The sequence below is a fragment of the Lepus europaeus genome, chromosome 15, assembly GCF_033115175.1.
Source record: "Lepus europaeus isolate LE1 chromosome 15, mLepTim1.pri, whole genome shotgun sequence".
Classification (NCBI taxonomy): domain Eukaryota; kingdom Metazoa; phylum Chordata; class Mammalia; order Lagomorpha; family Leporidae; genus Lepus; species Lepus europaeus.
In genome coordinates, this window is record NC_084841.1 from 84,220,437 (window position 1) to 84,508,794 (window position 288,358).

At 43.8% G+C, this 288,358-nt stretch overlaps 1 protein-coding gene and 1 pseudogene across 3 annotated transcripts; both read left to right on the forward strand.

Annotated features, from left to right (window-relative positions):
• The first annotated feature begins 5,590 nt into the window (after positions 1–5,590).
• LOC133774753 (U2 spliceosomal RNA) lies at positions 5,591–5,705 on the forward strand (annotated as a pseudogene).
• A 35,224-nt stretch (positions 5,706–40,929) lies between these two features.
• On the forward strand, positions 40,930–195,566 carry MEF2C (myocyte enhancer factor 2C). Of its 3 annotated transcripts, none has more exons than XM_062211906.1 (10): positions 40,930–41,171; positions 97,120–97,312; positions 116,100–116,303; positions 154,150–154,293; positions 162,851–163,037; positions 165,076–165,123; positions 183,900–184,072; positions 186,520–186,649; positions 187,225–187,360; positions 193,413–195,566. In XM_062211906.1, the coding sequence occupies exons 2-10, from the start codon at positions 97,259–97,261 to the stop codon at positions 193,732–193,734; spliced, it is 1,398 nt and encodes a 465-aa protein (XP_062067890.1). In that variant the 5' UTR covers positions 40,930–41,171; positions 97,120–97,258; the 3' UTR covers positions 193,735–195,566. The 3 variants fall into 3 exon arrangements, with proteins under 3 accessions (XP_062067890.1, XP_062067889.1, XP_062067891.1); XM_062211905.1 differs by having other exon boundaries at positions 41,121–41,171; positions 97,117–97,312; XM_062211907.1 differs by having other exon boundaries at positions 41,121–41,171; positions 97,117–97,312; positions 193,509–195,566.
• Positions 195,567–288,358: the final 92,792 nt, after the last annotated feature.

Sequence of the window (288,358 nt, forward strand, 5' to 3'; positions counted from 1 at the left end):
CTCCCTAGGCTCTATGGGAACCTTTTGAGTTTTCTGACTTCGATCTTATTCAGACAAAGGTCATAGTCAAATTGGAAGTTCTCTCCTCCCTTCAGAGAAAGGTACCTCCTTCTTTGATGGCCCCATTCTTTCCACTGGGATCTCACTCGCAGAGATCTTTCATTTAGGTCTTCTTTTTATTTTTTCCCAGAGTGTCTTGGCTTTCCATGCCTAAAATACTCTCATGGGCTCTTCAGCCAGATCCAAATGCCTTAAGGGCTGATTCTGAGGCCAGAGTGCTATTTAGGACATCTGCTATTCTATGAGTCTGCTGTGTCTCCCATTTCCCATGATGGATCATTCTCTCCCTTTTTGATTCTATCAGTTAGTATTAGCAGACACTAGTTTTGTTTGTGTGATCCCTTTGACTCTTAGACCTATCAGTGTGATCAATTGTGAACTGAAATTGATCACTTGGACTAGTGAGATGGCATTGGTACATGTAACCTTGATGGGATTGTATTGGAATCCCCTGGGACATTTCTAACTCCTCAAATTCTTCAGAATTCTAGAGACTCAATTTTACTGTCTGTATTTTATGAGCATTTATAAGTCTAATCAGGGCCAAGGAAGTTGTCTTACGAGTATAGGAATGACTAGACTCAACTGCTGTCTGTTAAAAAATAATGTCACTCATTCATTCATGCACTGAGTGAGCTTTTGTTCCCATCAACTACATTCTAGGCCATGCAATGTCTTGGGCTCCAGGAATACAGGGGGGAATTGGGAGACATGGTCTCTCAGTCCAGGGCAGACAAGCAGGCAGCTGAATGAATAACAGTGAAGGGTGGTAAGAGTTCACATGGGATAAAAACAGTGAACAGTGAGACCACAGAAAAGCTACGAGAGATTAGGAGGAGCTGGACCTAGAAAATGAGGAAGGACAGCTGCTTTTGTGCCAAGTATTTCTGTCTCTCTCTCTCTCTCTTTTTTTTTTTTTTTTTTTTTATTTTGGACAGGCAGAGTTAGACAGTGAGAGAGAGAGACAGAGAGAAAGGTCTTCCTTCCATTGGTTCACCCCCCAAATGGCCGCCACAGCCGGTGCGCTGCGCCGATCCGAAGCCAGGAGCCAGGTGTTTCCTCCTGGTCTCCCATGCTGGTGCAGGGCCCAAGCACTTGGGCCATCCTCCACTGCCTTCCCGGGCCACAGCAGAGAGCTGGACTGGAAGAGGGGCAACCGGGACTAGAACCCGGGGTACCGGCACCACAGGTGGAGGATTAGCCTAGTGAGCCGCAGCGCCAGCAAGTATTTCTGTGTCTTTACACACATCGCCCTCACTCCCTACAACGCCCTGCCCCACCCCCTCACTCTTTCTCGCCCTCTTGGACTCCACTTGGGCAGCATTTTGTCAAAGATCTTTGCACCTGCACCAATGCGCAGTGGAGACTCCTCTTCCATACTCCCATCCACATCTGCACCCACCAGTGTTGTAACTGCCTGTGTAACCTTGGTCTTTGGGGCTAATCAAATCCAAGAAGCATCTTTATTTTTTTTTTTTTTCATTTATTTTGGAGTGAGAGAGAGAGAGACAGAGAGAGAGCGAGTGAGCACATTCCCATCCACTGGTTCATTCCCACATGTGCCCACAAGGGCCAGAGCCAGGGGCTAATGCCTCAATCCAGGTCTCCCACATGAGTGGCAGAAACTCAGTGACTTGAGTCATCACCACTGCTTCCCAGTGTCTACATTAACAGGAAGCTGGAGTCAGGAGCAGAGCCAGAGCCTGAGGCACGGTACTACCATGCGGGAGACGGGTGTGTGCACTGCAAAGCGTAACACCTGCTCCCAAGAAGTTTCTTCGAAGCTTAGGAAAGCTTTGCTAATTCTTTCTGAAGCCTCCCAAGAAGCCCCCTTTTACTTGATGCCTAGCCCCTGAGCACTGTAAGTCGGTCCACAGAGAGGACAAAGCAGCAGCACAAAGCCAAAACTACAAGATTAACATGACCCTGAATTCCACTTGGCTTCTGGACTCTTGGTGGAATGACCCAACGAACTTCCTTACATTCTAAAGCTGTGTTCGAGTTGCATTTTCTTCTACCTGCAGGCAAAAACATGGTCCCTGATAAAGCACTCTGGATGGCAAGCTTTTCTTTATTCTTTGGCCTCCAACATACTATTTATCACATCATAGGTGCTCTAAGACTATTTCATGAGCAAACGAACTAGGTGATAAAAAGAAAATACCAAAACACAATGAATTATGGATTTTAGACTTAAACAGAATTGAGACTAAATTCAGTTTCTCAGTCAGTGTTTTTAAGAGGCATTTTAAAACTAGATTCAGAATGCCCGACTTTTAGACCTGCCCCTGTATTGTGGAGGACATCCTGGCCTATGCTGTTGGACGCCTCCCATTTGGAGTGCTTCATCTTCTTCCCATTGTTCTCCTCATGTCTGAAAGGTGGCTCCTCTCGCTCTCTTGTGCCACAGAGCCCTCAAATTCCTACACCCAAGCCTCTCTCAAAATCTGTTCCCAGACTGGCTGAGAGTGATCCGATTCAAACAAAGCATTTTCATTTCGAGGGTTATTAGCAAAATCCAAAGATGTTGCCCTCTAATTATGCTATGTGGGGCAACAGCGAGCAGATCAAGGGGGCATTTGCTGAGCTGACAACTAACCCTGTGGTCAGCAGCATCAGGAAGAGATGCCTGGTTCCCTGCACACAAGACAACTCTAGGCATTGTCACCAATCGTCAGTCCGATTGCTTCACGGTTTCAGTCTTGTCGCAGTTTCTTAAAAGCAAATACATTCAATAAGCAGTGAGTCCACCAAATAATGGTGTGTCTTCAAGAAATTCTGGCTGTAGACTTAATCCCTAGAACAGGATTTAATGTCATCTGCTCTGTATCTCATTTGGAATTGAATAATTTCACAATTATGAGCACCTCTATCCAGAATTCCCAAATCCTACCAGCAAATTTCAAGCAAAGCTTGACTTACTCCAAAGGCAAGCCAACTCAGGATTAGAGACTCCAAACCCAGATGGAAACTAGTCTAAGAAAATGGATGTCTGTCATCAATGTTCCTGTCTGGAGCAACTACAGACTCTCTTTGTGAACTTCATTTTGCAAATCAAGTATTGCAGAGCCACCTCTATTGACAAACATGAAAGCATCCCCCTGCACACCTCAACAGAATTGCCTGTGTATCCTTAATGTCTTTCCAAGCAATTTTATGCAGTCAGCACCCTCTACATTAGGGAAGGAATAGATGTGTGCTCTATGGGTTTCTTAGAATAGCAACGAACTTTCATAATCAGACCCATTCCTTAATTTTGCTTACTTTTTTTAATGCAGCTGCATTAATGCTACATTGTCAGACAAAGACAAGGATGAACATGAGACATGAGACCTGAGTATTTAAAAAAAAAGGAGGGAGGAGGGGGAGAACCAATACAGCCATCCCAGGAGCAAGTGCTGAGCTTGTGAAAAAAACCAGCAACCATTTTATTAAATAGTAGTGTTCCTGCAGGGATGTCTCAAGTGCTCTGCAAGGCTAATTAGGACAGATCAATGCACACTTACCTCTCCAGAAGGCTGAAAGGTGTGCAGTGACCACGTGTCATTAAAAATTTACTTGACCATGGGCATCAGATGTCCATGAGAGAATGACCCTGGTGAGCACTCTAAGTTCCCATTTTATTCATGTCATCCTCCACGCATCACAAATGCTGTAGACACCCTGCTATCCCCCAGGCTCGTGGCAGCTGAGGTGCTATATATGTTTGAGAGGGTGGAATCAATTAACTATATTATCTATAAAGCCATACTTGCAATTACTACCGCTTCACAATTTATCATTAACACATTTGGCAGATCTTTTTTTTTTTTCCCCAAAGTAACATTTATTTAAAGGTTAATCAAAATTCTTAGAACAGCATTTATTATAATGTGATTTTTGATAATTGACTAAATCAGTGGCTCTTTAGAAAAACACCCTTGTTTCAGTCCTGCTCAGTATACACTTCGGTGCCATTTGGGAGAAAGAAATACATATTAGCAATGTTCGTTCCAGACCTCGTCATGGAAGATCATATATTAATGTAATCAGGTGGTACATTTACATGCTCATTAGTAATCCATCATTAGTCCAAATGCTCACTATCAGGAATAAATGTACAACGAGTTATTCAGAATACCCAGAAATAGTATTTCTTGTTTAAACATTCAGAATAAGCTGACTGAAATAAGTGCGCACCTTGAATTTGAACTTTCAAGGCACATCACTGAAGTCAATCAGTTATGTCAGGCCACTCTTCTATAATAACCTCAATTATAAAATTCCTGCCCCTCCCCAACACAGGCGCTGGGGGGAGTCCCGATATCTGAATCTTTCCAATTCACTGTAACTGCAAAAATTCCTGATGAAGTGTGTGTTTAAATTTTATGCTTTAATACATAGCATGCCACTAACACCACATTAGTTATGCTTTATGCTGCTTAATCGTATGTCAAAATCTTGAAAATCTATTCTTGCATGCTAAGGTAATTTAACTGCAATTAATCAATCAAGCAAATAAATAAAATATAATAAATGCCAAATAATATAACTTCTTTTACAACAAGCCACTATCTACAAATTTATCCTAAAAACAGCTAACAGCCAACACCACAGAAAGAAAACAATCAAAATCAAGCTTTATTAAACTTTTTCCCCATTAGTAGCTTGCTCCAAACTTGCATTTTACAGGGGTCTTTGTCATGATTTGATTTTCTAACCAATATGTGAACAACTTGAGGTTCAAACTTATCTCTTTTGACCTTCTGTGCTGAAGACAATGCCTTCATCATGACAGGCATTCAGCTTGTTGAATGAAAGACTTGAATGATTCAATCATCCACCAAAAAACATCCTGTCATCATAAAGCTTAATATCCATAACAACAGTCATGGTTTTATTGCAGCAAAACTATATGTTATGGGGTCAGCGCTGTGGTATAGTGAGTAAAGCTGTTGCCTGTGGTGCCAGTATCCCATATGGGCGCCGGTTTGAGTCCCAGCTGCTCCACTTCCCAACCAGCTCCCTGCTAATGTGCCTGGGAAAGCAGGGGAAGATGGCCCAAGTGTGTGGGCCTTTGAAGCCATGTGGGAGACCTGGAAGAAGTTCCTGGCTCCTGGCTTCCTGGCTTCAGATCGGCCCAGCTCTAGCCATTGTGGCCATTTAGGGAGTGAACCAGCAGATGGAAGATCTCTCTCTCTCCTCTGTATCTCTAACTCTCTCACACACTCTCTCTCTGTAATTCCATCTTTCAAATGTATCTATAAATCTTTTTTAAAAGACTGTTTGTTATGCTTTATTAACTAAAACCCTCTTCATTAATTCTTTCATTTTTTTTTTTTCATGGAGTCACTTAGGGACCAAAAAGGAAGATTGGTAGGTATGTTTGTTTGCATTTTTTTCCTCCAAGTAAAAACAATGACTTTCTTTCAGGTACATAATTTAACAGCTTGATGAATATAGATTCAGACCAAGACTAGGGAGGCCAGTTGTGAAGTCCTAGGTCCAGTGAGTAAGAATGCATTAAGCACAGTCAAAATAACACACACTGATCGCTTCTCGGCCTTTTGGCTAAGATCAAGTATAGTATCTGTTCTTATCAGTTTAATATCTGATACGTCCTCTATCCGAGGACACTAAAAAAATAAATAAATAACGCACACTATGCCAGCAACTAAAAATATACCAGCAATGTCAAAACCTAGCCTCTGCCACCCAGAACTTCAATCAGAGAAGATGCGAGAAGGGACACATGGAAAGTGGAAATAAAAGATGAGTTTATCTGGATACATAAAAATGCTGACATGCACGCGTAGTTTTTTCACAACATACATGAACTTGCCATGAGGTCCTCTGTTCTTTCAGCAAGCAGTGCCGGCCACACTGAACTCCACACAAGGCACTGAGGGTGGGCTCTCAAGAGGGCGAACAAAGGGATGAACGGTAACGATATGTCAGACAAAAAGTCACAAATACCTCCCAAAACACCAGTCCAATTGCCATTGGAGCCAGAGGAGGGAAAGTTGACGAAATCCTGGAGGCCTTGAGAAAGCAGGTGGCATGAAAACAGCTCAGGAGAATTTTGCAGACAGTAGAAATGAGTACCTTCGCTAGTGAGGGGGATTGAAAGGAAGGGTCTAATTGTTCTCAGAATAAGTCACTTGCTTCCTTGAAAACTACTTAATCTATTTGATCCACGCATCAAATCAGTTCTGCTGACATAACATAATTTCTGAATTGATGACCAGTCATTACACTCTTTCCGTGATTCCTGATAGTAACTGTAGCAGAGAAATCTCACCACTGGAAGTAGCGCATGTATATTACAATAAACAGAATTTACCCCTCCTCTCCTTGCATCACCTGGCCCATTGTGTAAGACTGACCTCTGGGGCCAGCGCCACGGCTCACTTGGTTAATCCTCCGCCTGCAGCTCCAGCATCCCATATGGGCGCCAGGTTCTAGTCCCGGTCACTCCTCTTCCAGTCCAGCTCTCTGCTGTAGCCCGGGAAGGCGGTGGAGGATGGCCCAAGTGCTTGGGCTCCTGCACCTGCATGGGAGACCAGGAGGAAGCACCTGGCTCCTGGCTTCAGGTCAGCTTAGCTCCAGCCATTGCAGCCATCTGGGGAGCGAACTAATAGAAGGAAGACCATCCTATCTGTCTCTCTCTCACTGTCTGTAATTCTTCCTGTCAAATAAATAAATAAAATCTTAAAAAAAAAAAAAAGACTCACCTATGCTGACAGTAGCCATGGACCACATATGATGATGGAAGCACTCAAAAGGCCATCAATCCAAATTGAGTTATGTTCTAAGTGTAAAATATACACTGGGCTTCAAAGACATGAAAACTATGTAAAATATTCCAGTTATTTGTATATAATTACCTATTTGTATAATTAGATTTGGGATATATCAAATCAAATACATATATTGTTAAATCATTTCCACATGTGTCTTTTTACTTTTATTATGGATACTAGAAAATTTTAAATTAGATATCTTCAGAGTTCATGGAAAATGGAATGACACAATAAGTCTACTTTGATCAAAAAAAATTTGAAACCCAGACTGATTTTTCTTCTTTTTTTTTTTAGATTTATTTTTGTTATTTGAAAGGCAGCATGATATATAAAGAAGGAGAGACAGGGAGAGAGTGAGAGAGAGAGAGAGATCTTCTATCCACTGGTTCACTCCCCAAATGGCCTCAATGACCAGGACTGGGCCAGGCCAAAACTGGGAGCCTGGAACCCCATCTGGATCTCCCACAAAGGTGGCAGAGGTGCAAGCTGGATCAGAAGCAGAGCTTTGGTGGTCCTATGGGATACCAGCACCGCAGGCCTTGTGCCCCAGCACCAGCTACTTTGCTTTTTCATAGTAGGTATTTTCCATGCACTTTCTGAAGACCTCGTGTGTTTCTATTAGACAGTGCCTGTCTCAAAGCATTGTGAAGAGGAAGGAATGATTATTTAAAGTCTCTCGTGCTAGAAACGGAGGGGAGCATTCAGCAATATGCACTGATTTTTCACAATGATTATCTGATTTAAAAGTTTATCTAATGCAACGCTCGCTCGCTCGCTCGGTACCGGCCTCCCCAAAGACAAGAACATCTCCTGCTGCTCCCTGTCGCACCCTAAGAGGCAGCCTTTCTTATGCTTCCCTGATCCTGAGTGGCAGAAACCAGGAGTCTGAAATTATTCCAATGCAGGACTTTGTGGGAGGATCTTGATTTTCGGGCTCAGCTTTCCTCAACTCCCTTCCCCGCCTTTATTAGCCCTCTTGGTTTTGCACCTTATTTAATGGTTTTATATGATAAGTTACCAGCAAAATCTTTCAGGATTTCTTTTTAATGGTTTTATGTAAAACATTACCAACAAAAACTTTCCTGAACTCAGAGCTAAATAGCAAACAAGCATGAGTGTGAGCCTCTTCCTGCAGTGCACTCAGAGGCACCGCTCTTCGGAGCTCAGGAACATTCCTTGTGTGGGAGGCCATTGTCCCGGTTACAGGTGCAGCCATGAAGGATGTTTTGTAATAGCAGCCAGTGTGCACACAAGGGATCAGAGCTGACACTACCCAGGACCAGAACTCAAGTGAGACGGACAGGCTTATTCAAACGGCAGAAAGATTCTAAAGTCCTGTGAGAAAGAAACTTGGAACAAATCAGACAGAGGTGGGAGTGACTGGGGAAAATACCTAGAATTCAGGCCGGCAGTGGTTATATTCAGACTTGGTCGGTTTTATGCCGGAGGACATAGAGATGGTTTTGAAGAACCCAAGGACACATAGAAGGAGCCTAGTCCTATACACAGAGAAGGGGATCACGGCTGTGGCTGCCCCTGGGACTTAGCTCAGAATCATGGAACCCAGATCTAGTGAGTGACACAGATGGCAGCTGACAACAAGCTGTACCATGGCAGCCCAGCAGTTGTGGCTGGGCCACCAGGTGCACCCAGTGAGGAAGAGAAAGTCAAGAACTGGAGATCTACTTCCTATGGGTGTTGGTTAGGTCCTGGGGCTAATGGGCCTGACTATAGGTGGAAGGATAGGATACTCAGCTCGACTTTGCTCAGGCAGACACAGGAGAATGAAAGGAGATGAGGCCAGTGCTTCTCTTCGTAAGCTGCAAGGATTACATCAGGCCTATGCAACGCTCATTCCAAAATTACATTTCAAGAATATTTAAGCAGCTTTAAAAACACCTCTCCAGTGGCATCTCAGATCTATGAAAAAGCTGCTGTTTCCTATTGATTCCCATTCCTCTAAAAAAAATGCTTGTAATTTATTCTTATTATTTAATGGTATTGTTGTGTATATTGAACCTAACACCAGTACAATCTTAAGGTTGAATAGAAAGTATAGAATATGTGGAATATGATACATATTGTGAGTGTCCTTAAAATAACTTCATTCTAAAGAAATAAATAATAGGAGGAGAGTTACCCAAACAGTCAAGACAGCTGCATCTCATGTCAAAGTGCCTGGGTTCAAATCCCTACTCGACTCCCAGTTCCAGCTTCCTGCCTGGGACACAGCTGGTGGTCCCTACCACACATGTCACAAAGACCTGGACTGACATCCTGACTCCTGGCTTCAGCCTGACCCAGCCCCAATCATATCAGCCATTTGGCAAGTGAACCAGAAGATAGGAGGTCTCTGTCTCTCAAATAAATTTTAAGAGAAATATATAAGAATGAGATAACTAATAATATTCTCAGCTATAGAGATTGGCGAGGACACAGCCATATAAAAGAATTATTCAATCACCACAAACTACTAGTAGAAAAGAAATATTCTAAATCAGCTACACTATTGACAATCTTGAATGTCTTCTTAGAACGGTTATAAAAGATTTGACATAGAAAAGTTTTTATTGCAGAAAACCAAAACTAATAAAATTTTAAGTGAAATGTTGTACACAATTGGCCACTACAAAAAAAAGAGGGAAAGTGTCAGATCTAATCAATAACAAATGAATGACCTACTAAATGTAAAATATATTGTATATATTAGTAAAATTTTAAAAAAGGGCTCAAGACTCTACCAATTCTTCAACATTTTTAAAGAGGCATGACTCCTAAGATAGAGCTTGCTGGGAAGCTGTGCAGAGTAGATCCACATGATTTCATATTGGCCACTGAGCTGACGAAGGTGATGGACAGAAACCAAAGCAACCTGCACAGACGCATCACGATTCTGTTTGGGGAGACTCTGATCACACTAAAAACTCTAGATGTGTTTTCCACCCAGGGAACATCCTAGGAACCATGCAGGCTTGGGCTCAGACACCTTTCTCAGTCCAATGGTAACTCCAAGGATCTTTTCCTGACATTGAGAGAGGGGTGAGTTTTGATTAAAAGAGAAAGAAAGAGAGACAAATCACAATATTTCCATCCTTCATGTTGTAAGCCCACGTATTCATGGATTTGTGAAATTTAGAAACAGCCTAATGAAAATTTTAAGACAAATGAGTTGTCACAATATGACAAGAGCATAAATTCATATTGAGTGGCTTTTCTACTGCTTCCTGCTAATAACGACAAAACCAAAATACAGATTTCCCCAACATTCAGAAAAATTCAGCTCGACTTCCTTAGTTCCAAAGTAGAGGGAAAAAACTTTTATAACTTAAGAAAACTCAAAATATGTGACAATCTGTCACTGAATTAAAATAAGCCACAGTAACAAGTGACAATGCATGTACAAAACCCACTGCAACAGTGTGCTCCGCGTCACATACAAAGGCTATTTCTAAGCCGGTCAGAGGAAAGCTTTGGCTGATCCAGGTTGATGGCAGAGTAGGACCAGAGATGAGCCGAAGCTTTGTGAAATCCAAAAAAATGCGTTGCTAGTTGAATCCAGAGTGGGCCTTTGGGCTTCCATTTGGGCTGGCTGAGAGAACAGGAGCCTCCTGCTACTTGATATCTACTCATTCTCATAAAATGTTTGCCGTGCATGGTTAAGGTATTTTCCTGGGGCCCCAATGTGGCAGGCACATGACCATGACTTTGTGTGGAGGAGGTGCAGAGTCGATGGCAGCCACCTGCTGGGCAGTTTCTCTCAGGCAGGTCCCTCTGGAACAAACACCACCCGCCTGCGGGTTTTCAGGAGCCAAGCAGTGGAGACCTTGCCTTTGGACTTGGGAATGAGAACAAGGGGGCTGCTTGGTCTGTGTTTGATCAATGCCCCCAGAGACTCTCATGCGCGAGGCTGGGTTCCCTGGTGGCAGTGTTGAGGCGCTGGACCTTGAAGAGGTGGGGCATGGAGGAAAGAGATTAGGTCAGGGGCTCCACCCGCCAGACAGGATCAGTGCTGTTGCATGGGAGGCTCGGGCCTAGTGGGAGTGGCTTAGTTCCCCACTCTGCGCTAACACAGAGAACCAGCCTCTCCCTCGCTCTGGCCTCCTCACTGGCACAGGTTTCCTTTCTGCCTGCTGCCAGTCCCTTGTCCACTTCACCAGGTAGTGATGTGGCCAGGAGGCCCTCACCAGGACGCCAGTGCATCACAGGCTGTAGCTAACAGCATGTGAACCAAAGAAAACTCTTTGCTTCTTTGCAACACAAAGCATACGAAGACACTATTCCCCGTGTGCATACCCTCCTACTCTGAATTAATTTCCCTGAACTGAGGATAAGTACCGTGTCTTATTACTTGATGTTGAGTTCTTTGTATTCTCCACAAAATTGTAAAGTTTTATTCTGATGTAATTAAAAATCCACACAAACGTGCAAAAACACATACAGGGAGGTCTTGTGCAGCCTCCACCCAATCTCTGTTCCCAGTGCTCACATCTGGCAAAAGCACCGTATATAAATCAAGAAATTGACATGGGCACAAGGCACAAAGTCTGTTCAGATTTCATCAGTGATCCATGCTCTTCTCGGTACTTGGGGATGTGTGTCCAGCCCCACGCGAGGCTGTTACAGGTGTGGCTCTGAGTAGCCACCACCACAACTGAAACTTGTACCTGAACCATTGTCACAGCCCACGCCAGCGCTGCCCACACCTGCTCCACCCTCACATCTCCATCACCCCTGGCGACCACTGCTCCTCCCTCCATCTCTATAACTATTCTATTTCATGAATGCTGCATACATGGAATCATTTAGTTTTTTTTTTTAAATTCATTTATTTGTCTCAATGACAAAGACAAAGAGATCTTCCATCTGCTAATTCTCTCACCAAATGTCTGAATAGCCAGGGCTGGGTCAGACCACAACCAGTAGCCAGGAACTCAATCCAGCTCTCTCACATGGGTGCCATGGACCCAGACACTTGAGCCATCTCCTGCTGCCTCCTGTGGGGTACACTGGCAGGAAGCTGGAATCAACTGCAGAGACAGATGCGAGATGTGGATGTCCCAAGCAGTGTCAAATGCCCACCCACTAATGTATCCTTTTAAAGAAGTTTTTTGCACTCCCATAATTTCCTTGAGGCGCATCCATGTAGCTACTCCTAGCAGCAGAACATTCCTCTTTATTGCTGGGTAAAATTCTACAGTATGGATATATCACCGTCTGTTTAACCAGTGATGGACATTTGGATATTGCCAGGGTTTTTTGGCTATCACAAAGTTGTTCTGAACATTCATGTGTAAGTTTCTGTACAAAAATAGAATAGCATTGTAACTGGACAAGTAGTGCCTTATTCACCATTATATCCCTGACACTATATAAGACACAGAGTAAGTGATCAAAAAGACCTTTTAGGGGCACGCATGTCTAGGGGTTAAGACACTCACATCCCACATCAGGTTAACTGGGTTTGATCTCAAACTCTGGCTCCTGACTCCAGCTTCCCCCAGAGCAGACCCTGGGAGGTAGCAGTGATGCCTCGAGTAGTTCCTGCCACTCACGTGAAAGCCCTAGATTGAGTTTCCAGCTCCTGGCAGAGCCTGGGAGGGCAGCTGCTGCAGAGGGAAGCAGCTGTCCCCTGCAGGATCCTCCTCGGGCGTTTTGCAGGGAGATGGGCATTGAGCACAGAAGTGAGAGCCCCCACATCCCGCATCTGAGAAGCGCTGGCTCCTGGCTCCAGCTTCCTACTGTGTAGACCCTGGGAGGCAGCAGTGATGTTCAAGTGAGAGTCCCTGCCACCCATGTGGGAGACCTGCAAGGAAGTACTGGCTCCTAGGGCCGGCGCTGTGGCACAGCAGGTTAAAGCCCTAGCCTGAAGCACTGGCATCCCATATGAACGCTGGTTCTAGTCCTGGCTGCTCCACTTCAGAACCAGCTCTCTGCTACAGCCTGGGAAAGCAGTAGAAGATGGCCCAAGTCCTTGGGCCCCTGTACCCATATGGGAAACCCAGAGAAAGCTCCTGGTTCCTGGCTTCAGATCAGCGCAGTTCTGGCCATTGTGGCCATCTGGAGAGTGAACCAGCAGATGGAAGACCTCTCTCTCTGTGTCTCTACCTCTCTCTGCAACTCTTTCAAATAAATAAATAAAATAGATCTTTTTTAAAAAAGGAATTACTAGGCCGGCGCCACGGCTCACTAGGCTAATCCTCCACCTGCGGCGCCAGCACACCGGGTTCTAGTCCCGCTCGGGGAGCCGGATTCTGTCCCGGTTGCCCCTCTTCCAGGCCAGCTCTCTGCTGTGGCCAGGGAGTGCAGTGGAGGATGGCCCAAGTCCTTGGGCCCTGCACCCCATGGGAGACCAGGAGAAGCACCTGGCTCCTGCCATCGGAACAGCGCGGTGCGTCGGCCATAGCGTGCCAGCCGCGGCGGCCATTGGAGGGTGAACCAACGGCAAAAGAAGACCTTTCTCTCTGTCTCTCTCTCTCACTGTCCACTCTGCCTGTCAAAGAAAATAAATTAAAAAAAATAAATTAAAAAAATGAATTACTGGCTCCTGACTTCAGTTCTGGCCTAGCCGTAGCTGTTGTAGGTATTTGGGGAGTGAACCAGTGGATGAGAGCTCTCTCTCTTTCCCTCTCTCTGTCTCTCTCTCGAATTTAAAGAACAGCAAGCAAGGAAACACAATGGACGGTTATTAAGAACTTCGCAACGTGCCAGACTGGACGTGCCTGTGGGGAAGGGAGCCAAGGCTGCAGAAAGAAGCATATGAGAAGCCAAAGAGAAAGCAGAGCTTGGCGCTCGCACAGTGGCCATGCGCCTCCCACTCAGTCTGAATGGAAGGCTTCAGGGCCCACCTGCATCAGGCAGAGCCTCCGTGGTGGAAGAGCACTGGCCCTGCACGAGCACTGATCTGGCTCACCTAACTAACAGTTTCATCCCTAAAAACTGAACACAAAAGAAGCCAAACGCATCTAACCATATGCTGAGCTGGTGGCAGAACGTCACCAAGAACAATTCCAGGGGATCTGAAGCCACTGTGGCTTGTACATGTCTGCGGGGAAGGAGGGCCTGCACAGAGGATGCTCGTGCCTAGAGACAGTGGGGAACTTGGGGTGTTATTATGCTGAGCCTGCTGTGAGTGCGTTGGAGCATCAAGCAGTAAGTACAGAAGCGTCATTGAGATTTGGGATTGTCCATTTGGAAGAAAGGACATACACTAGTAGGTGTACAGTTGATATGATTAAAGTAAAAGCTCTTGGGAGTGGTCATTACGGGGCAGTGGGTTAAGCTACTGCTTGGGAGGATGGCATCCTACATAGAGTGCCTAGGCTTGGTCCCATTGCCGCTTCCATTCTAGTTTCTCGCTCATGCACACCCTAGGAGGAGCAGAGGATGCCTCAAGTACTTGGGTCCCTGCCATTCACATGGGAGACCTGGATGGAGTTCCAGGCTCCTGACTGTGGCCTGGCCCCGCCATGGCTGTTCCTGGCATTTGAAGAATGAACCAGAAGATGGAAGACCTGCTTCTTTCCCTCTCTCTCTCTCCTCCCTGCCAATTTCCCTTTAAAATAAAATTAAATAAATACTTTAAAAGTAAAGTAAAACCTATTGGCCTGAATTTGTACTAACTGAAAGTATTAATATGACCTTCTTAAGTATTTTATCTTAAAATTTTGAAAAAGAACCTATTTCCGATCTCTTTCCTTTGAAAAGGCCTAGATTAAAGATCAAGGCAGTAGCAATGAACTCCCCTAATATCAAGATTATGGTTTTCAAGGATCTTTTTTTCTAAGAAAGAAAAAAAAGTTAGACCTTCTTGGATAGTTGCCTGAATCCAAGTTTGGAAAGCAGATATCTAAGTGTGTTCAGTGTTGTCATTTAATTTATCTTGGAAGCTTTCAAAACCTTGAGATTCTCTCAAAAACACATGAAACTACTGGCATAGACTTTGAGTAATCAGACAAGACAAGTACCCACAGCATAAAGCCTGCAATGGACTGAAGCAGCCAAGGTCCCCACCAATGCTTAGGAAACCACTGGTCACCATTACAGGATTCTAAAGAACAATGCATTATGGTGAGCGCTGTAAACAAATAAATGGAGAGCATCAGACATTTACTCTAATTTTCTTTTATAAATCAGAAGTCAAAGAAACAAACCAATGTACCTTTATAAGAGCATCCCAGCCAAGAAAAGAAACAGAAGTGATAGGGATTGCAAAGACAGTTACATAATCCTAACAAGTAAATGAATGTAGGCAACCAACATAATACCTGCTCACATCACAATAAAAGGGGTGGGGGAGTCATGCAGTCATGTACATCTTCCCCTAAATGAACTTGATCAAGTTTCTAGAGTCTTAATTACCATATTCAACAACTCCATAGGAATGTGTCAGCAAATTCAAACCACAGTAAGCTCTGTTTGTCTCCGCCTGTCTCTCTCTCTGCCTTACAAATAAATAAACATAAAATAATAATAATTGAATAATAGAAAAGTGTTAATGTTTTAAAGGTGCCTACTGAAACATTAACAGGTGAAATGCTGTCATGCATGGTGCTAGCTTCCAGTATAATTTGGGATGGATGTAGGAAGTGCAAGTGGGGAAAAGTTGAAACACTTGGCCATGAGATTCAGTTGTTGAAACCTGATGTATGGAACTGCCCGAGACTCTTCTCTCCACTTTCTAACATGCTTGGAATTTTCCCAGTAAAAAGAAACACACATTTTAAAATACATAAGTACGTAATACCCAAGAAAGGTAGGTGTTGGTTATGGACTTCAAGGTCAGTCTTTCTTTCTGAATGAGAGCAATTTCTTGGGCATGCAGATATCAGAGATGGTATTTTTTTCAGGACACTGCCAACTGGTTTTTAAGATCCCCTAAATGGAGGAGCACGGTTTTTCCACACAGGACACTGGCTGCTGTGCAAGGAGAGGCCTTAGTTTTTTGAAAATGTATCCGGCCATATGACAGTAATTGGCGGCCTTACTGAAGGCACTGAAGACAGAAAGGATACCACCAAATAACTGGGTCTGCAAATGTTTGCATCCTGTTTTTAAAATAAGGTCCGTTTTAAGAGAAGTCTAACAGCACACGACCACTGTCAGTACCCTACTCCGGCACCCTGGCCACTACACCCCACACAATATCATGTGTCCTTCCAACCTTTCCTGTTTGTTCATTGCTCTCAACTCCAGTTTCAACTCACAACTTTTCTGTTTTTTGGCTCTGGGGTGAGGACGAGCTCTTTGGAGATCTTCAAAGGTTTTTTTTGAAGTCAAATTATTCATTAGAAAGTATGGTTCTTTCGTCAAGAATCTAACTGTTTTACAGTGGGAGGAACACTGAGAATGTCCAAGATTTTGACAAAATAAGTCTCCCTTCTGTTCTGATCTGAATCCCATCCATCCAAAAGAATATTCCCAAGTCCAGTAAATAGATTCTCTAAATGGATGACAGTCTGTCTCCCATTTAATATGCATATTTCTCAGGTCTCCAGTGTCCTACAAATAAGCAATTGTTGAGATATCACTTTAAACACCACATCCCATAACTCAGTGTCTGGATCTGAATCCCAGCTCAGCTTCTGATTCCAGCTTCCTGCCGATGTACACCCTGGGAGGCAGCAGACGATGGCACAATTGTTTGGGTCCCTAACACCTACTCAAGAAATCTGGATTGAATTCTGGGCTTGTGGCTTCGGTCCAGTCCAGCCTCGGATATTGAGGCCATTTGGGGAGTGAACCTGTGGATGGAGGATCTGTCCCGCCCTCTCTGTCCACCTTTCAGATGAGTAAAAACAAATAAGTAGAAATGTAAACAATCAGCATTCGAAAACAAATTTACTGGTTTTTAAAAACCTATGTAATTTGAAATTTTTCCATATAGTTTTGTAAACCAGCATTCTATCTATAATATTATCATATTGGCATTAATATAAAGATAAAGCTTTGCACCATAATGTTAACTTTCACTAATGCCTGAAAAGACTAAGAGAGCAGATTTAAACCCTGCTGTGTGCATTAGGTACAGAATAAGCTATGAAGAAAGAAGGCTGGTGAGCAACTTCAAAGGACAGTTGCATTTTGGAATTATTTGTAAGGCTGCATTGTAGAAACTGTAACTGAACTTCTCAAAATATGTATCACCATAGCTAGATGCAGTCTTGATTATAACGTCCATTTAAAAAGGTACTACCCCAGGCTTAGGAACTAATGTTATAATGTCGTCACATCAACAATATTAAAACACATTCATCTCTAGGAGAATGCTATAAAGAAATTCTGCTGCAATGATAATTCAACTATAAACTATAATAATGATATTAGATGAAAGAGTGCCAAGAGGTCAGAAACTTTGTGAGAGTATTTTAATTTCTGATAAATATAAAATAATACTCTGAAGTTTACCCCATGTTGGAGCACATTGCTTCATTAAGCATTAATTACTTTAGCTACAATTGATGCAAGGTAAGTATTAAACCTATAAATATTGACCATCTCCATATTTCTTCTTTAAGTTTTATTTGTTTATTTGAAAGGCAGAGGGACAGAGAGAGAAGAAGAGACAGAGAGAGAAAGTGGTCTTCCACCTGCTGGTTCATTCCCCAGATGTCCATAGCACCTGAACACCGGGAGCCAGGAACTCCATCAGGGTCTCCCATGAGGGTGGCAAGGAACCCAAGTACCCAGGCCATCATGCACAGCTGCCCAAGTGCTTTAGTGCAAAGCTGGATTGAATGCACTGACAGGAGTGAGTCCCAGGCACTCTGAGATTGGACGTGGGATTTCCCAAGCAGCAGCTTAACCTCCTGTGCCACAACACTCACCCTCTCTCCACATTTCTAAGAAATCAAGACTAGAACTGCACTGCCTAATATGGCAACCATTAGTCACATGGAGGCTACATAAATTTAATAAATTTAAATAAAATAACATGAAAATTTCAGTTTCTCCATTGCACTTGTAGACTTCAAGAGGTCAATAGCCACATGAGTCTGATGGTTACCATTTTGGACAGAAGAGATCTAGAACATGTCTATCACCACCAAAAGTTCTGTTGAAAACAATATTGGTCTACATTACCAAGACCATGACCAAAGAACAGAAAATCTCAAATGCATATGTGTGTGTATGTGTGTGTGCAAATTTATCTCTATAAATAGTCACTTTGTCTTTGGTACAAATGTTTGAATGTATCAAGTTTAAGTGATTTTTCTAGAGAATATATATTCTAATGTAAATAGTTTTTCAGGTCACAGTATTGCAGTGTAGATTTTTTTTTTTACTTCTTGCTACAAACAGAATGACTCCCAATAAGATTTCAGTTTTTCAGAATAGCAAATTATAACATTAGCCAGTTTTCCCCTTTATGATTTTCTTTCTTAGTAAAGATCGTTTCTAACTGTTCTCTGCTCCCAACTTTACCCAGCAGTAGCCCAAGTTTTATATTGAGCAAGAAATTCCTATTTTAGAGGCTACCACTTCTGGCCTCAAATTCTATACTTGTGAAGTTTGTGACTAGTGTAAAAAGCTAACCTCCTAGCCTGGCCTTTTACTGGGTGAGGAGACTTTATGCCCTTCCAAAGCTGCTGCAAATTCCTTAGTGGAACACAACTTCTCACCTCTCAATTCGGAAAGATCCATTTTGTAACACACAAAAAGACAGCAATGTGGAAATGCATAAACAATACAGTGTGACATGTTATAGAACATGAAATGCTCCTGTAATGAGATATTGAACACAAATTGCCTCTAATTCATCAAAGAAAGTGTGAGTGAGATCAAGTCTACTAGTCACACTTAGCAAAAAAAACAAAAAAAGGCTTCAGGGGAAAGGAGAAAATAAATGAAAAACAAATTCAAATGAGAATAATATGAAAAACTACCAAACCACAGGGCTAAACCAGTTGTGTTTAGTTTTTTAAAAGCTTTAATTTAATGAGTGCAAATTTCATAGGTACAACTTTAGGAATATAGTGGTTCTTTCCCCTATACCTGCCCTCCCACCCCCACTCCCATCCTACCTCCTAGTCCCTCTCCCATCCCATTCTTCATTAAGGTTCATTTTTAGTTTAGCTTTATATACAGAGGACCTAACTCTATGCTAAGTAAAGACTTCAACAAGTTGTGTTTACTTGAATGACTTAATGAAAATTTGAAAGACTAAATAAATGATATAGCTGGTCTGCAAGATGAAAAAGAGATCTATAATTATATGCATTTATAGAAAAACTAAGTATTTTTGTGAAAAGTATATCAACAATAATTAGTAATCATTTCATATTGAAAATAATTTGATTTTAAAAGTAAGCAGTGCAAACATGAAAAAATAACAAAGTCCGGGTAAAGAAACATTGAGCAGAAATTTCAAAGATTTTAGGAATGGATCTTTCTTCAGAGTAACAACATGTTGTTTGGAAACTATATTTCCAAAGTAGATTTCATAGCTCCTGAAAATGAGTTAGAACTTTGAAATTAACAACAAAAATGTAAGTTAGTTTGGGAGAGGGAAGGAAGGAAGGAAGGAAGGAAGGAAGGAAGGAAGGAAGGAAGGAAGGAAGGGAGAGAGGGAGGGAGGGAGGGAGAGAGAGAGAGAGGGAGGGAGGAAGGAAGGAAGGAAGGAAGGAAGGAAGGAAGGAAGGAAGGAAGGAAGGAAGGAAGGAAGGAAGGAAGGAAGGAAGGAAGATGCCAACCCCTCAACCTTTTTCTCAGATTTTTCATCTTGGTAATTCTACTTATCTTCAAGGCTCTTTGCTAACTAACCTCATTTGGTCAGTTCTCTTCAAGCAAACTGAAGCCAAATTGTTATAAAGGTTTGCTAATAAACTACTATCTTCCAGGCAATTTTTTCTTAATTTTTAATATTTAAAAAGTTTTACTACAATTAGGAAAAAAACTCCAGGCCAAAGGCCTCTGAAACATTGTTTGTCAGACACTAATGGGCTTTGGAAAGTCTGCAACTCTGAACTCATTAGGACTTTGAGTAGCTGTTTTGTACCTAAGAATGCGAATTGATGGAGAGGCTGGGACTAAACACATAATTTTTTGAAATATGATGAAAACATAAGGGTTTTGTTATGACGCACGTAAAAATCAAGAACCTGTTCCTTCTTAGCAAGCTCCTAAAAAGTACCTCCCGTATAATTATTAAATAAAAACACTCACTTATTCAGTCCTCAGCTAGCTTTTAAATTCTGAATAAGAGAAGTACACAGTAAGAGAAGTACTTACATCCAGTTTCCTTGGAGACTGGATGATGCCATTGAGGTCTATGTTTTTATCTGAAAGTGGTGCCCTGCGGAGAAACAGGCTTGGCGAGTGGCTGTTTATACATAGTAAGTAAATAGGAACTTTGTTTATTTTACAGAGCGTTCTTTATTTTGACCCAGATTTCTTCTTCACATCACACCCAATCCTTGCAAGCAGCAAGAGTACGTCAGGGCAGGTACTTGGCACAACTCTCTCCCACTCCACTGAAGAGATCGGAATTAAGGCGGAAACTTTGAGTGTGCTGCATGAGGGAGGGCCTGGCACCTTGGGCGACTTTATACGTCTTGAGGACGATGATTGTATCCGATGCATCAATGAACACTGCCTGCCTGTTTTCCGTTCTCAAACTGGCAATACAGAAAATAATCTTAAAAAATTCACAGGCAGCGGTCCTTGCCATGATCGAAGAGTGATAAGACAGCTGAGGCATTACCCAGACCCTAAGCATTGAACCATGTCCACAGCCACATTCAGAACGTGGCAGCACTTTCTGAATGCCCAATGGTCTAAGGGCTAAGAGCAAACAATTCTGACATCCAGTCTCTGAGAGCAACACGCTTTCTAATTTGGGTAGCTTGAGAAATCCCACCTATGCAATACTTTTTAACCTTCTAATATTTCTCCGGATCGAAAAGAACAACTGAACTGCAGCAAAGAACGGCCCCTCACGCTAACGCTTAACACAATTTAATAACCTGAAGTGAAGTAAGTGTGCACTGTGTTTCCATTAAAAAGTTTCCAGCCACAATTAATTGAACAAAAACTTGTCTTGTTCCAAGATTATTCTTGGAAATGTAATTTTAAAGCCTGTGCGAAATGAGGAAACTCACTTTTTCATACCATATGAAAGCAATTTCATTTTTTAGGAATGATTTTTTGGATAGACTTCCGATTGGATATTTTCCATTGGAACGAGCCACCGAGGGGGCTGGAGGGGGAGGGGAGGGAGGCACTTCTGTGTTCTTTTGCCAGCACTGACAAAGGTCTGGTTGTCAGTGATACCTTTACAGCTAAATTTACCCAAGAGTGACAGAAACAGGTGCACCTCGGCCTGCCAGACACTTGTGCACAGGGATCACGCATCTCACGGCCTGACGATCGAGGGGCCAAGCCTCCGTCTTCATAGAAAAGGAGAGGAGGCAAACGCAGCCCAAACTGGGGGGTTTCTCTTCAAAGCCAGCTGGTCTGGCTTTATTCTACAGGAATTTTTTTACCTGTCAGAGTTTGGACACCCAAGCCCTCAGCAGGTGCTGACGGGTACAACTTCCTGGAGAAGCAGAAAGGCACTGGTGAGTTTCGATTGCCAAAATGTAGTTTTTTAATGTCTAAAAGTTGGTTTTGTTATCTCGGAAGAGGCACCACCAGGGTACCTAAACGGCCGTTCGCAAAGCCGGTGCGACCACTGCAAGAGAGCCAGCTAACTCAGCCGTGGGCTTGCTGGTACAGCAAGCAGAGTGCTACCCTTGGACAACAGTTTAGGCTTTTTGAAAGAAAAGTTTTGTACAAGAAATATCTTAGATTTGTAACCTTGGTCTCTTTCATCACTGTCTTCAGTATCTGGAAGAGGAAGACTGACTACTGTATATTAGTATGATATTATTACTAATGTATATGAGTATGATATGAGACTAAATGAATAGCACGTTAGTCTCTTTTTAATCTAATTCGCTCACAATCTTTTCTGAATGTTATTTTCTAGTAAATCTTCAAAATCAAAACATGAAATGGTACATGCTCCTGTCAAAGATTCCATGTGCTGTTTTTTAATATGTGCATGTTACAAGAATATGGTTAGCGAGAATATGGAATTAACTCCATTTTGATACATTTTTAAACTTGTATTACATAGAATATTTAATAACTCAAAGTGGTGACATTTTCTCATCACTATACAAAGCGTTTCTTTAGAGAAAAAGAACTTTGGGCTAAACAACCAAGACAGCACTAAAGCATGACGTAAACATCATTGATTTCCAAAATTAGGACACATATATTTGGTGCTTTTATTTTGTGGATTCAAAAGTTTAGGCAAAATTTTTTTTTCAGAATAGGATTTTAATTAATGTGAAACAAGGAAAAATGGGACCACATGTTAAGACATATTTTTAAAAAGTGACTCTCTTTCAAGGACTCATTCTTTTAACTATGCTTCACAGCATTTCTCTACAAATTGTTGTATTATAGCAAATTGAAAACATTTATTTAAGTAAGTAAGCAGCTCAAAGCTAGAGACTATACATAGTAAACATATGAAACCATTTTAATAACCAAATTCCATATTCAAAAGCAATATGGGCTGATGAGTGTAAAAGACACAAGAGCATATATTGATCAAGAACGCTATAAATTATTATGCATAAAATCAATTTTCTGGACTGTGGGGGGTAGAATTGGTGCTTAGAAGAGAAAGGCTTCTACCAATGTAAATTACCAGGCTATAAGGCAATTGCTTTATTCTGGTGAACTCATAAATAAACTTCCATCCACACGCTTCATACATAGTTGCATAGTGGGAAAATATATCTGACTTTCGTTAATTATCGCTGTATCTAAAACCATTTTTTAAATCAACCATGATTTGGATTTGCCACAAACTTGTAAGTATCACACACTCCAAAACTAGCTTAATTGTGGGTTAAAATTATGAAATATTTGCGTTATAAAAAATTACACCAAAAAACATGGTCCACTTAGCCGAAAAAAAAATATATTTTTAAAAAATCTCATCTACAACCATTTCAATGAATCTATATTTTTAAGAAGGCCCAAATATATTCTTTATTATAAATTGCTACATGTAGAATATACTTGATATATTTTATTTAGTATATATATGTACATATGATGGCTTCAAACTGCTATTTTGATTTGATGTTTTATCATGTCTCTTTATATCAATTCTAACACTTGAGTAAGCATAATCACTGAATATTTTAGCTAACTTCATTAGTCTCTCAAAGAATGACCATGTACTGTGCACTTGAAAATGGTTCTCATTTTTCTAGTCTATTAAATATTATATTACTACAGAATCAGAACACTTGCTTCTAAAGATGATAACTAATTACTGCAAAGCTGAGCAACACACATTGTTAAACCACCTCCAGAATTATCGCTCAGTTTGCATGGGCATTACTATTGGCTGTAACTGGTACTTTTTTTGTCATAAATAATAAGTAAAACCAATTGAAACACTTCTGCAAAACTGTTGTTTATGACTGTCAATTACTGAATTGTGACTGAATGTATCCAAAACAATGTTAGATAAATTTTAATTATTCCAGAATGTTTGGACTTATCATTTCAAGTGTGCCCTGAATATTGACTCAATCTAACATCTGATTTCTGCTTCTAATTATGACAAGATGCCGTAAATGTAAACCTGCAGTCATATGTTTGTCCTTCCTAATAAATCTTCCATATTAGGTCACAGAAATACCTATGGCAATGCCCTCAATGTATGGAAATTGTTTATTTTTAATATGCCTTAGTAAGACATTTGATTTAAAGTAGCAGAGACTCACAGCTGTCCTAAAATCTTAATTTGAAATGTATTCATTTTAAGTATTATTTGGAATACATCTTCATATCTTAAAGCTTATTTATAAAGGAGGAAAATCAGTTATTCTGCTGTTTCAGAGGGATACTTGAAAGACACAGTTTACCTTATATTTTCATAGGAAAAATCTTGATTCTTCCAGAAATCAACTTTAATAAATTCCATTGCTTATAGCAAAATACTTAATTTCAGCACAACTGAGTTTCCACCTAAAATGGCTTACTTGAAAGTATTTAAAGAAACAAAAATAGTTTGGCAGCTCCATGTGTATCTCCCCGTCGAACAGACACCTGACTGACAGCTGTCAACTGTCCGTGAGCCAAATGCAACCCAGTAAAGATAAAAATTGCATATTACTCATCCCTGTTGGTAATACCTGGTGCCAGGAGGTTTTCAAATAGGAATAAGGAAGCTGTGGACAAAAAAAAAAAAGTAATTTCTGTACCCACCATTCCTCCTTGGTCATTGACTGACTTCCCCTTCCTTGTCTAAATTATCCCATTTTCCTCAATGGCTGTTCCTGGCATCTACAAACAGTGAATTTTCTTTAAAGAACTTTCAGAGGTGGGGAGCAAGTCTGTGTCCATGAAAAACTGGCAACCAAGTAACAATGCCCACACATCTCTTTCAATCACATCTTTTTTTAGGCTCCTAAAATCTGTAAGTGTAGGAAGAAGGCTTTGAAGTATCATCTTCCAACTTTAAAGAAAATGAAACTGAAGAATAAAAATGAAATCTGCCCAAGGTGGCCGAGGTAGATGCAGCCTTGGGCCTGTGTCTCCCAACTTCATATTCAGCGATGTTTGAGTCTATTAGATTTTAAATGTGGGGACTAGCAACCTACATAAGTAAAGGAAGATCCCATGGAAAATTAATGTGAGTTACATCCCTTTTAAGAACCAGTTTCAGTCACCAAACACCTTCTTGGATAAATAAATTTTAATATGCTAATAAAAATGTTTAATTCTGAAAAATGAATAGTATAAACACATTTTTAAAATGTGTGGTACAAACTTTTTTTTAAGGTTCTGTTTGCCATTTAAATGGATTTCCAAACTGAAAATGTTTGTGAATATTTATGAAATAGTAGAAATAAAAAATTATCAATATGTGTGATTAAAAGATGAACATAAAAATCAAAAGTTCAGGTTGGAATTTCCTATAAAGATCAGGGGGTAATTAAAAATATGAAATCTACCAAAACATAAGCATACATATAGCAAAGTGCAGAATATCTTAAACAGTTCATATAACTGATTCAACATCTAACTAGCTTGTGTGTGTGTTTGTGTGTGTGTGTGTGTGTGTGTAAAATGTGCCAGGGTTTCCTTGCCAGGAACCGGTCTAAAATGATTGACAGTTCTATGACTAACACCACCATTTAGCAACTAAATTATATATCTAAATTTACAAATGTATTTGCTTATTCCATTACATTTAGTCCAAATCAACATTAGTCATTAATCAGCAAACTATTTAACAATATGCAATACAGTATGCAAATCCATTACAAGCACAATAATCAGTAAATAATATCCATGTCTAACCATGGTGAAAGACAGGGGTGTCAAAGCAAAACACACAAAATCCCAAGACATTCAGCCAGTGGCATCATTGCCCTGCATCTCCGGGGGGTCAGTGACGGGAGGAACCATCCTTTGTCCGCCTTGGAAGGACCTTAACTGCTGTCTCCTTAGAGCTAAGATCACCATCACCGTCCAAGGACTCCCAGAGCAGAAGCAGGAAGGGCCGAGTGGTGGCCTCTGTGTCATCGCTGCTGAGTAGTTCTGAGGCTGCAAGCAATTGTCTCAGCCTCAGCTGTTGGATGGGACTTTCTGCTTGGTATTGGACAGACGGAAGGAAAGGCTGTTAGAGTTCTCCAATGGGAAGCCTTTCCTCTGCTCCATGTAAAATGGCCCCAGAAGGAATCCTGGTCCTCACTGGTGGCTTCCGGTCTGTCCCGGCATGCCCCACCCTCCCCTAGTGCTATAAGTAGCCTGCCATGTTCACATTCCAAATCATTAAAATTGACACCAGCGGGTGGCCTGTGAAGTCAGTGGCAAAACAAAAATCACTTTGCAGTATACGACCAACCAGCAGGTCGGATTTCTCCAAGTCGTCTCAGCCTCAAAATCTGACTCACACATACAGCTTTGAACCTTTCAGTATGCATAGCAAGTTCATTATTAAACCCTAATATTTTTTGTTTTATATAATGGCACAAAATTTTATAATTAAAAAAATTCACCACCCAGGCTGCTGGAAATGAGGCTAAGAGACTATTTCATAAAGTTTGTGAAAAATGGAAATAATAGATAAGTTTATCGTGATGAAAAAATTGAAATCCATAAATTCTCATAATGGGAATTTTTGTACATGTGGCATGACTTTTTTTCTCCTTTGCAGTTGCAATCAAGACAGGTAACAGAAAGATTCAGGTCATCTTGAACTCTTATTCTTACTATGTTGAAAGTTGCTCACCAATTTAAAATTTCCATAGAATTTACTGAAGTTAGTTGAGAGAACAGGAATGAAGACCAGAGAAGGAAAGCTTATGACGTCACAAGGACTTTGTGGGTCTTGCATTTGCCCTTTCCCCACAACAGTGGAGATGTTTGTTACCAAAACCTTAGGAGCCTGAGATGATATGGCTGAGGCCTCCAAGGGCAGGCCCAGGAATCTGCATTTTGACGTGCACCCTCAGTGATACAAGGGCACTGCCGTAAACCAGTAAACCCTGCTCCACAGACATGAGAAAGCCAGCTCTGAGGGACCCCAGGTTCTCAGGGACATGGGAGTGGAAGGTTGCAGCTGTAGAGGTTCTGTGTCTCTTTATATATTGTCTGATATCATCAGGCACTACGATGCTGAAGTACTTGGCTTATTTTAAGTGGATTGGCAAAAAGGATGGGTTATCAGCCGATACTAGAAAAATGCCAAAAATCATTGTCAAGTTCTACTTGAGTTTAAGACATTAAAAACACGGCTTGAAAGATGATTAAGCAGCCTGAGCGGATGCTTCCAAGGAGCTGTTTTTCAGAAAGCACAGGCAGCAGTCGTTCTGAGGAGGATGTGTGCCAACAGTCACCAAGTTCTAGGGTACTCAGTTAATTATCACTGACCAGGGAAGCTAAGAGCTTACAGCCCAGTGCTAATGTGAGGGAGACCACGGCTTTATTCTCCTGTGGGCGAGTTATTGTGTGGCCATAGGCTATGTACACTAGAATCTTGCAGTTCTGCAAGGGGGAGGTGAGAATGAGTGGAACGATGAGCATAAATCCAGATACTGGATAAGCACCACCAACACAGACCTTGCTTGTAGAGAGCTAATCGTCATTGAACTGATTAGAGTGATTAATAACAAAGACAATTACAGGAACTCTCCTATGACTGTATTATCTGTGGCACATATCAATTGCTCAAAGCAAGCTCATTTGTGGTGATTCGGATAGAAATATATTATTGATAATATCCTTTGGTTCTTAAACAGAAAATGTAACTTTCCAAAGAGGAAAAAAACCCTCATTCATTTTTTAATAACCAGCTGTGTGGATGTGTGTGGCTTTACGGAGTTTACGGATGATAAAAAAAAAAAAAAAAAAAAACTTACCACTGCAAATAAGGAGATCAAGCAGAAAAGATGAAGAAAAGGAGGAAAGGGAGGGAGTAGGGTAGGAAGGGGAGAGGGAGGTGAGGGGCAGGGAAGGAATGGAAAAGGAGGAAGTAAATATATTGATTAGCCACTTAGCTCTTGCTAAAAACCGTCCAAAGGAACAAGAAAGCTGTAGAACGTTTCTTAAGCAGCATTCAGATCTTTCACTTAGATGCATATTTCTCCACTTTTCAGTCTCTCCAGAAGGATGGTCTAAAGACATTCCATGTGACTCGGATGCTCTGTACCCAGAGGCTAAGGGCCGTCCTCCTAGCGAGCTGCACAGTGTTGCCTTTGCACACTGGGAGATGCTTTCTCTATGATCCCAAAGAGAAGAGGGGCAGAAGGAATTGGGCCCTCCCACCCTACACCTCTCCCCAGTCCTTCCAAGGTTCTTCCTCGCACACACTCTCTTCCCAGGGCTCTCATTACCGCTTCAAGACATTCGGGAGAAATAATCAGGAATTTTAACTCTGGTGGCTTTGAGGGGTTGGACGGGAGTGTACAGTCCATGTGAGTGACAACAGGGCAGCCATGGCACAAAGGCCATGTGGTGATTGCGTGCCTCTATGCAGAGAGAACAAAAAAGAGACCAGGGCTGTAAGTACACAAATGCGCAGTATCTATGGGAAAAGCAGGTAGAATTTCAAGGAGCATGGTGATATTTTCTGATAGCCCATCTCCCAGTGTCACATCATGAAAAGTAATCAAATGTCTTCCAGTAAGAGCCAGGCTTACCTCCCAGGGGGCAACTGGGTGGCAGCTGTTGGGACGGACCTGAGACCTGCTGGGAGTTCTCCCTCAAATCTGGGACCAACCCAGCAGGGGGCTGGTGGCCATAGATACTCCTCTGGATTCTAAAGTTTTTTCAGAGAACTCTTGATGAGAGACAATTAAAAGAGACACGTTGATACCGTGTCCTGCATGAGACAGCTGGGGCATGGGGCCAGCTTCTCTAACAGAGCATGGGCCAAGAGAATTCTGGAACGTAGAAAAAGCTGCAGAGAAATCAAAGAACCTGTCGCTCACATCAGTGGAAGGCTGGGGGCGGGGGCGGTGGAGGAAGTCGAGGCACTCCCAAAGGAGCTGCTATTGATTTTACAAATTGCTGCGGGAGAGTGGAGGGTGCCAAAATGAAAGGAGGGCTCTTGAAGGTGAGTAGAGGGGAGGGAGTGGCACAAAGACCAACTCCAGCAAGGTCCCGGCTCTGCCTATGCCACGCGGACCACAGCACTGATGTAAAGAGTTAAAAAGAGGAAGCCATAGCTCTACATACTTATGCTAAGGTTCCTTAAATTTAAGTGTAAGGTTATGTAATCAATAAGCAATTTAGGACATATCTGATGTAACTAAAAAATGAAATCTTCGAACCCGATTCTGGACAAATGGATATATAATTCCATTCTTAAGACTGGTCCAATCCAATTTAACATAAAGAGAGAGAGAGAGAAATGCTCTGGGAACATCTTCTGAAACACTGACAAGGATAATATAAATTAAAAATCAGAAAATGTAAGATTTATTGGTATAATGTGCACCAACTTAATCATTATACTATCATAAGTGTTTTATACTTATTTTAAATATCAACTATAGTATTATGAAACCAAAACTGCTCTGATGCTTGAGAACTGACAGAAAAACTTCTAAAATATCCTTCGGTAGCTATGTCTTTAAGATGTTTTTCAGGACTATGAAATAGAACTAATACATAGCTGTCTATCATTTAATAAGCATTTCCTACACACCAGGCACTATGTGGCAACAGAAGTACTATTTCACATCTTTCTCTCATTAAATTTATCACCATGGGTAAGTCTTGTCACCTTCCCTGCTTTATGAAAATAACATTTAGAACATGAAGGTCAAATGGTCATTGAGTGCCTGAGCCCGAGTTCCAACTCAAGATTTCTGACGGGTCCTTTCCTGCCTGTTGCACCCTTTTTATTTTTTTATTTTTTTTATAATTTTTTGAGAGACAGAGTCAGAAAGAACAAGACAGATTCACAAATATAAACTCATCTGATGCTTTGTAATCAAATCTGTTTTAATCCTGTTCACCACATTTGGTTTGGATTTACTTTTGGCAATAAATTCCTCCTTAACAATAATGATTTGCCTACAATGAAACCATCCTTAAGACGGGCTGGCAAATTCCAAAGGGTAATTTTTACATAGACAGGAGGAAAGACGGTAGCACTGCGTAAGCAAATAGACTCTTACAGTACTTACCTGGGAGAGGGACAGCATGCATTTTGATTTGTATTTCTGAATTATTATCTGGTGGGAAAAACATGGATTATAACTTCTGTTCTCCTCATCCTTCTAAGTGAGCAAAAGTTAAGAGTTCCAGGACACAACATAGCAGGTACCTAAGGGAGAGTGCTGGAAACACACACTCCCCATCGCATGTCCCTTGTCTGGCTCTTAGGAGCTAGGGAGCCCTGGGGAGGTCATGTCATCGGTTAGCTTCAGTTTTTAAAATATGTAAAATGGAAATAGTACTTGTCTAAAAGGTTACTATTTGAACAAGAAGAAATAAGGTTTACAAATCAATTACTAGAGTCTGACAAATATCTAGTGGCATTTAGTGTTAGATACTTTGAACATATTTACTGCAACCTACATTTTACTAATATGGTTTATTTTTGCACACATGTTCTAAACATCATTGTTTTATGAATATTATTGATTTGAAAATATTTCATTGCAAATTTAGTGAAAAAATAAATTAGTAATGGTCCATGGGAAAGTAGGTTTTTTTGTTTACGTATTTGACACAAAGAATGTGTTAGTGAAACTTTAAGATTTATTTATGTATTTGAAAGGCAGAGTTAAAGAGAGGCAGAGGCGGGGGGGGGGGGCGGGGGGGGAGTCTTCCATTCGCTGGTTCACTCTCCAGATGGACACAAGGACCAGAGCTGTGTGGATCTGAAGCCAGTAGCCAGGAGCTTCTTCCAGCTCTCCTATATCGGTACAAGGGCCCAAGTACTTGGGCCATCTTCTACTGCTTTCCCAGGCCATAGCAGAGAGCTGGATCAGAAACAGAGCAGCTGGGACTCGAATTTGTGCCCATTTGGGATGCTGGTGCTGCAGGTAGCAGCTTTAAGCTATGCCACAGCGCCAGCCCCAACAATATATTTTTTTAATGTTTATTTATTTATCTAAAAGAGTTATACAGAAATAGAAGAGGCGGGGGGGGGGGGATCTTCAATCTGCTGGTTCACTCCCCAACTGGCCACAATGACCAGAGCTGTGCTGATCTGAAGCCAGGAGCCACCAACAGCTTCTTCTGGGTCTCCCATGCAAGTGCAGGGGCCCAACCTCTTGGGCCATCTTCTACTGCTTTCCCAGGCCATAGCAGAGAGCTGGATCAAAAGTGGAGCAGCTGGGACTAGAACTGGTGCCCACATGGGATCCTGGCACTGCAGGCAGCAGCTTTATCCACTATGCCACAGCGCCGGCCCCCACAATATGGTTTTAATTACTGACTTTAGTTTAAAAGTTTTATTGTGTTTTACTTTTAATTCTCACCATATTCCAAAGTAATTTACACAAATTCCATCTGAAACTATGAAAATTCTCTCCCATCCTAGCAAATCAGAATATGGGTTTAATAATGCATCTCCTTGTTTTAAATCTACTTTTAGAAAATATTTATTTATTTATCTAAAAGGCAGAGTTTACAGGGAGAGAGAGAGATCTTTCATTTGCTGGTTAATTTTCCAAATGCCCACAACAGCCAGAGCCGGACAGGTTGAAGCCAAGAGGCTGGAACTCCAATCGAGTCTCCCTGTGGGTGGCATGAGGCCAAGCCCTTGGGCTATCTTTTGTTGCTCTCCCAGGTGCATTAGCAAGGAGCTGGATCAGAAGTGGAACATAGAGGATAGGAACCCACGCCTATATGGGATGCTGCTGTTACAGGTAGCGGCTGAACCTGCTGCTCCACAACACCGGCACCCCCTTGTTTCTAAATCTAAACCGTGATGAACTAAAAGTACATTAATCCATACACAATATTGCCTTCGAGAAAATAAACTTTCATTTTATTTTGATCGGTTCAAAATTTGGGGTTATAAATAAAATGATTAAAAAAATAATGGTTAAAAATGATGTTTTAACCTCTCATTGATGCATAGAGGAAACAAGTTGCATTTTTTTCCTGTGGAAGCTTCCTTCACTTCTTTCTAGATTCTTTGATTTAGTGTTCTTCATAAGAAATATCAGCGTGAATACGTTAGACATTGTTATTAACATTCTGAGTCCCTCCCCCATACTACATATTTAAACCAATCATGAAGTCAGTGGGACTCATAACCTCCCAAGTGGCAGTGTATTAAAATCAAACAAATGCAAAAACACGATGGCTTCCATTTCCCAAGAAGTGGCACCGTCCCCTAGACAGCTGCAATGCTGCCCCTGCGGCCTCGGAGAACTCCTTCTAGGTCTTTCTTGAACGGAATGCTGCAGCAGGCATTCCTGGGGCTGCCCCGTCCAGCAGGCCCCTGCCAGTCCAGTTGCCATAGATGGCCATCCGACATTTGGAATGACATCAGGAGACGATCGGAGCAGGCTCTGCCCTAAGGAATTCAAGCGAGCAGGAGACAGAAGATATCACTGTCTTCTTGGCTGACAACAGCATTCCAAAGGTCAACCAGGGTGAAAAGAGGATAGACTTGGAGTTTCCAGGGCCTTTTTAGCAACCAACCAGCTAACAAGTAGAAGGAAAGATCCCTTCCAAAGGGAGCAAAAGAGACAAAGGTGGCCTGAAAGCACCCAGCAGCGCCACACCCACGACAACGGGGACATTTAGGCCCCACGCCCATGAGGTTTTGGAATTTCAGGACTGAAGGGATCTCTGGCTCTCCAAAGAACAAACTCCAGAACAGCTCTCCTCCTGAGATTATTCCCACCTCTCTGATGACCTACTTCTTGCTCCGGGACGGCCAGATGCATAGACGTAGACGTTCCTTGTCTACGATTTTTCCTGACAGTTTGGGGAAGGCTGCGTTTAGTCCTCCTAACACAGTTTTGGGGGGAGCACATGATGGCTCCAGTTCACAGATTGAGGAAAGTAAGGGCCAGCAAGGCATTGAACCTGTGCACAATCAATCACCCAGTTTCCGTGCAACCGGGCAGCCAGCCTTAGCAGAACAGCCAGCTTTGGGTTGCAGGACTGGCCTTTGCAGTGGTCAGCCAGGGAGAGCCGGAGGCCATCTCCCAAGCTGGCTAGCACCTGCAGAACCCAAATATTTTTCTCCTGGGGCACTGCGTTTCAGGAAGAGTGGGGAACCTTTCTACCACAAACCATGTGCAAACGGTAAATCAATGAGAAATAAAAAGCATAATTCTTTTTTTTTATTTTTTTTTTATTTTTGACAGGCAGAGTGGACAGTGAGAGAGAGACAGAGAGAAAGGTCTTCCTTTGCCGTTGGTTCACTCTCCAATGGCCGCCGTGGCCAGCGCACTGCGGCCGGCGCACCGCGCTGATCCGATGGCAGGAGCCAGGTGCTTCTCCTGGTCTCCCATGGGGTGCAGGGCCCAAGGACTTGGGCCATCCTCCACTGCACTCCCTGGCCACAGCAGAGAGCTGGCCTGGAAGAGTGGCAACCGGGACAGGATCAGTGCCCCAACCGGGACTAGAACCCAGTGTGCCGGCGCCGCAAGGCGGAGGATTAGCCTATTGAGCCGCGGCGCCGGCTAAAAAGCATAATTGTAATAGGGATCAGTTCTGAACAAGGCCAAGCTTTTAGAAATATACCGTTGTTATTATTGAAGTTATTTCTCCTCCATGGATACTCAACACTCAGGGGCCATTCATGCAGGGTTAAGTTAAAGGCTCATTCCTATAAGAGGGTGGAATTAATACTGACATTTCATCTCCAATTAACAACAGGAAAATATGGAAGACAAACTTGCAAAACAGAACCTGTTGGAAGTTAGAAAGTGATGCTTTGTCTTCATTTTCATGATGTATTTTGTTGTTCTATATGTCTCAGTATAATTTGCAGTTAAGTTCTGTTAGTGTTATTACCATTTCTAGCTGCATACCACCCTCACAATGACATCATCAAGGTACCTGATGATGTTTGTGAATTTGAGGAATTCTAGCCCATACCAACAATTCTCTCCTCATGTTAACACCTGTCCTTCCTGGTCTTAAGGCTGCTTTTTAGCTTTTGTTTTACAAGGATAATCCCAATTCCTCAGGACTTTTCTCAGTAGAAGTATGGCGTTATTCCAAATAGTCTCTTTGGAAAGGTATTATATGGATGTCTGATAGCACCAATAGTATGGGAGACAGTATCATTCTCCAAGCACCTTACTCTTTATTAAATGGGATTTCTCCCTGCAGGAAAGCTTAGCACTAAGCCAAACATTTGTAAAAGGGGACTCCCCTCTAAAATCCTCTGTCGGTTCACCTTTCTACAGAGGTTATTTGCTGAGACACCACAGGCCGGGTGCCCTGGTCTTAGCTTGAACTCTTCTGGACCTTATCAGGAAATCAACCTTCCGAATGCATGACAGCAGCTTCCGGGGTGTTCCTGAACTTCTCTGGGCCTGACTTCTCTTCCCTGTAAAAATAAATCAATCAATAAAATAAATAAATAAATAAATAAATAAATGTAGGCCCTGGTGTAAGGTGTTCCCCAAGATGTCTCTCAGCAAAAAAATTTTGGCAATTCTGACCTGGTAACTCTCCACCCAAATAGTGCCAAGTAACAGAAATACCCACCGTGTCGGAAAATCTGGCTGGCATAAGTCATAATGCAATTCATTTCTCTTTCTCGTTTTTAAACCCAACATTTATTTACAACTCCATAGCTGCATCTCCAGGAGAGCTTTCCCGCCGTGAAGGAAACAGCAGCACCCCGCTGTTGGGTAAGGCAGCCTCTCGAGGCTGGAGGAACGGGGAACTGAATTTGTAGCTTTATTTCATATTCATGAACTTAAATAGCCACATGTAGACAGCACCTACCATACTGGTAAGCAGATTGGAGTTTCAAGAACAGGGGAACCTAAACATGTTGACGCCTGAGCCAGATGCCTTAGGATGCCTTGGGAGCTTAGATCTTCCCTCCACGCAGGGGACATTTCCACAGCCAGATCAAAGGACAGCGCTGGCATGCGCATTCCAGCATAAGCAGGGTACACTTGTGTACTTTGTTCTGCTTCGCGGCCTTTCCCTAGCCAAGACTTGCGCGTACATTCACCCCCAGGAAGAGCAACTCCTAAGAGCCAGCAGTTAGCTCTCGGTTTTTAAGATTAAGTCTGCAGAGCCACAGAGCTTGGGCCTTGAAATCCAGTTCTGGGGCGCCTCCTTTCCTATTGGTCAGGTAAAAACCCTTCCAGCGGGCTGGGCGGGACTAGGGCAGCGGCTCCACCCCAGGCTTGCAAATCGCCCTGGGTGCGTTGGGCAGTCTGCGCGCACGGGGACGTGGACCGCGTGTCAGCGCTTTCTGTTCCGTGCACGGCTGGGTTCGCTACACTTGGCCACTTTGGCTCACGCAGGTCGCTCGCAACTCAGTCCCTGCTCTTGGGGATCGTCTTTTGCCAACCTATAGGAAACGTTCCTGAGATTCCCAGCCCCAGAGGAGCAGGACCACTCCCCCGGCACCGCCACTGCCCATTGCCTAAGCCCACCCACCGCCGTGGCAGCCTCCTCTTTTTACCAGGTCTCCCCACAAGCCCTCTTTACCGATAAGCCACCGATAGCCGCCCCCCAAGCCGGGACACCCCGTGCAGCTCGGCGCACCAGGGCCGGTGCTCGCCCAGGGCGCACGCACGTGGTGCATTTATCCCCGCCGGCCGGCAGGCAGCCTCCGCGCCCCAGTAGCGCTCCAGGGCCGGCAGCCCCCGCCCCCTCAGTCCCCTCTCCCGGAGCAGAGTGGGTGGTGGGGAGGCAGCAGCTTGCGGAGAGCCGAGTGATCTGGGCGGTGAGTGGGGAGGATCGCGGGAACTGGGTGGCGCTGTGGCCGCGGCGCCTCCGGAACGCCCCGCCGGCGGCGCGGAAAAGCTTGCAGCTCCAATTGGCCCGAGGGATCCCTGTAGCCGGTCTCTGGTAGCTCAGCGCCCGGGGCTGCTGCCATCAGAGTTGTTCTGCGCCCGCCCGGGACCCTCAGGGGCCGTCCCACCCGAATCCCACCGGCCCGCTGCTGCCCAAACAAAAAGTGGACACCAAAGCGCGGGATGAGGTTTTTAACCCCTACTGCCACGCCGACCCCGAGTACAGGTTTTTAAAAACGGAAGGGCACAGGTCTCTAGGAGAAACGCTGAACCGGGGAAAGGGCGACACCCATTCCTTGAATGGAGGGTATCTGGCGTTTTAAGAATCGGGCTAGAATGAGCATTCTGATGCAGGTTTAACAAACTGGGAAGTCGTGGCGAAGTCCCACGGAACCTAGCCACGCGTGTGGAGACTCTGGAGATAGTCACACACGCCAGCCAATGACCGATCGAGCCTTTTTTGGACACACTGATACCAGCCAAGGAAGAAATGTATCATCATTTGCAATGGCGTGTTGAAAAGGCTTAATGTATGTCTCAGACATGATTTCACGAAGATTGCCTTCCCGGAAGGCGAAAAGGCACTGGGAGATGTGTAGCATGAAGCCCAGTGCATAATAGCAAAACCGAGCACCAGTGGAAGAAAGGGGATTGGCCACTCAGCCTGCTCCTGACTACCAGGCCAAGTTCAAACTACCCGTGGGCCTCAGCCTAGGAGGCTCCAACACCCTCCCTCCAAATGAAACTGGCCAAAACTCTTCCGTTCTCCTCGATTGTGAAGCAACCCCCATCCAGAGCTTTTTAAATGACTCTGGACTGTGGCACACAGGAGAAAACGGACACTGCCCGTCAGGTTCTGATAGGTTCAAGGCTGGTTCTCTTTCTGGGACTGGTTCCAACCAGAAGCCAAAGGAAGGCTGGTGTGTGTGGAACACTAGTGGAAAGCAGACCCGGAAACCCTGGGGCATGCGTCTGCTCAGTAAGGTTCAACACTGCTGGAAGGTCAAGGTGTCAGTGGTAACAGAATTTGAAAACAGCACTGAGTCCACAGGGTTAGCAGTTGGCCTGTAGGCTATACACAGAAGCAGCCCGTAGAGCAGCCACACCCGCGTTGCAAACACGGCCCAATGTGACCCATCATGTTAGCTTGTGATGGCTTTGACCTCCCTCCCTGTAATTCATCTAATATAAAATTAAAGGTAAAAAAAAAAAAAAAGGAAAACAAACCTAAGATCCTTAGAAATGAGATAAAAAGGTCTGATTAGACTTTTCCTAGAAACAGTGAGTCCTTTCTACATTACAGATTCTCAATCACAGTCTATGCTGCCTATGCTGTTTGGGCAAAAGCTACACATAGTGCGTTCTTGAAACTTGGGTATTTGGTCCTACTTATATGAAAGATTAAAAGTATCACAATGGGTCATTTTAGTTCCTTTCTATCCCAAACACAGTGGTTTAAAAATCAGCATTCACGTTGCTTTAGGTAAGAAGTTTTAGGCATCAATCTATTTGAATGTACTTCCATGTCAGCTTTAAACATTCATACGTCTGCTTTTTTGTACTTCCACATTTTAAGGTGCCAAAGAAGAGGTGCAAACTGTGAAGTAACTTCTATGAAGAGATGAAATAAAGAATGGAAGGCAAGTGATGGTGATGGTTAAAAAAAAGTGCACGTGGTGAGTGTTTTTTGTTTCATCTTCTCCCACCAAGTAACCACGCGGTTAAGGCTGCCGAGCACCTTTCCTTAGGTGGCTACATGGTACCGACAGGAAATGTAGTGTTAAAGAGTTAAATCCCCATCCCCTATATGCTCAAAGCTCCCAGCAGCTCTCAGGGCCTGCCTTTGTGAGTATCTTTTGCAATTAATCCATCTCACAGGAAGTCATACAGATCATCTACAGTATAACTACAAGGAGATTAAAATATACTTAATGCTGTTAGAATGTGTGCCTTGGTAGTTGAGATTTTTCTGAACTTCCATGTTCCATTATCATGTTTGTGTGCAAGGTATGCTGGCTGAAGAACAAATACCATACAGTGGAATAATCTCGAGGGGTGGACTAATCTATAGCCTTTCTTCATCTCAGGGTGGGTTGCTGTGGCAACCGCCCCAGCTCACTTTAAAATAATTTTTTAAAGCTCACTTCAAGAGCTACACCCAGCGTGGGCCAGGCTTAAAAGCAGGCAGAGCCAGTGCACAGGGCTTTAGGAGACTGCTGCTTTAATGTAGGGAAGTAGTGAAGAGAGGAGCGTGTGGGAGGACAGCAAGCGACTGAACAGAAACCGGAATATGAGCTTTCCCTGGGGTCAAAATTCCAAGGATTGTGCTCTCTGACTTCTGTGGCACTTTAATTAAATACATTTCTAACCATAATCCTTCTGGGGGGGAGGAGGAAATATTTAGTGTATATTTACATTTATAAGAAGGCACTCATGATGATCATTTAATGAAGGCAATGTTTGGTGATTAGACCAAAAACCAGCTGATTTAATAGCCCATCAGCCTGACATCATTTTCTCACAAAGGAAGTGTCACCTTTTAATTAACTGCATAGACCCCTAGCTTCCAATTGATTTCGAAGATAGAAGGTATTTTTTTCCCCCAATCACAGAACTGGATTAGGTTGGAGCAGTCATTCAGTATATAAGCTAACTGAATTCTAGAAAACATACTTCTATTAGTAAGACTGTTAGGGAATCCAGGTCTGCTAACGCCCACTACAAGCTTGCTCCCTACCTGGGAAAACAGTCTGATTTCAGCCAAGTACCAGTAAGTGGTAAAAGATCAGAATGACTTTGGTAGTAAACAGCCAGAGGTATTTAAAGGAGAATACAAAGCACATTCTGGATGAATCAGTTTGTGGATTACATATGAATAATTTTAAATTTCAGGTGAGTTTCTAGTGTGCATTTCTGCATGACCTCCTCTGTTCCACTTCAACTATAAAGGCTTATGGGAAGGAAACTAATGCTAACATTAACTTAGGCCACACATAATTAGAAGCTAGATCTGCGGGGGGGGGGGGGGGCTTTTATTTCAAAAAGCCAACTGTGATACATTCCAGATCCAAATTATTTTCAAATTAACCACAGTGTGGAGTTCTGCATACTCACACTATCATTGATAATCATAGGTTTCTTATGTTTATTATCAAATAATGCTTTAAAATATGAAAAAGGTAAAATGAAACATTTCTTTTGGAAGGAAAACCAATCTCAAACTAAGTGTACTGTGGTAAATAGAAATACCCTCTATAATCCATGAGAAATAGCACGATTGAAATGCATTGGCTAAGTCCCTTTGCTCATGTCAAACAGGCTGTTATAATTCATTACATCAATTTCAGGCATTATGGCACTAAGCTCACATGACTCTTCAAGCGGCTTGCTTTGTCAGGAACTTTGTGAATCTTGAAAAAATTAAAATTAATTTCACTCTTACCACCATACATACACATCTCAGTATTCAAAATGCCTATATGCCTTTAAGCAGTTTTTTTTTTTTCCAGTAAGTTGTACCCGAGTGAAAACCTGGTCTAGATGCTCTCTGCCGTATTATGAAAATGAAATCATGCTAACAGCCTCCTCCCCACCTGACAACCAGGCAGGTGCATTATGGAGGCTGATCTGCCGGAAGTGCGCCCAGCGGAGATGGGTTTCGCTCCATGCCATGGTTTCCTATGACAAGAGCACAGGAGTCCCCATAGCTGTTGGGCCTCGGGCGCAAACGCTGAGAGAAGCTCTGTAGGCCCATAGGCCCTGCCAGGAAGCAGGTGGCGTTGACACCACGTCTGGAGGCAGGCTGAGGAACCCACAGGGAAATGCACCCAGCCCCCGGGTTAAACAGCGTGCCAACCGAATATTTTTAAAGGGAGGGGGTATCTTTAATTAGCTAGGTACTTTAGTATGCTCCTATTGTCTACTCTTGTGCATCCAAGGCGTTCGTATCCCGGTCAGAGTTCTCCCTTCTTCCTTTCGCAGTATTAAACAACTTTAATTTAGTGTCAGCGTTTTCTATGACCCGTGGTCCCTCGGGCCTTCGATCTTGTCTTCAGGATTCGAATCCTGGCTAGAATGTGTTCTATCTTTGGTTTTCTTGGGTGTGGTGTACTTGGCTGGGGCAGGGAGGTGCCGGGTCCTGAGCAGCCTTTTCTACATTTGGATATTAGCTTTTTTTTGGGGGGGGGGGGGATGGTGGGGGTGGTGGGAGTGAGTGGGTGGGGAGAGTAGGGCATAAGGCGAAGTGTTTATGGGCTTCCACCTACACAAGTCTCCCTTATCAGTCCCTGGTTCTGTTTCCTGTACAGCTGAAACTCTTCAGGATAAGTGAAGTCATCAGCTATCGGCTAGGATAGCCTAATGCATTTGGGAAGTCGGTTCGCTTTACGTGTGAGGACCTGGATCCCGTCCAGTGAGGTGTGCGAGGGACGGGGCGGCGGGGAGGGATCCGCGAGCGAGCCGCAGCCTCGCTCCGGGATTTCCAAAGCGATTGGAAAGTTCACGGCCCCGCGGCGAGGTCGAGATTTCAAATCCTGGTGATTCCTAACTGTCGAGAAACTTTCCGCTACGGGCGGGCCCTGCCAAGGTCTCAGGGCCGCAGGCCGCGCGCTCCGGGCTCCGGGCGGCCCGGACCGTGGCTTGGACCGGCGCGCGCGGGCCGGGGCCAGACCCAGGCTGCTCCCGCGTGTCCAACGCGGGGAAAAGTCAGCAGAGCCCCGACCAGGGCGGTGCTCCCATTGGCCAAAGCAAAGATCCGACTCCCCGGGGACCCCGGCCACGGCGCCGCGGGGAGAGGGGGCCCGGGAGCCGCCGCGCGCCGCGCCGGCTTCCCGCTCGTGCAATACAGAATTGTCATTAGGTTTGCGTATGGCATGTGCCATTACCCCGCCGTACAACTAAAATTAGCAAAATGTCAGGAATGGGAAGATTGATTCACCAAGATGCAATTATCATTTAAAAGTGCTTGATTGAGGTTCTGATGTTCAGTGATTTATTCTGCATACCATATACATAATTAAAGTAGTGTAGTGGAGTAATTTATCAATCTAGTTGAGACTGGAGGGCTGAGCTGCGAGCTGCTGGGTGTTTGTTTTATTAAAACGCTGCGAGGTCTGGTGCCGCCTCCCTCCCGCAACGGCGAGGACTTGGGAGCAGCGGCTGCAGAGGGACGCGCAGGGCCCCCGTGCAAGGACAGGACGCGGCGGGGCCCGGGCGGCTCCTCGGGACGCGAGCTGCGTGTGCGCCCCCTCCCGGGACCCTCCCCGCCAGCACCCCCGCCTCGTTACGCGATGTTTCCAAGGCTGCGAGCCGCGCTCCTCTCCCCCTCCGGCTTCTGTCACTTCCTTCCTGGACGCAGTTTTCTGGACGCGCCTGCTTACTTTTAACCCGGCCGGCCTGCGAGCGCCACTTTCCCCTCCTCCTCCTCCTCCTCCTCCTCCTCCTTCTCTTCCTCCTCCTCCTCCTCCTCCTCCTGCTGCTGCTGCCTCTCCAGCCTCTCCTCCTCCGCGCGCGCCGCCGCGCGCCCCCCGCGCGCGCCGCCCCCCGCCCGCCCGCCGCGCGCGCCCCCGCCGGCGCGCCCCCGCGCACACCTCGTCTCCAGCCCTCGGCTCGCTCGCAGTCACAGACGCTGGAGCACCCGCGTGCACCCGGACATCTTCGGGCTGCTATTGGATTGACTCTGAGGGTTCTGGCTGTGTGGGTCGCCGGCACTGCGTGTTGGAATCAGGTGGAGCGGCGCTTCCAGGCTGGACGAAGTAACGATCACTGTTGTTTTATTTCCCCCCTCTCTCTCTTTCTTAAGAAAGGAAAATATCCCAAGGACTAATCCGATCGGGGTTTCCTTCATGTAAGTACCTCTGACGTTTCGCCAGGAAATGCAGAGAGCCGGGTGTTGTCTCTGAAATCCGCATCCCTGCAGCCCACCGCCCTGGGTCCGTCTCCCTTTTTGTGTTTTGGGTGAGTGTGTGTGTGTGTGCGCGCGTGTGTGGTTTTTTTATTTATTTATTTATTCGTGGAGGCTGAAGTTGAGGCTCGCGGTGCCTTCTCTGCTGTAGATTGCGTGGTTTCCTTGTCTGGTGCTGGAAGTAACTTTTGAGGGAGTCGTGTGCGTTCTTGCCATCCGCTTCGCAAGTCACTCCAGCCTCGTTCCTGTCACCCCAGCGTGTGTAAAGTTTCATGAAGTTAGTTCACGTCATGAGCATGTCGGGTATGGTGGATATCACTGGTTCGCAGAAGGCTCTGTGACCTTGGAGACTCCGGGGCGAGTTCACGGTGGGAGATGCGCCCCCGGGGTGCGCCCCCCATCCCGAGACCCCGGTGCGCCCTGGGTGCTGCCGTGAGCCACTAATTCCCAGGATTAGTTTAAGCCGCTGCACGGCTGCCTGTCAGGGCTCACACCCAGGTGCACCTCCCTCCCTCTGCAGGCGCTGGCCGGGCAGAGGGCTTCTCCGCTGGCGTGCACGGACGAGAAATGCCCCTGCCGAGGTCGCCTGCCTCTCCCAGCTCCTGTTCAGGCTTCAGGGACTGCCTTACTGCTTAGGTCCAGCCGACCACAAAAGCTGCTCAAAAGCAAACGAGGTGAAGTCACGTAGATTGCCTTCTGCATGGACTTTGGATGAAAGTTACCAAACTCCGTGATAAAGTTTGGCACAAAGGAAGTATCTGTTTGGCCACGGCATCTTGTTTATTGTGTTATGAAATATTATGCAAGCACTTAAGTGTATTGCTGATGCTGTTTCCTTCACAGAAAGTGGCTATTGATTCTTTAAAGGAAATTTTGTGTCAGAATCCTTTCCGACTGTTCCAGGTCCAGGGGTCATTGTTCCTGGGGGAAAGCCTCTTTTTCTTAGCGTTTTAGGGATGCATGTCTTTTGTAGAAAAGATTTTAAATGCTGGCAGTCTAATAAGCCAGGTCGGGCACTCTGCCAGCTCCCGAAGTGGTCATGAGAGAACAGCCTTGACACCGAGTGCGGTTCACTATTGTGACTCTGATACTAACTCCAATGGTGGCTGCCTTCTGAAATGCTTGTGGCGGCAGATATTTTCTAAGTGCTGTGGAAGAAACTCCAGCCGCCTCACTATCCCCGTACAAAAACATAGAAGTGGCCAGCCTCCTTCCCACTGCACCTTGCAATGGCGTTGTGGTTGCAGAGGGAAGATGTTTATGTGGGGGTACAATAATGCCAATCCCGAGAGACTTGGGAGGACGTGGAAATGGGACCACCTGTGCACCCCATAGTGATACCAGTTTTAGCTTGCAATAGAATAACAATCTCCAGTTTGAAACTAAAGCGTCTTACTTAATTTTTACAATAATGTCGGCTTTGGCCAGTCGCAGAAAATGTTCCGTACGTACCAAGGAGCACGAGCAGGACTTTGCTTTCTGTGCCAGTCTCAGCGCAACATAATGCGGTCCATACACCGGACTGTCTTCCACATTATGCCTGCAGTTATTTATTTATTTTCTTAAGTTAAAAGAAGTCGCTCTCCACCAGGTGGATTCAGAACGCTGTAGGTAGGAAGAGATGACCCTATCTGACATCCTATCTCAAGAGGGGGGAAAAAAAAGTCTCAAATCCAATACCTCATTCTGTATGCAGGGAAGTAAGCAGTGTACGAGACGAGTGAGTCAATTCTAAAAGTTTTTTTTTTTTTTGTCAAAACACACTTTAAACATAACGTTTGCTTTAAATGTAGTTTCCCAGTGAAGCAAAGAGGACAATAGTTGGCAGTTTCCTTCAAGTTTTAGTAAACTTGAGAAAAATCTATTTGTGCAGTAATGTCATCCACACAGCTTTGGATGTTAGGCGAGTGTTTCGGACTTCTTCCAAAAGATGGTATTTTTGCTTCTTTCATTAATTACGCTTTTTACATCCTGATTGCTGTGTACGTGGCATGTATGGAAAGAACATGCTAAGGTATAGCTTTCATTAAATATTAATTTGTTTTTTGATTTCAGTACGAGTGAGCACTTTGTAATGAATGGCCAATTTTCTGCCATTTCTAAACTATTCCTATTTTTTAGTGTATAATCGCAGGTATAAACTTTCCAAGAGAGAAACACATTGACACTGAATAACTATGTGCAACTTAAATAACAAGGACTCACTGCACCTTGTCTCCTCTTGGTCAACATGTTTATTTTGCAACCTTTGGGGAAAATAGTGCATTCCTATAGGGAAAAGGGCTATCTAATGATTCAGAGTGGAGTCCCAAAGAATCACATTTTATACCGTCAGATAGCTATTAATTTCTTCCTTGGCCCTCATGTTATCAATTCAATAAATTGCATAATACAACTTTCTAATAAATTATTTCACTGTAATTAAATTTGTTCTATAAAGAATTGCACTAAATAACTCCCTACCATATGTTAACATTATCATTTAAAACTTTCTTCTGTTTATTCTAGTATTTTCTGTGGTCTTATTTCTTAACTCTACATGTGGTATATTTTGAGTGTTTGAAATCTCAGAAAATGGCAAGAATGGGGAATTATCTGAACAGCAATACTTGTGCTACATAACAACAAAGCAATAGTTATTAAACAGAGAGCCTTGGTGTCTGGGCCATGACTCAAAGCATTGTGGAAGAATTTAATACACAACTCAGGGTCACAGAATGGACCATAGAGAGATGGTTTTTAAGAAAGTTCTACTTTTTCTCTTTTTTTCCAAAAGCACATCCATCTGAGAGCATAGCATACAAACTAAAGTCTGAAAGACACTAAAATATATATTTCATTTCATACATAGCTGGTGACTGCCCGGGACGCGGGACCAGGCTGCTGCTGTCTCTTATGGACAGCCCAGCATGCCGCCTGGCAAAGGATGGGTGACGAAGGTCCCCGGTTCCACACTGTACCTTAATCTCCTGGGCACGTGGACTGTCCTGCACTCAGGCGAGCTTGGCTGTTCACCGAGCTCTGTCATCTTTAGGAAATCAAACCAGATTACACAGGCGATTCACAAACCCAGGAGCAACAGCACAGTCCATGCACCTTACAAAAGGCAGATTACACAGTTCACGTGTCGTGGTGGTGGGTCAAAGAGAAAAGCTAATTGTTGAGTGGAAGACACTCCAATTTGGAATGATTGCGAGATGACTACACTGCGACCCTGTTGCTCCCCCATAATGGAGCGCCATTCACACAGCAGAAAACTCAGTTTTCAAATAACAGGCTCTCAATAGCAAAATAAGAGAAAACAGGTCCTCGCTTCTTTATGAATAGACAGCGCGTCGTCTCATTACGTGGAGTGGTTATTTTAAGGCTCGCGTTAGTTCGACGTTTTTCAGAGGTGTAAGGAGTACAAAGCGGAGGAATAAAACACTCAAAGTATTGAGTAGACGAGAGCAGGATGCCTGCTGGTCCAGTGCCCATTACGTTATTTTGTTCCCAAGTACATTTTTCATAAAAATGTGTAATTACACGGTTATGAGTCCACGCATCTGAAATATGTCTTGAGAGGCATTCAGTAGTCAAATTCTATATAATATATCTATATTGCATGGTTATTATATTAAGATCAGTCCTTACAGCCAAATATGATGTTTGAGAGTTTATTTCAGAGAAGAAAGTTTAGGCTGCCATGAAATTGTGAAAACCCCAACTTCTTCCACATCCAGCTCCACAGGAATTTCTTGCTTCTTCTAAAATTGAAGTCCTTTTTTACCCAACGGATGCCTCCTAGTGTTTCACAGAATAAAACACTAATGAGTCACTCGTAAATGTAAACATTGCATTTTCATTGCCTGTGTCTTCTATAATACATAAAATTAATATTTATGTGTTTAATTTTCTGTGCATTATTATAACAAGGTAGGAAATTTTAGTGAGTGAAATGTTTCATCAGAGTGGATTTGTGGCAGACACTTGGAGGTTTTCTTTGACCGTAACAATATCTTACTAAGTTTTAATAAGTTTATGATCCGGCGGTTCCAGTTCATCTATTCACGGTTGATATTCGCTCTTATTTCTAAGCGAGAGAGAAACAGAGGAAAGGGTAGAGCTTCCATTTTGTAGGCCCAGACATTGTATAGCCGAGTTCATCCTGAAACGCCCGATGGACCCGTTGCAAAGAGACCAACCATTTCGTGTAAACTCTGAACTCTCTTAAATGAGATACAGCTATTTTACCCTTTTTGGCGTCTTTACACTTGGAAAATTGCTATGTAGAAGTGGTATAAAAGTAAAGGAGGGCTTAGAAAAATAAAAGATACATGCACACCTCTCCACAGATAGGAAGTCTAACACTTTATTAGAAAATAGAAAACTTGCCCTGGGGATATAAAATGCTACATCGCGGCAGAGAGGCTTGTTAAAACCCAGTTTCTCAAGACTAGCAGATTGGCTCGTGAGGTGGAAGTCAGAGTAGATATCTGATCTGTGATACTATTGCACGTCTGTGATTTCACGCCGTGCACTGAGTCCACCAAGAAAGATGGAAACTTCAGCTCCTGAATTTTTGTTGTTGTTGTTTTGTTTTTTCTAATAGCCTTAGGAAAGAGAGGTGACACTCCCCTGTGAGGCTGAAATGCAGAAAAGATTCTCTAAAACTTGTAACATTCACAGGCCTCTCCCCGAGTTGTTACAGAACCCACAGGTGCACAACAACAGCCACAAATTCTCCCACGAAGTCTTCCAAAGGTTCTGAGATTCCACTCCACTTAGGTCGTGAGGTAACATTTATTTCTGCTACCTGTGTATAGGTCATTTTGTTCTCCCGATTCAAAATACACAGCATGAGCAATATTTGACTATCACTTCAGATTTTCTAAATTAGTCGATAATACAAGGCCATTACAATTCTGTGCTTGTTGGACACGTTTCAAAGAATGTAAGGGGGTGTGTTCCTTTCGTCCAAGGAAGCAAACATGTCGAAAGGGGTGGGCCTTTCCCACAAGAGCCACATTTCTTGCCTTGGAGAGCTGAAGCAAATATGCAGTATGCGAGAGTAGCGGCATGAGAAAGAAAATAATTCGTGATGATCGACTCAAGTAAGCAAAGGAAACTGTCAGGTTTTTTTTTTTTTTTTTTTTTTTTTTTTTGAAAAGCAACTCTTATACTGTTAGGCTGTTTCACAGTGACTCCTGGAAAGACCTAGGAGAGCGTTTAATTTTAGTCTTCAACATCCAGGAATAAAATAACCATAAAATATGCTATAAAATTTTGGTCTTGCCCCAAACAAGAATTTAGTAGCCACTGCCTGATTTTACTGATAGCATTGAGGTCTAAGGAAGTAAAAGGTGCCAGAATCTTCTATTCTCTTAAGACTATGCAGACAGCATGATGTTCTTATGTTAATTGTTGTTGCCAGTGCCATAATTAAAGAATGTTCTCTGACAGTGAATACTAAGATTATAGAGAAAACTATTCAGTGTAGTATTATCTCACCTTTCCCTAATACTATTTAACATTCACTGCCAAAGAGAAAAATCATATTGCTATTAACTGTGGAAATGATGTGATGCCTGTTCTGTAGATCTGTGGTTTAGCTTTGGCAGATAAAAAGAGTAACATATATTCGCCATTACCAGAATATATTTGCTACATGTTGTCATTCTGCTGCCCACCTCAACTCTCTGTATTTTTTTAAAAACTATAACCACTATAAACAAAGTTCAGAGTCCACACGAAGAGAATCTTTGGAGGGCATCGTAAAGGAAGCTGGTGACATTACAAGCAATACAAACAGTAAACCTGTGAGGGACAGATTTCTGCAGGAATCAGTACGCTTTGATAATGCAGACATTGCAAAGGCTATTAATTCTCAATGCTGCACATTCGGAATGAATGGGGCATCGTTGTTGGTGCTGCAGGCGGCTGCGATCCCTGTCGAGTGGCAGTGCAAGTCTTCACACAGTGGTTCAGATCACGTCCCTGACACTTGTGTTTGGAGACTGGAGGAACTGATCTTTTACGGGGTGCCTGGTGAGAACCTGCTTTTTCCCAATCGCGTCCTCAGCGTGTTCTGGTTTTCCTCTGCTGTCTTGTTGTCTGAGATAAGATGCACGTGAAGAATTCATAGAAGTTGTCTCAGATACGGGGGTCTTTAGCATATCGGATTTTTAAAAAGGTAGTTGTGGTCCTTTGACAGGAGGGGCACTGCTTTTTTAAACACAGCCCCAAACTACCCCTGTCTTTTTTTTCCCCCCATGTCTGTGATTCTCCCAGCAAGTTAGACTGACAGCAGGAGATTGTGCCCACCTCCCCATCCTGGAGAACAGGCGGCTTCTCCTTAGACATGCTTATGTGTTTGCAAAACTAGAGAACAGATTCACTCATTTCAGTGAGTCCCGGCAGACAAGGAGATTCCTCTGCAACCGAATAAACTTGACTTTGATTTTTCAGCTGCTAAGGAATTGTTGACCCTGTTATAAGGGGTGCAACTGCCCAGGCTGATTATGCTGGTCTTGTTGCTGAGTGGAACACGAGGGGTTGGGATTTCTTTAATTTTGAAGATGTGGTTACTTAGCAGAAATAGTCACGAGAGCATTTTCTTTTTGGAAACCGTGGTCGCACAAGGAAGCCTTTATAGGGCGGGCTTCCTAATTGCAGCCCAACATCTCTTTTTAATGAACGAACACACTCACAGACGAACATGCGTTTTAAGAATATAATGGCCCCATATTTTTACAATTTCTGCCGCATTTTTTACATCAGAACAAAACGTGTGTGTCCAGGCAGATGTTTTAAGTTATATCCTGCATGTAGGTGATTCTGTAAGTGTACCATTTAACATAAATGGCTGTGTGGGAAGGTAGTTGGAGGAGTTTAAAAAGGAAAAAAATAAAAAATAAACCTCCACGTACTGTAGTTTCAGCTCTTTCTTTTTTTACAAACAATAATTACACTCAGGATAAAGAAAGGACAAATAAACTCTTTTAATCCTTTGTCACATCCCCAGTTTCTTTTGGTGTATTTTTATTCCCGAGTGTGCAGGGCAGGTACCGGCTCAGAGCTGCAAACGGAGCACTTCCGGGCTGCAGACCCGGCACAGCGCACGGTGCCACATCATAAACTTCCCTCCTCGGGCTCAGGCTGCTGTCAGCCCTAAACCAGGTCCTTTCTCCTCCCGAGTGGGCTAAGGAGCAGAGGCCTTTGTCCTGGGCAGTCGCTCTGGGATGGAGAAAAAGCATATTTCCCTTCTTTAATCTAAAAACTCTGCCTCTTAAATCATGAAGACACTAACTGTGAAGTGGATTCTGTACATTTCCTTTTCATTCCCATACAGCAGTTTAGGATGCATAAAACAATAGGTTTGAGATAGAAAATGAGACCTTCTCCCCACCCCCAGCTCCAGCACATGTAGGCCCAGATACTTGCATTTTTGTTGCTGTTTTGCAAATGAAATATAATGCTTTGTTTTCAATGAAGATGGTGCATTATATTCAAGATCTATCCGGTACATCATTTTTGTGATGCAAATTAACATTGAGGTTTCTTGGTACTTATCTCAGAGAATAGCAGTATTCAAAACGCTATGTGGTGCTGCAGTAATTTTTTATTGATAAACATTCACACTTTCAGTGATTGTTAGGTCAAAATGCAAAGTACAGAGACAAAATATCAGCTGTCGTTTATCAATTGTTTATGCTCTGCATTTGAAAGGTACAGGGTAAGCACTGTGTTTAAGACTGCAAAATAAATTGACTTCTAAATTTCTGCATGAGTATTCCTTGCATTGGAAACCATAGTCTGAACACTTGTGCTTTTCTGTGAAAAATAAAAATGGTTAAAAAGCAGCTTTTAATTACCGGTTACTTTTTCAACCATTACCAATGTGATTTTTAAAAATCCTATAAAAAAAGTTCTTAGCTGCCATGGTTGCTTCGGTCAGCAGCCCAATTCTCATTTGCATGAGGTGCAGTGAGATTGTTGTCACCTTGCCTTCTAAAACTAGCCTTCTCCATAAGAAATATATTCAATGGGAGCCTTCAGTTGAAACTACTACCATGCCATAAATGTTTGTTCCAATTTTATTTCAAACTAATTTATTGATATAATCATATACAAATAGTGTATTCATGTTAGTTTAGTCATTAACCCACTAAGCTAATAAAGAATTGCCTGTATATAGAATTTCCCAAGTCAGACCTGAACAGCAACATGTAACTTTAGTTTTCTTTAAGGTAAAATAGAAAAGCAATTTGAATCACGTCTAAATACTACGCAATGATTGTCATGCATGCAAAAGTTCCTCAGTAAAGTGTCAAGAAATTAATACAACATAGATCTTAAGAAAGTCAGCTCGAAGAGTATGACCACAGCGGTGAATTCCTGCTGTGGGTGTCCCTCTTTCCACACCCTTTCAAGACCCAGGAGCAAGGGAGAAAAAATGGTGAACTCTTTTTTTCTCTTGCATATATTAATATAGAGATGGGTCAGTAATTTTTGAAATTTATTTATTACAAAATTAGACATTTTGTTTAAAAAATCAGATTAAACCTTTAAATGTTCGGTTTACAAGATTTTATTTTCTTGGAACCCTCTAGAAGAGTGATGGAATCATCACTCCTGAGTAAATATGGTTAGACACACTGTAAAAGTCTCAACTGTTGGACATGTGTACTGGAATCAGATATTTAAAATAGAAAATGACCTACCTTACTATCTAAATACTTAAGAATTATACCTGATTGAACCAGGAATCTCTCAGAGGGTTGACCAATAGGCAATTCTCCAGACCAGAATGTTAGAGATTTTGACCGTGTTAACCAGCAACTTGCGGTAACTTCTTTAAGGCACTTGACCTTCATCCATCTGGGAGGAGCCTTATTAAGTCTCTGGGTGGTCTCATAGCAAAGGTTTGTGTGGTCTAGAAAGTAGATCTTTTCACCCCTTTGTAACAGTTAATTGGTTAAAAAGGTATAAATCCAGACCTAATTCTGTTTGGATTATTTTTCTTAACCCATGAAGGCAAACACACCTGAGTATTTTTTTTAATGTATCTGTTTGTTCATTTCCAGTATTTATTGGAAGCACACTCAGGCTCTGTGTAGGTCAGAGGTTAAGGAAATAATTTTAACTGCATTTTTCCCTTCTTGCATGTTTGAATTTTTCTCCTCTTACATAAACCAAGGAGAAATTTCCACCATGACGTTAATAGGTTTGCAAAGGGCTGCATAAGAGACAGTGCCCGTGTGGGCCCGGGGCTGCTGTGTTTGGGCATTGTCCCTTTGAGGACTGATCTCACGTGAGGTAAAGTGGGTGCTCTCCCCACGATTCGAACCCCTTACCCATTTTACAGCTTTAAAAAAAATCAAACAATTCTTGGCTTCGCCCTACTTTTTTCATTTTTTTTTTTTTATCATCTTCTGAGTGCCCTTTTCTTGCTTCAAAGTATTTGGCATAGTGAAAGCAAGTGCACTCGTAACTGTTTTGATGACACGTGTGAGAGCCTAGAGTTGTTTCAGGTGCTAACTTATCTCCTTACCCTCGAGAGACTGATGTGGCTCATCACAGCCCAGCGCCATGGCATGAAGGAGCTCCACATACTGATGGGGAGACAGCCAGGGCCGCAGGACAGAGCTTCTGTAAGAGCCACCGACACCTTGAGAGTCTGTGGGTGGCCTATCCAGGGTGGAAATGCGCAGCGTGGTCAACTCACGGGAGGTGGACCAGGTATTGGATGAGTTGGACCAAGTGATGGCTTTCATTGGTGCTCTGCGGAGTGGTGCGCCAGAACTCCAAGGGGAGTGTGTGTGTGTGTGTGTGTGTGTGAGTGAATGCATGTGTATGGGGTGGGAGAGAGAGAGAGAGAGCATGAAAGGAAGAGAAATAGGAAACTATTTAAGCCAACAGAAAGCTTAAAGAACCCACTGCCATGCTTGATATCCTCTGATTATACATGCAAGTCTTTGAGACAAACATGTTCATCAGAATGGAGAGTAGCGGTGAAGAGCAGTGTCCAGAGCCGCTTCGAAAGCCCACCTCCCCTTTGCTGGTTAGTGCTGAACCACAGAAAGCCTCAGTTTCAGCATCTGTAAAATGGGGATAATAATAGCACCCATGTCTTAGTGTTTCTGTGCAGATGAAGAGTATTGCATGTAAAAGCATAAAACACACAAAGTATGAGAAGTTATTAAATTATTGTCATAGGCTACACTATATTTTAACCATTTTATCTTCCTGCTAATGATGATCACTTAGGAATATCTGATAGGATAATTATTTTGAACTTTTTTTTCCAGTAACACTTTCAGACCATTAAAATTGGGTCACTTTCAGGGCAAGTCTGATTTTTGATGCTGCGTTAGGTCAATTCTAATGATTGCTAAGTAGCGAATACTTCTTTCCCTAAGAAAATCAAAACCATTCACAGATCAGATGTTATTCAATAAATATCCTATTATTTTTAGAACTAGAAATGGAACCAAGGAATGAAATAATTTCATCCATGAGTTTTAAAAGTCATTTATTGAAAGTCCTGAATTCCAGATAGACTGTTGCTTAGTGTTAATAACAGTTCATTTTGGAGCAAGTGTTTGATGTGCATGGAGTTATTAGGTGATTTTAATAGTGAAAGACTTAGAAAGAACTTGAAAGCTATTTTTTTTCTTTTTAGCATTGGCATTACCCACCTTTGAAGGAAGCATTAGTATTGCTGGCTTAATTTTCTCATTGTACAACTTTGCTTTATGTGGAGCTAGAATTAACTTATGAAGGATGGGTGTCATTTTACCCATCTTTGTATTGCTCCACAGGTACTTCTGCATATAATAGGTATTCTATAGACTTTGTTGAGTAAAAGAATAACATGTAGCCCAGAAAGATAATACATTTTTTATTTTAATAGTTAAAAAATAAAGTCAAATAAATGGCACTGCTCTTGTCCTGTTTTCCCCGATTTGAGGGATTATTTATTATAATCAGAGCTTATCCACTTTGAGATTATGAACAAATGAACCTAATTGGGGTATTTTTCTATTCATGTGAGAAGAACTACAAAGTGCAGAATTTCACCTCACGTTTTGATCAAACAGGTCATAAAATTTAGGAGGGAATGTGGATGCAGATGGGAATATTTCTGAAATCAGAAACTGCTCAGCACTTTTTTTTTCAGCTTTCATATTCATTTAATTTCTCAAAAAAAATTCATAGTTTGGGCGACAGGTAATGCCAGTGAGGCCTGCCCAGTGTACACAGCCTGGGGGAGGGGGTTATGACCACTTGAAATTGTTCTTGTGCTTTTGAATAAACCCCCTCCAGTGTGCACCTTGCCTCTCGGCTCTCTTGTCTAAGCCTGTTTTAATGCCTGGGTAAAGAGTGCTCAGTGCAGGAATACTCGCAGAGGGGACTTCCCTGTGGCAAAACAGCATGGACAGCTCCCAGCACTGCAATCAAGGATGCCTCTAAAAGCTTTAATTTAAAAATAATAATAATAATAATAAGTCTGCATGAAGATGATGGAGCCCTGGAAGGCACATGGGCTTAGAGAATTATTCCCATCTGCAACCCCCTCCTCCTACTTAGTAGCCGTTTCCAGGGTTATGATTACTGGAAAATGGCTGTTAATCACCAGAATTTTTTTTTTGAATGCAGCTGCTTCAGTCAGACTCCTAATCTATTAAACAACTTCATCTCCAGTTTAAAATTTGCATTGTCTACTGTATAGAATAAATTTTCATTGTAATCAGAGCATCTAAGAGAACCTCCCGATATGATTTATAGAAGCACATTTGTTTGTATGTGTGGGCCCCTCTACCACTTTTGAGCCAACTGCTTAAACAATACTGTGGTTGATCAGCATAAAATAAAATACCATAGCACCATTGAACGCAAGCACCATCCACAATAGTCACAATGCAGAATATTTGAATTGTGGCATCTTTAGCACTTGGCAGTATAATACTCACAGGATTCAAAAACTTAACCCAGATATTTAAAATTTGACTTGAACCTGAAAGGGTTTTGAGAAGTTTTGTGTTCTTGTACCGGGCTGCAGTAGGGGGCTTTGGCCTCTGTCTCCCCTAATGCCTATGACATTTGCCATAATTCGAAAAAAATAATCCAAAACCGGAGTCAATATTGAGTGCGGGTAGGGGACGAAGCAGCTCTAATTTACAAAGAACCCTTTTCAAATACATTCTTCTATGTAAAATTGACAGGCTCCAAGAGGTGGTTGGATGGTGTTCATCATGTTGGAAGGAATGTTTCAATTAAAGTTGAGCACTTTCTCTTCCAGGTCTTTTTTTCTCCATTTTTCCTTTGCTGTGCCAAGGTATCCATGTGCGTTTTCCCACTGTCATCTGGCGCCTTCCCAGCAGATGCACACAATCTGTTCTGCTGTCACTAACAGGGCCTGGTTTATGAAAAGAATGTGTCAGAACATGCCACTGTAGTCACTTTTGCAGGTTTTTTTAAAGAGTAACTGAGAATATATGCATTGCCCTAGTTTTATTGTATTCAGCCCCAAAGAGATTTCTAAGAAACTTTTATAATATTCATAGACCAAAAGCTTTCTTCCAAATGTATCTTTGACCAAATATTTACTTCCCATCAAAAAGTAAATTTTAAAAGTTCACGAACATCTTTAATGTTGAAATGCACTGTGTTGACACGGAAGAGTAGATTTTTATAAGGATGGTTAAAGTGAACCAAACTTTTTTGGATACAATTATCGCATTTCCAGTTATGAAATTTACTGTAATCATTAAAAACGAATTTACGCTCATACTAGAAGCAAACCGACTGACCCACTGGAATCAAGGTTTTGCTTAAAAACACATTGTGATAGAATATTTAGGGTATGGTCCTACTTTACCAGTTGTCCAACCTCATAGCTAACAGCGATTTTCCTAAGTCTTTGACACCATTAAATTAAACCAAAAGTGGTTAAGCTATTACATACATTCTTATGCCCTGTAGAAACACTTGATAAACTATGCTTTTGCTAAATAATGTGACATTTTTCTTTTGTAAATGTTTACATTTTAAAAATGCAGTAAGTAAATATTTCTGAACTTAGTTTCTGTTCTTTAGATTTTCCCTGATTTTACCAATTTTTCTTAGTAATTTACTTTGTTTTTTTCATAGAAAGTAATTTCTTTGGTTATATAAATAAGTAAAAAAAAATTGAGCAATGCAAGTTGCATTAATTCTTGAGCTAATGAGCTTAGTAAGGTAGCAGGCTTTGAAGGTTTAAGTACATGTAAGAATATGTATATAGATATCCTCCTGCAGATAGACACATTAGCATTTTGTGTACAGTAGATGGTATTTAAATATTTGAGAATTGAAGACTTTATGGTGTATGTACATAAGAGCTTTAGGATTTAAGTAATTTTTAACTTGGAGAATAATGCAAAATTCAGGAAACTCAAGTTTTTGTCAGTTACAATTTTGATAAGTTAAAAATTCAGATTAAGAAACTACAATAATTATAACTGATACAAATGAAACTTTGTGTTTGTATGAGAAAATAAAGGTTAGATTTCTACAAAAAGAAAATTTATGAAATATATTAGGCATAAATGTGTCAAAGTTTTCTGAATACAAAACTGATGGAGTATCACATAGACAGTTTGAGCAATATAAATTAAGGCCTTTTTGAAACAACTTTCCACATTTTGGCAAGAAAATAATTTACAATTTGACCTTTGTTGTCATTGTATATCCATTGATTGCTAAATTACCTTTCTGGGGCCGTATCATGTAATTATTAGAGTAGTTTTTCTTATTTTTAGAGAAAGGAATCGCTGTCCAGTAGACTTTAAATATTATCGTGTATACATACACATCCTGAGTTGATTTTCTAATGCTTTTATGTTGTGAACATAGCACACAGATTGAAGACAAGTCACAAAGGATGGTTCTGAAGTTCACTTTTCCTGTGAACTAATTTAGTCATGGTTTTACCTGTCCAATAACTACTTTGTAATCTGTAGGTACTTGAATTGCTTAGTTTCTGGTAATCCCAAATAATTGCTCTTGGCATAAAAGGCCAAGAATCATAGGTGGTGAAGGACTTAAGATTGTTCTGGTCAGATTCCGTGGTCTCTTCCTCTTGCCTTGAAAGCTATCATCACAGGAGGACTGAAGGAGAATTACAGTTGTTACAAGAGAACTGACTTGGCCTTGCTAAGAGGGAAAGAGTCACATAGGCATGGAGAACCAGCAGAATCTTAAATTTTACTATAATTGGATATATGTAAGATCATTTCAAGATAAGACTCCTTTGACAAATTTAGTTATACTTAACTAGAATTACTAATCCTTAAAATCCTTTATCACTCAAAGTATAAAAATGTACAATTCTGAATTTTCATTACAGAGACAAAGTTCACTTCTTTTAGCAGGATTCACAGAACTTATGGAAATAGATTTCATCTTGTGAAATACTTGTAAATAGTACTTTCTCTTATTTAATAATGCCTGATTTAAAAAAGTAACAAAATCTTCCCACCCAACTTTATTTTTAAAAATTCAGGAAAGGGAACTTTTGAAATGTGAGATTTCCCTGGTTCTCCAGGATCGGAACTTTGGAAGTATTTTATCTCAAAGATACTTTCTAGAATTTTGTCTGTTGCCTCTCTCCAGCAGGGTAGGGGCGCCGCCCTTCTGGGTGGTTGGGAGGTAACCCCTCCTTTGCACTTGCTTAGTCATAGGTCTTTTTGGAGCAAAGGCAGATTATTTTTATGAAGCTGTCCCCACAGTATGTATTATTCATAGACTAAGAAACCCATCAAAGGGTCTTGCTGCACACATAATTATAGGATGGACTGCACTGACCAGAAGGCTCTCCACTCGGCTTTCTTTAGACGATTTAAAGACAGTTGTAGCCTTTTTCCATCTGCATCAACATATGTTGACCAGTTGGTTTTCAACTCTTGCTGGCTTGGTGGTTGGAAGTAGGACTGATCCTCTATAAATATAATTGATACTCAAGAATGACTTAGGAATTCTGCTTTCACTTGTCACCAGCGTCACTACTCAGGATCTCTCTGAAAACTCTGCTAACTTTTAGAATGTGTGCAAAAAGCTTGTCTTATTAATTTCAAAGGCTTAATGAGAATTTTTTTCAGGCAACAGTGTCACAGCTAGCATTTTGTGAGAGCTCACTGTATGCTTAGGCACTGTTCTAAGAGCTTGACGCTTCATATGCGTTAATTCACTTTGCAAAACTTAGTGACATGGATGCTGTCAAGATCCAAAGCCCCTCACTTTATGGCAGAACTTGAACTGCATCCCAGCTAGTCAGAGCCCACTCTCTTCCCTCCTAAGCCAAAATCTCATTCACATTGTCTCATCTTTTATGTCAGAAAAAGGACATACTTGCCTTTGGAATCTTAATTTTGCTTGGCATCTTGGGGAATAGTATTCAGTAATCTCAGAATGGCATTATAACTATGTGTAACTTTGTTTGTTTTTAAAAAGTGAATTTGGTCTGTGATATAGTCCCATATTATCAGCTGATGAAATATGTTCTTTCTGTCCAAGTTATCTGATGGCTTCTCTTTTCACAAGCACCACTTTTTGCTATTTGTGAAAATACACGTTTCCTGTTAGGATATTAGCCTTCATTGAAATGTGGGCATTTAGCTGTGTCATCCCTGTCTGTGACCTCCCCTTGGCTTCTTATTTCTTGAGCTGCTTTAATTTTTTAACCCTCAGTGCAAGACTCTTAGTAATTTGTATAGTTGTGAGTTAACAACTGGAGCTGTCCGACAGAGTCCATAAACGGATATTAAATGGATTTCAGGCGTTATTCAGTTAATCTAATTAGTGAGGATGAGTATCCTGGCAAATTTGAATTCAAGCATGCTGTTTAACCTGTTCTTTGCAGTTAAAAAAAAAAAGGAAAACAAACAACAAAAACTTAGTGCCAAAGATAGGTGCGGAATAAACTGCCAAGTTGGGACAGGTCGTGTTCTACTGGAAAACGAGGAGAGTAGACCAAGCGTATTCATCCAGTGCATGGCTTTTAGTTTTTAGCTGAATGTTTCTGGGTTCAGGAAAAGACCCTTTGAAAAGGGAAAAGGATCATTTTTAGAATTTTTACTGTGAGAAACAATATGAACTTTCTTTCCTCTGATAAACAGTTGCCTTGTTTTTTTCCATGAAAGTATTGCCGGGCCGTTAACTAGAAGGAGGGACAGAGGCTGGCGGAGGTCAGACGGGACTCGGCTATTTCTGAATTGCCAAATGGACAAGCTTGATGGTTGCCATATTCTTGAAGTCATGGATTCCTGGCCAAATTTCCACGGTTCGTCTTAGAAGCTGCCTTTGGTTCCGCTCGGCTTCACTGTAGAAGAGAATGAAATGCTTGTTTGGATTACTGTGCAAACACCAAAATAATCCATGCGCTCTATCCTTAAAAATGCTTTTATTGGAAATGAGACTTGAAGGGCTGGAGACTGAATGTGTTATGGGGAATTCATCGGTTCCAGTGACCTCGGGGTCACTTTGCGGTGCCCACGGCCAGCGAGTTTCCAGGGCCTTGTGCCTGTGTGGCTGCTTGGCCTTTGTTCTTCTCTTTCAGGCAAAACCACTGAGGCCAGTTCTGTCCACTTCCTGGTGTAATTTTGTCTGGAGTTGTTTGAATTCCCTCGTGTTGGAGACTTCCAACTGTAAAACATACTCTTAAGACCCCATAAGACACTGAGTTTATTTTTAGTATCCATTTGAATTAAATGTACAGGAAGTAAGTTTCACTAGAAAGGCCTGGAGTGCCCAGAGGCTGAGGAGGAGGTCACAGCTGTCGGCTCGTTCTGTGCATGTCCAGGAGAGGACCGGGATGGGGCTAATACCGCATTTCAAAAGCCTTTTCCAAAAATGTAGTCAGCCACTGACGCTTCCTCACCAACACAAGCCATTCAAAGGCAGTAAGCGGCTCCTGGGTGTATGATAAGCGAGAAGCCTGGAGATCAGAAGCATGGAGTTTTCTGTGTACACTTAAGTCAATGGCTCTCAACCCTGGCTGCCTGGGGCGCTTTTGAAAACACCGATGCCTGGGTCCTCACTCCAGATTCAGACTGCATTGGGTGCTTTAACATAAAGCTTGCGTTGAGAAGTACCAATTAAAAGAAGTTAGATGTGACTCTTGAACTTGGGCGTACTGAAAGTTACGGAGACAAATAGGCATATAACTTGCAAACTACCCAGGGCTCTACCCATAAAATATCCACTGCTGTTTCCCAACACTTGTCCTTGGCCATCAACCATGAACGTACTAATGTATCAGTTAGTTTATTCACTAAGTGTGTAATGAGTGAGTATACAGATGGAGGCTCTGTCCCTGAGAAAATCAGTCCCATGAGGGCAGTGGATACCCCAGGGGCAGTTATAAATGTAAGGTGCTGAATGCTATACTGCAGGTATATGGCAGGTGCACACCGGAGTGAAGGAATCTGAACACTGTCTCCAGGTGGTTGACCAGGTCAGTCTTGAGTAGAGGAAGGGAGACCTAATGTGAATCTTAAATGTGACAACTCCAGGTTCTGCTGGAATTGGGGCATTGGGAACAGCTCAGGAAGCCGCGTAGATGGTTGCAGAGGTAGGAGGAGCGGAGTTGACCCCTTCACCTGCTCTGATGTGTCTCAGAAATGGCTCTACCATGAGTCCCCAGGGAAGGCGGAGGGCTCATCCTCCTCCACTCCCATTCAGCCCCGTTTCCTAGACACAGCTGGGAGGAAGGAGGATGCTTCCCCCGCATCCCACGGCGTTGTCACGGGAGCCAGCACCAGCTAGGAATGAGAGCCGAGAGCAGCAGTAGGTACCGCTTCATAGATGGAGACTCAACTTTCCTCTCTTACAGGAAGGAATGTAGGAGAACTTCAAGTGGTACTTCTCCTTTTCCCCTCTCGTTCTAAAAAAAGCAAAACTAAATAAATAAAAGTGTTTGAGGGCCGTCATACCCTTAGAAAAAAATCCTGTGTATTTTGTCGGAACTCTATTAAAAGTGCTGTGATAGAAGGAAATAAGTCTGTAAGACACAGCAAGCCACGGAGTGCTAAGACACTCAGAATCCCAGAGAGTGAACTTTCTCCCTTCCTTGTTGCACCCCATCTATACTACGTGTGTATGTAAGTAAAGATGTAAAAATGACAGAAGACAGGAAAGACAAAGCAGTGATGAGGAAGTAGGAATACCAGCTCCACAAGTTGTGTAGAAAAATGCTTTATTATTTCGCAGGAAGCATTACTGTGACGTGCACTGTAACCAGCTTTATGGAATGGGGCTAGGTGATGGCCTCCGTGCCATAATGGAACACAGTTCCAAGTCTGTTAGCCACATTTTGTCAGCAGCTGGTGGTGACACTACTTCTACAAAGCAGATTCGGAATGAGGTGAACCCAGTTTCATCCCGGGACCAGGGCAAGGGACTGGGCTGCTTTGCTTGATAGTATCATTTCGTGACTGCAGTAGAGAGTTAAGTTGAATAGGAAAGCCTGAGAACTTGGAGCTCATGGATTGACTTTTTCTTTTTCTTTTTTCTTTTTTATTTTTTTGGAGATTATCCGATGTGGTGAACTTGACTTCCAGTAGATAATGCATCAACATCGAACATGGAATTAGAAAGGTACCCCTTGAGCAAATAAGGCAGACAGCACTGAATTTGGTTAACTATTATAGATTTACAATGAATGGCATGAGACTTTTTTTTTAAAAAAATACAACTGGAAACCATCCAGAGAGTCAAAAAGATCAGATGAAAACAGTTGATTTTTAAGCTTTTGAGAGCCCCCAGTTCTGGTTCTGCAGAAAAGGAGCATACTGATCAGGCCTGTGTTATCTCAGATGGGCAGGGCTCTCTGTGATTGTAACTAATCTGTTGAGAGTCAGCGAAGTTATGCAGATGAATTTTCTTTCTCACATAACCAAAAGCCGAGAAGCTCTTGTAGGTGAATCGGGTCATGAATGGAGAGGCTAGTACATTTCAGGAACATAGCTACAATCCAGGTGAGATCATGGTACAACATAGCTGTGCTGGGATGTCTTATTTCTAATAGAGTTGATTACAGTGGATTTCAGATTTGAGCCTTAGAGAGCATGGGGGAACGAGTTCCAGGGATTCCAATTGAGCTAGTCTAGTTTGGGTCTAGGTAACAGGTGTTTTGTTTGTTTTTTATGTCTAAAGTGATTCAGATATGTAATCAGGATTAAGAACTATTAACAGAACATCCAAACTCTAAGACTTTGAGACATCTTTGAACACTAAAGTAAATATAGAACATTAACATTACTTCCTTTCTGGGGAATTGAGAAGAAAATAAGTTGATTCCTTACATTATACCAAGAAGATGATCTCTTCCAAGGATCTTTCCTTTCCCAGTTTATGGGACCAGCTGCATCATTCCAGTTCCTAAATTATTGGCATTTCTAGAGATGAAGTAACAGGGGAAGTGATGAACTTTATAAATAGACTGCTGAAAATATTTGGCATGAGGGGTCAAGATGTAGGCGCGTCTAGAAAAAGACTTTAGTTTGGGAATTAGCCAGCTGCCAACAGTTGTTCAATTCCCTAAATTTCCTGAAGAAAGGGAAGAGTGAGAATCCCTTTAAGAACATATTTTTTTTCCTTCAGTGTTTAGTCAGTGAAACCCAGAGTGGGGGAAAATGTACCTTGCAAGCCAAAATTAGGTCATGCCAACCACAGCAAATTGGAAGCTGTATTTAAGCTGGAGTCGAGCAGGATGGCTGTGGATCTCACACATGTCACACACGTTGTAGGGGCTGGCCGAGTTCTGACTGCCCTGGCCTGGCTGTGGTTGGCATGCACACATGACCCAAGACTGTGTCTGAAAGGCATGTTCTAGAATATGGGATTTCTTTTTTAATGTGAAAAGAATTGCAGCTTCCCAAAACAAAGCAACAAAACACACTTTAGTTTTGTAATTCTGGAGTGGGGGAATGCAATGGACATGTCCACCATGGTGCCCAGTAGGTGTGGCTTCCAGGTGACTAGGACAAGGTGGCCAAAGACCTTCCTTACCTCAGAAAAGACAGAAAGCAACACAGCGAGTGATTGTTTGATTCACTTATTCACCTGTCCGTGTGAGCAGGGTAAGAACTGGTCTTTTTAGTCATGAGAGATTTCATGGCACTCTCCATCCTCGGAATGCAATGTATTTCCATTATGTAAATGCTTTTCTTTCCTACCTGTAGAACCTAGTGTTTCAGGGGTGTTTCTAGAATGTTCAATTGGCCATAAAAATGGAAGTTATTTCCATTACAGAAAGGAAATTTCCTACTTGCAGAATGTATTTAATAAAACAGTGAGACCTGTAGGCTTTCAGAAATTTCACCATGACCACTCCACAGCAATTTATCAAGATGTGTAGGGAGCGTATTAGTGTCACATGTGTTTGTCCTGTCTTTAAAGAAAAAAGCTAAACATATTTTCTGTTGAGCATTACTGAATTCACTCTATCTGCCAAAAAAAAAAAAGGGGGGGGGGGTTGTTCCTAAATGAGCAAATGTCTTTACGTCTGAAGGCTTTGTGACTGTCAGCTTTTCATCTACATGCTATCTGCAAAGAGACACCTTCCCATTGTGTACAATTAATTAGACCAGTCTGATTTCCAAACTGTTGACTTCTCTTAGGATGGAGGAACAGTGTTATACAATATTCTGTGTGCTGTGAGCTGAATTGGGATATTATGCAGGAGACTGGAAAAAATAAGTGCTTTCTTTCTGTTACAGAGCACTGCAATTCTTAGTTACTTAATACGGGGACTCTCGTGTGCATCTTCCTTCATTTCTCTGGCATGCTGGTTCTACATTTTTGATAACACAGGAAATAAAAAGCCCAGTCTACTCTGTCTGAGCATTCTGGAAATAGCTCACTGAGGAGCCGGCGGTTGTGCCGGATCTTAAAGGGATAGCTCAAGTGAGTCTTGCCTTGCTCTTTGAGTGCTAGGCTCTGATAGACCACTGTGTTTCCAATAATGCAGTCATACCCTGCTTACAAATAATTGTGTCCCAAAAGTCTGTTTTAAAATTAATGCAGAATTTGTTTTTTCACGGGAGCAGTTTTGATTAATGGTTGTTGGCTTCTCATGTGAACCCACAAAAAACCACCGTTCACTTCAAATAAATATTTTAAAAATAGTAGGAATCCTCATGAGTATTGTAATATAAATGACTGGATTACATTGTTCAAGTTTGCCTTCACTGGGTGATGCTTAGCCAGGGTGTTCTGTCGCCGAAGGTGGAATTTGTGTAAGTAATGAAAGTAATTTTTTTAAAGACTTACTTTATTCATTTGAAAGACAGAGTATAGAGAGAGGCAGAGGCAGAGAGAGAGAGAGGTCTTCCATCTGCTGGTTCACTCCCCTAATGACCACAACAGCCAGAGCTGAGCTGATCTGAAGCCGGGAGCCAAGAACTTCTTCCTGGTCTCCCATGCGGGTGCAGGGGCCCAAGGACTTGGGCCATCTTCCACTGCTATCCCAGGCCATAGCAGAGATCTGGATCGGAAGAGGAACAGCCGGGAATAGAACCGGTGCCCATATGGGATGCCAGCACAGCAGGCGGCGGCTTTAACCTGCTGTGCCACAGTGCCAGTCCCAAAAATAATTTCTAAATGTCCACAGTGATCTCGGCCATGTGCAGGCTTCAGGGGGGTTTGCAGTATCCCTTCAAAATGTAGATTTCTCACCACCACCTTCCTGAGGGGACCTTTCAAATCAAATATGTACTGGTGCTTGAGGATTATTGCTTGAAGGTTCCTGCATTCCTACTTTTTAGTTTATCTTAAAGTAGCCTTTCCTTTCCCTTAATACAGATAGGTCATGAGCGTCATCCAAATGTTTGCTAGTTATATTTAGCTGGCATGTGGAACATAGGAGAGGGAGATTTCCCCAGGGATAACTGAGTAGGGACCCAAGCAGCAGCAGCGAGAAGGGGACTGGCAAGGGTGTGTGCATGTGTGAGGGTGGAGGAGAAGGTCAGGACCCAGGCAGGTGGGCTCCCTGCCCCTTGCCCTCATCAACCACATTCTGCTGTCTCCTTCATCACCTTGTGAGCTCTTCCTGGGCTGACTCCTCCTGGATGTCCCAGGCAGATGTGAGGTTTGTTGCCTACGGATCCCAAGTCCAGACTCTTTCAGGCACACACTTAATAGTTGGCTACTAAATGTATGAAAGGATGAATTCTGCCACTTCCTCCTTATCTCTCTGGAGTCTTGCTCTTTTGGAGATCCCCCGGAATGCTTGGGAAAGTGCCTCAAACAGTGTAGATGGGTACTTTGAGGCGGAGAACAAAGGTGGAGGGGCTTGGATTTAGAATCTCTCCTCTGTGAGGCCGGTTGTGAGATGACTGACACATGAGGAAAGTGGAAGGAAGATGGAGAACAATTCTGACTTTTGTAAGGAGTGGAGATGTATGCATTGAGTTGATGCAAGTTAGAGATTCACAGGTTGGAGTTCGTGATCAAGAAATGCCTAAATTTCTTGAAATTAAGTTCATAGGCAGAGTATTTTTGCAGAATATATTTAAGCCTAAAAGCAATACTCCAGGTATTTAACTCAAAGAGGTTTGGGGTTGGTGTTTTATTAATTTCCTTGTTTTTAAAAAAATATTTCTTTCTTTGAATTTTTCTCTGCATATACAAACTTGCGCCATAATTTAAGCACATGTTCTGTTACTTTATGGAAAATCTGAAAGGAGTGAAGCTTCATATTACATAGAGTACATTATTTTAGTCACTGCCTTTTAAATTACTCTATTCACCTGCCCATTGAGTTTTTATTCTGTTGTTTTGGAAAAAGAGTTTGTAAAGAGTTTAGGGAAAGAGTTCACAATTATTGAAAGAAATGCACCATCTTATTACTATAGGTAGAATTGTCCTTATACTGGAATGATGCCTCTCTAAAAAAATGCAATAATTTGGGAGTTAAACATACTTTGAGATTCGTCAAGAAAATAAATTTGAATATGAGATGCATTTTCATTTGCATCTAAAGTATTCCGTATAGTGTTGAAGACTTTGAAATTCTAGCATTTAATAAGAGCAATTTAAAAATAAACTGAAAGTCTGAGAAAGAGTCCAAAGTTTCTTTTTAATATAATTTCTGCCCGTTCATATTTCTTCAGTAAGGACAGCACTGCTCTCTTCCTTCCTGAACATAGAACCACTTTGGGGCGTGAACTACACGTAGACTGTTCTGGAATGTGTCATTCCGTTCACATAAATACCAAAACTAGGATGAATCTCTGTTCTCCGAACGACAAAGGTAAAACCCTAAAGACGGTATCAAAGCCAAAATTATGATTCATTGCCGCCCTTTTTCCATATCCCAGTAGAAAGAACATCAGCTTTGGCAACTTCAGAACCATGGTGCTTAAGGACTGAATGGAATAATATAGGGACAGTGGCATTGTAAAATGCAAATATTGCACAAACGTAAATTATCCTTAACCCATATCAGATGGTAAACTCCTTGATCTTGGGAATTGCTCCTGACTCATTTGTTTTCTCTCTGGTCTGAATGAATCTGTTGCACATGTTAGGTGTTCCATCATTGGCAAGTTAGTTTGAAGCAAGGGAGTGAAGGGCAATAATTGTCCTCATTCCGAGATGAGAATCCTGGGAACAGCAGCTGATGAAGTCCTTCCCCCATGAAGCTTCTCCCAGTGGAGATAGTGTTTCCACGTCTGGCTTTCAGAAGGCTTTACTTTATACTGTTTACTGACTTCCATCTTCTACTAAAGCCATTTGAAGAATCTTTCCCAATTTGGTAAAATTTAAGTCTCAGAGGTGCAGAGCTTGAGAGTGTTAGAGTGTTTCTTGCCTTTTTATTCAAGTATTTCCTATGGCCGGCACCGTGGCTTAACAGGCTAATCCTCCGCTTTGAGGCGCCGGCACACCGGGTTCTAGTCCTGGTTGGGGTGCCGGATTCTATCCTGGTTGTCCCTCTTCCAGGCCAGCTCTCTGCTGTGGCCGGGGAAGGCAGTGGAGGATGGCCCAAGTGCTTGGGCCCTGCACCCCATGGGAGACCAGGAGAAGCACCTGGCTCCTGGCTTCGGATCAGCACGATGTGCCGGCCGCAGCGGCCATTGGAGGGTGAACCAACGGCAAAAAGGAAGACCTTTGTGTCTCTCTCTCTCACTATCCACTCTGCCTGTCAAAAAAAAAAAAAAGTATTTTCTGGAGGATTTATAGTCTCTCAACTAACACATTACTCTTTGCATCCCATTTGCTACGCTACCTGGCTATCGCAGGGGTACTGACCATAACTATTTATAAACCCAAGGCTAAGATATCTATTTCTTGTCTTCTGACGCATTTTGCAGCTAGGAAAGGTGAGGTTTGGCGGTCCCATAGATTAAAACCTGGGTCTGTGACTAGAGAGTGTGGTTCTTACATAGCTAGAAAAACATACTCTCGTTTTGTGTGCAAAACAATAATGCCTCTATGTCTTTCTTCAATTAAAATTTTATGTTGGTTTGTCAGTTCCCCTCCCCCATGCAAAATGCTGAATTGTGATGGTTCTTGTGTATGTCCCAAGTGAATGTAATTAGATAACATCCTTTTGTAACAGATGAAGTCCAGTGTGACAGACACATTTGTGGTTAGTGCATCTTATTGGCCATGTCTGGAGTTTAAGCTTTATGCAATCTACTCGTGGAAGTTGGTTGGTTTGTTGTTGTGTAATGATGAGTATCTGATTAGCTTGATCTCTTCTGTAAGTATCTGAAGAATTCAAGTAATGTTAGAAAGGGTTTTAGCTTGTAAATTCATTGTGTAGACAGCTAACAAAAGGGAAATCATGCCTTTTATTACTCTGCTAGTTGTTTTCAGTGGAGAGTTGGAATGAAAAAATCAAAATGCTGCTCAGATCACAGAGTTCTACTCTTCACTAGCAGTGTTCTCTGTTTCAACCATATTGTTTTCTAAATTGACCATCTTTTTAGTTTGCCTGGATTTCACTTAGTCCAGCAGTCTCCAGCTGTTAGAATCCATTCAATTATGATTACTTCTTGCAGCTCTCCATTTCTTGAATGTTTTGGCTTTATGTAGCTATCAGAACATCACCTTCTTTGTACCTTAATGTAAGATATCTGGCTGCTCCATGGACATGGCTGTGTGATGATGGCCTCTTGTTCTAGCTATCCAAATCCAGCCGTGAAGACCTGCTTCCTGTTAGGTACCCACCTCAGCTAGACCTGCGTGCTTAAGAGCAGCACAGGTGCCATTTTCGTTATCACTTGGAAAAGAAAATATTGATAGGAATCTTTGTTAAAGAAGATTTCTGTTTTATAGATTTGTTTCGAATGACGGTTAAAACAACCAGAATTCAGTGTTCATATAAACTGGACACTGCCTTGAATGGGATTCTACAGGAAGTAACTGTATATGCCTCTGCCCTCTCTCATCATTTTTCGTGAACCATCTTCATTTCAACTTTCACCTCGACCACTGGTACATTTAGGTGTGTGTTTCTTTCTTATTTTTATGAATAGAAATAGCTTCAGTTAACTTTCTAATTATGTAGGAGATACTTGAAGTGAATGATAAAAGATTGTGATTTTTAAAAAATATTATAAATCTCAAATCTGTTGTTAGCCAGTATTGAATACTTCAATGTACATGTTCTAAATTGTTTTAATCATGTTATTATATCTGAGAAGATAACATTATTTGTCATTGTAGTGCTGGGAATGTAGAGCAGTCTGCACGTACCACTGCCAAAATACAATTACTTTTGGTCATTGAAATATTGTGACCTAAAATACAAATATGGTTTGATAATTTTCTTGTATTCGAGATTACAAAGCACTGATGAAGTGAGTCTGATTGTGTTGATTGAATTATAAAGCCTCCAATAATAATCTTTCCTGTACGTTTCAGTACAATTAGAATGCCTTAATCTTTTTTAGATGCTGAAAATAGATTTTATCATTTCAGGTACTCATTATTATAGTCTGTTCACACAAATATATATGCATAAAATTATTACTTTAATTTTAAAATATAAAGTGGAAAAGTAGTTATTACTAAATATTGAAGTTTTATGCCTTAGACATGCAGCTGGTCATTCAAGGTGTGACACTTTGAGCAAGAGTAGTTGATAAGATGTTAGCATCATGTAGAGCCTAAAAGTTAGAAAACATGGCCGGTTTGTTTCACATCAGTGTTCACACTGAGGGGATTCATTTAATCCATATCCAACACTTGTTCAGACAGGTGGATTGATATCAGAATTGGAGACAAGGCAGTCATGGTATGAATAATGAAAAAAGGTAACAAAGTACTTCATTAACGAATTCACCCTAAGTTCTAAGTTCTGCATTTGAAAATGGTGTGTGTGTGTGGTTTGAGGTAGAGATCGCAGAAGTCAGTGTGTCCACCTGGCCTAGAGCTTTCTTCTGCTACCGTGTGCACGCGCCTGTGTGTGTGCATGTGTGTGCGTGTGTGCAGTAGAGATCATGGAAGTCAGAGCGTGCCCACCTGGCCTGGAGCTTTCCTCTCTCTCCATGTTGAACTGAAGGCCATTCTGGGCACGTAGTGGCCCTGACAGTCAGTGGCCGGCCTACACAGTTCTGCAGCTCCAGACTCTTCATATCCTCATCCACCCGCAGTGACCACTCTGAAGCTGTGTTATGTTCATAAAGCAGTTAGCATTATTATTTTTTTAAAGATTTTATTTATTTGTTTGAAAGTCAGAGTTACAGAGAGAGAGGAGAGGCAGAAAGAGAAAGAGAGAGAGACAGAGGGAGAAAGAGAGAGAGAGAGAGAGAGAGAGGTCTTCCATCTGCTGGTTCACTCCCCAATTGGCTGCAATAGCTGGAGCTGAGCTGATCCGAAGCCAGGAGCCAGGAGCTTCCTCTAGGTCTCCCACAGGGGTGCAAGGGCCCAAGGACTTGGGCCATCTTCTACTGCCATCTCAGGCCACAGCAGAGAGCTGGATCAGAAGTGGAGCAGCCGGGTCTCGAACCGGCGCCCATATGGGATGCCAGTGCTTCAGGCCAGGGCGTTAACCCGCTGCACCACAGTGCCAGTCCCTGATGAAAATATTGGAGGCATAGCATGACAGTTAAACAGCAGACATTGTAATCAGATTGGATAGTTTCTAAATATGAACCACCACTTACTACGGGCAAAAGAACTCCTCTTTGCTGCCATTGCTTCATCCATAAAATGGACAAATTAATACCACAAAGCTAATATGGGATGGAGTTCATAGGTATAAAGTAAATAGAGCAGTGCCTGACACAAAAAAGGATTAATGTCATTCCCCTTTTTACCTTATATAATCAAGGAATTTCACATAGGATTTTTGAGTTTTGCCTATTGAAAGGAAGATCTAGGAAATGGATTTTATAATTATTTTCATAATCCAACATTATCCTTTGAGCTGAAGTCATTAAAAGAAACTTTTTTTTCAAAGTTTATAAAGTTCTTTTAGTGGAATTTAATAGTCTCAATTGAAACGATTAAATTAAAGTGGAGCTAAGGAGTTGCGGATTTACTAATTTCTGGAAGTCTGTAAGCTGTGATGTTGATTAACAATACATAATTTCTTGAAAAAGCTTGCAGATTCATCTCCCTGAAACATCAGAGAACATAAAACTATAATAGTGATGATTTGTTTACCTGATTCATATAAACATTTAGATATATTAAACAGGACAAATATGTTCAAACTTTTCTTGTAGGTCTTTAGAGAGTCTTAGTGTTTTGGATTGGCCACATGTCGCACTCATTTTCAGCGTATTTATCATGTGCATATGACCCTATGATTTACTTTTATCAAACTAGTCTCACATCCTTGCAGAGTAAACAGGTTTCATGTAGTATTCAGAAGAACAGCCTAATTTACAAGTGTGGGCTCCTAGATGTGTAAGTCTTATGATCTAGACAATTGGAACATGTGGATTTATATTTTCAAATCAACTGACAGAAACAAGTAAGTTGAAAATTCTTTCAAAGTGCTTGGCACAATCGTATTTTTTTAACAAATACTTTCCAATGTTGAAGAATTTTTTTAAAAGATTTATTTATTTGAAATTGCATAGTTACAGAGAGAGAGGAAGAGGCAGGTAAAGAGAAAGAGATAGCTTCTATCTACTGCTTCACTCCCTAAATTGACTGGGCTGGGCCAGGCTGAAGCCAGGAGGAAGGAGCTTCTTCCAGGTATCCCATGTGGGTGCAGGGGCCCAGGCACTTGAGTTATTTTCTGCTGTTTTCCCAAATGCATTAGCAGAGAGCTGGATGAGAAGTGGAGCAGCCAGGACTCAAGTCAGTGCCCATATGAGATGCCAGCACTGCAGGTGCACCTTAACCTGCTGTGCCACAGTGCCGGCCCCTGAAGAATTTTTGTCTTCCAAGAAAGCAGAATATTCCCACATGGCATGCAGAACTCTAAACAGTTCATTGATGTAGGGTATTTTAACCCTGTGACAGAGGACAGTGACATTAGTAAACAGAATTCTGATCTTCAAGAATGTCATTTTTTTCACAAAAATTAATTTTTTTCTATCAGTGTTCCCCATTCATTAGTGTAGGTAATGATGAATTTCTGACATTAAAACAATTTTTAAAAAATTATTTGAGAAAGAAGGAGGTACCTTTCTCTGAAGGGAGGAGAGAACTTCCACTTTGTCTATAACCTTGTCTAAATATAAGAGTCGGTGAACTCAAAAGGCTTCCAAAGCTTTGGCAACTCATGACAAGAGCCTAGGGTGATTACTGATGTCATAAACAAGAGTGTCAATTTGTTAAGTCAACAACAGGAGTCACTGTGCACTTACTCCTCATGTAGGATCTCTGTCCTTAATGTGCTGTACATTGTGATTTTATGCTATAACTAGTACTCAAACAGTATTTTTCACTTTGTGTTTCTGTGTGGGGGCAAACTGTTGAAATCTTTACTTAATATATACTAAACTGATCTTCTGCATATAAGGAGAATTGAAAATGAATCTTGATGTGAATGGAAGGGAAGAGAGAGCGGGAAAGGGGAGGGTTGCGAGTGGGAGGGAAGTTTGGAGGGGGGGAAGCCATTATAATCCATAAGCTGTACTTTGGAAATTTATATTCATTAAATAAAAGTTAAAAAAATTATTTGAGAGACAAAGGGCCAAACAGAGTTCCCATCCACAGGGTAAGAAATGACTGCAGTGCCCAGGGACGGGCAGGCACTGAAGTTGGGGGCTGGAAGCTCATCGCAGGTTTCCATGTAAGTAGCAGAGACCCAATCACTGAGCTGCCACTGCTGCCTCCCAAGGTCTGCGTTAGCAGGAAGCTGGAGTCAGGAGCTGGAGCCGATTAAAAATGTGGAGAAGTTACACTACTCAAGTTTTCAAAATAGTCCTCCATTGATCTACCTTATTGTCACTAGAGTTACTATAACAAGTGTTATATAACATAAGTAAAGCACTTAGCATATTGCCTATTGCTATGTAGAGAGACAGAAATGTTGTGAAATATGAGTTTTTACCTTAAGTAATTGGTTTGCATACCCATAAGCTTACTTGGCATTCTACAAGGAAACAACGCTACATGACTATAAAGTTGCACTCAGCAAAACTGCAGGAACTGGTTTGTCATCTTCTATTAAACCAGTTCTGGTGACTTACTTTGGACTTTCAAATACAGATTCTTCTTAAATTTTTAAATCTTACAGATTTTCTTTATCACCTTCTTCTGCTTCCTGCCTTTGGGGAATTTTTTAAATGACAAGTTTTACATCATCTTTGTGAAGTATTTGATAATAAAGGCATAAATATCAGCTAAAATCTTACATATATAAATTTTTAACTCCATCATCCTATGCCTGTGTTCTAGGTAGAACTGGAAGTTTGCAGAATGGAGTTTATTTACACTCTGTTGTCCATTTTTATTCATTTATTGTAAGTGTAATTTATTAGAACCTAATTTTTGTAATGTAATTTTTGTTTAGGTTCAAATTCAGATTTGAAGAACTTGTTTGTAATGCATTTGTGAGCCAGGTCACTTCCAAAGAAAGTAAATGAGATAAATGAAATAGAAACAGTGAACTTGGGGGTATCTAATCAGTTTGCTAAAACTCTATCTAGAGGTCCTGGATTAGTCTTTTTTTCCCAAAGCAAGGTTATTTTAGAGATGAGTTACTAAATGCAAAACAGAAAACGAGTAATAGAGGAAGTTGGCATGGAGAATTGTTGCTGCACTCAGCTCTTTTGATCTTTTTCTAAATATAGCTTTAAAATATCGTCCGGGTCAGCTGATGGAAGCAGGGAAGTGCTTCCTCGTGTCTTTCTCTCCCAATCATTTCAATAATATTTTGATGAATTAAAGTATGTAAATGAAACAAAGAAATCAGCACCAAGTTCTAATACCACATTGAGAATTGAAATTGCTAATTCCCCTGATATTTTTAATGCATTGCTAACCTCAAGACCAGGACTAAATTGGTATTCCAGAGCTGAAGTGGTAAATTTTTAATAGAGATGTCCCTTACGAGCAAGTCTTATTTTAACATACTAGAATAGCATTTATTCTTTGAGGATGTGATTTATTCTATTTAAATACAAGCCCTGTAGAGAAGATATGTTAATCTATTTTTACTCTAAGTACATAAATATGTCTGCTACACTCAAGTCACTAGATGTATTCAGAAGCCAATATGCCTGCACTCACATTTCTTCTGTAAATGATGAATAATATTGATAAATGGAAATTACAAATCTGCAATAGAGCTTAACTATTGAATACTAAATCATTCTGTTACTAACTCAGTGTTCCAATGACATTTTCTAGATTTAAAAAAAAAAGCCATTTCTACATTTAAAAAATATTTTGTGCTTTTGTAGCAATGTAAGCAAATGTGCATTTGAAAGAAATCTCACAATGCAGCCACAAATAATTCCCTTTAAGATTCAAAGTGCCATTTTCAAAAATGGCTCAATTTTCAAAATAGAATATTTAAAGCCTCTTTCCTGCCAGACTATACACACTGCACATGTTTGTTACAATTAAAATAGAAGAGTGGTGGCTAGGAGCTCTCCCATCTATATTTTGGAGAAACATATTCACTCACCTCAATTTGTCAGTGTGCATTAAGAGGCTGGTCATTATGCAGTAGGAAAAGAAGGAGAAGGCAGCTCTAACACACGTGACTGACATGTACTGAACATGGCCATTAATACAACTTGGCAGTGACCTTGGAGGCATTACAGGTACTCTCCTTGCAGGGATAAACTGTATTTGAATGATATTTTTCCCATGTTGAGCACAAAGAGAGTCCTCCTTGGAGGTTACTGCTTAATTTTTTTATGCTAGTGAAAATATTTAAAAAGTAAGTCAGTAATGAGTTCTGTTTGCCACCTTAAATGCCAGTTACCCCAATGCATTGCTGCTATCATTTTTCTCTCATGATAGGCAACTGCCGTATATGTGGTATCACTTTCCTAAGAGGTGGAGTCCATTTTATCTTTATTATAGGTATAAATCTGCAGTCAGATTTTATTGTCCCACTTACAACCTAAATTCTCAATCAGCTCTTGTCCTGACTGTTGATGTACAATGTAATACTTTATCCATTTTAGTATTTTTGTTTTGTTTTGTTCTAGTACTATTGGTTGAACTCTGTAATTAACACACAATTATTCTTAGGTGTTTAAATTTTAACTGAAAAGTGATTCCTGTTAAATATAAGAGTGGGAATAAGAGAGGGAGGAGATGTATAATTTGGGACATGCTCAATCGGACTTGCCCCAAATGGTGGAGTTAGAAACGTGCCAGGGGATTCCAATACAATCCCTTCAAGGTGGCATGTACCAATGCCATCTCACTAGTCCAAGTGATCAATTTCAGTTCACAATTGATCACACTGATAGGTCTAAGAGTCAAAGGGATCACACAAACAAGACTACTAACTGATAGAATCAAAAAGGGAGAGAACAATCCATCATGGGAAGTGGGATACACAGCAGACTCATAGAATGGCAGATGTCCTAAACAGCACTCTGGCCTCAGAATCAGCCCTTAAGGCATTCGGATCTGGCTGAAGAGCCCATGAGAGTATTTTAGGCATGGAAAGCCAAGACACTCTGGGGGAAAAAAAAAAAAAAGACCTAAATGAAAGATCTCTGCAAGTGAGATCCAGTGGAGAGAATGGGGCCATCAAAGAAGGAGGTACCTTTCTCTGAAGGGAGGAGAGAACTTCCACTTTGAATATGACCCTGTCAGAATAAGATCGAAGTCAGCAAACTCAAAAGGCTTCCATAGCCTTGGCAACTCATGAGTAGAGCCTAGGGAGATTACTGACGCCATAAACAAGAGTGTCAAATTGTTAAGTCAACAACAGGAGTCACTGTGTACTTACTTCTCATGTGGGATCTGTCCTTAATGTGCTGTACATTGTGATTTAATGCATAATTAGTACTGAAACAATATTTTATACTTTGTGTTTCTGTGTGGGTGCAAACTGATGCAATCTTTACTTAATATATACTAAATCGATCTTCTGTATATAAAGATAATTGAAAATGAATCTTGATGTGAATGGAATGGGAGAGGGAGCAGGAGATGGGGGGGTGCGAGTGGGAGGGAAATTATGGGGGGAAGCCATTATAATCCATAAACTGTACTTTGGAAATTTATATTTACTAAATAAAAAAAAAGCAGAAAGCACGTGTACAGAAGATAGAGGTTGAATATCAATGCTCCAATTCTTTATTATATATTTTACAAATATTTTCTGTACTATAAATTATTATTATTGCCATTTAGAACGTATTTAGATTATACCAGATGAAGCACATATGTTTACCACAACTTCTGAAATTTTTGCAACAGCAGATTCAAGCGCAACATTGCTTGTTTCCTATCAGCTGAATTTATCACACACAGAGGGAAGTGTGATGCCTAGAAGACTCAGGTAAACAAAGGAAGAGACGAGATCATGACAAACAGGAAGTTTGTAATCTTATTAAAAGCATCCACGGCTGTCATAATGTTAGATTTAGTAATATACCTGGACTAAAACTCCTTCAATAAAGAAATTTCACACAAGAGAAGTTGGCCTTAGTAAAAAGTCCCCAAGCATACCATACTTTCTTTCTTAAAGTTGCTTCTACATCATATTTCAATGCAGGAAATGAACAGTGACTATAGAGGAAGAGTATTTTTCCCATAATGTGGATCCATTTAAAAGCTACTCCTTCCTGAATTATTCTTTGGGCAATTTGAACCAGCTGTTGACAACAGCACTTATAGGTGCTGTTGACACAGGATATGACAATTTCAGTTCAGGGTCCATTATTTGTAATGTGCATTCTGGTTCAAACTTTTGCATGCAGTTCAAAATAGTTTAAGCATTAAAGCAATTTCACTGGTCATTGACATGTTTTAGTATCCCTTGCATGTAGAGTTTTGGAACATAGCTTACAATCAGTGGGCCTTTGTAAGTGTGCAAGGTGAGTTTTTTTGATACATAGAACCTTTTAATAATCATTTGATAAGAAGGACATGGAAATTTATCACGTAAGGCATATTCAATAAATTATAGCAGACTTCTTTTTCATCAGTCACCCTATACAATCAACCCTTAGCTGACCATTTCTAAGTCATTGTCAAGTTGATCTGTATAATCAGAATTTCTGATTACATTTATATTACCAGGGCATATACCAAATGGAAAATTAGAGATACCTTATCCCTGGCTATAGATTTTACTTAAATGAGGGCTGGTATCCTGTAACCCTATTTAAAATCTCAACTGTAGAAAAAGAGTTATCCTTGAATAGATTATAAATACAACATTAAGAAACATAATTTGAACAGAAAAAACTTAAATTTGTTGTATTTTTGGTGTATTTTACGTAAGCTACAACTGGCAATATATTTGATATCTCATTTTCAAAGTATGGCAAGGAAAATCCGAACAGGCAAAACAACAGACCCTTTTCAAATCTAGCGAGAATAAAACTTTGAGTTTTAGTCTGAGATAAAAATTCAGCTTGTGAAGGTATCTGAATTTGATACATGTCACTTTCAGCTGAATTAGGACTTTGACATATAAAATATAAAAACAAGACGATGAGGATACTTGTTTAAAATGGGGTGAGTCCTCCTATCCTAGGGGGCAATAGGATTCTGAAATCAGCCTCTCTTATGTCAGAACCCACTTTTGCTCCATCCTGGAGTTGGACCGTTGTGCTGTTTTTCCTGTGCCTTGATTTCCCCAACAGAAAAATAGGAAGTGTGATCATACAATAGAAATTTGCCCAGATACGAAAACCAGTTGAAACAGCAGAAATAACATCCCTGAGACACACAAGGATGACTAAAAGTTGTTTCGAAGGCATACATTATCAAAACAGCAGGTGAGACTGTATCACCAAATTTTCAAATTTTTTACTAGATCTTTTTCCATGTTTCCAAACTGAAATAGAGATGGCCTGACATGATAATTTTCTGGATTAGAGAAAGCCATGGGTATTACTTTCAATAGGTTATAGATCATGAAATCTTTAATTTAGAAATAGAAGAAACATATATATTACCTACTTAAAACCTCTTCCTTTGCAATGGAGAAATAGAGTCTTGGTAAAAAATACATGAAATACAAAAATTAAACTTCAGAAATATGAAAAATGTGGCTTAAATGTACTTTTGTGGCATACATTGTCTGCCTACTAATTGGTCTGTCTCATTTCTGCACAGCATATCAATAGAATTTCAAGGATAGACTTTGATTTTTTTTTAACTTAACTCCAATAGTGTGTTGGTTCACCTTTGAGCACTTTTTTCCCCCCAGTAACTGAATGTACACAATACAAACACACACACACACATTCACATTTGGATGTTTAGGCATAGGGCACAGTTAAAGTTTCAGAGAAAGGCAAATGGCCAATGGAACAAGACAGCCAAATAGAAATTTCACTTTTCATGTCTTGAGTTTTATTTTTAAAAAACAAAACACACAAGGAGGAAAGGGGCGGGGAGAAGTACATAAATAAAACACAGAACACCAAAATACAGATTTTACAGAATCCAGCAGTGGGATTGGGGTAGACGAGGTACCACTGCCCTGTGTACATGGGTGCGTTCCAGAGTAACTCAGACTTCTCTCCCCAGCCAGTGGCCACAGATGTCCTGTCTCCATTACGTTGAGGACAGAACTGGACAGAGCAGGCAGCCCCTATGGGGAGACGGTGTGGTGTCAGCAGGAGCCCGTTAGTCCAGTTCACCACCAGAATGGTGCGGACTGTTCATTTTAAGACTTCTGGAAAAGTTGCTTTTCTTCAAAAAGTCACTGAGATCCTTATCTAGAATATCATTTTTTTAAAAATTTTTTCGATTCTGATAAATACTCATATGCCTGAATTTCTAAAAATTTTTGCACCAAGAAAACACGTGTTTTCATTCCCTTTCCCAGGAAGCTTGTGTGTTCGTAAAGTCTCAGGCGTTTTCTGCTCCCTGTGTGTCTTTCACCTTTCTTCGGAATGGTTGATGAGCCTAACTGTTTATTATATGATGGATAGTCTTTGTTGGCTTACCGTCATCCTAATGCTGTAGAAATACCTAAATATTACAGTCACAGATTACCTAGGTAGCTAATGATAGGAAGCACGGAGGGGAGTTGGCTTTCTTGATTTGATAGCATTTTTTCTCTTTCCACAAAGACAGGATGCTCAGTAATTAGTTCCTTATCAAACCTTAGTGAATAGCCAGACTCAGTGTTTTAGGGCCCAAACTTGGTCTGGAAATTTAAAGGTCTGAAGATTTCAATCATAGAAAAGATGAATTTTCACAGAGCAGACTTCACAGGACTTGGGAGGTTTCCAGGGTATGTGTGTGTTTATTTAGTATGTAAGATACAGCAGTGTAGAAGTAGTCAAAGAATACTTCATCTGGAATCACAAACATTACAATTCAGGGAGACTGTGGTTGACTGAAGAAAGACCTGTATGAGAAATAGAAATTTAAAAAAAAAAACTGAGAAAAAGATAAAATTGAAAATGTATAGAAATAAAAGTTCTAAGAAATAGTAAAGAATTTCAGTTGGATACAGAGAATCAAAATTAAGAGAAAACCTTTATAATTTTGTTTAGTTTAATTAAAATCAAAGGCTAAAATAGAGTACAGCCCCTTTCTAATGTAGAGGAGCAGGTAAATATTAATAATCCCAGAAATATGTGAGTCACATGAGAGAATGCTTTTTGTCTGTTTTATTCCCTCATTTATCACCTAGGACAGTATCTGGGACATAGTAGTTACTCAAAAAAGTATTTCTCTTGGATGAAGGAATGAGTGAAATGCTTTATTTGTTCGGTTTTTTGTTTAAAAAGAAAATTAGATGCAGAGTTCACTCCTCACATACCTGAAACCGCTGAGCCTCAGCCAAAGCCGGGAGCCAGGAACTCACTCCTGTTGCTGGGCCAAAGACATACTCCATTTTTACCTCCGTTAAACAGTGAAACGAACTCAAGCTTGTGGCCACGTAGGTAAAATGTGTGGGTGACCTGTGCAATCCAGGGACACTGAGAAAGCAAGCAGCTCTGGCAAGTCCTAGATCATTGATGGCAGGAACTGTCAGGACAGAGGGCCATGCCAGGGCCTCAAGCTACTACTATTCCGAAAAATTTAAGCACAGGTTGTAAGATAATGTCATAATAACATTTTAAAGGCAATGAAGCATGACCCTGCTCTAAATGAAGAGTCAAAAATACACAAGGAAAAATCACAACGAAATCCATCTGTTACGCACCCACTTTATCCCAGGGCGTGAGTGCGAGCCTACACAGCATCCAGAACCCGCGTGCCATGGATGCCTTCATCTTCACTGACGAAGGTGAAGAAGGGATGGACATCATCCCCGCTTACCAAGGCTCTGCATTTGGTTCTCTCTGAGGTCCAGCGAAAAGACCCCGTGAGCCCCGCAGATTGCAGTGCTAGCTGGAGCAGTAGTGAAATGAGCCATTTTCCAAGGCTGAAGCATGCAGTGTGAAGACAGTGAGGCCTGGCCCTTGAAAGATAGTGTCAGAACTCAGCGTGACCTTGCTGAATGGTGGGAGCGGTCAGAAATCGGGAAGCCCAGGAGACAGAGACTTCATTGCACAACGTGGACAAGTTGGCTGGGTACAGATCTGGCACGGGGAAATAAATGCAAAGTTGAGAAAAAATGAAAAGGTAAACATTTACTTTAAAATTCATGCAGCGTGTAGATAATTGAAAATACATATTTGAGAAGACTACACAACAAAGCGTTTCTGGAGGACTAGATATATTTTTGGACTCCGGAGCTAAAGGCAAGTGCATAATTTGGGATAAGGAGCTGCCAAGATGGAGGGAGGGAGACATACAGAACTAGAGCAGGGAAAGGATCAGAAAGACAGGTAGACTTCCCCAGTCTGCCAGTGCCCGAAGAGAGGACCTCGCTGCAGAAGACGGAGAGCAGGAGCAGTGGACACCAAGTATTCTGGGAGGGATTAGCTGTAAGTAAGAATTTCCTGCGAGTCAGAGTTGTGAAATAGCAGAAGAGCTGACCGGGGAAGGGTATGCTGCTCCATTTCCGGCAGGCCTTAAAAATAGGAGAAGGTGGAATCTTTGTGGAATAATTTGGGAATGGCATTATCTGAAGGAGGGGGACAGCGAGATGGCCTCGCCTGGCCCCTGCCGGCATTCGTGGCCAACATTCCCACTCCTGCCTTGTCTGGGAGAAAATGCAGATGCACGTTCTACCCCAGGGAGAGGGTCGTTTTGTCTTGTTTTTTTCTCATGTGGCAGAATTTCTCTTTCTCATCAAGATCAGTTTTAAGGCCAGTGCAATTTTAAGCCCATCTTCAAGGTCTCAATAGTAAATTTAGGGAAACACTCATGAAATATTTATGTTAACTACTTGTTTTTCCAAGGGATTAGGTAGTGGTTTCGCTCTATTTTTCTCTAGTTCATAAGATTTTAAAACATGGTTTTAAGTAATTTTAAAATTTAGGATCTTTGTAGAAATGACCAAATAATGACGTGTTATAACTAGTCACTGCATGGGCATGTCCATCTTTCTGGCACCTAAGAGTAATGTCTGTTCCCTCTCCCTTCTTAGAACACAATTTTATTTCTGGATCCATCAATAGGCATGAGTGATCCTGATACAAAAATTATTCCAAAGTTTTTTTTTTTCCCTTTGAAAAAGGCTGTATTGGGGCTGGCATTGTGGCACAGAGGATTAAGCCAGCACTTGTACTGCCACTCTGCCAGTTTAGGTCCTGGCTGCTCCACTTCCGACCCAGCTCCCTGCTAATGTGCCTGGGGAGGCAGAGGATAATGGCACAAGTAATTGGGTCCCTGGCCACCTTCGTGGGAGACCCGGATGGAGTTCCAGGCTCCTGACCTCAGCCTGGCCCAGCCCCAGCAGCTGTGGCCTTTTGAGGAGTGAACCAGTGAATGGAAGATCTCTCTGTCTCTCTGACACTATGTCTTTCAAATAAGTCTTTAAAAAAAGAAAGGTCGTATTTACCAGCAAGTCATTTCTTACTGAATTTGAAATCTTGGAAATTTCCTGTTTACCTAAAGCCCTCTTAGAATGCCTGGGACATGGAAGCAGCCATGTTGAGTTTTCAGTCCACTGCCCAGCGTCTTCAGTTGAACTCGGTCTTGTATATAATATGCCATTGTTGCCCGTGGAGTGTGTGAATGGCTCCAACCCACTGTTCTCATCTATTAGTACAATAGTATACAGAAATACGTGAATGAGTATAGATGTACCCCAGTGGTCTGCCTGTGAAAGCCGGAGAAAAATCTGATTCATGCTGAAAACATACAAACCGTTACTTCCGCAGCCAGGCTGCCCAGCACAGCGTGGAGAAACAGGCCTCTGAACCGCCATAGTGCACCAAAGTACGCATTTTTCTCAACAGTTGTGACTGCGTTGCCAACTCTGTCAAGTGGTTTTGTACAGTGTGTTTTATTAGGTGCGTGTATCACAAAGCTGATAGCCATAAAATTACTTCTAAAATAATGAATTCAAAAGCTTGAAGTGCATAGTTAGGCTCAGAGCCCTGTACCATGAAGAATTCTCAAGAACTGGGTAAAAGTAGAAAGTTCTGGAGAGGAAATTGCACTGCAAATGGGAGAATATTGTAGCTGGCTGTAATTTGAGGAGAGAGAAGCGAGCGAAGGAAGGAGTAAATGACCAGGGTGGGAATAGACGGGTTAGGCCTGGTTAGAAACCTGCTCAGGACACCTTCAGTGAGGGCAAGAAGACTACTCCACGCCTTGGAGACAAGCTGTCTGTTCAAGTCTGCTTAATTTTCATCTTCATCATAAGTGAAAATGACTCTCCTGGACCATTAGCAGGAAGACACCTGTTCTCTTGATTTTTTCCCCCAAGAGTCATGATGAAAATCTGCCAATTTATTTATGAGGGTGCTTCAAAAATCCATGGAGAAAGAAATTTAAGGATGAATTTATTTTGGTGCAAAAATTTTGAAATTTATGCATGTAGTAAGTCTCCAAAAAAAAACTAGATTTGGATTTCAATTTTTTTGCATCAAAAATAAAGAACCTTTTAATTCTGTTTTTCCACCATTTTTTTTCTTGCACATAACATTTACATGGCTTGTCTTGTGAGCAGACACATTCATTTGTAGAAAGTGGCAAAAAAAAAAAAAAAAAAAAGGAGGCAGAAGGGCTGCTGCGGGTTAGCTGGTTAATTCTGATTCTTTGATGACAAATCTGTAACTCAGGTTGGCTTCCATCCCCTGCTGTCACAGTGAGGCAGCCTCATTTTTGCCATCAAGAATACGAGAATGTTAAATGAGTTCAAGAACACTGATTTTAAAAGTTCCCCCGAGATTTCACCAAATCCCTCTGAACATCACATTTTCTGCACAGAATTTTAATTTTTAAGAACTCTTTTGCATAGTGCCTTGCAGGATGGAAAAGTAGCAGAGACTGGGGCTGAAGTGCTGAGTCTGGGGCCACATTCCTATGGGTTTGAGTTGTTGCTCCCCCACTAGCCGTGTGACCCTGGGCAAGTGGCTTTACAAGCCTCCCTGTCTCCAGCCTTCTTTTCCACAAAATAGAAACTAACACTAGCGCCGTCTTCACACCGGCTGTTGTGAGGATTAGAGGTCATATATTTTATGACCTCTAGATAGATTAGCGGTCATATATATATATATATATATATATACACACATCGCTTTGGGCTAGTTCCTTCATTTTCCTCATATTTCATAATCTCTAGCTATTCCTTAGCTATTAAACTTCTATGACGCCAGATATGGCTTCACTCTATCGACTGCTTCCTTGCTTGTGTGTGTAGAAGCGTCTTAGTTGGACATAATCCCATTTGTCTGGTTTGGCTTTCGTTGCCTGAGCTTTGGTGGCCTCAACCAAGAAGTCATCACCTATACCAGTGCCTCAAAGTGTTTCCCCTAAATTTTCTTCCAGCAATTTCATAGTCTCAGGTCTTTTTTCTTTTCTTTTTTTTTTTTTTTTTTGACAGGCAGAGTGGACAGTGAGATAGAAGAGACAGAGAGAAAGGTCTTCCTTTGCCGTTGGTTCACCCTCCAATGGCCGCCGCGCTGATCCGAAGGCAGGAGCCAGGTGCTTCTCCTGGTCTCCCATGGGGTGCAGGGCCCAAGCACTTGGGCCATCCTCCTCTGCACTCCCGGGCCACAGCAGAGAGCTGGCCTGGAGGAGGGCCGGCCTTCTCAGGTCTTAAGTTTTGGTCTCTGATCCATCTTGAGTTGGTTTTTGGTGAGAGGTAGGGATCTAGTTTCATTCTTCTACATGTATACATCCAGTTTTACCAGCAGCATTTATTGAAGAGTTTATCCTTTGTCCAAAGTATGGTCTGGGCACTTGTGTCAAAAATCAGTTGTACACATTCCATGTATATGGAATAATGTCTGGGCCGTCTGTTCTGTTCCACTGGTCTATGTGCTGGTTTTGATGCCTGTGTTGTGCTGTTTTAATTACTATAGCTTTATAGTATGTTTAGAAGTTAGGTATTGTGGCCGGTGCCGTGGCTTAACAGGCTAATCCTCTGCCTTGAGGCGCCGGCACACCGGGTTCTAGTCCCGGTTGGGGCGCCGGATTCTATCCCAGTTGCCCCTCTTCCAGGCCAGCTCTCTGCTATGGCCCGGGAAGGCAGTGGAGGATGGTCCAAGTCCTTGGGCCCTGCACCCGCATGGGAGACCAGGAGAAGCACCTGGCTCCTGGCTTCGGATCAGCACGATGTGCCGGCCGCAGCAGCCATTGGAGGGTGAACCAACGGCAAAAAGGAAGACCTTTCTCTCTGTCTCTCTCTCTCTCACTATCCACTCTGCCTGTCAAAAAAAAAGAAAGAAGTTAGGTATTGTGATGCCTCCAGCTGGAACATTATTTAGCTATAAAAAAAGAATGAGAATCTATCATTCACATCAACATAGTTATAACTGGAAGACATTGTGTTAAGTGGAATATGCTAGAGACAGAGAGACAAACACCATGTGTTCTCCCTTAAATGTGGGAGCTAATTTTTTTTTAAAAAATTAAAAAACAATTTTAAAAATGCCTGTTCATCAGTTTTCCTGTGAATATGGTGGTTTGTCAAATTTTGGTTTAAATCTTTGTCAAATTGTTAAGAATTATATACTACTATAATTTTAATGACCTGTGACTTTTAAAATTTACTGTGAGTAAAATTGACATCTCCTCATTTGATTGTTTATAACCCTTGCCCATATTCCTGTGGTCTTTTTATTTTTATTTGTTGAACTTTTTGTTTAGTGGAGCATTAAACTTTTGAATAGGATGTAACTTAAAAATATGTTATCTCAAAAATAAAAAATATGAAGTTGAAAAACTGAGTAAACTTCTAAATACGATTAGTGAGCCAAAGTGCATTACATAACCTTGCTCCTCACTGCGTATTTTGCTTGAGGCTGATGTGAACAAACTTTTCAATAGAAAAAAAATGGGAGGGGAGAGTTATATTTATACGAACAATTAAACATCCTTGTCAGCTTATTGTTTCTCTGGGTCGATACTCTTTTGAGAAACATCGTGACCTCATGTTTTCCTTCACATCTTTATTGGATTTGAATCATTTAAGCATTTGGAGAGAGTCTTGGGAATTGAACCCAGCTCCTTTGATGAGACCCTAAGGGATGGACAGGCCCAAAGGCACGCAGTTGGTGGCGGCAGGGCCCTGGCAAGCTTGCTCTCTGCTGTGCCCTCTTGCTGCAGTAACAAAATGCGTGCTTTGATTGCTGACCCTCTCATTCATATTTGTCCTTCAAATGAAGAGCAGCTTGCTGGAGTGGATCTCGGGTTTGCACTCCCTTGTGAAGCTAACAAGGTTTTTCCATTGTCTTATCATTTCCTCAAGGATCTCTTTTCTTTCTACCAGACCCTGGGCTGTACGCATTGACCTGCGGCATGCAGCAGCCAGAGGGGGGAAGCTTGTTCCTTCCTTGAAAGATTGCATTCCCAAAAGATATTCTGGAGACACAAATGCTCCCGCTTCTGGCATTCGGGGTAGAGAGGAATATGGGAAGTCCTGCAGCCGAGACATCGGTCTCCTGCGTTTACTTGGTTTCTTGTTTGCCTTTTCCTTTGAAGGAATGACCTGTTAGCATCCTTGGGAACCTGCCATCTTTAAACCCACCTTGGGGAATGCCACCTTCCTAAGGAAAGTCATGAGCTTGTCTTCCCTGTGGCTGCTTCGTTTAGATTCTAGGTTTGTTGCAGTGCCTTCTAAACTATAGCAGCGCGGTCCTTTTTACAGGGGAAGAATTCTGGTATTTTCCGTGTAGTGTTCTCTGTCAAACAGGACTTGAGCTGTCCTTGAGAATAGCCCTGGCTGGACAGAATGTGTAGACGCGCTGAGATAAGGAGCCTTCTGCCAGGCCTTGGGCCTGGGACGCGTCCACTCAGCTGTGGCTCGGGCGCTGTCCCCGTGCACTTGGCCTTGCCCTGCCCCGGGCACACGAGGAATCCCTGGGCTTGTCTGGGAACACCTCTCTTCACAGCTCTTTGACAGTTTCATTTTCCATATCCCTTCAGTTCTGAATATGTGGAAATGGAGATAAAGGAAGGTGATGAAATGAAAAACGGAGTGGAGAATGCTCCAAGTAGAGAGAAGAAACTGCTGTTTACACGCCTCGTTTGTGTGCAGGCAAAGTCATTGTGGCTCCAAGGTCATTTTCCTGGACAGGGAGTAGAGAGTGAGAATGCAGTGTGAAATCTTGGTTATCGGGAATGAAATCAAACACTACAGGTTTTTTTATTATTATAATAAATATATACTTCCTGATTCATTTAGGAAAGGACAAAATATAATTTGTATTTAAAAAAACTTTTCCAACTTATTTTTCTTTTTTTGTTGCATTTGATCATTGTGATTGAAAACTGATTAGTGTTAATTGAGGCTTCACAGCTTCACAGTAAATTACATAACTTATCTCATCCTAAAACTTGGTAAGTTTTGCTCACCAGATAGGAAATAAATAGAAAATGGCTTGAAATTAAAAAAAAAATCAAGTTTCTATCTCCCCTCTCCCAAAGGCAGAGGAGGGATAATTAGAAAATGCACACCCCTTATTCCTTAAATAAAGTTCCTTTCCATTGGAAATTGTATCAGCTTGCCCCCAAAATAGAGCAGTTTTTCACTGGACATTTCTGTTTCATGACTTCTGAACCTGAAGTGGTCTTTGCTGTCCTTTATTCTGGTTTCCTATATTAAAATTTATAATCCTTGGGTTGGTATTTTTCCTCTAAAAAATACTCCAGTTTTGAAAATACTAGATAATTGTTTAGTCTGTTAATTCCAAGATGGAAATTAATCGGATTGGCTTGAGGCTACATAGCTCCCTGTCATCACACAGGGATGGCCAAAGATAAGCGAGTATTTGCAGCGTACTCAGACACTGGGGTGTTCAAGTATTGCTGAGATCACCATCAAAAATCCACTGACAGCTGGGGAGTCAGGTCCTTGGAGAGGAAATAAGCCAACCTAAACTAATGACTAAGTTATATTAGTCATTTTGGGGATACGTGATTATTAAAAGCTTAAAAAACTGATTTTTATGTGATTCCCTATTTTATACATGCAGGGCTGTCGCATTAAGATTGTCAAGTTGTTCATGAAGTCATCGTACTTAGTGATACAAAATGAACTTGGATGTATTCCCAAGAATCATTTTAGCCACTGGGCATTGCTTTCATAAAATATCAACATTTCGAGAGAAAATACACCTGTGAATTCAGTGGATATCAATTTGAAAATCTTTTGTGTTTTACTGTATTCTTGGGTGCAAGGTATTTGTAACTTTTCTAAAATGAAGTAATAGCAAAGTGAACAAAACTGTGGACACAACGAACTTATGAAATTGAATTGCAGCCAGCTAAATCTTTACAAGTGAGGGTCGGTCTTGTCTAGGAGAAATATGTTGTTATTCCCACTGGACAGAAGAGAAGACTGAGGTTTAGGAAACCATGATTTGGCCAAGATGGGACTGTGAATGGCAGGTAGAGAACTGGAATATTCACGCCCCCAGTGATGCTTGGCTCACGGTTGTTCAGTCTTTCCCCAGACACCATCTTCTCAAATACCCCTTCCGGGATAGACTTATCCACCCAGTGCCAGGTCTGCCCTGCCCTCCTCAGTCACCCCCTGGCTCATCATCCTGGGCCGTCTTCTCTGAAGCTCTCCTCCATTGAATAACTGCACGCTGGCGTGCTTGTCTGGAGCCCCTGCCCCCTTGAGACGGGAAGCTTCATCAAGCTCAGGACCCTGCCTGTTTTGGCTCACGGTGGGCTTGTGACACTTTTGCTCTTCTGTGACTAAAGGTCAGACCTGCGCTTCGTACCTGTGCTGTGTAGCGCCATGATTGGAGCCTGTGGAATCCCTTGAGAACAGGTCAGCCAGACTTTGGCCACTTAGTACAAGCTGTGTAGCAGTGTCCCGTGTTGGAGTGCTTGGGTTCAAGTCTCAGCTCTGCGCCGGATTCCAGCTCTCTGCTAATGCACACCCTGGGAGGCAGCAGGTGATGACTCAGAGGGTCTCTGCCACTCACGTGGGAGACCCGGATTGAGTTCCCAGCTCCTGGCTTCAGCTTCGTCCAGCCCCCGCAGTGGCAGGCATCTTGGGAGTGAATCAGCAGGTGAAACATGGCCCATATAAAGAAATAAAAATATTTTTAAAAGAATATACAGTCAGAATCCAGATGTTACCATAGGTCTGCTGCTGCAGCGTTCTGGTCAGCAGCCTGGATTGCATCCTGTTAGAGGATCTAAACCCGGTGCACCATCATCTCATTCCTGGTATTTCACCATCACCCTTCTTGACCAACCCCCGCCCCCCACAGAAGCTCTGCAGTGTGGAACCGGTGCGTTCACAGCTCTGGTCTGTTCTGCCGTGGGCGGGAAAGTCCGGGAGAGCCCCCTTGGCCCCGGCACTTTGCACAGATAAAGGGAGGATATAGTTTCGAGAGGAATGCTATGACTACAAAGTGCATCCTGAAGGCCATTTAGCTCACAATGAAGGTCTGTGTTTTAAAATAGCACTGTAACAAAGTAACTGCAGAGTTTGGCACAGGCTGCAACTATTTATAGAACTCAGTAAGGCATAGTAAATAGTGCCATGGTACCAGTTCTCCTTTGCCATAACCCCAAACTTACAAGAAGCTCTGTAATTATATTTTTCTACTTTAAAAAAAAATCATAGTAGCCATTATCAGTTTAACCATACGGAAGCCCAGGCTGAGATTTCTTTTTTAAATGCATAGTTTTGATTTTCAACAGCTGCACTGGGTCTTTAATCATATATTATCTTTATGAAGCCTTTTTCTAACATATGTTAATTGGCTGTTTTCTGTGACAAATTATGAGCTCTTACTTTGATGAGGTTCAATTGCAATCATGTTGGAGTCGAGTACGTGGAGTTTCCACCCTGCTGGCTCCTCAAACCACTACAAACATCCGCGCGTCACTGCTGAGTAATGGCAGGATCGGGGCTGGCTGATTTCACTACAGATTTTTTTTTTTTCCACAGGATATTTTCAGCTTCTTTGTACTAAATCTGTTGCAGGGTTTGCCCTTTTTAGCAGAAGCGTGCTCTAAAATTAACATCCAGTCTTTATTGGAGATTACTATAATACAGTGAGAGATATTTCATAATACAACACTGCCGTGTCTGTTTTGCTTTTCTCTCAGTTTAGTGAGTGAACTCTTTACACTTGCTTCAGCAGTCAGTACGGTTTTGCTAAGTGCTTTCTGCATCCTGGGCATTTGGAAACAGTTATTTTGGATTTTCCTCTCTGGAGGAGAATTGGTTATTTTTTGAGCAGGTGATCAGGTAGAGACTTAACTGGGGTAAAGAAAGTGTACACAGCTATATTTTCTTTTTTGTACTTTGACTCTTCTACTTTCTAATCATAAAATACTGTAATCATTGTGGAAAGTTGGGAAATATAAAACCTGATAAAGAAGCAATAAAAAGATACATATAACCCCCAAGATTCGAGGATTGTTCACAGCTATATTTTCTCGGGGTGGGCACTTAGACCGGCAGGTTAAAAATTCCATTGTGCAGCTTGTTCTGTGCAGCGGTATATCTTGGTCAAGTAATAAAAACAAGCAGACGTTCTGCTACCACGTGGAACATCCATCCAGCTCTCCGTCCGAAAGTCACTACTGTGATTAGGACGAGCAGGATTGTTCTAGATGGGATCACCTGTGTCAGATACCCACAGGTGCTCAGCGATGGCTATAATTAGATCTGAAAGCACAGTGCCTTTGTTTACAGTCACAGAAGATAGTCAGGGTCATTGATTAAGCCCTTTGGAGACCGTTAATCACCAGTCACACTGGGGTTCATTTACCCGTGGTCCTGCCTTGACATCGAAGGCAAAAGGCTAGGTAAAATGTGGTTCTCCCAAAGCCCGATTTCCATACAGGCATTCGAGTCGAGAAGAGATGTGAACAGGAGCTACTCCTCACCCGGCTATTTTTAATCAGTCATTTCCCTGGAGTAACACACAATCAATGAGCTCTAAATCCTGAGGCTACCTGTGCTGGTGGGAAGGCCCGGAACATCATTACAGAGTGCAGAATTGAGCCTCTGTGAAAAAATTAGAGCAGAAATTAAGGGTAAGAAAGGTTAACTCCAGAAGCCTTACTGTAGCATCGCCTCTTCAGAGGGAGGTAGAGATCACTGGGAATGTTAAAAAATAGGAATACGAAGGCCAACTTCCAAATGCAACGATACTCTATGAAAAGATTATAAACAAGCCCGATGAAAAGTCATTGTTGATTTATGTTAGCCAGAACGGTTTCAGCCTGGGCTTGATTTCCAGAGTGCCGTGGGTCGATGCCAGCGTGAGTGAATAAACGAAAAGGTGCGTTTTGCATTCGTGCAACCCAAGTCCTGCGTGATATCTGTGGGTGGCTGCAGGGCCGGTAGGTGCGCAGTATCTTGAGCCGTTGTTCACCGGGAGACCTGTTCCGCTTGATAAGACACGGACCTAATTGGCTTTAAGAAAATAAACCAAGGTACAGAGCAATGTGTAAATGAAACAGAGAACTTGGCGCTTGCCTGTATGGAGGTGCGTGAGCCATGTGGCTTAATTGGGGCCAGTTGGGATCATTTAATGATTGCTGTCAGAAGATCAGATTTAATTCTCCTTCTAAGAAGACCACAGTGGGATAGAGTTAAACAAATTGTCATCAGAGGTTTCAGATGAACAAAACCTTAATTAGGTTGATTAGGATACTGTCACAGAGATGAAGAGAAATAGAAAAATTGATGAATCACCCAGATCTATGTTGAGCCACAAATGATAGCAGTATCTATATTTTGAGAGAGATTATGGTGGCATTTTGAATATCACAGTTTTAGCAAGTAAGGGTGTTTTTGGTTTTAAGTTTCATGTATTTAAAAGGCAGAGAGCAGCAGAAAGAGATCTTCGATCCACTGGTTCACTTCCCCAAATGCCTGCAACAACCAGGAGTGGGCCAGGCTAAAGCTAAGAGCCAGAAACCCCATCTGGGTCTCCCACGTGGGCGGCAGGGATGCGAGCACTTGCGCCATCATCTGCCACCTCCCAGGATGCATTAGCAGGAAGCTGGATCCAAAGTGCAGGTGCTGGGACTCAAACTGGCGCTCCCATATGGGATGCAGGCGTCCCAAGCAGCGACTCAACCTGCTGTGAAACAACACCCACCCCGCATGTCAGGTCTTTATGTAAGCTTTCTAAATGTCTGAAGTCTAACTTGAGATAAAAATACATGACGTTCAGTTTTAATGTCAGATGATTTATCAAGCATTTTCTCCTTAATGTACAATAAAAACATTTGCAGGAGGATGATAGTATTTCTTTCCCAAGGTCATCTTTAAATGTGAAATAATTTGGGACAGGAATGACAGAAGCAAATTATTTTCAAGGACATACTTAGCAGGTATTTAATGTATTGGAATTTAGAGTAAAACATATAGAACATTCTATTAACTATTCTTACTCAAATCTTGATATTTTGATTATTCAGAGGCGATAATATTCAGGTCACTCAGATGTCTTGAAGTGTACTTGTAGTGTTTTATTTACACCTCTTGAAAGCCTAAAATGTTTTTTGTGCTATGCACACATACACACAAGGTCTCTCAGAAAGAAAAGAATTGTAGAGCATTCCCACTTTGATAACAAAATGAGTTTTCGGTTAAGAAAATCATGAACGTGGTTGTCTGACAGTGTCGCCAGAGGCCTGGGCATGTGGACTTTGCAGGTGGACACCGTCCCCCGTGGTCGTCTGGCGTGATGGGCAGGCTGTCGGCTTTGCTGCACTGGTGGAGGTGTGCTGTGCTCTGCCTGCTTTGTTCCACCACAGCCACCAGAAACCCAGCTGCATGTGCGTGGGGGAGACGAGAGCCTGCAGTCTCTGCTCCTCACAGAAGCCCTGGCTTGGAGGGGACTGGGGGAGCCCAGCACGGAGGTTGATTCTGTGATGAGCCCCACAGATCACCCTGTGGCTTTGGAGAGGGGAGACTGCACAGTTGGGGAAAAATCAGACACAGCCATGCCAGAACCCTGAATCAGTGAGCTAACAGCACACGGAAAGACGAGAGCCAGGGGTGAGGGTGAGTGGCGGGAGGCCCTTGACATCTTGAGACCATTTGGAGTTTGTTTTAGCGAAGGCGGCCAGAAGGCTGCTCTCCCCGCAGGGTTAGGACGTGGCCAAGACAAGGCAACCTATAGCAGGGGTGGCTGGCAGCGAGTGGGGCTCCCCTCGTGTGGATAGAGTCGTTAACGCTATGTGTCTCCTAAATTCTGGAACTGTAAATAAAATTATTTCTGTCAGTGATGATGGCAGGTTAGGCCCACTTATTAAATTAATGGCAGGAGTTTTCAAAACGAATTCCTTTTCAGCCTTATTACATTTCTGACATCCATTTCATCTCCTTTTGTCCTTGGGGAAAGATATGAAAGTAGGACTAGCAGCATTAACTTGGAGTTTTCAGCAGCCGTGGTCACTGGGAAAATTGATGTATTTCCCTAGTTATTTCTACTTTTGCAGCCTGAAGCTCTTCCAGGACGGATACGACAGAGAAAGTTCTTAATTTTGTCACACTGCAGATTTTTTTCCCCCTTCAAGTAGAGATGATTGCTCTAAAGTCAGTGGAGTGTTTTCTGTTAGGACTTGCTCCTGGTTAGCTTTGCAAAGTGAGGTCTTTGCAGCCTGTGCAGGATTGCACTGTTGGCCTCCTGGTCTTACTGTCTCATAACACTTTGAGTCTTAGCCCGGGGTCCCTGCCCTGCCCTGTATACCAGGCTTCCTGTGACATCTAGCACCCCCAACCATCCAGCAAGTGAAAAAGTACATTCCCAGTTCTGGAGAGGGCAAGAAAATGGTTCGTGGGGCTCCGGTAGTCTATCTGCAGCTGCTCCGCTGCACCTAACTATCAAGGGAGAACTAAGCCCTGAGCTTTCTGACTTCAGACTCTATGCAGATTCCACTCCTGTGTCGGAACCACTCTTACTCCCCGTAGAAGATGCGGTACACAGAAGGCTTACGTGAAGTCATCAGTCTGCTTCTGTAGAAGTAAAAATTGGAGAGTGTCCTTAGGAGTCGTCATGAGAAATGGCAACTCTGGAGGTGCAAAGCTTACTAAATTAATTCAGCTAACCGGTTAATTGGTTCCTACTGTGTGCCTGGGAACAGCGGAGACTTGGCTGACGAATGTTGAGAAAGGCAGGAAGGTTCCGTTTCTGCCCTAGTGGACCCTACAGAGGGGAGGGGACTGGGTGCTGGGAGAATGTAAGGCAGAGGACACCGGGGATTCCTGAGGAGGTGAAAGCTGGCTCTGGGATGGGAAAGAATCCAGGAGGCACAGGAGAGAGAACATTCCAAGCAGAAGGAATTCATCCGTGAGGGCCCTGTGCTAGGAGGGGAGCAAGGGAGATGTGAGGAAGTGGAAAAGACTCAGCTTTGCTACCTGTGCATGTGATACTATTTTACTGAGTCTTGAAGATGTCTCTAAACTTACCACGTGGATGGGCGCTCCATTGGCATGAGCTGGGAACGCTCTTGTGTCTGGCGTGATGATACTTACCCAGTGGCAAGTGATGGCTGTGCTTTTACTGCCCTTAGGAGGATGAGCCTTGGTTATGTGGCTTTAAAATGGCTTATTTTGCACTCATTGCTGAGGTTTTGAGCGGCTTATAAAATAGATGGCCAGCTCAGCGAGGGAGTGGGGTTCGGAGCAAAGGAAATCCTAAGTTCCTAAGACATCCTGTAGCTGAGCACAAGTAGGCAGGACCCAGTTGTGTCTTCTGAAATGCAGAACAGCTCTTAGCAGAAAAAAAAAGTACATGTTCTACTTGTTCCTTTTAGCCAAAATATAATTTTACACCTCCTAGGGTCTTTCACACAGATCATGAGGTAGAAAGTTAAATGTATGCAGATACAGCATAACGAGTAAAGGTTTTCACTTCAGATGATAATGAATGGTGGAATTGTTTGCATTGGTTAACACCAGGCTTGGAGCAGCTCGGCCTTGGTACTAGTAGCCCCGGCTCAGCATCCAGCCTGTTTATAAGCAGGAATGTTTCCTGTTGTATTGAGTGTGCCTAGTTGTCAGCCTTGCAGTTTTTAGCATTTTATGAGGGTGCCAGGGTGCGTGAAAATGTAACTCAATGAAAAAGTTATTCGCTAATGTGAATAAAAGAAAACCAGAGTTCATCCTTTGCAAATTGACATCACAGATTTTAATGGTTTATCATTATTCATAGGCTGTTTTTATTTAAGTGACTGCATTGTACTTAGTGTGGCAAAATACAGGCTTTGCAAAGATAAGTTTAGCAGAAGAGAATTAATTTCTTCCCACATCTTTTAATGTGGCATGGCAGTCTCACTCGAAGATCAAAACACACAACTGAAGGTTGTCTTTAATTTCTAAATCAAAGTGTTGTGGGAAGATGATTGAAATCTGGTGATGAGTCAGAACCACTTGATATGTGGTTTTCTTCCTACAGAAACCGTAGACTGCCATTGCCATGTTAGAAAGAATCTCACCGGGAAGAGATTAAAAATAACTAGCTCCACTATAGACGTAAAGTCTCTGTTGGTGATTTGGTTCCTAGGCTGAATTCTTCCCAGAAAGTGTGAGAGCCCCAATAACACAGAAATCCCCCCTCCACAGATCTCCAGCATATATTTGCTTTTGGATGTGGAAGCAAAAGAAATCGATATTATTTTACCAACAAACATTGATTTTTTTCCAGTTTTTGTGATCCTCTTTTTAAAAAAAAAAAAAATCAGAAGTTATAATTTGGCCATTTTGGCTTTTTCCATGTATCAAATTCCTCATTTGCCTCAAAGGGCAATTTCAGAAGGTATGCAGCCTGTGATGCCCGCATCCCATATGGGCACCGGTTCGAGTCCCAGCTGCTCCACTGGCAATCCAGCTCCCTGTTAATGTGCCTGGGAAAGCAGCAGAAGACGGCCAAGTGCTTGGGCCCCTGCCACCTATGTGGGAGACCCAGAGGATGCTCCTGGCTTTGGCCTGGGCCAGCCCTGGCCCTTGCAGCCATTTGGGGAACGAAGCAGCAGATGGAAGATTCTCTTTCCCTCTTTCTTTCTGCTACTCTTTCTTTCAAATAAATAAATCTTAAAAAAAAGAAGAAGAGAAGAAGCAGAAGAAGCAGCAGCTATAGCTGCATTGATTGTGGAAGGTGATTTTTTTTTTAAACAGGATAACTGAGATGTATCTGCCACTTGGCCCCAGTAAAAATCTGGCTTCTTCTGGTTTCTGACAGCAATCCTCCACACACTACCCTGGAGCCAGTCCTAGGAGGGGCTTCTCGCAGGTGTTGTAGGGCCAGCACTTTCAGAACACTTCCCAGGTCTCGGGCTGCCTCCCTGTCCCTTCTCTGAACCGCTCCCCGGGCTCCGGGCGCGGGCGGTGCGGCCGGCGGCCCTCACAGGGTCCCTCGCGAGAAGGAAGTGGAGAGTTTTGGTTCCCATTTTACGCTTCTGGAACAGTTTAGGGAAGGAAGCACCTTTACACCTTTTATTGTTCGTGGTTGCTGACATCACATCCTTCCCTGGCCAGTCTGTGCGTGTTTCCTGCCATTCTGTCAAGATTCTTCTGGCTTACTGGGAGGGAGCTGAGAGAGGAAGGGAGGGAGGGGAGAGGGGCCGGGGGTGGGGGTGGGTGTCACCCAAGGGCACGGTGGGAGTATGAGCCCCACATGTGCCACGAGGAACGCCTCTCCTCTCCGTGGGCCCCAGACCGCTCTGCCTCCGTCGGCCTGCCTGTGCCAAGTGCACAGTGAACCCAAGTCAGCCATGGTGAAGTTCCCCTTTTTAGTAAGCAGCCTGATTTCATTTTTCTTTTATTGAGGTCGGCAAAAAGAAAACAAAAATGCAGAAGACTGTAACTCTGTAGAGGGTAACCAGAGTAGAGCATTTCTTCTTCTTTTAATTACTGATTGTTTATATGTAACTCTGTCATTTTCTAAGAATGTTGCTTTCATGTGGAAGAAAGTCGCGGCCGGCTGCTGGAATTATTTTAAGTTGATGGGTGATTGTACATAATGAAAAGTTCTCAGCATAACTGGAAGCTACTACACTTGGTGTAGCTCCTAGATTCTTTTTTGCCATAGGCATGCACCATCACAGTACAGATTAATAAAGTTACATAATCTTGCATGCTGCCTCTTAGCAATTAGTGCTTGAAACTGGCCTTGTGATGCGCTCTTTGCATAGACCTCAGGTTAGAGAAGTAGGCATACCCAGAAAACGACTTGAGAGCTGCTGCCGACCGGCTGGCCCTTGGCGTTGGCCCTGACAGCCTCGCCATGCGGCTGCCGTCCTCAGAGGTCCCGAGCCGCGTGCTGCTTCACATGTTCACTTCCCCAGCACTTCCGGCCATCCTCGCCAGCGTGACTCCACGTGCAAACTTTATGGCAAATGCTTCATTTTATAAATGCTCAGAGAGCAGCAGCACTTCAAGCAATACCCATTTATACAGAAAATTCTTTAAAAAATTAGGTAGATTCTGTTGCAAGCAAAGCATGCTTTCTCCCTAGCATGTTTCAAAAAGAAAACTACCTTTGATGACATTTTCTACATACATATGTGTGCACGCACGTTCAGACATACATTCTTCCTGGCAAAATATTCCCCGTAATGTTTTAAGGATTAAAAAAAAAAAGTTCTTGCTCTGATCTTCAAAAATAAAAATGCGTCTTGTTTGTAAGTTGTGAAATACGGGGTGGTGACGAGAGATTGTCTCTGCACTCCGTTCATCAGAAGCTCTGCCTCTCTGGGGAACCGGTGCTCTGGGGATGTTTCTGTGCTTGTTTGATTCTTTGGATTTTGAAACCGGGGTCTGGAGATGGCCCCTGCCCTCTGCCTCGTCACCACACTCTAATCTGTCCACCCTGACCTTCCACCTTGAAGTGCATAAGCGCTTAGGCAGGCATAGTCCTGTAAGCCGATAGTTCACCGTCCCCGGTTGCGTGCAAGGAAAGGAAATTGTCCCAAATGCTTTTGCTGTGCGTTCATGGGCTGGCTTTTCTGTGACAGTGAAAGCCTGTTTGTCTCTCTGGGTCCTTGCACATGCATGGGAAATGCCATTCTAAGGCTGCTTGCAGCTAAGGTAAGACCTTAGGAAACGCGGGGAAGTCGGTCAGCCGAGTGATGTTTCTAAATATAGTAGATGGATGGACAGAGTTTGGCAACACCAAGTATGTGATGCAATTGTGCTTTGTGGGTTTTTCACGTTCTATTGTGATCTTAATATCTCTTAATAGCTCGTTTGTTCATGTGTATTTGTCAAATGTGTGTTATTTACGTAACTTTTAAAAACTTGTTGAACTTCTTCCAGCATTTGAAAGTACAGCCGAGGTAATGGTTTTGATGGGCACCGTGTGGTCATGATGTCACTCAGTATGTATGTTTCGAGAGGCAGAACTTAGCCGTGCTTTCCTATGAAGGCACTGAGCAAAAGAGAATGGAGAGGCTGAGCCTCTGAGTAGTGCTTAATCCACCAGAACTAATTATATCATAATAGCTTGTGCAATTAGATAATCACAGAAAACTTAAAAAAAGATTTACTCAAGGTGATAAGAATTTAGAAATGAAGTTAAAGAAATCAAAAGACAGCTGATGATTGGACCGAGTATATACCAGCTTTCCTGTTCCAAGAACTTTGAATCAGAGCCAAACAATCTATTAAGTAGCCAGGACATTGGCTTGGTGTTACATAATACACGTGGGAATTTATCGGGGCCGTTGTCTGACACACCAACCAAAATAAACAGGGAAATTCTGAGCAGTGTGTATAGGAGTTTGCTTTCATTGACAAAAGATAGGCTAAGAATTGAAGCTGTTGCTTGCAGTCGAAGGAATGCTTTCTTGTGAACTTGAACATTGCACCGCAACTCATCTCCGTTGTGTCCCTGTATCTTCAGTGATAGTTTAAAACAAAGTACACTTCTAATATTCTGGGCTCCTTCCGTTTATCATCTGTCATTCATGGTCTTTCATGTTAATTCAGGATATAGGGATTTCCATTTATAGCCAGAGCTTCTGTAATGTTGTCTCTTACTCCCATAAAAGATATCCTCTTTAAGTATTTCAATTGAAGGGGCTGATGGCTTTTTACTTTAAAAGATACAGTTGTAAACAGAATCATCATCTTGGTTTTTGTATCATTTCTGTTCTGTCAATGGTCATCTTTTCTGATTCTTATATTCAACATATAGTGTAAGGCATTCCACAGAAAAAGATCCCACTGCAGATAGATGCTTGTAACGTCAGCTTAAATATCCCATAGTGCATCTACAGTGCTCTCATAGCAGGGATTAAAAAAAAAGATTAAAGGATTTAGATTTAAATGAATTGACATTTACATATATCAAATAGCACTTTCCTAATCGTCCATCCTATTTGCATAACGAGGGACGTTATCACCTCTACTGTCAAAACAGGAGATTGTTTCCCTTCAGAAATGAATTAGCTGCCCTACTTAGCATACACAGGTACAGAAAGGTTCATTAACTCTCTGATTTAGGTGATTTTTCATAACAGAAGGGTGAAAATTGTCACCTAATTTCATTAAAAATATTAAGAAACTCTTTACAAAAAATACATTTCGAGTGCTGGGACTTAAAGCGCAGTTTTCATTCGTTCAATGACTTGTTAAATTACTTACGAGATGATTTCAATTATAAAAACAAGCCATGCCTACTGGATACGCTCCTGCATGTGATACACCGTGCACTTTGAATGAATAGGGATCGTCATTCATTTGGTTGCTCTACTTCCATGTAGTTTATTTCCTTGATGAACCTGGCCTGTGAGAGTTCTTGTGAAACTGGCTTGCAGTTGGAGTGGTGTGAAATTTTCCTTTTTTGTTCAGCAGGAACGAATGCAGGAACTTGGGAACTGAGCGGTGCAAGTGCTAAAGAAGGCCATTTGTTGGAAGGAAACAGGAAGGAGAAAGCAAAGGAAGGAAAAAATACATAATTTCAGGGACGAGAGAGAGAAGAAAAACGGGGACTATGGGGAGAAAAAAGATTCAGATTACGAGGATTATGGATGAACGTAACAGACAGGTGAGTGGAGTAAAATTCTCTTAGTATCGTTATTTGCATAGAGTCTTGATTGTGTGTTCCCCAGCTACGAGAAGGGTACTGAAAACACCTTGAACTTGCAAACATCTATTAAAATACACTTTGGTGCATGACATGTGGCCAGTTGACATACTGATAGCCTCTTTAGTATAATGGACGAAAACTCACTGTATCTGTTAGAGACGCAGTTTACACATTCGTGATGATTGCAACAATCACTTTGGACTTCAACTTGAATTTTAAATGAGGGCTGAACTGGTGTGACACAAACAGCTTAATAATTAAGAGTTAATAAGCGTAACATTGCTACAGCGCACGCATCATCAAACAAAGATATTCTTATATTCCTGAGAACTAGGTCTTTCGTGGTCCCCTGTTGCAATTTTTATGATATAGGCCAAATATCCTATATAAAAATGGATTTCACTCTGTTCATGGTAAAAGACACTTTGAAAGACATCCAAAACATTTTAGCGCTGTGCTGACAACAACAACAAAGAAAACACCCACATAAGATACTCGTGATTCAAAGCATAAGCATGAGCTGTCCATTAATTCATACCTTTTCCTTTAAATCCTGAATTTTATAAACAGAGACAGTACATTCTACAATTCTGGGTGATAATTAAAAATAATAGTGTAAAAAAATTCTAGAAACAGAGAGGCAGATGGTGGTATAATTTTTTCTAGAGCTCCAGTGATAATGTCTGCCTGATAACAATTAATCTGTTCTGAAGACTTTACACATCCCAACACCCAGTTCAGCACCAGAGACTTGTATATCCTGAATGCACGCAATCCGAGTCTGTTTTTCTTTGCATTTGGGGAGGGTGGATTTAGTTAGGCTGTGGAAGGATAGCTGGTGGTTTGTGCACGTCATAATGTTAAATGTCAAATCATGGTCCTTGCGAGAAATTTTAGCGCTGCTGGATCCCAGCCTGGTGTGTGGGCAATTGAACTTGCAGAACGGGCATTCCTTGGCCATAGGAAGAAAGTGTTTTGCCTGTTGCCTGATGCCCGTCTATACTGGGGACAGCTCAAAGGTCAGCCTTGGAATGCCCACCAGACTGTAGCTGCCCCCCAGAAAAGACCCTCATCTTCCCTGTTGTCCTTTTTTATCTTCTTGGACCTAAAGTAGGACTAGAACTGATTTATTTTTTATAATCCAATATTGTTACATGTGCCAATTACAGTGAGTGCTATCAAAGCCAGGACGCCATTAGGAGGTAGAGAATCCTTTCAGTTTTTCAAGTTCATACTCCTTTAAGTTATTATGTATTGTAAGGTACATATGGATTGTTTTTGGCTGAGTACTGCACTAAAGGATGAATAATGCTAAGGTTTATGATGGATTCTTTCAGTGTTTTTGTACATATTATTTATTGCCGTGGGTCAAGTCCAAGAGCAGTTATTTTGTCAGTATTAAAACCACTGTTTTCAAAACTGGTTTATAGCTTGAAATTGAAATGAAGACTGAACTATTGAACATCATGTTCCATTGATGGTTTAGACCTTGTTATCTGGACTAGAACCTATTTTGGGTGCACTCACAAATTATCTGAATTAGCATTTATACTTTTTGAATAAGACCAAGTAGTTTTTAGGCTCAAGAGATCTGCTGTAACTTCCTTTCACTTACAAAGACAGAAGGAAAATTTTGTGGGTTGAACTCATGAGCTTTCATTGTGCTTTATAAAGGAATCTAAAACTCACACAGGGATACAAGAATTTTAACACCACACCTTTGAACTCATAAACAAACCTCTATTCTCAATTTTAATATATTTGCATTCATAATTGCCATTACTTTCTTCTTTAAAAGTCATAATAACTTCAGGAGAAGAGAAATTATTTCAATTCAGCTTTGTGTTTGACTTCCTTCAGATGGATTCCTTGATTTTATTCTGTAGAGTTGAGGAGGTTTCTGTTCTTTTCTCCAGTGTTTAGGTGCAATAGGCCCTTTAATTCAGTACTTTTTAATGGACTTAGAAGAATTGAGAACGACTGTGTTTTAGCCTGTATGTTTCAGTGACTGTTGTGCACATAAATGCGCACCTCTTACCTCCTCTGAGAGTGATCCTAAGAACCATTTGGGAGAGCCTATGAGCTGCTGGTCTCTTCTCATGATCCAAACCAACACAGCCTGTGAGGGCAGCAGCCCTATCCCAGGCCTTGTTTGGGCTGCGTGTGCCCCTGCAGAAAAGCAAATGTTGGCTGCTTCGCCCCTTTGGAAGTCGCCCTGCCTGCAGACTGTCCAGCAAAACCTCACACAACGGCCCCCTGTCATCTTTTCTGAACAGTAGTAAAAGTCAGCTGTGGCATTGCCTTTATTTGGCTTCACACAGAACAGAGTTTGTTTCTCCCAGAAAAAGGAAATACTGACTTAAAGTGTGAAATGAAATATGACAGAGCCCATGTGATCAATTGTGTATCATTAGGGAACAAAACTGTTATGAAACAGAGTGGCTCATGGTCCAAATTGAATTTTGCCTTTTCTTCAGCTTTCACAATGGAAGTAAGAAATAGCGAAAATTCAGAAACCCCAACTATAACCAAATAATTTAGGGGACTAAAGTTAACACTGCTGTGTCTACACGTTTTCCAGAGTTTTCAGCTTTACAGAAACTACTTCTTTGTTAATTTTTAACCCAAACAAGATGGATATTTTAAGCTAGCATGTAAAAAATAAATAAAATTATGAACTCTAAATTTCTTTTATAGAAATTTTCCAGCAACTCAATAAAAGTACCTACATGTTACATGCCAAGGACTAACTATATATTATTCTGCTTAGTTCTTGCCAATCCCTTTTACAGCAGAATAATTCACTTAGTAAATCAGCAAATGTCGCTGGGCTGCAGTGTGCCTACCACTACATCCTCAGTGGTGACCAAGAATCCCATCCAGCTCAATACCTGCTCCAAGGGTCAGGAAGCTTCTCTCCAAAGGACCAGAGAGTATACCTTTTCCTGAGCAGCAGAGGCTCTGTCTCTCCTCCTAAGCTCCGTGGAGCCACAGGCAAGGTGTAAATGAACCAGCGTGGCATGTTCCAGGAAGGTTTTACTGGCACAAACAGAGGGGACTAAATTTGACCTATGGGCCCTGGTTGTGGACTTGTGGTGTGATCAAACAGACTTGAACTATGTAAACGTGTAACACAAATGTCATTCACAGGAGCATTGCCATGAGTGAAATTATCAAAGCACCATAAAAGAATAACAGGAGTAGGGCATTTACCTTTGGAGCCAGAGAAATGCCAAAAGATGAGTCAGCATTTTGCAGGTGACACCTTTTCCAAGGGCAGCATCTGAACAAAGCCCCTTGACAGAGGGAAGAACTGGGCTGGGGAGTCCAGGGAAGGCCAGGGACTAGAGCCTGCTGGTTGAGGGTAGCAAGATGGAGAAAAAATGGAACACTAACGAGGGCCAGATGTTGTAGGGCACAGTAAGTTGTCCCTTACATCCTAAACAACAGACCCATGGCCACATGCTGGATCTTAGTGGCCGAGATCTGAGCCTACATCTCTCATTCAAACCAAACAAAACATGCTTTTCTCAATTGTGCCATGATGTATCCAGTGTAGCATCCTGGTGAAGAGCATGGTATTATCTCATTGCTTTTCCCAGTCAGTTCATGCTGCACCTAGTATCATAAAGTGTCTCAGAGGGTAGTTCTGAGAGGTACATGAACCTGGCTGTGGTCCTGGTTCTGCCACTTAGTAATATGTGAATTCTAGTAAGCTACTCGCCCACTCTGAGCCTTATCATTTCCCTCATCACTAGGGTGAGGATTCAAAACCCTAACTGGCTCATTAGTTCATTGACATGGTTGAGTGATCCGTGCAAAGACCCTAGCACATAGGAAATGCTCAAAACCTTTTTATATTAGCTACTCCTGTTGAGTCTCTTGCTCTTTGTGACTTTTTAGAAAATTTTTATTGATTTGAGAGAGTGTGTGATATGAGAGAGAGAGAGAGAGAGAGAGACCCCAAGCAAATGCTTCATCTATGGGTTCACTCCCCAAATGCTTCAGCTTCATCTGAGACAGACCAAAGCCAGCAGCCAAGAACTCCATCTGTGTCTTCTAGCGGCAGAAACACAATTATTTGAACAATCATCCCTACCTCCCAGGGTCTGCATTTGCAGGAGTCAGGAGCCAGAGCTGGGACTTGAACACAGGCATTCTGACATGCAATCTGCGAGGCTAAATGCTTACTGCAGTAAACGTGATCCATGTCAGAACAGCTCCTGTCTCGTGTGGCACTCTAAAGAATGGTACCTGGATATTCATTTCAAAAGACCTCTACCTTAAAGGGTATCAGGAGGTTGGGGGGAGAGGAAGAGAGTGGAGGAAAACACTGCTGAGCAGGAGCCCTCAGAAGCCAACACCATGGTACAGGAGCTGGCTCTTGGGAACAGGGCGGCCTGGGGTCAGGCCAAGATGACATCACACAGGACAACTGTAGAGCAGAGTGTGTGACAAGGATGGGGGGAAGGAGTTTTCTAAATTCTATGCTTGAAGGGCATATTTTCTGAGGTATGTTACTGACCAAATGGTTTTTAACTACTCAATCACCATTTTTATCACTTCCAACTTCCCACGTATGCTAACGCTGCCATTTCAATCCCTGCATCTGGTATCCTCCTTTTACCCTTTAAGTTCCTTCATCAAGTAGACAATTACAATCTTACACCTGGTATGGATTTTTTTTAATCATGCTTCTGTAGCAGATTTTAAATGTGTGTTGTCCATGTGAGCCCTTCGTTTTAAAATATATTTAGAAATATATCTATTACAGTAAGAAGAAAGGTAAATAAAATTCAGGTATGCTCAAGCTAAACCTGTTTACTCATGTTTGTGTTTAAGATTTTCAGCTTTCCTACTTTGAAAGGATAAGAGAAATAAACCCCCAAGTTTATTTGTGCAACTTTCTATTTCAAAGACACTTTCATGTTGGAATAGCTAGCTATAAGTGGAAAATTATTGCCAAATAACACAATCAGGACCTAAACTACTAAGCAAAAAATGTATTTATGTGCCTTAAGTTTTCTTCCCTTCCATCAAATCTGGCACACTAATAGTTTTTTTGCCAGCAAACAGAATTTCATGTAATTATCAGTGCAGTAACTGGAGCACAAATGAAAGACAATTAGCAACATTCTCCTGTTAATAGAATCGGAGAATCCCCTTATGATTAGAAAGACATCAGAGTTCAGAACTGTTAAATTTCCTGACTTCCCCTCTTCTTGTGTCCCTGTCTCGGTTTCTTTCCGTGGCTTGTATTCTACACGAAATAATCTAGGAAAAATGTACTCTGTCGATGCAGCCCTTGAAAGCGTCTACATACTGATATTTTCAAATGAAATCTGGTAAATTCTGCACTAAACTGAAAAATAAGATGAATCAACTCCCAAGAAACGACTCTTTCAGAAGAACATTGTTTTTATTCCTTTCTTCTATTTCCCACCATTTGGGACTCTTAGAATTTTAGCTAAAATGTCAAAGATTTTTAATGAAACTTCCCTTCAAGTTGGGATATCCAGGGTGTCATCGGTAAATAAAGCGTTAATGACAGAGTCACACCCCAGTCGTCTGATCCAGTTTGTTCAAATGGAGATAGAGTTTCTCTTTAAATGCGAGGAGGTGTACACTTGAGAAACACCAGTTAATTGCCTGGAGAAGAAGTCTGTGATGAGCCCCAACCATCAGTTGGGAGATGGGTGATGCCATCACTGACAAATCCAGTTTTACTTTATTGCAGAACAGTCATCCTTATTAGTGGAGGAGTTCCCAAAACCTGTGTCAGTCAGATGGTCAGTCAGTGCATATATGCGGATTTTTCTATCTCTAAAATCCAAACTAACCCTGCAAAGACTTCACACTGCCCTTCTTCTTTTTTTTTTTTCTTTTTTTTTTCTTTTTTTCTTTTTTTATTTTTGACAGGCAGAGTGGACAGTGAGAGAGAGACAGAGAGAAAGGTCTTCCTTTGCCGTTGGTTCACTCTCCAATGGCCGCCGTGGCCGGCGCACCACGCTGATCCGAAGCCAGGAGCCAGGTGCTTCTCCTGGTCTCCCATGGGGTGCAGGGCCCAAGCACTTGGGCCATCCTCCACTGCACTCCCTGGCCACAGCAGAGAGCTGGCCTGGAAGAGGGGCAACCGGGACAGGATCGGTGCCCCGACCGGGACTAGAACCCGGTGTGCTGGCGCCGCAAGGCGGAGGATTAGCCTAGTGAGCCGCGGCGCCGGCCGCCCTTCTTTTTAAAAAATTTTTTTCCTTATTTTCATTTTGTTTGAAAGACAGAAAGCTCTCCCATGTGCTAATTCACTCCTGAAATGTCCACAACAGCCAGGGCTGGATAAGGTGGGAGCCAGGACCTGGAACTCAGGTTGCGTCTCCTACATGGGTGGCAGGGACCCAAGGGCTTGAGCCATCATCCGCTGCCTCTCGCGATGTGCTTCCGCAGGAAGCTGGATCACAGTGGAGTGGCCAGGATTGGAACCGGGCGCTCCCGTACAGAATACAGGTGTCCCAAGCAGCGATTAACCACTGCACCAAATGCCCTCCCTCTGCCTGTTTTCTGGCTATCATTTCTTAGCAGCCAGCTGCCTCCCCTACACTTGTAATAAAAGGTATCAAGAACTCAGTGTATATAAATAAATCGGGGTGTATCATAGTAACACATATCAGAACTGAATTATAGGGTATATTGTACATACTGGGGGTGCCTACGAAATCATTCCCCATGCTTGCAAGTTAAATCATTCTTTCGTTAATCTTAAAATCACAAGGGAAAACATTTTTATTCACAGAATAATTGGTCGAAATTACTAGTGATTGAAAAGATTGAAAAAGCAAACCAGAGGGGAAAATGGCATCAGTTGTACTTTCAAGAGTTTCCCAAAAAACAAACAGTAGCCAGAGTGCTCAGATGTGTTTCATTCATTTCGGTTTGATTGCTAGCAATTCGAAAACAGTTCACAAAGGGGGTCCCTGCTGGCTGGCTGCATCCTGGTGATGGTGGGCCACACGCTGACCGGGGATCCCTTGCAGCCTGTGGGGCGTATTTATGTCACCCTGGCCTGCCCTCTCCGACTAGGAAGAGAGGGTCCCCAGACCGTCGGGCCCACGTGGTGGCTTTCCTTTGGCAGTGAATGTGGAGAGGCCGCAGTCTTCACAGGGAAAAGCTGTCTGCTTAGCATGCCATCTCTGGGATTGAACTCTGCCTAGAGTTGGGGTTTCACAGGTTTGTGTTATTTCAGTTTGAAGTTCTGAGTCTCATGGTCTGTATTCGAAACGGAAATGTAAGCAAACGGTGATGCTTTTGTTTATTGTCTCTCCAACATTTTGTGTAGCAAGATGACCTGGAAGGGCCCCTTTCGCCTCTGTGAAGGCATTCTCGCCCCCATTCTGTTGGCTACAAGCCACCTTTTGCTTTGCAAGTCCACACAGTGTATATGACATTGAATTACTGAGAAACCAGCTCTAAAAATATTAACAGTATAAATAGACCACATAAACCAAGAGGTTTCTTCCAAACTGTAGGTTAGAAGACAAGTTGCTAATTGTTTCAAAAGCCGTGTCCTTTGCAGTCTGAAACTGGCCTGAATGTTGTTCATTGAAGAGGGAGCTCCTTCAGGAATTATTATGGTGAAAGTATTTTTTTGTTTTTTTTAAATTCACATCCCATTGTGCTGTCATTGAAGTCTGCTTGGAAACTTTTATTATTTCTTTCTGAGAATAATGGCTCTGGCAAAAATACATAATGTAGCCGAATTGAATTGACAGGAATTAAAATTCCATCCTGTGCGATGTGTACTTGGGTGTCCCTTGAAAGACGTTGGACCACTGATAGGAGCGAGAGAACCAGTCTCAGTGTTTGGAAATTTGACTTTTAATTTTAAGTTGGAACCGTTGCGCTTCAGAAATCGCTAACATTTAAATAACATTTCAACAAATAGTAAAGTGTTTGGAAACTACAGCCGAGACAGCCTCCTGCCTTCTGTCTTGCAAGGATTGATTTGGAAGGCCCTGAGGGAGAAAATATTGGAGTTAGGAGGTAGAACTGAAGCCATTGTGGGAAGGAAGAAGTTGCACTCTTCCTGTTATGACAGGAAAACAGAGACAAATGTGCTTCCTGAGCCGTGCTCAGAGGGGAATGAGGCACTCTCTGACCTCTGCCTTACAGCCATGTGGCCTTTGTCGCGCTGGTAAACATGTTTTTGCCCCCAAAATATTAGTCTGGCTTCTTTGAGTCTTCTGAGTTTCTAATGCTGCAGTTTCTGTGGATAAGGCTCAGGGCGACAGAGACGTTGTTCTGTGATGACTTCCACAGATCAGATTCAGCCTGTGTAGCAGCCCTTTCACAAATACAGCAGGCCTGGACGGTGCATAGACAAAATTAAAAGCATATTGCGTGAGCGACTTCTGTTTTTAAAAACCAGAAAATTCCTAGGCTTAAAAAAAAAAAATCAGGCCGCTATAAAATCTCTCAAAGCTGATGAATCGCCTGGTGTTGCCTCATCTTTCTCCCTTGTCTTCAGAGAGAGGCTGTGTGTCTGTCTTGAGCAGTCACAAGTGTCACAGCCCAGACCATGTGCGTTTGGACAGAAACACTCGGGTTTACTCCTTTGCGTCCAGTTTGTTAACGGTGATCTCACACATCTTTTCTGATCTTTCCTCAAATTAGGGTGGGATGCCCACGATTTCTAGTTTTACCCTGGAGTTGGGGGGTTGACGTGGGGGGAAGCATTGACAGCGTTCTAAATTCCACGCTCACTGCCTCTTGCTTTAACCCTTTTATGGGGTTCAGGGTTTTAGGGACTGTTGCTTACAAACCCTTTGGAAGGGCTGCTTTCACACGACATGCCCGGGGCGAACAAGGACAATGGTCCCCTTTGCAGCACAGCCCGCTGCTGTGTCATCCTCACCAGCGAGGCTCGAGGGTTGGGAGCACATGGTCGCCGGCTGCTTGAAAGGGTCCCTCACTGCTCTTTAAAGGGCCTTTCATTGTATAAAGGAGCACTTGTCCAGAACACAAGTCCGCAGTGGCATTGCTTCCTCCCTCTGAGAGTAATCACTGAGCCCCCAGCTCGCCAGCCTTCCTAATGACAGACTGAATTAAGCAAAATAAAGCCCAGGAGGAGGACTTGCGAACAGTTGTCCCATTACTGAGTGTCAGGGACAAGGGAGGGGGAAGAGACCGGGTGGGAGGGCCCTGCCCTGGTTTTCAATTAAAGATTGTCGCTCCAGACTTCTGACTCCGGGGCTAACCCTTTAAACACATAGGAAGAACCAGTGGCTCAGGGATTACAGAGTGCATTGTGTCTGCGGGCTGTCCGTCTTGTCACTCATTAGTCATTCTGCTTCCTTAACTGGGTGGGGGAGGAGGAGGAAGAGGAGGAGACCTAAAACATTGTCCTAGAATAAGGGCTGTAATAGTCCGGGACTATTTAGAGAAGACAAAACGGATAAAACTTCAAGGCTCTGACATAGAATTTGCTAGATATGTTAGTCCCAGGCACATTCTCAAACAAAACAAAGAGTCGACCATTACATTATCAGTTCAGGAAATAGGTACCAAGTTCTCCACTCATTGATCACTCGAAGCTTCAATTAAGATGAGGGTTGGTAGGGTGCTGTGGATAAAATGATGCCGGTTTTCCTTCCTGTGTGTCTGAAGCCATTTGGAGTTGGGCCTCCTTCCTTGCTCATGTGGGCACCCGCTGTGGCCAGTGTTCAGAGTGTGTTCCTGTAAGGGACAAGGACCCCCGCAGTGAACGTCAGAAAACTTCTTTTGCGGCGGCCCTGCGGATGGGTCCGGGGCAGGCACGTGGGTTGGAGATGGGTCAGAACACCCTTTGCATTGTGCAGTAGTCAGACTAATTTCCCGGCCCCGTAGGAAATGATATGGGACTTGTCCTCTGTTTTTAGAACGTGTTATTTACATTGCCTGTGTGTAAATCAGGGGCCCGCCTTTTTGGACTGGCTGCAAGCAGACCTGTATTTGCCACCGACCAAAATGCTTCCCATTTTGCGAAATTTAAACAAACAGCCATAAATATAGAACTCGTGTGTGCCCGCTAGTGCGTGCATGTGGTTCTCACTGGCTTCAGGGGGGACGCCGTGGGTGTCTGAAGGCAGAGTTGGCTACAGAGCTGCACAAAAGTAGCTTTAGTATATTGTCAGAACCTGAGGACCAATGTGTTCTCAATGCAGTGTTACTAGTCTGATTTTTTTTTCTACTTTAACCTGGGAAGCTATCGTGACATTAGTTCCTGCTTACACAGTGCTCTGCTTGTGCTCATCGGAGTTTCTGGCATTTCTTGATGCAGAGTTACAAATAACAATTCCTGTGCCTACTCAGTGAACAGGTGGTGGGGTCTGTGCCGTGCTGAACTTCATAGTTACCTAAAAGAGGGAAGACTGGCTAATGGAAAGAGAGGCGGATTTGGTGAGAGAAGGTGCTATTTCGGGTCCATCCAGGAGCTATTTTTGTGACCCTGGGCAAGGCAATTCTCATCTTTATTTACGGTATTCATCTGAGAAGTGAAGATGATAAACTATGCCAAATAGCACCTTCAAGGAGATACTGTCAAATATAGCAAGATAGCTCACTGTACAATCTTTGAACTTCTTAAAAGAAATCACCAAAGAAGTTAACACTTATCTAAAGACAGAGTTGTAAGAAATATGATACACTCCAACTTTACCTACAAATCAACACTCCAAAGTTGATTCAGTCCAGTTTTTTCTCTTGCTTCATTTCACCAAATGCAAATTAAAAAAAAAAATGAGGTAAAACAACTGTTAGGAAATTTCCTTCTCTTGGTGGTGAGCTTTCTATTTGTTTTTTTTTTTTAAAGTTGCCTTTTTAAAAAAATTATTACACTGTTTTCATGATTTATTTATTTACTTCATTGGAAAAGCATAGTTACAGAGAGAGAGAAGGAGAGACAGATCTTCCATCTGCTGGTTTACTCCCCAGAGGGCCACAATAGCTGGCCAGGCTGAAGCCAGGAGCCAGGAGCTTCTTCCAGGCATGGGTGCAGAGGCCCAAGCACTTGGGCCATCTGCTGCTGCTTTCCTAGGCACATTAGCAGGGATCTGGATGGGATGTGGAGCAGCCTAGACTTGAACCAGTGTCCATATGGAATGCTGGTGCTGTAGGCAGCAGCTTCGCCTGCTGTGCCACAACACCAGCCCCAGTGAGCTTCCTGTTAACATGGTCTGAATACACATAGAAACTGATTTTCAGCTGTGAATTGGGGATAGCAAAATAACACATAATTCTTTAGCCAGCTTTGTTTTTAGATTTCATTACGAGCTTGAAGAGATGATGGTCAGCTGAGAGAGATGCTCTAATCTGGACAGAAGTAAGCAATGGTAACAAGAACTGACAGGCCTGGGAGATCAGGCTTATACCGCATGAAACAATATGGCTGAGCCCGACACGTGGGCAAAAACGCAACCCACGTGGAATAGCATTGCACAGTCCACAAGTCACTTATGCCTGTGTTATGTCTCCTAGCTTGCCAGCGCTTGTCAAATCTACACGATGCCTGTAATGACCTCTGTCTTGCAAGTGGGTTTGTCCAAGGACTCAGAGCCCCTAACGATTTTCCTTTGCCATGTTTTGCTTCTACGCTGTGTTTCCAGTAAAGACATGTATCTGTGGGTGCTTCACAAAGTTTGTGGCAAAGGGAATGAAAAGATAACTTTCCCTTGGTGCCGAAAAACGTGTGAAATCTATACAGAGTCTTTTCATACTATGCATTTCCATGAACTTTTTGACAACCCTGCAAATATTGCTGCTTTAAAAATATTTTAGTAGTAGAGATTTCCTACTTTAGCCACCTGAGCAGTGCTTTTTCTGTGATGATTTTCAACACATCATTTAATGTTGTCTGTGCGTGTTCTTTATAGTCTTTTGTATCTTTCTGACTACAAGAAGAGATTCCATTTTACTTCTTGAGTGGAAATGGTAGAAGTGATCCCACGATATATTGACAAGATGGAAGAACCAAATATGACATCCAGTAGGGTAGAACTGCACATGCTATATGAATACTCGTCTTCAACCATTTTCCATTAACTTGCACTATCTCAGCGTAGAATTGAAGCATCTGAAAACTACAGTAAATATTTTTAAATTTTCTGATTCTACTTCCTGCTTCATTCGTACCTTCCTTCTATCCAGGTCTCCTTGGTCATGTCCAGGAGCGAGGTGCTTCCTACTTGGAGAGCCTTGACCCGCTCTTGTACAGTTCTCATCACTGATGCTCCTCCTCTTGTGAACCTCCTTAAGATTTTCAGCAGGGTTTTCTACTTTTACTTAATAGAGCAAAACAGTAACTCGTGTGGCTCTTCCCAAGCCCACAACACTTCAGTCCTTGGCAAGTGTCTGCCATTTCACTTTAACTCTAGTTTTGGAGGGTTGAACAATCCAAATCCCGCAGTGGCTCCTCACGCAGGGTTGTTCTCAGACCCTGCATTGGTCTGTTTGCCGCCTTGTTACACACTCTGACTTCGTAAGTGGCTTCTTACAATGCAGCTCTCAGAACTGAACACCGTACCAGAGATGATTCTAACAGAACGAATTAGTAACCACTGTAGAATGCTACAACTCTAGATGCTGCCTCCAGATTCAGCAACCACGTTAATTTTCTTCCAGCCTGAGCTTGTATGATTTTTTTTTTAATGCAGACTTTCCAATGACCTCTGTTGCATTTATCTTGCTGTTTCTGCGGCAGCTTCCCAGAGGCTGTAGAAGGTGCTCTGGGTTTGGATGCCACCATCTACTGGGTTGGGGTTACCTGCAGATCTGCCGAGCCTGTCTTCCACGTGAACATTGTCATCTAAACCAAGGGTGGGAAGCTTTCATCTGTTTATTTATCTTGCCAAGAGCTATTTGGATATTTATGACATCATTCGCGGGATGTACAAAATTATCAACTTAAAAATTAACCTGCTATAGATTTTTGAGTTTTGAGTTCCTGCCTGTGGTTGCCTTGCAGGGCCAGGCCAAATGATTTTGTGTGCCCTGTGTGGCCGGCAGGCCGGATGTTCCCCACCAGTGGAAGGGAAAGCCTTCAGCAAGGTGCTGTGCAGTGCACTAACTCTTCTGTCCCAGGCAGCGTTTTTATCACTGGCTTTGAATCAGGGATTGGAGCATCCAGCCTGCAGGCCGTGTAAACACTGGTGGAACTCAAAATTCAGTAAATCTATAGCAGGCTAATTTTGTTTAGTTGATCATTTTGTATGGCCCATGAACAATGTTATAAATATCCAAATGGCCCTGGGCAGAAAAAAGATTCCCCATTCCTGCAATTTCACATTGAACAGAAATTAGCCCCATTTAGTATAGTTCTTTCACCGTATTTAAATCAGCTAAATTACACGGATGAGTCTCCAGTAGGTCAAACTGTGCATGAGGGGTTCAGCCTACACTTTGCCAGATACATATTCTTTCAAGATCCGGGGGCATCCTGAGGTTCAGTAAATCTGCTCCAGAAATGCTGCCATCCCAAACTTTCAGAACCTCCCCTTTCTGGCTGTATCCTGTGATTGTAAAGCTAAACTTTTATCTTCAGACTGCTCCCTCCTTCTCTCCGATGAGTCATGCAGCCAAGGAATAAGAGCCACTTTTCTCTGAACTTCCTGACATACATTTTCTTGCTTGAGTCTGTGAGCACATGTACATGTATATTTGTCTCCAGGCATTCTCTGCCTTCTGGATGCTAAATTCCAAGGTAGCATAACTGCTTTTGCTCAAGATTGATGTCACTAATCTGCTAAACTTTTCAGTAAAATAAGCATATACATATATGAGGGGGGGCTTCAAAAAGTTTGTGAAGAAATAGAATTAAAACATGGGTTTATTTTAGTACAAAAAAAAATGTTTAGGGGCAGGTGTTGTGATGTACTGGGTTAAGCCACCATGCCAGTTTAAATCCTGGCTACTTTGTTTCCCAACTAGCTTCCTGCTAGTGCATCCTGAGAGGCAGCAAACATGGCCCAAGTGCTTGGGCCCCTGCCACCCATGTGGGAGACCTGACTGGTGTTCCAGGCTCCTGGTTTCAGCCTGGCCCAGCCCCAGTTGTTGCTATCACTTGGCCAGTGAACCAGTAGATGGAAGTCCTTCTGCTCACTCTGTCTCTGTTTCTTTCTCTCTGTGTCTCCGTGTCTTGCTCTGCCTTTCAAGTAGATGAAAATTTTTAAAAAATTAAAAATGTAATCCATGCCTAATATTTTCATAGTACACATTTTCCACAACCTTCTGGAAACCCTCTCACATACGGTGCAGAATCCCTTGCTGCCAGATTCAATTGTCAAAAAGGCAAGTAAAAATATCAACTTTTAACAGAAAAGCTGTATCCAGACAATCAGCCTCTAAGATAGAGCATTTCCATCACCCAATGCACTGTTCAGCAAACGCCTATTGAGCATCCGCTGGACAGAGGCTGGATAAGGCCCGAGTGGGAGGCTTGGGAGTGTTCCAAAGCCAGCAGGAGAGACAGACGCACAGCGAACCAGCTCTGTAATGCTGGGCTAGAGGAAAGACTTGCAGAGCAGGAGGAGCAAGGTGCAGGGAGGAAGAGGTTTGACCTGAGTGTGACAGTGCAAGCTTCAGGCAAGCCTTGCAGTGTGGTGGGAGCCTGCCGGTGACCAGGTGGAAAGGGGGCAGAAGGGCATCCGACGGCCATCAGCTTTCATCCCAGACAAAAAGTGACCTATGTGGTGGATGTCGCTTCATATCCGTCTTGATTGGATTAGCATCTCCTATTCCTTTTCATGCTTAGTCTAGACAAAGACTTGGTCTGAAAGCAACAACTGATTTCTCCCAACTCCAGATACAAATACTATTGCAGATCATTTGACATTACTGAAAATATAACTCTTATGGCCAAGTAATGAGTTTTGTTCCAAATAAAGAAAATTCTTTTTAAGCGTTAAGGAATTAAATGCCTTTTTTGCTGCAGCCATGAGGGAGCCACGTGAACAAAGACATTATTGTGTACAATCAGAACCACAACACCTAATGCAAGTGTCTGACGTGAAGAATAATAAATAAATACTGCCTCGCACAGTGTTTGGCACACAGATCGTGCTCGGAAAATTTCGGCCGGAGTGATTTCTCCTTAATTTCTCGGTAACTAAATTAGGTGGCACTTTACTTACTCTGGCTTTCTGCAGTTCCAATTTTTGATCACATCTTGTATGATCTAGAGCCACTGTTAGATAAGATATGTGATATCTGACCTTACGCGAGGATTTGAAATTCAGGGTTACTCCAAAAGTTAATCCCGGGACATCTCAATACAGCACCATCATTACGTTTGTGGTTATTGGAAGATTCAAGAGGTTAAAAAAAAGATAAAATAAAATGGTCAGTGTTTACAGAGTAGCTTTGTTTTCCATGCATACATAATACATTAAGTTTTTTTGGTTCTGAAAACTAAGCTAAGAATTGTAGTACTCACTTTAATGATATCGGCTCTATTCTCCTCCCGATATACCTTGATTGGTGTAAACACTAGAAAAGAGCATCTCTTTGCCTAACTATCATAAAAACAGCTTTCTGTCTCACCTGAAGTTCAAAATATGCTATTGAAAGAGAAATATGGACTTGTCCCCATTACAGACTATTGTCAAGTTATGAAAAATGTAATCATTACAATACATTATTACATTTAAGTATAAAAGCTCTGAATTGCAATCTTTGTCGTTGAGTGGCATATTTTAAATGAAGAGTAATATCCCAGCTCTCTTTGGAAAGCTTAATGCCTAAAAACAATTTTATCTAACTATGAACAATGAGAAAAAGCATTATAAAATACATTTTGAGTATGCTATAAAGATTATGAACATAATGCAGAATTAGATTTGGAGCAATTAAGAGTAGAATCTGAAGATACTTTCTGAAATGCTTTAATATAGTCATCATTTCAGTTTGCAGTTTTAATGAAAAGCAGCTATATGCACTGACTCTTTTGACAAGCATTGTTGAATAAGTATGCATTATCCGGCAGCCTGTTTGGTTACACAAAAGTTGAGGAGCACCGAAAAGTAAACACAAATAGTGGCTTTAGTGATATTTCTGTACCTCAGTGTGCTTTGATGGTAGGTGCTGTAACGTGCTAAATTCTGAGGTCTGAGTACAACAGAAACCGTACTGTATTGAGACATTCCACCCACAGCTTGTGGTCATGAAGTCTGATTAACAGTGGTTTTAGATACGTGGAAGTATTTTGGGTCAGGGCCTTCTGTGCAGAACATATTTTATAGCCTATTTCAGTAAATAAAATACCAATATGCAGGTACAGTTGGATATTTAAATTGCATCTAAAAGAAATATTCAAAGACCGTTTGTATAGTTCTGGGTGATTAGTGATCATGCAACTTTATGTCCTTAATTCGTCTTGAATATCAATCATGACTCCTCTGAACAAACCAAAGTAGAAGTCTCTAAAGTGCTATGGTATTCTCATGTGAAAATAAAACACCAGCTATATTTTATCAGATGCGCATTGGAGAGACCATAAACATGAAAAAGGAGGGCAGACATTGCCAAGGTTGGGACGTAAATAACACATCTGAGTAGATATTGACTGGGTGCCGTGGGCTGGTAAGTTCCAGAATGCTTTCTCTCCCAAAGGCTGTCCAGCGAGCATGGTGGGCTTTCTCTTTCTATCGGGAGTGGAAAGGTGCTCAAATGGCCCTACTTGGTAGACTGCTCAGGACCGCAGGACAGACACGTTGTGTTAGCTCTTCTTTTCCTGTTAACTTAGCTAAGAAAGCGGTGGGAACTGAGGTTTGAGGCATTTATTCTAAGCACTGCATGCAGCGCTGTGTGCATTGTTTCATGCAGTCCTCAATAGCAACCCAAAGAGTAGATGTCACCACAATGAAAAAATGAGACTCAAAGAAGCTACATGAATTTCTTGGGACTAACAAATAGCAGAGCCAGTATTCAAGCCCGGAATTCTCCGAATCCAAGTTCCATGGTCTTCCCTTTCTAACGTGCTACCTTCCCTGCAAACGGCATAGAGTCCTACAGTCACTATTCAGTGGCATGGACACTTTTCCAAATCTATAGGTGAGTCACTTAAAAAACTCACGAGAAAAGTCACTGTAGAATGTTACATAATGTAGATTGATGTGATGTTCCTGCGAACCTCACATAATGGTTTCCCCCATTAAGTTTTTTATATCGCACGTCTCTACCATGTGCTCTGCCATAATGTCTATACTGGTATTCAGACATTTCCAAAAGTAAGTGCCTCAAAGCCTAGTTTAAGAATCACTACTCCAAATAAATAAGCAAAGAAACAAATATTACTGGCAGTAGTAGGTATGGGAAACAGATTAAATAAGTTAGGTTTCTCAGCCTTTCCTGCAAGCAATTTGCCTTATTGTCCAAATGTATTGGACTATTGAACTTTTAAGAAGTTTGGTACAAGCATGATATTCGTTAGAATACTTGCTGGAAACACTGGACAGTATGCAAGAGGGAACTGCCGAAAGTTCATGGAAAATGAAATTTAAAAAGTAAGCTTATTAGGCTCCAAAAAAATTTAAGATCCATGCATAGTTTTTTTCCTAATACATTTTCCACAAACTTTCTGAAGACTCCTCATATGCATGGATTGAATTTTTTTTGCACCCAAGCTTATCTTTTAATTCCATTCTCCATGAACTTTTTGAAGTACCTTGCTGTGAGCTTATGCTTAGGGATGTGCATGCCGTTTTGGTGGGCAGGCTGGAGTGGCAAGCTAAAGTTTATAGTCAAGAGAAGGCTGAAACCAGGGAGAGGGAGACATCACCTGCACTGGGTAGGGTTGGCAGGTGGAAAGGAGGCAGTACTAAGGACAGGGAGCCGGGCAGACAGTTCAGTGGGAGAAAGGCAGCTGGCAGAGTGAGGCTTTGCAGCTTGGGGTGAATCCAGGAGAGAGGGAGTCCAGGCAGGGCAATCTGCCGGGACAGGAAGCTGACAGGCTGTCCGGAAGTGAATTGATAAGGGTATAAGTGGTGGAGCCGCCTGGGAAAGAGACAAGTGTGAACCTGAGAAATGTTTTGAGGGAAGGAATTATGGGACTTGGTAATAGATTAGATTAAAAGAAGAAAAACTCAGAGGTAGCTGTAATTTCTGGCTGGAGAAAAGAAAAAAAACGTAAATAGAAGAATGAAACTAAAACCCTACCAGTATTAGGGCGAAGTTGCTTCCCAAGATTATTACTGAATGGCTGGAAAACCAAATGCAGAACTCTTTGAGAGCACAGTTGCATTTCTTCAAGTATTTTCAATTAAATGGCATGAAACAAGACAATTTTAAGGTTTTGTTTTTTTTGTTTTTTTTTGTTTTTTTTTTGCACCAATCTAAAATACTAAGTTAACAAGGTTGTATTCAGGCTTCAGGTGTTCAAAAAATAAGCTCCAAACTTAGGGAGAAGTTTAACCATTCTGAAATTAATTGTTTTAAATCTTCTGTTGCTCAAAGAAATGTGGACTCGTTCTCTGGTTACCTTCATTAAAATGCTTTACATTGAATCTTACAGCTTCAGCAGCAAGCTAGAAATCACACATTTTCAAATTCTAAGCAGAAATTAGTTTTAGATTTATTTTGCTTTCCTTCCAAATGTGTTACTGCCCAGGGGCTCTGACAACTACTCACCATTGTTTTTGCAAAGGAAAAAAAATACACATAAAGCAAAACCCACACGTGCACGACTTTTTCTCTTTAAAAACTTGCCCACTGTCTTTTTTTCCAGGTGACATTTACCAAGAGGAAATTTGGGTTGATGAAGAAGGCTTACGAGCTGAGCGTGCTGTGCGACTGTGAGATCGCCCTGATCATCTTCAACAGCACCAACAAGCTGTTCCAGTACGCCAGCACCGACATGGACAAGGTGCTGCTCAAGTACACGGAGTACAACGAGCCGCACGAGAGCCGGACGAACTCGGACATCGTGGAGGTGAGGGCGAGCGTGCAGGGACCTCCCGGCCGGCACACAGCCGTGGCTTTCCCTCCCAGGGATGCTCATGACCCCCGCTACCACTGTGCCCTGTCTGTCCCCCACACAACGTAAGGTGCAGGAATGACGGGGAAGGTGTGGCATTGGTCCTTGCTGGAAATCCAGTCCCAGGGCCTCGTCTTCCTAGGATGATCACGTCCCCCACTGCGTTATCCGGACACCAGGGTTGGGAACTGTGCTCAGCAGATAGCTCACCACATCTTAGATGATTTCCCAATGTAGCAAAAAAAATTATATTGAAATATGAACTCATGCCAGCCTTACACTTCCAATTTTTCACTTTATGTCTCTTCTCCCTAATTAATTCTTTGAAATATGTTCTTGCTGGAAGAGTAATGACAATCATTTTCTTAAAGATGTTTTTCCCCCCCAAATTACATCATTTTCTATAGCAGTGAAAACTGTTGATGTACGTGGTATCGGAGACTGGAGGAAAATGAATCTAAATGTTTGCTCAGTGTTTTATCAAAATCACATTTAAAATGTTGATTATGACAAAAATAAATAAGCGTGTTAAAACCCAAAAGATATTTTAGATTGATTAGCATAAGTAACATGCCATAGAATTTTGGATGGAACTTTTTAAAACACTTGCGGCAGATACCCGGCTCGCGTGCTGTTGCGTCCTAGACTCTTTCATGAGCAGTGGCTGCTAACCCAAAAAGGAGAAGGAGAGGTCAGGAGAATGGGCCCCGTCTACCTGCTCTCCTCACCTTTTGGTCTGCTTTGTCGTTTGCTAGGTTGTGTCTGCCATGTTTTCCCAGAAATACAAGACACAGTTATAATATTCTGAAAGTATGTGCTGAGATTCCGTTTGACAGAGCTGGCCTCATCATACCCATTGCTAGGACTGGTTACGTATTGTGAGAAGAATCTGCTGTGAATCCTGATCAAGTTCATATGCCTCCCACATCCATCTCCCTTTTACCTGTTCATGTGGTCCGAGACTAACACTTATTTCTTTGTATTTGGAAATTTCTCAGAAGTCTTAAACTGGATGGATTATTTTATTTTGCCTTGCAAGGACAAGCAAATAATGTCAGAGAAACAGAAGTGAATTACCTAGAGCTAATGTGGCATGTGCTTAAGATACCTGGTGTCATTCTAGATTTTCATTGGCTGATCATTTGAATTCTGTGCTAATCCTGGTATTGAAATTTAAGATTGCTCATAAACTTTGCTGGCGGTTTATTTCACATAGTTCTTTATTCATGTGCACATGTAAATTTGAAGATACATAAACATGAAGGTGAACAGAACTAGTTGGCTGTCAAGTCTTCCGTGCCTGTGTGACTTAGAGGTGACCTCAAGTTTCATATCCTGTAGGAGACTTTCCCATTCTTGAACGATCTGAGCACCGGACCCTTCGGAGGCCATGAGCAGAGCAGTGGTTGAGAGCCAAAGATCTTGCATTTGATTGCTTGTCTTGCACCATGGCGTCATGTGCAAGTTAGCTTTCCCTCTCCTGCTAAAGTTTTCTCATCTCAAAAAGGAAAACCTTGAATATAAAGTCCTCGGCAACACTATTCCTTTTAAAGAGTGGTGATTTTTAAAAAGAGTAAAGCGAAGACTCCATTTTCTTTCATTTAATATCAATAGGTTAGAGCTCTACTTTTCTCAAAACAACATTCAGGAATCCTAGGTCAAACCTAGACACTGGGTGGCTCAGCTCTTTGGATGTACGAAACACACTGTTGTGTGCTCAGCTTAGCTACCTCTGCACGCCTTCGTCACCTGTGTGGTTTTCCCACTTTTTCTAATATCAGATTTATAGAGAAAGAAGGAAGGCTGCAGTCCCTCGGCTTGACAAAACTTCTCACCACCCCCACATGGAACGTGTTCCAAAATGCCAGTGGTTGAATCAACACCATAGAGGTAGCTGGGGGAGGAGGCGGGATTTGGGGTTTGGAAAGCTCTGCACATCTCCGTAGACCCACTATGCGTGAGAAGCTCTGCAACTCGAAGACACACATTGCGTTGGATCCACCAGCGAGTTGAGGAATTCACTCTTAGAATGGATCTAGCATAAAACTCAAAGTTAAGCTAGTATGCTACTCCCGGGTAAAATTTTCAAATCCTACGTCTTTTAATGGAATACATTTAACTGAGTAAGTTTAATGGGGAGCAAAATACAATTCATGAAGGGTCATTAGTTTTCTATTTCCCTCTTGGACCATTACCCCTTCTCCCTTAACCCTCTAGGAACAGTTTACTCAAAAGAAGAAAAAAAAAAAATGTTGGAGCAGGGGTAGCGAGAGAAATAATATGATTTCCTGCCCTGAAACTGGAATACAAATTTCTGGGCCATACCGGAGTAGTGTTACAGGGTCATAGGAAATTGTGCAGCGTGTGGGTGTTGACAGAGATTCCTTCTTTTCCCAGAAAAGCTCTGCATAATTATCATGTCTTTGCTTCATAATTAGCACTACTGCTACAATGGCACAAAGACGCACAAAGGCTTAACAGACAGAAGGAGATAGTTTCTTTATTATTATTATGTTATAATGCAGCTTGAATGTCTGTTTAGATACAATATATAAATATGCCAGATTTAGTAAATGTGTTAAATTTTTAATCCATTGATTAAAGAAAAAACAGTTGTATTAAAAGCAGTTCCTTTGAAGACAGTCCATTGTATTTGATCTGGATGTTCATCCGAAATGCTGGCTTCGGAAGCTGTTAGGTTCAGGAGGGAACCTGATGGTTCTCAGGAGCTGACCCCTTCATCACATCCATCTGTCTGGGGCCCTGTTTGTGCTGCTAGCTGCCATGGACAGCAGAGCCTCACAGTTTGCATTGGCTGCATTGTTGCTGAGAGACGATGTCATTGGTGGGTGCCCCACATGGCACCCTCACACCATGGCTTCCTATAGCAGCAGCTCAGCAGGCACCAGCCTGTGCTCAGCACTGTGTGAGGGCGGCTGAATCAGCAGAACGCGGGCGTTATTGTGAAGAATGCAAAACTTGGGGTGGGTGATATGTTGCAATGGGTTGAAAATTCCCACATGAGCGCAAGTTCGAGTCCTGGCTGCTCCACTTCCAATCCAGCTCCCTGCTAATGCACCTTGGAAAGCAGTGGAAGATGGCCTGAGTACTTGGGCCCCTGCTACCCACATGGGAGAACTGGATGGAGTCCCAAGCTCCTGGCTTCATCCTGGTCCAACCCTGGCTGTTGCAGTCACTGGGCTGTGAACCAGCGGATAAAGATCTTTCTCTGTCTCTCCCCAACGCTTTCTTTCTCTCTCTGTCTCTCTCTGTGTGTCTCTCTTTCTCTCTCTCTTTCTAACTCTGCCATTCAAATAAATAAATCTTTGTTAAAAATGCAAAATTAGTACATCATGCATCTTCAAAAAGTTGATGGAAAATGTATATTTTGAAAAAACTAGATACAAATGTCAATTTTTTAGGCACCAAAATAAACATCTCTTGAGTCTGCTTGTCCATGAACTTTTTGAAATATCCTCAGGCACAAGGACAGAGGAGCAGTAAGCTCACGAACGCAGTACAGGCCGCTGAGACGGAGCCTTGGGCTAAGCAAGGCATCGTCCATGCACATAGGTAGTGTGTCCTGGCCGGTGGTTCCAGGTGACCCTGCAGTGACAGCATTCCCAGCCAGCACGTGTTTTCTGGCCGCAAAACCCACACGGGAGTATCGCTCAGCGCCAGACCAGGAAGGAAGCGCCCCGCCGCTGTGACTCAGGGATTCTGTTGTGTGGCTTCTCCAGCAGGCCAGTGATTAAGTAAGGAAGGGGAATAACACTTGAGGCCCCTGCTGCTCCCTGGGGAACTCAGGGTGCAGACAATTGCTGTAGAGTAAACCGTAGATTCCCAACTGTCTCAATAGATGGATATTGGCATTTGTTTAGCAAAAATATATATTTTTTTTAATTTATATATTTGAGACAGTGAAAGAGACTGTACTCCCATCCACTGGTTCGCTCAAATGCCCACGACGCCTGGGACAGGGCCTAGCTGAAGCCAGGAGCCAGGAACTCGATCCAGGTCTCCTTTGTGCGTGGTGGGTACCCAGCAGCCTTCACTGCTTCCTCCGGGGATCTGCGTTAGCAGGAAGCCGGACTGGAGGCAGAACTGAGACTTGAACCCAGACTTGCCCAGGCTCCATCCTAACTGTAAGCCAATCACCCACTCCACTCCACGGGCACTTTTCTTGGAAGCTAATGCACATTCACTTGTGTATTTGGTCTTTTGTGGGTGTTCACTGTTGCAGTCGTCCACTGAGCAAAGATCTGTCAAAGTCCTGCTGTGTGCTCCATGCCGTGGAATGCCTGGTGACAGATAGGTAACCCAGGTCCCAGGGGACTCTCAGTCCTCCCCACAGGGGCTGGATCCTGTGTCTCCTCCTCTTCCGTCTCACTCACCTGTGCTGTGTCCTCCCTTGTGCCTCCCCCACCATTCCCGCCCTACCCTGGAGGCAGCCTGAACGGTGCTATCCTACTCTCTGCAGATGCTGGTTTGCTTTGTCTTCTGGTTCTTTACCAGGCCAGGGCTTAGCTTTTGCTTATCCTGCGTTCAGGGCAGGTCCCAGCTGCAAAGCTATCCTAGAAGCCCCGGGACTTGTGTTAGGTGCTTTTCTTCCACGGTTGTCATGCAGGTGTTGAAGAAATTAATTTACTGATTATAAAGCTAAACACTGACCCCAGGTTGCTTCAAGTAAATGTAATATAGTAGCCAGAAAGATGGTTCATCGTTCCAGTTCACAAGCTTCAAATTAGAAAACAGAAACTACTTAATTCCATATTCCACACTAGACTGCAAATGCCGGGAGCACAGAGACTGGGCACACCTTTGCTCACCATCATATCCTCATGTTTATCATGAGGCTAGAGGGTGCTGGGTCCTCAGACAATCCATGGGGTCTTCAAAAAGTTCATGGAGAGGCAGGTGTTGTGGCACAGCAGGTTAAGCCACTGCCTGCAATGCCAGCATGCCTTATGGTTCAAGCCCCGGCAGCTCCACTTCCCATCCAGCTCTGAGCTAATGTGCCTGGGAAAACAGTGGAAGATGGCCCAAGTGCTTAGGCCCCTTTGACCCATGTAGGAGACCTGGGTGAAGGTCTTGGCTTCAGCCTGGCCTCGCCTCAGCTGTTGCGGCCATTTGGGGAATGAACAAGCAGATGGAAGATCTCTCCCTCGCTTTATAATTCTGCCTTCAAACAAACATATAAATCTTAAAAAAAAAAATTCATGGAGAATATATAATGTATATTTAGAAAACAAAAATTCTGCATGACTTGAAAGTTTTTTTATGCCTAAATAAACTTACATTTTCATTCCATTTTTCCACAAAATTTTTGAAATACCTGATTCTTTTTAGAATAAACAGATGGGAAAGTTAGACCAAGCGATTATCATGTAGCATAATGTTATTCATTTAAGGTATGGGTTTAGTATAGCAGTTCATTAAAATTTGTAGTTCACCAAACCACTATCAAAAAACACTCAAGTACTCTAGATCAGTGTTGTGCAGTCCGGTAGCCTCTAGCCACATGTGGCCATTCACAATGAAGTGAATTTAATAAAACAAAATGCTCCATGCAGCTCCTCAGCCACACTGGCCATGTTTCAAGTGTTCAGTGGCCACACGTGGCCAGTGGCTGAGGAATTTAATAGGGAGACAGAAGGCGTTGATCATCTCAGCAAGTTCTAGGACGGCACCAGGCTGAACTGAAATGTGTAGAGGTTGGCATGTCAACCCTACTGCGTTTGAAAATCAGCACCAAGATTAATTTTTCAATTTCACATTGGAAGGGTGCGTTTCAGAAGTGAAGAACTGGATAGCTGTGTGATTTTAGACTCCGGTCATCAGTGTGCACTTTGAGAGACATCAGTGCACTGTGAAGCTAAAAGCAGGTCTCACCCCTGCACCAGTAACCACAGCGTGGATCAGTAAACGGACTCTGGTCAGCGGACCCGTGCAGGTTGTCTTGGCTGACAGGGAGCACTAGCCACGTGAGCAAGGCAGTGTGTGTTATTTTTGCTTTTTAATTTGAAGCTTGTGACCAGAAAGATGTCAGATCTTTCTTATTACTATTTTAAAGTTACTTGGAGCAACATCGGGCTAGTGTTTTGCGATATTAGTAGTAAAATGAATTTCTTCAGGAAAGCAGACTTTTTCTTTATGAAGGAATTTAGAGAGATGATATCCTTCGGGTAATTTAAAATCCTCCTTGGGTTTACTATAAAACATAATTGTAGCACTTGTGGTTTTATTGCTAGTGAGTCAGGAAGCTTGCTCTGTCCTTTGCTAAACAAAGAACACAAGCATGTTTCAATAGGTATTTTGAAAAATGAACAAACTATTAGTACAATCCATAAACATTTAAGCCTTCAATGTTGAGGCTTCCTAGAATGAGGGAGAAACATGATTTTTTTATAAAACCAAATTTTTGCATATTCTTCCTGAATTTTAATTTTTTAAAAGAATTACTTACTTTGTTTGAAAGGCAGAGAGACAGAGACAGGGAGAAGAGAGACAGAAACAGAGATGTTCCAACAGTGCTTCGCTCTCCAAATGCCCCCAAGTAGCCACGGCTGGATCAGGCCAAAGCCAGGAGCCAGGAACTCCATCTGGGTCTTCCACGTGTGTGGCAGGAACCCAAGTACTTGGGTCATCTTCTGCTGCCTCCCAGGCATATTAGCGGGGAGCTGGAAAAGCAGTGGGGAATAGCAGGGACTGAAACTGGCACTCCAATATGGGTGCAGGTGTCCAAGTGGCAGCTCAACTCTCTGTGCTGCAATCCTTCCCCCTTCCTGAATTTCAAATATTCCTGTTGGTTTATATATCTTTTAAAAGACTTATTACTGGGGCCGGCACTGTGACGTAGCAGATAAAGCTGCTGCTTGCAGTGTTGGCATCCCATATGGAAGCCAGTTCAAGTCCCTGCTGCTCCACTTCCGATCCAGCTCTTTGCTACGGCCTGGGAAAGCAGTAGAAGATGGCCCAATATCCTTGGGCCCCTGCACCCACGTGAGAGACCTGGAAGTTGCCCCTGGCTCCTGGCTTCTGATCAGTGCAGCTCCAGCTGTTGTGGCCATCTGGGGAGTGAGTGAACCAGCGGATGGAATACCTCTCTCTCTCTCTCTCTCTCTCTCTCTCTGCCTCTGCCTCTCTGTAACTTTGCCTTTCAAATAAATAAATCTTTAAAAAACACTGAGGACCGTATTTATCTCTATTCCCCAAAGTCTGAAAGAAACAAGTCTTGAATTTTTCAGTGTATTCATATCTCTTGTAACTGTACCACAGTGATTTTTACATAATGAATTTGAAGAGCCATTTCCTTTTTAAAATAATGCCCATGCTTAATTTGCATGTTTTATAAACAAAAAAGCTGCTTCACATCTCATTTATTAAGAAAACAGTCATTGTTGAGCAAATAGTAATATTTGTTAGATTACACAAGTTATATGCACGAGGCCATAACTGAGTTTCCTCTCGTGTCTGTTATTCTGCAGCTTTAATGACTCATGGGCCTTAGTGCTAACAGTCAACAGAATTATTGAATAATCGTAGGAGCAGGAAAAACAATTGGTTTCAAAATAGCAGTCTTTCTGCCAGTGATGTGACTTCTTCCTGTGTTCATCATCGCCGTTCTCTCATCACTGTTATTCTACATGGAGCTTTCTGAACCAGAGCAAACCAAAGCTCTCACGTCGTGCCTCCCTCCCTTTCCCAGTACAATGTAGAGTGAAAGAGCAAAATGTTTAGCCTGGCTCCTAATTGTCCATTTTTATTGAAAGTTAGAGATTTCGTGGAATATGGAGCTTTGTAGTTAGAGGCACATTTGGGATTTTTCTATTTACATTTTTAATTATTGGAAAGACAAGAGAAGGTTCCCATCATTCCTGACATCTTTGAGCCTGAAGTCGCTTTCCAGCCATTGATAGCACCTACAAAGATACACTGTTTGGTTTGGAAAAGCATTAAATAAGATATGCAGGAGCAGAACAATCCTACTCCCTCAGGCTTGATCACTGATTATACTTGTACAGTACATTCAAAAGTGAAACTTTAGAAATAGTTCTGAGTTGCCCAAAGTCAAAATAGAAGATGAGGCTCTTTTCATCAAAGGGGTTTTATATTTCTTTCTTCACACCAGTGTTGGTTTCTTGGGATTTTTTTTTTTTAAGGTTGGTTGGTTGGTTTGTCTGAAACACAGAGACAGAGACAGATCTTCCATCCACTGGTTCACTCCCCAAATGGCCTGCAGCCAACGGCAGGGGCTGAGAACTCAGTCTGTGGGGATGGGAGAGCCCGGATTCTGTAGTTCTGACACACTCCCAGCTGATGCTGATGCTGCTGACTTCTGAACCAAACTTTAAGTAGCTACATTTTGCTGTCCAAACATTTGTTTCCTTTAGCAAGGCATTTGAAAGTACATCTGTAGACCCTGTCTTGTAAACAAGTGTTATAAAATTTATTAGATCATTCCATAGAATTGACGCTTAGAACTCACGCTTGATGAAATTAATTTTAAAAGCAAGTGCATTAGGTTTTTCTGGAAATGTGATACAAGAGGCCTGTGGTTACTCATTAAGGTGAGCGACTGCCCATGGCATCTCCTGGTCTGGTCCCTTCTTTGTAAGTGCCCGTCTCTTGGTAGTGGCTGCCTGGACTTGTGTTGAAGAACAGCCTGAGTCCCAGTCTAGACTCACTGGGAAGTGCGATGTAATTGGTTCTCCAAGTCCACACTCAGTGGAGAAGTGTGATGTGGTTGGTTGTCCAAGTCATTGCTCAGTCTAGAATGTGATGTGATTGGTTAGGGGTGTGTGCTATGAGTGCCGAGGGGTCATGGCAGCTCTCTACCTTCTTCATTATCCTCATGGTCAAATAATCCATAGGACATTCTGGGAAAAGACTTAAAACTCATCATTAAAAGGATTGCAAATGCTGCATGTAGATACAGCAGGGTGAAGGTAGGCAGGTTCTATTGTTGGAACTCGATCCTGGTTTACCAACAGCTGTTTGGATTATGAATCCGTCTCAAAAGCACGGAGTGTAGTCTGTATTACCCTGAAATATAGCCACCTGATGGAAGTTCTGAATAAGGAGGAGGAATTCTCTGTCAATTATTTCTAAAGGTCATAGAGTTAATGACTAGCTGGGAGGTTAATTAGATTCTGAAAGCCTCTTCATGTCAATTAAATCTCTTATCTTTATGTTTTAGTAAATAAACTCGGGAACTATTTAGAGCTACTGTTCTTGGATAAGAAGCCCTGTAAACAGTAAACTGTACAAAGGGGTTTGGGTTTTTTTTTTTTCTCACATCTATAAAAATATTATTACACTAAGCAGATAGATGAATTAATAGTAATTGTCGTGCCAGAGTTTCTGAATTAGATACTTTATTTTTCAAAATAGGATACAAATTACTCCTGAGCCTTAAACAGCCGTCAACACTGTGACCTCAAGGAAACCATTTCATAGAGAAACTGAGGTCAGAAAGTAAGAATGTGCTACTAATCTTAAACCAGCTCCACCCACCGTTAGGTTTTAATTCCAGAAACCCTCTCAGCATTACCATAAGCATTTAATACATGATAGATTTAGCACCTATGCTGTGGCAATTACAAAACCAATTAATTTGGCCATGTGAGCTCTCTTTGGATGATATAACCATATTTCAGATGTAGTGATCGGCACTGAGCAGTAAAGTAGCCACTAGCCACGTGTGGTTTTATATAAATTGAAATCAAATAAATCCTGGTCCCAAGTCTCAGGAGCCACACCTTGAGTGCTCGGTAGCCTCCCCCTCCACCGTGACTAGTAGGTCCCTGTCGAACTGTCCACCATCGAAGAACCCTTCAGTCTGACAGTGAGTGGTGGAGCTTGTGCCGTGGTTCTTTGGGATAATCAGCGTGATGGCTGATGGATGCAACCCCAAAGAGAGAATCCGGCCTGGAGAGGTTGCAGCAGGCATCTGTTGCATGCCTACTGTGCATCGGGACCCGTGCCAGGGCACAGAAACCCAAGCAGGAAAGCTGAGTCACTCATTCTGTGTCCACGCCAAGGAACAGAATATGCGTTAAAGTCAGTGTGATTCTGTGGCTCAAGACCAAAGCATTCAGAGAACACGGAGGCTGAAATTGCCCTGAGGAAGAAGAGAAAATGGAGAAGGGACAGGAAGTAAAAACAAGCCAGGGCCGTCGTGAGCTTTTCCAACGGGAAAGGAGCAAGCATGCGAGTGCACGGGTTCTTCCCATTTTTCCTAACTGGGTATGTGTGGAATTTTATCTGCAACCAGACTTCATGGTTGGTTCTCCTGAACTGTGGCTGCTCTGAATTAATTTCACATGGGGAAACAACGCCGCATCATATTGCTAAAGAATGTGGTCGAAGCATTGTTACGAGAGTTTGTCTTTTAAATCTGCCTTTTAGGAATTAGAACTTTGAAAGTGCCACAGGTCTGGAGGAGAGAGAGAGAGAGAGAGAGAGAGAGAGAGAGAGAGAGAGATGGAGAGGTGAAAAATAAAGCCGTAGTTTGGAAGCAGCATCAAACTCCTTCTCTCCAGCCTGGGGCCAGTAACATAACCTGCTGGGGCTTCAGGATCCTCCCTGAGTTAGTACTGGTCGCAGTGAGGCCCTCACCAGGCTTGGGACAATTGCACTTATAAAAGATGTCAGGGCCCATTGCAAACTGTAAGCTATAAAAGTTGGTTTCATTTTCAAAGTCAAGGAGAAAGTTCAGGGAATAAAAATGTTGACCTAAAGAGGGAAGCAGCAAATTCTTGAGTTGGGATTATGTAACACTTTATCCTAGTAAGTACATCATTTAATAAATAAATATAGCATTGTTATACAAATAACAATAGCGCCGTACCCAAATGAAGAAGGTTTAGCAAAGGTCAGTGGATTGATTTTGCTTTCTTTTCCATTAAACCTTTATGAAGTATAATAGAGTACTTCCAAAAGTTCATGGAAATTAGACTTTGAAAATAAGTTTATTTGTCCCCCCTCCAAAAATAGAAATATATTAAAGAGGCATCTTGAAGAAGTTTGTGAAAAATGCATTTTATTAAAAAAAAAAAAAACCTCTACATGGACTTTGAGAATATTTTACTCCAAAGAAAGCTTCCTACCTTTTAATTCTGTTGGTCTATGACCTTTTTGAAGGTCCATTGTCTGTTCAAGGCATTGCGCTGAGTGCCCTGGGAAACACTAGGATTTCTCTGGGCCCGTTTGCTGCCCTCCAGGGCCAGTACTTGAGCATAAAATGCACAGTATTTGTTCTGCACTCTGCAAATACTTGCGAACATGAAGACCACGTGCCAGGCGTCGTGCTGGCAACCGGCCATGACCCTCTGACTGAGACTCGGTGCAGAGACCTCACCGAGTCGGGGGAAAACATCATTACAGCTGTGAGCACCTGGAAGCATCTTATGATAGATACTGGATAACGGTAGGACCTTGAGGAATAAGTACAATCAGTTGGGAAGCTAAGCCAGCGTGTGAACCATTTCTTTCCCTTTAAAATCTTACATATGATGATAGGAAACACACATGCACACTAAATGCACATTTGTATATATGATTGTATATATATATGTATATGTATGTATATATCTAGACAGTAAGACCATATATACATACATGTATGCACACATGTAGCATGTAGGTAGCAGCGTTTATTTTGCTTTCCCATTAGATAATTCTCTGCACACAGATGGTTATAATTTCTAGAGTGAGTCCATAAAATACAAACATTGGGAATATGCAGTGGATATAATTGCCTTTACACTTGATAAAAGGTTCAACCCTAACGTTGCATCCCACAGCCTGGGCCCAGCCTTACAGATGAGGTTTCTCTCCGTCTGCACTCTAAAACACGATACATCTGGCTGAAGGTCTGGAAAATTGTTCCATGCCTGCGTAACATTCTCAGAACCTCATGGCTCTTCAACTTTTCTCGCAGTTTAATCATTGGAGAATGTTCTTTGTTTTCGCCCTCCCTGTTTCGCATAGTAACAGCTTGTTGTATTTTGGTCGGTTTGCCAGAGGGTAGGTTTATTTTTAAAACCCTGAACTCTGAATTTTTCTTTATTTTTCCAAGATTGAAAGCAGCTGAAATGCCTGGAGTTACAGGTTGAAGGCTGTTTTACAATGTGTGGAGGGAAGCGTCTTGCCTCCTCCCTTGTGTGTGTGTGTGTGTGTGTGTTTTTTTAATTTTTCCCTAACAAATGTCTTCTAACTGGCAGTTGTCTAAAAATAGAAAACTGCTTAACTAAAAATAGCCTGGCTCTCAGGCGTGCCAAGGAAAATGGAGAGGGATAGGCGTGGAAGAGAAGGCTGAGTAATCCGGTTCTGTTCATTCAGAGAAACCTTGGAGAATGTGAGCGAGGATAAAATGCCCTCCAAAAACCGCAGGCCTGACTCTCTTTTCAGACTCCTAGGTGCCAATAAACATTGTAGCCTCAGGGTCCTTTTTTTTTCCCCTCCCTCATAGGTTGTAAACATTTTCTGAAAGACAAGGCTTTGTTTCACAGATCCTGACAAACTACCATAAAGAACTAACTTTTCTAAGGTCTTAAAAATTCATAATTGTAAGACGGAGTTGAAAAGAGCATCTTAAATGAGGGTATTGTAAAATAATGTACAGCGTGTAATAATGAAGGGAAACTTTGGTACAGTAAAACCCGCTTATTGCTTTGCCGTGAAACGCCCATCTTTAAAGGGTTTCACAGGAAGAAAATGACTTCTGTGAGTCGCTGCAACTCAAGACAGCAGCTGACTCACGTGAGTTCAGCTGCCTTAGACAGGAAAACTCTGGCCCAGTAGACAGCCCCCTCGATACACCAAGACTGGGTCCCTTTCTGGCGATTTGTCATCCGAGCAGGTTTTTCACTTTTTCATTTTGTTTCAATGAAGTAGACACCGCTTTGATAAACGCCGTTTTCCCAGAATCAGATGGCTTTTGACTGGGAGAAATGCAACTCTGCCATTGTAAACGACCCAGGCCGGTTTTGCAATGCGAACACTGTTTTTCCTGCCCATTTTTGTCTTGCTTAAGTCATCTGAATAACCAGGTCAAACATAGCAACAGGGTGTGGAAATGTCAGCCGGGTTCCCGGGGCTGCAGCGGCCTGCGCATTGTTGTGCGCAGTTCCTGTAAAGCTGCTGGTGATAAGACGCCCGGCACAAAGGGCCATAATTGATGGAAAGAGGCTTAAATCATTGCTGGAAGAATCAAGGTCCTTGTATCAGTGTCCATGGACTCTTCGGGTCTCCTTCCGTCTTGCAAAGCATTTTGTCGTGCTGCCTGTTGGCTCCCTGCTGCTCTTTGTAACGGATGCAGACCACAAGTGATCCTTTTATGCGGCATACAGGCTGTAATTGTGTCTGTGTGGTGTATTAGTAATTACCAAGCTGAATTCCCATATTGTATCTCTAGTGCAGGCATGGAAAAATAGGACATACAACCCTGCATAACCATTTTCAACCTAGATAGGGAGCCACTCAGAGCTGGGTGACAGGCACAAAGCCTTTTATATGCACACTTTGTAGACAACATTTTCATTGTTGAGTCATTTGTGCAGGATAAATTCAGTTTTGGAAATGATTACCTTTGATATTATTCATTTCTGACTCTTCAACCAGACCTTTGTAATCTGGAAAATATTGGCCCTTTTTAATTGCTGAAATAAAAAAAAAATACTGAAATTGCTTGATATAATAGTGATATGAACTATAGTGGCTGTGCTATACTATCAAATAGAAAGAACAGTGCATGAGTTACCATATATTATAGATTGTATAAAATTCATAAACATTAAAGAACATGTTTGTTTTAATCTCATGTTTACCTTAAACAATGATATTTTATGTGTGATTTATCAGTCTTGCCTTAAGCATTGTTAAACTTCAGAAAAAGCTGACAACAAATTTGTGTTACAGTAAACAGATATCAATTAATTATTAATTTCTTTGCTATAAAATTTGCATCCATCCTTTATGTATTATGTAGCTGATATTGATTTGACTACCTCCTAGTCAGTGGGGATTTGAAATGTCTACGCTGTCATTTATCTGTAATACAAGCCAAAGTGATCTAAGCAAGTTAGTCGAAATAAGGAAGTATGCTCATTTTATGCATTGAATGCTTACTTATAAGCACATTCAAAACTATTAAATAGCTAAGATATTAATATAGGAGCCAGCGCTGTGGCGTAACAGATAAAGCCCCACCCACAGTGCTGGCGTTCCATTATGGGCGCCAGTTCATGTCGCAGCTGCTCCACTTCTGATCCAGCTCTCTGCTATGGCCTGGGAAAGCAATAGAAGGTGGTCCACATGCTTGGGCTCCTGCACCCACATGGGAGACCTGGAAGAAGCTCCTGGCTCCTGGCCTCAGATCGGCACAGCTCAGGCTGTTGTGGTCATTTGGGGAGTAAACCAGCGGATGGAAGACCTCTCTCTCCCTCTCCCTCTGCCTCTGCCTCTCTAACTCTGCCTTCCAAATAAATAAATAAATCTTTTTTAAAAAAAGATATTAATATAACCATTTCATTAGTGGAAATTGGATTTATTTTGTGAATTCATTAAAACTTGCAAAGTTGTAATTATATTTTTACTTGCAAATCTAAAAGTGGCCTTTCATTCAATATATTTTTTTTTAGAGATTGGTTTATTGACTTATTTGAAAGGTAGAGTGACAGAGAGAGATCTTCCATCCACTGGTTTACTCCCTAAATGGTCCCAGCAGCGGGGCCTGGGCCAGACTGAAACTAGGAACCAGGATCCCCAGCCCTGCGTCCCACACAGGTGCAGGAACTCACAAGCTTGGGCCCTCCTCTGCTGTTTCCCAGGTGCACTCTTAGGATCCAAAGCAGAGTAGCTGCGTGCTCTGATACAAATCCCAAGTGCCAGCCTAACCCATGTGCCACCCCACCTGACCCCTCCGTGTCTCTGTCTTACAATTTTACTTGCACTTTTATTTGTAGGTATTTTCATTCAACCAGTAATGAATGATTGGGTTCCTAGGATGTATGTAACTCTAGCAATGCTAGAGAGACATCAGCTTTGAAGACCTGTTCCGTGACCTCACAAAACTTGCAGTCCGGTTGAGACAGAAACTACACATGACAATCAGCTGGGCAGAACAACACAGCAAGGACGATGGCCTGGCTGGGGAAGCAGCCGAGCCCAGCCGGTTCTGCAGGCTGAATTCTTACTGTGCTTGTTCCTGGGCAAATTACTTAGCTTTTCTATGTCATCATCTTTGGTAAATGGGCTTGATAATTATACTTGGTACATAGATACAGGAATTAAATGCATGAACATTTATAAAATGCTTGGGACAGAGTCTGACACACAGGTGGGGATGATGACAGTCACCACCATGATGATGGTATGTAGTCAATAATAACGCGAGGAAGTAGAGTATTTAAATTTAGGGAAGGCATCCAAGGTCAATGGTCATTTTCTGGCTCAAATAAGTCAAAGTCAGAAAAATGGACATGAGTTGAAAAGGAGGCTGTGGACGAAGCTTTCAGAACATGACTTATGCCAAGAGTCACAAGAAGAAAGTCACAAAGCACAAGATAGTCACTTGATCTAGAGAATGTTCAGAGAGACGCAGAGGGCAAGGTCAGTGAGGAGGTGGAAACAGGTCAATCAGGTGCTCTGAGTGTTTGGGGTAGAATTAGATGGAATAGCACAGCTATGAAAAAGACACTCTGAGTTCCCAGGAAGAATGGTGTGATGGTGGCCAATTCCTCAAGAAGATTCTGCTAGGAAATGGTAACTCTTTGGATAAAGTACTGTAGTTATGAAAAAGTAGAAATATCAAAATATTTTGTTTTGTGTAAACCTTTCACTGTACTTACATAGTTTAAGCCATTTATGTCATCCTGTAAACATCTAGTTTTATAAGACAAGGTGTTTTTGAAATACAAACATAATTTCACTATTTCTCTGAGGACTATCACACGTAGTATGTTAAAGAAGTGAATTATAGAGACTCTGGGAGACATACTTCAGATTTTTGTAAGCCTTTTTCTACATTGAGAAACCAAAATCAGTTAATTTAGAATTTCCTAATGAAGTCTGCATAATTTTAATGAGCACCTGAACAGGTCAGGGTTTTGGATCTAATTCACTACTGTCAACTGTAAAAACCAGGACATTTTCCACATCATCTGAGAGTCCAGCTTTTTTATTGTAAGACAGTGTGGCACGCAGGAAAGGGTAGACACAGATTTTACAGTCAGACAAGTCTAGTTTCGACCACTTTATAAACTATGATCTTGCACATGTGTATGACCGGCTGCTGAAATTCGGCTTTCTGTTCAGTAAAATGTGGGTAATAGGTGTCATGTTTTGTCATTCTGTAAGAATTAACCTACGTAATGTACATACACAAAGGGTTTTCAGGAAGTTCATAGAAAATCAAATAAAGGATAAATTCACTTTGGAGCAAAAAATTTTGATTGACATCAATGTATACTTTGTTCATAATACACATTTATTAAAGATTTATTTGAAAGAGCAACAGAGAGACAGAGAAAGATGAACCTTCTGTCTACTGGTTCACTCCCTCAAATGACCATAACGACCAGGGCTGGGCCAGACTAGAGCCAGGAGCATAGAACTCCGTCCAGGGCCAAGGACTTACGCCATCTTCCCCGGCTTTCCCAGGCACATTACCTGGGAACTAAATTGGAAGTAGAGTAGAAGGATTTGAACCGATGCTCATGTGGGATACAGGCATCAGCTTAACCAGCTGCCCCCATAGTACACACTTTCCATGAAATTTTTGAAGACCCTGGTAAAGCCATTAGCACATGTTGGGCACATGATTCTGATACACTTGTATGTCCTTTCTTGCTATTCCTTCCTGTGTGTATAAATTTAGGCAAATTTTTTAACCGTCTACTCTAATGCACATACATTAATACACTTTGGGCGCTGAAATCATTAGTATATTTTGGGCTCACAGTCAAAGAAAATATCACGTTCTATAGATGATTACATATAGACAACTACTTCTTATATAATAGTTTTGAAATTCTTCTGAGATGAGAGCCTCACCCTGTGTGTATTTTAAAACTAGGAAAAAGGTTGATAAAGGGAAACTCTGGCAGTCACAGAGTAATTCTAAGTCAAAATAGAGCTGGAAAAAAAATAGATGAAACCCTGTCGAATAGAAGGGCTCCCCCAAGTTCTGTGAACTCGGGTCAAGAGTTAGGAGGTGGTTCATCCCCTGGTGTCCCCCTGGAACTCCTGTCGCCCAGAAAGCACAGTTAGACAAAGAAAGCGAGCAAGAGGTGGAGAGAAGGAGGAGGGAGAGAGCGAGGGGTTGCCTGAGATTTTGAAGACAATGCAAGGAATGAGCAAAGCTCAGTGAAGAGTGCCTGTATGCTGCCAGTTCCTTTTCTAAGGAAAAAAAATTATCAGTTTCATTAAAACTGTAGCTAGTCAGCAGTGTTTTGTGTGATGATATTGTTAACAATAAAATATATAGATCCAGCAGAGCTTCTGGTGTGAAACTTGAAGTATCTTGGCCCTGGCGCCCTCAGTATTTTGATGGCAGGAGCGGTACCTACTCTTGGAAGCGAGCCAGGCACACTCTAAGGTTTTACATGTTTGGCTCAGCTCCAGGTGAACAGGTGTTTTACATATTCCAGTCACATACCCACAATGTACATTGCTACTGGGGAAAGGATATCATTTCTAAGCCGCCAGTATTTGTCTTGAGCCACACCTATGTCTGTGAAGACTTGGCCAAGAACTGAGCCTCACTTGTACTGGTGGGGGTTGCAGCAGATGGATAGCTCCGCCCTCTGCACCTGATGTCTGGGCATTGCGATCAGGGCACTTGCTGATCAGTGGTAGAAGAAAGAGGGAAACATTTCAGCACTTCACAAAATGGAATTCCTACGAAGATGAGAAGTTTTGTTTGTAGTATAGAACCTGTAGTACATTATAGGATAGCAAATTGTCACTTTTTAACTAGGGGAAGAAATTTATTTTCCATTGGATACCACCACCAGTTTGCAAACAACCCCACATGCAATGGTCTAACTTTCCCGGAGTCCAGATTACCAAAATGAAATATTTCCTTCTAGAGGGGGAAAAAAAATAAAAATAGCTATGCAAAAATACATCTACCCAGAAATCATTCTGCTGCTCCTTTCACAAATCTTAGCTTCTTGCCATATTAACACGCACACCTCACTGCCTTCATTTGGCCTGCAGTTAACGTGAGATGCAGGTCCCAGCAGCTGCATTCACATAGAGAATTTCCATTCCTCTGCGTGCAGGTTCCTGTGTCAGGTCAACAAGATGCTCATCGATTGCTCTGTATTCCTTTGGCTTCCACAATAAAGTAATGAAATAAGAGGGAGAAAAGTGTTGGCAGCTCCTCCAGCCACGCTCTGTGAACCTCGCACTTGATCTCAGTATACACTGAGCGCCTTTGATGATCAGTCAATAGTGTGCATTACCTCGTGGAAGCAGCCTCAGAACCTGGTCTTGCTTCCTCCTTTCATCACACCATTTCCCCTCATCTTTGAACAGTGATCTTTAAAAAGAAACGGGAGTCTATAGAATGAGGGTGATGGCTGTTTGAGGCACTTTAGAGCTACTGGGTGGTTAATATGTGGTCAGGATTATTTATTCAACAGAAAGTTGACCGTAAGCCCGTGGAAACAGCCAAGCATCATAATTGTAAACTGCCTTCTTAATGTCATACAACTTTTTGCATCCCGATCTTCAAGAAACCCAGTTTCCTGTCTGAGAGACGCGGGTGCGGGCCTGCCTGTGGGAGGCCTCCAGAGAAAACACGCCGTGCTGCTGTGCACGGCCGCTCGGTGGCCGTGGGTGGCATTTTCTCTGCTGAGTCAGGTCCCCGCAGCCCAGCCCCAGCCTTTTACCAATACTGCGGATTTTCTGACAAGAAGCAAAACCCAAGTCTCTGCGGTTCGTGACGCTGCCCTGTAGTGTTCCCGTCTTCCTTGAGCCTGGGGGAAGTTTCCACTTAAGAAGATTGCATCTCGCTATGCTTTCCTCAGAACCTTTGGGAAAACTTAGGAAGTTTTGCAGTCATTTTTCTTGTACTTCTCTCATGCTCCAGTCCATAAAATAGCACAGTTTGATCTGCATCTTTTAGGAAAACAGAGGGAAGCATTTACATTCCGCATGATTTGAAAAAGAATATTTGCAGTGCACAAGAGAGCAGGATCCCAGAGCTTTGCCCAGAGAGAAACAATCGTTTCTCTTTAAAAACACACATTTTTCTTTTTGGCCCTGTCTATCTCCTCAACCCCAGCAAAAACATAGCTCTGTGGGTGCCAGGGTTTGCATCCCTTATCTGCTCTTATAGATTGAAACGGGTCGCTGTGCAGTTACCTCATGGATCACAAAGACTACAGGAGCCCAAAAATGAAGCTGATTTTTTTCCTTAGTGACAGAGAGGCACGGTTTCTACTAGAAATCGTTTAATAATGGTGATAACCTGCCCTTCGTTTTGCTCAGGGAGGCGCAGCCTGAGTGCTATTAAAAGGGACTTCTTTGGATGTTTTTAGTCTTGGGAGTGTAGGAACTGAAAATGTAGCAACATTTTCCCCTTTGGTTTATACTGCATTTCAGCAGGGAATGTGCTACCGAAATATTGTCAAAAGGGCTTTCCCTTCTAGCCAGTGGAGACTACAGTCAAAGGAAAAACATGGTAGGTAAGATGATAAATTCTCTTACAAATTTGTACGTGCCTTTATAGAAAAAAAATTAAGGTCTTCCAGATATTTCAACAATTCTAGCTATGCATGTGAGGCTGCTCCAAAGCACTTGTGGAAAATGGAATTAAAAGATATGTTTATTTTGGTGTGGGACATTTTTCTTGAAATCCATCCATACGAATGATCTGTAGTTAATTCGTGGAAAACCTGCATTCTGAAAGATGGTACGTGGGTTGCAGAATTTTTGCACCGTAGTAAACAACTTTGGGTTCCATCTTCCCACGAACGTTTTTGCGGCCCCCTCCGATGTGTGCAAAGGCTACGCACACATGGTTTCGGCGGCCCTTTATGGTTAGACTAGCTGACAGAGGAAAAGCAGTCCGCGAAGCCGCTGAGGGAGTAAAGTCTGGCGCTCACACGTGGGTTATAAGCTTGGTTCCACCGCTGACTCACTCTGTGGACTTCAGCAAGTTCCCAAACCACACCGTGGCGCCTCTTCCTCCTCTGCAGGATGGCGGTGCTGCTGGAAGAGCGGTTCCCAGGGTTAAAAACAGATCCCTGCACAGCTGCCTGCTCGGGCCCTGGTACAAGCAGAAGCTCAATAAAGGGTGGGTGTCAGTGCCCAGGAACAGAGTCCATTAAAATATTACGAAAATTAATATTTTGATAGTGAGAGAAGACTGGTTTAATTTCCTCTCCATGCCTTGGAGGAGGAAATGCTGTTTTTATAATTACCTAATGAAGAACATGGAAGAAATGATGGTGCAAATTCAAGGTCCTTATGCTCACCATTGAACTAACAAAATCACTGAGATATTCTTAGTGGTGAAAATTGAAATACCAGACTTAAAAAAATCAGGGTACGGTACATTTCCACTGATAATGCCCAAAATTACCAAAGCCATCATGACTGAAAAAGCAGGCAGCTGAACACCACAGGGGCCAGGAGCCCAAGCCCAGAAAAACTGTCCAGAAAAGGCCAGCTGGGGCCAGAGGACAGGGCGGGCTGTGGGCTGTCAGCATCCACGTGGCCTTCACTGAGCAAGACAACAGGTGTGGAGCCACTGCCCGGGTGGATATCAGGGTGAACAAAACTGCTGATGGCCTGTGATAAAGCTTTATGTTAGGTCGTAAAGTGCTGAGCCAGACGCCGTGAGCGGCCAGCTTCCATGCCGAGGGATATCTTCATGCGCTCACTTGATTATTTTTGGCCCTCCCTGTCTTGCACAACACCCTGAAATTCTCCCATTCTCATCCCTGCCCTTTCTCCCTCCCTGCCTTCCTCCACTGTCCCTCCCAATATCTTTTTTCTCCTCCTCCCTCGCTCTTTGATTTATTTAAACTCTCTCATTCATGTTACCACATTTCTTCATTCTTTCTCTGACCCTGTTTGCCATTTCTCAAGGTTCTCTCTCTAGCTTCCAAAGCATCCTGAAGTGGCTGAACATAGAAGCTAAGAATAATGCTGGCTGTGTAGCCAGTGAAGTCGTGGGAAATGGGATTTTATGAATGACGAATTGGTCGAAGATTCTGGGGTTCATATAGTTGTATCATTACATTCATAGTCTAAGGGAAGTACGTTGAAATGACTTAGATTTTAGCTGTTAGTTCACTCATTTGGGAAGCATACTTCAGAAATTTAAACTTATCTATAAAGTAATAGAGTAACTTGGTCTATATAGGCCTGGATCAGCATGTAATATGAATAATAGTAGGTTTTCCAAAACATTTCTTACGAATTATATTCTAAGAATTTAATCTCCAAATTAAGTAAAACTCTAGTTTGCTTTAACGGAAGGTACTTTAGGCCATTTCGGAGTCTTTCTGACCGTGACTTGTGTCCTGTCTATTTCTAACTCATAATGGGACAGGTTCATTCCCTTAATACCATAACGTGACAGAAATGAGGGTGTGAGGCCAGGAGACAGCAACCTCCAGTAACAAATGAGCCAGGAAACCAGAGGGCAGGCCCCCTGGGGACGTTCAGCAGAGGGTCCTGACTCCAAAAGGCTACTGGCACTGTTGATGTCAATCCTAGGAGTCCTCTGTTTGGAGGTTTTTCTGCCACCAGCTGGAAATAATTACATTGTTAAGAAAGCAAACAGAGATCCTTTGATTAATGAACTCTGAATTCACATCAATCTGTGCAGGTAGAAGGGCCCAGTGCCCTCCCAGGTCCCAGAGATACCCAGGGTAGAAGGCATAGTGCTGCCTACCAGAACTGGATCAGGGGTGGGGACAGAGACATGCACACAGGGGTGGCTGTGCCACGTGGGGACTGTGGCAGCCAGCCGTGACGATGTCTGTGTGTTTGAAAGGAGGCCAGGACTGAGCCGCTGGCTGAGGACTTTGAAGCACACTTGTTTTTAAGCACCTTTTAATTACCTGTAGCTCCCTCATCATAGAAAAAAATACAGGAAGGGGCCAGCATTGTGTCACAGCAGGTTAAGCCTCTGCCTGCAACAGCGTCATCCCATATCGGAGCAGAGGTTCGATCCCCAGCTGCCCTACTTCTGATCCAACTCCCTGCTGATGCACTTGGGAAGATGGCAGAAGATGGCCCAAATACTCGGACCCCTGCCACCCTCTTGGAAACACAGATGGAGTTCTTGGCTCCTGATTTGAGTCTGGCCCAGCTGATGTGGGCTGATGTGGCCATTTGGGAAGTGAAACAGCAGATGGACGATCAACCAATCAATCTCTGTCTCTCTCCAGCTTTCTCTCTCTCTCTCTCCCTTTCAAATAAATAAATCTTAGAAAAGAAAAAGGAAACCAGTTATGGGACAGACGGCTTTCCTGGGAGTTAAGACACTGGTTAAGATGCTCACATCCCACACTGGAGTACCTGGGTTTGTATCCCAGCACCATCACCAATTCGAGCTTCCTGCTAATTCAGACCTTGGGAGGCAATAGTGACGGCTCAGGTGCTTAGGTCCCAGGTGCCAACCTGGGAGACCTGGATTGAGTTCCTGAATCCTTTTGGCATCAGCCTGAGCTGGACCCTGGCTGTTGTGGGTTTTTGTAGCGTCATCCAATGGGTGGGAGACTCATATTCTCTTTCTCTCTCTCTCTCTCCTCTCTCAATGTTTCTCTCCTCCCTCCCTCCCTTCCTCCCTGTCTCCTTAATTAATCATTTTAACAAAATGCAGTGCTACCAAATTTTATTCCAACAGAACATAAGATCTCCCACTTATTTTAAAATCCACACAATAGTTTTGTGGCAGTGGATAATAGCTATGGAGGGCTTGTGGATTCCACCCTGTCCTTCCCTCAGGTATCTGATCATGTGAGAGCAGAGGCGAGAGGTGAAAGTATATTACGTGCAGAGAGGAAGCACAGGTGCATTGCAAGTTTACTGCTGTGCACTTTGGAGATCCAGCCTGGGATTTGCTGCTGCCTAATGCAAGCAGGGTAGACGTGGGTTTGTTTCCTGACTGGTTAACAACATCCTATAAATCTAACAGCTTCTACCTCCAAGCCCGCCCTTTGAACTTCGAGGAGCCTTTTCCCCAGATCTCTGCCTGCCTCCTGGCCTTTCTGGCCTCTCGTTTACCAAGGTCCATCCTTGTTTCCTGTGCACAGAGCAGATCTGGCGAGGCCCTCTGCGACATTCGGCCTACTGGCTTAACTGGCACACCCCCTGGCCAGCAACCAGACACCCACCAGATCTTGGATACTGTCAGTTACACAGAACGTTTGCCCGTGCATCAGCCAGTAAAGTGAAAGCATGAACACTACATTAACCGAGTCTCAGGAGAGGTTTTACATCGGAAGAGACAAGTAATAACAGTCGGGCTCTGGACCGAGGCTGCCAGGCGTTGACAGACCTAAGGAACATTACTTATGCCGAGAGGAGAGAGGTGGCCCAGCAGTCAAGGAGGGAAGGCTTGCAGTCCCAGCCAAGAGCTTAGCCTGTCTGAGCCTCTTCAGTGCGTGGCGCCCGGCTCTCCCCAGCAGGATTCTGCCGCGGGACACCTGGCCCGAAGCACCAGGCAATCTGCTGCAACCTTCTGCTAACAGTCACAGTGCCTGTTGCCAGGACAGAAAGTCCTCAAAAGGCTTCCTGTCTGCAAGAGTCTTACGATCTAGAAAATGAGCTCAGCACGAGACTACAGATAGAAACAATTAATGCAATAAATGTGCACTACACAGCTCCGGCGGAGCCCGTAGCTCTCGTCCACGAGATTCATTCCTTTGTGCTCGGGAATTCATGTGTGAGGATGAGGCATGGTGGGCTTGAGGGTGGTTGTTGTCTGGGGTAAAAGCAGCGAGCACCCTAGGTAAAGACTTAATAACCGTTCTTGTGTGTGTTATTTTATTTATCTGAAAGGCAGAGTTAGAGAGAAAGAGAGAGAGAGAGAGCACTTCCATCCACTGGTTCCCTCCTCAAATGGCCACAACAGTCAGCGCTGGGTCAGGCTGAAGCCAAGAGGCTGGAACTCCATGTGGGTCAGGCTGAAGCCAGGAACTCCACCTGGGTTCCCATGTGCGTGGCAAGGGCCGAAGCACTTGGGCCGTCTTCTGCTACTATCTCAGTGTATTAGCAGGGACCCGGATGAGAAGTGGAGCAGCCGGGACTCGAACCGGCACTCATAAGGGATGCCAGGGTCACAGGGAGCCTCTTAACCCACTGCGCCACAATGTTAGCCCCTCTTTCGTGATTCCATGTTGCATAAGAACCTCTGTCACTTCAGGCTCAGATTCCATTTTTTTTTTTAATTAACAGCAATAATATTTATTGTCATCCATGCACTGGGTATGTCCAAGTTGCTGTGGATGCAGGGGGGAAAAAGACAAAGTGTCTCCTCTCACAGACTTTATTTCTAACACAGAGGTACCCTTCCCTCCATGGGGCAGCCACAGTGGCTCTGAGTTGTCCCCACACAACCCCACCAGAGCTGTGCACTCCTGATCCCTCGTGTCTCTACTTGCTCGAGCAACACAGCTGTGGAGCCGTCTGTGCAAACAGGTGTCAAAAGCAGTCTGCAATGGCGGCTGCTGTGGTTGGGGTATGGTTTCCGTGCCCCTGAGGGTCCGTGTGCTGGTGCCCAGGGTGTTGGTGTTGAGCTGCTGGAACGTTGAGGGGTGGGGATTGGTGCATGATAACCAGGTCACTGGGGGCAGTGCTGTGGGAAGGGGTTTAGGTGGTTTTGCCAAAGCCCAGCAAGTTTCTAGTGAGAGTGTGTTGCTGTGAAGCAAGGCCACTGCACGCAGCCGGGCCCCTTTCCTGTTCTCCTCCTCGTTGTGACCCAGCAAGGGTCCTCCACGTAGACCAGACAGAAGAGGTTGCCCCGTCTTGCATCTTCAGCCTCGAGAAGACTGAGCTGAATAAACCTCTTTTCTTCATAAGGACCGGCTTCTAAGTGTTTTGTCACAGCAACAGAAAACGACCTCACACAGCTTATCTCAGGCCAGGCAAAGCCCTCTGTGGCATCTAGGTGAGCCTTTAAAGGCCACGCTGGCTGGGGAGGTGGTGTGTAAGAGGCCTTTTCGCATGGTTGCTGTCCAAGGACAGTTGAATAACCAAAAGCAAAGTGAAGTTCCAGTAGGCAATGGCTTTTTGCCACTTTGTGGACCACAGATGACTTTATTAGGAAGAGATAAAAATGAATTTTTAAAGATTTATTTATTTATTTATTTGAAAGTCAGAGTTACACAGAGAGAGGGAGAGACAGAGAGAGAGAGAGGTCTTCCATCTGCTGGTTCACTCCCCAATTGGCCCCAACGGCCAGAGCTGTGCTGATCTGAAGCCAGGAGCCAGGAGCTTCTTCCCGGTCTCCCACGCGGGTACAGAGGCCCAAGGACTTGGGCCATCTTCCACTGCTTTCCCAGGCCATAGCAGAGAGCTGGATCAGAAGTGGAGTAGCTGGGACTCGAACTGGCGCCCATATGGGATGCTGGTACTGCAGGTGGCGGCTTTACCTGCTACACCACAGCACTGGCCCCAGAAATGAATTATTAAGAAAGATTGGCGTATCAGGTGTTACAAGGGCAGAAACTGAGGATACCATAAATGAAATCTTTCTTCACAATCCAGATTTGCTTCTTGAGATATTCTCTGCCATTTGAGAACTTGAGAAACACAGAAGAACTGGGTAGAATTTTGTTGGTGCTGCTTTGGCTTGCAATCTGTTGCTGGTGCATGGTGCTCCCATGGCTTCAGGTGTGAAAATTACCACATTGAAAATGAACAGCAAGAAGGGTTTCTCCATCAAGCCAAGGGCCAGCCTGGGAGATAAATGGGCCGAGGTCAAGCCCATTAGAGCTCTTGGCCTCTCTTCAGCCTAGCAGAGGGCTAGGGTGGGAGGAGTGTTTGGGGAGAAGACCATTTAGCCTTCATCTTGGGAGTCCCTGGCCGTCTCAGAGATGAGAAAATGGGTATGGAGTCCCAGGCACAGGTGTGATCAATCGCCATGGGTATCGAGTCCCAGGTGCAGGTGTGATCAATCGCCACGACATGTTAGTCGGCTGCCGAGCTCAAATCTTCATTTCGTATCGCTCTATGTATCTTTGTGTTCTCTGTTTTTCCAAGAAGTTGGTGATAAAGACCCTCACCCGACGGATTCTTCAAAGTATTGTTCTTGTTCCTGGGGTTACTCTAGAAAAGCGAAAGAGAATACACAAAAGCATCTCTTGTAATACCTTTCAATCCTCAAATGTTTGCGTCCTCATAGGGGGTGACTCAGAGCACCTGCAGCCAGAGAAGGATCAGAGCTGCGAAGGAGGCCTGAGCATGAAGAAGCCCAACCCTCCGCACCCCAGCTGTGGTCCTGTGTGTTGCCTCCACTGGTCCTCGGCTCCCATGGGGATGTCCTGGGCAGCAGTCCCAGAGTCATCCCAAGACTGCTGTAACCTAGCAGAAAGCAGTCTCCTACATGGTGTGGGAATAATCTTATTAACACAAATAACAGTCACCTTAGGAGACCACCCAACTCATTTCAGTTGGTCTGTCATCATTAGAAAGTACAAGTGTCAAGTCTATATGTTTATCCAGCGAACAGTGTCTGAAAGCCCATAGTGAACACACACATATTAAACAAGCCCCCTCGGATAGGGGCCAGGACCTGTTTCTCACTAACTGTTGATGAAGCAGACATGTTGGAGTATGAACTGCAATGCAGTGTTCCATGATGGGTTTAGCCCATAGATGTCTTAGCCTGGCTATGCTCTGTGTGGCAGAGAGGAGTACCTAAAGTTATTCCAGGCAGGTATGAATGACAGGTATCAAAGCCGTGTTCTTAGAGGACCTACCTGACTTGGGAAATGCTACAAAAGTCCCCTTGGGCACAACTCAGTGTGCTGGAGAAGAGACAAGAAGGATTGTGGCCAGAGAGGAAGGTAGAGGACTTCCTGTGCACGGGAATGGATGTAGCTGCTGTGAGCCCAGGAGATTTGTAAGAACAGCAGTACAACAGATTTACCCTCTAATTAGACCCCACCAGAAGTATGAAGGAAGGTTGACTGGGAGGGGAAGGTCAAAAAACAGATCACAGATGACCCACCGCTCAGCAAGAGGGAGGGGAGTTGAGTCAGTAAGTGTTGGAATCAGGAATGATGTCTGAGTTTCTGGGTTAAACAACTAAGTTGCGATCTTGGCCAGGAAGAGAGAAGTGAGAGGGGACTGGGAGCAGGGTTAGGCTGGAAAGCAAAACAGTAAGTGGGAGAAGAGGGCCTGTATTGTGGTATTCAGTGGGTTAAGCTGTCACTGGCAGTGCCAACATCCCATAGGAGCACAGGTTCAAATCCTGGCTGCTCCACTTCCCATCTAGCACCCTGCCAATGTCCCTAAGAGAGCAGGGGAAGATGGCCCAGGAGCTTAGGCCCCTGTCACCTATGTGGGAAACCCAGATGGAGTTACAGGCTCCTGGCTTCGGTCAGCCCCAGCCATTGCCACCATTTGGGGAATAACCCAGTAGATGGAAGATTATCTCTTTCCCTCTCCAACTTTGCCTTTCAAATAAATAAATCTTTAAAGAACAAAGAACAAGATAAATGGGAGAAGAAGTGATGTGGCAGAGGAGATGGTGGGAAAGCCCGCAGAAAGGAGGAACCATGGTAGCATGGAGAAGTAGCCGAGGCAGACCGCTCAATCAGAGAGTAGAGGTGGGGGCTTCACTCATCTCAAAGCACTAATCACGCAGCGACTCAGCGTGAACCAAAAGGCATTTGGGACTTGACGAGAGCTTGCATGGAAACAAAAATAATGATGTGACCTTACCCTGAGTGCCCACACACATCTTCTTTTGTGAAAATAAGTCATTAATGCTTTATAAAAGATGCTCCGATGCATTCTTGTTAAAGCATCCATGCCTCAAAATTCAGCTTTTCTGTCCCTGTAACCCATTTGCAAGGAAAATGCCATAGGCTTAAAAGGTTACTATGTGAAGTTGCTTTCACATTTTATACTTGAAAAAAAAAAAAAAAAAAAACCTGCTTCCTGATCCTTGTTAATTTACTCCTCTCCCCTTTCTCAACCTTTGTTTAATTTATAGTTGGGACTTGTCTTTTTCTTCCTTGTTTAAGAAGCCACCACCATCATCCATTCTTGCAGACCACCTAGAGTTTGAGCCTTTGCATTGCACCCTTTGTTTGCGGCGCCTGTGCCTACTCCGTGGAGATGGCGAGGATTAACTGTGTGTGCTGTCATGCCTCTTACACATGAAATAGATCCTGTTCCTCACTTGACTCTGGAGCTCTCCCGGGTCCAGGGCATCAGAGTGTGCTGTGGCTAGCACGTGCCAGACCTCCTGACTCAGTCCTGCCCCAGGCCCAGGGCCCAGTGTCCAGGAGGGGTGTGGTGGACAAATCCTTAAAGTCCCCAAACCACTGACCTATCCTGAGGAGGCCTGGATATGGGATTGGCCTGGAACCATTCTGATTTTCCATGAATCCTCCAAGGCTAAGCTGACCCAGAAAAAGGCCAGTGGCAGAGCCCAGAGGATAGTAGAGCAGTAGACGAGCAGCCAAGAAGGAGAAAAAAGAGGAGATTTGCCCAGGAATTTTAACACATGCCTGCTTCAGATTTTTAGTATCTGACTCATATTCACAAAGTGTCTTCGTGCTCTGTCCTACCAGCTTTTGCTTTTCCATTTTCTAACCTTTGCATTCTGTCTAAAATGCTGCTCCCTTTGTCTCTGTCCATCTGGAATTCTTCACCCTCTTTCCTAATGCTGCTTTGCTCACTGAAGTTATATGCTTATAATATTGTTTCTTTAAAGATTTCAACAAATACTGCAAGATTTATTTTATTTATTTGAAAGGCAGAGAGAGAAGAGAGATAGAGAGATCTTCCATCCACTGGTTCACTCCCCAAATCGCCACAACAGCCAGGGATGGATCAGGTCAAAGCCAGGAGCCAGGAGCTTCATCCAGGTCTCACACGTCGATGGGGACCCAAGGACTTGGACCATCTTCCACTGCTTTCCCAGGCACATTAGTAGGGAACTGGATTGGAAGTAGAGCAGCCAGTACTGGAACTGGCTGGTGCCCATATAGGACGTCAGTGTTGTAGGCCGTGGCTTAACCTGTTACTCCACAACACCAGCCTCAAATACCCCCATTTTTAAAATAGGATTTATTTATTTGAAATGCAGAGAGAGAGAGAGAGATTTCATCCAAATGGCCACAATGGTTACAGCGGGGCCTGTTGAAGCTAGGAGCCAGGAACTCCATCCAGGTCCTCCACATGGGGGGCGGGGGCCATCAGCTAGTCCCTGCCCAGGCACGTTAGCAGGGAGGTGGATTGGGAGCAAAGCTCTGATAGGAAATGCCAACATTGCAAGTGGTGGGTTAATCCCAATTTTTAATCTTTGATAATTTTTAAAAGATTATTTATTTTGAAAGACTTAGAAAGAGAGAGAGCAAGAGAGAGAGAGAGAGAGATCGATCCATCTTCCATCTGCTGGTTCAATCCAGCTGGTTCAATGGCCAGGACTGGGCTAGGCCAAAGCCAGGAGCTTTATGTTAGTCTCCTACATGGGTGCAGAGGCCCAAACACTGGGGCCATTCTTCGCTGCTTTTCACAGCCATTAATAGAGAACTGGATCAGAAAGGGAGCAGTCAGCACACGAACCAGTGCCTATATGGGATGCTGGCATCGTGGGTGACAGCTTTACCTGCTATGCTACAACACTGGCCCTCAGCATTCAATAATTTTTTAAAAAACTTGATTTCTATCCATTTCAGATGTAGTACAGTTAATGCCTTACACTACAATGATTTCTTAAAAACTGTACATTTCAACAAATAGTAAATTTATGACAGTGTAAAACACTGAGTTTTAGTATACCTTGAAATAATAATATGAAATGGGTAAAAAAATTTTTTTGCCATTGCAAAACTACTGCATTTTGACTCTCCCCCAGAACACTTGAAGGTTCTTCTCTGCTGTGTTCATCCGTCCACTCCCATCTGTTTTCATGCTTCAAACAGTTACTCAGCTCCTAGCACCTGCCAGGCCCTGGGCTAAGCTCTGGTGACACAAGATGCCTAGGAGGTCATCCCTGGCTCTTGGAGGTCATGGCAGTGGGTGGAAGAACGTAGGAGCAAATGGTCTCATACCTGTGTGGCAGGAAGCACCTTTGCATGCTGGAGGCCTCAGACAATGTAGCGATTAACATATGAGTATCAAGGGCTGGGGGTCCCCCAGCCATCTGGGCCTCCCACCATGCAGGCAGCTGGGTCAAGTGGGAAAACCTCTGCCTAGCTTCACGGTGAGGAGGAAATGATTTCCTGTTCATCCGCCAGCTTTTCTTGAGCCCTGCAGTACGATGTGCCGTGTTCAGTATTGAAACTCCAAAGGGAGGCCAGCGCCGCGGCTCACTAGGCTAATCCTCTGCCTAGCCGCGCCGACACACTGGGTTCTAGTCCCGGTCGGGGCACCGATCCTGTCCCGGTTGCCCCTCTTCCAGGCCAGCTCTCTGCTATGGCCCGGGAGTGCAGTGGAGGATGGTCCAAGTGCTTGGGCCCTGCACCCACATGAGAGACCAGGAGAAGCACCTGGCTCCTGGCTTCGGATCAGCGCGGTGCGCAGGCCGCAGCGCACCAGCTGGAGCGGCCATTGGAGGGCGAAGCAACAGCAAAAGGAAGACCTTTCTCTGTCTCTCTCTCTCACTGTCCACTCTGCCTGTCAAAAAAAAAAAAAAAAAAAAACTCCAAAGGGAATACAGGAAGGTGCTTTGCTGAGTAAGGACCTCTCAACCTAGAGAGAAGATGAACACATACAGGAGCGGTACCGTGTGACGAATTCCTGGAGAGAAATGCAGACAGAATAAACTGAGTGCGTGAGCGAGGGAGGAAACAGGCGATCAGAGAAGCGAGGGTCTCTGTGAAGAGGACCAGGAGCACTTGGAGCCGCCTGTGAGCCCGGCTCAGGTGCGCTGCTGCTGCACTGTTCCTCCCCACCTCCTCCTGGAGGGCGTGGAAGGGCCACAGGGCGTGGTGGTCTCATCCGGAGTGAAGTGCCAATGACTGTAGGAACCATTGCCACTGAATGTCTATATGACGCACTTTTGGGACCAAGTTGGTGGATGCATCCTCATGTCAGTACACTAGAGGTCCCTTAGAACTCTATTGCCTTTTATTTCCATTATTTGAACATAAGAAATATGTGGTGAATAAAATTTTCAGTCCAATATTGAGAGTCTCCTTCAAGGGGCTGGCATTGCGACCCAGCAGGGTAAGTCCCCACTTGCAGCACACAGCTCCCTTATTGGGGTGCTGGTTCCAGTCCAGGCTACTCTTCAGTTCTGATCCAGCTTCCTGCTGATGTGCCTGGGAAGGCAGCAGATGGTGGCCCAAGGACTTGGGTTCTTGCCACCCACGTGGGTCACAGGGATGAAGTTCCTGGCTGCTGGTTTCAGCCTGGCCAGCCCTGGCTATTGCAGCCATTCGGGGAGTGAGCCGGCGTATGGATGAGCTCTCTCTCTCTCTTTGTCTCTCCCTCTCTCTCTGTCACTCTGCCTTTGAAATAAACAAATTTTGAAGATTCTCTTTTAAGGAAAAGCATAAAAACAGGGAGTGAAAACCTCCAGCTCTTGCCACCCAGAAGTCAATATCTGATTAGAATGAGCATCGAGGTTTTGCATTTTTTACTTTTTATAAAAGTTGCACCACAAATGAATACTTTTGGTGCAGTTTCATTCTCTCAAGCACCGTATTGCATATGATTTGCTTGCCTAATTAAAGTCTACCTTCTGAGTGTACTAAATTCACCGTATTTTCATGTCTTTCCATCTCTAGAACAAAAACAGAGAAGGACTGTGATATCAGGAGAGCAGGGCAGTGCTTAGTGTTTTGATTGTTAAAACCTATGGAGAAATTTCCTGGCATCTTATTTCCTCCCAATCTGAGTGAGCTATGCAGGAAATTGCCACAAAACCATGGACTGTTATAGGTCAGTTCGGAGTTTTCTGGTTTGAATTTGTATTGCCTGCTCCTCTAAAAATCGAATGCACAAGACAGTATCGGATATAGCACTGGGGTTTCAATCATTATTTTCTGAATGCATCTTATTGATTTATTTATCTAAGAGAGAGAGAGAGAGAGATCACTCCCCAAATGTCCACAGTGGCCAGGGCTGGGCCAGGCCAGCCTGGAGCCAGGAGCTCAACCTAGGCTTCCCAGAGACTCAGCCTCTTGGGCCAGCACCACTGGCTCCCACGGTGCAGACCAGCAGGAAGCTGGAATTGGGAGCGGAGCTGGGACCCAAACCCCAGGCACTCTGATCCTGGGTGAGGGCATCCCAAGCACGGTCTTGGTACCTGTGCCAAACATTCTAAATGAAGAGCCCCTGGGCAGACCCTCCCCAGGACGCTGGAGTCTGGAAGCAGCAGCATCCTGAGCGCCGGCCCGCCAGCATGGGAGTGTGGTTATGAACTGTTCTCAGAAACCGCATTGCTGGGCAGTGTCCATTTCGCTTGCACTTCCTACTCCTCTGTGGATTTCCTGCTTTCGAAAGATTGTTCAGCTTCTGAAGCAAGATGCTTATCTTCATAAATCTACCAAAGACAGACCCTCCCCAAAAAATGATTTAGGATCAGAGGAAAGGACACGGCCTTTTCTAAGTCGAAGTCTTTTTCTTCCCTGGGCTTCTATGTGAACATCACATGCGTGCACTGAACGTGTTCTTGACACATCCACCCCTGGAAGAAGGGCAAAGCCAGGGAGGCAAGAAAGGACGAGGAGTTGGATTTTCACCAAGGTTCATGCTCGTAATTGTGGGGTTTTCACAAAGGGATTTGACATTTCTGCTGTGTAATGGGTAGGCACAGAAAAAGAAAGAAATGAAAATATACATTCCTGAGAACTGAGACGTGGAAAGGAATTGAGTGGGCTGGAAGCTGCCAATCTGTAATGGTTCTCTATTAAGAAAAAAAAAGCTGAAATTTACTTAAAATATAAAGCATTAATATGCTTAACTATAAAGTCTAAAGTTTCATATAATTGGAAAAGGTCAATCATCTGGTTACTTCTTTTTACTAATAAGAAATAATGTTTTAAAAGAAAAAAAATTAATTAAGCAGGGCAAATCAGTTTTTACCATCGTACAGGAGAGAGCTTGCCTAGTTGGGAACATAATGCCTACGAGACTTCCATGTGGCGTTCTCTTTCATTTATATTCCTTCCAGTGAGGAAGTAGAATCTGTTCCCCTGCATCTATTTCATTAGAGTTTCTGAAGCACCTGTCACCTATCATCATCAGTTTATACATATTTCAAGTTTTCCCCACGAACAAATGTAACAACACAGGTCCCATATGTCCCCTTGTCTGCGGGGAAAGCGTCCACGTGGTCTGTGGATTACCTGTCTGGACTCCTTCTCCCATTTTATTGTCTGGAAGATGTCACCTCCTGTCAGTCTAATTACTTCTTTAGGATCGGCTGTTCTCAGCGACGTGCGTGACAGTCTCTCCTCGCGGTCTCTCCCAGAAACCCCAGCAGTCCATTGATCTGCACGTGGAAAGCAAGCAGGCTCTTGAGAACGTGAGGAGTTCTCTGAGGGAGGAGAGTCTGCAGAGGGTAGCTCAAGAGGCTGGTGGCATCAGAAGAACTCTGGCCCCATCCTGACATACCCAACGAGTCTTTTCAGAACACAAGCAGTTAGCCAAGAGACACTTAGCCTATATCCATGCAGGGCTCCCAGCCCTGCAAAGGAAGAAAACTTCAATGCCTCCCTTACCTGACCAGTGACACTTGTGGACGATCACAGGAGCTTCCAAAGACCGATGGCAGACTCTGATTTTACAAGAAAAGTGCCTGAAGGGATAATGGCTGCTTATCCATTTAGTAAGCCCTTAGTTCATATTGACTATTCAGTACCGTGAATAGACACACTTGGCTGCGTCTAACAGTAATTCCTTTATCATCATCATTAAACAGCTGTAGATTTTTAATATTATAAAGATAAAAATGCTCTTATAGTTCCACATTCACACTCTGGTATTCAAGTCGGTGCCATCACTTCCATTTTAAGAGCTTTGTAATTCCACCATAATCATTTGTTCTTGGCAGAAATGTGTTATACAAGCACTCAGCTGAGGATAATATTTTTGAACAATTTTTTCAGTGTTCTAGTTATGTGATTATGGGAATTTAGAACTTGGTATTAATTTTCTCTTGAGTTTGGTGTTTGTGTATCTCAAATGCTCCTTTTTAAATAACACAATTTAGCTTGAATCATTATTTAAATACTGGTGATAGTCATTACAGGATAATGTAGTCAGATACAAGCAGCATTTGGGGGGAAAATGAACCATTGCTTTCCCCCTCCTCCTCATCACGATTTCTATTGTGATTCCCTGCCACCTGCCTTGTTTGCTTAATACATTATGTAACCCCTCAGATGGAAAGTGAGCTCAACCTTGATCTCAGGGTTTTTTTTTTTTTGTAAACCGATAAGTGTTTTATTGACAAACAGGAAGTCCCACTCATGGCTAAAATTTGTCTAAGAAATAGCGATATTTTAGCTGTATTTTGTTGCTTAAAAATTTCCCACAACCTGCATTTATTTCAGCATTCGATCTATTACTCCAGATGGGTGTACGTATGCTTAGTTGAATATGAGTGGGAAAGAGCTAACTGCCACCCCTCACCTCATCAGGGTGGGAACGTTTGGGCAGGGGTGAGGTGTGGCCCTCCGTTGCCTGCTGTCAGTGATGTCTTGCTTGGCCAGGTTAGTCTGAGGTATGGCACAGGTTTCCTTAAACTCTCTGTAGGTGACTTACAAGAGATAATGTGTTCATATCTGTGGAAATCTTTCAGTAACATGTAATTGATACTTGAATTTTTTTCTAAATCAAACACAATATCTACTCCCCTGAAAGCTTGGTGAGAATATTTAGCACACATGAGTGTGCCAGATGGGTTGAAATGACAACTGATAGGCCTCTCCTAACCCTTGCGTTCTGCTGTCAGAAATCTGTACATCAAAACAACCAGGCTTCTTACAATAAAATCTACTGAATAAAAGATTTGGGTGGGCACACATAGGAAAAATCTAATGTCTGTATAAGACTATAGGTTGACATCATAGAGGACTTCAAATGAAAGGTGTATATAAGAATATTCTTAAACACACCTTATAGAAACATAGATCACTTTGAAAAACATCAGAGGTTTTGATTTTACCTGTTTTTCTCCTCACAAATGAATTGTTATGGAAGGTATACAAAATATGATGCAAAACACTCAAAAAATTATTCTTAAAATTTAAACATAAAAGCAGACATGGAGCCTGATACAACAAGTAGTTCTTGCCCAGAAGAATGCTCTTGTGGCTAAGGTCATGCTAATAAAAGAGTTTAACACATAGGAAGTTAAGTTAGTAAATAAAATTATGATTCTAATATATTGTGACATCCTTTGTGGTGCTCCTAAAGGGACCCCTAAGGGTAGGGAACATCCAGCCCACAGGCCATATGAAAGCTGGCGCCGCGGCTCAACAGGCTAATCCTCCGCCTTGAGGCGCCGGCACACCGGGTTCTAGTCCCGGTTGGGGCGCCGGATTCTGTCCCGGTTGCCCCTCTTCCAGTCCAGCTCTCTGCTGTTGCCCGGGAGTGCAGTGGAGGATGGCCCAAGTGCTTGGGCCCTGCACCCCATGGGAGACCAGGAGAAGTACCTGGCTCCTGGCTTCGGATCAGCGAGATGCGCCGGCCATGGCGGCCATTGGAGGGTGAACCAACGGCAAAAGTCTGTCTGTCTCTCTCTCACTGTCTGCTCTGCCTGTCAAAAAAAAAAAAAAAAAAAAAAGAGCCCATGTAATCAGTTGGTCTGGCCTTGCCAAGGCAACCGCAGGTGGGACTCAAAATTCAATACATCTATAGCGGATTGACTTTTCGCTTGTTAATTGTTAAGGCCCACGGATGATGTCACAGATATCCTAACGACCCTTGGCCAAAAAAATCATTTGCCACGCCTGCCCTGGGAGGACTTATGCTGGGTGAAAAGCACTGCCTGCAGCCCTGTGGTGGGGCACAGGTGGCCCCACCAATTACAGATTCCCCAAGATTGTAAATGTATAGTTTATCATCTTGTGTCAAAATATTCATTTTAATATTCAAACATTTTACCACATAATAAGCTGTAACCATATGCTTATTTGTTATATTATACCAGTATCACATTACTAAATATTTACAGAGCCCTCGTGTTTCCTAAATGTATTAGAAATGATGGGTCTCTTATTTGATTTTATGAGAAAAAAATCTTCCACGCCTCAGAAACTTAATTTTAAATAACATTATATCTGTTACACATTAATAGGAGCCAAGGAGCTTTTGAGCCTGACACCCCCTTCTTAACTCATGTTGTTTTATTTATTTTTCCCAATTGCATGAATTAAAGATGGAGTGTTATCTCAGCTTTGAATTCCTTCGCTTGGTGTCGCAGCTTTTGCTTTATTTAGATGTGAATTCTGTCTTTCACAAAGATGAGTCGGCTGAACTTTCCATTAATGAGAGACACTTAGGTACGCATCTCTTTGTAACCGATCTTGAAGTACCAGGAAATTTAAGAAATGTTGCTAGCCTATTAATAATTAACATGGCAAGCTGTGTGATTAATCAGAAGTTTGGTGATGTCTAAAAACATAACATTATCTCTGTAAATCAGATTGTGTACAATTAAGTTGACAACCATCACTTAAACAGAGAGGATAACACTCAGGTCTCCTGACTCATGCTTTTCCGAACTGTTAACAGCATCACATTCTTATTTATTGGGCTCTGATGGCAGAAACTAAAGCAGCCCGACCCCCAGGAGACAGGAGGTTCAGGATGAGGCACTGACTTCCCACTTTTGTGTCGGCTGACTCCTTTGCAGCTGAAACCAGGGGCTGTGCTGGGTTGGCCATCGCTCACTGGCTGGCTTGGCCATCGCTCACTGGCTGGCTTGGCTACCTGTGCTCATGGTGAGAAAGTTGAAGCTCAGCTCTTCCAACTTGTCCTACAGCCTTTATTTACTTAGATAGCTTTTCAATGTCATGAATTTCAGTGCAGATTTTCAGCTACGTAGAACTCTCAAAAGCAAAAGTAATCCTCCGTATGAGCACAGTATCTGAGCAGTCTCAGTTGGTGTTTGGTAAGAAAATAAGTGGTTTCCATCACATCGTTTTGCTGTCGAGAACATGGCGGGGAAAGGGGTGACAAGATGGATGGGGACAGGTGGGACACCATTAGTGCCCACCACGAGTTAAATTCAAACCAGGAATCTGCTTCCAACCCTTCAGCTCTGGTCATCCTCACAGGTTGTGCGTGTAATGTCCTACGTCCTCATTTTCCTGGAGGAGACGGTGTTGGAGTGTGCTCCCTTCATTGTACTCATCTGGAATTGTCTCTCCCTCTTGCATACGACAAAATTCAGCCCTCGTGGTTCACTGACTGTATTTAGCGGCGAGAGAGACTGTTTCCTTTCTCTGTTTTTCAGCGGGTGATGAGCACTCTATTGAAATGACTCATGGTTTCTACCTGGGATTTCTCGTCCCTCGTGTCATCCGGCATATGTAATGACCCAAAACGCTGGGCAGCCTGAACTTCTATAATTCCCCTGCATGTCTCTTACAGCCTGTGTCAAGGTTTGAACTTTCCAAATTATGTATTTCAGACGTTGAGAAAGAAGGGCCTTAATGGCTGTGACAGCCCAGATCCCGATGCGGACGATTCTGTAGGGCACAGCCCTGAATCTGACGACAAGTACAGGAAAATTAACGAAGATATTGATCTAATGATCAGCAGGCAGAGATTGTGTGTAAGTACTCGGAACACCCTTCCTTTTTTTTTTACTCTCGATATTTCTCTGAACCTGGCAGGCCTTGAACAAGAAAGAAAGCAAAGGCTGTGAAAGCCCCGACCCTGACTCCTCTTATGCACTCACCCCACGCACTGAAGAAAAATACAAAAAAATTAATGAAGAATTTGATAATATGATCAAGAGTCATAAAATTCCCGTAAGTACCCAAGGTAGATGGCTGGTCTGCTGATAACTGCTGCAGTAACATCCCTAACCCTCGCAGTGATGGCTTTGTAAGGTCAAAGCGATGCAGTAGCCATCTCATCCCGCGGCCCTCCTGCCGAGAGCAAACCCTCAGGGGTGCTGGGATTGCACAACCCAAAGGAGTGGCCAGCGCCACGTCACCTCCCAGGAGGCACAGCGACAGCCCCACAGCACACCCTGAGTTTGCACTGTCTTTGAACACACAGTTCATGCAAGCTCAGTGCCCTAGACTCTCCTTCCGAACAAGTGTGCGGATTTGCTGTAAGACACACACAGACCTCCACGTAGTGAGCCGAGATCAGGAACACAGTGCAGCTCCCATGCTCTCATGCAACCTGCCTGAGTCGCCCCCCAAATCAGAATTGATTTCTGAACGAAACCTCAGCCTCCCTCCCAATACATGAAATTCAGCAACAGTACTGAAGGGTTAAAGTTAATGCTCACTGCAGGGAACAGACTGCATGAAACCTAACGGTAAGATTTCAACCTGTCTGCGTGCTGGGGTGACTTTAAAGCTTCGTCAGAATATTATCTGCTTTGCCGACACCAATATTTCCCGTGCTTTAACATTTGGCTAAATTTTGTCTTAACCAAATCAAAAATGTCTAACCATCGATCATATGCCTTGCCAGATATTTAAGAGAAATAACTCTGCATGTATGATTTTGTTTGCCCACATATATGAGGGGAAAGTATATATAGCTATACGTTATATGCCTTTTATTGTATTCTGTCAGCAATCAAATGATGTTAATTTTGTGGTATAAGAGGGAAGGACTTCTGTCTATGTGCTTTCTAAATAATTAGTGTTAGTGTCGGATAATACATAGCCTCCTCCAGAGGTCATTGATTCCCTTGCAAAAAAAAGTACATTTTTGTAAGTTAACTGAAAGCCCTAAACCTGAGAATTGAGAGAGACTGCAATGAAAACATGGCTTGGCGATTACGAATGCAGGTAGCTATTCGGGAGCAAAAGTTCTAGGCAGATTCACAACCACACTCCCAAGATAAATGCACGTTTTATGCAGCCAGTGTATGCTCAACTTCTGTTGGGTTCAATGGGACACTTTAACAATTTCTTTGTAAAATGTACACACGTTGGTAAATACGTCTGCTGCCTTTGTTCAGTGAACTGATGTGAGCAGTACAGCTTTTGTTGAATCAGAATTATTAGTACGCTGTATCCCGAAGGAAAGCTAAGTGCTGTGAATGCTGAAAGGTTTCGTAAACTGAGCAGTGCTGGGAACAGCACAGCACACCGGACACTCTCTCCAGCACAGCGTTTCCTGTCCTGTGCACTGTGCATACCTGACACGGCCAGAATCCCCACGTGATAAAGCAGCCATCGGGATTTTCTCTTGCTCAGAAGAAGCATGGAAACAGCTCCGCTGGGCCAATGTGTAGCTTTTACGTCCTGAGTTTGTGTCGCTGTGTAATATGCCAGTTTGGAGCAGCTGTGGTGAAAGGCTTGTGAGTGTAGGCAAAGCACATTTGACGTCAGACAAGAGGAACCCCTCGCACAGTGAGGACAGAAGGCAAACCGAGGAAATACAGCCCTCAGTGGGCGCGACCCTACGTGCGGACGGAGCGGTGGCCCCAGAAGTTGGAGGAGGTTACGCATTGGACCGCTGGCCCCAGGCTTGAGGAGGGGAAGAGATGTGTTGCACACTTGGATTTCCTGGCACTGTTTGGCCTTGTCACGCAAAGAGTTCAGAATCAGGATCCACGATTTCCCAGGAGGTGCAGCAGTGGGACATCCCTGCTAGAGTTCGCAGGCAGAGCTGTGAGCTGGAGCCACGCGGCTCCTCGCCGTGCCAGTCTTCGTCTCTGTGGCGAGCGCTTCGGTCTCCACGATGACAGGCCGGGTTTTTTGCACGTTGCTCTGCGTTGCTGGAAGTCGGTCTTGGTGAAAGTTTCCACAGCTGCTAAAACATTCACAGCACGGCAAGGACACTCTGCCCTTTGTGTGCAGTGTCTCCACCTCTTTGAAAACATTACAAGACTGTTTTTCTATTTCAGAGACCCAGCTAGAAGAATTTCCCTTTGAAAATAGAAAATTTAATATTGCAGTCACCTGTTGGTCTAAAATGATTTATGCCCGTATTCCTCAATTACATGAAATAATTCATGGGTGATTTGGAATCTTGTCAGCCAGATTTCCTGGTGCTGGGTTTGCCACGAGACACGCTGGGCTTCACAGCAAGAAAAAACAGCTCCATTTAAGGAGCCAAGGGCTACGAAACAGGAGGAATGAATGAGAGGCGGATGCGAGATTGGTTGAGAGCAAACGGAGAGGAGGAATTGGAAAGAGCCGATGTTTCCTTCAAAATAAGAGACTGAAGAGGGAAGTAAGTGCGAAAGGGAGGAGCAGCAAAGAGAAGCATGTGAGAACATTAATCATCAGAGGAGGGAGCCTGGAGCCAGAGGTTCAGCAGTGGGTTCAGTGCGGGTGGAGTGGCAGGCGCAGCTTCCCAAGAGAGGGCAGGAGGGTGGGACCCCTGTGGGTGAGTGGGAGTGGGCAGGTGGCCACGTAATGACCTCTGCCCGGCTTTATCTAATTGAGCTTCTGCAGATGAGGTGCAAGGGGGAACAGGGCTTTGGAAGAGGACAGAATGATGAAAGTCTGGACTCTGAGGAGGAGGGCATGAAGGGTGGACGAGTGGACGCTGGAGTTGGCAGGCAACCCTTGGTGGTCCCTGCTCATCACGGTCATGGCCATCGTTTTTCTTTGCTAGGGCTCAGTAGATTAAGAGTATCATTGGTGACCAAAAAAAAAAAAAAAAAAAAAGGCGAGATTCAGGTTACTCATTCGCATGAGATAGAAGAGAGACCATTAACTGAAAATATTTCATTAAAAATGTTTAATTTTATTTTTCACTAGACCTACAGAAAGCTTTGGAGGATAGTAGGTTTAAGACAAGGGTTCAGATACGTTTCAGACTGCATTCACTCGTGGTAGTAACCAGACACTTTGTTCAGGGGTGGACACTGAAAGCTTTTTAGCTACCATTTATTTTAAGATTTATTTTTATTAATTTGAAAGGCAGAGAGAGAGAGAAAGAGAGAGGTCCCTCATCTGCAGGTTCACTCCCCAAATGGCGCAAAGCCCACTGCCAGACCAGGCCGAAGCCAGGAGCCCAGAGCTCCATCTGGGTCTAGGTGGAAGGGGCCCAAGTGCTTAAGCCATCTTGTGCTGCTTTCCCAGGTGCATTAGCAGAGAACTGGAGCAGAAGCCAGGACTTGAACCAGCACTCTGAGATGCTGGCATCATAGGCAGTGGCTTAACCCTCTGTGCCACAAAATCTCACACCTTTCCATTTTGCACTGGGTCCTATAAACTCCATAAGCAGCCCTGCCTACAGCATTTTACTTAATCACCCCAAATTCCCTCTTCCTTCCTACCTTGAATGTTTTGAGACTTGGGAGCCTGGCCCTGAGATCTTTGCAAGTTGGGAGCTTTTAACTACCTCTCAACTTTGACTTTGTGGATGAGAATGTTTAAAATGTAGATATTCTAAGGGCCGGCGCCGTGGCTCACTTGGTTAATTCTCCGCCTGCAGCACCGGCATCCCATATGGGTGCCGGGTTCTAGTCCCAGTTGCTCCTCTTCCAGTCCAGCTCTCTGCTGTGCCCTGGGAAGGCAGTGGAGGATGGCCCAAATGATTGGGCCCTGCACCTGCATGGGAGACCAGTAGGAGGCGCCTGGATCCTGGCTTCGGATCAGCACAGCGCCAGCTGTAGCGGCCATTTGAGGGGTGAACCAACGGAGGGGAGACCTTTCTCTCTCTCTCTCTCTCTCACTGTCTATAACTCTACCTGTCAAATTAAAAAAAAAAAAAATGTAGATATTCTAGATCCCTGATTTTGAAAATCAAGAACACCGATTCCTCCAAAGCAATTATCCTAGCTGGCGCAGGCCCCTCAATCTTCAGAGCCGCTTCCTCTATTCATGGTTGCAACCATTCTGTGCGTCACGTACAGAAATGCAGGTCAGGGGAGATTAAGCGCCCGGCCTGGTTAAATGGCAGTTTGTTACACAACCTGATCTGCAACTGAGATTTCGAAGAGAAAGGCTAATGTTCTCTCTGATCCTCTAAGATACCTTCATAGGATGGTCATTTCTAAGCTCCTAATCTGCTTTCAAAATTATTATAGCTAATTCCTGCTTCCGATAAGAACACAGCAAAAGCTGGAGAGGATGCAAAGGGTGCTGGGTATTTTATGAATTCTGAATTTTTGGAGTCTGCTCTGACATCAGAATTCCACCTGACTGGTCACACAGGTAGCGAGTCATACATCGCCTTTCCAGGAATCATCTTAGAGTGATTTATGGTCCAGAATGTTGACACTGAATAAGCCGTGAGGGGAGACGGTGGTCAGAGGCAGGGAGGAGTAGAGTGCCCCTCACTGATGGTTAAATGCTTCATGCCATAATTGTTAATAATCTGTGCTTTTGAACTGCATGTAATCCTGCAAGGGTAAAGAGAGTGGACTTTGCTCTCTCACTGGAGACAACCAACCTCTGTAGAATATTCAGAAAGTACGTGGTTTCGTGGCTGATCCTTAGGTACCCAGCAGTAATAACAAAATAAAAATTAAAACATTTGTAACCAAAAGATAACTTTAAAATACTAATTTTGAGTAAATAGGAAAGAAGGAAACCTGTATTTTCTATTTCCATCTTTAAAATATTTTAATTAAAATGTAGATTTTAACACTTATTTATCTTTATTTATTTGAAAGAGCAACAGAGAGAGACAGGCAGTAAGAGAGATCTTGTATCCGGGGGTTTAATTCTCAAACGCCCACCACAGCTGGGTCTGGGCCAAGCCAAAGGCAGAAGCCAGGAACTCCATCCTCATCCCCTGTGTGGGTGGCAGGGACTCGAGAACTTGAACCCTCATCTGCTGCCTTCCAGAGACACTGGATCCCAGGCATTGCAATATGGGATGCAGGCATCCCAGGTGGCAGTGTAACCTCCTATGCCACAGTGCCCACACCATACATTTAAAGTTTTTTAACTGCCATAATAATCATATTCATGGGGCACAATGTGATACTACAATACATGCACCCCATGTGAATTGGTAAAATGATTGGCATAGCTATCATTTCAAATATGTATCATTTCTTCAGGTTAGGCATGTTCAAAATCTTTCGCATGAGCTATTTTGAAATCTACAATTAATTCCTGGCGACCCTAGTTAGCCTGTGGTGCCAGAGAACATTACGAGTTCTGCCTTCTTTAGAAGGTAGTCTTTAAGGTTTATTTCCCCCCAAGACCTCAGTCCTTCCAATGGGGATGCTCACCCACGTTCCGTAAGAGCCCAGTCAGCTCTTTATGTGGTTCACCAATAATAAGCTACTGATTTCCAGCTCTTACTCATTTAACACTATGATTTCTGGCTGCAATATTTCATTTCAGTTAAAAACGTACACTGTTGTGTACAGTGATTTAGTAGCAAAGGCAATGGACCCTGTCACTAGATGTCCTTGGGCCACCTACTGACTCTCAGTGATTTAAAAAGGGAAGCATTGTGTGTACAGTGAAGGGATGCTGGAAAGGTCAAAGCCCATCGTGTACATCAGTTACACTAAGTTAGTGCATGCTCCACACATAATACACGTCAGTGATGAGCTTGTGGTTGTGCATTTGTAGTCTTGGGTTCTGCACTGCCTTCTAGCAAAAGACCTTGACCACCTTGATCGATGAGGACCCCGTTTGACAGTGACTTCCCTGATGTGACAACACGGGAGAAAGAAGAGCAGTTAGGGGAGACCAGGAGAGGGAGACAGGGCCAGGGCCAGTTGCAGGGTTATTTAGGGTGCTCAGTGCAGACGTGAGTGAGTTCCCCATGAGAAGGAAGGAAGGAGAGAAAAGGTGACAAAAGCTGGAACATACAGGCCCTTGTGGACCACAGGAAACAACTGGGGCTTTGCTCTTAGTCAGCCGAGACGGAGTCTCCCAGGATCTGGGCAGAGGAGGGCCCTCATGTGACACACACCTCCAAAGGGTCAGCCTGATTGCTGGGTTGCAAATAAAATAAAAAGAGGGGAGTGGGGTACAGAAGAAGATCAGTCTCCTAGGACATGACTGCATTGACCCCACGAGAGATGATGGTGCTGGCTTCGGCTAGGAGCCACAGCACAAAGTCGTGGGGGCTCCCAAACATCCTCAGCTGACCCCCAAAGTGCTCCCTGCAGAGGTGGGCCCTCCTGCAGCCTACCACCATTCTAGAGCTAGAGTGACCGGTGTGGCTTAAGGGTGCAGCCGGAAACAGATGGCAAACCCTGACCAGAAGCGTGTTTACAGATGGGAGACTGAGGGAGACCTGAGAGAGCAATGCAGTGTGTTAGGGCTGACCACCTAGAAGCAGTTATCAATACCAGGCTGCAGGAGCACGGGGAGGGAGAAGCGACCAGAACACAGCAACACCCACGTGGGTGGGCGGAAGCCACCCAGACACAGCGCTGGGAGGAGAGGAGCGGCTGTCACACAGCTGTGGCCCAGCCAGGAGGACGCCTCTGCCTCCCACTCTGCCCCCTGCTGCTGCCTCCTTCCAGCAACTCTGCCTCCCGAAGGCAACGGGAGCCTGCGGCTGCCATCCCGTGGCCCAGCTCCTGGCAAGAGCTGATGAGCACAAGTCCAGTGGAGAACAGCTGGGGCAAGCACTTTGATTCTTGGATGCGCTGGGTCGCCCCACTTGCCTTTTCATGAAGGAATACAACTCGCTACTCGTTCTACAGGCACCAGCTTTCCAGCATACTCCAACCCTTCTGTTGTTTGACTTCGAAGGCTCTGGAAGTGTGGGGACATAGTCATGCTTTGACATCTGATAAGACATTTACGTGCCATCATGGGGATTATCCAAAAATTATTTTCCGAATCCCCGTCTTACAACAGAACAATGACTGCGTGAATAGATCGCCCGAGCACTTTTTATTCCCCTCTGAAAACAATGAAGAGTCAAAGACATACGGAAGGAAAGATTCGTGGGACCTGTGCTCTTGTCACCATCCACACGTCCAGAAGGTGGAAGAAAAGAAAATGTAAGAAATGAAAAATAACAGAGCATAAACATAAACAGGACGGTAGTGCCATCGTCACCAAGATAAACACAAGTATCACAGCACAGGGTCTGATGCGGGCCAGCCGAAGCTGATGAGACACTGAAGGAAAAACGCACAAAGGCAAACGAAAAACAACAGCGAGCAGCTGAGCCCTAGGCACAGGTGCCTGTGAACTTGGGCAGTGTCTTCTTTGGGGCCCCTGAGGGAATGCCTTACATACAGCCTGTGTCTGACGTTATATGTATGACATGCATCTCATCCATGCAGAGTGCTTTCAGCCATACTTTTCATGAGCTTTGTGAAGACCCATCATAGGCATGTATTTCAAAACTTTTTTACACCAGAACAAATGGATCCTTTTATCCTGTTAAGAATGCTGTGTGTTCTCACAGCATGAGTTCTCTGGCAATACATTCAGACAGTATTTTCATTTGAAATGCTAAAAAAAAGAAGGGGTGATTATGAGTAGTTATTTAGTTTCAAGCAGAAACATAATTCTGCTGAAAATGCCAAATACTAAAAAAAATTAACAATTGAGGCCTGAATTGTTTAAATTAGACATCCACAAAGCTTCAGTTCACTAAATATTTTTCAATTCTCATTTAAGATACAAATCCTGGCAGTACGTGTGTACGAAAATGTGGGCATAGCATATCTTCGGAGCAAACGTTTTTGAATGTGAATTATTGAATGATACGTGCTCCGTTGAATCCTGTATCTTAAAATGCCTATTATCTTTAGAGTTACTTTTAAAAGGAAGACTTTTAAAAATAATAATTAAGCTATATGTGCTATTCACGTGCCTGGAGATGATTTTATATCATTAAACCTGTGCATAAATATGCTTCAATAAGCAATTAAACCAAAGGGTCTGGTTTGCATTTTAATTCTCTTTTTTTTTCTCAGCGAAGTCATCACAATCATGTACCTTTGATCTTGTAGTCATTTCTGGCACTCGATTCAGATAACACAGATGAACAATTATTACTTAATAGAATGGAATTCGAAGACAATGGAGCCTAATGAAGCAGGGCTTTGTTTTAAACAAAAGTGAGACATTTTCTAATAGTTGCAAAGACAGAGGAGTTCTGAGCATATTCAAGAAACCGGTTCATGATCTGAACGTCTCGGAAGCTCTTTATGGTCTAGACACCGAGCCATTTGGAAAGTGGAGTTTTGCCTAGAAAAGTGAAGGCTCTGTGACCCATGTTTTTGTTTTGTTAATTTTGTGTTCCTGCAGGCTGTTCCACCCCCCAACTTTGAGATGCCAGTCTCCATCCCAGTGTCCAGCCACAACAGCTTGGTGTATAGCAACCCGGTCAGCTCACTGGGAAACCCCAACCTCTTGCCACTGGCCCACCCTTCTCTGCAGAGGAATAGTATGTCTCCTGGTGTGACACATCGGCCTCCAAGTGCAGGTAACACAGGTATGTTCTCAGCAGGACGCAATGTCAACAGACTGTTGGGAGCAGCCACTCGTGGTAAAAACCAGATTTTGTTTTGTCTACCGGATGCTTTCCGGTTTTGCCCTATGTCCTTCTCTGTGTCACATCCACCCCCTCAAGGTCGTCTGCGTGATAAAGCCTGGGCCTTTTGAACCTGTCGTTTGAAATGTTCATTCATCTGCCCTTTATCACTCAGCCTATCACTTAGCTCCTCCTGTGGCTGTAGGTTCGCCACACAAGTTTCCAAACAGGACCTCAAATAGGCTGTCTCCACACTTGACTTCAGCCCCCTCCCCAACATTTTCCCTCCTCCTCCTGCATTCTCTGACAGCACTCATCCCTTTTAGTTCTTTGCTGTTGCGGGCAATTTTTATTCATTTAGGGAGTAACTTATTCCACAGAGGATTTAATGCAGAAAAAAGAATAGGATGGGATAACAATTTAGTCGTGATGTGAAACAAAACAAAGCTGAGTCAGTAGTTAACTTAGGGCATGTCCTGTGCACATGGATCCTTGCTGCAGAATTGTCTCCATGCTTGTCAGAGATCCTTGCTATTGTTTGATCCACACTGTCCCAGAGGAAAAGAACCATTGCTCAGAAAAAGTTTGACCGCTCTTACTTACCTAGATCAACCAAATAGGTTATGAGGCACTGGGTTCAATAGGCGTCCCAACTCCCTGAGTTTGTGGGGAGTAAGTCCTCTTCCTTAGTCAGCTCTTGGTAGCAACTAAGCCCTCATGTAGCAGACACACTAAACCACACACCGCACCAAAAATAGTTTGCCACTGTAGTAAACCATTACATGTTTAAATTTATTTTGAGGAAATCACTCCACATGAAATTTGTAATGTTTCTTGGGTACTCATAACTGTATTAGAAGCAGTTTATTTGTAGAGACATTTTATCTGTAGAATACGTAGATACCTACCTCACAATTAGAACTAAATAAGAATTTTTTACTATAGAAACTGATTTTTCACATATTTTCATTACAGAAATTTTTACAGAGGAAATATAACCAAAATCAGCCAAATAAAAACAATTTCAATGTTAGTCTGGGAAGTGTATACTGAGAACTTCAGTGTGACCGTTCTTTTAGTTTTGTTAATGTGCTCACAGTTTTTCATATGAGTTTTTAATAACCATATTGAAAACATTTCTTTAAAATATATTCTAATGAAGTTGTATTTCCTTTCTGATAAATGCTCATTAATTTTATGAATGCTCATTAATTTTATTACTCTGATACTTCCAAATATTATTTGATGGGAAACAATGAACATTTTCTTAAAATATAATTAACATTTTCTTTTAATTCCAAAACCTGAATCAACTAATAATTATAGAATAACACATAAAAAGCAGTTAGAAGCTATAGATGGTATTCTCACTATTAGTTTTTTTTGGCTAACTCTTGTTTATAAAAACTGAACACAATTATTATATTCATATCTGATTGAAACATCCAGATTTTTATAAACATTGCCAAATTTAATATACTTTCTTTAGTGATGAACAAGCATATATTCATAAACTTGTGGTAGTGAATATTTGTTTTACTGTATCAGTTAGTAAAATCCAATTAGTAAATGTAGGTAGCTCATTGAAATGATGAAAACTCTAGACAGCTAGCATTGCAAAAAAAGTAATGGTATAAAATATATTTACAAGAACTAACATCAGATGTACAGTTATCTGAGCACACTTCTTTTTCCTTTCTGCTTAGGAGAAAACCTAAACTTGGAAGTAATAAAAATGCCGAGACTAGTCAAAGCGTGGCTTTTTAAAATGTAATCTTTCCTAGAAAAAAAGACTCCCAAAATGTCAGTGATTGAATGTATTTTTAACATTTGAGTACAGCATGTCACAATAAAACAAATGTCAGCTGGCCGATTTAGGTAGTTCTTTACGAGGTTGCCACTCTCGGGAGAAGAAAAATACTGAGGTGGTTAAAGGTAAAGTGTTTGGTTCTGTGGGTCTGTGGCCTTTCTCCTTCTGATTGTCCTCTTTAATTCCTAGGCGGTCTGATGGGTGGAGACCTCACATCCGGTGCAGGCACCAGTGCAGGTGAGTCCGGGCTTGTGTTCTGGATTCTTCCGCTAGGGGATTTGCAGTCTTTGAGTCTTCTGGGCAAGGTAAAGTTGAGAGGTCTGTGAGAGGCGTGGAGAAATGACCCCAAGGATTTCTGAATCAGCAGTGGTTAAATAGTAACTTAGGAGAAAACTATTTATGAACTCAAAGATTCCTTAGTAGAACTTCAACTGGTCAGCAGAGGATTGAGGGCTGGGATCAGATCAACTTAATCCTCAGTGCCGTCCCTAGACGTAAGAGTGCCTTTGGCAAGCCATGTTTTGTGTGTTGTGAATCGTTTCCTACTCAAAGATGTACTGAAATCCTATGTGTTTCCAGAGAACAGTATGCAAATGAGAGGAAGGAGTAAGATTCTAAGCATTCAGCAGTATTGTTAATAAAGTAAAATCTCATTTTGCATTTAAAAATATGCTCTGAGAGGCCATGAATGTAATGTGCCTCCTGAAAGTCCCTTAAATAAATGGACTTCAGCTCTTAAGAACTTCTTACCATATATCCAATTGTCTCATAGCCACATTTCTCCAGGGTTCCATGTTAATTCATAATATTGCGATTATTGAGACGTCGACGCCATTTTCAGTGCTGGCACTGAGACAGCACAATGCTTTGAAATGCCAACTGGAGTTCACTATTGGTATAACAAGTAACCATGGTAATTCCTGTAACTGGAAGATGCTATACATTTAACATAGGAGGCAGGCCTGAATGACACAAGATTATATTTTTAATGTCAAAAAAGATTCACGTCTATTGAAATATCCATAAATGGCCTAAATTAAGTATTTTTCCTTGGTCAAATATAAGAGCCTGCTAATTATAAGAAAAGAGATAAAGAAAATAGGCATACAGAAACGTGTTTATAAATATATCAATTTGGGGGCACTGTCTCTCATTTCTGAGGTTGACTCTTCACTAGCTCTGTGTGTAATGAAGAAGAAGGATTGGACCTACATAGCAAAGGAACAAACATGATGAATAGCACCAGCTTCTCACTTCATAGTTCTTTGGAAAATTAGATAGAGTCAAATCAATGCGCAAACTCTGTGGTCATATTTTGCTGAAATGAAATCTTAATTTTTGCCCCAAAACATACTTTGTGGTTTATAACCTCAAAATCAGAGGACCGGGTCGAATCCAGACCAATGTTTCCTGGATCCAAGTCTCTGCCAAACACCATGGTTGGAGACAGTAGTGGGGACTGAGTGGGTGGTTATGAAGAACAGTACCAATTACAAGGAAAATGATGCAGGTGTTATAATGTTTTGTCCAAGGTCTTATCATGTGAGTTGGCTTGCTGTTTGGGAGATAGCTGATAGTTGTGATGAAAATTATTAAAAGTTGTAAAAAAAATAAAAGAAAGAAAAGAAACATAGGCAAGAAAACATGGATTACTCAGCTTTGATGTAAGTGGCCTCTTACTACTGTTTAATGGCTAGAATGCTGTAGATTCCTATGTTGAAAATGATTAAACTGCCATCATGAATTCCTTGACAGTCCACTAAGTTTAGTGATCTTTCAGGGATAAGGAAGAGTTTGCCACGACCAGCTCCAGCGCCATGGAAGTAAGAAAGTCTTGCAAGCTTGGCAGATGTGTCCTCCTACCTGAGGACCTGTAACATAGCCATGAGAGTCTTGTCTTTGAAAAGCAAGGAACAAAAAGACACCTAATTGCTCTGATCTGATGATAACAAATATTATTTATTGACTATGTCAGGTAGCCCTGAGCATATAGATTTCACAGTTCCCATGTGGTCGTGAGTTACTTACCCATTTTCTTTAAAGATTTATTTATTTTATTTGAAAGGCAGTTACAGAGAGGGAGAGGCAGAGAGAAAGAGAGAAAGAGGTCTTCCAATCCGCTGGTTCACTCCCCAGATGGCTGCAATGGCCAGAGCTGTGCTGACCCGAAAGCCAGGAGTCAGGAGCTTCTTCCTGATCTCCTATGTGGGTGCAGGGGCCCAAGCACTTGGGTCATCTTCCACTGCTTTCCCAGGCCATAGCAGAGAACTGGATAGGAAGTGAGGCAGCAGGGTCTTCAACCGGCCCCCATATGGGATGCAGGCAGCGGCTTTACCCAATATGCCACAGCACTGGCCCCTTTACCCATGTTTTAAAAATAGAAGATGAAGCCTGTGGTGACTCTGGTTCCAAGGAACATGTGTTGCAGCTGCCACTTAGTCCTGAGCCTGGTTGTCACGCCCAGCTCGGCCATCTTCCCCTGCCTTCTGGTGCCAGCCAGTGTCATATGTCCAAGCTGAATATATCCGTGCTGATGTCAGAGTGTCACCTGACACCACCAGGGGAAATCAAGGCCAGCTAGAATGTCCCTCGTCCTTAAAACAGAAAAGTAAAGCAAAGTGGCCAGAAGATAGCCTCCAAATTTTTGAATATTGCCATTGAAGTTCAGGGTCTCAGATAAGTTAGGAACTCTGAGGTAAGAGGCAGGACTCTGCATTCAAGTCAAATACATTTTAGCCTTTGTAGCTCTTTTTTTTTTAACCCAAGCTCAAGTCATCCAATCTGCAAGGAGATAGTCTTGTGGGGAAAGGAAGTGAATTTAACTTTTATTGTGTGCATTTACGTACCAAAAGGCCAACGAGGTCAGCCCTCTCTGTCAACTCAGGCCTCACCCACTCTGCCTCCAGGGCCTTCGCTGATCTAGCCCCCTCTGGTTCCTCCTGCACACTTTGGTGCAGGCCCCAGCATCTCCTAACTCAGCTCCCTGCTTGACATGACTCCCTGGCCTGCCTCAAAGCCTAAAACCAATTGTAGATCCTCGTCCTTGTGCCAGAAACCCAGCAGTAGCTCCAGGACTAAGCCTGAGCCTTTTGTCTCCGGCCCATCCCTGCTCTGCAGTCGCCTCTTTCTGTAAGACATCGAGAATTCTGCACCCCAGCTCTGCGAATGGCAAACATTTAAATGGCTCCTACTAGGTGTTTCCTGAAAGGGAATTCGTTCATTCTCTTAAGAGCTCTCTAAAGCACACGTTCACATGACCATCTTTCTACAGATGGGGGAAACTGAGGCACAGGAAGGTTAAATCATTGCCTGAGATGGACCCCAACAGTCAGGCTCTGGGATCTGTGCTCCTGTCCACTCCAGTGTGCTGCTCTCTGCACACCCATGCCCAGGTGTCCCTGGCACTCCTCTGCCTCCCCTGCTTGTGTTACTGAGTGCTGCTTGGCACCCATCAGTATTCAGTTCAGACCCCAAGAGTCGTGCCCTCTCCCTCTCTGCTCCCGTGGCAGCTTCTACCTGAATTATGTATGCCACAGCACCGTAATTGCAGTGTCTGGCATGGCTGTCTCCTGGGCACTTGGCTCTTGGGCTGCGGCAAACCTGTCTTGCTCAGTTCGTCTTCCCAGCTAACACGTCAGACAGAGCACACAGCAGATATTCAGTGTGTTTGGTAGCTGAATGAAGGAAAAGTTGATCTTCTAGACAGAAAGCTTTAATGTTGTTCATGTAAAGTGGAAAGAACTTTTCAAATAAATCATTTTTAAATATAAAAAGATGTCTAATTGATCACTGACAAAAATTTCTTCTGACACTGTATACACTGGACATCTAACTGCTTCATTAAATAGTTGAACACCATTTGCCAGTAAAGTGAAGTTTTGCTAACTTTCTAATACTCTTTTTTTAGGTTTTTAAAGTTTAGATTTATTGATTTATTTGAAAGGCAGAGCTGGGTGGGGTGTGGCAGTGGTAGTGGATATCTCTTCCATGCACTGGTTCACTCCCCAAATGGCCAGAATGGCTGGGGCTGGGTCAGGCTGAAGCCAGGAGCCTGGAACTCCATCTGGGTCTCCCACGCGGGTGCAGGGGCCCAAACAGTTGGGCCATCTTCCACTGCTTTCCCAGGTGCATTTGCAGGGAGCCAGGACTCGAACTGGCTCACAGAGGAGATGCCAACCTCACAGGCAGCGGCTTAACCTGCTACACAATGCCAGCCCCTACCCGTCTAAAATTCCTAATGGAAAACTGGAAGAGCCAACATGTGGCAGTAAATGAAGGGTGGGCTGGTAACTCAGACCATCACACATCACCTCTTAAACAACTGAACTCCTTAGCATCACTTAAATTGAAATAATTGCAAAGATGAAGGCAGATGGTAACAAAGGAGTACCAGGGTGGGCTGGCCTCTTGGTAGAAGGGAAGTCCACAGCAAGTCACTAGAATTCATCAGTAACAGTGACATTTCTAGGTTTCAGTTGACAGTTTTGCATCCACTACTTAATCTCTTACTCTCAACAACCAAAATGGAGTCACTGCTTTTAAATGTACGCTTTGTCATACCTCGGTACATTAGAGCTTTGGACATGCTGATACGAGTGGTTGTTGATGATTTTAAGACTGAGTTTTGTAATCATCACATTGAATGGGAACGGCCCATCGGCATGGTGGTGCCTTGTGCTGGACTGTACATGCTCCCCTTTGTTTTCACTTTGAGGGTGTGGTTGACTTATATCGAACAGAAAGTATCTGTCTGGGGCTGCATTGTGGTACAGCGGGATAACTCACCGCCCTCGACCCTGGCGTCCCATACAAGCACTGGATTGAGTCCCAGGGCTTTGGCCTGACCCAGTCCTAGCTGCTGCTGCCCTCTGGGGTATGAACCAGCAGATGGAAGATCTAGCTCCTCTCCTGCTCTCTCTCCCCTCCCCCCCCCCATTACTCTACCTTTCTTTTAAAAAAAAAAAGTATTTATTTATCTGAAAGGCAGAGTTACAGAGAGAGAGATACAAGGAGAGAGAGTGAGATCTGCCATTCACCTGTTCACTTCCCAAATGGTAGCAACAGCCAGGACTGGGCCAGGCTGATGCTTAGGAGCCAGGAGTTTCATCTGGATCTCCACATGGGTGCAGGGGCCCAAGCACTTGGGCCATCTTCCACTGCTTTCCAAGGTGCATTAGCAGGGAGCTGGATTGGAAGTAGAGCAGCTGGGACTTGAACTGGCGCCCATATGTGATGCCAGCACCACAGGCAACAGCTTTACCCACTATGCCACAGCATGCCCCTGTAACTCTGACAAATAAATAAATCTTGGGCCGGTGCCATGGCTCAACAGGCTAATCCTCCGCCTAGCGGCGCCGGCACACCAGGTTCTAGTCCCAGTGGCGGCGCCAGATTCTGTCCCGGTTGCCCCTCTTCCAGGCCAGCTCTCTGCTATGGCCTGGGAGTGCAGTGGAGGATGGCCCAAGTGCTTGGGTCCTGCACCCCATGGGAGACCAGGATAAGCACCTGGCTCCTCCCTTCGGATCAGCAGGGTGCGCTGGTCGCAGAGTGCCAGCCGGAGCGGCCATTGGAGGGTGAACCAACGGCAAAGGAAGACCTTTCTCTCTGTCTCTCTCTCTCTCACTGTCCACTCTGCCTGTCAAAAATTTTAAAAAATAAAATAAATAAATAAATCTCAAAAAAAATTCTCTAGCCATAGCTGAATAAAGCAAAAAACTAAAGAAAAGAAAGTACCAGGTATACTAAATCATGTACTGATTCATGGTTGCAGCCAGAAAGAGAAAAGAAAAGGAGAGATAAAGAGGAGACTGTAGAACTCCCCTTGACAATTCAAGAGAATTATACAATCTACATACCACTTGACAATAAGGCAAAGGAGATTTATGTATATTGGTTAATAATTTTAATTGGCATTTATTGTAAATTAGATATAATTTTATATAAAAAGAAACTAACAGCTGTTTCCTTATTTTGATTGTTAATTGTTTACTATTTTATGCATTTGGTTGTCAAGCATTGTCACTGCTGGAATGCCTAATTCATATCAGCTAACTACGTGGAGACTTGCTGGTGGCTGCGTGCTGCTGTGGGGAGAGCTGGGCTGGGTGGTGGAGACCACTGTCTGGCCTCTGGAGGGACCCAACCCTGCGGGCCTGTCCATCATGGCTTAGCACCTTTGAACTCAGAACTCACAACGAGGGATAAGACACAAGTCTCTGCAGTGCATGTGCATGCAGTGTTTTATGATCATTCATATAATCATAAAATTTGATTTACATAATGTTTTTTGTAATTGATGTAGCTTTGGAAAGGGAAAATTTAGCCTATTACAAGTAGAACTAAATGAGAAGGGGAAAGATTATACAGTGCATAATTTTCTATACAATTGTTTTGCAAGTATTTATTAAATTTGTCAAAAATTTCTCAACTGACTTTCTTATCCACTAAAATGACTTCTCTATTTATTTGCTTTTTCATTAGTTTTTTTTTTTTTATTTTTGAGACAACATATTTTTATTTACATTATAGCCAAAGGCTTAATCCTCCACCAAACAGAGTTCAACAAATAAACAATAGAAAGACCATAGTTCAGCAGGAATATAGGCCAGGGCTATAAACAATAATCAAATGAGAAGATATTCAACCTCATTCAGATATAGTACATTTTAAAATAATCACAGATCATTAAAGATAAAATAGTATATCATTCCTAACAATTTGTTTGACAAAGATATAAAAAAAAGTTTGACAAAACTATATTTGCAGCAATACTGATAGAAACAGGCATTTCTTTTGTTTTTTTTTCCTTTTCTTTTTTTAATTTTTTTTCTTTTTAAATTTTAACTCCCACATACAAGGGACAACATTCAGTATTTTTCTTCTGCATCCAGTTTATTTCACTCGACGTGATGTCCTCCGGTTGCAACCACTTACATGCAAATGACAGAATTTCATTCTCATTGCTTCCTCCAAGATTTAAAGTATCCGTGAAGTAGTTAAAAATTAATTTTAGAATGATTGGCTTTAATGAGTTTGTGTTTTGTTGCCTAACAAACTGCAATTTCAAAATGTAAGATTCTTGAAAGGGAGAAGGATACCATCTAAATGCTCTCAAAATAATTGTTAGTGTAAAATACAACTTTTATTACTTGCAAAAATATTAAGCAACAAATGAAAAACAACTAGTTGGGTTCTGTTTTGAAAGTATAGCTGTCAATTTGAATGAGTCTGAAGAAGACTAAATTTATTCACAATGTTTCAGAGTTCACCCCAAATATAAAAATCTAATGGCTTCTTTAGTATTCAATACTAAATTTAGTACCTGATATTTGTAACATAAACCAAGCTTATGAAGATTTATTGAAGGAAAATTCTCCTGAGTCCCCTAATTGGATATCTATAGCCTATGCCATGCAGCCAGAGCTGAGAAAATGAGGGTCCACTTCCCTTGACACCATTGTCTAGGGACTGATGTGGAAGTCAGAAAAGCAAAGTCAAAGAGACGACACAGATAAGTCAGAGGCGTAGCCTCTGCCTTCAACCCCTTTGATTTGACTTAATTCTTAAAGGAGCCAATTGATTTCCACAGGGAAAAGGGAAATTTTAAATGATAACTTCCTAGAGTGTTTTAGCAGACTTGAGAGTCCTCTGTTTATCATGGTTCCTCACTTCCCAAATTGAATCCCTTTGTTCTCTCAATCCTGTTACACAAGGGTGCTTCAGAAAGCCCATGGGAAAACAGAATTAAAAGATAGTGATTTGGGTGCAGTCATTTTGAAATCCATGCATAGGAGGGGTCTTCACGAAGTTCATGGTGGGGGCGCGGCGGCAGGCATTGTGGTGCAGCATTTGGGAAAGATGAGCATTCCTGCGAAGGGGAAATGCCGTGTGCCTGAGACGTGCAGTTCTCACACGGCGGGAAAGTGGACGTGGCAAGCAGGAACTCTCAGATGATGCCCATGGACTTCACACTGAACTACTGCACTTTACCAGGAGTGGGCATTTGGCACAGCTGTTGGGTCACCACTTGGGATGACCTGTGCTAGCGTGCATGGTTGAAATCCCGGCTCCTTGCTTCTGACCCAGCTTCCTGCTAATGTGTCTTGGGAGGCAGCAGGTGATGGCTTAAGTACTTGGGCCCCTGCCACACATGTGGGAGACCTGAATGGAGTACCAGGTTCCTGGCTATGCCCTGTCCCAGTCCTGGCTGTTGCAGGCATTTGGAGAGTGAACCAGCAGTCAGGAGATAGTCTCTCTCTCTCTCTCTCTCTCTCTCTCTCTCTCTCTCTCTCTCTCTCTCCCTCCCTCTCTCTCTCTCTCTCTCCCTCTCTCTCTCTCTCTGTCTTTCAAGTGGATAAAAGTAAATTTTTTTAAAAATACTATAAAAATGTCATGGGAAACAAGTATTATGAAAATGCTATGCATAATTTCAAAGGTTTTGTGCACCAAAATAAATACTTTTTCCACTTTTTCCAGAAACTTTTTGAAGTACCCTCCTATTCAGTAAAGTAATGTGAAAATTGGCCTCTTTGGTCACATATCATTGATTTAACCCAAGAGTGTCACTGATAATAAAGCTTTGATCACTTTTTAATGTTAAATTCAAGCAGTTGCTATTTCCCTTCTAAAACACTAGTTTTACTCAATATTTGCCTTTTTTCTCATAGGCGTCTTTTTTTCTTTAAATATTATTGGGTTCTCTCTTCCCAGATTTTGGCTTCACCATAGGAATTTATTTGGCTCTACCACAGCAAGGAAAGCATTATTGTAATCAGAGGTACTATGAAATTAGGAATTGGCCGGCGCCGTGGCTAATCCTCCGCCTTGCGGCACCAGCACACCAGGTTCTAGTCCCGGTTGGGGCGCCAGATTCTATCCCGGTTGCCCCTCTTCCAGGCCAGCTCTCTGCTATGGCCCAGGAGTGCAGTGGAGGATGACCCAAGTTCTTGGGCCCTGCACCCCATGGGAGACCAGGAGAAGCGCCTGGCTCCTGGCTTCGGATCAGCACAATGAGCTGGCCGCAGTGGCCATTGGAGGGTGAACCAATGGCAAAAAGGAAGACCTTTCTCTCTGTCTCTCTCTCTCTCTCACTATCCACTCTGCCTGTAAAAAAAAAAAAAAAAAAAAAGAAAGAAAGAAATTAGGAATTGGTAGACAGTAGATGCTAAAGGAGGGATGTGGTTAAAAAACCCCTCTTTAAAAATCTTTTTTTTTTTCTCACTTTTTTTTAACCTACCAGGGACTTTCTCACAGGGGCTTCAGGGCTGTCAGCCATGAGTGTGATTTGCTCTTTTCAGACAAACCTTTCCAGCCTCTTAGATTTTCCATTTAGGGTTGCACACCATGTCAGTTGGCGTTCAACCCATAGCGTAGAATCGTGATACAGTGTCATGTCTGAGAGATCACTAGCTGCTTTACACTAAATGAAACTCTCTTCTGCCAAAGCTGTGGATAAACAGGTTCCATGCATAATCCACCTCTGTGTCCCTGGGGTGCTAAATGGTCACTGGGCTCATTTGTTACTGCTGCTTCGCACTTGCTGTCACGCAGCTCAGTATGTAGGTCTGTTCCGGGGCACACCGGGCCCTGCCTTCACAGTTTCTCCACCGTAAGAGTCCACCCAGCACCTCCAGTTACTCACTGTGTTGTATTTGAGGTGTGCGAATGCAGGCCATCACAGTACTATAGTAAGAGCAATTCTAACTCTGTAGTCATTTTACATATCTGAACGTGGTAGTGTTAGTCCACACGAAGAAAGGCTCTTTCGTTGGTTCTAATAGTAAGCGGCTTGGTGAAAGCTATAAAATGGTGGAGCAAAACATGCTCAGGCAGTAATTTGGGGAAATGCTCCAGATGCGACTATTGAGAATAATACAACGGCCAAGAAAAGTGTGTGACATACGAATTATTTCAGGAACGGCATTGTTGGCCTTGAAAAGTCTGTGAAATCTCGATTCACAGGAGCGGTAGGAGCAGTAAATGAGATAGCCAACGAAAAGCACCTAGTACTGTCTGCCCAAGAGTCAGTGCTTGTGAAGGAATGTTAGCTATGTTTTGTGTTGTAAGTATCTATAGCCTTGGTTGAGAGCGAGTCTAGCCGTTCCTCTGAAATGTGCAGTGAGTGAGTCGCCCATTGGTGCACTCTGCAGATCTCATGTGTGGCCCCCGTCCGGAGCTGGGAGCAGAGCAGGTGTATGAATCTGAAGCAGACAGCAGAGCGACACGGTGCAGTGCAGTACATTTCACTGTGAACGTGACGAACTTCTGATGTGTTCGCAGCAGTTGTGTAAATGTTAAAACCACAAGTAATTATTCTTTCTCTTCTGTCACGTTCTCTCTAATTTCTACTGTCTCAATATTTTTGTTTATAAAAATGACTGAAAGAATGAGCGATTGTGTCAATAATGAAGACACCCCCTCATTTTTAGCAAAGAGACAGCCCCCAAATCGCAAGAGTGAACAATTAAATGAGTCATAAATCTATCATTCACTGTTAAGTGGAATTTTTTTTAAGATAGCAAGGTTCCATATCATTTTTATGGTGCAGTTGGAAACTATCCCTTCAGAAAATCGGCCCTCAAAGCAGAGGATATTTTAGTGCCTTGCACACTGGAAGCATCCAATTGTCCATCTCTTCCCTATTTGCAAATGGAGCCTTTGTGAGGGAGAGGGAGAATTGCAGGGTGCCCGCCAAGTCTCAGACATCTGGCTTTTGAACACCGTGGAAGCAGCCTCCATTTTGTTTTCCAATCTGGGCTCCTCGGCTCCCTGACGGAGCATCCCAGTGACATCCCGGGAGTGCCGGCGCCTCAGCTTCCTCTTCTGCCCGAAGCTGGGATGAATGCAGAAGTGGTTTGCTGACCCAGACCTCGCTCAAGCTATGGACCCTGAGGCTTTGGGAAAACCACACGGCAATAAGTAAAAGTGCTTCTGCCTCGCACCCCAGAGCTGATAGTCTGTTGTTCAGTGTCTAACTGACAGATAGACTTAATTTCACAAAAGACCGCTAAACGAGACCCAGTCCGGGAGATGCCCAGGACAAGCGGGCTAGATGAGAAGACCGCAGGAGCCTGGCCCAGCATCAGGTGACATGGTCAAGCAGAAGAGACGGGCTCTTTTTAGAACGTCTGCTGGCCCTGGAATGGTACAGCCAAGAATAGTCTTGGCTTTGGTGTGTCTTGGGTTCTTTTCTAAGAATACACCATGGTAGAGGCTGAAGTTGCACAGGAGTTTCTTCATAGTATAGCATTATGCATTATTATATTTCTCCCTAAGAAACCCCCAGAAGGAGTGGCAACTCAGTTTTGCATTTCAGAGGCTGTAACCAGGAGGCTTGTGAGGATACGAGTCAGAAGTCTGATTTCTCCCTGATTTACATGAGATATCTTGACATTTTCATCATTCCCAGATTTCTGGCCCCCAGTGTTTGTGGTTGCCTCTTCTAGAGCTGTCTGGGGTAGGAGATCTCCTTTTCCCTGAAAGAAGGGAAAATCTGATTGTGATTCCTATTAGCTGAATAGCTAAGCAGTCCTAGAGGCTTCCAGACTCTTAGGGCACAACTGAGTGTAGGACTATGATCTAGAGAGGCATACTTTTTTACTAAAAAAAAAAAAACACAAATACTTGAGGATTACTTCCAGTATAGTAGGGAGTTGTCTGAACCAGTTTACTGTATACAATTTAAAATAATTTTCTTCAAAAAGATATATGTCCACATGAGACACAAAACAGCAGCTTGATATTGGAAACTATTAATCTTAAAACTTGTCAGATGTCAAATGAATTGATGGGAATGATCATTAGTGTGTATGTGATATCTTCTATTCAATACGTAGTGGACTGTAAACACTTTTTCAATTGTTTAATGAAAAAAATCTCAGTGGGTACAATATTTTCTTGTGAAAGAGCAAATCAGGCCATCCAAGTCCCAGCTATGTGTTTAGCTCATTGTTGAACTGAGACAGCTCCAAATTCCCCGAATTCAGATATTGTTCACAGATTACACTATTTACAGATTACTGAACAGAGCAATTGGATGCACTTATTTATATTAGGAGTTGTTTTCCGGGTGACAACTAGTGGCGGATACTGTACAATCGTAGACATTTCACTGTCAGGTTGAGTGGTTCTGATAGGAGCCAGTCTCTTACGCTGACAGGAAGTAGGAGAGCATTGTTAGCCTCTGCATCTATTAACAGGGAGCGGATTATTGACTAAAACATTACAAAATCTACTTTTAAAAGCATGTTTAATCATCTACTCCAGACAGTGCCCTGCAAGCTAAGCAGCTGCTCTGGTCTTCGTTGTAGTTAACCTATTATTCCCTTTTCACAAGTACAAATGAGACCAGAAGTATGGTTTAGAACACCACTTTTCTGGGCCCCTTTATGCACGTTCAGCTTCTTGTGTACAGAGACTCCTGTGGTTGATGGCCCAGTTGACTCCAGAGTGCGTGCTTTAGACCTCCACAACACTTTTGGTTCATGAGAACCTTGAGTCTCCTGTCCTGGGTCTCACGCATCAGTTGTTTCTTCTCTTCCTTTATGTTGCTGTAGGACTAGAGTAAGACGTGACACAGAAAGGCTTTCAGAATCTCAGTGTGACCGGTTTTCAAGGAGCGGTGTCATGTTGCACTTCAGGGCGTGCACCTGTGGACCCACTGATGGGTTCAAGTCAAGACTCCACCAGTTGGAAACTGTTTGGTGCTAAGCGAGAGACTGGGCCTTTCTGTGCTGAGTTTTCTCATTATGTAGTACCTCCAGGCTTGTCCTTGTGAGGAGTAAAGGTAGCCTTGGGTAGTATCAAATGCTTATATAGCAGTTACCAGGTGCCTGGCTCTGTTCAGGGCAGTTAATTTGGCACTGGCAAATCTATGATACAGTGTTTGCTATCACTGATGTTGCATGGTTGTGTTGGTGATGGCGGCCTCAGATGAAGATCTGAGAGCCTCTGATCTGGATTACTGTTATGCTTCTCTGATGCTAGTGAAATAATTACTTATGTTGAGAAAGCCAAGAAGACTCAGTAGGGTTGCATCTGACGGAGACATCAAGGTTAGAACCTGGGCTTATCTGCTTTACGTCTTTCCTCAACTCCAGCCAGCCTTGTAAACCTTTCTACCTCTTCAACCTCCTTCAGACCTCATGCTCAGTGTCTTCTGTAGCAGGTACATCCTGGCAAGCGTCCCTCGCAGCAGTCAAACCCCCTTTACTCTCTACTTTCCCCAGCCACTGTTGTAACGTTCCCAGCACCCAGGTAACACAACTAACCACTCAGAAGTCTTGTGACTGCTCACTTTGCTTTTACACTTTTGTTTCTTAGTATTAGGTTACTTTATCATTTTTTAAATATTTTTAAATTTTTATTCTACTTGAGAAACAAGGAATGGAGAGAATAAGAATCTCTTCCATCTATGCGTCTGAGAGAGAGACAGACAGAGACAGACAGAGACAGAGACAGAGAGAGAATATCTCTTCCATCCACAGATTCACTCCCTAAGCACCTGCAACTGCCAAGGCTAGGTCAGAACAAATTCAGGAGCCCAGAGCTCCATCAGACATCCTCACATGGGTGGCAGGGACGCAGGAACTCAAACCATCACCTGCTGCCTCCCAGGGTGCACGGTAGCAGATCAGAAGCAGAGGAGCCACAACTCCAACCAGGCACCCCAATATGGGATGTGCACATCCCAAGCAGCAACCTAAGAGTTGTGCCAGACACCTGCCCCTGTTTGCTTACTTTCTACAGGATGAAGTTTGGCGAAAGTTTAGTGGTTTGCTTTGTAGTCTACAGCGTGAAGTTAACATCATTGGAGAGGTCCACGTGAGCCACGGCCACTTATTCCACATGTGGGAGCTGCATGCTCTAAAGCACGCAATATTTTCCCTTCACAGAAATGCTCGTGTTTCCCAAATACAGATGCAACTCTCAGATCTCTTTGTTGTGCATCCCCTGTGTCCAAGATGTCTTTCTTGCAACCATCTGATAAAAATCCCGTTCATTCATAATTTCTGCCCTCCCACGATTCTTTTTCCCAGGACTTCATGCTTCCCATCTTTGTGTGAACAACTCTGTATGAGTAAATTCTGGTTGAGATTTACCTTGATACAGAAACAACCCATGACAGTAAACACTTGTCAATTGGAAGCAAAGATAGATGTCTCGTTAAAGTTTCTATTTTCATTAGGGAAAATATCTCCCTTATTTGATTTTACCACTTGCAGTTAACTAAGGTAATGTGCTATGAAATAATTAACACGTGCAACAGGTGAAAAAGAAGCTTCAATTAACTCCCTATAAACAAATTTAGTAGGTGGGCACTTGTCTAACTTCCTGACTTTCAGAGGATATGGTTGATAAGCAGCTTGTCTCAATGGTGTACTTGGTCATCAGTATGCAGTCATTATCTAAATTAGAAAATTTTCTCAAGTAGCATGAAGAGGAGAGACTCTTGATGTTTGAACTTAACAAGTTACTCATTATGTCTTCAGTTCTCACCTCACATTCCCTTGGTTGCTTAACTTTCAGTGCCATTCCCGGATAATTCTTGACTTTTCTAGCACGTTCTATGTATCCGTTTCTTAAGCACGTGAAGCGTTTAAACGCGCAAGCATTGTGTGACGTCACTGGCTCTAATTGCAGTAGGGGTTGAGAGGAGAGTGGGTTTGTGAGGTCTTAAAGGCATCATGAAGGAGCTGGAACTACAAGTGCTCCTTAAAAGATGGATTTGAATTAACCAAGCGCAAATGCAGCTGGACATCGATCTGCTGGAGCAAAGCCTGGGGTGTGTGCAGAGAGCCCTGTGAGCCTGGGAAGCTGGGTTAGATAGATGGAGTGGCTCAACCATAGGCAGTCCTGAGAGGCAGGCAGAACACTGGCCCAGCAGTGTGAAATGTGATGGAAGAAACAGTTGAGAAAGATCTCCCAGGCTGAGCCGGTTAATATTTCAACCATGTGCCAAAGTTTGCAAAAAAAAAAAAACTTCAAGTCACCCATACCTTCTGAAGCTCATCTCAGGGCCTGCAAAGAGAGCCAGCGCCCAGGGACCAGGTGGGGGGTAATTGAAACACTTAGCGAAGTAGTGGTAAAAGCCTAACCTGGGTGTTGACAGTGCAGGAGAGACAGGCATTTCTGAAGAAATCTGAGCAAGACCAGGTATCTTTTTGGATATGGAGATGGCAGAAGACAAGAGCTTGGTCAGAGGTGTCAACGTGGGAGATTCTAAAAAGAGTATGTCGATGATAGAATTAGCCCTGGTTTCTTGGCCTCCTGTTGGTTTTATACTTGTTAGTTTTATATGCTCATATTGATCATTGAATGTCTTGGAAAAGAAAAAAAAAAAGCAAGTGAAAAGATTCATAATGCCTAAAAGTCCAAATAAAAGAAAGTGTTGGGGCTTCAGGCTCAAAGAGAGCTGCCTGCTCAGCTGGGCTCTCTTAGACAAGGCAAAATGCCTTCCTCGTAATATCTGAAGCCAGGAATATGTTCGCTGAATTTACAGCTTCTTAAAATAGGAGTCAATAAAAAAGAAACATTAAAAAGCAACAAGTGTCTTCAAGTTAGCAGGGGAGAAAGCCCTTCTTATCCTCCTACCACCGCATTTCAAGTTGTGTATATTTACACTGATTTTAATATGAGTGTTTACAAACTTGTAACCCATAGCGGAAGAGTCTGCTATTCTTTATGTGAGTTGGCTCATGAATGTCCGAACTGTTTTACGAGCAGTCATATTTTTAATCAGATGCAACGCGAAAACTTCATTAGACTCGGCAGCAGTCCGGTCTTCACTTTCTCATAATCTCTAATCAGGCGATCCACTCACTCACCCGCTCTTTGTAATTCTGGAGCTTTGAAGTGGTCAGGGCAAGGTGACATCTGCATTTGGTCACGTCTAAAGTGATCAGCGTCCGGGCTGAGGATAATTTTAAAACGTGGCGTGAAGAAAGGTACAGTCTGGGTACTGGAGGCTTGTGGGGTGGGGTGTTTCCCGCCTCCCCGGCCCCCGAGTTTAAATGAGACCGTTCTCTTTGGTGAATTTATCTTAAGGTGGGACAGCAGCCTGGGCCCAGGCCGCAGCGCTCAGAGTGAGGGTGCGGCTCTGGGGACCCAGCCCGTCTAACTGCAGGCTCTCCTTAGCAGTCAACCACACGCCTGTATTCATCAGTGATTTTCAAATGATAGGGTTCTCTATCGCTGGTTTAGGATCCACAGACTTGCATTCCTGAATCCGCACTACGCCAAAGGAATAACAATTTGGTGGCTGGAAGCAAAAATGGTTATTATACGGCTCCAAAATGCTAACTGGCACAATATGCTAAAAACAGCAGAAATTCGCCCATAGGATGCAGAATTTGTTTGTTCTTAAAAATAACTTTACGCTCTAAAAATATGAATTAAGGAGTCTCATCGTGGTTCAAAATATTTTACGTCAAATATGTGAGCACCTTAAGGGACACGACTGACTTGCTAAAGTGGCATCGTCTCGAAATAACAGGAAATATTCCAAGAGAAACATAGAATGCCTTTGAAATCATTATCTTGAGTTTGAGGTGCTTACTGCATGAAAAACTGTTAGGTATATTTACTTTTATGTTTCTTCTGCCACCCCAAATCATTGTTTGAAATATGGACAAAAAGACAGAAGCTGTGCTGGAATTTCGGAGCTCCCGGTAGGATTAGCAAACAAGCAAAGAAAACTTTCTTCAGGATGTCTGTGAAGCGTTTCCATTTGCTTACACTGGCTCAGTGCTCAGCACATCACAGGGCGACACCTTTTCACGAGGCGGTTTTACTTCCTTGTAGCAAAATAGCTCCTCCATGCAAACCAGTATCGGCAGCTACCACGCCGGGGTTTTAGTTTCTTCTCATCTGTTCAAGCTTCATTGCACTGCTTAACTGACTATTTTTTCCCCTTGTTTTGAAATTACCCAGCTAATTTTCCATTTGATTGTTTATTTAAGCCAGATCTCAGGGAGGCTTCATACAGAAGTGACACGTGGACTTGGTGTGTCCGCCTGAGCTTGAGCTGACAGAACAGTGCCGATTTTGTCTTGGTTTTCCCTTTCCCCTTAGATCCAGTGGGATCTGTCAATTCAAACAAAGGTCCTAACACATACAGCGATGATTCAGTAAGACGTGTTCAGTATCTCTGAGCATTCTATGTTATCAAGCGTTTTTCTAAGTGAACATACTCTCTGTAGTTCTGGTGAGAAAAGATAAATCTGTTTTTTTTTTTTTTTTTTATGTGATCACTTTTGCCACCAACACCATCCAAATGAACTGTAACAAAATCTTGGCTTGTGACACATATATCCAGCTTTGGAGAGTTTAGCTGATTTTTTTGAAGTTTGACAATAGAAAAATGGTTTCCATTCAGAGTGAACCAACATGTGTGAAACCACTGCTGTGTACTCGGCACATGTTTTAGGAGTCTTCCATTTGTTTTATTTTTCAGTTTTGTTTCCCAGCAACTTCAAAAACTTTATACATGATCTGATTGATAGATTTAGTCTTGCAGATGTGTCTTATAGATTCAGCCTTTTCACTCATGCCTGGAATGAGGCAGGTAAAGCTGTGGAGACAAAGAACAAGCGTGTGTTGCACAATGTGCCTTAAATATGTTTTAATTTCAAAGATGTTCCCATAGATGTTTGCTGAAATGCACAAGTGCCTTGTGATCCCTCCTGCCTCTCTCTCTCTCTCTCTCTCTCTCTGGCCACTACAGTGTCTCCAGTTAGGTCCACACTGCAGGCATCCTAATTCTTGAGTACCCCGATGTCAGAAGATCTGTGACCACTCTGAAGCCTGGGCCTGTATTTCCACTATGTAAACCCAGCACCCTCTAGCCTGGAATTCAAGGTCTCCACAGCCCAACCTCTGGGTCCCCAGGGAGTGCAGGTGGGGAGGGTGTGTCTCCAGCACTTCTCTCTTTCCATAGGTTCCCTTCTCACAGGTTCCTCACAGTGTCCCCAACTGTTCTCTCTCTGTCCCTTCCTGGTTCCTTGCCCAGCACCCAGACGCAAGCCTGGCAGATCTTCTGTCCTCTCTATCACTGCCATGAAACTTTATTGGGTAATCTCTTCCCTCCCCAGAGCTGAGTAGCCCCTAATGTGGGTGGGTCACTCTGTGGCACCCCCACCTGGGCAGTCTCAATCACTCTGTGTTTTCCCCTGAGTCTGTACTGGATTATCATGGAGGCACGTCAGGCCCTTATGTAGCCAGCCCCTGTCTTGCATCCTCTGGCCATCCGCCCAGAGCTTAGGAAGACCCTTTGCATCTTCTTGCTGGCCGGCTCTCACGATACTTGACGCATTAGCACTTCAGTGTAGGCATTGTCCGTTCATGTGGCTCTGGGAGGGGCTCTCAGTTTGGGAAGTTCTGGGCAAGCTGGAGAACCAGGCTACAGGATGCACATTGCCATTGGAGTGCGTAAGTGGAAGATACACTATCGGGAGAAGTCACTTAGAGAAAAGGGGAACTGGATGGCACACTGTGTAATGGCTTCCTCTCCTCCTGCAGCTCCTAGAAATTACAGTCTTGCTGCTACACCCTTTCTTCGTTTAAGGACACACAGACACACAAAAGAAAACCCAAAGCCTTGAACTGAATGAGTCACTCCAGCCAGGCCTCTGCCAAGCTAGTCAGTTAAAGTGCAAAACCAATTCTGTGCTTTCCCTAGGCCCTACACACTGTCTGACTTTCTTCCTGAAATTCTTTAATAGGAAAAAAAATATATACATATGTATGTATGTATGTATGTATGCTGATTTCTAAGCAGGTTGATGTAGCTTAGCTCTCTTCCCGTCCAAAGATTTTACTCTTCCCTTGGAAGAATATTGAAGGATTGGCTGCCTGGGCGACGCTGAGCGTGCAGGTTACAGCCATCAACCTGCGGCGTGTCTGCACGTATCTCCCCGTGAAGCTTTGCTGATTATACTCCTGTGTGGTGTGCATTCTCTGGAAACACCGTGGAGTGTTGATCTCTCCCTGAACGAATCGTTGCTTTATGTTCACAGGGAACGGATATGGCAACCCCCGAAACTCACCAGGTCTGCTGGTCTCACCTGGGAACTTGAACAAGAATATGCAAGCGAAATCTCCTCCCCCCATGAACCTAGGAATGAATAATCGTAAACCAGATCTCCGAGTGCTTATCCCTCCAGGCAGCAAGAGCGCGATGCCGTCAGTGGTAAATGCCAACCTACGTTTTCCAATAAACCTTGAAAATGTTGTGTCTATGCTTTGCTGTTTTTGTATTTGTCTAACTTTATGACACCCCCCTCCACCCCCAGAATTAATACATCCATGCTATTGATGGAGCCCTGTTTGGATGTAGCTATTATTTCTGGTAACTGCTTTGCATTTCCCTTTTCCAAGTAAAATAGACCCAGCATCCAGTCAACTCCTCCGTAGCACTGGGGTTCTGGAACTAAGGGAAAGGTTTCCTTTTAAAGCTTCCAATTCACAGTTAGAACAAAGTCAAACTCTGCCATTGGTCAAGCCACGTGTTCCAGAGCTTACGGAGTAATAAGGAATGAAGTGTTTCATAACATAGTATTTTTACAGTGTGGAGCTATTTATGTCCTCAAGGTGCTAACAGTGCTTTTCATGATTTCTAAATGAATCTTCTCCTATTGATTGGCCATTGCTGTCTTCGATGCATTTGCAACGATATCTAATACATCGTATGATTGTGTATGGCCGCAATTCCTCTTTCCATATATGTCCTCTGCGACAGTAGCTCTCTCTCTCAAAAGAAAATGGTGCCAAAAATCCTAGATATTTCAAGAACAAAGATTTTTTATTTTAGATCAAAGAGGCATCATAGCACTTTGAAGAAAAAGTAAATGGATCAGAAATATAAATGTAAATACCTATAATGTCCTCGGCCCCTATCATTTTTCTTTCTCCTGTGTCTGCAACTCTAAGATGAAGATAATACCACACTCAGCAACAAAGAAACTCACTTCCACGTTCTCCAAATTAGCTTTGCTTAAGAGGGAGAATGTTTAAAACCAAGATTCAGTAGACAAATTTAGATCATTCTGCAAACACATTTTTCTTCTTCTTCTTCTTTCCTCTCTGCTTTGTGGCGAGCTTCAGGATAAAGCAGTCCTATGAGCTGCTTGGTTTATTGTGGCACAGTACAGATGAAATTCGAACAGCAACCCCCCAGATTTTGTGTACTGTGCAACGTTCCCTTTGGAAAAGGCTGGGTCCAATAAATCCAACCTCCCACAGGGCTACAGCAAAGCAGTGTGGGCCATGCATGCCCGCTGTCTCCATCCGCCAACTGATGCTTTCCCAGGGATCTTGGGAGGGGTGGGTGAGGGCTCCCTCTGGCAGCCAGGTGGGCCCTTCCTCCAGCAACTGGAATTCCTGTGTGCAGTGGTGGTTTTTTGGTTTTTTGTTTCTTTTTTTTTTTTTTTTTTTTTTTTTTTTTTTTTTTTCAAAAACATGGTGGTAAAATAATGCACATTGAGACACTGACCTATGCTGAAAACTGGATAGATTGTCTTCACATTTGAGACAAACACCTCATTAGGGGAAACAAAGAATGCCTTTGTAGGGAGTGATCTGCAGAGTCTGGGTTGTAAAACTGTTTAAACTGTTGTGTCTATCAGAAGCTGCTTTTCCCTTTGTTGGAAAAATTTTGCCCAATTATAAATATTTACCGACACTAATCATTCAAACTCCTTCCCCATGCTCTCAGTCTGAGGATGTGGACCTGCTCTTGGTGAGTGGTGAGAGGGCTTCCCTGGGAGGGTCTGTGCAGAGAAAACCCCAGAGCTGCCTTTTGGGGAGGTGGTAGCTCCGATAAAATGGAAAGACTCTGCAAGTGACCATAGCCTGTCTCTGCTACCGATACTTAAATGCCATTAATTTCCAGTCACACTCACAGGTGAACAGAGTGCTCAGTTGTTTATTGTTTCTGCCCCAACCTCTGTAACTGAAGGCTGGCTTTTCAGTGTTTGCAGATTTAATTTATAGTTAAAATTCAGATGCGTGCACACACACACACACTCACACAATGTCTTTGGTTACTCAAAACTAAAGTATTTATTTTTCTAAGAATTAGAGTGTCATGACTTTAAGTTTGTGTGTATCTTGAATTTCTTGCTGCAAAGAGTTAAACGCATGTTAGCTGCCATGCCAGAGTTTGAGGGAAGTTTCCAGGAGCCTGAAGAAGTGGTCAGAGCACCACCTGCTGGGCACACTGTGCATGAGCCCGACCCAGCGACTCCTGGCTGTACACAGAACTGAATGTAAAAACCACCATGGTGGATTTTAATTTTTTTTAATTTACATTTGAATAAAAACTGAAACAATGGAAGTACAGTATACATATTTCATCAGTTTTCCACATAGTCTGTTTTTACCCATAATAAAGCGATGGTACTTGTAACTAGTTCAGTTGCCTAGGAGATACTGATGTAATGGGTTACTATGGCAACAACTGGTCTCTTGAAGGATTGTAAATGATAGGGTTGGCAGAGTTCATAGAGACACATGTTAAATGATTAATTTCATGAGCTTTATACCAAGTTATCTCTAGGTACAAAACTCATTGAAATCTAAGATTTTTAACTTTTTTTAAAAATTCCATCAATAATGTCTTTTTATTTACTTTAAAAGAATCAAAGGATAAATAACTCCCAGTCTGCTCAGTCATTGGCTACCCCGGTGGTTTCCGTGGCAACCCCTACTTTACCAGGACAAGGAATGGGAGGATATCCATCAGCCATTTCCACAACATATGGTACCGGTGAGTGGCTTGGCCGTGTGCAAATAGTGCATGACATACTTTTTATTAAAAAGCAAGATGCAAAAGTTATTATCTGTTGCTTCATGAGAAAGCTGAATTTAATGGCTGTGGGGCCCAGAGCACTGTACATTTCCTATTCCTTACTAAGACAAAGTGAAAACCCACATTTTTCTTTCTTAAGAGATGGAACTATTTAGCCAACCTGAGTTCAGAACGGAAGAATGGTGGCAAGGCAATAGAGCTGTTATTTCTTTTATGTACAAGAAAGCTCGTTCAGAATTATTGAGAAAACACTTCTAGATCATCAAATACATATGTCCCATTACCCCTAGGTGTGGTTTTTGTAATAATCTAGAATTGCAGGCTCTACCCCTGGAAACTGTCATGAAGACTTGCTCTGGTATACTGTATATTCCTGATGTTTTATCCCCAGCCTCTTCCTGGAATTAAAAAAAAAATGCTGCCAACCATAAGTAATAGTAGCAGAGTACTTTAGACATTGAAACAGGTGTGCTGTTTACAGTGTGATGTTCCCTGGCTCAGAGTCTTGCTTCCTGTTCCCTTGTTTGTTCTAGAGTATTCTCTGAGCAGCGCAGACCTGTCATCTCTGTCTGGGTTTAACGCCGCCAGCGCTCTTCACCTAGGCTCCGTAACTGGCTGGCAACAGCAGCACCTACATAACATGCCACCGTCCGCCCTCAGTCAGTTGGGGTAAGCAACGCTGTCTCCTCTGTGATGTCACTTTGGAATGCATTGTTAAATGACAATGACAATGGAGATCTCTGAGTGCATGCACTAGTGTCCTACCCGTCCCAAGATTCAATTTTACCAAAACTGGAAAATGCCAGATCCATACCTTTTAAGTTACTACGTTCCTTATTCTTTGAGAGGACGGGGGCTCTGTGATAATGAGGTGAATTCTTACTGTTTGAGGCTACATTTGTTTCCACTTTTGTCAAAGAATTTTCATCTCAGTTTTCACCCAGTTCATGTGGGATGTGGGTGTTTATAGTTATAAGTTGTTTTTAAGTCTTTGAGATACTTGAGAATCTTTCTCACTTGCATAAACTACAAAGTTTGTCAGTGTTAACCTAAAACTCAAAGGAACAGTATAATTTGATAGGCTTCCTATACTGTCCTCATACGATAGTTGCATATTGATAGAGAGTATATAAAATATATATGAATATACTGCTAATTAGTACATGCAACACTAACTCTTAAATTTGGTTATAAAAATAATTTATATTTTCTGAAGACAGAGAATATGTCTTTCTGCCCCCTTGTGGCAGTTTTGAAATACATCTTTATCATGGAAATGACTCATGTCAATGAAACATTCAAGCCCCTAAAAACCCTGAATTCACAATACTTCTTATAAAACATACTTTATTTCCTTTAAATAAAAAAAGCTTAAAACATGAACTGAGGACCTGACTTTAACTTTTTCCTAAACTGCAATTAATCTTCGAAAGGAAATATTAAGAGGTCATAAAATCTTTAGTTAACAAGTTCTTATACTTTAGAAACATTCTATACACCTAACTCTGACTTTTCTGCTGAGCCGTTTGGTTATAATTAAGTAGTTCATTTTATTAGTTAACTAGTTCTGATCCATATTTCTAAGCAGATGAGGATAAAACATGAGTTAGAATGAGTCACTGATAACACATTTCTCTTGCCCCTCCTCTGCCGCTCCCCAGCTCCGAGGTGGTATTGATTTTATGTAGATGAGTGAGCCTGTGAGATCTTCACCAATTCATTGTTTGGTTATATGCGTCCTACTCACTAATCACAATCATTGAAGGTCTAACCTTTCATGCAAATAGTAAAATAAATTCACAAGATGCTGTTGCCCTGATTTCTTGAAAGATCATTAACTCTGAGAACATGTTAAGTATGTATCAGCCTCAGAGTTTCTCTTTTTAAGACATTGAAGTTTTCTCTGGAATGTTAGCTATCCAAGTAGAATTAGAATGCAATACCATTCAGGCAGTTTTAAAATATGTGTATGTGGCATCATAGTGCTGTGTTCAGCAGTGAATCACTTTTCATAATTCTTATCAGAAATAAAAGTAACTCTTTCATTCTCATTTTGCACAAAATTCATCTCTTGTAGGATTAGGTTGCCCTAGAAATGATCAGTGTCAAAATCATATTTCCTCTGAATGTAGCTTGCTTTTTTTTTTTTTTTTTTGCTAACGCCTGATAACTTGCTTTTTCACATATAAACACAAGTTTATTTACATACTTTTTTCAAGATTTTCCTCAATTTATTTGAAAGTCAGAGTTACAGAGACAGAGATCTTCGATCTGCTGGTACACTCCGCAGATGGCTGCAACCTGCAGGGGTGGTTCAGACCAAAGTCAGAAGCCAGGAGCTTCCTCTGGGTCTCCCACATGGGTGGTACGCGCCCAGGGACTTGGGCCACCTTCTGCTGCTTTCCCAGGCCATAGCAGAGAGCTGAATTGGAAGTGGAGCAGCCACGGGCTCACATATGGGATGCCGGCATCACAGGTGGCAGCTTTACCCGCTACGCCGCAGGGCCAGCCCCTACTTACACAACTTTAACAGTGGCACAATTTTAACTCTCTACTGTGATATAGGGAGACTTTAATTCTGCTGCCCCTAACAGAGGCTTCCATAGATGAGGAAGAAAGGACAGCCCTGGGCCAGAGAGGAAGCTAAGTTATGACAGCCAAGGTGGGAGCATTTGGCTCAGGCCCTGGGGTCTCTCAGAGCTCCATCTCCGTGTGCATAGCCTGACTCTGGATGTCATCTCTGAGTTTTCATTACACTTGAGATCACTCCCCGTTTCCTTCAGATCCGTGGGATGACCTTTCCAGTCTTCCCAGTGTTGGTTTGCTTGCTCTCTCTCAATCTCTCTCTCTCTCCCTCTCCCTCCCTCCCTCTCCCTCTCTCTCTCTCTCTCTCTCTCTCACACACACACACACACACACACACAGGCACACAGTAGCTTTCTGAAAGAATGTTCTTTCAAATGGATATCCTGTGCTTACACCATGACATGTTACATTCTTCTTTCAAAACTGCCACTTGCTAAATTTATGTAAAAGAAATGCCTGAGCTACTTCAGTCCCTTACAGTATACATGGAAGCAGAGAATCCATGGGTTTTCCATGCCAGAGTACTCTCAGAGACGTATCTGTTTGGATGGACACTCTGGAACCCGCAGCACGGAGCCTGGGTCACCCTGTAGTAGATTCACCCAGAGTTCTCAGGTGGAGCCCACAGTTCTCAGAATCGCCAAGCTGCAGTAGAATTCTTCAAAGGATAAGGGCCCCTTTTGTCCTTTGAAGCTTGAAATGTTCAAGGCTGTGCTTTTTTACGTTATTTACTTTTTGGGACAGTGTATTTTTAATTTACATTATAGTCAAAGGCTTCATGGCTCTACTAAAAGAGTTCAACAAACAAAAAAAGTAAAAAGACAGGCAAGGGCTATAGACAATAATCAGATGAAAAAATGTTCAACTTCACTCCTGTAGACTAAATTGTAAAATAGTCATAAAATCATGATACTGGAGTAGTATATAATCCCTGCCCATTTGTTTGTCAAATATTTGAAACAGGGTTTGACCCAAAAAAAAAAAAGAAAAAAACTGTATTTTCAGCAAAGCTGCCAAATACGGACATTTATCGTTTTTGGAGTTTTTTTTGTTTTGTTTTTGCTCCCACATAGAAGGGAGAACATGCGGTATTTGTCTTTCTGTGTCTGGCTTATTTCACTCAACATGTTCTCCAGTTCCAACCATTTTTTTGAAACTATGTGGTATCTGACTTTATCTGACTAAGTTAGATAAGCAGGGAGAGGCGTGCCTGGCAGAGGAACTGGCAGAGGAACACGGAGATTCAAGGGGCTCGTTGGAGTATTAACATTGGAGAACGTAACCTCAAGCTTCAGACATTTTTCTCAACTACAACCCTAAAAAGGGGGCTTTTTGGCAGCATTTCCATGCATCACCCATGTAGATGTGGTGTCCAGTGCACACGAGAGAGGCCACTTAGAAAAGAATTTTGAAACTTAAGGTTAAATATAGTTTGATGGTCTTCATTTCCAGATGGTAGCAGTAAGAAATTTAAATAAAACTCCAGTCATTTTTTATTTCTGAGCAGTTATGGGAAAGCATAGATGTTTGCCCAATTCAAAGGCATGTGTAGTAGGTGAAAACTTACAGACAGGACTTCATATGGGCTGTCCACTCACCTTGCTTCTCTTTCTCCATCCACCTCCTCATCACTGACCCACACAAAGGAGCTATTTCACAATTACCCACTTCCACAGTTATCTGCCTCTATACTTGGTTCTCAAGAGCAAATAGACCAACATGCTTATCTCTGAATCGAGCATTTAGACAGCTGATGGTTTTAATGCTGCTTTTCCTTTTCAAGAAAATGTTTGTTTGATAAGAGACTAGCCATCCTACTTTCTGTCCCACATCATAGCATAATGAAACTAAGCCCTAGGGATCCCTTAGATTTCGTTACTTCAGATTTATTTCCCAGATTTACTCAGAAGATTTCCTGTTTGCTTTCAGTATCAAATGAAATACCAGCAAAAGACAAGCCAGGCTAGTCTCTGTAGAGAAAAGGTTGGCCAGTCAGAGTTACATCTTTTATGGAGAAGAGATGCAGAAAAACGCATCCATGGCAGTTGACATAGAAAGACAAAGAAAATAAGTGGATGATGCAGCTTCCAAAAACTGGGTTCTAGAAACAGCCTTTTAATATTAATTTCTGATGAATTTATTCAGTTGCCTATGTTAGCCCAACTTACCAATTGTTTTTCTAATTTTTCCATGCCATCCTGCCTGGGAAGACATGATCTAAATGTCAAAGGGTTGACAACAGCATTTATTGATATGCCACTTTATTTTCAAGCTCCTAATTGACATTTATTATTAAACAGTTGTGTGATTCATAGTCAAAGAATTTAATTAAATTTTAGTGAAGTAATCTTTCTTACCCAGAGCCAGGAAAATGATTTCTTTCAGAAATCAAAAGATGATTTCCTCTAACATCAAAATGAATCATTAAGTAACTTTGAACCAAGATAAAATAGTCCACCACTCTGGGTCCTTTTGAAATACAGGTGTTCCTCCCCCAGTCCTTATTTTAGTATCTTCTTGATTTAAAAATTATTTAATTAAAACTCTTAGCAAATTAGTAGACTAATATAGACTGTAAAATAATAACCTACAAATAAATAGCTCCAAGCATAAATAGGTGATTGAAAATGATATACACTCACCATAGGATCTTGATGCAAATAATAAGGCCTCTTTGAAGGTATAAGATCATAAAAGCCAGAGAAAAGCTTATTAGAGAAAGAAATAATTCTCCTTTATATTATTCTCTACATTAGCTCATGTGTTAATAAGAGAAGGAAAGTGAGTCTTTGCCAGTAGGTGGTGCTTTTGTATAAAACATCACTCAAAGATAAACTCGGTTCTGACTCATTTTATAGCCAGTACATCTTCAGCCTGTATCGCATCCCCCAAAAGGCCAGCCCACGTCACCCCACTTTTTCCTCTGAAGCAAACACCCTTTCTCTCACTGTTCATGATGTGTTGCCACCCCCGAGGTGTCTCCAGTGGGGAGCAGCATAATTGCACACATCCGTAGACAGGCTTGCTCGCTCTCCTTTGTCTGAGATGGGTGTGTCTGCAGGGATAATTCCTTTCCGTGCCTCTTCAGAGCCAGAGAGACCGCCGCACCCTCCTGACAGTGCTGGTGGAGGAATGCTGGCTGTGGCCGTGGGTGTCAGTGCAGACACAGCATCTAGAACAGCAGAAGGAGGCCGTGTTCTCTGGCCTGTCCTGGTCACAGGCTTTGTGAATGTTGATCTACACATAGGGGCTTCCTGCTGTTCTCAGCAGGATTTCAAGGAGCCACATTCTCCCCCGTGTTAGAATAATCATGTTCACGGGGTGTGGGTGAAGACTGGGGATGATAAACACGGTGAAGGCCACTGCTCCCTTCATAGCACCTTCACCTTAGGCAAGACTAATGCATCACCATGGCCAGGATAAGCCAGGGGAGCGAGGTCCACGGACCCCACCAGAGCAGGACTCATCCCCGCAGCTGTACAGCGTGAAAAAAGTCAAATGGTTTTTAGCAGTGTTAGCAGAGAGTGGACAAAGTCTAAATGGTTTCAAACCCAGATGTAAAATGTCCCTCCTTCCTCTTCCCTTTCTTCCCCCTCTCCCAAGCTTTTTTCCGGCTGTGGGTATTGAGTGGCACTTGGTGGGTTCTGTGCACTTGAGACTTGAACTCTCTTTGCTGTCCCAAAAGACTGTGTGATTCCACTTACTCATTGGTAGGAAGCATTTATCTCAATATTAAGCTCTGCAAAATACATTCAAACAGGCATTAGTCAAAGTCCAGTTCGAAGGCCAGACAGTGTGTCTGACGGCTCAGAGTGTTAAGTTTTGGAACTTGTCGAGGGAGAAATGCCAGGGACACATCATGTCAGCAACCACTCTGCACCTGTGCGTTGAGGGAGCCTGTTAGAGACCAGGGAAGCCCTTCCCTGAGGCCTGGCCCCCGCCAGCACCACAGGCAATTCGCTGCCCCAGTTGCCCTAAGAGAGCAGTGTCCCTAAGCACTCCCGAGCCCACTGTCCACACGCTGGGCATGCTCCGGTGTCTACGCGAGTCTTGAAGCTGATGTTTGATGTAATTGTGAGTTCCTGGGGCCTCCAGGCCTCCTCCATCTGTAACTGGGTTTCCTTTCCTCCTACAGAGCTTGCACTAGCACTCATTTATCTCAGAGTTCAAATCTCTCCCTGCCTTCTACTCAAAGCCTCAACATCAAGTCAGAACCTGTTTCTCCTCCTAGAGACCGTACCACCACCCCTTCGAGATACCCACCACACACGCGCCACGAGGCGGGGAGGTCTCCTGTTGACAGCTTGAGCAGCTGCAGCAGCTCGTACGACGGCAGCGACCGAGAGGATCATCGCAACGAATTCCACTCCCCCATTGGACTCACCAGACCTTCGCCGGACGAAAGAGAAAGCCCTTCGGTCAAACGCATGCGACTCTCTGAAGGCTGGGCGACATGATCACATATTACTTACTAGTTTTTTTTTTTTCTTGCAGTGTGTGTGTGTGCTATACCTTAATGGGGAGGGGGGTCGATATGCATTATATGTGCCGTGTGTGGAAAAAAAAAAAAGTCAGGTACTCTGTTTTGTAAAAGTACTTTTAAATTGCCTCAGTGATACAGTATAAAGATAAACAGAAATGCTGAGATAAGCTTAGCACTTGAGTTGTACAACAAAACACTTGTACAAAATAGATTTTAAGGCTAACTTCTTTTCACTGTTGTGCTCCTTTGCAAAATGTATGTTACAATAGATAGTGTCATGTTGCAGGTTCAACGTTATTTACATGTAAATAGACAAAAGGAAACATTTGCCAAAAGCGGCAGATCTTTACTGAAAGAGAGAGCAGCTGTTATGCAACATATAGAAAAAAAATGTATAGATGTTTGGACAGACCCGGCAGTGGGTGGCCATTCGAAAAAGTTAGGAAGACGCCCCGTCACCTGACATCTGAGCGCACTCACAAACCTGCAGGCATGTCATTGGCGTATGGCACTCATTGAAAAGGATCAGAGACCATTAAAAGAGGACCATACCTATTAAAAAAAAAAAAAAGCAAACAAAATATGTGGAGTTTGAGGGCTAACGTATTTAATTAAATAAATAAATAAATCTGGGTCTGCATCTCTTATTAAATAAAAACTATAAAAATATGTACATTACATTTTGCTTATTTTCATATAAAAGGTAAGACAGAGTTTGCAAAGCATTTGTGGCTTTTTGTAGTTTACTTAAGCCAAAATGTGTTTTTTCCCCTCGATAGCTTCGCTCATATTTTAAAAACAGTCCTGAAAAAACCAAAAAGGACTTTTTGTATAGAAAGCACTACCCTAAGCCATGAAGATCTCCATGCTTTGCTAACCAAGATAACTGTTTTCTCTTTGTAGAAGTTTTGTTTTTGAAATGTGTATTTCTAATTATATAAAATATTAAGAATCTTTTAAAAAAATCTGTGAAATTAACATGCTTGTGTATAGCTTTCTAATATATATAATATTATGGTCATAGCAGAAGTTTTGTTACCTTAATAGCGGGAGGGGGGTATATTTGTGCAATTGCACATTTGAGTAACTATTTTCTTTCTGTTTTCTTTTCTCTGCATACATTTTATAAGTTCAAGGTCAGCTGTCAAAAGGATAACCTGTGGGGTTAGAACATATCACATCGCAACACCCTAAATTGTTTCTAATACATTAACAATCTACCGGGTCAACTGACATCCACTGTATATACGAATTGGTTTCTTTCATGCGATTTTTTTGTTTTGTTTTTTGCATTTTCATCAAATGCAGGGCCCCTTTCTGATCTCAACATTTCACCATGCCTCTTGGAATTCAGTAAGTGCACATCCTAACTTGCCCATTTCCCAAATCATGTGGTTGGTTGTCAGCCTAGAATTTGACATGCTTTTTTTAGAAATATACCCAGAATAGAGAAGCCATGTTGGGGTACGTGCCCTGCAAATAGGACCCCAGAAACACGCGATATAGAGTTTACTCGGTGAGTGAGTTGCAAACTCCCACAGAAGACAAATGTAAAAGCCGGGGTGCTAGACAGAAGGAAGCAGGGAGAGAAAGGGCTAGTTACTTCGTCATCCGGTTTTAATTATTTTAACTGACCCTTAGCAATCTTGTCAGCAATATAGGACTGTTTTTGAACAATGCCAGTGTGTCAGACCCCCAAATGTCACTTCTGCATAAAGCATGTATGTCATCTATTTTTTTCTTCAATAAAGAGATTTAATAGCCATTTCAAGAAATCCCATTAAAGAACCTCTCTATGTCCCTTTTTTTAAAAAAAAATTTCCAAGAAAATATAACTCTTGTCTAATACTTGTCTATAAGGGAATAATCTTCAGACCCTTTAAAAAGTGAGTGCCATAAAAAAAAAATAAGTCATTATATTGTATAAAAGATATTTTAGTCCAGGAATGATTTTTCTTCTCTTGGAATGTGAAGATCTGTCGATTCATCTCCAATCATATGCATTGACATACACAGCAAAGAAGATACAGATAGTGATCTGTGAGCACTTGCTCTGTCATGTGCAGGACATTTCTTATCCACTTCTGTTTTCTTTCACCTGCATAGCTGCTATGCACGTCTCATTGTGAAAGGCTGCCGCTGGGTGGCAGAAGCCAGGAGACCTTATTAACTAGGCTATATTTTTCTTAACTTGATCTGAAATTCACAATTAGACCACAGTGCACCTTTGGTTGTATCCATATAGGATGCTAGCCTGCCTTGTACTAACTAATGTTTTATATGCTAAAAACAAACAAAAAAAAGAATCTATCAACCATTTCATATATATATCCCACTACTCAAGGTGTCCGTGGAACATGAAATAACATTTATGCAGAGGAAAAACAGAAAACCATCCCTGAAAATACACTCACACACACACACACACACACACGGGGAAAAAAAGAAGTCAGTCATTTTCCTCATCATAAACTTGATGCCATCCTTCAACCCATCCTTATGACTTGATGTGTATGAAATATGCAAACATGTCACAAATGTTCTTTGTCACTTGAAAACACTTTTGTTCATTGATATCAGTAGACTCATATCAGTGGGTGGGAAAGGGTCATTCTACTAAAATATGAAGAAATAGCCATATTAATTTTTTTACCTGCAATTTGCCTCAGCAACAAAGAAAAAGTGAATTTCTGATGCTGAAGATAAAACGAGCGAAAGTACCAGCAGAAGCCTTGGCTATTTATAGCAGTTCTGACAATAGTTTTATAAGAGCATGAAAAGAACAGAATCACTTAAAAATGGATACCAGTCATCTCTTGTTCCCACTGCGGAAGTCATACATAGTGGTGGCAAGATAGCAGAGTGATAATGGGAGCATTTTTTAAAGATGATTTAATGAGAAGAAGCACAATTTTGATTGTGAAGAGTCACTTTCTGTAAACAATTGCTGTCTATCTTTACCCTTATACCTTATCTGCAACTTATCACTAATTGTATTTGGAAAGCTAACATGGTTTTTATCACAACAGATCCTTTGTATTCAGCCGTTTAGGGCAGAGCCCTGTGGGAGTGCTATTTTGCATAACCCATGTCCTAGAGTAACGTTCTAGGCATAGGCAACATTCTTCATTGCAAGTGAGAGAACCCGAAGTGGCACTTTACACAGCTACAAGCGTTGTTACATCTAATCCTATTGGAAACGATTTTGGGGAGACATGAAGCTTCAGTACCATTCACAGTGATGCAGCTAGCTAGCTGCACAGCCTGTATATTGTATGCATTGGTGCATGGACGCTGTTGATTTCAACCTTTTTAAAAATTGTGTTTTTTAGTAAAATGACTTATTTTTTCCCAAAGATGGAATTTAGCATTTTGTAATGATGAATATGAAAATACCTGTCATCCTCAGATCACTTAAAAGTTAACTAAAGTGAAAATTCAACAACAACAACAAAAATCCAACACACTTTTTAAAAGAATGTTTGCCCTCTCACACTTCTACAGATTTGTTTCTCTTGCACACCCATCTTTGAACTTAGAAATAGAATTTTTTTGCCCCCTTGATGTTTGTGTTTGTTTTTCCAGAGAGTAAATGCTTTGTATTTCCTTCTTTAAAAAAAAAAAAATCTTTTTTTTTTTAGAAGCAGCAGCAGTCACTGGGACCCTCAGTAGAGGCTGTTGCCTAAGCAGGGCGCATCTCAGCCACCCCCGCCCGTGCCATCTGCTGTGCTGTTGTCACTTGTGTGGCACTAATTTCCTGCCACTACAGGTCTTTTGAAGATTGCTGGAATACTGGTGTCTGTTAGAATGCTTCAGACTATAGATGTAATTAAGGCTTTTCTTCATATGTTTTAACCAAAGATGTGCAGCAATCCAAGCCACATATCTTCTGCATTCAATTTGTCCATTTCGGTGATTCGCATAATCGGGTATTGCATTTTTGCCTTCCCTGTTCATACCTCAGATTGAGTCATACCTCAGTGTCATTCCGAGCGGTCAGCTGAGTGGCGGGTTCCGTTGGGGCTGAATGCAGTGCCAGGGGAATCTTGGAGCCAAGTGGAGGTGGGTCACTGTAGGCAGAGGCCTTGGATTGCTTCGATCGTTTGCTGTATCATTTTTCTTCTTTTTTCTTTTCCTGGGGACTTGTTTCCATTCAATGACAGTAATTAAAATAGCTTGTAAATGAGGGCATACAAGCATTTGCAACAAATATTCGAATAAAGGCTCACAGCGGCATAAGCTGGACTTTGTCGCCACTGGAGGACAAGATGTTATAACTAAGTTAAACCACATCTGTATATCTCAAGGGACTTCATTCAGCTGTCTGTAGTGAATAAAAGTGGGAAATTTTCAAAAGTTTCTCCTGCTGGAAATAAGGTATAATTTGTATTTTGCAGACAATTCAGTAAAGTTACTGGCTTTCTTAGTGATGCAGTGTCCGTGGTGCGTTTTTTTAACCAGTGTTTGCTCTTTACATTTGTCCCATTTTCTGTGTTTCTTAAAAGCAGCTTATCTCATAAGCCAAAGGAGCTTTCCCACTTTTCAACTCAAAATGTGCAGAACGATGGACGTGTGCATCTGTGTGGGAAGTGTGGGAATGGTGAACTGTTCTTGGGGTGATATATTCAGCCACAGTGGAAAGTTTAAGGGTTTTTCCTTTTTTTTTTTTTTTTTTTTTTTTTTGACAGGCAGAAAGTTTAAGGGTTTTATCAAGAGATTCATCTTTGTTTATTTTTATTTTTTTTTTCATATTTACTGATTTTCATCTACTCCGAAGGCAAAGCAATAGAGAGCGATCATGCATCCACTGATTCACTCCCCCAGTGCCCACAGCAGCCAGCACTGAGCCAAACCGAAGCCAGAGACTAGAACTCTATCTGGGTCTCCCGCTCGGGTGAGTGGGAGGGGCCCAGTACGTGAGTGTCATCTGTTGCCTCCCAGGATGCACCTTTACCAGGAAGCCAGATGGATAGCAAAACAGCTGAGACTCAAGCCAGGCGCTGTGATATGACATGTGGGCATTCCACGCAACAGCCTAATTTGCTGTACCCTGAGGTTCAAATTTTGTATCAAAGAAGTTCCAAGAAGATCTTTGATCACCTACGTAAATGTACAGAATTTTCCCAGAGTCACTGTGTGACAGGCACTACTATGAAATCAGGTTTCTAAAGTAAAACATTAAAAAGTGTCTCCGGAAGCACTTCTTTTTCTTCATCAAAAGAGTTTTTTAACCAAAAAAGATTGTGATCCGAATACTTTAATAGATTAGTGAATTCATATATTTTTTAAATCTACATAACATTCATCCATTTCCAAAATTCAATGGTAATCTCTTAAGGGAATGGCCTTTAAAAGGTCAATGTAAAGATTAATTTGGAAAAGGAAGGCAATGAGGCACCTGCCACCCAACTGGTAAACATGAGCTTTTGAATTAGCAGTGAGCCCTGCTCTGAAAAAAGAATGAAGGTCAGGGGAATGTGCAAATAGCTTCAACAACAGCAGTGCTTTTCGTCTGTTCTCTGTTCGTTCTCAGCACTCAGTTACTAAGCAATTATTCTGTGTAGCTCCTGGTGGATTCCAGGATGAACAGAGATGTGGCCCTAGCTGACAGGAATGGGAAAACAGGTTCTTAGGGAGGCCACCAAGTGCTCTCAGGCAACCACTGTGGCCATCTTGGAGGAAGCAGAAGGGAAGCTCAGAGTGTGGACAGTGCGTCAACGACCATGCACAGGCACCCTATGGCTCGCTTTTGGAGAGTGTGCAGAGTCCAGAAAGTCACAGAAGCGGGGAAAGCAAGGCTGACCTGGGGGCTGTGACTCCTGCAGTCACACACACTGTCACATCGCAAACACAACCCTACTCGGCAAAATAATGGTAAAAGCAGTCACCAAAGTCTTGGGAACTTTTTTTATGTTGACTACTACGTGTTTTTTACAGACACGGGGCACCTCCTGCTTTCCCAAAAGACAACGTGGATGCCTCTGCTCTGCAGATGCTGTGCTTACAAGGTGCTCTGCTGTCACCACCTTGAAATTCTCAGAATCTCCTCTGAGCTGTGTTCTCCGAGATCCAGCAGGACAGGCAGTCGTGTGCATGAGCAGAGGGGATGCACGGGGGAAAATGTAAAAAGCTTTATATTTTAGTATTTTTAACAGAAGGTACCTTTCTCCTACTTTTCCAACAAAGACTCCAACATTTTAATTTTGTGCTGAGTCCTGCCATTACAGTGCCAGCCTACATGGAAGAAATAGTTACAGAGGCACAGAGTTGGGAGAACAAGAGACAGATTTACAGGAATTGTAACCCATGCTGTTTATAGATAAAGTGTAGCCACATGTCAAGGCACAGCCAGGGACAAAACTGGAAGAGTTTGTTGGGATCCAAGTACATAATTGCAATATAAGAAGTCTGGGGTTTAATCAATTAATTGAAAGATTTAGTAGATAGAACTATCAGAATTCAGCAAATAGGATAATGGTTGGAGTGAAGATAGATAAGGAATTGTTGAAGTTTATGATTTTTTTCTAAAGATTTTATTTATTTATTTGAGAGGTAGAGTTACAGACAGTGAGAGGTAGAGACAGAGAGAAAGGTCTTCCTTCTGATGGTTCATTCCGCAGATGGCCGCAACGGCCAGAGCTGTGCTGATCCGAAGCCAGGAGCCAGGTACTTCCTCCTGGTCTCACATACGGGTGCAGGGGCCCAAGGACCTGGGCCATCCTCCACTGCCTTCCCGGGCCATAGCAGAGAGCTGGATTGGAAGAGGGACAGCCAGGACTGGAATTGGCGCCCATATGGGATGCCGGCACCGCAGGCGGAGGATTAACATACTGCGCCACAGAGCCGGCCCCAAAGTTTATGATTTTTTAAAAACATTTATCTATTTGAAAGAGAGGAGGAGGAGAGAGAGAGAGAGAGATCAATTTTCCAACTACTTGTTCACTCCCCAAATGGCCACAATGGCCAAGCCTGGGCCAGGCTGAAGCCAGGAGCCAGAAGCTTCATCTGAGTCTCCCACATGGGTGCAGGGGCCCAAGGACTTAGGCCATCTTCTGCTGCTTTTGCAGCTGCATTAGCAAGGAACTAAATCAGAAGTGGAGCAGCCAGAACTCAACCCGGTGCCTATATGAGGCAGCAGTTCAACCCATTGCACCACAGCACCAGCCCTGAAGTATGTGGTTTTAAGCTCAAATCTTTAAAATCCTAGTGCTCTCCAACTGGCAAAAGGAGAAGTCACTGCTTTGTGCAGAAGGTAGTGAATTCTGCGTTCATCATGTTGGGTTTGATGTGTACCCACAGGAATGTTATGAATATATGATTAACCTCGTGGTATGCGTCAATGCTAAAGGTAGTTTTAGGTGTTACTAATAGGAAAGTCATGGTAAAAGCTATGCTAGTGTGTGAATTTGTCCAGAGGGTGGGGGAAGGGAGAAGGAAGAAGTTACAAAGAGCATGCAGATGAGGGAAGACCTGCCGAGAAGAAGGAACCAGTAAAGAAGTCGGACATAAAGGAGAACCGTAAAGTGTGCCATCAAGGCAGGAGGGAGTCTCCAGAGCAAAGCATGGCCGTGCTCAATGCTCTCAAGTGCTTTATTGACATCACAAAGGAGGGGCTGCGGAACTTAGCTTGGACGTGGGTGATCACTAAGCCATTTCAGTGAGATCGTGTGGGAGGCAAAAGAGACCACAGGAGGTGGTCTGGTCTAGCAGGTGGTGTGAGGACAGCATGTGTGGACTGTTCTTTCACAAGGTTTGGTATTTACAGACTGGCTTGAGACGCGGGCAAGATCAAGGATCAAGTGCATGTTTCTGGAAAGGATGGGTGGTACCTGAGGTTGTTCATAGGCTGGGAAGAGCTAGGCGAGCAGGCAGGGCCCACCCTGGCCCACAGCAAAAGGATGGCACCTGGTGCCCACAAGGCCCCACTGGGACCTGGACTTTTTTTTTTTTTTCAATGATCCTTGGGCATCTCGATTAAACAGATTTATTGAATTTGACAAGGAAAAGCTCTCCAGAACACAGCACATGAATTTTCATTTCTGTGAATTGAGAAAACCTTTTTCCCATCACGTTTGCATATTACTGTGGTGTCTTTCCTACCTGTCACCCTCACAGGTTGACTTCTAAGCAAAATCCAGTGATGAAAGAGAAAAGCCAAGTTCATGCCCCGGTTAGGTGTCTCCCTTGAATCCTCTGTGTTTGAATGCAGATGTCTCCATCACCAACAATGAAGCTACTCATTTAATCTCTCTCCCAGGCAGGGCCTCTGTCCCAGGAGACTGTAGCCTATGCCTTAGAGTTAGGAAGACGTGGAAAATGTTCACAGTTCCTGAGCCCTAAAGTAGTTTCTGGTTTTGGAGGCAGCAGGGTTGCCAGTCTCAACTGCCCGAGACTTGATGGAGAACTTGCAACCTTGATTGATGTGTGCATCGCTAGCAGCCAACCTTTGCTCTCCGGGGCGTGGGCACTGAATAAGAATTAAGGGACCTCATCATTTTCCATGACCCGTGCTGCCCCCAACAGAAAGAGAACCAGTACAACGAGGTTGCAGTGGAAGGGCCACCTGAGAAAGCAGCAGCCGAGGCTGCTACGTGAGTGAGTGCCAGGCACTACCAACCCAGTCCCTTGTGTGCAATGGACCTGACCTACGTGAGCAGAATGGAAATGCAGGAAGACGTGTGAAATGCTTTGTATTTTCGTATTTTGAACAGGAGGCACCTTTTCCCCGCTTAGACTCCAACACTGGAGTCTAAACTGCTCGAGAGCTCTGTGACAAGAGCGCAGTGTTTCCAGATTCCCTGGTTGAGAACAACTTCACCCCTCACAAGCCCAGTAACATTTGTCCGAGCATCAGCTGTCTCTAACACACAGGGTTTACCACCAAGTCACGAGGTTGCTCGGGGGCTCAGTTAAGGTCTCAGAGGTGGGGCCAGTACTGTGGTGTGGTGGGTTAAGCTGCTGGCATCCCATGTGGGCACTGGTTTGTGTCCTGCTGTTCCACTTCCATTCCAGCTCCCTACTAATGTACCTGGGAAGGCAGCAGAAGATGACCCAAGTACGTGGGCCCCGCCACCCGTGTGGGAGACCTGGAAGAAGCTTCTGATGCCTGCTTTCAGCCTGGCCCAGCCCCAGCCACTGTGGTCATTTGGGGAATCAGCCTATGGAAAATCTCTCTGTGTTTTTTTCCTGTCTGTAACTCTGCCTTTCAATTAAATGAGTAAATAAACCTTAAAAAAAAAGAGAGAGAGAGGCCATACAGGTGTTTACCACAGGGAAGATCAGTACAAATACCACCTTAGTCTGAAATAGTAAAAGGAGTTAACAAAATCCTGGGAATATTTTCTTAATACAATGTGCTTTTTTGTTTTTTTACGAATGTCTTTAGGAACATATCATCGTTTCCCAAAAGCCTACTTGAAATGCCTCTGCTTGGCTGATGCTCTGCTTACAGAGAAGCCACACTGTGCAGGCATTTAGCCCTCTTAAGTTTTTAAAAAGATTTATTTATTTGAAAAGTAGAGTTACAGACAGAGAAAGGGAGAGAGAGAAATAGAGAGAGAAATCGTCCATCTACTGGTTGACTTCCCAAATGGCTGCAATGCCAGGGCACTGGGCCAGGCAGAAACCAGGAGCAGGGAACGCCATCTGAGTCTCCCATATGGGGGGCAGGGATCCAGGTACTTGGGCATCTTCCACTGCCTTCTCAGGCACATTAGCAGGAAGGTGGATGGTAAGCAGAGCAGATGGGACTCAAACCAGCACTCATTTGCATAACCCACTGTGGCACCACAATGTTGATCCTAAACTCCTCACTAGTGTAGCTAAATTAATCCACACACAGAACTCTCTGAGAAGCAATGGTTACAGAAAGAGAACTACGCCCTTCAAACTTTACTCCAATCGAGGAACCATGGGATAGGCTTTGTTTCTCTTGACAAATAAGAACCCTGCTGGGAAACGCAAACTTGTTTGTAGGCAAACATTTATATATGAAGTACTTATCACCCATAAAGGAGTGCTTAAGGGCTGGTGCCGTGGCTCACTTGGCTAATCCTTCGCCTGCGGCGCCGGCACCCCGTGTTCTAGTCCCAGTTGGGGCGCCGGGTACTAGTCCCGGTTTCTCCTCTTCCAGTCCAGCTCTCTGCTGTGGCCCGGAAGGGCAGCAGAGGATGGCCCAAGTGCTTGGGTCCCTGCACCCACATGGGAGACCGGGAGGAAGCACCTGGGTCCTGGCTTTGGATCAGCACAGCACCGGCCAAAGTGGCCATTAGGGGAATGAACCAATGGAAGGAAGACCTTTCTCTCTGTCTCTCTCTCACTGTCTATAATTCTACCCGTCAAAAAAAAAAAAAATGAGTGTTTCAGTACATGGCAATACATCCACATGATGGAATACTATGCAACAATGAACAGCAAACTTAGAGCACATCAAGCCTCTCAAAGTATAGTGATATGGAAAACTTCCAGAACACGTTGTTAGGTTCAAAAGTGAGAAAACAATAATGTGCCAGTGTACAGAGAATGCTACCTTCCAGGTGAGAAAAGAGGGAGCCTCAAACAACACGTTTTCTTACACCTGCACATAGAGTCAGCGTCTACACAGAAGCAGCTGGGCTAGCAGTGGGGACAGACGCGAGTGGGGAGAAACCCTTGACAGCACATACTTTTTAATATTGCTTTGACTTTTGAATTTTATGAGTATGCTGCTTATTTGAAAAGATTTTAGTAAATGCAAAAGCCTTGCACAAAAACACAAATGCCACAGGCAGAGTGGCTTTATAGAAAGCTTTCGTCTGATGGAAGAAGCCTTTGGAAATGCCAGTGCAAAGGAAACCCTCAGGTCTCTCTCTGACCTCTAGGTATTCTCCAGGTTGGGAGGCCTCAGCTGTCATCCTTACACTGGGAGTCTGGGTCCCCATCGACTACACTGGCCAGGCCAAAGAGCTTTACAATCACAAGCACCTTCCCATAGCTAAATCACAGGTATTATTGTCCAGTAGTAATTGGGTTTTCGTTTCCATTTTCCCTGCCATTTACCTTCATTTTTTTTTACCTGAATTCAGAATTTTGCCCTAACTCTTAATTTACTCCACATAACCAAGAACTATTTATCCTATTATGCCATCTACCACTCAGACGGTAGACCTAGGGACCTTGGGTGGATTTCTGTTGAAAATACAGCTACCTTCCTGATTGTCATGGTAACCTGCTCCTACAGGTGACCAATGCAGTCATCTCATTAGAACACAGAATACAAGTCCTCCTTACCAACTTCCGTGTCCCTAACATACACCAGAATGGCCTGCAGATTATGTTACCTTTGGTGCATCCTAATTCATCATCTAGACTTCCAAGTAAGATCTGGAAGACTCAAAAGAATCATTTGCACGCTGCTCCTTCCTGTCGTGTGCACTATCTTGGCTTTTGTTCTTTTTGTGCACAAAGCCCTACCTCTAAAACATGTTGGAGAAATTGTTTGACCAAGTCATAGAACATTTCCTTGGCTTCAAGGTTCTACCCCTCACCAGTGATGGCATCTGTCCTTTGTGCTTAATGTTCAAAACAGGAAGAACTCAGAAGAGTCATGTATGTGTGTTAGATAGTGTGGCCTCTCCAAAATCCACTTCAAAGGCACAACAGTGTGAGGACATAGACAATAATCCTTGAGACCTCACCTACCTCGATGAAGCCCAGTTTTTTTCCTGCCTAGAATAATGCATTTTATAAAGCCTGAGAATAGAAGAGGAAGATAGTATGTTATACAGAATCAAGAAATGAGAAACATGATGCACTGAACATCTATTTAGAAAAGTCCATATGACTAGTTGTTGCATAAATGAGAATGTGATAGATGTTGGTCCTAATAGAAGTAACAAGCATTTTTCAAAAATTCACTCAGGGTAAGCCTCTGCCTGCAGCACTGGCATCCCACATGATCCCCTGTTTGAGTCTTGGTTGCTCTACTTCTTATCGAACTTCTTGCTAATACACCTGGAAAAGTAGTAGAAGCTGGCCCAAGTACTTAGGCCCCTGCCACCCAAATGGGAGACCCAGATGGAGTTCCAGGCTCCCAGCTTCTGCTTGGTCCAGCCCAGGGCATTGCAGCCTTTTGTGGAGTGAACCAAGGGAAGAAAGATCTATCTCTGTGTCTCTCCCCCTCTCTCTGAAATGCTGTCTTCCAAATAAATATTGAAAAAAACTATTATTTATTAAAATCTATATGAGGATTCAGTTGAGTGAAAGAAGCTGAGGACCAAAGGGAATGCACTGTAGAATTCCACTTGTAGGCAGTTAACAACAGACAAGCTATGTTGATAGAGATTACGGCGGAGGTTGCCTTCGAGGGATGAGGAACACAAGAAGGAGGCAGAATACGAATTTCTGGAGTGATGGAAATGTCTATATCTTGATTGGGATGGTTTGTCAAAATTCATCAGATTCTACCATTCAGATCTGTACATTTCACTCTGCGTGAATTTTACCTCAATTTTACAACTGCTGTGTGAAGAGAAAACCCAACTTCAGACTATTACATGGGATAGAGTAGTAGGGATCATCGCTCCAAGGTGCTTCCAACTGAAGTATAGGATTTCAGCACAATCATTGTGCTTCCACTGAGCCTCATTCCAAGTCAAGAGAAGTTCAAAAAGTGTTCATTCTCTTAACCTCTTTGAACATACTGCCTGGCAGTAATTACTGTTCTACTCTTCTACCATGGGTAAAGACAGGTAAGCCTCGCTTCAACCCTGAGCAAATTATCACAAACGCTAGGATACAGGTAAACTAACTTGATTATGCTGAAACTGGCCATGCAATATGACAAAACACATCAAGCAAATCGACTGCTTCAAGAGTGGAGGTGTAACTTATTCTAAAATATTAAATGACTTGACTCTTTAGCTATTGAGTCATATTCTTGTCAACTGGTGCATAACACACCTGAACCTCAAAAATAAAAGAGAACAAGAGAGCTAGAATGCTTATCTTTTGCCTCTAGACTGTTCAAAAAGGGGCTTCATTTATCACCACTTCCCCCTGAGAAACTACCTGAAGCTTTGAAATGTTTTAGCAACAAAAAGCGATAATAATACTAAACCATTTTCCTATGAAATTGATCCTCCATCCACCCATCCTTGAAGGTTAGCCAAAAGACAACACAAATGAAAATAGAAGGATGAGGTGCATGTGGAGGTGTGCAACTCCAAATTAAGGGCAAAGCCTGTCTGGCTAAATTCAGAAGCCACAAGTGGAATTTGGTGGCTATTTGAATCTCAAAGAGAAGTACACATGATCAGTAAACAAATGCTTAAAGGGGTGATTAGGTTGATATTTTAATCTCCTCCTAATTGTTAATAATAAAACATCTGAAACCTTAAATATTTTTCACAAAGTATTAGAGACTATTAGTTTTTATGCATTAACCAAATCAGTTCGTGGAAAAATGGAATTGCAAGATAAGCTTGGGGTGGGCATTGAGGCAGAACAGGTTATGCGGCATCCCATACTGAATTGCCTGGATCCAAGTCCTGTCTCTCTTCAGATCCAACCTCCTGCTAATGCACATCCTTGGAGGGAAACATGATGGCTCTTATGCTTGGATCCCTGCCACCCATGTGGGAACCCCAGGTGGAATTATTGGCTCCTGGCTTTGGCCTGGCCCAGTTCAGCCTACTGCAGGCATCTGGGGAGAGAGCCAGCAGATGGAAGATTCTCTCTCTCTCTCTCTCTCTCTCTCTCTCTCACTCTCACTCTCTTTCTGTTGCTCTGCCTTTCAAATAAAAGATAATTTTTTTAAAACAAAAGGTAAACATTTTGGTGCAAAAAATTTTAGAAGTACATGTATATATAGTTCTTTTGTAATAAGTATTTTCCATGAACTTTTTGAAGTCACTTCACATACAATTTTTATAGGTGTGTGTGTGTGTGTATCAACCAGGAATCATCTCTCTAGGGGAGTCAAGAACCATGGCTGGCATAGCGGAACAGCAGGTTAAGCCACCTGCGACACCAGCATCCCACATGAGCTCCCTTCTAATGTGCCTGGGAAAGCAGTGGAAGATGCCCCCACTAGTTGGGCTCCTGCCCATATGGGAAACCTGGATGGAGCACCTGGTTTCAGCCTGGCTCAGCCTTAACAACTTTAGCCATTTAAAGAGTGAACCAGCAGATGAAATTTCTCTCTCTCTCTCCATCTCTCCTCCCTCCCTGTAACTCTGCCTTTCAAATAATTTTTTAAAAAACAATAAATCTTTTAAAAAAATAAAATTCCTAAAGAGAAATGAAAGCACAGCTTTAATCAAAGACATAAAAGCTAGGCCCTCAGAAAGGTTATTTTTAGAGACTACTATGACACCAACACCTGCCTGACACAAGTGAAAAGGGACACTACTACCCTCTCCTAAGCTGCTGTTCAAACTGAACGCGCGCTCCAGGGAAGCCTTGGGTTCTCGGGCCCCATGCACATTTTCATGTGAATCAACCCTAACTTGGTGAAGAACAGACAGGGACATCCAGCAGACCTTGCTCAGCAAAGGGAAGCGCACTGCTGAGGTTGCAGGTAGCCCCACTCACCAGCATCCAGGCGGCACGTGCAAAAGTGACAAGCACGCCTTCCTGACTTCTCCATCCTCCACTCCACCGCACGAAGCAAAGCCAAAGCTCTCTTCACCGAGGTCTCCCTAAATGTTTAGACCTCCCTCACTGACGTGCTGACCCTGCTCAGTTAAATGCTCATGGTGTCCACTGGGACACAGCCGCTGTCCAGCCCAGGAACAGACTGGGAGGCTGCAAGGACTTTCACCACCACAAGCTGTACTGCACGCCACTGGCCTTCCCTTAGACAACACTTCTCTTTTTAAACTCTATGTATTCATTCACTCATTCATTCATTCATTCATTCATTTTTTTTAAAGATCACTCTTTCTTTTTTTTATTTTTTTATTTTTTGACAGGCAGAGTGGACAGTGAGAGAGAGAGAGACAGAGAGAAAGGTCTTCCTTTTGCTGTTGGTTCACCCTCCAATGGCCAACGCGGCCGGCGCGCTGCAGCCGGTGCACCGCGCTGATCCGAAGGCAGGAGCCAGGTGCTTCTCCTGGTCTCCCATGGGGTGCAGGGCCCAACCACTTGGGCCATCTTCCACTGCACTCCTGGGCCATCACAGAGAGCTGGCCTGGAAGAGGGGCAACCAGGACAGAATTCGGTGCCCCGACCGGGACTAGAACCCGGTGTGCCAGCACCGCAAGGCAGAGGATTAGCCTGTTGAGCCACGGCGCCGGCCCATTCATTCATTTTTAAAAGCAGGGAGAGAGAGAGAGAGAGAGAGAGATCTTCCACCCACTGGTTCACTCCTGAAATGCCTGCAACAACCAGAGCTGGGCCACGCTGTAATCAGGAACCCAGAACTGAATCCAGGTCTCCCATGTGGACAGCAGGAATCCAAGTAATTGAGCCATCACCTGCTGCCTGCCAGGGTGTGCATCGTCAGAAAGCTGGATTAGAAATGGAACTAAGACTAGAACCCAGGAACTCCAATATGCGCTGCATGTGTCCCAAGCATCAGTTTAACCACTGTGCCAAACACCCACCCCAACACAGCACTGGAAAGACCAAGCATGAGAAATGTTTGCTGAGGCTTGGTAGCCAATAGGCTAAGACTCTGGCTGGCACAGGGAAGACCAGATGCTGGCAGAATAAGGAGAGCCCCAGCGGGGGGCAGCCAGCTGAAAGTAGGTCTTTGGTTGGACAATCTGGGTCATTCGGGTCGAAACATTTTTCTAACAAGGCCGGCTGGAATCAAGCAGCTGATCTGCAGGCACTCTCCCGAAGGCACTGCTGTCACCTGGGTCTTCTCACAGTACCACAATGGCCCACATGTCCGCCCTCATGGACACACCATGAGGCACGTTTCTCCCTCCGCATGCCAGCCTTGTGAGTGTCTCCAGAAGCCAACCCACCTTTCAATGAAGGACGGCACGTTTCTCCCTCTGCATGCCAGCCTTGTGAATGCCTCCAGAAGCTGACCCACCTTTCAATGAAGAACTCACTGCACTTCAGTAGGTATTGTCCCTGCCTGTTCCTGGAAAATGGACTATCTCAGACCTTGGGCCCACTCTTGAGACCACCATTGATGCCTTGCCATTTGACACTTTTCACTTTTCATAGTACTCTGTTCTAGGCTGATTGGCTGACTTTGGTCACACACCACTGTAGTCCTTGCAACCAAACAAGGTCCTATTTTCAGCTTCCCAGCCAATCCATAGGGAAGTATACACCCTGTGTCTCAAAGTCCACCCAACAATGACGGCCACTTGTGTGCCCATCATACACAGGCATCTGGGATTGGAGCAGCCTTTTCCAAAGTCAACCCAGAATGACAGCTGACTCCACCCCTTCACCTTGCCCTGGGACACACACCTTAGCAAGACAGTCTGTCACTCAGTGAACATCCACCACAAAGCTTCTTCTCCCTTGGCTGACTCTTGAGTCAGAAAACAGTGGGAAGATAGATATCTATTTTTCTTTTATTTGCAAGACAGAAAGACAGACAACAAGAGAAATTTCATCTGCTGGTTCACTACCCAAATTCCTGTAACATCCAGGACTGGACTGTGCTAGACCAAAACCAAGAGCTTGGAACTCAAGCCATCACTCCCATGTGAGTGGCAGGAACTCAAGTACTTGAGCCAACACCTGCTGCTCCCTAGGGTGCACACTAGCAGAAAACTGGATCAGAAACAAAGAAGCTGGGACTCCAACCAGACATTCAGATATGGAATGCAAGTGTTCCAAGTGGCTACTTAACCACTATGACAGATGGAGTTCTGCAATCCTGGCTTTAGCCTAGCCCAGTTCTGACTCTTGTGGGCATTTTGGAAGTAAAATAGAAGATAGAAGACCTCTCTCTATCTCTCTCTCTCTCTCTCTCTCCGTGTGTGTGTCTGTGTGTCTCACTCTCATTCTTACATTCTGTCTTTCATGTAGATGAAACTAAATAAGCATTTTTTAAGAGAGAGAAACTGAGCAAATGAGATCTTTTAAATGTGGGTGGTGGTTATAAGGATTTCTAATATTTTGTTTGCATTTTTCCCTGCACACTTGAAATATTTTATACTCAAAAATAAAAAAATACTTTTTAAACTCTCATAATATTTTCTAGCTTTGAACAAGCTGCTTGATTACCATTGGAATCATAAGGACTTAGGTTCAACCTAAGATTAGTAAACTAACATCATGTTTTCATTTGTGCTCTAAACCAGCAATTTCTGATACTGTGATGTTTATTTTTATATGCATAGGAATCAAATGAAAGTGTTGGATTTTTTCAAAAAGAAATACTGTCATATATTACCATTTTATTTGCAGTCTTTTAAATATTGTTTCTTATATGCATTATTCGACCAGCTAATGATCTCCCATTCTAGTTAAGTTATATAGTATTTCCAGATAAACTTATACAAACATAGGTACATAAGATTTACATATTTTTGTGAGTGATCTTTTCTCCATTAAAAATAAAAGAATAATTCTACAAAAATGCATTCCTTCTTTCATAACCTTATCCCTGGCCGGCGCCGTGGCTTAACAGGCTAATCCTCCGCCTTGCGGCACCGGCACACTGAGTTCTAGTCCCGGTCAGGGCACTGATCCTGTCCCGGTTGCCCCTCTTCCAGGCCAGCTCTCTGCTGTGGCCAGGGAGTGCAGTGGAGGATGGCCCAAGTGGTTGGGCCCTGCACCCCATGGGAGACCAGGAGAAGCACCTGGCTCCTGCCATTGGAACGGCGCGGTGCGCCGGCCGCAGCGCACCAGCCGCGGCGGCCATTGGAGGGTGAACCAACGGCAAAAAGGAAGACCTTTCTCTCTGTCTCCCTCTACTGTCCACTCTGCCTGTCAAAAAAAAAAAATAATAACCTTATCCCTAACCCCAAATATTTAAGTATCAGGGTTGTATTCTACTTACAAAGTTAATCTCTTGTAGAGTGCACTTATTTTAACCAGCACCCTTGGGGACTTATTGATAGAATCGCAGCAAATTTAATGATGCACACCTAGAGCTGTCATTTGGCCCACTGGTTAAGTCCCCTGTTACGACATCATCCACATCGCATATCACAGAGCCTGGGTTAGACGGCACTGATTCCAACGTCAGCTTGCTACTCATGTCGCCTGAGGAGGCAGCAGGTGATGACTCAAGTGGTTGGTTGCTGTCACCCACACAAGAAACCTAGATTGTGTTCCTTGCCCTTGACCCCTGGCCCCAGGTCTGTTCCAGCCCCAGCTGTTACAGGCATTTAGGGAGTGAATCAATGGATGAGAAAATCTCTCTCTCTCTCTCTCTCTCTCTCTCTCTCAAATTAAAATAAAATTAAATTTAAAAAAAAAAAACAAGTCTGGCCGGCACCGTGGCTTAACAGGCTAATCCTCCGCCTTGCAGTGCTGGCACACCGGTTCTAGTCCCAGTTGGGGTGCCGGATTCTATCCTGGTTGCCCCTCTTCCAGGCCAGCTCTCTCTGCTGTGGCCAGGGAGTGCAGTGGAGGATGGCCCAAGTGCTTGGGCCCTGCACCCGCATGGGAGACCAGGAGAAGCACCTGGCTCCTGGCTTCGGATCAGCACAATGCGCTGGCCGCAGCAGCCATTGGAGGGTGAACCAATGGAAAAGGAAGACCTTTCTCTCTCTCTCTCTCACTATCCACTCTGCCTGTCAAAAAAAAAAAAGAGAGATAATTATTAAAAAAAAAAACAAGTCTGCCATACTAGCCAGCAAGAACTGGGATCTATAAGCAGAAGCCAATTTTTTTGATTTGTTAGTTTTAATTTACTAAAGCTTCATGGTTGGTTTACTCCCGTCTGCTGACAACTTAAACCAAGGTATTTTCATGAGGGAAATAATTGTAGCACATGAGTTATTACCAAAAAAAAAAAAATCAACGTATAATCCTAGGGGGCAGGCAGGTCCAGCAGTTGGGATGCCAACTAAAATGACTTCATCCCATATCAGAGTGCCTGGGGCATTAGACCCTGGCTTCCTGCTAACACATACCCTGGGAAGAAACAGTGATAGCTCAAGAGGCTTCCTGCCACTCACAGGGGGCACCTGGATTGTGTTCTCAGCTCCGAGCTTCAGCTTGGCCCAGTCCTAGTTTTTGCAGACATTTGAGGAGTGAGCCAGCAGATGGAAACTAGCTTGCTCTCAAAATTTATTTAAAATAAAATGTCTTAATGATTTTATAAAAGTACAACTGTAAGTAAAAGCAAAATTCAAAGCACGTCAAGACATTGGTGTAGGTGATGACTTGGAAAGGACCCCAAAGCAAAGCAACAAAAGCAAAACCCAACAAACGGGATTTTATCAAATTTGGAAGCTTCTGCACAGCAAAGGAAATCATCAATAGAATGAAGAGGCATCCAACAGAATGGGGAAAATAATTGCAAGCTACCTATCTAACACAGGATTAATATCTAGAATATATTAGCAACAACAACAAAAAAGCTCTACAACAAAAAAGCAACAAATCCAGCTAAGAAATGGACAAAGGACTTCAAAGGACTTCTCCAAAGAAGAAATACAAATGGCAAAAAATATATGAAAAAATATTAAACGTCACTAGGCATCAGGGAAATGCAAATCAAAACCACCGTGAGATGTCACCTCACCCCTGTCAGAATGGCTGTTTCAGAAAAGAGAGAGGGACCGGTGCTGTGGTGCAGTGGGTTAACACCCTGGCGCCAGAAATAGATTGGTCATATGATCCGGCAATCCTACTACTAGGCATGTACCCAAAAGACATGAACACATTGTATCAAAGAGATACCTGCACCACCTCGTTTATAGCAGCACTGTTTACAATAGCCAAAATATGGAGTCAACCATCATCAGATGACTGGATAAAGAAAATGTGAGGGGGCCGGTGCTGTGACATAGTGGATAAAGCCGCCGCCTGCAACACCAGCATCCCATATGGGCACCAGTTCGAGTCCCGGAAGCTCCACTTCCGATCTAGCTCTCTGCTATGGCCTGGGAAAGCAGTAGGAGATGGCCCAAGTCCTTGGGCCCCTGCACCCGCGTGGGAGACCCAGAAGAAGCTCCTGGATCCTGGCTTTGGATCGGCCTAGCTTCCGGCCATTGCAGCCAACTGGGGAGTGAACTGGCAGATGGAAGACTTCTCTCTCTCTCTCTCTCTCTTTCTACCTCTCCTTCTCTCTGTGTGTAACTCCAACTTTCAAATAAAGATTTTTTAAAAAAGGAAAGTGTGATATATATGCAATTGAATAATATTCAGCTATTAAAATGAAATTTTATTTGCATCAAATGGATACAACTGGAAGACATCATGTTGAGTGAAATAAGCTGAACACAGAAAGACAAATACCCCATGTTCTCCCTTAAATGTGGGAACAAAAATTTAAAATAGAAGAAAAAGTCAAAAGATAAACAGAAAAAAGAATTGTCTGAATGTATACTACTATAGTGTTAATGATTGGTGATCATTTTAAAATTTGCAGTGTATCAGGGTTGGCATTGTGGTGCAGCAGATGAATCCCAAACGGGCACCAGTTTAAGTCCCAGATGCTCTATTTCCAATCCAGCTCCTTGCTAATGTGGCTGGGAAAGCAGCAGGAGATGGCCCAGGTACTTAAACCCCTGCCACTCACTCGGGAGAGCTGGATGGAGTCTGAGGCTCCTGGCTTCAGCCTGGCCCAACCCTGGGTGTTTGTGGCCATTTGGGAAGTGAATCAGTGGATGGGAGATCTGTCTCTCTCCCTGCTTCCAATCTTCCCTCTTTCTCTGTAACTTTCCCTTTATATATATATATATATATATATATATATATATATATATATATATTGTTTCCTATATTCCTATGCAACCATGGTCGGTCTTTTCGCTTTTTATTTTTTGAGCTCTTTTTTGAGTGGAGCATTAGGACTTTGGTTATAAGGTTAATCAAAATATACATCATCTCAAAAATTCAGGAAAAAAATTAAGGAAGGAAGGAATATGGTAAGTATCATTACATTCTTAGAATTGCATCTATGAACTACCTGGAATCTGTTCTCTTCATATTAATATCACATTAATGAGAATTGTGTAGCAATGATTATCAAACATTTGTTGTGACCTTTATATTCATAAGTTCCTTTTCAAATGTTTTAAAAATGCAAAACCATAAATAAATAAATAAATCTCACATAAATATGACAAAGTGAAAAATGAAACAACCACAAAATCAAAGCTTTTTATTGTGTGAAACACCACAGGTTATTTTGTTTACTTCAGATATATGTGTCACATTTTTCCAAAAACCAAGCTAGCAGACCAAGGAAAACTTACCTACTGTGTATTACTGACTTCACTGCTGTTTCTTGTTTTAGATTTTGTATTTATCTGTCTCTTCTAACCGGTTCTGCTTAGTTTTTTCAAGTTAGCACCTAGCATTGAATTGTAAATGGTGGTGGCGGTGATGTAGGAGTCTGTGAAACGCTACTTTCCTGAAATGACATGTTTTTGCACTGTGTTTATCTTGCCTGCAAAGATTGACTTGCCAAGTGAAAGCAAAGAAGTTATTTTAACCCTGCTCGTAGTCTGGACCCCTTGGGGCACACCCTGTGCACACCCCTCGCCTTCCACACTCAGGAAAACACAAGCGCACCTTTTCTTCTTCAGACATGTCACGAGGAGGGGCGGGTTGGATATTATGACACCACTCTCTGGAGATGTCATATTGAGTCCTAGGTTCTGTATTTCTGGAAGCTCTGTGACAGTGTGGAATGCTATCCTGTGTTTTTCCTGCCCAGGTTTCAAAGCCTGTGTGTACATGCAGGTGTGTGGTGACACAGGGAACTGTTTGGATATGTCTTCACATTAAAACCCTCACTTTATAGTGTCAGTATTAATAATCTTGGAGCTGCTGCTCTTACTGGTTCAAGAGAATTTTATTACAGGTATAGGCACCTTCAGGGCAATCACTACAGTTACATTTTCTGACCAAGCCATCAAGGCTCCACAGTGAGTCAGAGACAGCCTTACTGCATTGAAATGTGACAGGCAAGGGACAAGGGTTGTGGTCCAGCAGGCTGAACCAGCCCTTAGGACCCCTGCATCCCATGGCAGAGCACCACTTGGAATCATGGCTACTCTGCTTCCAATCCAGCCTCCTCTAATGCACACCCTGGGAGGCAGCAGATGACTACCCAAGTGTGTGGGCTCAGCCCACCTATGTGGGAGACTGGATAGGGTTCCTGGCTCCTGGGTTTTGACTGGCGTAGTCCTGGATGTTGGGAGCATTTGGGAGTAAACTATTGGATGGAAGATTCTCTCTCTCTCTCTCTCTCTCTGAGTGTGTGTGTGTATATGTATATGTGTGTGTGTGTCTTCCTTTCAAATAGATGAAAATGGACTTGTAAAAAGTCCATTTAAAATGGACTCTAGGTATGTAAAAAATGTTACAGAGTGACAGTTCTCTTGAGGGAGCCGAGTGGAAATATGCACACAGGGGAAGTAGCCAAGAAGTCCCATAGGATCTGAAGGAGGAATCCCTATGGGAAATGTAGTTTGATTCAAGGCAACTGTTTAGGCAAAGTCTGTGTCAGTTTCGGTCTTTGTGACAAGGCATGGACAACTAGTACAAGTAGTTAAAGTGTCAAATATGGTGCCCAATGAAAATCAAAAAGGGGGAAATGTGAGAGTCAATGTTTGGACAATTGCTACGAAAAATACAAGTACAATATGGCAGAAGGTGGAGAAGTGGCCCCTGCTCCAAGAGCAATATGCTCAGTGAGAGTGTTTAATGTGGGCATGTCAACAGTCAGCAGAATCTGAAACCCGGCCTCCCAGTGCCAGATGAGGAGAGCAAAAGTGCCAAGAAACCTGGCAAGAGGTGAAGAGTGCCAGCAAAAAAACTTGCATCGCGTGGCAGCTTTCTGAAAAGGATTTACATAGAAATCAAGGGCTAATAATGAGAGCACCCAAACGACTGCGGGAAATGATGATTAGTGATAATAATTGTTCCAGAAAACATGTGTGTCACCTGCCTCTAAATGGTAATTTACTCTTGACTAATGAATAATTCAAGTACCTAAGCCGAGGACAGACCCTGCTGCTGTCACTAACCGGTTCCTTCATCAGGGCACGGGGAGAGGGCAGCAACTGAACAGACCCCCCTAAGGAACTTTCCCTTGTGAGCAATTCCTTCAGTGCCGCTGAGGGCCGGGTCACGCTGGCCAAGACCTGACATTCTCGCCCTCTCTCCTTGTTTACAGCATTTTGTGGTATCTCTGCATATCCAGGGGAGAGCAAGAACGAGGATGAGTACAAGAAAAGAGGAGGGGGGGAGGGCGATCAGGAGGAGGAGGAGGAGAAAGAGAAGACGAAAGGAGGAAGAGAGGAAGGAAGGGAAGAAAAGCAGGAAATGCATGAAAGGCTCCTTCCCCAACTGTTGAATGCAGGCTAGAAACTTTGATGTGATTTTAGAGGTGTCCGTGGGCGCTTACTGGTAGATCTCAAAGAAAATCCCTTTTGCTGCTCTACATTCAGTTCTCAAAGTTTGTAACTAATTAAGCAGCTTCCTAGGTGGTGTAACTCCAGGATCACTGGCTTCTGCAACCAAGTCTACTGTCCCCTCTCTGGTTTGGACAATCCATGATTAGTCTTTCCTCTGCTTTCTGATTAATTTGATGAAATGTTAGTATTGCTAGGACTTTATCAGATACTTTTCCGCAATCAGCTGTAGGGTTGGTGAAAGCTGAGTACAAAGGGCGTGTGAAGGGAGTGAGGGCCGTGAAGAAGGCAAGTGGAGAGAAGACACACATGGCAACTCATTTTCCCCAAAAGCGTGGTGCCTATCATTGTGCTGCTCTGACTTGTGAAGAAAGAAACCATGTCAATTGTCTCTGTGTTTTTCCTTTTGTGTAAAAAAAAAAAAAAGTTTATTTATTTTTGCATCCACTCAAAAAGTGGATCAACAGAAAGCAAAAGAGAGTTCTTCCATCTACTAGTCCACCCCCCAAATGTCTGCCACAGCCTGAGATGAGCCAAGCTGAACCCGGAACTCCATCTGGATCTCCCATGGAGGTGGCAGGGGACCAAGCAGGTAAGCCATCTTCCACTGCCTCCCAGGGTGCATTAGCAGGGAGCTGGATTGGATGCAGAGTAGGTGAGACCTGAACCAACACTCCAACAAGTGATGCCAGTAGCCTAAACAGTGGCCTAACCCCCTGTGCCACAAAGTCTACCCGAGCAGCAACCACAGAATAGTCCGTTTATGGATTTTGGCTGAATTGACAACAAAAAAAGAATGCAAGCATTCAAGGATGAATATAGTCTTGATATTTTATAGGTTGTCTCTGTAACATGATTTCTATCTTCTTGGAAATTATCTTCTCAAAGACAAGTGTATTCAACAAATGTTCTTTCCACCTAGACACTCTTCTGTACTAATTTCTAAATACCACTCTGCCTTTGCCTACACCATTTTCATTCCTGATGTAAAAATGCATCTTGTTGGGGACAGTGTTTGGTCTAGTGGTTAAGCTGCTGCTTACACACCCATTTCTCTTATGGGAATAGCTGGGTTTGATGCCAACTCTGCCTTCTGAACCCAGTTTCCTGCCAATGCAGACCCTGGGAGGCAGAGATGATGATGTGATTAGATCCTGCCAGCAACCTAGGGGACTTGGAATTAACTTCCTAGCTTCTAGCTTCTGCCCCTGCCATTGCTGGCATTTGGGGAGTGAAACAGTGGATGCAAGTGCACTCTCTCTCTCTCTCTTCTTTTTAAATCAATTTTTTTTAATTTAAATATATTGTGTTTCTGGAAAAGTAAACCCAAACAGGCACTTTTTTATGTGTTTATTATAGTGAAAGATGGCAAATGATAGAGACATCCAAAATATCTATGTCATAGATAAATATATTTAATGGTTTATTCAATATTTACTGAATACCTAACATGTGGTGAGTAAGAGAGGCAAAATCCAGGACAATTGTCATGGTGCAGTGGTTTAAGTCATTGCCTGTGATGTCTGCATCCCATATTGGAGCATATGTTCAAGTACCAGCTGCTACATTCTAATTCAGCTCCCTGCTAATATGCCTAGGAAGGCAGCAGATGATGGCCCAAGTGCTTGGAATCCTGCCACCTCCATCCAGGACCTGGTTGGAGTTCTAACCTCCTGGCTTTGCCCTGACCCAGCCCTAGCCATTGCAGCCATTTGGGGAGTGAACCAGCAGATGGAAGATCTGTCTGTCCCTGACATTTGCCTTTCAAATAAACAAAAATAAAAATCTTCAAAAAAAAAAAAAAAGAGGCAAAATTCCACACTCTTTTTATTTTAAAGATTTTATTTATTTCCTTGAGAGGTAGAGTTACAGACAGTGAGAGGGAGAGACAGAAAGAAAGGTTCACTCCCCAGATGGCTACAACAGCTAGAGCTGAGTCGGTCTGAAGCCAGGAGCCAGGAGCTTCACCTGGGTCTCCCAAATGGGTGCAGGGGCCCAAGCACTTGTGCCACCTTCCACCGCTTTCCCAGGCCATAGCAGAGAGCTGGATTGGAAGTGGAGCAGCCGGGACTAGAACCGGCACCCATATAGGATGCCAGCACCACAGATGGAGGATTAACCCACTGTGCTACAGTGGTGGCCCCAAAATTCCACTCTCTTGATTTTTATTCTGATAAAGAGATGCAGACAAAAATGCGTAAATACACAAAGAAATCATTCCAGATTGTTATAGATTCTCTTCGTAAAATACGAACATGGTAGAGAATGGCTGTGTTGAGCTGGGTTGGCCTAGGAAGGCGTCCTGGGAAAACAGTGAGGAGGAGGCAGCCATGCCAGTGTGGGGTGGTGTGTACTGCCGAGGGGTCCCGGGCGTGGTGACTGGCAGTCATAAAGGCTGTTCAGCACATGCTCTGGGGACAGAAAAAGCTGTTTAGTTTTAACACAGGAGGAAAGCAGTCATCTAACCCAGGCCCGGTAACTTAAATGGCCTTTGAGTGTTGTTTCAGAATCAGCATCTAAGAGTTAGGGATAGGCCTCCCAAACTGTCTAACTTCTAATCCTGTCTTTGCCACGTTTTGTCCAGCAGTTTTATATTCCAGAGATGGTAAGTTTCAGTTCTTTCCCTAATAGGCTTTCTCCGTAATTACACTGATGAGTACTTAGGCATGTGAGACAGGCCAGCCTTAGAAGAGTGAGCCTCTGCAGTGTGGTTCTGTGGCCATCACTGGCAGTTACACAACAAAAACAGAAGCGCTCCCTCCAAACCTCCGGATGCACATGTAAACTGCAAAGCTTGAAGGCATGGTGGCCTAAGATTTGGGCATCAACACATTTACGATCAGAGATACCTTAGCACAGATTCATTTTCTCAGACAATCTAACCACCACCTTGGCAGGCAGAGAGCAGGACTTTGAAAGACAAAGGACTAAGCCTGTTGAAGAAGAAAAGCAAAGCAAGTTCAACACACAGTAAGCGGTGATGACAAAGCTATTTTATGTTCAAAAGTTTGGCCACCCTCAATAGTGAGTTGAGTGTATTTTACAGCAAAGGATAAATGTTTCATTGCTACAGTAGAATCTGTGAAACTATAAAACAAATGAGCATTTACCCTCAGGGCTATGATAGTTTATATTTTCCTTGTGTGGTGTATCTTAGCAGACTTAGGGTTTTTCTTGGTTTGAAAAGTGATTTCACAGTGATGGTTTTAAAATGTTAAATTTTAATAATATGGTATCATCCATTTTAGTGTGCTGATAACCTAATAGTACGTCTCACATGACTATAAAAAACAGCATCTTAAAAAGTAGCAGCCTGCCGTAGAAGACCATCTGTGGGACAGCACAGGCCGTTCTGAGTGTCGCAGCAGCCAAAGGAATTGGTCCTCAAACTGCCTCAGTTGAAGCTGAGACCTCTTGTTTTTTTTTTTTTTTTTAATGCCATTTAGAATAACAAACAAATGAGGTCATTTTCCTATGTGTCTTGGAAATAGATTCCAAGGGCAAAATGGATGGAAGAGAAAGGTCAAAAGGAAGAAGAGCAATCAGGAAAAGAAGAGGGGAAAAGAGAAGGTGAAAATGAATGTAAAAGTCTATTGTAAAAAGTGGCCTTATTCAAAGAAGTCCATAACATCCCGGTGATTACTTTGCATATTTTGACATATTTAAGTGCTTTAATTTTTTCATTATCACATGTCACCATATATAAAGGACAGCTCTATTTCATTGTAATTTGATCTTCTTCTTCTTCCATACAAAGATTCTCTGAATCAGAAATAACAAAATTAAAAGCAATATTTAAAAATTGTACAGTCTCTGTAAGCTATCGCTTTGCTTCCTTTGTGTTTTGGCTTGGTTGGTCTGTTACCAGCAGCTGTGGAGAGACTCGCTCCTTTCTGATCTTTACTTCTAGTGCTTGATTTCCCTCATTATCTCCCTGCACAACACTAACCTCAGGTTTAAAACACAGGCTGCCGAGGAGAGTGGCAAAATGTTCGTTAGGATTTCTTTGCAGAGGTGTGATGGTTTGCCAGCGAGGAGAAGGAAGCTGCAGAATGCACATTACACAATTCACGGCACCCCTGGGAGGAACATTGGAGAGCTGGGGGTGCAAGGCTGTGTGTAGCTGCCTGCTCTGGGAGTCAGCTCCCTCAGTAATCTTAGCTTCCACTCCACTTCCTGGCCTCAGCATTCCGTTTAAATGCGCGACCCAGAGCCACAGTTTGGAGAGCCTTAGCGAGCATGGCCTCCCCCGAAAACGCGTCCACGTGGAGGTCCTGGACACGTGTTTAGACTGCCTCTGCCACCCACTAGCTCTGCACCTCAGTGAACGTCAGTTCGCGTCCCTGCACCTCGGTTTTCAAATTGGAAAGGAGGAGGAGAGGAGTCAGGAGAAAGAGGGGGGGAAAAAAGGAACTTACATGATTGTTGAGAAACAAATAGAGAAAGCGTTTAGCTCAACGCCCAGTGCTTTAAAATTATTAAATAAATGGTAACATTAGTTAGTTCGAAAGCCAAGTATGTTTCAGATCTGTTTTTAAAAATCAACATAAAGACAAAGTCAAGCAAAAAAAAAATTTCCCATCAATAGAAATATATGGGCAGGTAAATTCTGTCTTGTGCAGAGTTGTGTGGTTTTTTTAAAAAAGAAAAAAAAAACATAATTAACTCTGAAAAACAAAAACAGCTTTGCAATGTTTTTTGGAAAGTGAGTGGGACTAGAAGCGCGCGGAGACGTGAGGGCATCACCTTAAGAAGAATGAAACTGCTACAAGTTTACCTCCTTAGCGCAGGTGGGAAACCCGAGAGGCCAGGAGGAAATGCCCGATCGCCCTCGCTCACGGAGGCGGAGGCGCAGCGCTCCCGGGACCTCGCAGCGGCGCAAACGAGCGCCTTTTCTCCACCCAGGTGCCCCATGCGAAGGGGCAGCCCTGGGGCCTCGTGCACGCTCGCCCGCCCGCGTCTGCTCCAGGAGTCCCAGCCCAGGGCGTGCCCTGCGCGCCTTTGCGCTAAACGAGTTCCTCTCCACAGGTTTTCCCGCCGGAGCAACTCCAGGGCCCGGCTGGAAAGCGCACAGGGGACTCGGAACGCGACTGGGTTGGACGTCTGGGCGGTGGCCGCGCCCGTGTGAGGGATTAAAGGGTGTTTTTTAGGTGGTTCCCAGGGGGCTTTTCAAGGTCCCATCGCCCGGGGCTGAGCGAGGCACTTGGTAATCTCCAATCCTCCATCGTTCAAAAGTTTCTGTACGGGAATCGAAGGTCGTGCCGTTCGGTGCCAACACTTCCCCAGAACACACTGAGGGTCAGAAAATAGACCCCCACGGCCGTCATTTCGGAGGGAAAGACACAAAGAGAGGTGTCAGAGGCAGCGGGAAGTTCACTATCAGACCACCGCCCCTCCTCCAGATCCTCCATCGAGGCGCCCAGATTTTACCACTTTGGGAAAAAAATACGGGGGAAAGACCGGAGGAAGAAAAAGAGTGCAAGGCTTTTCAGCTTCTTTACTTAGAGAACAGCTCCCAGAGTCCAAATTGATGATCGAAACCGCTGCACACGTCCAATCTGTAACTCTAGCCAAGAGACATGAAAGAAACGCAATAGCTGGGAGCCAGTGGAAGGAGCCAGCACCGCCCCTGCGCGCAGCCCGGGAGCGGCTGCACCCGCCAGCGGCCCCTCTGCACATCCCCACTCCCGTCAAATCTGGAGCGCCCCGAGCCTGTGCCCGGTCTCCAGAGAGGCTCATCACCTATTAGCCCAGACTCCAGATTCTTTGTAAATTCCCGCCAAAGAAGCCGAGAAAGACTGCTGATCCTACTCCCAGTTTCTTTGAAACTTTGGATCCTCATTGGTACCTGCAGGGCAGGGAGTGCCAGAGGGGACCCGCAGGTCAGGCTCTCAGGAGCTCCGGGGTGAACTATCCAAATCCAGTCTTTTTCAATCATAGTGGGGGGAAAACCCTAAACATTTGAGACAGAGACCCCCTTTAAACAGCAGCGCCCAACTGGGAAATAAACCTGGTCGCCTCTCCTCTAGTGGAGAGTGCTGGGCGCTCTGGGCGGTCCCGAGCGCCCGGGGCTCGCGGCGGCGACACCCCAGGATCAGCGTGGGACTGCCCTCCACGGTGCCCACTTAGACGTTGGCCGATGAAGGCTGCGGTGAACGCCACCAGCCGGGGCAAACGTGGCTCTTGGGGGCCGGAGGTGGGCCTGGTGAGCTCAGGGGTGCCTTGGGTAAGTCAGCTTGCAGAGCGTTCTCTTGGAGTGGTGGGGTGTAAGGGGCTGCTATGGGACCAAAGCTGAAATGGACGAGGGCCCGAGCCGGGCGGAACTCGGGTTTGGAGACTGCGGAAACCTGGGCGCGACGCAACTCGTTCTCCATCTTCGGTCCTCTGGGCCGCAGGTGCGGGTTTGCGTGGCCGACAGGTGGTGGTTCCGCTCTGTGCGCCTCATTTGGTGCCAGCAGTGATTCGTGCCACTTCCCGGGGACGAGGAGGTCAAGGAAGGGGAGCGGGGTAAGAAGGTGAATCATCCTTGCTTGGGGCGCCCCAAGGTTTATTTTCTAATTGGATTCTGAAGTTGAGGTGCTCTGTTCCAGATTGATGGGGAGGTCCTGGGACCAGCTACCCACCGGCTGCGTTTCTTTAAAATAGAAAATTGTTTTGTTGGCTGGTTGTGTCACTGAAGACATCGTTTCTTACACTGCCCCGATTCGGGAGGGCACCTATAGGGAATTGTATCTCTGTTGCGACCTACAATTTAATTGTGGGGGGTATAGGAGCGATGTCACTTCAGCGCCTCGCAATCCCTTCTCCTTGGTCCGCAGGGAAACGCAGCTCCTTGCAGTCCGTGGTCCCCTGTAGTCTCCGTGGGTTCATTTCCCTCACGCCCTCCGCTTCCTCCCACGGAACAGCTTTTGCCTCGCTGCGATCCCACGGCGTGGCTCTGAGCGCAGCCCCTGGCGACTCTGGACGGCCTCACTCACCCGGCACCCCAAGCCTCTGACCCAGACGGGAGGAGGGCTGGGGGCTCCCTCTCTCGGCGGAGTTGAGCCCCTCACCACTCTTGGGGCGACCTCCGCCTCCTGGGGCAGCTTTCCAACCTCAGCCACCTAGCACACAGGCCATTTCCGAAGACGCAAAGCGGCAGAGGTGGAAGTCTGGAGAAAGAACGTGGCTTTTCAGCCTCGTCCACCATCCGGTTCCGCTCCTCCTTCCCGGATGGCCCAACCTTATACCGACCACCACTGGCGACTGTCCCCCAACGCCACTGCGCCGCACTAACGCCGCAGTCTCCAGACGCAGGGCCCCAGGCGCGCCGCCCGCTATGCGTGCGGACGCAACAGGACGCTGGAGCTCCGGGCGCGGAACCCCGGTCCCAGGCGGCCTGAAATCAGTGCTCCCGCCTCAGGAAGAAGCGATGCCCCGGGCCGCCCCATCTCCCGTCTGCAGCCCTCGAGGACAGACTTGAACTACCCAGGACAGGGGGAGGAGGCTCCCCCCGGGGAGGGGTCACCCCAGGGTCCCCGCTTGGTAGCTGCTAACCAGACTCGGCCTTCAGGACCGAGGGCCTGGGAAGGGAAGACGACTCAGAAATGCTGCAGCGCTCCCAGGGCAGGGCCCAGGCGCACGGCGGGACCCACGCCTAGCCAGGCTCGGGGAGAACGTGGGCGTTTTAACTGGGGCCTCGCCAGGACTCCTGCAGTCTGCGGAGGACAAAATGCAGATTTCTATCGATTTGTGTTATTTATTTCTCAATGACCCTGGAGCCATGGTTTACTTTTGGCTCGCGCTGCGCCAGCACTGTCCTTTCCCGAGTAAACTCCTGCCAAAGTTTACCCAACGGTGAATTGGAGGCGAGATAACAAAATCAGAAACCAAACAACCAAAAAACCCACCAGATTATTTTACCCTCTCGGCCTTTTATTTTTATTAAGGGACTCTGGCGTTACAGTCACTCGTGTCCCTGCGGTGTTGGCTTCGATGTGTCCGAGGGGCGGGAACTCGGAGGCCTCTGGCCCTCCACGCGTCTTTCGCTCCCTGGTTTCCCTGGTCCATCCAGCTCAGCTCTGGCGTTATTGTTTCCTCATTATTATTAATCTATAAGGCGAGAGTCGAGGAGCGTGGTTTACAGAACCCCACCCCTGCCCAGGCCCGCTTTTCTCTGGGTTCGGAAACCAAAGTTCTCCGCGCTCACGTCTCCAATCCCTCGCCACGGGCTCGCCTCCCTGCATGGCCCAAAAGGACGGCCAGTGACGACGCGCGCCCGGGTGTGTGGGTCAACTACGTCCGGTCCAGACTCCACATTAGCGGAGGCTCGCGCTGCGCATCCCTGGGGGGCAGCTCCTTCCGTTTTTCAAACCCGGGGCCCTCGGTGTCGCTGGAGGCGCCGGGGACCCGCGGCCGCGGCGCAGGCTGCAGCGTGCAGGCGCACGCGCGCTGCATCTCCGCGCACGTCCACTAGAGGTCACTGGCCCCTCGCAGCTCGCGGCGCCACCGGCCGCCTCCCGCTCCTCGAGCTCAAATTAGCCGCGCGTTAATTAACACCCGAGTCCATCAAGGCGCGTTCCTCGGTACAGTACTCCGGCAGGGCTTATATAGACAACCCAAACCCAGCCAAAGCAAACCTCCCCAAACCCACCACGTCCAGCATGTCCAAAGTGGGAGACAGGCGCCTCTGAGTGGCCCGGGCAAGGTATAGTGGCATCCCGCTTTCGCTTCTCTGGCTGGGGCCGGCCGAGCGCGCGGCGGAGGGCGCGCCCCGCGGGGCAGGTGCGGCGCGCGCGGCTCCGCGCGGCAGCTCCCGAGGGCGGGCGGCGCGCGTGCTGACCTGGGCGCCCGGCCAGCCCTGGGCGCGGGTCGGTCTCGCGTGGGGCGCCACGGGGACGAGGGGCACAGGGCCACACCGTTCTGGGCAAACACGGGCGTTGGGCGAGGGTTGTCTATTGCGGGTCTGGCGCACGGGATGATCCCCAGATGTCTCTGAAATTGGTAGAGGAAAGAAGTAGAGATGACGACGTTTCTCGAACCCGTGGGGGTGTAAGGCATGGGGAAGAGCTGCTAGGAACTGACCTTGGTGTGGCGGGCAGTGCCTCGGACGTCCAGGAAAGGGCCGAGCGTGCGTGGGGTGGGTCGTTTGTGTTCGTGTTTTGTTTAGTTTTTCATGTCTAAAGAAGCCTCATTGAGCCTGAGATCTGATTTATTTTTTGTTTTCTTTTTCAACGAAAGCCCCAAGGGCTTTTCACACTTTGGGGAGACTGAGTCACGTCTTCAGGGTCCCAACGAAATCCTGGAGATCCGCCTCAAACGAAGTCCGGGTTTCTCCTACGGCACCGCCCGGGCTTGCGGTGCTCCGCGATGTGGTGTGCTGATGGGTGGCAGGGTCGCCTCCGCAGCTCTGTCGGAGGAAAAATGCTGCTACATGGATTCGGGTTCTGACAGAGGGGCTGCTGATAGACCGCTGCTGCTGTCGCCTCGTAGGAGTTTGGGGACTGACCTTTTCACAGGGTCACTCTTCCGACCCCAAAGATCTGGGCGCTCGCGCCTTCGGGAGTGTAGGATCAGCGCGTAAACCACCATGTGCCCAAAGCGCGCAGCCACGGGCGAAAGATGCCTGGCGGCGCCCCCACGACCGGACGGGTTGGTTTAACCACAGCCCATTAGTGAAGCCATTGTCCGCTTCTCGATGAAGGGGGCAGCCCAGGCGCGTTCCTGAATGCGTCCGTGCGTTGGACCACGCCGTGGGCACCCCCAGGGCCCATCCGTGGTCCCCAGGGGGCGGACGGGCGCCTGCAGCCTGGGCTTCCAGAAACCCGGAGGCAGGTGCCTGGTGCCGCTGAGTGAGGCCGAAGGAGGCGCCTCGCGGAGCCGGGCCCTGCTTGGAACGGTGAGGGGCTTCCGACGCGCCCCCTCCAAGAGGACGCGGGCTTTGTTTTTTCGAGGCCCTACGTTCTGACGGGGAGGGGTCTGCCCTTGAAGAGTGCCCTCCAGGAACCAGGTCCACCTTAATCCCCCACCAAGGGGTTGCCCTCCAGCACCAACTTCGTTCCTCTCTCCCTTGGCCTTCGCTTGGGGCCTACCGAGCCCGCGCGCCAAACCGGGACCGCCGCCAGCCAGCTCCGGAGGGCACAGGTGTCAGCTGGAGCTGGCGTTAGGTAACCGGGTTGGCAGCCCGCGCTCTTCCCGAACTGAATTAAAGGGAGTGAGGCTTTCTCTTTTCTTCCCCTTTTTCTTTTGACTGCGTCGGGTGTCACCTCGGCAGCAGGTGATTCTTGCTAGAAATGGCCAGCGGAGAGGCCATAGCGCTCCGGGAGAGCCGCTGTGAGCAGGCCTAGGGCCGCCCCCCCCCCGGGGGGGGGGAAGAAGCTCGCGCGTGCCCTCGCGGAGCGGCTCACCTGAGTCCGCCCGCTGTGGCCGCCGGTGCCCCGCACTCCAGGCACCAGGGGCGAGGAGCAGGCTGGCCCCCCGTGTGTCATATTTCCTGGCCAGAACCCCCTCTGGTAGAAACTGCGGAGCTGTCCTCACCATGATGACTGTTCGCCTGTTATTAGCCTAGCGATTCCCTGGTGCGTGTGCACGCGGATTGCGGGTCAAATGCCCTCGGAGGAGCCAGGGAGCCCCACCTTGTCCCCGCTGAGCTACCTACGAGCGCCTGGGCAGAGTCCCTCAAAAATCAGCCACAGGGAGTCCTACAGAGCCCTTTTCTGAGAAGCGAGACCCCGGGGACTGTCGACAAGTAGAATTTTAAAAAATAATTACGAATTTTGGTCACTGTAGAAGCGAAATTCGTACACTGCCAGCCTCCATTTTACAAGGCAACAGCGAAAAGAAATTGTGGAAGTGATGAGGTCTCCTTTCCCAAAATGTCACTTGACTATATCGCCAAAATCTTGGAACTGGTGGCTAAGGGTTGGTTTGAAAGCTACAGGAACTAAGAAAGCTTTGAGCCTTTAAAAAAAAAAAAAAATCAGACGCTCAATTTGGGGCAGTGAGTTTAATTTTCAATGCTACAACAGAATCATTTTAAGGGGCCAATCAAAGGCTAAAGTTGAACTTCCTCCTGAGGGCAGCCCTCTTTGGAAGCAGTGGGACAGAGCCTGGGTGCCCTGTGCAGGAGAACGGCCATGGATTGCAACTCCTGACTTCCTAGTGATAGAATCAGATTCCCTCCCTCCTGAATTAGGTGTCCGCTGGTGGAGTGGCTCCCATTCGCCGGTAGCTGCCAAGGAGGACCCTCCTTTATCCTGATGGCTATGTGTTACATCATCTGTACCTCTGTGTTCACCATAGCAGAAGCTGCTACCAATAAAATGGTTCTAAAATCTTGTAAAAGATAATCAAGGAGAAGACTAACTAGCATCAGTGGGTCTTTTCTTTAAAAAACAAAGTTTAAATGAGCACCGTTTAGTATGTGATGGTCAATGTCAATGGTGAATTATTCTTGGTCTCATTGCTAATGCCATTGAGACCACTGGAACAAGAATCAGGAAGAGCACCCCCTCCTTTTTTTTTTCCTTCCTTCTCTCTGTCTCTCTCTCTCTCTCTCTCTTATTCTCTAGTAGGGCCGGCTCCCATATGCAGCCAGCTGTTCCAGGAAGAATCTTGGAGCTATAATGGAGTTTCTTGTTAACAGGACAAAATGATTTTGCCCAGAATCACGTTGTGGTTTCAAGTTACCTTTCCTGTCTAACCACGTGGTGCTTAAAAGACTGATAGAGCTCACGCCTAGGTGCCCGCACCAAAGAATCAGCTGCGGTTGGGGCTTTTCCTGGGGCCAAATAAAAGGAGCCACACCTGAAAGAGGGATGCCCTGCCTGTCCGTTGGAGAATCTGTGGCTACTTGGTGTCTAATTCAAGACTTCAGGTCCATTTGCAGAGAAAGAAGAGGATTTCTCCAGGCCGTAGATGATTTAAAAGGCAGAGAAAGGAGTGCAGTTCGTGAAACTGTCTGTTAAAGAGATAATGAAAAGTTTTGAAAACTGCTAAGACCTACTTTAGCATAAGTCAAAATTCCTTACTCCTTCTCTAGCAGATAATCAGTTACCTTCTTCCTGCATCATTGTCCCTTCCTTCAAAGCTTGTGCCTTGATAAATTCCCACGCATCCTCTGTAGAACCTGTCCAGAGACCTCAGTGGAACCAAACACTTGGCTAATAATTTCAAAGAAAGGTTTAGGCAAATTCTTGGAACTGGCATTCCCTAAGCAAGGCCACTTAATGATGCAGCAATTGTTAAACAGGAAAAATAATAAGGGTTCTGTCTCCACCGTGCCACTGCGCCGTGGCCTGGATGTGGCCCTTATCCATAATGGTTATTTCTATTCGTGCTGCGCATCTACTCCCAGAGAACCAAGCCCCGCGCCACACGGATGCGTGAGGGCGGGGCCCCAGTGTGCGCCGAGCGTGCCACGGTGCGGGCTGGGCCGGGGGGCCCACGAGCTTCCCTCTCCCTCTCCCTTTGCTGTTCTCCAAAATAATTTTTGGCACTCCACCCGGTTGGGTAAAACATGGTCCTCATTTGCTGAATGGCACGACCTGCTCTTCCCGGGGAACGGGCTTATTTTTCTTTGCCTGCAATTGACATGATTTCCAGACAACTTCGTTTGTTCCACTTTAGCAAGTGTGGAGGGCACAGCCTCCCAACATTTCACCAGCCTTTCTCTGAAACAAGCTTTGGCAGGTAAGCGGGCCCTGAAACATGCCCATGGCTCAACAACTTAGCGTTCAGAGATTCTTTATGCCACGGGATAGGTGTCCAACTCAGCAACAACCGTAATTCCTTAACCGAAGTCTCAGATGCGTGGTTCACTGGAGTGGGAGAAGCGAGATGGTTACCGTGACATCATCGCTATTATTTAAATTAAAGTGCTATGGGAGAATATAATTGTTCGTAAAAGCCTCTTCTCCACGCCCCTGTGTCTCCCTCCCCCTCTGGCATTTCGGGATGCGCCATCCGCGGCGAATGCGGCACACTGCCAGCCCTGGTCGCCTGCTGTCTAACTGTAATGTCACACCTCCAGGTCAGCCAGGAAATGAAGAGGAAAATTACTATATTTAGGGGTGGCTGTTTGAGGAAAAATATTTATGGGCGAGTTTAGGGTGTCCTTGTTCAAACTTCTCCGCTTCCTGAGGGGCGTGCGTGTGCGTGCAAAGGGAGATCTCCAAACGCGTCGCGCGCCCCCGGCAGTACCCCCAGTTTGCGTATGGAACGCTGCGGTGTAATGGTTCCATGGGGCTGGCTTAATGCAGTTAACAGAGAACTGGTGGGTCGTCTAGTCCAGACGCACGCTTCTATTTTTAATCCTGTCACGTATGGAAGCGGGTTTAGGCTTTATCCATCGCGGATGCTCCTGTGTAAGAAGGCCATTCTGATCCGTGACCGCTGCTACAGCACTCCCGCTTCTTTCTCCGCGACCATTTATTATTTTAAAGCTCACTTTCGTCCTATGTAACAAGAAACAACTCCTTACAATTCACCTACTCAGGGCACTGACGCGCTGGGCTTCCGCCTCGGTCCTCGCCACCCGCGGCAATGGCAGACCCAGGGTCCTGGGCTCCGAGCTGCAGGAGACCGAAGCGACTTTTTTGTGCTGGGGTTTTAACTTCTTTCTTGCCTGGAGCGTGCGCGCGACGTACCACACACACACACACACACACACACACGGCTCCGCGAAAACAGGCTGGGGTGAGCAGGTGCCCCGAAGTGAGCTCAGGCCGAGCCTGGGCAGTGGGGAGGCCGCCGGCCGAGCGGCGGGGGCACCGGTTGGGGGCGTGGGTGGGTGCTGTGAGAGAGGTGGGCGTTTGCGGCCCGGGCGAGGACCGGCTGGGAAACGCACGAGAGGATGGCCTGGCTCCCGCCAAGGGAACCAAAGTTCCGTGGAGCTTGGAGCTCCCAGACAACCACCCTGGGCCGGGCGGGGAACCCTCGCCTGATCCCGCGCGCGTGGAGCGGCCCTGGGCGCCGGCTGTGTCCGGGTGCAAGCCCACGAAGGGGTCCCGCGGCGCTTGCTTTTGTACGGCCCCGCCTCGGCTCGGCCGGCCGCGAGCTGACGCACTGGCTCCCCCGGGACGCTGGGGGCGTCGCACTGCAGCTGGGTGGGGAGCAATTTATCCTCGCCGTCCCATCCCAGCCCATCTTGGGTTACCCCACCCTACCCCCTCCCATCCCTCCTCCTCCTTTCCTTCCTTCCTCCTCCTCCCCCTTCCCCTCCTCCTCCTCCTCTCCCGACGCCCCGCACCACCTCCGGATTCTCCACCTCCCCAGCAGCCTCCCGGCCCCTTCCACTTCTTTTTCCCCCCTCTCTCCTCCCTCCCACCTCTCTTCCCTCTGCCTCTCCCCTCCTCTCTCCTCTGAATAAGCAAGCTTTTGCCTCTAAAAGTCACAAGTAATCCTCCCGTGTGACAGAGAGAGAGAGAGAGAGAGAGAGAGAGAGGAGAGAGGGAGAGAAAGAGAGGCGGCGCGAGCCTGCCGCGAGGAGAGCAAAGGCAGGAAGGAGAATGTGGCACAGCGGCTGGGGAGAAGGAACTCGACGCTTCTGGGCCACCATTCGCCAGGGCCTCGCTCGAGGTAAGTACACCCCGGGGCCCGCAGACGTCGGTGCGTGGCAGGGTCAAGCCGCCCGCCCAGGGCCCCAGAGCAGAGCAGCAGGACCTGGGACTCCCCCCAGGACAGTGGAAATAGAGATGGGGGTGTGGGTTGCGGGGAGGGCGCTCGCTCAGGGCGGGGGCCCAGGCGACGCTGTGCGCCCAGTGCGTGCAGCCCGTGCAGGGGCCTCCAGCGCCCCGGTTTCCCTGCCGACGCCGAGCGTCCCACGGTTCCCCCCTCCTTCACAACACCCGCGTGCAAGCGAGGCCCGGCTCACAAGTGGGGCGAGAACGAGCGCCTCCCTCCAACCTTGGAGAGGCGAAGGTTTGGCAGGGGCGGGGGCTGCTCCAGCTCTCCCGGTTCCCTGGAATCTAAACTGGGAGTCCTACACTTGCGCAGAACATTGAGAGTTTTCCTGATTTTTTTTTCCTTAAAAATTGCCTTTAACGAAAAATTGTGTGTGTTCACAAAGATTATTGGACTACCATGTCTGATCAGCTGCTGTTGACCTACCAATAGGCGTTTTAAACACACTTGCTCGCGCGCTCACACACACACACACACCACACACACACCCCTGGGGCTCTGTGCGGCAAGCGTGGCCGTCCTAAGGAACCACGAATTCAGAGGCAGTCGCGAGGGCCGGGAGATGCGTGATGGCTGCGGACGCGGCCTCCACCGGGACCGAGCGCGCAGGGAGGGGCCGGGGCAGCGCGCCCGCGGGGCGGCTGCTCGGTGCCCGTGCACCATTCCGCGTGCAGTCAGCTGGGTCTGGTTTCCAGGCGCTGAGCGCTGTCAAAGGCGGGGGCCGGGCGTCCCACCATCCACCCTCGGCACCCTAGTGGTGAAACAGGACTCATTTGTTTGGTGCAGAGCGGTGGCGACCTAGAAGAGACTCAAGCCTGGTTAGGTCGGCCCCCTGCCATCCAGTACACCCTGCGGCAGATGGCTCAAGCCATAGAATGGTTTTGTTTGCGGGCATCCGGAAGGGAGGAGGGGGAAGGAGAGCTTTCAAAAGAAGTGCCGTAAGAGAAAGCCAAAGCAGTTCTGTTGCCGCCGTCAGTCCGCGGAGGGGACGTGTCAAACGTAGGTGTGACCTTGGGACCAGCCCCAATGAATGACATTGCATAATTGGAGGACCTGCATTTTTTTAAAAATAGATTTTTGATGAAATGCTTACTTGTGCATGCGCGCGCGCGCACACACACACACACACAGATGCACACAGGTGTCCTTGGAGCTCTACTTCCCGAGGCAAATGCCAGGGAGCCACTGCGGATTTCACGGAAACTGCAAGGGAGGCTGCTCCTGGCGCAGGCAGCTTCTCCCCTCTCCCCAAGTGCTTCTTCATTCAGCCCGCCGACTCCCACAGGCAAGTCCCCTCCCTACACAACCACCTAGCTGGGAGGTAGCCAGGTTTCCAACTCAGCCACATTCGCAAGGACCAGCAGAGAAGGAGGTACACACACCCTCCCAGGCGAGCCCAGTGGGAGAGCAGGTGTGACAAAGAACGCAGAGAGAATAATGACAGGTTAGCCTGTTTCCATTCTTTAATAATTTTTCTTTTTGCTAAATAAGAGCAATTAAGCGAGATTTATCAAGGGAGACCTAAACAGAAGCAAAACCCTGGTCTCTGTCCATCTCCCACCTCATTGTAATATCCTTGTACCTTCCTTGTACAGAGTGAATACAACTGTTTCTTGTGAAGCAAGAAATGATTTCGCTGACTTAATTTTCTGTTCAAAAAATCAAGAAACATCCCTTCAATTAGAGTTCAATATATTGATGTTGTGGGGGGTGATTCGTATGCAGAGAAATTCCACCTCTTTGAGACATAAATCGCATTTTTCTGTCTGTTTCATGCCAAAGCAATGATTTTTAGAGTTTGTAAAACCAAATATCAAGCAATGAGACCTCATCTTAGCTAAGATTTTTAAATTGCATATAAAGCTACAGTCTAAAAACTGAAAGCGAAAAATATTCAACCACTGCCACCCAAAAAAATACCTCTGAAATGGGTTTGGTTGATAGGTGCTGGTATGTCCAGTGTACTTAAATTTTTCTGTAATAAATTTTATTTTTCTATGAAGGTTTTCATTTTACAAGGAGAAAATTAGCTTTGATATACAGTAGGGTGCAGGAGTCATTGAGAGAAGTGCCGTCAGCCTAGCACCCTGTTTTCTGGGTTATTAGTAATATGGGGTTATACATACAACACACAAAGTGCTGGGGTATGTTATGAGATGTGAACTTCCATATTCTCAAAACAACTGGATCCATTTTTAGGGGGAAAAAATACTTGCGCAACTGAGTAGAGCAGCAAATCTTCTTGAGCCTTTTACAGATTTTTTTCTTTTAAATAAAGACACATACACACACACACACACAGAGAGAGAGAGAGAGAGAGAGAGAGAGAGAGAAGAGGCAGTCTGATCCCAAACTCCTGATTTTTAGGGACAGTAAGAGCTTCCTATTTTATTTAAATAAAACAGAATTAGCAACGTTGTGCAATTATAGAGAATGGAAGATAAAAATTTAGCACTCTGTCTTCTGCTCAGAGCACTTTAGAGCCTAGTTTCAACCAGCATCTAAAACCCAGGAAGATAATTCCAAAGATGAACTATTGAACTTTGAATGAAAAGGTTTAAAAAAAAAATGGGATTTGTTGATGAGTAATACTTTAAATGGAAATCTCAAGGCTTCAAATTAATTCAAATACCCCAACGTGTTGAGCAGAAGGAATAGGTTTTCGGATTTAAGCGTGTTCCGGGGATTGCCCTGCGGCAGCCGCTGCTGGGACCACCTACAACACCCTCACATCTTTTCCCGCGGAGCGGCCGGCCCTGTGCTGCGACACAGCGGACCCGAGAGAAAGTGCATCAGGTCAGGAGTTGCTGTTCTCCATCTTCACTCTCACCAGGTCTCGCCCCCGCCCCCCACCGTGTCCAGCAGCAGCCAACCCTGGAAGCCTGTTAGCGGGACCTCACTCCCGCGCGCGCACACACACCAGCCACCGGTATACGCCCGTGTAAGGACATACTCCATTTACAATACAGACTTCCATCTCCATCTGTTTTAATGCACACGCTTTAAATACGCATACGCATGCCCGGAGAGGGCAAAATCTCACCCACACTCCGCACTAGGGAGTCGTTAAGACGACCAGGGCTCCCCAGGAAAACCTAGCGAATGCCAACCTCGGCTGCGGCGGCGGCAAGGGCGCAGCGAAGGTGCCCACGGCCGGCGCCCTGGACGCACTCGTCTCCCCTCTTTAGAGAGGATAATGTTAGCTCTCCCTCCGTTCCAAATTTGTAAAGATGTCCTCTGGAGTCCGTGCGGAAATGGGGGTGGTGGAGAAGACGTCAAGAACCCGAGCGGGTCAAGGCTCCAACCTTGGCCTGGGTCTTTTACAAAACCAAGGGTTGCCTGGCCAACAGCGTCTGCGGGCGCTTCGCGGGCTCCCCAGAAGAAAGGGCCACGGGCTGGAGGGGGTTTGTGCGTGAGTGTCCAGCCCCGTCTTGTAAGGCCCCACCCTTCAGGTCTCTAGAGACGGTGGCTCTTTCTTCCCCGGGCAGCCAAAGCCCAGCGGGGGTCTGCAGAGCCTTGGAGTTAGGTCCACGAAGCCGGGCACCCCCAGCCCTGGGCCGCCCCGACGGCCCCGGGCGCGGTACCGCTGCGGCCAGTAGGTGTCGCTGTTTCCCCTGTCGGCGCGAGCCAGGAGCCCCGCGCGGGCCCCCAGCGCCACTCAGCCTTGGGTGCGGGGCGGGGGGCGCAGAGCGGCCGGAGCTCAGGAGCAGGGCCATTGCTGCCCCCACCGACGCTTCCCGGCCGTGCCCTGGCTCACCTGGCCACGACCGCAGCCAGCCCGGGTCGGGCTCGGGGAGAGAAGGGCGAGACGGGTCGGTTGGGGACCACACGCGGGGCCCCCGACGGAAGCGGCGCTCAGGCGGCCTCCGGCGCGGCTGGCCGACCCTCCCCTCCTGTCTCTCCAGGACGCCCAGGGTTGCGGCGGGGCCTGGAGCGCAGCAGGGTCAAAATTTTCCAGCCTGGGCATTCCACAGGGAGCCGCACTGGCTTTTAAAATAAATAAATAAATAAATAAATAAACCCGAGGTTGAAATCCCAGCTCCGTGGGAGCTAGCCACGGGAGGAGCGGAGTGGCTTCCAAATTCTTGCCTAAGGAAGTGGGGGTGGGGGGGGTAGGAGAATAAAAAGAAAGACAAAAGAAAAAGACCACAGGCCTGGGCCTGGCCCGTGCGTGCGCTGCCGCCGTCTGGAGCGCGCAGGGGCGCAGCCCCCTGCCCGGGCACAGAGGCCCTCGGCGTTTGGAACGCCGCACCTGGCCTCCGAAGCGCGGCTCGCCCAGGGCCGCTGGTGCGCGGAGACCTCGCGGGGAGCGCGTCTCTGGGGGCGGGGTGGTGGTGGTGTCTTCGTTCGGCTCCGCGGACTGGAGCATTCTGCGCCCGTCGCTGGCGTCCCGCGGCTCCGCGCCCTGGGCCTCGGGGCGCCGCGCAGATCCAGTAGACGCGTCCCTTTTTGTGTGTGTGTTTCAAAGGGAGGACGTTTTGGCCGGGGGAAGTCCGAGAGGGACACTTACAATGGGTCCATCCTATAGGTGCCTGGACATTTTCAGGATGATTCTGATTGTTTGCTACAGGGAAATCGGATTTGGAGGGAGGGAGGGGAAGGCCGCTCAGTTCAGCACATGGGTGTGCAAAATGGAACTGGCCGTGTGCTTAAAATAAGGCTGAACATCGTTAGCCACTATGCAGCAAATATTTTCAAAGACTCACACTTTATCTGTGGGGTTTTTTTTTGGGGGGGGTGATGGAGGGAAAGGGAGGCAAAAAGTCAAATCGGGGGAAAAAAGGAAAACGCAGCAAATCTCCAGCAGGAATAAAGAACGTTTCTCACTTCGAGGCCAGAGTGTTTCGGAACGCGTTTTGTTCCAGCCTCTGGGCCGCCGTCTCCTCCGAGGAGACGTGGCTGGACAAGCAAGTCCTCGCGGCGAGACTGTATTTTTAGCGTGAGGTGGCCAGCATTATGTTTAAATGGCTTTTTTTTTTTTTTTTTGGCTAGGTTTCATCAAATTGGCACCCAGCTATTCAGTCCTATGTCTGCTATACAATTCTAAATAATTATTTCTGATGGAGACAGCGAATTAATCATTCGGTGACGTGGAGTGGGGGGGCACGAGTCTAATTGGAGGTTGTGAAGTTTAGCGAGGTGGTATTTTTAGCTTGAGGAATCCACACTCAGATATTGGGGTGTTTCTCGCCCCTGCCGTCCTTACCCCCACCTGGTCCCCATTTCACTCTTTCAACACTTTCCTCTCCCTCTCTCGCCCGTCTTTCGTCTCCCTCTCTCTAGCGCCTCTTCCTTTTCCTCTCCTCTCGCTCCTCTTTCCTCCCCCATTCTCTTTCCCTCTCCCTCTCTCTAATTTATTGTCTGATTCCATCCGTCAAGTTCATAGAAAAGTAGCAAGGGGGAGGCCCGGCGCCCGGAGCCGGCCCTCTTCCCCCGTGCGCGCAGGCCACTTTGGGGAGGTGGCGGTCGCGGCCACGTCTCTGGCCCGAGCGCTGGCCCTCGGTGCAGGGCAAGCTGCCTGCGGAGGAGTTGGGGTCTGCGCCGGGTAGCGGGGCTTATTCAAATACCGCCCGCTGCTGCTGTGATTCGCAGGGACTCGGCCTCCATATGGTAATGTGGGGCGGGGGGAGGCGCAGAGAGGAGGGGAGGAGAGGCTGGGGGTGAGGGCGGGGTGGGAGGGGGCTCCGGCACCGCGCGCTCCGCTGCCGGGCTGGGACAGAGCTCCCGGACCCGCGGCGGCGGCGGCAGCGGCGCTACCCACCCTCCGCCACAACACCCACTGAGCCAGCGAGCCACCGAGCCACGGGCCCTCAGGGTAAGCCACAGCGCGCACAGGCAGCCACGGTGACGGTTCACACGCTTCGGGGTACGACCAAGCGCCAATAAGGGAGATTAGAAGCAGAAAAGGAGATTACAGAGAGATCAGAGATAAGAGGTGTCCCTCTCGGTCCCCTGTCACGCAGCGCGCGCGCGCGCGCACACACACACATACACACACGCATCTGTGCACACATGCATGTTTAGACAGCCGTGCATACACACGGTCCTTGCTACTGCCATCCAAATACGTGCGCCGACACTCTGTGCCCTGCACCGTGGCGCGTGTGTGGGTCCCGAGCCTGCATGAAGGCAGGCAGGTATGGCCCAGGGTCCAGGCAGAAGCGGACAATTTAATTGCTGCCAAACTCGGAGAGCCATTTAGCCTGCGGAATGGTTCTACTCAGCTCGGTGCCCCCTCCCCCTCTGCCGCCCCCACCCCACCCCAGTCCAGCAATTCTGCAACCAGTTGTGGAATCCTGCAATTATTCATAAAATGTGCTGAAAATGTACTTTGGGAGATGGAATCTTGCTATACACGGCAAGGTACGGGCGGCCCTGAGGGATGAGTGTGTTTTCGATTTTTAATGTTTTACGTGTAGCCATCTGACCACTTTTTATTGGGTGACATATCATATGAGCACTTGGTGTAGGCTTGGAAAAACTACAGCCAGAGGTAAGGCTGGAAATGCCATAAGAATTCAGGGTGCTAAAAATGGATGCTGGAGAGTCCAGTATGCAAGATGGCACACAGCTGTAGGTTTGGAATGGGGGAATACATGTGAATATTTACACATGAAAGCCCTTGGGGAGGGCTGAGTCTCATCCCAGTATCTGTGCAGGTAAGTCATTCATAAGAAAACTAATTACCTGTGCATGTACTTGGACGCGTTTAATTGAATAAGCTACATGTGTGCACATTTCCTGTTCTTTGTGGGTATGTAATTATGTGTTGAGTCTCTTTAAAATGATAGGTTTGCGGGCATTTTAGAAATGAAATGAATATATATGTGTGTGTGTATATATATATATATATATGTACATATATATATATATATATTTTAAAAGCTATCATGTTGAATAGCTACATTGCCAGGAAAGAGAATCCTACTTTATAAACAAAATTACCATTGCTTAAAATCTAAATCAAGGCCTGTATATTTTACAGCACATCAACTGGCTTAATAGAGTCAGCTGTTTTGTTTGTGTATTTGTTTTTATTTCAAAGTCAGGGATTAAGGATGCTTTTCCATCAAGATAATGTGCCTTGTTTCCAGCCATATTAAGATAAAAATGAAACTGTAAATTCTGAATGCAGCAGACCCAGTACAACACACAACATGGTTGAAAATGTCTTCCTTGCAGAAGGCTGTCCATTGCTGTGTCTACACATTTTAAAATAGACTTTTCTTTTTCAATCAGAAAAGCTCAGAAAGCAATAGGGCGGTGAATGCGGCACCACTCAATGAATCACACAAAAATTATTTAGAGACCTCTGGCATCTCTTCACGCACACACACATTATCTCAATGCACTGGCCCCAAACCATGCTTCTGCTAATATGAAGTTAATTAGACAAACTTTGAGCCTTGAGCGATGGGTATGTCAGAAAAGGAAAAAAAAAATGTGTCTTTTTCTTTTATGATCAGACTAGGAGGTTATACATCTGGCGGTGCATACACGACAGATATGCATATTTGTAACCTTAAATAAACAGAAGCAAGGAGGCAACTGTGTATATTATTTAGCAAGAGACAGCAGCAGACATTCGGAAAAAAAAAAAAAACAGGCAGACGGAAATGGATGAGAAGACAGAGACATAATAAAATAGCCGAAAGAAGCGGGGGAGAGGGGCTCAACAACACGATACAACCTGAAATTTTCGCGAATTAAAAAAATGCAAATATACCTTTACATATGCATCAGTATTAAAAATAATATAGGCTGGAACCAACAGGAGCGGGAGCAGGAGGAGAGGAGGAGGAGAGGTGGAGGAGGAGGAGAGGAGGAGGAGGAGGAGAGGAGGAGGAGGAGGAGGAGGAGGAGAGAATGGAGGCGCCGCGGAGCCCTGATTATGCATGGGCTGGAGCTGCCTCCTCTAACCTGTTCTTCTCCGAGCCGGGCAGCCGGCGGTCCTCAGCCGCCCACAGAACAGGAGCCGAAACAACCGTTCTCGAAGGCTACAGCGTTTATTTTTCTCTTTTGGGGGGTTTTGGCGGTTGTTTCAGGGGCTTGCCAACTGGCCCCTTTAATTAAAAGCTTCAATAAAAGGCGATCGCGCCAGGAATGCACCCGCTCCTCTCCGCGCAGGATTTGCATATTTTTTTAATGCCCTAATTTCCTTGATGTATGTAAATGTAGCCGGACGTAGAGGGAGACAGGGAGCTGACGTCAATGGACGTGACCTCGCAGCTAAACCTTGAACGTGAAGCCGGGATGGGGGAAAACACGGAGCGGCAGCCGGCGGAGCCCGCGAGCGCGGGCGGCGGCGGCCGGACCCAGGCCCGCGGTGCCCAGGGGGCTGGGGGCGGCCCCGGGGGAGGACGAGCCGCCGCCGCCCGCGCTCGGCGCCGCGGGCTGCAGCCCCGGGCCTCCGGCCGCACCCAACACACGTTCTTCTGCTGCCCCCAGAAAAAAACAACACGCCCCAAACAACAGACCACAAACCAAACCGAATCCCCAAAGGTTTCAGACCGGTGCTTGGGTAGCTTATCAGCACGAAGACTGCCCGTGCCCGTGGAGCGTGAATTTTTTTTTTTTTTTGGCTTCTCTCCACACGAAGAGGAGGGGGAGACCCCAGACAACAGCAAACCACTCCTAAAACACCATAAGCCACACGTGTTCCCAGTAGGGAGAGGTAAATCGCCCGGTCGCTTCTCGTTTCGGTACCTGTTTACCTGTGCACTCATTTTGCGTGGCGGCTTCGTGCACAGCAGTGCAGGGGCGCGCGTGTTCCTGGGATGGGAGTGCCGCGCGCGCGCGTGGGTGTGTGTGTGCGGGAGGTGCTTGGGCTGGTGGGCACCGAGGCAGGCGCTGCGGGGGCAGAGGGCAGACCCGTGTCTTTCCGCGGCCACGTCTGGGGCTGGACTGCGGAGCCATCTAGGCCGGGAGCCCCCCGGCTGGGGTTCGCGGTCCCCCGGCAGAGGGCGGAGGCCTGTCCGCCGGCTTTGTCTGGGGAGGGTGGAAAGGGGCTCGTCCCGCCGGATGTGGCCTCGGCGTGGGCGTCCCTCGGAGCCCGCGGGTCCGGGGGCGCGGCCGGGAGGCCTGCAGGCTTCCCCGCAGCCGCCCGCGGCCGCCGGGCGCCCGGCGTGTGCGTGCCCGCGCGCCGCGCTCGCCGCCGCGCCTGGGCTCGCCCCGAGTCCGCGCCCCGGTCCTCGCGGGCCGCCTCGCAGCCGCAGCTTTGTTTTCCGGGCAGGCCCCGCGCCCGAGAGGCGAGCGTGTGCGTGTGCGCGGGGGGCGAGCGAGCAGACGCGCGCGCGCGCGGCGGGCAGGGCCCTCCCGCCAAGGACACGCATGGCTGTGTGTCCTCCGGCTGCACTTGGCGGGAAAAGCCGGGGGCCGCCGGAGGGGCTGCCGCGGCCGCCTCCCCGCTGCCCCCGGGCCGCATTTCCATAGGGGCCTCTCGGCGGCGTGGCCGCGGCGCCCCCGGCCGCACGCGCGCAGGCACCCGCGCCCGGGCTGCGGCGGGCCCCGGGCGAGCGGGGCAGGCCGGGGGAGGGGGTGGGCCGGCAGCCCCCGGCGGGACGAATTCCTACACCGCCTCCCCGCTCGTGTTGCAGGAAGCCCACCTTCCCTCCGGGCCCCCACCCTGCGTTCTGCACACTCCCACCCCCACCCGCCCACATCCCTCGGTGTCTCCCCGGGAAACGCGCGCGCGCACACACACACACACACACACACAACCACACGCGCGCGCCCGCGCTTTTCTTCCCTCTCAAACCCATAACCCCTATGGCGCGTCCCTGCTGTCTTTGGAACCGCTCTGGAGTTTAGGGAATTAAAAAAAAAAATTACTGTAGGGCCTGCCTTTAGTCCAGCACACGTACCAAGCACAACAGAAAGAGGGGGAGCAGTGGAAAAGGGGAACTTAAACCAAAAGACCTTTCTTTAAAAAAAAAAAAAAGTCTGCAAGTCAAAAGGTCATTCTCCAAGTTTGTAAATAAAATGGCAAAGGGAGTCCTTAAAAAAGACAGGAAAGGAGCAGGGACCGTAGCAAGACTGGCAAGTTACGTAAAATGGTGCATTGGAAAAACAAGACGATTCTTTCAAAAAAAAAAGGGGGGGGGTTAAGAAAGCAAGAGGAGAAAAAAATTGCAGAGAAAAAAGAGAAAAGGGAAAAGAAGTTTCCAAAGAAATGCGTGCCTTGCGTCCTACAATGGGGAAATGTAGCCATTGCGCGGCCTCAGACGAGATTTCTGATTTGTTCCGTCTGTCAGGAGGGGACTGTGAGAGGTTTGGGTGCAAATTCATTATCTCTGGCAACGCAGAACGCAGTGTGGGGACTGAAAAAGACCGTGGCAATGGATGAACAATAGGGCTTCAGTTCATCAGTAACAAAAGCAGGGGGGAAATTGGTTGGGTTTCAGAGCACGTCCTCCTCGCCAGAGGGGGCTGGACTAGACCTTGGACAGCCCCCCCAAAAACTTGCCGAGCCTGGCGCACACCGCTTCACTCTCCGCTCCGAGGCGCAGGGAGCAAGTGCCTGGCGTGGGGGCAAAGTTGCCTCTTCCTCCCGCGCCCCTCTCTCTCCGCAGAAGCGAAGACCCGCGGAAACCAAGCAAGCATCACCATGTGGAATTGAGCGGCAGTTTTAAATGCGCGGAGAGGAGAGGAATGATCTGATTTTTTTTTTTTTTTTTTTTTTTTGGAGTCGCCGAGTGGAGCCTCTCTCTCTCTCTCTCCCCGTGTGTGTGTATATGCGCGCGCGTGCTGCGGCGGCCGCGCTCTGGCTCTGGATGTGGTCTTCCGGCCGGCGCCTCGACTCCCACCCCGCTGGATTTGGGGGGCGACACTGCCCGGCGGCGCGGGGACAGCAAAGTGAGTAGCACGGAGGCGGCCCGCACTCTGCAGCCCGGCCGGCGGCGCGGGGCCCGCAGTGCCCGCCGCGGCCCTCGCCCCCCGCGAGCCGCCGTGCGCACAGCCCCGCTGCGGGCCGCTCCGAGGGCCAGTCCGGGGCTTTGCTTCAGCTAATTGATTGTGTGCTTCGGATGCTAAACCTGTTGATCTCGTGAGTTGTCTGAGCCAAGACTGTTAATTACCCAGCGGCCTGACCCCGCAGTCGCCCAGAGATGCCAGGAGGTGTTCGCACTGGACCAGGGCATCTTGTCTGTGATTCGGTGGTGTTGGTGGCGGGACTCTGCCCTCTCGGACCTGGAGCTGAACACGATTGGCGTTTGGCGTTCCTGGATTCTGGATTCGCGTGTTCGGTCGTTGGCCGCATTTTACCCGACCCCAAGTTGCGATTACCTGGAGGGTCTGACTAGATCCTGGCGGAAAACTTCACGTCCAGTAGCTAAATAGAAGGGGTGGGTTTCCACTGTCTTTTTTCGCTTTGCCTTTTGGACTTGGGGAGGCGAGAGGTCGCTTTGCGGGGTTGTCTTGAGTTCACACCCCATCAAGATGCGGCCCTCTTCGTGGCTACTTACTGGGACTCGGGCTGGTTCAGCTTCAGATGTTTCCGGGATCCGAGCCCAGCTTTGCGCAGACCCGGCTGGGCGAGGGAGGCGAGACCTCCTTCCCGTCGCCAGGAATTACCTGCGGGAGCCCGGGGCAAGGGGAGCCCAGCCGTGGACGTGCGGTAGGGTCGGGGCGCAGTGTACCTGGGTGCTTGCGTGGGAGACCGTCTCCAGGGCTCAGGGCAGCCGGGAAGCTGACCAGAAGTTAGAGCAGAGGCCCTGTCAGGCCACGGTCACGGCCGGGGGCCCCTCTGCAGTTGTGTGCGCCTTGGGCCCCGAGAACGCAGGCTCAGATGCAGTTTCTTCCCTCTCCTGGTGCCCCCCTCTGCCCACCACTCTTCCACGGCCTGGCACCAGTAATTGGGGCGCTGTCTCGGCAAGTGAGCTCCCCTAGTCAGCATCACTGAACCCGGGGCACTACTTTCATTTTGCACAACCAGCAGCCCCACCCCGCCAGTCCAAAATAACAATAAGCATTTTTTTAAAAAAGCCGTATGAGAAAAGCAACCTGTTTTCGACAGTGTAAGACCTCCCGAATATTGGGTCTTGAGGTGGGTGGGGGAAGGGAATAAGAAAAAAAATGCACTACTTTACAGCAATCAGGTTTTACATTATTCATTGATTTACCGGAGGAAAGAGCCAATCAGGAGCCATCCATATGAATGCACATCTCACCGTGCTGTGGCCTTACAGTAAACTATTTGCATCTTTCTAATGGATTGGACATTTATCCAGGGATTCCCATTGTTTGAAAGGCCTGGAAATTCAGTCTCTTAAACATTCAGAAAATAAGACTTTGTTCCAGTCTTAAAATCCTGCCATGGAAGACTCTTCCCTCCTCTTTTGTAGGGCAGGTTTCAAGGTTCAAATCCCTAATGTTTCTTAAGAGTCTCTCTTCCTTCCAAGCTAAAAATAAAAGAAGAAAGAAAAAATTAATTTCCCAAACCCCTCCAGATTCTGCATATTTTGCATTCCCATTATCATGCATGTCTCCATTTAAATGCAAATTAGCATATTTAACCCTGTGGGTGCTGAGGCCCAAGATGCATTGTACTGGGGTTTTATGGGATCTTGGCATTTTAAGGAATCATGGTAATCACTATATTTAAAATGAAGCCACATCTAGATATGATTTTATGTGTGTGTATATGTATATATATGTGTATATTAAAACTGTGATCTTTTGTTTCCTTAACTATTTTTCAGATGAGACCACAAAGAAGCATAACATGAATAGATAATCCATCCAACCAAAGGTAATTTAAAATTTTTCATTTGCTAAAAATACATGTTATGGACAAAATCAAAATAGAATAGTATTTGCTGGGTGCCTGTAGTGTGTTGCATATCTCCCAATTCATGTAACAGACAGAATTCCAGAAAAAAATCTTAAGTTTCCATATGTGGACCCCCCCCCTTGCATAGTATATATCTAGCAGAATATAAAAATAACCTGTAACTGCCTATCAAAAAGAAACTCAGGATAAAGAAGAAATAAGATAATACTTTTGTTGGAGAATCGGTCAGTCGAGCACCTTGCCTGAACTATATAAATCTCTGCAAATTAAATGGCTTTGGAAAAGCAGATAGTTGTCTTGACTGTCTTAGTGGACTGTAGTTTACATGCATGAGAATCATACAAACCAATATGAAAGAGGAATATTGGTGATAGGCCAATTCTTTATGTACTCTGCAGTAGTCTCAATAAGGTTCTAAATATTGGTGACAAAACCTGATGTATTTGAATTTATGGACTGGCATAATTCTGATCCAGATATGTAGAAGATCAGAACTTTTCACTTTTAACTTAAGCAGAGATTGTTTATTCCACAGTAAGCCAGGATGTTTCAATTCATGTTTCAGCCATCTGGAGACCTATAAAAAGATTAGAAAACAAGCATGACAATCACGTCCTAATCTACTGGCTATTAATGGGCATTTATTAGAGAAAGAGCAGGCAAGCCATCTGAATTCAGTATATCCTGCAATATGCAGATTTTCAAAGCAGTGATCTGTAGCTCGTCTAAACAGCTTTGTGAAAGCAAAAATATCTGCTCTAAAAACACGTAGGTGTTAATAGTTGCTCTTGACAACGAGTGACAGACATTGCTAGGAATCTTTAGAGCTGCACAATTGTTTGAACTTGTCTCACATCCCACATAATAATAGACTCCTTAAAATATATGTGATAGACCTTGGTACTATTCAATATGTTAAGGTGCCCAGTGTTAAGCTTTACTACGCATTTTTGTTGTTGCTGTTTCTTCGTACTCTGAGAGATGATGGAGAGGTAAAATATTTAATTGGCTATCTGGCTAATGAACAGACTGCCTGTACTCCTCATGTTGGCTCATTTCATTTATTGAGGCTCCCATAATGAATCTTTGGTGTATGTACCAGGCATGGAGGCCAGCCCTGGAGAAAGCTGATATGACTGCGTGGCATGGCCCTGGAAGATGCATCTCCTGCAGCTTGTAATTGTACATGCATCTCAAATGTTCAGTGTGCTGGCTTTCATAATAGGCACTTTAGCTCTAAAAATGCGTTGAATTGTTAGTGTGCAGCTACAGCCCATATAAATGTGCGGATTCACACAAATAGGGGCATGATAAACACAGACATACATGCCTCCAATCTCTCTACTCTCACCAGCCCCCAGCTAGATACAGATTTAAAGCAAAAAGATATTCTAAATATAGCTGGAATTTCTTGGGCTTTGACTTAAAGAATTGCATTTGTCTGATCACATGCTTTGCTTTATGTAAGACAAGCCAAATCATTAAGGATTCTGCTTCCAGGTCTTGGAAAGCAAGGCCATGCTCCTCTTCAATCTTCCACAGCAGCAAAGCTCATTAGAGTTTTACATAATGTCAGAAGTGGCATGTGCCTTAGTGATGTGTTCCATTTTCATTCAGCAGTCGCTGTTGTGACCACGTAGTCCAACAAGGAACTGTAACTCCATGAGAATGTGTTTCTCTGAATTAGTTTGCAGTGTGCATGTGCATTCTATATATAACCCAGTGCAACCATTTCTGATCCTGCCTGTTGTGTTATAATTTGATAAGTAAAACAGAAAACAGTGACTTCCACTGCTTAGTCTTGTTTAAATAATCAGTACCAGAATGCTTACCAAAAAAAAAAAAAAAGTAAATAAAGAAAAATCTGGGGTGGGGGGATTTGGCATCTGTGTCACTAAATCATGTCTTTAATTGGTGTGATATTGTTGTTTGAACTCTTGATTGGGGGCTTTTCCTAGTAATTCTGGTTTTCTTTGCTTGTCAGTCTTTTCCATGGGCTTTATACATCTGTGTTCTTTTTGTAATTTGGTAAGCATATTCACACTCATATCTTAAATGAATAAATTACTGAATTAATGAAAGAGTGTGTGTGAATTCTGAAAGTATTTGTAGTCATGGGGAAAATAGTCAACCTACAGGAATGAGGATATGGTGATAAAGTGGTGATGTGTTGTAATGGGTATTAAGCTTTATTACATACTTTGGTAGCAAATATTGTGAAGCATGGTAACACCACCATCATTTTGAAAAGTAACTCATAATTTTGAAGAAGTAGTCCGTCAGGTTCATTCATGGTGAACGCACATTTCAGGTAAACTAACTCAGATGTTTTGTTGAGTGGCATCTGAGTATTCTAGAAGTATGCTTGTTATAGATGCATGGCATAGATTGCCCATTATGAAGGAGAGAGGAGGAAGAAAAGGACTCTTTGAAGTGATCACATTCACACTTGGCAAAGTTCTAAGAGAAGGAATGAGGCTAATTAATTAATAAAACAACATTCCCCTGCAGATGGAGGCAAGGTGGGGGTGGGGTGTCGCGGGTAGGGGTGGAGTGGTGCTGTTCCCATCCAGGCGTCTTGTCTGTGTGTTCCATGAGGTGACAATACTTTTTTCAGAGTTTCATACGCAAGCCTAGCCCGTTTTGGCCTTCGGTGTAAAAACCACGTTTAAAACAATAGACAAAGGCTCAGCATTTTTATGAGTTGTGTACAACCTTGGAAACTATTGCTGCAATGTGCACCGTTTTTACCTGTGCTGCACACATCCAATCTATGCAGTCATTAAAAAAAAAAGCACCACCCGGATGAAGTCCGCTTGCTTAGAGCGTTCAGTGTGAACTCAGAGAACCAGATCCGCCGCCCCACGGCCATGGCACACAGATACCACACAGGACCGCGCTGAGAAGCCGTGACAAAAACACCCCAGCAGAGCCGATTGTCAATGTAATCACACACCGACTCCCTGCGCCACGCAGCCCTGACTCCCAGCCCCGCCGCCAGCGACAGCTAAGTGCCTTCCAGCTGTCTGCAGTCTGCCAGAAAGAAGCGAAGCCAGGCTCGGGCGGCCCCCACCCCCTCCCCGCCTCCAGGAGGCTAGGATCGGTGCTTAGCCAGAGACTGCGTGCAGCCCGCGGCTCGTGGGGCCGCCGGCACGCGCGCCGAGGAGGTAGCAGGCCGCGCGCGGGAGCAGGCGGAAGGCGCGTGGGCTGAGCGCAGGGGGCCGGCGGCCGAGCAGCCCGGCCCGCGGGCGTGGGGCGGTTGGCGGATCGCCGATGCGTATCAATAACCGTGTACTTGAGATTTCTCATGACATCATCATTACCGTGGTCTCCCGCGGTCTCGAACCTTTGACCTTGCCGGGCTGGCCCGCAGTTTGGCAGTGCGAGCCCCTGCAAATGACGGCCCCTTTTCTCCTTCTTTCAGGCCGGGGGCAGCAGCGCGCCAGCAAGGACGGGCACCTTCCCTCCTCCCCCGCCCAGAAGCCCCGCGAAACCGAAGATCTTCCCCCTAAAACACACACACCCAAGATCCGTGCCATCCAGCTGCCGCCGCTTGGTAAAAAAAAAAAAAAAAAAAAAAAAAAAAAGCTCATGATGCCTAACCCCAAAGGATCGGGAGCAGATCCTTGAATCAGCTGTCACTTCTAGAGAGTGGGATTGTTTTTTTTTTTTTTTTTTTTTGGTGGTTTTTTTTTTTTTTTTTTTTGGTTTGTTTTTCTTTTTCGTGTGTGTGTGGTTTTTTTTTTTTTTTTTTTTTTTTTTTTTTTTCCTCCTCCTTCCTCCTTCACCTGCGCTGGAGATTGCCGTGGGCTTTGTACGTCTCCATAGAGGGAGGCTGGAGAGTCTTGCGTGCGAACGAAGCTATTTACAATGCAAATACAGGCCTGAGAAGGGACGGACGCCGCTGCTCCCGCGTAGCCGCTCGCCGCACCGTGATAGCCGGTTTTATTTTCTGATATTAATAGATGAATGGTTGGCTCACGCTGCCGGAGATTACTGGCTGAACGGGAAAAAAAAAAAAAAAAGTTGGAATGAACTCCGAAGGCGACAGCTGCGCCGTGGATGGTGGCGCACCCACCGGAGCCGGGTCCGAGTGCCCGCGGGGAGCAAGCCCAGGAGCGCGGCGAGGACGCGGACGCGCGGCCGGCGAGCGAGGGAAGCCAGTTGTTATCTTTGGTTATCTAGCTGTATGAGTGTATTGGCCTTCATAAAGCTAGATAACCGAAAGTAAGAACTGCTTCAAGGTCGCCGCGAGCGGGACCGCCGCGCAGAGACCCTGGAAGCCGAAAGGTCAGAGGCGCTTACTGAACCTAAGTCCGTGTGTGCGTGTGTGTGGTGGGCTTGCTTCCTGCGTGCCGCCTGCGGGGGCCTGGCCGGGCCGAGGGGGACCCTGCGTGTGCCGCGTGCTCCGTCTGCAGGCAGAAGTGTACAGTCCAGGCGCCCCCACCCACCCACCCACCCACACCCCCTTTGGAAAGCTGTTGTGGAGATGTCTGGTGCCTCGCTTTAAAAATGATTCCATCATGGGTGGACATGGGCATTGCCTTCTGAGACCCCTCCCCACGCCTCCCCCCACCCCCCACTCCTCCCCAGCCCCCTACCCCCGAGTGTGAGGACCAAGGCTGCAAAACTGCTCTCCCTGTATTTGGCTGTCAAATGATATGAAATCGGACTTTCAGAAAACTTTATGCTGGAAGGTTAATAATTTATGTCTACTGAGGACTTAGAGCTAGCAGGGAAAAATGAAAAAAAAAAAAAAAAGCAAAGGCTGATTTTTTTTTTTATTCTTCTATTCAAAATACAAGGACAGATGCTTCTGTGTTCCGAGAGGGTTTCCTTGAGGAACCTACTGAAGCAGAAAGACATGATGGAGACGAGATCGCCTCCCCTCTTGTCAAAGTGTTAAAAAAATGTTCTGTCTTACTCTGCGCCTAGCATTGGAAATGAAAGTGACATTTACGCCACAACCCACGTGTGCGCCTCCTCTCTTTTTGTTTAAGGATGATCAGGTCTATCCAGGAAACAGCTCTGGCATCCCAAACTGAAATAATTAGGACGTATATAGACCTGACAAAAATGGAAAGGGGGTGGGGAATCCGAGGGTCTGTCTTGCCTAATTGATTCCGCTAAACGGCGTGCAGGAGATGAGAACGGCAGGACGCTGCGATTCCCACGCTCGGGGGCAAGTGGTAGAGCGAGCCGGCAGCCTATGACAGACAGCCCTGTTGGGGGGTGGGAGTATGAAAAAAAAAAGCATCAAGTGCACACACCATACTCATCTCCATCGCTTAAGAAAGTAAAGGCATTTCCCACCCACAGCCATCTGCAGCCTCCCACATGGCAGCACCAACTGGCCTGTAGCTGGTGCACACTGCGTATTTCTGTTAATGTTTTTTTTTTTTTTTTAAACCGCTGTGTGATCTGGCCGTAATGAAGTTTGGCTTGCTTCTTCGGGTGCGATGTTCACTATTTAAGGAAAGCTCGTAGAGATGGATTCCAAGAAAGTTCCATCACTGGGGCCTGCGCCCCTGGTGTCACATGGCAGTCTGTACTTGAGGCCCTTTTGGCTTTTGTTTTGGCTGGGTTCTATTCTGAGATACAGATCTCCGTGTAATAGTCATCAGCACCACTCCCTCGGGCTGTTTACCTCTGCACGGGCCAGCACGGGCCACGGCTGAGACCTTGGCCTGGTTGTGCTGGTAGCTGTGCACTGGAGGCCAAACTCCCAAGTCCTCAGTCTGTAGGAAGTTGATGATGACGACGGTATGAGAAGAGGTTGCTTTGGAGTTAAGTGCCAGCTAGGTGAGCTCTAACAGCCATCTTCATTTAATCTAAGAATAACTGTGCCTAGCAGAAACTTTGGGGGCCTTTGGAGGTCTCCATTGTGGTTTTTACTGAACGGCCTCATGTTTTCCCACTTGTCACCAAGCAAACATTTGTACAGGCGTTTACACATCCATACGGCCATTGCCACTGGAAAAAAAAAAATCCAAAACAGCCTGCTGGCTTCCACGTGGCCTAGACGACCGACCATCCCCAATCTATGATTTTTTTTTCTTCAAAGGAAGTGTATTTTCCTTTGGGGCCTCGACTCCTCAGACTTCACACTGGAGAAGCCGGTTAGAAACTCCAAGAGACTTGATTAGTGTGAATTCTCAATTTGGCTGCTGAACACGTGCCAAAGTTTTACTGTGTAGTGACCGTTGAGAAGACCTTGTTTATTTACATTTGAAGCACTGTTTGTGCAAACAACCTTTCATTGTTAAGTGCCTGTATTCCTTTCATTTGCTTCATGTCCAGGGGTGCTATTTACCTAGAACCATTGTCTACTACAATTAACATTTACATTACAAAGTGTGTGGTTTTCTTTCTCAAGGAGGTTCAATTAAGGCAATAAGATGTTTGCTGGGGAAACCTATTGTTTACTGAAAGCACTCAATGGAGTCAAATTACTGAAGCTTTTGCCTACATCTTGGTCTTTTATGTAAATATGTTAACTACAACATCTAAGGAAAATAAACAATATTATAATTATGTGTTTGCCATTGTCATATCCAACTTGCTTTGTATCATACTAATGTTGCATAACTTACCAATCAATAAAAATACATTTCAATGTTATTTTCATTTTATTTTTTGCTGTTCCACTGCTCTTGCTGCAACATGTCCCAATTTTTCTTTTTCCTATTACACATCAAACTTCTGACATTTTGTTTTATTTGTATGTGTTGGAGGGAGGTGCTGTATCTGAGCATGGGCGTGGAGGGAGTCCCAGATAATCTCTACAATGACCTGCTAATAAGGCGATATTTCTTTGAAATCTGAAATATTCCAAAGGCATGTACATTTAAGTCAAAAGAAGTGTAAATATCAGTTAAGTAGTTCTTTGAAAGCTAGTTTTAACATTGGCAGAAACCGGATCAAGTTGATTTAGCGTACCACTGCATTGTAAAACAGTTGGAGTGAAGTTGCAGGTTGCGTGAGTATGCATGTTAACTAGTGGGAACCAAGCACAGTCTTTGTGAAAAGGGAGCAGCAGATTGCTGTGCAAGGCCAATGTTAAAAAGGCAGCTGAATTTAACACCATCTGGAAGAAAAGAGCCCTTCACGACTTTCTCACACCGTCAGACAAAACTAGTGTCTCTTGTCCTGAGCCCTTGTCTATGCAACCATACAATACTGAGTCATTATACTTTTGCTGAGAGAAAATTTGAGAACACAATATGGGTAACCAGTGAATGACCAAGTTTCATTGTGCCCGCTTAAGTCGATTGAAATCTACGTCTAGAGCTATGAATGGTAGTATTGTTTTCCTCACCAGGGCTGTACTAAATGTCAGCACAGTGTAAAGAAAAACTTGAAGTCTGCAATAAAACTTACCAGATCTCAATTATAATATTTTCCCACACTAGAACTAATATCATTGCGAGGGGGCTACATTGCAGAAAATACAAAAAGAAACAAACAAACAAACAAAAAAAAGAAACAGAGTTCATTAAGAAGTTATTTTATCAGGACAAACATTTTAATTTTTTGATGGGAGATTCAATTCAGGCTGCAGGCTGGGTTGAGGGGTGGAATTCATTACTGGGAAGTTCAAGTTACAAACTGCCTCTTGTGAGATTAAAATAGAATAAAACAAACACCTAGTCCCACCTGAAACCCTCTCTTCTTAAATGCACGGGCCCTCCTTGGGTTTGATCGCCATGGTGCTGGTTGGAGTTGTCAGTGCGAATCTAGCTTAAGCTTTGCCTCAGATCTTGGCAGGCTGCTCTTTCAAAGTTTGCCACTATTGCTGTGATTGACACTGCAAAAGGATAGGGAGAGGTGCATTTCCAAAAATCTACAAGAACACTGTGGCACCTTCCCGGAGTGGATTCTCCCATCCTCAGAAATACACTTCCGCTTTAGGTCAGGCCCCTCCCCCCTCTTAGATTACCCTCCCCCGCCTTGTGATGTGTGTAAATCAGTTATCCTTAGATTTAACATGCACAGTGTATTTGACTGTAAACAGTCAGAAAAAGGAAAGAAAACAGTTCAAAGAGAGTACAGGGAGTTGGTTGTGTATGTTTTATTAGCATGTCTATTTTAAATATAATTGACTTTGCAATTTTGTTATTGTGTCACCAAGTGTCGCATAGTTCTTAACATGTAAGTGCAAAACAATGAGTAATTGCTGTTTTGCTGAATAATACGTCTGAGTTGCCAACGTCAAAGGTATTATTTTGTGTATTTCTAAACAGGAACATTAGCTTCAGGTTTTGACATCTAGAATCTTTTCATGAAATACTTAGAAATAGGCCAATAAAGTGATACCTGCAGAAGTAAATACAAAGATAGAACCAACTTATTTTCCTCGTCCTACTTTACGCTCCTAGAAAATTCACAATGCAAAGTCACCCAATCATGGAATTATAAAGGACAGAGCAGAAACACAGTCATACGAAAATCCAAAAGAATAACAAAAATGGGAATTGAGTAGAAGTCAGTATCTGTGTATATATATCTACATATCATATAGGTGTGTGTATACACACACACACACACACATGAGTTCTGCAATACCCTTCCAGAGTGAGAATGGATACATGCATGGATATTAGTAATCCTTTATCAAAGTTACCATTAACATGGATAGTCCTGGAATAAATGCATTATTTACATTCAGAATAGGGTATTTTTCCAAAGTGGCTTTTCTTGAGTAAGTTTCAACACTACATCTCCTACTAGTGGTGCTTTTGTGTTGACTGTAAACATTAAAATGATTTTCGCTCATTTGCACAGTCTGAGGAGAATGAGCTAACTGCTTACCTCATAACTGAGAGCGAATGTTGTGCACCTGCAGGTCCTATTCCTGCATCTAAACATCTCAGGAAACGTTAGCACTTTAAGAATTGACTTTTCAAATATGGAGAGATGAAGCCAGAAAATGAATGATGGAGGAGAGAGAGAGAGAGAGAGAGCGAGCGAGCGAGCTCGCAGGGCGTGTATGACGGTTTGGTACGCAGGAGGAGGCAGACCTCCGGCAGTGCCCTCGTGGCCTGAGGATCTGGACACCTTCTCCCACCTCCACCTCGCAGTGCCCAGTCTTGGGCCTTAACCGGCGAGGGCCAGGGGCGCACACGGCGATCCGGCGCCTTCGGGTGGGCGCTGGCAGTGGCGGCGGTGAGGGGGCGCCGTGGGCCCAGGGGAGACTAAGAGCGAGGGAACCTCGGTCCTCGAGGGAAAGGCGCCCGCGGTCGCGGGCCACGTGTGGGCGGGCTCGCCCCGCGGCCGGCCACGCAGGTGCCACGCGGGCTTTGTGTCCCCGCGCCTCCTCGGGGCCCGCTTTCCTCACACCGGGGCGGCGGGGACCGCCCGCCTCCCCACGTGCTCCCGTCACCCTCCGGAGTCGCAGGACTTCCCCGAGGAGCGGGTTCTCGGGCGGCGACGGCGAGGCCGCGCGTGGGGCAGCGTCCTCAGCGCGCCAGGACCATCTCGGAGGCAGGCGCCCGGCCTTTCCGCTTGGACAGCGGGCAGCGCCGCCGAGGCCGGGCGGCTGACCGACCGCCCGCGGCCAGCTCGGGCGTCGGGAGCCTCGTTTGTTCACAGGGAAAGCACCTTGCTGTGCCTGATGGCCGCGCTCGGGTTTGGCTGAGGTCTTGCAGATCTAAAAATAGCCGGGTTGAGCCAAGGTGCCCGGCGCGGGCGGCGCACCCAGGGTGGGTGTGGGTGTGGGTGGGGGGACACTAGAGTCAGCGGCCCGGCTGCCGACCAGGCCGCGGCGGCGCGCGCGACGCCGCCCGGGCCCCGCCGACCGCCCGCGTCCCCGCCTGGAAGCGGGCCTCCTGATTGGTGTTTCCCGGGAGACGGGCTGCCCGAGCGGCCGGAGCTGCTGCGCCGGCGCGCGCGCTCCCGCGGCGGGCGCGCGGCCGGGGGGCGGGGGCGGGGGGCACGCGCGGCGGTCGAGCGTTGGCGCGCGCGGGCGGAGAGGCCTCCCAAGTGGCGCGAGCTCCGGTTCCCGCGCTCGCCCCGGGAGACCGCGGCGCCGCGCTCCGGCCCGTCCGAGGCCCCGCTGACCAGGCTGCGTCGGCGACAGGCAGGTTCCGGCCCCCTCGGGCCCTGAGCGCCGCCCTGGGGATGCTGGACTGGGTTTGTGGACGCGGTGGCGTCGAGGCCTGGCCGCGCCTGGACGGCCCTGCTGAGGGCCGGAGGCTCCCTCAGCCGAGCACGCAACCTGTGGGCGCCGCCCGGGACTGATCCCTGATGAAGATATTGTGTCCCCCTCCCCAACGCCCCGCGAAAGGCTGTGCCGGACGGGGCAGCGCTGCGGGCGGGGCCGGACCCGGGGCCTCCGCCCGGCCGGCGCTCGGGGCGCATCTTCCCCCCCATCAGACTTGCGGGAAATAGTAATCTCCTTGTTGGGTGCATTACAGTAGAACTTGCTCAGAGATTACTTTTTAAAAAGAGATCCGGGTCTTAAGCACTTGCTAAAGCCAGTTAATAACATCATGCATGGACATTTAAACTTGTTGTAAGTTGCAGAGAGGATTAGCGGGAAGTCACGCTGTGCGCAGCTAATGATACCATCTCAGCTGGACCCGGGCTAAATCCACCTCGCCCCCGCGCAGGTCCCCGGGGTAGGGGGCCAGGCTGGGGCAGAGGAAGGGCCCTGGAGGGGTGGCGGGGCGGGCGCCACCTGGGGAGCCGCCCCGTCCCAGCTGTGGGAGGCGGCTGCGCGTCCAGGTGCGGGCTGGGCCCGACGTGCGCGGCGCGGGCTCACCTGGCCCCACCTGTGCAACGGCTGCCCAGCCCGCAGCCCAGCTCCGGGGAGGGTGCGGGGTGCGGCAGGTGGAGGTGGCATTCCAGAGGCGGGGTGTTCTTGCCTTCCCAAGGCCACTGACTTTCAAATGCACTTTTCTCCCAAGTCGTGAGGCTTGGGATTTTCGCAGGTGGATTTCGGAGCAAGTCCGCTCAACTGGTGGTTTCCAGCTGATTACTGTTTTAGGGCAGTTTGCGGCTACTTTATGACAGGGCCAATTAGAAATAATCTTGGGAAAATGCTTCGAAAATGCTGTGTTATTAAAACACTTACCTAGCAATATTCATTTGGTTCTGTCACTAAGTAGCTGTCTGGTGGATTTCTTGTGTTCTCTGAATTTCTTTTAATAGTCACTGCTCCTGGAAAGCAAACTATCAGGAGAGTATTAACTGCAACCTGGCTCTTGGCGGGTTTTGTTTTTTTTTTTTTTGGTTTTCAGTTCAACTTGACAAGGTTAAAATTTGAACTGATTCTAGATGCTAATCACCTTAAAAGTTGTTGAAAACCTGTACATAGATGATAAGGGAACCCCTTGAAATAAGGTGTCTGTGTTTTTTTTTTTTTTCTTTAATGCAAGCCACCAATCAATACTCTCTTTGAATCAGATCACCGAAGGTGATTTACAGAATATTATCCAAAGTGTCTCTTAAATCTTTGTGGTTTTTTTAGGAGAAAAATGTCTATATACACACACATTTATAGACATGAGGGAAACTTGCTGGAATGGAAAAATTTCTAACAAGCATGACTAAGAGGTATTTCCACTGAACACATATCTCAATTAATTTATGTATTTCTCAACCAACCTAGGTCTAATTTAAAAAACCTTTTTATGATTTATTTCGAGGTAATACCTTCACAAAAATAACAGGCTTAATATTGAAATCCAGAAACCATTGGTGGACTTCTTGTCAGCCCTTGATCTCTTGTATAGTAATGGGAGAGGAGTACCTAGTTCTTATTTTTAATTCAGTGAGAATTATGAAGGTACCTGAAACTGTTGCTTGAATCTAACTCAAAAATGGACTTTAGGCCATTACTTTTAGAATGCACATAGTTTTTATACAATAGCTATTCATCATGTATTATTTTAATGCATCAAATTACCTTTGAAATATATGATCTACATACAAAGTTAAACCAGCATTGGCTAACACTAGAAAGTTGAGGTTGAGGATGTTGAATGGTGCGGTGGCTGGAAAATGGTTCAGAAGCTTTAACTATGAAGTTATTTCCCTAACTAATTCACAACAAATGAGTTTGAAAAGAATGGAGCACAAGTAATTTGATAGGTCTTCATCGTCAGGGTTTCCAGTGTGTGTCTCTTGAGTCATTTTAGTAGTGAAAATACCTAGACAGTAGGGACTTGGAATGAACTGATGAAGTCACCTTTGCGGTGTTGTAAACAGTAACTCAAGACAATTTGTAGGAGCTTAAATTAATACCAAAAATGAAAGGTTTACATGCATGAAGTTTGTATACCTTAAATAAGAGTTTTCTGGGGAAAAGAAAAATAGGAAAAAAAAAAAGAGAAAAAAGTTTAGCTGCCTCCAAATAAAGTTAGAAAGTGTTGAGTAGTTAGATTCCACACTGAAGACTCATGCTCAATTATAGTCTGCAATCTCAGTTTGCAGATATGACATGGGATTCCGGTGAGTCAAACAGCACAGTACAAATACTGCATATATTTCTGCCAAATTTGTCTCAGATGGACTAGCTGCTATGGAAGAATCCATAGCATGACTGAGCTCACAGAAAGTGTTACCTCTCCAGTAGGTAATCCCTCCGCTGGCATGCTGTGCTCACTGACAAGAGAAAGGGCTTCAATTTCTGTCATTTCCCTGGACTTCAGTCCTAAGGTCTATATTGTCAGTTCAAACTATGGGAAGTGAGCAATTTTTTGTTAACCAGTAATAATTTTTATTAAGACAAAATTGTTTTCTTAGCCATGGGAAACAGAAATTTGCCTTTATTTATTAAAAGTTAAACTTAATGAGCTATATTTTGTTAGAGATTGTCTAATTCAATTTTGATTTTTCAGATTGCATTTTATTTCATAAAAGGCTCTTCTACATAAAATGTAGTTTGAAAAGAGAAAAATATTTATGCTTTTATCATTTTAAGTGATCAAATACTGCAGTGCTACATATTAGAATATCATGTGCATCACTACATTATTAACTTAATCTAATGCTCAGAGTCATTACCACATTCATGGGTGTCTTTCTGATATCTCTCCAGTCCACTGGATTTTGAAGTGTGATTATGTAAATTTTCTACTGATAAATAAATGACTATAATTGTACTTGAAATACCACTCAAATTCTTAAGACCATGGCATCTAAATAATATATTATGCATTCCTTAATTATTTATCAAGACTAATTCAAAATAACTGTAGGGCAAAGCATACATTTATTTTTAAATAGCCATCCCCTTCCCCAATTTTTTTTTCCATACCAGGTTAAAAAATATCCCAGATGGTGAAAACATGGGGGATGAGAGAGAGGTTGATGAGTGGAATAATGAGGAAGCAGCAAGTTTATCCTTCATGTAAACATCTCTGGTTTGTCCAATAATACTATTATCCGGATGCAATTTTTGTGGCATGTGATCCCAATGCCAGTTCAGTAAGAATACTTTGATGATAAGGGGAAAAATGTGTAAATGTTAAACATTTGTGCAGAAAATTCCTCCCCAGTATTTGAAAAGGAAGAAGGGAAAAGTGAGCAAACAAAACATTTCACCTATGGTGATTTTTTTAAAGTTCTTTTATACACATAGCAGGGGAATTTGTGAAACGAGAGTAAAGGTTATACCCACCAAATGATACTAAATTTAAAGTATGAATTTCTATCATCGAATTATAGATACGGAAAATCACAATAATTGAATGGAGCCTTTTCATTGTTTCACACTGCAGGCTGTATTCAGAACTCTGGTTGCGCTGTGCCTTTAACGGAAGTGCGCGTGTGTTTTACCTACATAAATCCTAATTGCAGAACCCACTCTAATCACCACGCAGAAATCATCTGAAGCCTCCTAAGTTCATGAGCTGTACACTTTTCTTTCTTATTCTGCAGACCACACCTTATCGGCTTGCTAATGAAATACAGGAGATTGATTGCAGAACATCTTCAAGGGAATATTTGCTGTACCACGTATAGTAAGCTCCATTTGGTGCATTAGCATTTAGCCATTTTATGCAAATTTAGAGAAAATGACTCATGTATATGATTTAATATGCATCAGCGATAACTCATACCACCCTTATAAGAAAAAAGAAATTAAAAATTCATTAGAAAACTAGACTAGTGTCACTACATGGTTAAAACATTATGAAAGCATATTTCAATGTTTTGCTTACACTACTGTTCTCTTCATGGTGCCACCATTTCATGACAAAGGCCGTGGAGGAGAAAACATTCAACTTAAAATGTCTGCTGGCACACATCGCTGGATTTGTGTGTCACTAAACAATGAGCGAGCATAGCCTTGAATACCAACTATTTAATTAGCACTTTTGGAAGCCATGCATAGAAAATAGCTCATTTACATGCATCTGCTTAGCGATTAGTCCCATAAAAAGCTACCCTTTTTTTTGTTGTTGTGTAATATAGCGAGCATTTTACCATTCGGCCATGAAAAAAATCAAAACATATGTTATTATTTTCAAATCCTGAAATTCAGAGATTTAATTAAAATGGGCAAAAGTCTTCATATGTCTCTTCCAGGTATATTTAAATTATTTAATTTAACCTTAAGTGTACCATAAAAGGCTGGATACAAGTAATAATTAAGAACTTCAAAGGGCAACGGAGACCCTCTAACAGTCCTTGGTTTAATTAAAGGCTATTATTAGAAAGCTCTCAAATATACAGTTACATGTAATGGCAAGTGATGACTAGTAAAGGCAGTATTTGAAAGTTAGGAGTATTTTATTTTAAATACTATTGGTAGACTGTAGCAGATATTGTTATTCCATTTTGAAATAAATGACAATATTTCTTGGAAAAATCAGGTTGATAACATTAAAAGCCCGTTGGTTTAAGATGCTCTGCTTTTCATTAATTCTCCAGTCTACATATACCTGTCATGATCACAAATTAATTGACTGCTTCTTCAAAAGCATTTCTGCCAATTTAAATACCTTTAAGAGGGTATTATTTCTAACACAGTGGAGTATTTATGAAGGTGTGTATACAAATATGTATGGATGCATTAACTATAAAAGTGGGTTTTGCTCCTGCATTTTGAAATATAATATTCTTTTTTGGAATGAGTATTGATTTTTAATATCAGTAATAAATTGTTTTTTAGAAGTTTATATTACTTACTGCATTTGTGTGTTGACAATTGGCCAAAAACACCAGGTGCTTCTAACTAAATTTTAGAAGGTGTGTAAACCATATATAAAATAACAATAAGCCATATATATAAAAGTTGCTGTTTCATTATAAGTATTTATACTCATTGGACTATTTTGCTTGATGTGTGTTTATTTCATGGAATTTAGTTAGAATCTGCATCATTAAAATATAAGGCAGATGAATAAGTGGGATATATAGGTAGATTCTCAAGTGACATTGATGAACAAACACTTAATGAAAACACTCTACTGATTCTGTTTGCTAATTATCTTTAGTAATTGGTTTATACATAGATCCATAGTTAAAAATCATCTACTGTTAGGCATATGACATTTTACTGTTGTGAGTAATATATTATCTTTCCTTTGTTCACCGAGGTCCTATGAATTCCATGGGCTATATGATCCTGGAAAGACTTCTTGGATTAGATGTGTAGATATGAATCTCTATCTAGCTCATCTGGCTAGCATGCTAAGCAAAGTATTGCATGGGCTTATATGAATCTATATGTATCTAGCTCATCTAGTCGGCTTGCTAAGCAGTGTGTTCTGCAGCTATAGTCTACTGTGGAAGAAGAACGTGCTCCTGATGTGCCATGTGTATAGCATGTTCTTTATTTTGAAATTGTTTTACTTTCAATTCTTATTCTATCCTTGAAACTAGCACAATTTTTATTTGCTTATCTTTCTCCCCCACATCCCTTCTCAATACACAGATATCAGAATAGCATGTTTCCAGAGTAGGAAGCTTGCTCCCTGCCGAATATGCTGCACATAGAGCAGTCGCAGACGCATAGTAGATGCTCAATGAGTGTTGGTGAAAGAATGAATAAATCTAAATAAGATTTAGATTTAGAAAATCTTTCTGAGGTGGCAGCTGCCCGATGGATCTAAGATACATAGACTTGTTTCCCTATCCTGGAAGCCCTCTTGAAGCTTGCCAGCTTCCTTGCAGATATTACCTCTCCTAGATAGTATGAGACCATTGTATTCATCTGAGAATGATTGAGTGGCTTTAAGCAACCTGTACATGAGCTTGCATAGTCCAATTGTAGATATATATTTGAGATCCTATCCTGCATATGGGGAATAACTTCGTGGCCATGAAGCAGAGCCAAGTTAACTGCACACCTGGGAACCAAATCCGAGAGCACAGAATCATTAATAATGTATACCAAATAAAAATATTTTGCAAGTAATTTTAATATTTTAAAAGGTTTATTTGTTTATTTGAAAGTCAGAGTTGCAGAGAGATAGGGAGAAAGCTTGCATCTGCTGGTTCACTCCCCAACTAGCCATAATGGCCAGAGCTGGGATGTTCCAAAACCAGGAGCCAGGAGCTTCTTCTAGGTCTCCTTCACTGGTGTAGGGGTCCCAGCACTTGGGCCATTTTCTGCAGCTTTCCCAGGAACATTAGCAGGAGTTGGTTCAGAAGTGGTGCAGCCGGGACTTGAACTGGTGCCCCATGGGATACAGGCCATGGCTTTACTCACTAAGCCACAACACCAGCCTCGTAATTTTAGTATTTTTATTACACTTTGATTAAAATACCTAAGTGATTAAAGTATGCTGTTTGTAAATGGCCTGAAGTACTTACGATTCTAATGATGAAGTAAATGTAAAGCAGAGTCTACCTGGTCCAGCCTTCTCCTCTATCAAGTTTGGCATATTCTTTTTTTTTTTTTTTTTTGACAGGCAGAGTGGATAATGAGAGAGAGACAGAGAGAAGGATCTTCCTTTTTGCCATTGGTTCACCCTCCAATGGCCGCTGCGGCCGGCATATCATGCTAATCTGAAGCCAGGAGCCAGGTGCTTCTCCTGGTCTCCCATGCGGGTGCAGGGCCCAAGGACTTGGGCCATCCTCCACTGCACTCCCTGGCCACAGCAGAGAGCTGGCCTGGAAGAGGGGCAACCGGGATAGAATCCGGTGCCCCAACCGGGACTAGAACCCGGTGTGCCGGCGCCGCAATGCGGAGGATTAGCCTGTTAAGCCACGGCGCCGGCCTAAGTTTGGCATATTCTGAAAAGTCCGTTCGTTCCCTTATAGTACAAATAATTATGAATAAGGACATAGTTTATGTTACTAGCAGTACTCCTACGACTTAAAAATTAATCTCTCTGATTGTTTAACCTACAAATCCAACAATTTCATAGAAAATGTACATCATTGATTACATTTTCAAATATTAATTGGAATATATGATTTGGTATAAGGAATAAAAATTTGTTTTTGTACACTTTCACACGAATTAGGTTGAAAATAAAAATTTAATCTGAAGAATTCAAACCAATGAATTGTTTTTTTGGCTCCTACTACATTCCTTCCAATAAGGTTCTAAAGTTCTTAGCAAATAGCAAAACAGTAGATTCTTGAGTTAATAAGCGATATGCAATAACATTCATGAGATCTGGTAGAAGAAAAGCGAATCATCAAAAGCATAGTCCTGGCCAGTGCCGTGGCTCACTTGGCTAATCCTCCACCTGCGGCGCCAGCACTCCAGGTTCTAGTCTCGGTTGGGGCACTGGATTCTGTCCCAGTTGTCCCTCTTCCAGTCCAGCTCTCTGCTGTGGCCAGGGAAGGCAGTGGAGGATGGCCCAAGTGCTTGTGCCCTGCACCTGCATGGGAGACCAGGAGAAAGCACCTGGCTCCTGGCTTCGGATCAGCGCAGCGTGCCGGCCATAGCAGCCATTTGGGGAGTGAACCAATGGAAAAAGGAAGACCTTTCTCTCTGTCTCTCTCACTGTCTAACTCTGCCTGTCAAAACAAAAAACAAACAACAACAAAAAGCATAGTCCTTTCCTATATATGGACCATTGAGAAAGAATGTTCTTGATTTGAGAGTTGTGTTAAGCACTTGGTTGATCCAATTAATGCTTTCAAGATTATTAAAGGATTTGTTTGGTCTTTAATGTGATTTTTGAAGGTACAGTGCATTCTGTTTTGGTGCAAAAAAACACCACCAAATGCCACTCTGGGAGATCTAATGGGATTTACAAGTCGACTGTCTTGAACATCATGACTGACTCTGGACTCTCATAAAATGTGGATCCCAACTGATATTATCATCAAGCAAAATGGGAAATTCAGAGTAAATATTCCATCTGGGTTGCTTTCATGATTTTGGCTTTTAATTGCAAAAGACCTTTCTTATATACAAGTGGCCATATTGCTTTTTACAACATTACTAAACTTGAGGGAATCAGTTGACGATTTCAGGGCCAAGAGAAAGTTTATAAACCAGCACGTATGTATTAAGTACCTTGTAAGAATATACAGTGCTGGGACATTTATATGTTGAGGAGTGTAGACTTGGGGGATGAAAAGGTTTGGAAGTAGACTTAAGACAAAGTATAAGAAGTGATGCTAACTTTAAGAAACCTAAGATCTGCTTGGCAAAACTAGATTAATAAATATGAAAAATTAGTGAACACTGTCAGATAATATTAACTTGTGGGATACCTATTAGCAATATAATAGAAATCCACAGTAAAGATAAATCTGTGTGAGCAGCCAGAAAAAGATGATTTGAGAAAGTCCTATTTGCAGCTTTGAATTTGGGCTTTGAAAGAGTCATAGAATTAAGACAGATGGAGGGGAGAGTATTAAAGACCAGGAAAACAAAATGATTGATGACAACCCAGATGCATGAATGAGCAGAGCATGTTTTTGAGAGTGAGAAGGGAGAAGAGTTTTACATTCAGTAATGGTGATTAATATTTGTAGATAGGAGGGCTAAGTCCAGATTATTTGTATTCTTGAAAATTGGCCACTGGAGATAGACATGATGATAGAAATTATGGATTGTTTCTTCAAGTTTGATATATTCAACAAATATTTATTGACCATGTACTATGTGCAAAGTACTGTGCTAAATACTGGGAGAACCGTGGTGAACCAAATCCAGTTTATATTCTACCTCAAGAAATTTGTTTTCTACCAGGGAAAAGCTGGATTTTGTTTTAAAAAGTTTATTTATTTATTTGAAAGGCAGAGTTCAGAGAGAGAGACAAAGACAGACAGACGGGTTTCCCATATATTGGTTTAATTCCCAAATGGCACCAACAGTTGAGGCTGGGCCTAACCAAAGCCAGGGGCAAGGAGCTTCAAGCACTTGGGCCATCTTTTGTTGCTTTCCCAGGTGCATTAGCAGGGAGCTGGGTTGGAAGTAGAGCAGCCAGGGCTTGAACTGACATTCATAAAGGAGGTACACATTGCAGGCAGTGGCTTAACAATGCTGGCCCTTAGGAAGCTGGATGTTAAAAATATACTTACATGATTACTTATTAATTGTGGGTATGATAAGTTCTGCGAAGGAGATATACAGGCTATCAGGAGAAAATGTAACTATCTAGTCTGGGACAGGGAGTAGCATTAGGAAATCTTCCAGGAAGAAGTGCTGTTTGACAAGTTGAACTACAGGATGAGAAGACAATGGCTACGGGGCAGGGAGAAATTTGCAGATAAGAAGACAGCAGATGCTAGCCAGGAGGAGGCTGGCTGTTTGAGATCTTGAAGCTCCGTGGGATTCGAGTGCAGAAATACACAGAAACCAAGGTAGGGTTGGTAGGGACACTTTGCAGGATTTTGATCTTTGATGCAAGTATGGTAGAAAGCCCCTGAATAATTTTTTTTTAATAAAACTTTTTTCTTTTTTTAAGATTTATTTATTTATTTGAAAATCAGAGTTACACAGAGAGGAAGAGACAGAGAGAGGTAGAAATAAATCTTCCATCCACTGGTTCACTCCCCAAATGGCCACAACAGCTAGGGTGGAGCTAGGCTGAAGCCAGGAGCCAGGAGCTTCTTCCGGGTCTCCCACATGGGTTCAGGGGCCCAAGCACTTGGGCCATCTGCTGCTGCTTTCCCAGGTGCATTAGCAGAGAGCTGGAATGGAAGTGGAACAACTGGGAGTCAAACTGGCTCCCATGTGGGATGCTGGCACTGCAGGCAGCTTTTTATGTGCTACATCACAGTGCCAGCCCCTGCCCCGGAATAATTTTAAACAAAGAGGTGACATGTTTGGATTCATATTTTATTCATTTATGAGATCTTTTACAATTAAAATTAAAATTAAGTTACCTTGCTTATGTGAAAATTCCTCAAAATCATAATTATATTGGGCTTGGGAACATTTTTCTACAATTTCACAACTTTATGTAAAATATGTCAAAGGTATGCTAAGGGTAGATTTAAATCATCATGTATTTCCAAACCAGTGAGGTTTCTTTGGTGAAACTTGTCTCAGGGCAGGTGTTTGGCACGCCATTAAGAGGCTGTGTGAGATCCCTGCATCCCAGGCTGGAGTCCTGGCTCTGCTGTGATCTAAGTTCCTGCTAATTCTCACCTTGAGAGGCAGCAGGTGAGGGTCAAGTAGTGTGTCCCTGTCAACCACATGGGAGATCTGGATGAGTTCTGGGCCCCTGTGTTTGGCCTGGCCCAACCCTGGCTGTTGTAAGCTTTAGGGAGTAAACCAGCAGTTGGAAGATCTCTGTCTGTCTTTCTGCTTTCAAATCAAATCAAATTAAATAAATACAAATGAAAATTGAAAAGAAAATTGGGCTCAGTGAATTAATATTGTTTTTTCTTGAAAGACTTTGTTACAGGCAGTTTCCTTCCAAAACATATTTGTTCCTATCTCAAGAGATTTCGTGGACATTGTTGTGAACAGGGAGTTCACGTTTGTAAACATGTCTCCTCACAACCTCATTAACTTGAGTAATTAGTGGTTGTGGGTTCTCTCTGGGTGAGGTAATCTCTAAACTTTAGCTCAAATCATCACCAGTTATCTTCTTGTCCACTTCCAAAAGCTGGTGCATCCGTTACAAACATCAGGACAGGCTGTTCTTGGGGAGTCAGAGGATTCTGTGTGGTCCCTGACTTCTGTCCAGCCGACTCCTGCGATGTCACGGAATACAGCAGCCACAGCAGCCACAACAGCCTAAGGTGCTATCAGTGCATCCAGCAGCAGAAAGGTGATCCCCAAAGGATCCCTGACGGAGTCCCTGTCAGATCCGACCTTCTGTGAAGCTTCCACAGCCAATCCTTTGGTTTCTGTCCTTGACCCTGGAGCAACTGTGGGTGCCAAGGGGAAATTGTCCATCAGCTCTACCCCTCTGTGGGGCAGGATGGAGCTGGGACATTACGCAGTTAGGTAAGTAGGTGAATGCTTTGGGTTTTCTAAAACTCTGAACTATGTGAACTGTGTCAACCGTGTGGTTAACCAGGGCCCGTAAGGGGGTAGGGGAGGAACCCAGGATGTGATAGAACAAACGTTTCTTTCTCATCCATTACAGTTACTCCCATTGCTTTAGAACTGACAAGAATAAGAGAGGTAAGAAAATCAATTAGTTGTTGAAACCACTGTGCTTCGTGCTCTACACACATTGTTCTGTTTAATCTTTATGAGACCTTTGCGGTTACATTAGCCTAAGGTTTCAGAGGCAGAACCTGAGGCTTGGAGAGGTTGCCTAATGCAGATAAGAAGGAAAAAAAGGAGAGATGCCTGGATATCAAAGAATTGGGGTAAAGATTCATTTATATTTACTTATTTAAAATTTTTATTTATTTGAATGGAAGAGATAAACACACACACACACACACACACTTGCTAGTTCATTTCCCAAATGCCCATAACAGCAAGGGCTGATTCAGGCTGCAGCAGGGAGCTGGGAGCTCAGTCCAGGTCATCCCCGTGGGTGGTCGGGACCCAAGAACTTGAGCCACATGCTGCCTCCCAGGGTCTGCATTAGCAGGAAGCTGGAACTGGGAGTGGAGCCAGATCTCAGACACAGGCACTTTGATGTAGTATGTCCAAGCGGTGTCTTTTTTTATTTTTTTTTAGAAGATTTATCTATTTAAAGGCAGAGTGTCAGATATAGAGATAGAGAGAGAGAGAGAGAGAGAGAGAGAGAATGAGAATCTTCTACCTGCTTGTTCATTTCCCAAATGCCTATGATGGCCAGGGCTGGGTCAGACTGAAGTTAGGAGCTAGGAACTCAAGTACTTGGGCCACCATCTGCTGCCTTCCCAGGTAAAATAGTGGAAGTTGTATCAGAAGCAGAGAAGCTGGGACTGCACTCCGAAGTGAGATGCCAGCATATCTAGAGGCAGCTTAACCTGCTGTGTCGCCAAGATGGCCCCCAAGCAGAACTTTAACCTGCTATGTACCACGATGGCCCCCAAGCAGTCTTAACCTGGTGTGTCACCACAATGGCCCCCTCAAGCAGAATCTTAACAGCTGTAGCTAATGCAGGCCCCTTAGCTTATATGTAAAAGAACAAAAAACTACAGTTTGAGAATATTATGATTCATTTGTCTATCTCAATAATTAAGAAAAGCTTCATGCCAGTAAAACTCCAGCGTTTCGAACTCATAAGTTTTCAAAGTAGCAAATCCTTTAAGGGAGGAAATAAGAGACTACTGGATTGGGGAAAGAATCAAATGACTATCTAGTAGATAAGCTGAATATTTTATTTTACATTCAATTACTGTGTTATATGTAGGTATAATTTATAAACACACATACTATATGTTTCAAATTTGATACATTTAGAAGTTAAATCTACATTTATGATTATTTCAGTACTTGAAATTCTTAAATATCCAGTTTTAGGTGTAAAATTTTATCTTTAATTTTATGGAAGGAAAATATCTATTCAAATTATGTTTTTTATATGTGATAGTGTGGCTATCTAAATACATTAACCCTAATGTTAAGTGACAGTTTACTTTGTATCCTAGTGTAAGGGGGAATGTGTCTTTGACAGTGAAAAAGTCAAATGACATAACTCACATTCAGCACACAAGCATTACTTCAAATGTACATGAACTAGGGGGAGGGTGATCATTTGGTACAGCAATTAAGCCTCTGGCTGGGATTCCCCGTCCTAAATCAGCATGCCCTGGGTTCAAGTCCCTGCTTTGCTTCTAATACCAGCTTTCTGCTAATGCATACCCTGGGAGGCAGTAGGTGATGGCTCAAGTAAGTGGGTCCTTGCTACCCATGTGGCAAACCTAGACTGAGTTCTGGGCTCCTGGCTTCTGCTTGGCCCATCCCTGACTTGCAGGCATTTGAGGGGTGAACCAATAGATGGAAGATCTCTTTCTTCCAAATAAAATGAAAATAAATAAATAAAATTATGTATATGTATGTGTGTGTATTTATATATCCATTAACTCTTTTCCCCTTTAAGCCTCTGAATGTCAGCACAAAATTGAATGAGTGGTTCTGCTTGTTCTGTGGAAGAACTGAGTAGGCTGAGCTGTACTCAGATGTTACCTAGTTGCTTGGGAGAGAAATTGACACTGGGCAAAGCTGAGGAAGAAGGGACATTTGCATCTTGGATTTTGGTAGTTTATTAATAGATCCTCTGCTTTCTGAGACTTTTGCCTTCACAGTTATTTCCTTTTCCCACACCTTTGTTCCTCCTTGTCTTTTCGTTATTAATCCTTGACCTGGGGACAGGGTTAAAACAAGCTAATTCCTGTAGTGCACATGGCTGCTGGGGCCGCTTAGTCTGTCAGTATGTTCCTGCTGCTGAAACAAATGCCTATGCTATGTAGCTTGTCAACAATGGGAATATATTTCTTAACAGTTCTGGAGGCTCAGGCTGGTAGACTTGGTGTTTGGTGGAGGCCTGTTGCACTGATGATATCTTCTTGGGACCATCACACTTAGAAAAGTGGGAAGACAAAGAGGATGGAGCCTCTTTTATGAGGATATTAATCCCATTAAGAGAGCAGAGCCCTCAAGACTTAAGAGCATCCCAAAGGCCTCACCTCTTAGTGCTATTGCCAAGTGTTGCAGATTAGGTTCCAGCATACAAATTTTGGAGGGACACATATGTTCAAACCCTAGCAATGTCTTATTTCTTAATACACACAGAGGTCAAAGAAATGAAAAATTGTTTTATTTAACAAACATTTACTTACTGTTCTTTGTGTGTGGTTTTTAAAAATAATATTTATTTATTTATTTGAAAGGCAGAGTGATGGGTGGGGAGAGACACAGAGAGAGAGCTTCCATCTGCTGGTTCACTCCCCAAATGCCTGCAACAGCCGGGCTGGGCCAGGCTGAAGCCAGGGATCCAGAACTACATCCTGGTCTCCCACATATGTGGCAGGGACACCAGCACTTGGGTCAACTTCTACTGCTTTCCCCAGGTGATTAGCTGGGAGCTGGAGCAGTCAGGGCTCTAGCAGTTGCTCCCATATGGGATGCTGGCTTTGCAAGTGGCTACTTCACCTGCTATAGCACAAAGCTGGCCCTTTGTGTTTTATAAATATAAACTCACTTAATCCTCACAATAACCTGGAGGTAGTTTTGTATTTGCGGAATTTCAGGTAATGAGAGGGGAAAGCTTGGTAGGCAGTTGATCTTTCTACGTTTGAAATCATCACGAAGTAAGGCTCTGTGTGTGGGGCTAGCCCCATTTGTTGCCTCCATAATACTAACAGTAAGCCAAGGCCAGTCAAGCACAAAACAACTTTGTGCTCAGGCTGATTCCAGGCGAGGTAGAGAGCATAGAACCAATGAGATTAAATTAGAACATCATGACGGGGGTTTTATTGACTCATACAAGTGGAAATGTTCACATCTAAGAAAAATGTTATGGAGATAATGTTAATCCTTGAAGGTTTACTGAATGTTCTACTTTGCTGTGATGCCACTGCCTTAGTCCATTTTCAGTTGCTATAACAAAATACCTGAGACTGTGTAATTTACAAAGAATAGAAGTTTATTTGGCTCATGGTTCCAGAGGGTGGGAAGTCCTAGAGCCCAGCCCCAGCACCTGCTTAGCATCTGGTGGGGGCTTTCCCACTGCACACTCCCACAACAGAGGCATCACATGGTGAAACAGAGCAAGTGTGCAAGCTTGGGCTTCTCTGCCTCTCCTTATAAAGCCAACCAAAGGCATCAGGCTGGCTTCCTAACCTATTCCTTCCTAACCAATTTCCTTTCAGGTCACACCTTCAAATACTCTCAACATACGAACTTGGGGGTTAACTTCCCAACACATAAACTTCTGGGGGACAAAACCATAGCACTCAGGAGCATTTTATATCTAGTATTTCATATGCTAAACGTTTAAATGCTCATTTATTTTCATCTACGTGAAAGACAGAGTGACAGAGATAGATAGAAGGAGACAGAGAGGTAGGAGATATTCCATCTTCTGGTTCACTCCCCAAATCCCTGTAACAACCAGGGCTGTGCCAGGCTGAAGCCAGGAGCCTGAAACTCTAACTGGGTCTCCTACGTTGGTGGCAGGGGCCCAAGTACCTGAGAAATCATCAGCTGTCTCTCAGGATACACTAACAGGAAGCTGTGTCAGAGCAGCCAGGACTTGAACCTGCAGGAATCCCAATGGCACCTTAACCTGCTGTACCACAATGCCCACCCCAATGAACAGTTATTTAAAAATTTATTTATTTGAGAGAGAGATAGATGGCTCTCTCATCTCTGTTTCATTTCCCCTGATGCCATGGAAGGGCCTGGCTGAAACCAGGTACTGGAAGCACAATTCAGGTCTCCCACATGGATGGCAAGAACCCAATTACTTAAACTCTCACTGCAGGCTCCAATGGTCTGCATTTGCAGGAGACTGAAGTCAGGAACCAGAACTTGGAATCTAATCCAGTTACTCAGATGTGGGTGTGGGCATCTTAACCACTAGGCTAAACACCCACTCCCCCAAGATGAATTTTTGACTTTTGGAATATCACAGTGTGGTTTCAATTTTAAAGTGGTTTATCTATAAATAATAATTGCTTTCAGTTTTTAGAAACACTTCTTAGGGAAGCCCTTCTTCATAAAAGTGAGAATGAATTGTGTTTATTCTTTGTATTATTGTATTATTATATTATTGTACTATTAAATTGTATAAATATATTTCAAATATATCACAAAATGTATTTTATAGTTATTTCACTCTGATTAATGTGTGGTTATTCATATGTGAAATATTTCATCTTTTTAACTACTGAGTAATAGTTTATTAGGATTTTCTAAAAATTCTTTTTAAATATATAAAAGAATTAAAGGGTTATAATTCACACAGTATCCATTTTAAATGAAATTTTTGCTTCTTTTATCCTACATAAAAGAATCACTATGGAAAAGTGTAAATACTGAAAACAACAAATGGGAAAAAGTGCTAACAGTAGATTGATTTTATTTATCATGTTTTAATTTAAGTTTCAATAATTGTTTTAAGTTTCTCAAATTTCACATGATAAACTGATTGACAGGAGATGTATCTACTCTGAAGCTTCTCATTATACAATAATTCCAATTGTCATTTTATTTCTCAAATGACAGTTTCTCCTGGAAGTATTTGAGGAAATAGTATAGCTTTTTGAGAACTCTCAACACAGGTGGATCTGGGCTGCACATTAGAATCAGTTTAGAAATTTTCCTGGACCACCAATATCAGAGCTCAATCCTCAGGTTTTCTAATTTAAATGGGACCTGGGCATTAATGAAAAAAATCCAGCAGCAAGCTAACTCACAATGTGAAACTGATAAGCTCATGAGTATCAACCCTGGATTAAATATTTTCACAATTGTTTCCACCTCCTAATTCTGTTTTCTAAATGGATTTTTTTTTTGCCCTTAAACATAGAAAGTTTAATATTTCAGAATGCTCTCATAGTCAATATTGGTTTGATTTAATATTGAAAGTTAAAATGTTTAACCAAATGTATAGTACCAAAGTTGTTACAACATATAACTTGATAAAACCTAGTTTACAAAATAGGGATTATCTGTTGTTTTCTTTTGCTGTCTTTTTTTTTTTTTTAAGATTTTTATTAATTTATTTGAGAGGTAGAGTTACAGAGAGAGGGAGACACAGAGAGAAAAGTCTTCCATCTGCTGGTTTACTCCCCAAATGGCCACAACAGAAGCTAGGCCAATTCAAAGCCAGGAACCAGGAGCTTCTTCTGGGTCTCCAACATGGGTGCAGGGGCCCAAGCACTTGTGACATCTTCCGCTGCTTTCCCAGGCCATTAGTAGAGAGCTGGATCAGAAGAGTAGCAGCCAGGACTAGAACCGGCGCCCAAACAGGATGCCAGCGCCGGAGACGGAGGCTTAACCTACTATACCAATAGCACCGGCCCCTATCCTTTGTTTTCTACCATAGTGATGGCTGAAGTAAGTCAGACCAAAAAAGTTTGTCCAACTTGATTTTTCATTACTCATGACTGAGTCATGTCCTATGAAATCTTTTATTGATTCTGTGACATTAATGACTCCTAGGGAACTGAACCTACACAATATTTAGGTTCCAGGACAAATTGTACACATCAGTAAGGCTTGAGAACATTGTTTAAATCAGAACAGCGTTTATCTTGCTACCTCCCTTTATGCTTAAGAGAGGTATTTCTAGAACTAGCTTTTAATATGTTGGTGTATACCAGCTTAGAATGTAATGAGAGTTTAATTCTAGACAATTCCCTTTATTCTCTCCACCTCCCATGATTAATTATGGAGAAGGTAAATAAACACAAAAACCTGTTACTGTAATGCAATAACTAGAAAAAACAGTATAGGTCCTTTTATTTTCTTCAGAACATAAATAAATTTAGGGCATTCAAAAAAGAGTACATGCATAATCAAAGTTTAAATGAGGATGTTCTCTTTTTCTTGGGAATTTAGTTCAGTGTCTGTAAGGTACCCTTAAAATATCTAAAATTAGTAATGAGTCAGTCTCCCTTAGCTACCTACAAATTTCTTGAGAGGCAGCATACAATTACTAGTTTGAAATAAACATTAGGTTTATTATCTAAATGTTGGTTCCCAGCCACTATACTACATTTACTGCAATGCAAGGAAGACTTTTTTAGTGATTCACGTGAAGATGTATCACATTTCAAAATATTTTTTGTGACTTATTATTTGGTCATCCAATCCAGCAGAGTTTTTTTTTTATCAATTACATTTTACAGATTAGGAAATAATTTGGATACACAAGGGGTCTTCAAAAAGTCCATAGAAAATGTATATCATAAAAATATATGTATGGATTTCAAAATATTTTTGCACTAAAATAAACTTATCTTAATTTCATGTTTCTTTGCACTTCTTGGAATCTCCTCATATAGCCGGCGCCGCGGCTCACTAGGCTAATCCTCCGCCTTGCGGCGCCGGCACACTGGGTTCTAGTCCCGGTCGGGGCACCGATCCTGTCCCGGTTGCCCCTCTTCCAGGCCAGCTCTCTGCTGTGGCCCGGGAGTGCAGTGGAGGATGGCCCAAGTGCTTGGGCCCTGCACCCCATGGGAGACCAGGATAAGCACCTGGCTCCTGCCATCGGATCAGCGCGGTGCGCTGGCCGCAGCGCGCTACCCCAGCGGCCATTGGAGGGTGAACCAACGGCAAAAGGAAGACCTTTCTCTCTGTCTCTCTCTCACTATCCACTCTGCCTGTCAAAAAAAAAAAAAAAAAAAAAAAAAAAAAAAAGAAAAGAAAAGAAAAGGAATCTCCTCATATAGTAAATAAAATAGAATAATTACTAGTATATTTTACAAAGATTGGATTTGGGGATTGGTTTGGGCACATCCTTGGACTTGTATGAAATGTTGAGCTCTGTCCCAGTAGATATGGATGCTAGCAATCCATAGCATGTTCAGTTAATCAGATTTCACTTATAATTAGTTGTGATGCAGTACCTTCTCCAACCACTTAGGAGTGTAAGTGATTGCCAAAATTGACCACTATGGCTATATTAGTGACTAAAATGACCTTGGAATGAGATGGATTTTTCCAAGTGAGCAGAAACACTCATAGAAAACAAACGAGAGACATTGTTTCTAACTTAGTTCAAAACATGACCAGAGAACCTGAGTGCTTCTTTGGTAACCTTAAAATAATCTCTTATTTCCCTTAGCAATGGTACTAACCCTGCTGAAAATTAGCTACCACATTTAATTTTACAGATTACAAAGTTCTAACAGAGGTTGAATTCCACAGGCTCACCAAATCTGAAGGTTAGGGTATAATTGAAACATGTGGGACTCCGAAACTTAGAACGCAGACATTGTAGATAGAAGCAGCTTGCCTTCCCATGTCTGAGAAGACTAACCTTGCTTGGAAGCCAGGGAAATTGCCTTTTAAGAAGATACCCAGGCCAGTGCCGTGGCTCGCTAGGCTAATCCTCCGCCTGCGGCGCCAGCACCCCAGGTTCTTGTCCCAGTCGGGGCGCCAGATTCTGTCCTAGTTGCTCCTCTTCTAGTCCAGCTCTCTGCTGTGGCCCAGGAGTGCAGTGGAGGACGGCCCAAGTGCTTGGGCTCTGCACCCGCATGGTAGACCAGGAGGAAGCACCTGGCTCCTGGCTTCAGATCGGTGCAGCGCCAGCCATAGTGGCCATTTGGGGAGTGAGCCAATGGAAAGGAAGACCTTTCTCTCTCTCTCTCTCTCTCTCTCTGTCTCTGTCTATGACTCTGCCTGTCAAAAAAGAGTCATAGACAGTGAGAGAGAGAGAGAGGTCTTCCTTTCCATTGGTTCACTCCCCATATGGCCACTATGGCCGGCGCTGCACCGATCTGAAGCCAGGAGCCAGGTGCTTCCTCCTGGTCTACCATGCAGATGTAGGGGCCCAAGCACTTGGGCCATCCTCCACTGCCCTCCCTGGCCACAGCAGACAGCTGGACTGGAAGAGGAGCAACTGGGACTAGAACCTGGCACCCATATGGGATGCTGGGCACCACAGGCAGAGGATGAACCAAGTGAGCCACTGTGCCAAACTCAAGAAGATACCCATTCTTAAGACCTACCCAACTTTTCTTTAGGATCATATCTCAGTATGCTCCAGGGGTACAAGTACAAAATTACATGCAGGATGAAATAGTTATTACTCAAGAAAACTAGAAAGACTTGCTGATGTATACAGGCAGAAACATAGGGAATATATAAGGATATTCTAAGGGTATTGGACCAAGAAAGATGTAGTAAAATATTGATTTGGCCACTTTTATTGATATGGATACAGTGGTTATTTTTAGCTTGTGTACCTGTGAGTGACTTTAGTGGTTTTCTTGTCTGGTTGACTAAAAATTAGCCTCAGTGGTATCCTGTATGTTAAATGAGCAAAAGATGTCAAAACTTCTTTGGAGTAGCAGAAACCAAAGGTTTATGGAGACAGTAATATTGGAATGAATTTGTCAAGCACCATGGTTTTAAATGGACTTGGTTCCTGAAGTCATGCAGATATTTAATCCCCAAAGTTATGGTACAAAGTTAATGGTAATGGAAGGGTACCATTGCTTCAGTTATGGTGTTAAGGAGGTGGGCCTAATGGGAGATCCTTAGGTCATTGAGGTCATGTCCTTAGAAGATAGTTCTGGGAGAAAGTTAGTTATAGAAATCAAGTTGAGCCACTCTCTCTGCTTCCTGGCTCGCCATGTGATCCTTTCTCCACACAGGCTACACCATCCCCATTCTCCAGCCTCACTATACAGCTGGATCAATGGAACTAACTGATCTTGGACTGTGAATCTCCAAAACCTGGGAGCCCAAATAAATCACCTTCCTTTATCAGTAGCTTTTCTGCAGTTTTTGATATAGTGGCTAAAAGCTGAGTAATACACCATGCATGTCATGCACAGCCATTCACTAACCACATCTCCTGAGACAGCTCAGAGGATGCTCACTTTCCAAAGGCTTAGAAAAGTGCATTAGTGAGGGGTAGTGCTGCATTGTGAACAACTGTGGTGATTATCCTGTTTAGGCCAAGTGGAAGAAGTTAATTTCGAAAAACAGGTTAGACACATTTATTGTGATGGGTAGCAGAATCACAGTGGTAATTAGAATGTTGGTTAATTGAAAAATGGATATTTGATGGCAGACAATCCTTCTAGTGGGCAGAATTTTAAGCTGTCCATTGCGTCTAATTTGAGAGATGGGTAGAAGTACATTGCCTTACTTTATTAGATCTGTCATAACAAACTACTACAGGCTAGGAAGTCTTTTTCTTTTTAAAAGAGATAAATTTATTTATTGGGAAGTCAAAGTTACAGAGAGAGAGTGGGGGAGATATTGAGATCTGTCATTCCTCAAATGGCTACAATGGCCAGGGCTGGGCCAGACTGTAGCCAGGAGCCAGGAGATTCCTCTAGGTCTCCCACGTGGGTGACAGGGGCCCAATTAGTTGAGCCATCACTTGCTGCTTCCCAGGGTGTGAATTAGCAGGAAATTGGAATCAGAAGTGGAGCTAAGACTCAAACCCAGGCAATCCAGTATGGGGTACAGGCATCCCAGTTGTTGTCTAAACAGCTGCACAAATGCCTGCCTCTCTAGTTTTTTTTTTAATACATTCATATTATGATGTAATAGAGGTTAGGACTTCAACATATGAATTTTGAGGGGACATGTGTAAACTCATAACAATGTAACTGATTTAAGAGCAGTTGCTAATGGTTTGATCAGATGGTGAGGGACTTGGAATGAATAGGATGCTAAGATTAGACAAGGAAGAGGTGTATGTCTGTATTTTCAGAACACTCACAGGATAGGAAGATGTTTATGTGCACAGGAATGCTCATGAAAAATCACGCACAGCAGAGGACACCCAGTAAGCAGATGGGTAAATTTACTTGTTGGCTGTCAGACAGCCTCTATCTCCAACTCCCTGGTCCTGATTCAGTCAGTCAACCCACAAACCGACTACCAGTGGCAGGGATGCAGGTTCAGCATGGCCTTAACAACTTCTCTGCAAGGCTAATCTGGTTAATGTTACTACTGATTGTTTAATGTAACACCATCACATACAAAACTGAGTCCCTGGGGAGATCCAGCCAGCATGGTTCTGACTGATGATTGACTGACTACTTGTATCCTAGTGGATTGACTTTGTCCTCTCTAGAATAAGAAATATATTCTGGATATGGATTTAATTTCCTTGCCAGCACCATGATTCCTGATCTTAGAGAATGCCCTCATGATATTCATGGTCATGGTATTCTGCACAACATTTTTTTTTTCTGATAAATTCATTTCATAGCAAAAGACTTGCAGGAGTAGACTCATGTCCAGGGATTCAGTGGTCTTACCCAAATCCCACCATCTATAAACAGCTGACCTCCTTAAGACTCAGTCATGACCTCACTTGAGAGGCAAAAACTGAAGAAAAGAGGCTTTTCTTCTAGGATGTAGTATGGGTTTTGAATCAGAGATAAAAATATAATATTTTATCTCCTGTGGCTGTATTGTGTGGGTTTGGGAATCCAGAGGTGGAAATGGAAGTGGCTCTTCTCACTAGTACACTTTAAAGTCACTCCCAGAATTTTTGGTTCATGTTTCCACAATTTTGAGTTCCACAGGTTTGGAGTTCTTGCTTCCCTAGAAGGAATATTTCCATCTGGTGATCCACAGCAGTTCTGTTAATTTGAAGATGAGAATGTAACCAGGCTACTATAGGCTTCTCAATCCACTGCTCCAACAAACTAGAATGATCCCCAATTCTAAGATGCATTTATCCTTTGGAGGGGTGTGTGTGTGTGTGTGTGTAGAACAAGCAAGAAGATAAATGTACAGATTTTGTCTTCATTTCTGTTCACTGGTCCTGAGATCATGGTTGACGTTTACAACTTCCTTCTTCCACACCCCATTGTGTCCTTGCTTTGCTTTCCCTCAGCCGGCCCTGTTGGTTAAAAGCCTTCATTTGGCATGCTGACCCAAACGTTCATTTGTGATGCATCTGAATCCTGAATTTTTTAGTTACTGTTTTCATTAATTTTTACTATTGGATGTGGAAATCCTAAAAAGACCCCAGAGAATCTCCTAAGCTGCAGACTACACTCTTTTGGGTGGTATCTACACCTTTTTTGGTAGTATCAACACAATCACAGTCAAGAATGAAAACATCCATCACCTCAAAACCATTCCTTAGATAATTTCTTAATAATTTTTCTTCCTGGCCCTCCCTGTCTCCCCCACCCTCACATACCCAGATAATTTCTGATCTCATTTCTATTACTCTGAATTCATTTGTATTTTCTAGAAGTTTTATATTAATTTGAAAAAACAGTGTATATTCTTTGGTGGGTGGGGGTGTCCAGCTTCTTTCGCTCAGCATGGTCATCTTGCAATGCATGAATCTTCTTAATGCGTCAGTAGTTCAGTCCTTTTCATTCCTGAGTAGTATTACATTGAATGGATATACCACAGTTAGTTCTTCCATTCACTGTCGGGTAGAGATCTGGAATATTTCCTGGTTCTGGTCATTAAAGCCTCTATGAACATTTGTGTTTACTTCTTTGTATAGACTGAAGCTTTCAGTTCACCTGGATAAATACCTAGGCATGGAATAGCTGGGTTATATGATAGTTGTGTTTTAAACTTTCTAAGAAATGACCAAACATTTTAAACTTTATTTACTTTATTTTATTTAAAAGGTTGAGAGATAGAGGGATCTTATGGCTCACCACCTAGATGCAACAGGCAGGGCTGGGCCAGGCCAAAACCAGTTCAGAACTCCATCTTGGTTCTCATGTGCATGGCAGTGACTTCTAAATATTGCTGCTTTCCAAGATGTGCGTTAGTAGGAAGCTGAATTGAAAGAGGAGTAGCTGGGACTCAATGCAGGCACTCCAAAAGGGAATGTGGGCACTGCAAGCAGTGATTTAACTGCTGTAATAAATGCCTGCCTCTCAAACAAGTTTTGTTAAATTTGTACTATTACTTATTCCAAAACCATTGGTACCTGATAGCTCTAGGTCCACATCCTTAGCAATACTCTGTCTGGCCAGTCTTTTCAAGTTTAGACATTCTAACCTGTGTGAAGCGATATCTCTTTTTGGTCTCCATTTGTATTTCATTAAGCAAGCCATCACAATCAAGATAATGAATCTATCCATCATCTTAGAAAGTTTCCTTTTCATGTTTATATTTGACAGTCATATCCCTTCTTTGGTGAAATGATTATTCACATCTTCTGCCCATTTTTAAAAACTGAGTTGCTGACTTTATTATTAAGGAACTTTGAGTTTTGACATATATTCAGAGTTCAAGTCCTTTATCAGAAATGACTTTACTCCCAGTCTGTGGATTTCACTTTGATTATTTAAACTCTTTTTGAAAGCAATAGTCTTAATTTTGATGCAGTATAGATTATTATTTTTCTAATGGATCATGCTTTCATACCTAAGAAATCTTTGCCTAACCCAATGTCATATATAATTTCTTCTAGAACTATTATAGCTTGGTGCTCAGCCCTCTGCCTCTCTGCTGAGCCACCCGCCTGGCCTGGTCAGGTGTAATCTCTCCACTCAACATGTAACCTCGCTCCTCCCCCCCCCACCCCAGTCTCTCAGGCTCTGTCTGGAGAGGTGCCCATCCATTCTTACGAATGTCACTTCCCTAATAAACCTTGCTATTTTACCTCCCCCCCAAAAAAAGAACTGTTATAGCTTAAAGTTTTACATGTAGGCCTATGATCTTTTTGTTTTAGTATTTGTATATGGTGTGTGGTGTGACACAAAGTTTATTTTCTTATATATGGCTATCTAATAATTCCACCATAATTTATTGATAGCTAACAGTTCTTCATATTAAATTTTATCTGTTCAAATAAAATTTGTATGGTTTCTGTTTCCTGAGTGGACCATGATTGATGCAATCTATCTCTTGAATTGTGATCTGGATTTCTAAAGTACTATAACTAACAGTTTTACCCCGACATTTACATAACACATAACTTCCAAATGGGATCCTCAAGATAAACACGTTGGTAAAAATATTCATTTTGCTGTATAGAAATTTGAAAGTTCTCATTACCCAATTTATACTAATGAAGTGTTTTAGGGGAAATGATTTTTTTAGTCAAAACTCCTACATATTTTTTTTTATTTAATGAATATAAATTTCCAAAGTACAGCTTATGAATTACAAAGGCTTCCCCCCCACAACTTCCCCCCCCACCCGCAACCCTCCCCTCTCCCACTCGCTCTCCCCTTCCATTTACATCAAGATTCATTTTCAATTCTCTTTATATACAGAAAATCAGTTTAGTATATATAAAGATTTCAACAGTTTGCCCTCACATAGCAACACAAAGTGAAAAAATAGTGTTGGATTACTAGTTATAGCATTAAATAACAGTGTACATCACATTAATGACAGAGATCCTGCATGATATTTTTAAAAAAAGATTGATTACTTTTCTTTGTAATTTCCAATTTAACACCAAGGGTTTTTTTTTTTCATTTTCAATTATCTTTATATACAGAAGATCGATTCAGTATATACTAAGTAAAGATTTCATCAGTTTGCACCCACACATAACCACAAAGTGTAAAAATACTGTTTCAGTACTAGCTATATCATTACTTCACCTTGGACAACCTATTAAGGACAGATCCCACATGGGACGTAAGTACACAGTGACTCCTGATGTTGATTTAACAATTTAACACTCTTGTTTATGGCGTCAGTAATCTCCCTAGGCTCTAGTCATGAGTTGCTGACTTCGATCCTATTCCGACAGGGCCATAGTCAAAGTGGAAGTTCTTCCTCCCTTCAGAGAAAGGTACCTCCTACCTTGATGGCCCCGTTCTTTCCACTGGGATCACACTCACTGAGATCCTTCATTTAGGTCTTCTTCTTCTTCTTCATCTTTTTTTTTTTTTTTTCCCCCAGAGTGTCTTGGCTTTCCATGCCTAAAATACTTTCATAGGCTCTTCAGCCAGATCCAAATGCCTTAAGGGCTGATTCTGAGGCCAGAGTGCTATTTAAAACTCCTACATAATTTTAAGAAATTTATTTTATTTATTTGAAAGAATAACATAGAGAAGGAGAGAGAGAAAGAGAGATTCTAGCCCCTGGCTTACACCCCATCACACCCCAAGTAGTTGCAATGGCCAGGGCTGGGTTAGGCTGAAGACAGGAATCTAGAACTCCATCTGGGTCTCCCATATGAATTGCAGGGGCCCAAGCACTTAGACCATTATCTGCTGCTTTCCTAGGCACATTTGCAGAGAGCTGGATAAGAAGTAGGGCATCCTGGTCAGCATCCTGTTCTCTGATATGAGATGCCAGCATTGTAGGCCACAGCGTAACCTGCTATGCCACAGTGCTAGCTCCAGTATTCCTACATATTAAGCATTAGATTCTAAGTACTGCAAGGATTTGAGTTGGGATATCTTATTCTCAGTATAATATTTAAATATTGAAAATAAATGACTATCAATTTGTTTTTCTTATAAATATATCTGAATATTTGGACTGAATCAATGGGTAGTTTGGGTTGAATGAAACCAACCTACCAATCAAACCAGCAGAAAATAAACAAAATTGATGTCCACACGCAAGACCGAAGCAGTGGAACTAGGGAAATCAGTTCTGTATAAGAATGAAATGTTTTGAATTTTTATGGTAACTTAATCAGTCACTTTAATTTTTTTCTTATAACTATTTTAGGCAGATAGAATAAATGATAAGAGTGATGATAGAAATTTAGAATTCCATGATAATCTGTACTTTCTTGTTAGAATCTTGACCCTTAAACCAGTGTTTCAGTATCTGCTAGGAGGCAGAATGTGGAGATCTTAAGGTATAAAATCACTTAAAGGCATAAATGCCACTAAGACCATACTTAGGATGTGTTGTGGTAAATGAGCATCTAAGTAGTGAGGACCAAACCTATTCTTTCATGGAAAAGAATATTCTTTAAGCTGGTGGTTTGAAAATATACAGACTCTGAAAGTGATTTTTAAATGTTGAACATGCAAAATAGCTAATTGGGCTGTTTCTTTTCCAACTACACTATGCATTCATTTGCTGTTGTAGGATGAGGAGGAAAAAGGGTTAGTAATATTGAGAGACTTTCTAATGAGACCCAAAAGGGCCAGAATACATTTACAATATTGAGAGTGAATCCCATACTGGTTTTTAGACTAAAGAATCAAGACGGGAGTTGTTAATAAATTCTTCAGAAATAGAAACCCTGGGAAAGGTGATGTTTTGGCTGTTAGGCTTTCTTCAAGCCATAATATATAAAGCTAACACTTTTGTATTTCTTCTGCTCAAGGAAGGCCTCAAAGACGAAATGTTGCCTTTAACCTTCTTCTCTATTCCACAGAGTATTATAAAAACTAGAAAAATAATGCTGAGGCAAAAATGATTGGGGCTTTGCAAGATCAGAAGAAATCTATCATTATTTTTCCCTGTAAATAGGCAGACACTGAAAACTTCATCCGCAAAGTTATTCTGAATCCAATGTTCCAGCTGGAGACTTTTGTAGTAAATAAATAAGACTGACCCAGAGTTCACTATATTTTGGGATCCGAGTGTTACTTACTTTTAGATTGTTTTACTTGAAATTTTGCCTACATTTCTTTAATAGTATTATCTATATTTCAGTTATAAGTCATCTTGAATTACAAAATGATTCTAATTTAGACAAGGAAATTGTTCAGTACATTTTATTTGTTTACTCATAACAGTTTGAAAATAAAAAATTCTGTGATGATATTTTCTAGAAATTATTAAAGTCACAATTTATTTTTTTCCTTAAATTTTCCTTATATAATTTATAAAAATAAAATGTTAACAGTTTATAAAAAATAAAAATGACTGAAATGAAAGCATTGGCTCCAAAAGCTACTAGGAGGTTGGTGTCCATGTCTTTGTATTAATCTAATGAGCAGACAAATATGCTCTTTAAGAAACACTTATCTTTTTTTTTTTTTTTTTGACAGGCAGAGTTAGACAGGGAGAGAGAGAGACAGAGAGAAAGGTCTTCCTTTTTCCATTGGTTCACCCCCTCAAATGGCTGCTACGGCCGGCGTACTGCACTGATCCGAAGCCAGGAGCCAGGTGCTTTCTCCTGGTCTCCCATGCAGGTGCAGGACCCAAGGACCTGGGCCATCCTCTGCTGCCTTCCTGGGCCACAGCAGAGAGCTGAACTGGAAGAGGAGCAACGGGGACAGAACCAGCGCCCCAACCAAGACTAGAACCTGGAGTGCTGGCGTCGCAGGTAGAGGATTAGCCTAGTGAGCCGTGGCGCCGGCCAAGAAACACTTATCTTTGACAGATGTGGCTAGAGGCTCGCATAGATTGTGATACTCACTGAGAACTGCAGGACATAACTCTCAAAATTTAAATAGTTGCTAAAGCTCCAACCATCTAAGTCAGTTGTCAGTATCTAAGAAGTGGAACAAATATCCATACAACATAAGGATGAAGGATTGCAAGAGGGAAAGGCACTATTCATTACTAAAAGCTGACTCTGAACCAAATGCTTTGCCCATATTATCTCATTTAATCCTCATGATAACTTCCTAGGGATAAAGCAGTTCACCATACAGCTAGAAAGTGGTTACCTCTGGCAGTGATGGATCTGCTCTCAGAGTTCTTGTTCCTTCTACTACTCAAGGCTACCAGCTGGGGGCTGGCGTTGTGGTGCAGTGGCTTAGGCTGCTACCTAGGACATCGGCATCCAATATGGGTGCCAGTTTGAGTCTCAGCTGCTCACTTCAGAGCCTCTGCTAATGCACCTGGGAGAGGAATGGAGGATAGCCCAAGTGCTTGAACTCCTGCAGCCACAGGGGAGGCCTGGATGGAATTCCAAGCTCCCGGCTTCAGCCAGGGCTGCCATTTGGGAAGTGAACCAGTAGATGGAAGATCTCTCTGTCTCTCTCTTGTAACTCTGACTTTCAAATAAATAAATAAATCTTTAAATATATATATGCTATATACATACCAAATGATATTCATTCATTAACTTGGTGGAAAGTAGCATTCCATGTAATATTCTGAAATATATTAAATATTCTTGAAAAGATATACATTTTTAGTATTAACTTTTATATATTCTATAAAAATTGGGTTTCTTACTGTTTCTTAATATGTCAGTCTTACACATTTTAAAAATTCGTATTTCTGCATTAAAGTTTATCTTGAGCTTTATTTTTATGATTTTAAGTACTGTTTTATAATATTCATAAACTTCCATTTACCACATATTTTTCTGGAAGAAAATGACTAAGTAAAATAATGAGAAGTTCTATGTAATAAAGAAATTGAGAACGTGAAAGGCCTGTTAAAATGTAGATGTATTGATGGCATTAACAGTCTCTTGTTAATTCATTTTTTATTCTCTTTAGTATTTAGTGAAGTTCTTTTTGAAAATGCTGAAAAGATTATTATATTTGATGTTTCATTCACTAATAATAATAATAAATTAAGCCATAGTGGATGGACTTTAATTCAAGATGGATTTTTCCAATGGACTGTGATGATTCTCAAGACAGAATCTTGGGCTATTTTTTACTCTCCTAGTTTCTAAAGAGCAGCACCATGTCAGCAGCACACACAGGAGGGAGATCTGACTTAGGAGCCTGCTCCTCCTATCAGCGGTAGGTGATTTGCTGGTCAAACCCACTGGAGGATGGCAGATATTTTCCTACCACTTTGGGTTTAGATCTCTTACTGAGATTTACAATTTCAGCCTAGCTGCAGGACACTCTGCCAAAAATTTGTGCTCTATAAAATGAACATCTGCGATCTCTCTGAGAACATTCATGCAATGGAGACACCACGGGGAATAGATCAGTTTACTTTAACTGCATCTTCACGAAGGGACCAAGCTGGACAGGCATTTTCATTTTCAGTGCTTGATGAGTGGATCACTAGATGGACATTCGTCCTTTGGTACCTATGGGGGGATTGGTTTAGACTCTCTCCCCACCTCTGTTATACTGCAATCCAAGGAAGCCCAAACCCCTTTAAAAAATGGCATAGTATTTGCATATAACCTACACAATCCTCCCATATACTTTAAATCATCCCCACACTCCTTATAATGCTTAATACAATGCAGATGCTTGGTAGATGACTGTTATACTGTGTTGTTTGGGAGGAAATGAACAAAAACATCTCCATGCGTTCATTAGACACACTTTTTTCTTGCCTGAATGTTTATTTTTATCCAGTGGGTTGAGTCCACAGGTGTGGAACCCACAGACACAGAGGGCCAACTGTTTTCTCAGCTGTTTGAGTCAGGAGCAAGTGACCAATGCAAAGGACTGGTGCAGCTAACCCATTCTCTGTCCAGTTCACTCTAGTGCCGACAATACTTGGAAGTTGTATTCAACCTTGAGAGTTACAATGCTATGTCATTTGGCCCATGGTTAAATGTGCCATTTTTTTTTCTTGGAACAAATTAAAAATTTTTGTTTTGAAAGAGTGAGGGGGACCAGCTCCCTGGCGCAGTAGGTTAATCCTCCACCTGTGACACCGGCATCCCATATGGGCACCAGTTCTAGTCCCAGCTGTTCGTCTTCCAATCCAGCTCTCTGCTGTGGCCTGGGAAAACAGTGGAAGATGGCCCAAGTGCTTGGGCCCCTGCACCTGCGTGGGAGACAAGGAAGAAGCGTCTGGCTCCTGGCTTCGGATCCGCACAGTTCTGGCCATTGCGGCCATTTTGGGGGTGAACCAACAGAAGGAAGACCTCTCTCTCTCTCTCTCACTGTCTGTAGCTCTACCTCTCAAATAAATAAATAAAATCTTTTAAAAAAAGAAAATGTAAGGAATTTTTTAATACCAATTAAAGTTTTTCTTGTGTGATGAATGCTACAGCAAGTGCTGTGGTATTTGCAGAAGACAAACTGTGTTTATTAGTATACTCATACTTTTAATTAAAAGAAAAGGCTTTTATTGAATTGACATTGTTTTAAAACACTTGTGTACTGAATTTTGGTCGTAATTCTTTGGAATTAGTGTCTTGACAAATGCTTCTCTTTATTCAACCCTTTGACTACCGATAGTTTGTAAGCTGATAGAAGAAGGGAAAGGTAACATTGTTATGTACTACACTACCTGGTGCCGCTTATTTCTGAGGTATTTGTTTTCCTCCCAGGAAGCATTTCAGTGCATGATTATTGGACAAATACTGAAGAATTAACTGATACATGTTGACTGCTAGGGTCATATTAAATTCTTTTTTGGGGGGACACCCCCAAATTAAGGAACACTTATTGGGAAGCAGATGACAAATCAGCAGTTGGACTTGCCACATGCTCTAGCTCCTTGGATAATTTTTTTTCAATTAACCTCATGAATTCATCCAAATTGAGCTGGTAATTTCCTAACCTACACTTCACTTTTACAGTCTCAGCCTGTTATATGTATATCTTAATATCTTTGTTGCATTTCTTTTTGCAGTCAGAGAATTCTACCTATTTTTTGTGTAATTATATAAAATAAGATTCATAATTAAAATTAAAACCTGAAATGTCTTGGCTTAAAGAGTTCTTATTTTCCACAAACAAAAATAACAAACAATACTGAGACACTGTGGCAAATACCTTATCCTTATCCTTCGTTCTCAGGCCCGTCAATCTTCAGTGACCCTGGGAACCTGTGGAACCCAGGTCAGAGTGGGACAGAGGGATTGTACTGGAAGAGCAAATTAAGAAGAACTAAACAGGGAGGCAGTGCTCTGAAGAACTGAGAAAGGCTTTTGCATGAAGAAGCAGCAAGAAAAAAAATATGAAATGCATAAAAACTCTGCACAGCAGTTTTAGGGCTTTGATAAAATATAAAATGTCTTTAACCCCTTTGCTGTTCTTGCAAACGCCTGCAATTCAAGAATTTTATTATTCTGGGGCTAACGTATTTTAAACCTCAATAACTGAATGTTTCCTTTGGGATACCTTCAGGCAAACTATATATTGATTTTCTGAGAATGCACTGTATTTTTCATTAGCACCAAGGTTTGGTGGATATCTAGTCATTTGTTCACCAAATTCCTCTGAAAATTAAAATGGACTACTTAGTTTTGGCCATGGAGCCTTCAGAGTGCAGGCATTAATTTTTTTCTATTAGACACTGTTACGGTACTCCATTTTGACATTCATCTTGTACGGGCATAAGATACCAAATCACCTCTTTAACTTGGACTGCTATTTTTGTCTAAATACCATTCCGTATTTGCCACTTGGTTTTGATGACATATTTGACATGGCCAAGATCAGAATATTTTTCTGGTTTATGTTTTTAAACCGTGAAGTGTATGGAAGAGATCAAGTGTCAAGAGATGCTTACCACTTGTTTTGTCCTATGCTTCTGATACCTAGCATATCAGCCACCCCACTCCCATAAAGGTGGTTTGAAGTAGTAGTTGGTGCCATTTTTGCATATACATTAAAATCACGTGGAGCTGACTGAGCCCTCTGCTTCACATACCAGCTTGGATTCTCTGTTCCTCTTTAGTTCTCATGACAACCTTCTAAAGTAGGTGAATGGCGGTATACCAGTTTTACAGATGAGGAAATTGAATTGTAGGCTATGATCTGATCATTAGCTTAATGATTCTAAAGGGACTTGGATACATCCTTTGGAGATGTCAAGCATCTACTATGGCAGGGATAATTCAAAGAGTGAAGGAAGAGATCAATGCAGTTACGCACTTGCTGCTTCATATTTAGTGTTTGCAACTTCTCATTTTTTGATTGCCTTCCATGAGAAGAGAACTATTCCATGTATGGGATACTCAAAAGTGAACAACAAAGGAAAGAACCTGTTGTTATAGAATTTATATTCAATCAGGGAAGAAGGGGAGAGAGTCAACTCGAAGAGAGCAAGAAAATTTCAGGAAGCAGAGAAAGGCTTTGAAGACATTATGAAAGGGTGATTCTGTAAACAGAGAGACTAGAAAGAGCAAAGTTTTCAGGGCTACTTTAAACTGCTTGATCATTTTGCTATGGAGGTGACATTTGAGTTTAAGCTGGAATTATATGAAGGTGCTAACCATGCGGGTACCTGGGGATAAAGGAAACCAAGTGAAATGGCCCCATGGGTGCTACTGAGCTTGGAGTGTGCAGGGGACAGAAAGAAGGCCAGTGTGGGTAGAAGATAGAGACACATGCGGCTCTTCACCCTGGGTTAACCTAATTCATAATTTGTCTATTCAGATGTAACCTCAGGATTCAGAATTTTAAAACTTTTAGTTCAAGATCCATATTAACTTACAATGGGATACCGTAGAATTTTGGATCAAATATCCTAAGCATTCTTGTGAGAAGATATGAAATTCCACTTACGGTAGCAGGGAAAACATCAATTTAAAGAAGTAGTGAGCACTTCTAGATATCAAACTCAGAGCTAGATGAAGGGAAATGTATGAATAAGACATGATCCTTTATGATCCTGTAAGGTAAAATGCAGGTTAAAACTTACCTGCTGGATACATGAGAAGAAAGCCAACCTCAAAGATAATCCCCATGCCTGAAGTTGCACTTAAGCATCTTCTGTTACAAGTGGAATTTCTTGCTCAGTGTCCAATATGTTTAATTGATTTCAAGTTTAAATTTAAGCAAAGTAAGTTAAACATAATTGGTGCCTATTATTAATTTATTTAACAACACTTGAAAAATTCATTGTACATATTTGACATCAATAATTACTACATCTGTGCTGTAATCATAACAAGACAGGATATAATACAGATTGTTTAATCCTCATTTTCAAACTGTTTCCATGTGTC

Coding starts and splice junctions, on each gene's coding strand:
- MEF2C (XM_062211906.1), top strand. CDS start 97,259: ATGGGGAGAAAAAAGATTCAGATTACGAGGATTATGGATGAACGTAAC. Junction 154,294..162,850: donor TCAGCAGGCAGAGATTGTGT/GTAAGTACTCGG, acceptor GTGTTCCTGCAG/GCTGTTCCACCCCCCAACTT. Junction 184,073..186,519: donor AGAGCGCGATGCCGTCAGTG/GTAAATGCCAAC, acceptor TTACTTTAAAAG/AATCAAAGGATAAATAACTC.